Source organism: Somniosus microcephalus, chromosome 4 (genome assembly GCF_052327205.1).
Source record: "Somniosus microcephalus isolate GS21.2 chromosome 4, FLI_Smic_1.0, whole genome shotgun sequence".
Classification (NCBI taxonomy): Eukaryota; Metazoa; Chordata; class Chondrichthyes; order Squaliformes; family Somniosidae; genus Somniosus; species Somniosus microcephalus.
This window is the reverse complement of record NC_140990.1, coordinates 138,830,324-139,118,681: the sequence shown is the minus strand read 5'-3', so window position 1 is coordinate 139,118,681 and position 288,358 is coordinate 138,830,324. Positions and strand designations below refer to the sequence as shown.

The following is a 288,358-nucleotide window of genomic DNA, read 5'->3' as shown; positions in this document are numbered from 1 at the left end:
TGTTTTTCCTGACTCTAAACACAGTTGCAAAGGAGCCTTCTGTTCCGTGCCTAGGAGCTCTGACCCATGGAAGAGACTGGCAGGGACACATTCCTTATCGGCCTCGAGATTAAAGGGATATAGGTCCACAAAGGGATATAGATAGACTAAGTGAGTGGGCAGTAAGGTGGCAGATGGAGTATAATGTAGGGATATGTGAGGTTATTCACTTTGGTAGGAAGAATAGAAAAGCAGAATATATTTAAATGGTGAGAAACTTTCAAATGTTGGTGTTGAGAGAGATTTGGCTGTCCTCGTGCAAGAAACACAGAAAGCTAACATGCAGGTACAGCAAGCAATAAGGAAGGCAAATGGCATGTTGGCCTTTATTGCAAAGTGGTTGGAGTATCAGAGTAAGGAAGTCTTGCTACAATTGTACAGGGCCTTGGTGAGACCACACCTGGAGTACTGTGCACAGTTTTGGTCTCCTTATCTAAGGAAGGATATACATGCCTTGGAAGCGGTGCAACGAAGGTTCACTAGATTGATTCCTGTGATGAGAGGGCTGTCCTATGATGAGAGATTATGTAGAATGGGCCTATACTCTCTGGAGTTTAGAAGAATGAGAGGTGATCTCATTGAAACATACGAGATTCTGAAGGGGATTGACAGGGTAGATGCTGAGAGGTTGTTTCCCCTGGCTGGAGTGTCTAGAACTAGGAGGCATAGTCTCAGGATAAGGGGTCATAGAACGATAGAAACATAGAAGATAGGAGCAGCAGTAGGCCATTCGGCCCCTCGAGCCTGCTCCGCCATTCAATGGGATCATGGCTGATCATCCAAATTCAGTTCCCTGTTCCTGCCTTCTCTCCATATCCCTTGATCCCTTTAGCCTTAAGTAATATATCTAACTCCTTCTTGAATATATTTAATGAATTGGCCACTACTGTCTTCTTTGGCAGAGAATTCCACAGGTTCACCACTCTCTGGGTGAAGACATTCCTTCTCATTTCTGTCCTAAATGGCTTACCCCTTATCCTTAGATTGTGACCACTGGTTCTAGACTCCCCGACCATCAGGAACATCCTTCCTGCATCTAGTCTGTCTAGTCCTGTTAGAATTTTATAAGTTTCGATGAGATCCCCTCTCATTCTTCTAAACTCCATCGAGTACAAGCCCAGTCGACCTAATCTCTCCTCATACGTCATTCCTGCCATCCCAGTTATCAGCCTGGTGAATTTTCGCTGCACTCCTTCCATGGCAAGAACATCCTTCCTTAAATAAGGCGAACAAAACTGCACACAATACTCAAGATGTGGCCTCACCAAGGCGCTGTACAACTGCAGCAAGACGTCTTTGTTCCTGTCCTCAAACCCTCTCGCTACAAAGGCCAACAAACCATTTGCCTTCTTACCCGCCTGCTGCACCTGCATGCTTACTTTCAGTGACTGGTGTACAAGGACGCCCAGGTCTCGTTGCACTTCCCCTTCTCCCAATCTATTGCCATTTAGGTAATAATCTGCTTTCCTGTTTTTGACACCAAAGTGGAGAACCTCGCATTTATCCACGTTATATTGCATCTGCCATGATTCTGCCCAATCACCCAACCTGTCCAAATTATACTGGAGTTTCTTGGCATCTTGCTCACAGCACACACGCCCATCCAGCTTTGTGTTGTCTGCAAACTTGGAGATATTACATCTAGTTCCCTCGTCCAGATCATTAATATATATTGTGAATAGCTGGGGTCCATGGAACGATCCCTGCGGTACCCCACTAGTCATTGCCTGCCACTCGGAAAAAGAGCCATTTATTCCAACTCTTTGCTTTCTGTCTGCCAACCAGTTCTCTATCCAACTCAAAACCTTGCCCCCAATCACATGTGCCTTAATTTTACACGCTAATCTCTTATGTGGGACCTTATCGAAAGCCTTTTGAAAATCCAAATACACCACATCCACTGGTTCTCCCTTATCTATTTTACCAGTTACATCCTCAAAAAATTCCAGTAGATTAGTCAAGCATGATTTGCCTTTTGTAAAGCCATGTTGACTTTGTCTGATCCGATCAATTTTTTCCAAGTGCTCTGCTATTACATCCTTTAAAAATGGACTCCAGCATTTTCTCCACTACCAATGTCAGGCTTACCGGTCTGTAATTCCCCGTTTTCTCTTTACCACCCTTTCTGAACAGTGGGGTAACATTAGCTACCCGCCAATCCATGTGTACTGTTCCAGAGTCTATCGAATTTTGGAAGATGACCAGCAATGCATCTACTATTTCTCGGGCCACTTCCTTAAGTACCCTAGAATGTAGATTATTAGGCCCTGGGGATTTATCGGCCCTCAATCCCATCAATTTCCCTAACACCATTTCCCTACAAATACTGATTTCTATCAGTTCCTCCCTTTCTTTAGACCCTATGTTCCCCAACATCTTTGGGAGGTTATTTGTGTCCCCCTTTGTGAAGACAGAACCAAAGTATGTTTTTAATTGGTCTGCCATTTCTTTGTTCCCCATTATAAATTCCCCTGATTCTGACTGCAAGGGTCCTACGCTTGACTTCACCAATATTTTTCTCTTCGCATATGTATAAAAGATTTTACTGTCAGATTTTATGGTCCCTGCAAGCTTACTCTCATACTCTATATTCCCCCTCTTAATTTAATCCCTTTGTCTTCCTTTGTTGGATCCTAAACTGCTCCCAATCCTCAGGTTTACTGCTTTTTCTGGCCAATTTATGTCCTCTCCTTGGATCTTATGCTATCCCTAATTTCCCTTGTGAGCCACGGTTGAATCACCTTTTTTGTTTTATTTTTATGGAAACTGGGATGAACAAATTCTGTCGTTCATCCATGCGATCTTTGAATGTTTGCCATTGCCCATCCACCGTCAACTCTTTGAGTGACATTCCCCAATCAATCCTACCCAACTCGCACCTCATGCCATCGTAGTCTCCTTTATTTAAATTCAGGACCCTAGTCTCTCTGAGTCAACAATTTTACTCTCCATCTTAATGAAGAATTCTATCATATTATGATCGCTCTGACCCAAGGGGCCTCGCACAACAAAATTGCTAATTAATTCTTTCTCATTACTTAATACCCAGTCTAAGATGGCCTGATCTCTGGTTGGTTCCTCGACATATTGGCCCAGGAAACCATCCCGTATACATTCCAGGAATTCCTCCTCCACAGTATTGTTACTAATTTGGTTAACCCAATCTATATGTAGATTAAAGTCACCCATGATGACTGCTGTGCCCTTATTGCACGCTTCTCTAATTTCCCATTTAATGCCATCCCCGACCTCCGCATTACTGTTTGGAGGTCTATATACCACTCCCACTAACGTTTTCTGCCCCTTGGTATTTCTCAGTTCTACCCATACAGATTCCACATCATCAGAGCTTATATCCTTCCTTTCAGTTGTGTTAATCCTTTCTTTAACCAGCAATGCTACCCCACCTACTATTCCTTTCTGCCTTTCTTTCCTGAATATTGAATACCCCTAGATGTTGAGTTCCCAGCCTTGGCCAACCAGGAGCCATGTTTCCATCATCCCAATCATATCATATTCGTTTACCTCTATTTGCGCATCTAATTCATCCACCTTATTACAAATGCTCCTCGCATTAAGACACAAAGACTTCCGGCTTGTTTTTTCAACACTCTTTGTTCTTTTAGAATTATTATTTATTGTGGCCATGTTTGATTTAAACCCTTGGGCCTAGAAATTCATTAAGGCGCTGCCAGCTTTGCGCCCAGTTAACGCCTAAAGAGTGATTTTGCGCCAGAAATGAGTTTGCGCAGATATTCAGCGCAGCGGTATTGGCAGCGGTAGCCGTTAGCGCTGCGCCAGCACCGATGACGTCATCGGTGTGCGCAGTGCCCCGGTTCCGCCCCAAAACCGGCCCGATCCCCATATTTAGTTGCGGCCGCCTCCTCCAAAGCGGCCGCAAACAGCGACCAGAAAACGGGGCCGTCCTGCTGCCTTAGTGGGGCGCTTTAAAGCGGAAGGTGCGGCCGGCCGCTTTTTCGGCGGCCGCCTGCCCGCTCCTCCTTCCCCGGCCTTCTCCACCACCACCCCCCAGCGGCATTGCCGGCTGCTTTCCGCGAGCCCGGCACTTCTCCGTGGTGCCGGGCTCATTTGCTGGCACTATCCAGCAGCGATCTCCCCGTTGCAGGCAGCTTCCCCTTAAGAGAAGGAGGAGGCCTGCAGTACCACAGCCTGCCGCTCCGCAGCGGCTGGCGCAGCGGCACCAAGAGCGCTGATATTCAGTGTCAGCGCCCCAAGCGGAGGCGGGCACACCCTGGTATAGCGCCCGGTTCCAAATTGGGGCGCTAACAATGAATATCTGATGATCGCTATAGGCTTCCCGCCCAGCGCTAACTTTTGGGCGCTAGCCAGCTGGCGGGGCCATAGTGAATTTCTAGGCCTGGATTTCTCTGCCTGTCACTTTTGTTTTTCACCTTCCTTTCTTTTGCTTTTATCCTAGTTTCCCTTTCCCCTGTTTCGCTGCTCAGGTTCCCAATGTTGTGTATGTAACCTGTTCCACCTTAAGAGAGCTTAAGCCTGTTCCACCTTAAGAGATGTACTACTTTCTCAGGCTGCTGTAGACGTAATACCGGGGGTGAACACACCGGTATATAAGCACTGTGCAGTAATCTTGTATTCAGTGTAGTCCCTACCTCCAACCAGTAAAGACCTGTTTTTATTGTTACTCATTAGTCTGTTTTAATTAACTAAATAATTCACAGACTTAACACTGGCGACGAGTCAGGTTCTTACCCTGCGGCAGTTATTCCACGGCGGTTGAAGAGAGGTTTCAAACCTCACCACTCACCACCCCACTGGAAGTGACAGGCATTAGGACCCTGAAGCCTCCATCAGCTTGTGAACCGGAGTAGAAGACAGGACTGGGGAAGAGAGAGGTATAGGGCGATAGCGATCGGCAGATAAGGGCCGGGCCGCTTTCAAGTGCGAGGCGCAGCCGGGCCATCGATCGCATCCGCTGATAAGGGCCGCACTCGGGGGCTGAAGGGAGACGGCATCGGGGGACGGGTGAAGACTGCCAAGCGCGGGAAAACCGCCATTTTGTGGGCGGAGGACGACGGCAAGAGCGGGAAGCCGCCATCTTTGATAACAAGTAAAGAAAATAAAATCTGAGAAATTGCAAATCTACAATGCCTAAACACGGGAATATTAGCACCTTTGATAGTGACCTCGAAGATTGGGCCATATATGTTGAAAGAGTAAAAAATTATTGTAAGGCCAATAAAATTCGTGACCAAGATAAAGCTCTAACATTATTAAATTTAATGGGTGCGAAGACATACGGGCAATTGAAACACCTGTTATCACCAGATGAACCGGCGGATAAGACGTTCGATGAGATTGTTACTGTCCTGAAAGATCATCTAAACCCCACGCCGCTGATGCTAGCGGAACGATTTAAATTTTACGACAGAAGGCAGCTACAGCATGAAAGCAATGCTGAATATTTGCTGGAATTGCGTAAATTAGCGAAATATTGCCAGTTTGGAACGGGACTGACAGAGGCACTTCGAGACAAATTTGTGTGTGGTTTATTTAAACAAGATACACAAAAGCGACTGCTCGAGGAGAATGAGCTGACGCTTGAGAAGGCGGTCACTATGGCAGCAGCACACGAAGCCGCAGCGAGAGGCATGGCAGTAATGCAGCTACGGTCACCGGAGCTCAGTGCACACAAATTGGGTGTGAGTTCTGGCAAATGTTATCGTTGTGGAAAGACAACGCATGATCAGAACCAGTGTTGGTTTAAAAACCAAGAATGTAGAACTTGTGGTAGGCTTGGACATATAGCTAGAGTATGCAGGTCAGCGAAGAAGACCAGCAACAAGAAGTCACCGCAAGGAAAATACGCAAAGGTACACAAGGTGACCGAACAGGAGTCCGATTCAGACGCTAGCAGTAATGAACTGGCTAGCTTAAGAGTACTCAACGCTGGTAAGGGTGCAGACCTCCAGACAATTTGGGTCACTCTTCAGATAGAAGGAGTCCAAGTAAAACTGGAATTGGACACTGGATCGGCATTGACGGTCATAAATAAGAAAGATTACGGAAAGTTATTCCAACATATTCCCCTACAGGATACGGGGATTATATTGGAAACATACACGGGGCAAAGAGTGTACCCCATCGGGAAAATAGAGGTTGCAGTGGTCCACAAGGGCGAAGACAGTCAAATAATGGACTTATATGTGATATCTGAAGGAGGTCCTCCACTACTAGGACGGGAGTGGATTAGGAAAATGAATATGGACTGGCATTTCCTACAAACAATAACGAGTGAGAACTCGGTGAAGATAGTCGGCCCAGACTCTGGAACGGATGATGGTAAGCCCAACTCAGGTGCAAAAGACAAAGTTTCAGCACAGAATTCCACTGAGCAACAACAACATAGTTTAACTGTGGATTCTGAGTCTGGCAAGTCTACTGATGTGCCCATTTCTGAGGGACACCGGGCTCGAACTCAACTCCATTTCAAACTACAACAGCAATTAGAACAAATGCTTCGCCGTTTTGAGCAAGAGTTGAATGCAACGAAAGAGTTCTTTGATATAGAGTTGGAGAATCTGGAAAGACAACAGAAGCAGCTGATGGAGAAAATGGAGCAGGAGCACACAAAACGTCTGATGTCAGAGGAGTTAACGGTCAGCCAACTTCTGCATATGCTGAAGGACAGGACTCTGAAATGGGAAAAACTTGAACATGAACTTCAATATTCAAACGAAAGGGGTTCGGAGCTCTCAAAGGTTATTGGAAGAGCTGAGGTGGCAACACAGACTGAGATGACTGCAACAGAGCAGCCCTTGGATGCCAAAAGTACGCTGACTCATGTCAACGTAGAACAACAGACCGCTGAAACAGCTGCTCCGGTAGAGGGATTGCATAGTCCGATCAATCAATCTCCAAAGGAAGTTGAAGTATTAAAATCACAAATGAGGTCACTAGTAAACGACTTGCTGAAAGCCCAGAAAAAGCTGGATGCAGAGGTACACATGAAGAAGTCTCTTCAGGAAAGATGTCTGGATTTGGAACAAGAGCTGGCTAACGTCCAGCTGGGTATGGAGGAAATAGACGACCCTCTCACTGGTCTAGCTCAGGACGACACCGAATATTACTATGACCTGGTGGACGACACCGAATATTACGATGTCCTGTCCTGCCCAGCTTGTAACTTCGACTCCCAAAGTGCAGAAATCATGGAGGAGCACCAAAAGTCTACGGAACATCGGGAGAAGCTGGCTCTACGACGGAAACAGGAGGAAGAGAAGGAGGAACTGCGCATGCAGCTGGCAGCTGTGGCAGCTGACAATGGAGCCCAGAGAGTCTCCAAGAAGCAGAAAAGGAAAAGTAAAAACAGAAGATGACCCATCTGAACCATTATCACCTCTACGAGATCACACACGTGGTCCCTCCGAACGGAGCCAAATCAGTTCGGAAGTTCAAGCTGTTAAATCCATGAAAGGACTATTGAATGAGTAACGTGAACCGACTACACCACAGAGATTGAATCTGTGAACTGTTTTCCGCAGAGACTGAATCTGTGATATGTTACGTTAAACATGAAGTTATATATGTATATATGTTATTACGTTATGTTAAATGGGGGGATGACTATAAAGCTAAGAAGGGAGGAGTGTTGTGTATGTAACCTGTTCCACCTTAAGAGAGCTTAAGCCTGCTCCACCTTAAGAGATGTACTACTTTCTCAGGCTGCTGTAGACGTAATACCGGGGGTGAACACACTGGTATATAAGCACTGTGCAGTAATCTTGTATTCAGTGCAGTCCCTACCTCCAACCAGTAAAGACCTGTTTTTATTGTTACTCATTAGTCTGTTTTAATTAACTAAATAATTCACAGACTTAACACCCAACCCCCTGCCAGTTTAGTTTAACCCTCCCCCAGAGCACTAGCAAACACTCCCCCAGGACATCGGTCCCGGCCCTGCCCAGATGCAAACTGTCCAGTTTGAACTGATCCCATCTCCCCCGGAACCGGTTCCAATGTACCAGGAATTTGAATCCCTCCCCCTGGCACCATTCCTCTAGCCACGTATTCATCTGAAATATCCTTCTATTTCTACTCTGATAGCAATCCTGAGATTACTGCCTTTGAGGTCCTGTTTTTTTAATTTACCTCCTAACTCGCTATATTCAGCTTTTAGGACCTCATCCCGTACTTTACCTATATCGTTGGTACCTATATGCACCACGACAGCTGGCTGCTCCCCCTCTCCCTCCAGAATGCCCTGCAGCCGCTCAGAGATATCCTTGACCCTTGCACCAGGGAGGCAGCACACCATCCTGGAGTCTCGTTTGCGGCCGCAGAAACGCCTATCTATTCCTCTTACGATAGAATCCCCTATTACGATAGCTCTCCCCCTCTTTTTCCTCCTGTCCTGTGCAGCAGAGCCACCCCTGGTGCCAGGATGTTGGCTGCTGCTGCCTTCCCCTGGTAAGCCATCTCCCCCAACAGTTTCCAAAGCGGTATATCTGTTTGAGAGGGGAATGGCCACTGAGGACCCCTGCACTACCTGCCTGTGCCTAGCACTCTCTCTGTTGGTCACCCATTCCCTTTCTGCCTGTGCCACCTTTATCTGCGGTGTGACCAACTGATTAAACGTGCTATTCACAATGTCCTCAGCATCGCGAATGGTCCAGTATTTATCCAATCGCTGCTCCAGCACCGCAATGCGGTCTGCCAGTAGCTGCAGCTGGACACACTTCCTCCACACATAGTTGCCAGGGACACAGGAAGTGTCTGAGTTCCCACATAGCGCAGGAGGAGCATACCACGGCACCGGGCTGTCCTGCCATGACTTACACTTCAATAAATTGAAATTAAATTAAATCAAATCAATCCCACCAATTACACTACAGATAAATGATATATTTTAGGGCGCTGGTTTACCAATAGTCCCCACTACACCACAGAGACCCTAGAAACTATAAACCACAGAGTTTGAATTTAAAAAAAGAAAGAAATACTCACCAACCAATCACTTACCTGCTTTCTGGTGACGTCACACTTCGATTACTTTTTACTTCTCCCGTCTCTGAGATTGGAGATTAGTAAACCTACCTGGTCTCTGGGGGCCTTTTAAAGCCTCGCTGCTCACGTTTCCCGCCGCTAACGCTCTGAGGCCTACCTGGTCTCTGGGGGCCTTTTAAAGCCTTGCCGCTCGCGTGTCCCGCCATCGCCGCTGCCGCTGATGCTATGAGGCCTACCTGGTCTCTGGGGGCCTTTAAAAGCCTCGCCGCTCGCATTTCCCGCCATCGCCGCTGCCGCTGATGCTATGAGGCCTACCTGGTCTCTGGGGCCTTTTAAAGCTTCGCCACTCACGTTTCCCGCCATCGCCGCTGCCGCTGATGCTATGAGGCCTACCTGGTCTCTGGGGCCTTTTAAAGCTTCGCCACTCACGTTTCCCGCCATCGCCGCTGCCGCTGATGCTGTGAGGCCTACCTGGTCTCTGGGGCCTTTTAAAGCTTCGCCACTCACGTTTCCCACCGCCGCCGCTGCCGCTGATGCTATGAGGCCTACCTGGTCTCTGGGGGCCTTTTAAAGCCTCGCCGCTCGCGTTTCCCACCACCACCGCTGACGCTGTGAGGCCTACCTGGTCTCTGGGGGACTTTTAAAGCCTCGCCGCTCGCGTTTCCCACCACCACCGCTGACGCTGTGAGGCCTACCTGGTCTCTGGGGGACTTTAAAAGCCTTGCCGCTTGCGCTTCTCGCCACCGCCGCTGACTCTATGAGGCCAATGAGGGTTACATAAGAACATAAGAACATAAGAAATAGGAGCAAGAGTAGGCCAATCGGCCCCTCGAGCCTGCTCCACCATTCAATAAGATCATGGCTGATCTGATCCTAACCTCAAATCTTCTATCACTCTGCATCCACCCGAACCCATGTGATCTCCCGGGAGAGGCGAAAAACCAGATAAAGACCCAATGGCCAATTTGGGAGAAAAAAATCTGGGAAATTCCTCTCCGACCCATCTAGGCGATCGAAATTCTTCCAGGAGATCACTCTGTCCCTATATTTTCTACAGTACTTACCTTCTGTAAAGACGATCTCCACCCCAGCCAGGAACAGGAATAAAACCATCTCCTGAAATCTAACAGAATTAGAACACAGTCGGAGCAGAACAAGGCTACACGGCCCCTGGGCCCGCTCCACTACCCACAGGGCCATGCCATTCCGAACCCAGACTCATGTCCAATTTCCTGCCTGCTCCCCGTAACCCTTTATTCCCTTTACTTCAAGGAAACTATCTATTTCTGTTTTAAATTTATTTAATGATGTAGCTTCCACGGATTTCTGGGGCAGCAAATTCCACAAACCTACCACCCTCTGAGTGAAGAAGTTTCTCCTCATCTCAGTTTTGAATGAGCAGCCCCTTATTTTAAGATTATGCCCCCTAGTTCTAGTTTCACCCATCATTGGGAACATCCTCACCGCATCCACCCGATCAAGCCCCTTCACAATCTTATATGTTTCAATAAGATCGCCTCTCATTCTTCTGAACTCCAATGAGTAGAGTCCCAATCTACTCAACCTCTCCTCATATGACCACCCCCTCATCCCCGGGATTAACCGAGTGAACCTTCTTTGTACTGACTCGAGAGCAAGTATGTCTTTTCTTAAGTATGGACACCAAAACTGTATGCAGTATTCCAGGTGCGGCCTCACCAATACCTTGTACAACTGCAGCAATACCTCCCTGTTTTTATATTCCAACCCCCTAGCAATAAAAGCCAACATTCCATTGGCCTTCTTAATCACTTGCTGCACCTGCATACTAACTTTTTGAGTTTCGTGCACCAGGACCCCCAGATCCCTTTGTACTACAGTACTTTCCAGTTTCTTGCCATTAAGATAATAACTTGCTCTATGATTTTTCCTGCCAAAGTGCATAACCTCACACTTTCCAGTATTGTATTCCATCTGCCAAATCTCTGCCCACTTACTTAGCCTGTCTATGTCCCTTTGCAGGTTTTTTATGTCCTCCTCACTCACTACTTTCCCTCCCATCTTTGTATCATCTGCAAACTTTGATATGTTACACTCGGTCCCCTCCTCCAAATCGTTAATATAGATTGTAAAGAGTTGGGGACCCAGCACTGACCCCTGTGGAACACCACTAGTTACTGGTTGCCAATCTGAGAACGAACCATTTATCCCAACTCTCTGCTTTCTGTTAGAGAGCCAATCCTCCACCCACGCCAGAATATTACCCCCAATCCCGTGATTTTTTATCTTGAGCAATAATCTTTTGTGTGGCACCTTGTCAAATGCCTTTTGGAAGTCTAAATACACTACGTCCACTGGTTCCCCTTTATCCACCCTGTATGTTACTTCCTCAAAAAACTCAAGCAAATTTGTTAAACATGACTTCCCCTTCATGAAACCATGCTGAGTTTGCCCTATTAAATTATGTTTATCCAAATGTCCCGTTACTGTCTCCTTAATAATGGACTCTAACATTTAACGAACCACAGATGTTAGGCTAACAGGTCTATAGTTTCCAGCCTTCTGCCTACTACCCTTTTTAAATAAGGGTGTTACATTAGCAGTTTTCCAATCTGCCGGGACCTTTGCTGAGTCCAGTGAGTTTTGGAAAATTATTACCAATGCATCCACAATCCCTACCGCCACTTCCCTCAAGACCCTGGGATGAAAGCCATCAGGTCCAGGGGATTTATCCGCCTTGAGTCCCATTATTTTACCAAGTACCACTTCCTTAGTGATTTTAATCGTATTTAGTTCCTCCCCCCCTAGAGCCCCCTGTTTGTCCAGTGTTGGGATATTCTTAGTGTCCTCTACTGTAAAGACTGATACAAAATAATTGTTCAGTGTTTTTGCCATCTCCATGTTTCCCACCATTAATTTCCCGGTCTCATCCTCTAAGGGACCAACATTTACTTTAGCCACCCTTTTTCTTTTTATATAACTATAGAAACTTTTACTGTCTGTTTTTATATTTTTTGCTAATTTACTTTCATAATCTATCTTCCCTTTCTTAATCAATCTTTTTGTTATTTTTTGCTGTCTTTTAAAGACTTCCCAATCTTCCATCCTCCCACTAGATTTGGCTACCTTATATGCCCTTGTTTTTAGTCGGATACTATCCTTAATTACTTTACTTAGCCACGGATGGCTATCTTTTCTTTTACACCCTTTTTTCCTCAGTGGAATATATTTTTTTTGGAAGTTGTAAAATAACTCCTTAAATGTACACCACTGGTCATGTACCGTCTTACCCTTTAATCTATTTTCCCAGTCCACTCTAATTAATTCCGCTCTCATACCTTCATAGTCTCCTTTATTCAAGCTCAGCACGCTTGTTTGAGATCCAACCTTCTCACCCTCTAATTGAATATGGAACTCAACCATGTTATGGTCACTCATTCCAAGGGGATCCTTTACTAGGACATTTTTAATTAATCCTGTCTCATTACACAGGACCAAATCTAAGGTTGCTTGCCCCCTGGTCGGTTCAGTTACATACTGCTCAAGAAACCCATCCCTAATACACTCAATGAACTCTTCCTCAAGGCTGCTCTGCCCAATTTGATTTGTCCAGTTAATATGATAATTAAAATCCCCCATAATTATAGCTGTTCCCTTATTACAAGCCTCAACTATTTCCTGATTAATACTCCGTCCAACAGAGTTGCAACTGTTCGGAGGCCTATAGACTACACCCACTAGTGTTTTTTTTCCCTTATTATTCCTTACCTCCACCCAAACTGTTTCACTATCCTGCTCCTTTGACCCAATATCATTTCTCTGTATTATAGTGATTCCTTCCTTTATTAACATAGCCACCCCACCTCCTCTCCCTTCCTGCCTGTCCTTCCTGATTGTTAAATAACCTGGTATGTTTAATTCCCAGTCATGGTCACCCTGCAGCCATGTTTCTGCAATGGCCACAAGATCATACCCATATGTCATTATTTGTGCCGTTAACTCATTCATTTTATTACGAATGCTACGTGCATTCAGATAAAGAACTTTCAAATATGTTTTGTAACACTTAGTTCCTGTTTTTTCCCTTTTTAGTACTTTACTTTTTACTCCATACCTTCTGTCCCTTCCTGACACATTCTGTTTTTTAATTCCCCCACTGCTACCTAAGTCTATGACCTTCTCTGTTGTCATTTCTATTGTTTGCTCTCTAGAAACCTCCCCCCCACTAATTAGTTTAAAGCCCTCTCTACAGCCCTAGTTATATGATTCGCCAGGACTCTAGTCCCAGCACTGGCCAAGTGGAGTCCGTCCCAACAGAACAGCTCCCTCCTGTCCCAGTACTGGTGCCAGTGTCCCAAGAAGCAAAACCCATTTCTCCCACACCAGTCTTTGAGCCACGCATTTAACTCTTTAATTTTATTTATCCTAGCCAAATTCGCTCGTGGCTCAGGTAATAACCCAGAGATTATTACCCTTGAGGTTCTGTTTTTTAATTTGACCCCTAGCTGCTCATACTCCTTTAACAGAACCGTCTTCCTTGTCCTATCTACGTCGTTTGTACCAAAATGGACCACGACAACTGGATCCTCCCCCTCCCACTGCAAGTTTCTTTCCAGCCCAGAAGAGATGTCCTTAACCCTGGCACCAGGCAGGCAACACAGCCTTCGGGACTCCCGCTCTTGACTGCAGAGAACCCTATCTATCCCCCTAATGATACTATCCCCTACCACTACAACATTTCTTTTTATTCCCTCCACTTGAATGGCCCCCTGTACCACGGTGCTGTGGCCAGGTTGCTCATCCTCCCTGCAGTCCCCACTCCCGCCCTCACAGGGAGTAAGAACCTCGATCCTGCTGGACAAGAACAAGGGCTGCGTCTCCTTCAACACTACATCCTGGATCCCTGTACCTTCCTCACTCGTAGTCACACCGTCCTGTCCCTGACCACGGACTACATCTGCAGTAATTAACTTCATAGGTGTGACCATCTCCTGAAACATAGAGTCCAGGAACTTCTCCCCCTCCCTGATGTGTCGCAGTGTCCGAAGCTCGGTCTCAAGCTCCATAACATGGAACTTGAGTTCCTCTAGCAGCAAACACTTGTCGCAGATGTAATCACCGTTAGCCTCAATGGGGTTCACCGGCTCCCACATCTCGCAACAGTAACACATCACCTGCTCCATTCTATATAATTAATTAAATTTCTTATTATTAGTTATGAAGACCCTGCCCGGATATATATGATAATATCACACCACTATTCAATAGGACTTACCAACTTAAAGGTATGAAAGAGAAGAGAAGGAAGAAAACCAACCAACCAGCTGATCACCAACCTCCTCCTTGAATACTGTCTGTGGAGCCTGTTTGGTTGACTCGTCTCGCTGCTCCGCCTCCGCAGTGCTGTCTAAGCCTGGGAGTGGGGAATAAAACAGAGCAAGAAACACACCCTCACCTCCCACTTATCCGAACTCTCCCACTTAGCAAAACTCCAACAGCACTCAATGCACAAAGCACTCCGTGCACCGCACTAGCCCCTCCCCTTTTATACCTGGATTCTACTTCCTGTTTAAACTGCCCAAGAGTTTAAAAAACCCTTAAAAAATTAAACTTACTTCAAATAATTGACTTCTTAAGAAACTAAAATTCACAAAATACACTTAAATGATTTTTCTCCCACTTAGCAAAACTCCAACAGCACTCAATGCACAAAGCACTCCGTGCACCGCACTAGCCCCTCCCCTTTTATACCTGGATTCTACTTCCTGTTTAAACTGCCCAAGAGTTTAAAAAACCCTTAAAAAATTAAACTTACTTCAAATAATTGACTTCTTAAGAAACTAAAATTCACAAAATACACTTAAATGATTTTTCTCCCACTTAGCAAAACTCCAACAGCACTCAATGCACAAAGCACTCCGTGCACCGCACTAGCCCCTCCCCTTTTATACCTGGATTCTACTTCCTGTTTAAACTGCCCAAGAGTTTAAAAAACCCTTAAAAAATTAAACTTACTTCAAATAATTGACTTCTTAACACACTAAAATTCACAAAATACACTTAAATGATTTTTCTCCCACTTAGCAAAACTCCAACAGCACTCAATGCACAAAGCACTCCGTGCACCGCACTAGCCCCTCCCCTTTTATACCTGGATTCTACTTCCTGTTTAAACTGCCCAAGAGTTTAAAAAACCCTTAAAAAATTAAACTTACTTCAAATAATTGACTTCTTAACACACTAAAATTCACAAAATACACTTAAATGATTTTTCTCCCACTTAGCAAAACTCCAACAGCACTCAATGCACAAAGCACTGGGCATTGAGTTGGGCATTTAAGACTGAGATGAGGAGGAATTTCTTCACTCAGAGGGTTGTGAATCTTTGGAATATGTGCCCCAGAGGGCCGTGAATTCTGATTCTTTGAGTATGTTCAAGGCTGAGATTGATAGATATTTGGACTCTAGTGGAATCATGGGATATGGAGACCGGGCGGGAAAGTGGAGTTGATGTCGATGATCAGCCATGATCTTATTGAATGGCGGAGCAGGCGTGAGGGGCCGTGTGACCTACTCATGCTCCTAATTCTTATGATCTTTTCTTATGTTCTTAATCTGCCCGGCAACTTTCCTTTCAGTGAAGAGAGACGAGGAAGACCAAAGTGCCGTTTGCCCCTCTCAGTGTGGCCCTGAAGGACTGTGTCCAGGCTGTAGTTCTGTTCCCACTGTATGAGCCTCCCCCCAGATTGTCCTTTCTGAGCTCCAGTCAGGTGATGCTAAACATTCAGGGAGGAACGACAACAATCCACAACAATGTGTTTAAAGCAAAGCTGATTTATTTGACATATATCCAGAAATTTAAACTCCAGCCCAGTTAAAGGGGTTAGTAACATCAGCAGAAACAAACCCCAGCTGTCAGTGTGAACACAATTCAGACCGGGATGCAATTAACAGCAGCAATAACAGCAGAATCCAACCCCTGCAGTCACTTGTGAACTCGCTGGTGTGTCCACAGGTTGGATGAATTAATGAATCCCTTCCCACAGTCAGAGCAGGTGAACGGTCTCTCCCAGTGTGAATTCGCTGGTGTGTCAGCAGGCTGGATGACCGAGTGAATCCCTTCCCACACTCAGAGCAGGTAACGGTCTCTCCCCAGTGTGAACTCGTTGGTGTGTCAGCAGGTGGGATGACGGAGTGAATCCCTTCCCACACTCGGAGCAGGTGAACAGCCTCTCCCCGATGTGAACTCGCGGGTGTTTCAGCAGGCTGGAGGACTGAGTGAATCCCTTTCCACACTCAGAGCAGGTGAACAGTCTCTCCCCAGTGTGAACTCGCTGGTGAACAGTGAGGTGAGATGATCGTCTGAACCCAGTCCCGCAGTGAGAGCACCTGAACAGTCTCTCATCAGTGTGAACACGCTGATGACACTTCAGTTTTCTGGAACTTTTATAACACTTTCCACAGACCTGGCATTTACAAAGTCTCTCGTCAGTGTGAACTCGCTGGTGTATCAGCATGTCAGATGACTGAGTGAATCCCTTCCCACACTCAGAGCAGGTGAACGGCCTCTCCCCGGTGTGAAGTCGCTGGTGATTCAGCAGGTGGGATGACCGAGTGAATCCCTCTCCACACTTAGAGCAGGTGAACGGCCTCTTCCCAGTGTGATGTCGCTGGTGATTCAGCAGGTGGGTGACTGAGTGAATCCCTTCCCACACTCGAAGTAGGTGAATGGCCTCCCCTCAATGTGACTGCACTTGTGACTCAACAGGTCAGAGGATCGGCTGAAGCCTCGTCCACACACAGAACACATGTACGGTTTCTCCCCGCTCTGAATGGTGCTTTCTGCTTCCATGTTCAAAGGTGCTGATGAATCAAGTGACTCTGTCAGGTCTTGAAGTGATGTTTGGTTTGAGTTTCCCATTTGCAAATCCTCCCCTTCTAACACCCTGTAAAATTAACTTAAAACAGGAAAAAGGAAGGGTGAGAGAGAACCCACAAAAACACAAATGCAGGTTGTGAAATTGAGCTCAATGAATCTGGGAATTTGTGGGGCCGGCACTAGAAAAAAGTGACCATGAAAGCTACCGGATTGTCGTAAAACCCAACTGGTTCACTAATGTCCTTCAGGGAAGGGAACCTGCCACCCGGGCTGGGCCTACACAAGACTCTGGCCTCTATGGGAGGAGAGCGAGCGAGCTGGGAGCGGCAGGGGTGAAGGAGAGCGATGTTATACATCTGCAACTCATAGAAACATAGAAATATAGAAGATAGGAGCAGGAGTAGGCCATTCGGCCCTTCGAGCCTGCTCCGCCATTCAATGTGATCATGGCTGATCATCCAAATTCAGTACCCTGTCCCTGCCTTTTCCCCATATCCCTTGATCCCTTTAGCCTCAAGATATATATCCAACTCTTTCTTGAATATATTTAATGAACTGGCCTCCACCGCCCTTTGTGGCAGAGAATTCCACAGGTTCACCACTCTCTGGGTGAAGAAATTCCTCCTCATTTCAGTCCTAAATGGCTTACCCCTTATCCTTAGACTATGACCCCTGGTTCTGGACTCCCCGGCCATCAGAAACATCCTTCCTGCATCTAGTCTGTCCAGACCTGACTGAATTTTATAGGTTTCGATGAGATCCCCTCTCAATCTTCTAAACTCCAGTGAGTCTAAGCCCAATCGACACAATCTCTCCTCATACGTCATTCCTGCCATCCCAGGTATCAGCCTGGTGAATCTTCGCTGCACTCCCTCCATGGCGAGAATGTCCTTCCTCAGATAAGTTGACCAAAACTGCACACAATACTCAAGGTGCGGTCTCAACAAGGCCCTGTACAACTGTAGCAAGACATCCTTGTTCCTGCACTCGAACCCTCTTGCTACGAAGGCCAACATTCCATTTGCCTTCTTAACCACCTGCTGCACCTGCATGCTTACCTTCAGCGACTGGTGCACAAGGACACCCAGGTCTCTTTGCACTTCCCCTTCTCCCAATCTATTGCCATTCAAATAATAATCTGCCTTCCTGTTTTTGCCACCAAAGTGGATAACCTCACATTTATTCACATTATAGTGCATTTGCCATGTTTCTGCCCAATCACCCAACCTGTCCAAATCGTACTGGAGTTTCCCGACATCCTCCTCACAGCACACACTCCCGCCCAGCTTTGTGTCATCTGCAAACTTGGAGGTATTCCATCCAATTCCCTCGTCCAGATCATTAATATATATTGTGAACAGCTGGGGTCCTAGGACCGATCCTTGCGGTACCCCACTAGTCACTGCCTGCCACTCGGAAAATGACCCGTTTATTCCAACTCTTTGCTTTCTGTCCACCAACCAGTTCTCTATCCAAGTCAATACCTTTCCCCCAATCCCATGTGCCTTAATTTTGCACGCTAATCTCTTGTGTGGGACCTTATCAAAAGCCTTCTGAAAGTCCAAATACACCACATCCACTAGTTCTCCCTTATCTATTTTACCAGTTACATCCTCAAAAAATTCCAGTAGATTAGTCAAGCATGATTTACCTTTTGTAAATCCATGTTGACTTTGTCTGATCCTGTCACTGCTTTCCAAGTGCTCTGCTATTATATCTTTTATAATAGACTCTAGCATTTTCCCCACTACCGATGTCAGGCTTACCGGCCTATAATTCCCCACTTTTTCTCTACCACCTTTTTTGAATAGTGGGGTAACATTAGCTACCCTCCAATCCATGGGTACCATTCCAGAGTCTATCGAGTTCCAGAGTTCCAGAGTCTAACTCGACTAGAACTTTGACAGAACCTCCCAAACACACGACCTTCACAACCTAGACGGACAAGGGCAGCAGGTGCATGGGAACACCATCACCTCCCAGTTCCCCTCCAAGTCACACACTATCCAGACTTGGGCACATATCGCCGTTCCTACTCGGTGTTGCTGAGGCCTGGCTGCTCTGACTCTGGGCCAGAGAGTCGCACTTGGTGTTGCTGAGGGTTCCATCCCTGGGACTGTACATGGTGATTCTAACCCTGAGACTGTACATGGGGATTCCACCCTGGGACTGTGCATGGGGATTCCAACCCTGGGAATGTACATGGGGATTCCAACACTGGGACTGTAGACGGGGTTTCTAACCCTGAGAATGTACATGGTGATTCTAACCCTGAGACTGTACATGGGGATTCCACCCTGGGACTGTACATGGGGATTCCAACACTGGGACTGTAGACGGGGTTTCTAACCCTGAGAGTGTACATGGTGATTCTAACCCTGAGACTGTACATGGGGATTCCACCCTGGGACTGTAGACGGGGTTTCTAACCCTGTGACTGTACATGGGGATTCCAACCCTGGGACTGTATATGGGGATTCCAGCCCTGGGAATATACGTGGGGATTGCAACCCCAGGAATGTACATGGGGATTCCAACACTGGAACCCTAGACACGGTTTCTAACCCTGAGACTGTATAGCGGGATTCCAACCCTGGGACTGTATATGGGGATTGCAACCCGGGGATTGCAACCCTGGGATTGTACATGGGGATTCCAGCCTTGGGACTCTACATGGGGATTCTACCCTGGGACTGTACTTGGGGATTTCAACCCTGGGACAGTACATGGATATTCTAACAGTGGGACTGTACATGTGGATTCTAGCCCTGGGACTATATATGGGGATCCCAACACTGGGACTGTACATGGGTATTCCAACCCTGGGACTGTACACGCAGATTCCAGCTCTTGAACTGTTCATGGGCATTCCAACCCTGGCACTGTGCATGGGGAATCTAGCCCTGGGACTGTACATCGGGATTCTTTGGTTCTGTCTTCACAAAGGAGGACACAAATATCCTCCCAGAGATGTCGGGGAACATAGGGTCTAATGAGAGGGAAGAACTGAATGAAATCAGTATTTGTCAGGAAATGATGTTAGGGAAATTGACGGGATTGAAGGCTGATAAATCCCCAGGGCCTGATAATCTTCATCCCAGAGTACTTAAGGAAATGGCCCTAGAAATAATAGATGCATTGCTGGTCACCTTCCAAAATTCTATAGACTCTGCAACAGTTCCCATGGATTGGAGGGTAGCTAATGTTACCCCACTATTCGAAAAGGTGGCAGAGAGAAAATGGGGAATTATAGGTGGGTAAGCCTGACATCGGTAGTGGGGAAAATGCTAGAGTCCATTATAAAAGATGTAATAGCAGTACACTTGGAAAACGGTGATGGGATCAGACAAAGTCAACATGGATTTACAAAAGGTAAAACGTGCTTGACTAAGCTACTGGAATTTTTTGATGATGTAACTGGTAGAATAGATAAGGGAGAACCAGTGGATGTGATGTTTTTGGTCTTTCAGAAGGCTTTCGATAAGGCCCCGCATAAGAGATTAGTGTGTAAATTTAAGGCACATGGGATTGGGAGTAAGGTACTGACTTGAATAGAGAACTGGTTGGCAGACAGGAAGCAAAGAGTTGGAATAAATGGCTGTTTTTCTGAGTGGCAGGCAGTGACTAGTGGGGTACCACAGGGATCAGTCCAATGACCCCAGCTATTCACAATATAGACGAGGGATCTAGATGTAATATCTCCAAATTTGCAGATGACACAAAGCTGGGTGGGCGTGCGTGCTGTGAGGAGGATGCCGAGAAACTCCAGTATGATTTGGACAGGTTGGGTGATTGGGCAGATGCATGACAGATGCAGTATAATGTGGATGAATGCGAAGTTATCCACTTTGGTGGCAAAAACAGGAAGGCAGATTATTATCTGAACAGCAAGAGATTGGGAGAAGGGGAAGTGCAACGAGACCTGGGTGCCCTTGTGCACCATTCACTGAAGGTAAGTATGCAGGTGCAGCAGGCGGTTAAGGAGGCAAATGGTATGTTGGCATTCATAGCGAGAGGGTTCGAGTACAGGAACAAGGATGTCTTGCTGCAGTTGTACAGGGCCTTGGTGAGACCACACCTTGAGTATTGTGTGCAGTTATGCTCGCCCTATTTGAGGAAGGATGTTCTTGCCATGGAGGGAGTGCAGCGAAGATTCACCAGGCTGATACCTGGGATGGCAGGAATGTCATATGAGGAGAGATTGGCTCGATTGGGCTTATACTCGCTGGAGTTTAGAAGAATGAAAGGGGATCTCATTGAAACTTATAAAATTCTAAAAGGACTAGACAGGCTAGATGCAGGAAGGATGTTCCCGATGGTGGGGAGTCCAGAACCAGGGGTGAGCCATTTAGGGCTGAGATGAGGAGGAATTTCTTTACCCAGAGAGTGGTGAATCTGTGGAATTCTCTACCACATAAGGCAGTTGAGGCCAATTCTTTAAATATATTCAAGAAGGAGTTAGATATATTTCTTAAGGCTAAAGGGATCAAGGCATATGGGGAGAAGGCAGGGACAGGGTACTGAGTTTTGATGATCAGCCATGATCTCATTGAATGGCGGAGCAGGCTCGAGGGGCTGAATGGCCTACTCCTGCACTTTCTTCTATGTTTATATTCCAACACTGGGACTATACATGGGGATTCCACCCCTGGGACGATACATGGGGATTCCAAACCTGGGGCTGTTGATGGGGATTCCAACCCTGGGACTGTACATGAGGATTCCAACCCTGGGACTGCACATGGGGATTCTAATCCTGGGAGTGTACATGGGGATTCTAACCCTGGGACTGTATATGGGGATTCCAAACCTGGGATTGTACATGGGGATTCCTATCCTGGGATGGTACAAGGGGCCCCAGCTCTGGGGCTCTTTTATTACATTGTGTGGGATGTTAACCACATGCTCTGCTTTTACCAGCGCCTTCAGGAGAGGTCGTGAGAAATCTGAATTTTGGAGAGTCTGAATCAAATAACTGAGTCAATGTTTTACTCTCCCATGCACTCGGACCCGGTTGGGTACAGACACCAAAGTCCCGCTCACTCTTTCTTTCTGACCAAAATGTCTGCGCATGCACCTTGCTACTCACTGAATCAAGATGTCTGCCGTTATCCTGGGTCTGTGACCGGGAGAAGCCCCGAAGCTGCAAACACGGGAACTTCAAGTTATTATTCAGGGCTTGCGGCCTACACTAGTTGTTTATGAAGCCTCCCCGCCCACCCGCCGGTCCAATACTCTGCTCCATCCGGCCGCATCTGAATAACTTATCAGGACTTGGTCTGCACAAACCCACTTCTGCATCCACCATCATCCGCGATGACATGCACCGCGCATGCTCCAAACCCAGGTGGTCCCGCGCCTGCGCACTGGGTGCAGGACCTTCTCCTCCACAGGGAATGCTGGGTAAAAGCCCTGCCGTTGAAATGGCACATTCGTGAATAGAACAGGATTTGCTGGGATTGCATTGAGCACTCAACCATGTTCATTCTAGCAGTCAGAGTGTGTTTCTGCTGATCTTTATAACCCCTATAACTGGGCTGGAGATTAATATTCTGTATAAATATTGAATAAATCAGCTTTGTTTCAAACACAGTGTATTCAATAACAACAGAAAATGCTGGAAATACTCAGCGGGTCAGGCAGCATCCGTGGAGAGAGATACAGAGTTAAAGTTTCAGGTCTGTGACCCTTCGTCAGAACTGGAAAAAGATAGAGATGTAGCAGATTTTAAGGAGGTGCAGAGGCAGGGGAAGGCGGAGGGGAGGAAAGAATAAAAGGGAGAGTCTTTGATAGGGTGGAAGGCAAGAGTGATTAAATGTTACAAATGGGGATGGCAGAATCATCAACACCTGCTGCCTGAAAAAATAGGGGCAGAGGTTATAGTCTGAAACTGTGGAACTCAATGTTGAACCACTGCTCTCGCCGCATCCTGAGATCCACGCTCAACACCATGCATTGCCACATGATCACTCTCGGCCTCTCTCTTCAGCAGCACCGATTCACGCTATCTCAGATCTATCCTGGTCCACAGTTCCATTTCATCCTTTGCCTCATCTGGTGCTTCAATAAAAAACTTTGGCCTAGAAATTCAGTTGTTTGCGCCAGCCGTTAGCGCCAGAAAAGGGTATATTTCCGGCGCTAGCCACTTAGCGCCCGGGTGCCACCGGATCTGCGCCTATGCCGAAATTCAGTTGGGATTTAGCGCTGGCGCAAAGTGTTAGCGCCCGCTCAGCTGCGCGCGCATCTTATGACGTCATTTGGGTGTGCAATGCCGTTTGTGCGCCCCAAACCGGAAATTCAGTGGCGCCCGCCCAATGTGGGCGTGGCGCTGTTAAGAACTGTGAAGTGGATCTCAACAGAGGCCCTGTGGGATTCGGGGAGCGCTAATTAAAGGGCACATCCACTCACCCATAAAGGCCAGCCATTTCGCTGCAATGACTTTACTGCTTTGGATTTCTGGACAGAGAGCAAGGCACAGAGATTTCTGATTTCGGACAACATAGGAGAGGTATTTTTGGCTTCTAGCCAGTGCTTTGACATTTGCATCCTTGTGATTTGGCTGTTTGGAACTTTATAATGGGGGCTGTATGGGGTGCCAACCCTCAGTTGCAGCATTTTGTGCGAAGGGCTCGCAGACGCTGTGACAGAGGGCCAGCCATGCCTAGACGCAGAGGGGCCATCAGGCGTCGCCAACGTAGGCCTTACCCAGTCAGGCAATACCGGCAGCAGTTGTCCTATCTCACCATGACTGCGGCGCATTGTGTGAAGAGGCTGCGCTTCAGGAGGGAGGTGGTTGCAGAGATCTGCCAGCTGCTTCACGCAGATTTGCGGCCACAGCTCATGTGCAGGACATCTCTCTCGGTGGAAGTGAAGGTCACGGTGGCTCTCAGCTTTTATGCAAGCGGCTCGTTCCAAGCCGCTGCTGCGGACATAGCGAACATCTCCCAGTTCGCCGCGCATCGCTGCATCCAGCAGGTCACCGATGCACTTTACGCGAGGAGACACCAATTCATCTCCTTCCCCATGACCCAACACAAGCAGGAGCAGCGTGCAGCCGGATTTGGCAGGATCGCGGGCTTCCCCATGGTGCAGGGCGCCATTGACTGCACGCATGTGGCTATGCGGGCACCTATCCACAATGCCGAGCATTACCGCAACCGCAAGGGCTACCATTCCCTAAATGTGCAGCTGGTGTGTGACCACAGGCAGCGCATCCTAGCTGTCAATGCCCGCTTCCCAGGAAGCAGCCACAATGCATTTATCCTGCGCCAGACTACTGTGGCTGACATGTTCGAGGCACAGCCTCCACCAAGGGGATGGCTTATCGGGGACAAGGGCTACCCTTTGTGTACATGGCTCATGGCCCCGCTCCGCGCGCCCACGACCCCAGCGGAGGTGGCATACAATGAAAGCCATCAAGCCACAAGGAACCTAATAGAGCAAACAATAGGCGTCCTCAAGCAACGGTTCCGCTGCCTGGATCGTTCCGGAGGAGCTCTTCAGTATTCGCCGGATAGAGTCTCCCAGTTCGTCGTCGTGTGCTGCATGCTCCACAACCTGGCGATCCGCAGGACTCAGGCACTGCCACCTGACATTGCCCCACCACCTCAAGAGGATGAGCTGGAGGACCATGAGGAGGAGGAGGAGGAGGAGCAGCCTAGGAGGGAGCGACAAGGTCCAAGGGCCGTCCGCCGGTGGCTTATTGCTCGACACTTCTAGGCCCCCTGTCAGGGAATGGCCTGGGCCAATGAACGCAGCTGAAGGCAGCCGCTCCGCAAGCCCTCAGCCGCTTAACCCAACAACCAGTTGAAACATGACACCTGCACATGGTGAAAAAATAAAAATCTTTATTTCACAAACTCAGGGCCCTTCCCACATGGAACAGCAAAACAGAGAAGACCTCCAAAAAACAGTCGAAAACTTCTGTCACTCCCAAAACCTGGGGAGGACGAACAAAACTTCCACATGCAAATGGACTTCCTCACCGGCCTTACAAAAAAACGCCCCCCCCCAACACAAACACCCCCATAAAAACAAACAAGATAATGCCCCCCAGAACAGAAGCCCCCGCATGACCAAAACCCGCGCTCGCCACACTCTACTCGGCGTGCCGAGAGGGCGAGTCCTTAGAGAGCGTTCTCTTGCGCCGGCCCGACCTGCAGCTGCGCCTCAAGCTGGGCCCTGAGGCTGGGGCAAGGCTGGGGGAAGGCTCATCAGGGCGACAATGCGTCTCGCCAGATGCCCTTGGGGGTCGCCCTACACGAGGGCCGGCCCGGGAGGGGCCGGCTGGTGGCTGCTGCAGCTGTGGGTGGCCATCTTCAGTTCCTGCAGCAGCTCGTCGCACCCTGGCTGGGGGAGTGGCAGTGTCGCCTGCACCAATGGGGACAAGCTGGCTGATGGCAGGTGCGCGCTGCTCGCCAGAGACACTGGCACTCGGCCGGCCTGGCAGGGGAGCAAGCGCACCAATGTGTTGGCCGCCAGACCGCTGTGCTGCAGCAGGGTGGCGGCTCGCCTGGCGACGCCTCCGCGCCAGTGCGAGGGTGGCAGAAGTTAGTGCCCCAACTGCCCTGGCATGTGCCCGCAGCTGCTGTGCCAGTGTCTGCCCAGCACCTCTCATGTGGCGACTGGCGTGCTGCGCTGCGGCGAGTTGCTGCACCCCCCTGTCGTGCGCTGCCACAAGTAGGTCCACCCCCCTGGCGTGCGCTGCCGTGAATTGTTCCAGGCCCCTGGCCTGTGATTCGGCGAAAGCCACCACACTATGTGCCAGGCTCTCCATGGCGCGAGGCATCTACTCCACCACCTGCATAAACTCCACGTGGCGCCGCTCCGATGCCGCCGACATGTCGTGCAGGAGGCGCACCTCCTGGGCGACGTCCGACTCCAGACTGGAGGGCGGACTCGCCCTCTGGGCAGAAGGCTGACGTGGCGCCGGACCCTTGCCGCGTTCGGCCACCCTACTGGGACCAGGTTCTCCCCTCCCCTCCACCACCTGCCCCCTCTGGGCAGAAGGGCGGCGTGGTGCCGGACCCTTCCCGCGTGCGTCGACGCCACTGGTACCAGGTTCTGGCCTCCCCTCCACCGCCTCCCCCCTCTGGCCAGAAGGCTGCCCTGCTGCTGGGCCCTTGCCGCGTGCGTCCACGCCACTGGTACCAGGTTCTGGCCTCCCCTCCACCGCCTCCCCCCGGCTCTCCTGCACGCCAGACGTCTCCCCTCCATTGCCATCTGCTGGCGCGGAGGAGGGTTCCCCTGAGGTGCCGCCTTCCTCCTGGTCCTCCACGTCCTCCTCCTCCGAGGGCCTGGCTCTCTGTGCTTCAGGGAGCACCTCCTCCTCAGCAGCTGAAAGCAGGAAGGCACAAGTGTAGCTTTAGAGTGAGGACAGGCCGACAGCCAGGGAGGCCGCAGTGGTGCTTAATGCGCACTTTGCGGTCAGTGGGGAAGGATGTACATCTGATGCGCGAGGGCAAGGAGAGAGGTGCACCCGGTCATGTCCTTACCAGTGGGTTCCAGTACAGGGTCCGCATCGCCGATCCCGACAGGGCCTGTCACCCGGGCACGCAGGAGTCGTGCCACCCTCTCCTCCAGATCAGTCAGCTCCTGGTAGTCGGGACGCCCTCCACCAGTCGCTACCTGGCTCCTGGCGTTCCTCGCCAGCTTGGCCTGCAAGAGAAAGGAGGGCCTCTAAGTACAGTGTGGTGCCCTGCTGCTGTGTGTGAGGCCTCCCATGGTTGAATAGCTTGGACAGTGTGCTGCCCTGTTGCTGTGTGGGAGCCCTCCCATGGCTGAATAGCTTGGACAGTGTGATAAGTGCAGAAAGAGCTTTGATTAACATGCAAGTGCCATTGCAGCGGGAGGAGGGCTGGGCATTAGGCCTTTGATGTCCCTTTGGCCCTAATGGGAGGTGCACATGCAAGGATGAGGGGGACAGTGGAAAGGGTACTCACCTTCACCATCCGACTGAGGTCATTGAATTTCTTGCAGCACTGGTCCGCACTCCTGGGAACATCGCAGTTGGATGAGACCCTGCGGGCAATTCTGCTCCAGGCGTTCCTGAACTGGCTCCTGGGAGCCTTCCTGCCACTAGCCGGGCACACAATCCGTCTTTTCTTGTGTACCCCATGGATGAGCACACTCAGCGCATGCTCAGAGAAGCGCTGTGCTCTGTCACGGGCCCTCTCCATTCCTCCAGGCGCTGTTTTGGCACACCACCAGTGCTGAGGCCTAGTTGCAGCGCTACAGCATGCAGGGCGTGGTAGCAGTCAAAGTTGACCCTTCCCCCTTTAAGAGCTGGCCGGCGTCAGGGTGTCTGCTGACACTCAACACATGACCGCACCTGCGCTGCGCCCGGAATCGGCGAGATCAAGCCTCATCGCCGGATTAGCGCCTGAACACAGCATTGCAGCGCCAGTTTCAGCGCTCGGCCAGAATCTGGTCCAACTTCACTGAATTTCGGCGAGTTGGCCTGTAGTTTCCGGCGGGCGCTAAATTTACCGAGCGCCCGACTTTAGCGCCCCAAAACTGTGCAAACTGAATTTCTAGGCCTTTATTTCTTCCTTTCAGCTGTGAAGGATCGCAGGCTTCAACAACTCTTGGACACCAATGCCCCTATGGAACTTTCTTTCCCTTCACTTTCTTCTGACACCACCCTTCTTCCAATCTCACCCCCTGCCGTGTTTTCACTATCCGCTCTGACCTTCCCCTCTCTGACGCTGGACGATATGTCCTCAGCAAAGGCCTGAGCTTCATCCCCTTACGCCCCCACGTCAATGAACTTCGAGCTCGGCATGATGCTGAGCTCTTTTTCCATCGCCTTTGTCTCCCTGCCCACTTCTTTGGCCAGGAGTCTTCCCTCTGCACAGCGGACCCTTTCTCCTGCTTTCAGAATTCCTGTTCTACCTGGACCCCTCCCTCTGGCCTCTTACCCTCTCTAGATCTTTTCATTGCGAACAGCTGGCGTGACATCGGCCGTCTCAATTTCTCTGCTCCCCTCACTCACTCCAACCGACCTCCCTCTGAACTTGCAGCACTCCGTTCTCGCCGATCCAACCCTAACATTGTCATTAAACCTGCTGACAAGGGTGACGCTGTTGTTGTTTGGCGAATCGACCTCTACTGTGTGGAGGCTGAACGCAAACTCTGACATCTCCTCCTACCTCCCCTTGGACCATGACCCCACTACCAAAGATCAAGCCATTGTTTCCAAGACTGTCACTGACCTCATCTCCTCTGGAGATCTTCCCTCCATGGCAATCAACCTCATAGTCTCCCAACCCCGCACAACCCGCTTCTACCTCCTTCCCGAGATCCACAAACCGGGCTGCCCTGGTAGATCCATTGTTTCAGCCTATTCTTGACCCACAGAACTGATTTCTTCCTATCTCGATTCTATTTTTACTCCCCTTGTACAGTCTCTTCCCACCTATACTTGCGACTCTTCTGATGCCCTCCGCCATTTGAACAGTTTCTGGTTTCCTGGCCCCAACCATGTCCTTTTCACTATGGACATCCAATCCCTATACACCTCCATCCCCCACCAGGATGGCCTGAGGGTGCTCTGCTTCTTCCTGGAACAGAGGCCCAACCACCACCACCCTCCTCCGCCTGGCTGAAACTGTTCTCACATTGAATAACTTCTCCTTTGACTCCACTCACTTCCTCCAAATTAAAGATGTTGCTATGGGAGCCCGCATGGGCCCTAGCTATTCCTGCCTTTTCATGGAATAAGTGGAACATTCTTTGTTCCAGTCCTACTCAGGTCGCCCCCTCACCTCTTTTTCTGGTACATTGATAACTGTATTGGTGCGGTTCCTGCTCTCAACCTGAACTAGAAAATTTAATTCACTTTGCTTCCAATTTCCACTCTTCACTCACCTTCACATGGTCCATTTCTGACTCTTCCCTTCCCTTCCTCGACTTCATTGTCTCCATTTCTGAGGATAGGCTATCGACATATGTCTGCTATAAGCCCACAGCTAACTGGACTACACTTCCTCCCACCCCATTTTCTGTAAGGACTCTATTCCATTCTCACAGTTTCTCCGTCTCCACCACATCTGTTCTGACAATGCCACTTTCCATACTAGTGCTTCTGATATGCCTTCCTTTTTCTTCAACTGAGCATTCCCCTCTACCATGGTTGACATGGCCCTAAACCGTATCCATCCATTTCCAACACTTCAGCTCTCACCCCATCCCCTCCCTCCCAGAACCACAATAGTGTTCCCCTTGTCCTCAGTTTCACCCTACCAGCCTTCCCATTCAACGGATCATGCTAAGCCATTTCTGCTACCTCCAGTCTGATCCCAGCATCAAACGCATCTTACCCTCACCTCCACTTTCAGCATTCCGAAGGGACCATTCCCTCCGCAGCACCCTGGTCCACTCCTCAATCACCCCCAACAACCCCTCCTCTCCCCACGGTACCTTCCAGTGCAAGCGCAGGAGATGCAACACCTGCCCATTTACCTCCTCCCTTCTCACAGTCCAGGGCCCCAAACACTCCTTCCAGGTGAAACAGCGATTTACATGTGCTTCTTGCAATTTAGTATACTGTATTCGCTGCTCACAATGTGATCTCCTCTACACTGGGGAGTCCAAACGCAGATTGGGTGACCGCTTTGTGGAACACTTCTGTTCAGTCTGTAAGGGTGACCCTGAGCGTCCAGTCGCCTGTCACTTTAACTCTCCGCTCCACTCCCACTCTGACCTCTCCGTCCTCGGCCTCTTACACTGTTCCAAAGAAGCTCAATGTAAGCTCGAGGAGCAGCACCTCATCTTTTGTTTAAACATATTCCAGCCTTCTGGACTCAACATTGAGTTCAACAGTTTCAGACTATAACCTCTGCCCCTACTTTTTCAGGCAGCAGGTATTGATGATTCTGCCATCCCCATTTGCAACATTTCACCACTCCTGCCTTCCACCCAATCACACGGGGGTGGGGGGATAACTGAATTGAGCTTACGGTAGTTGATAGTTACCCACCGGCTATCATCAGGCTTTTTGTCTGGCCAGATGGGGGAGTTAGTTGTAAATGTGCCTTTGTGGACAACACCCTGCTTTAACAATGACTCGATGGTCGTTCAAATGTATGGTGTACTCCTGGCCGGATTTGAATACTGTTTTACGGGAGCGTGGACCGGGCCGTTAATCTCCTTGGGTTCGGTCATGCCCCCGCAATCATGTTTGTGGGTCGCGAATACTCCTGGGACTGACTCTAAGTTCACCCAGACTTTCGGGTCTGCAGAGGTAACTGGTTGGTAGTCCTCTGATTTTTAATCATGAATACCGAGGGTGGGAGGTCCGTTTTGAAGGTTCCACCAGATACAATTGTTGGCATCATCAATCACTGCCTGATGACTGCTGAGCACCTCACTGCCTAATATTCCCTGCCCGGTACGCATGGACATATAGACGGGGTTTTGAACCATGACCTGCGCCCCTCCTATGTCCAATACTATGGGAAGAGACCCTTGTATGGTCGTCTGGGTTGAATTGTTGAAGCCTGGTAGGAGCTGGGGCACACCCTTAGTGGGGTCGGGGTGGGGATCGTGGATGATGGTGACAGAGGAGCCAGAGTCGGCCAGCATTAGTTGTTGATGGCCTCCCAAATCAACAATATGGATGATCGGCCTCCCGTGCTCATCGTGTTGGAGTGGGGAAGCCCCTCCCCATTCTTTTAAATATGGGAGTCATAACGTGGGTGGTGGAGGAAATGATCCACCCTGCTGTTGTACCACGGAGACCGGTAGGGATTTCTGACTGATGCTTAGGGCGGCTAGGGCTGCCTCCACTCTCTCAAGCTGCTGGTCGGCTGTGTCAGGGCTGCCTTGGGGAATTGTAGCATTGACTGGCATAGTGGCCTAGACGCTGACAGCGATAGCAGCGTATTGAGCTGTTTATCCGTGGTGCGGATGTTCTGGGCTCCCCTGACCTCTGGTTAGGCAGCAGGCCTTCACTGGCCGCTACTGCACCTTGGGGAATACTGGCACGGGTGTGGTCCCACGCAGCCTGGGTGCGAATCTGCAGTTTTTCCCAGTGGGTGTCTTTAGAGGTGTAAATGCCTAGCGCATTGTGGACAAATGCTTAGAGGCCATTAAGGAAAAGGGTTTTGAAGCCTGGGTTGTCAGTGTTCCCTGTCCCCCCTCTGGTGCGCTGAAAGATATCGTGAGGTTTCTGCCCGAAAGCGTTCAGGCTCTCAGTAGGGCCCTGCTTGACATTAGCAAGGAGTTGGTGGAAGTCCAGGCTACCCTCCCCAACACTCGGCATAGCTCTGCCTTAATATCCTCAACCTCGCCCCCTTCTAAAGTGCCCTGACCCATTTCTTGTTTCAGTTCTGTGGAACATGCCTCCAGGAGGACCTGTTTAAGGTCGCTCCCCTCTAGTTCTGGATGAGTGATTTCAAAAATCCTCCAACGCTGCCTGAGCTCGAGGGGGTCTGTGCGGACTCCGAACGCTCCCAAGTTACATTTTAGTGTCCCAAACTCGACCGCAGTAAGGGGCCGTCGGGTAGTTGTCTCTGTCCTGTTACTAGTGCTTGAGGGGGTCTCTTCTTCTTCTGCTCCCTTGGGCTCCGATTCCGCCATTGATCGGGTGACCATGTACACATCTTGCCTGCCTCACTCCCCCCTGACAATGAAGGCGGAGCCGGGGGAGCAGAGGGAACAGGGCTTTGTCTGAAACTGTCCCAACAAGAGTCGGGCTCTGCCCTTTTAATTTTGGAAATGGCTGCCACTATTGTTCGCTGTTGGCCAATTTGTGCCTGAAGCTGTTGGATTTTTTCTAGGCTCAGGGCGTGGTCCACCCCAGCGGAAATGGTGCTTTGCTGTCGATTCATTTCCCTTACTGCCCCTCTCGCATCTTCCAACTCCTCCCTCAACCTACGGCTCTCTGCCTGTAACTCAATGTCATTGTCTAGGATCTGGTCCAGCTGCCTTTGGGCGCGCTGTGCTTTCTCATTTTCTCTTTGCTCCCGGGCTAGCTGGATGTGGAGCTCAGAGTTGTACTGCTGCAGCTGACGCATTGACTCCCTTAACCCTTTAACCTCCAGATTTAGCTGTTCAGCAAACAGGTGTGCCCCGTAAACCAACTGATATTGGCCCTTCTTCAACTTTAGTTTGTTCTGGTGGATGTCTGCTGAAAGTTTGTCGAGAATGCAATCATAGTTCCCGCTGCTATCTTCTAAAATTCCCAGAATGCCCGTGGCCGCAGCCTCACTGACTTTTTCTGCTAGGCTGTCTATTAATAATTCTCGTTGATATGCCAACATCATTGTATTTCTGGTTTTACCTTTCAACAAGCTCTTTACCGCTCCCTTCTTTCAGAGAGAATATAACGCTATATTTAGTCCAAGCAACGATCACGTGCATTTGACCGGTCCCTCCGGTCACCCCGACTGGAACCTTACAACTCCTAACTCTGTGATCCCACTTCTGACACCACTAAGATCCGGATCACAGGCCACACACAGATTACCCAACAGGGCTTTAGCAGTTGTAAGGCTTTTTATTAAAGAGCTACAGTTTTAAAGCATAATCAGGTATTATATATGGTTTAAGCTCAGTATAATAGACATACAACATGTGACAGTAGGAAGCGATGTACAACTCCCGAATCGGAATGCCATGACCGGCTGGATGGTTGGTTGGATGTCTGATGAGGCAGCGTGGAGGTCTTGGGTCAGCAAGTAGGGCAGGTTTACTCCAAGTACTGTGTTCATCGAAATTACAAATAACTAAGAAAGCTATTTCGCCCATTGCACTGGTACCACTGCTGGCTCTTCAACTGTAGTTATCTTCTCTAATCCCCGCTCCCTCCCTTTTTATAATTTTCTGTTGATTCGTCCCCCTGGCTGTTGGAAGTGTTAGGCCTGAGCCAGCATTGATCCACCTCAGTGGCTGAACCTAGTCAAGGTGTTAGGCCTGAGCCAGCATTGATCCACCTCAGAGGCTGAACCTAGTCAAGCTGTTAGGCCTGAGCCAGCATTGATCCATCTCAGAGGCTGAACTCAGTGAAGGTGTTAGGCCTGAGCCAGCATTGATTTCCACCTCGAAGAAGCCTTCGCCCTCGCTGTCTGACTTCTGCTCTCAGCCCACTATATTTATAGTTATTTCGGTGGGTCGTGATTTATCTGATGTCAATCACCTATACTCATCTGTATCCCAAGTGTGATGCAGGAAAACATCCCACACTGCTTCTTTCTGCATGGCTGCTGAGGCCTTTTCTGTTATCTTTCAGAGGAATGTTTTGTCAACTTTCCTCAAGGACATTTTATGGCTTGGTGGCTCCTTATTGTCTAGCTAGTGCTAACCTCCCATGTTTCCTTGCATTTTACGACATTCTTATCATTTTGGTGTTTGTTAATTGACCTGGCTGGCACTTCCCCCATTTGATCCTGACTGCAGTTTAATTTCTGTTCTAAGAGTCAAACTTCATCTATGAATCTAATTCCTGTTTCATACAGGCTTTCTGATTCACATTTTATAGACTCAGTGTAAGTGGTCCCGGGATTTGGTGTCACAGTGTAAGTGATAGTTGGATTTGGTGTCTCGATGTAAGTGGTCCCTTCACAGAGCGGGTTCCCCAGGCCCCGCCCCATACAGAGCGGGTTCCCCAGGCCCCGCCCCCATACAGAGCGTGTTCCCCAGGCCCCGCCCCCATACAGAGCGGGATCCCCAGGCCCCGCCCCCATACAGAGCGGGTTCCCCAGGCCCCGCCCCCATACAGAGCGGGTTCCCCAGGCCCCGCCCCCATACAGAGCGGGTTCCCCAAGCCCCGCCCCCACACAGAGCGGGTTCCCCAGGCCCCGCCCCCACACAGAGCGGGTTCTCCAGGCCCCGCCTCCACACAGAGCGGGTTCCCCAGGCCCCGCCCCCACACAGAGCGGGTTCCCCAGGCCCCGCCCCCACACAGAGCGGGTTCCCCAGGCCCCGCCTCCATACAGAGCGGGTTCCCCAGGCCCCGCCTCCACACAGAGCGGGTTGCCCAGGCCCCGCCTCCACACAGAGCGGGTTCCCCAGGCCCCGCCTCCACACAGAGCGGGATCCCCAGGCCCCGCCTCCACACAGAGCGGGTTCCCCAGGCCCCGCCCCCACACAGAGCGGGTTCCCCAGGCCCCGCTTCCACACAGAGCGGGTTGCCCAGGCCCCGCCCCCATACAGAGCGGGTTCCCCAGGCCCCGCCCCCACACAGAGCGGGTTTCCCAGGCCCTGCCTCCACACAGAGCGGGTTCCCCAGGTCCCGCCTCCACACAGAGCGGGTTCCCCAGGTCCTGCCTCCACACACAGTGGAATCCCCAGGTCCCGCCCCCACACAGCGGGTTCTCCAGGCCCCGCCACCACACAGAGCGGGTTCCCCAGGCCCCGCCCCCATACAGAGCGGTTCCCCAGGCCCCGCCCCCACACAGAGCGGGTTCCCCAGGCCCCGCCCCCATACAGAGCGGGTTCCCCAGGCCCCGCCCCCACACAGAGTGGGTTCCCCAGGCCCCGCCCCCATACAGAGCGGGTTCCCCAGGCCCCGCCCCCACACAGAGCGGGTTCCCCAGGCCCCGCCCCCACACAGAGCAGGTTCCCCAGGCCCCGCCCCCACACAGAGCGGGTTCCCCAGGCCCCGCCTCCACACAGAGCGGGTTTCCCAGGCCCCGCCCCCATACAGAGCGGGTTCCCCAGGCCCCGCCCCCACACAGAGCGGGTTCCCCAGGCCCTGCCTCCACACAGAGCGGGTTCCCCAGGCCCCGCCCCCACACAGAGCATGTTCCCCAGGTCCCGCCTCCACACAGAGCGGGTTCCCCAGGTCCCGCCTCCACACAGAGCAGGTTCCCCAGGTCCCGCCCCCACAGAGAGCGGGTTCCCAAGCCCCGCCTCCACACAGAGTGGAATCCCCAGGTCCCGCCCCCACACAGCGGGTTCTCCAGGCCCCGCCACCACACAGAGCGGGTTCCCCAGGCCCCGCCCCCATACAGAGCGGGTTCCCCAGGCCCCGCCCCCACACAGAGCGGGTTCCCCAGGCCCCGCCCCCATACAGAGCGGGTTCCCCAGGCCCCGCCCCCACACAGAGCGGGTTCCCCAGGCCCCGCCTCCACACAGAGCGGGTTCCCCAGGCCCCGTCCCCATACAGAGCGGGTTCCCCAGGCCCCGCCTCCACACAGAGCGGGTTCCCCAGGCCCCGCCCCCATACAGAGCGGGTTCCACAGGCCCCGCCCCCACACTGAGCGGGTTCCCCAGTCCCCGCCTCCACACAGAGCGGGTTCCCCAGGCCCCGCCCCCATACAGAGCGGGTTCCCCAGGCCCCGCCCCCACACAGAGCGGGTTCCCCCGGCCCCGCCTCCACACAGAGCGGGTTCCCCAGGCCCCGCCTCCACACAGAGCGGGTTCCCCAGGTCCCGCCTCCACACAGAGCAGGTTCCCCAGGTCCCGCCCCCACAGAGAGCGGGTTCCCAGGCCCCACCTCCACACTGAGTGGAATCCCCAGGTCCCGCCCCCACACAGCGGGTTCTCCAGGCCCCGCCACCACACAGAGCGGGTTCTCCAGGCCCCACCACCACACAGAGCGGGTTCCCCAGGTCCCGCCCCCACACAGTGAGTGTTCTCCAGGCCCCGCCCCCACACAGAGCGTTTTCCCCAGGCCCCGCCCCCACACAGAGCGGGTTCCCGCTGGGTCAGGATATAAAGAGACCGCGCGCTGTCCCTCCCTCTGCCTGGGGGAATGGGCCAGATATTTAAAGGGACAGAGACTCCCCTTTCTCTGCCTATTTATAGGTAAAGGGACAGTCTCGTTTATCTTGGAATGTCGGCGGACTTCACTAACAGAGCTCCCATTAACAGTCGCTCCCTTCTGTACTGTGCATTGATTGTAAACCTGTCTGTTTCAGTGATTGAGCCTTTCTAAAATGTCTCACTATTTTTGACGATCCATTTGACTTGCTTGTTTAATGTTGAATGTCTTCAGAATTTTGCAGTGTAATGAAGGTTTTGTTTAAAGGTGGAGTGATATTTCTTTCTAAATATTCTGTTCTCCCCCTCCCCCTTCAACTTTAAAACTCTCTGCACTACTGAATAGGAAGGTACCAAGTGCTGTTAGTTGATCTCTGACAAGGCAGCAGATCAGGAGCTGTAATTATCCTCAGTACCACTGGGCTAACTAAGAGTAAGAATCAGGCACTGACCCTGCTCTTGATGGAGATCCAGTGACATCAACTGGGAATTGTATGGATGTCCATTGAGGGCAGGATTGGACTGCTGTCACTGCTGACACTCACTGAGTCGGCTGATGGTGAGGTTCTAGAATCATAGAATCATAGACTCATTAGAGTACAGCAGGAGGCCCATCGAGCCCGTGCCAGCTCTCTGCAAGAGCACTTCAGCTAGTCCCACTCCCCCACCCTTTCCTCGTAGCCCTGCCAACATGTTTCCTTCAGGTACTTATCCAATTCCCTTTTGAAAGCCACAGTTGAATCTGCCTCCACCACCCCTTTCAAGCAGTGAATTCCAGATCCGAACCACTCGCTGCATAAAAAAGTTTTTCCTCATGACACCTTTGGTTTGTCTGCCAATCACCTTAAATCTGTGTCCTCTGGTTCTCGACCCTTCCGCCAATGGGAACAGTTCCCTCTGTCTACTCTGTCTAGACCCCTCATGATGTTGAACACCTCTATCAAATCTCCTCTCAACCTTCTCTGCTCCAAGGAGAACAACCACAGCTTCTCGAGTCTATCCATGTAACTGAAGTCCCTCGTCCCTGGAAATATTTTCTCTGGAACAAATTTTTTCTGCACCCTCTCGAAGGCCTTCATATCCTTCCTAAAGTGTGGTGCCCAGAATTGGACACAATACTCCAGTTGAGGTCATAAGAACATAAGAAATAAGAGCAGGAGTAGGCCATACAGCCCCTCAAGCCTGCTCCGCCATTCAATAAGATCATACATAGATACATAGATACATAGAAGATAGGAGCAGGAGTAGGCCATTCGGCCCTTCGTGCCTGCTCCGCCATTCGATGAGATCATGGCTGATCCTTTAATTCAGTATCCCGTCCCCGCCTTCTCTCCGTAACCCTTAACCCCTTTTGCCCGTAGAAATATATCTAATTCCCTCTTAAATATATTTAATGAGCTGGCGTACACTGCCCTCTGTGGCAATGAGTTCCACAGGTTCACCACTCTCTGAGTGAAGAAATTCCCCCTCATCTCTGTCCTAAATGGTTTAGCCCTTATCCTTAAATTATGTCCTCTAGTTCTGTTCTCACCCGCCAAGGGAAACATTCCTTCTGCATCCAGTCTGTCTAGACCTGTCAGAATTTTATACACTTCTATGAGGTCCCCTCTCAATCTTCTAAACTCCAGTGTGTACATCCCTAAACTACATAGTCTCTCCTCATAGGTCATTCCCGCCATTCCTGGTATCAGCCTGGTGAATCGCCGCTGCACCCCCTCCATGGCAAGAACATCCTTCCTCAGATGAGGCGACCAAAACTGTACACAGTACTCGAGGTGTGGTCTCACCAGTGCCCTGTACAGCTGCAGCAAGGTATCCCTGTTCCTGTATTCTAACCCTTTTGCTATGAAGGCCAGCATACCGTTTGCCTTCTTGACCGCCTGTTGCACCTGCATGCTCGCCTTCAGTGACTGGTGTACAAGAACACCCAGGTCTCTCTGTACTTCCCCCTCTCCCAATCTATTGCCATTTAAATAATAATTTGCCCTCCCGTTCCTGCACCCAAGGTGGATAACTTCGCACTTGTCCACATTATAGTGCATCTGCCATTTATCCGCCCAATCGCCCAGTCTGTCCAAATCGCTCTGGAGCTTCCTGGTCTCTTCCTCTGAGCCCACCCCCCCTCCTAGTTTAGTGTCGTCTGCAAATTTGGAAATGCTGCATCCGACTCCCTGATCCAGGTCATTAATGTAAATTGTGAACAGCTGGGGGCCCAGGACAGATCCCTCATGGCTGATCATCGACCTTAACTCCACTTTCCCGCTGGATTTCCAAATCCCTTGATTCCCCTAGAGTCCAAAAATCTATCTACCTCAGCCTTGAATATATTCAAAGATTCAGCATTCACAGCCCTCTGGGGCAGATAATTCCAAAGATTCACAACCCTCTGAGTGAAGAAATTCCTCCTCATCTCGGTATTAAATGGCCGACCCCTTATCCTGAGACTATGCCCCCTAGTTCAAGACACTCCAGCCAGGGGAAACAACCTCTCAGCATCTACCCTGTCAATCCCCTTCAGAATCTTGTATGTTTCAATGAGATGTATACTCCGGAGAGTTCGGACCAATGTTTTATAAAAGTTCATCATAACTTCCTTGCTTTTGAACTCTAAGCCTCTATTGATTAAGCTCAGGATCCCACATGCTTTTTTAACCACTTTCTCGACCTGCCCTGCCACCTTCAAAGATTTGTGCACATATACCCCCCAGGTCTCTCTGTTGAGGCACCCCCTATAGAATTGTACCCTTTAGTTTATATTGCCTCTCCTCATTCTTCCTAACAAAATGTAGAGGTTAACTAATTGCACCCAGCCAGATTCAGTTCCTTCTGGAGAGAAGGGGAGACACAAAATCCCAGATGATGTAATGAATGTTGTTTTTAGACAGTAAGGATGAAGGGAGAGTGTGTAGAATGGGGAATTTACAGCTTAGGAGGGACAGGAGGGAAAAGGATGTTGTATAGAAACGAAATTTGTCTGTTCTGAAGTTCTATCCTGTTGTAAACACCATATGAGGCTGTTAGAAGGGGAGGATCTGCAGATGGAAACTGAGTCCAAACATTGCATCAAGATCTGACAGATTCACCGGATTACCAGGACCTGAATATCATCGGACTTTGGATATAGAAGGAAAAAGCACCAATCACAGCGGGGAGAAACAGGACAAGTGTTCTTTGCCTGGACCCACTTTTAACAATTTGTCTAGCTCATGTGACTCGTGTGCCCACCTGAATCAACAGCGTAAATGTGGGACTGGATTCAATTGCCTGTCTGAGTTGCAAATTAATCGAAACAGCGAGGATGTTCACCAGCTGAGTGTGGAAAGAGTGTCGCACGCTTATCTCATCTATTCCCAGACTAACATGTTTGTAAGGGGGAGAATCTATTCACTGCTCTGTATGTGGAAAGGGATTCAATCGATCATCTCATTGTTTCAATATCCTGTGTGTGGGAAGAAATTTTAATATCCTGTGTGTGGGAAGAAATTATGAAGGGGAAGTCATGTTTGACAAATTTGCTTGAGTTCTTTGAGGATGTAACATACAGGGTGGATAAAGGGGAACCAGTGGATGTAGTGTTTTTGGACTTCCAAAAGGCATTTGACAAGGTTCCACACAAAAGATTACTGATCAAGATAAAAAATCACGGGATTGGTGGTAATATACTGGCATGGGTGGAAGATTGGCTATCTAACAGAAAACAAAGAGTTGGGATAAATGGTTCGTTCTCGGGCTGGCAATCAGTAACTAGTGGTGTTCCGCAGGGGTCAGTGCTGGGACCCCAACTCTTTACAATCTATATTAACGATTTGGAGGAAGGGACCGAGTGCAACATATCCAAGTTTGCCGACGATACAAAGATGGGAGGGAAAGCAGTGAGTGAGGAGGACATAAAAAACCTGCAAAAGGACATAGACAGGCTAAGTGAGTGGGCAGAGATTTGGCAGATGGAATATAATGATGGAAAGTGTGAGGTTATGCACTTTGGCAGAAAAAATCAAAGAGCAAGTTATTATCTAAATGGAGAGAAACTGCAAAGTGCTACAGTATAAGGGATCTGGGGGTCCTGGTGCATGAAACACAAAAAGTTAGTATGCTGGTGCAGTAGATGATCAGGAAGGCCAATGGAATCTTGGCTTTTATTGCAAGGGGGATGGAGTATATAAACAGGGAATTTTTGAGGCCACATCTTGAATACTGCCTGCAGCTTTGTTTTCCATATTTAAGAAAAGATATACTTGCTCTCGAGGTGGTTCAGAGAAGGTTCACTCGGTTGATTCCAGAGATGAGGGGGTTGACGTATGAGGAAAGGTTGAGTAGGTTGGGACTCTACTCATTGGAGTTCAGAAGAATGAGAGGCGATCTTATCGAAACATATAAGATTGTGAGGGGGCTTGATTGGGTGGATGCGGTGAGGATGTTTCCAGTGATGGGTGAGACTAGAACTAGGGGGCATAATCTTAGAATAAGGGGCTGCCCTTTCAAAACTGAGATGAGGAGAAATTTCTTCACTCAGAGGGTAGTAAACCTATAGAATTTGCTACCCCAGAGATCTGAGGAAGCTGCAACATTAAATAAATTTAAAATGGAAAAAAACAGTTTCCTAGCAGATAAGGGAATTAGGGGTTACGAGGAGAGGGCAAAAAAGTGGCCGTGAGTCTAGATTCGGATCAGCCATGATCCTATTGAATGCAGGCCCGAGATGCCATATGGCCTACTCCTGCTCCTACTTCTTATGTTCTTATGTTCACCCCACCTGCTGAGACTCCAGTGAGTTCACATGTGACTGCAGGGTTTCCGATTCTGTTATTATTCACATTCAGGACTGAACCATGGCAGAGTGCCCATGCACTTGGGTCTGTGTGTGAATTATTGTTGAATTTTCTCTCACTCGGATTACAGAAACTCATTCTCCATTCATTAATTGGGGCTTTAAATGGCGGGGCAGTTCCCCAGAATGCCCCGTGGGCGAGAATGTACCCTATACAAACTGGAGGCGACCAGTGCGCAGGCGTAGTGCCCACCAGTATTTGGAGCATGAGCAGTGTCACTGTGATCAGAGCCAGGCGAGGGCGACAAGCGTTTAAAGGTCGCAGTCACGATTTTTGCACCGATTACGAATCAGCAGGGCGCAGGAACATAACGCACCCGGCGGGTGGGCCTCATAAACACCTGTCTTTGTATATATTACACTAGACCCTGTCTCTGTTTATATTACACTAGACCCTCTCTCTGTTAATGTTACACTAGACTCTGTTTATATTACACTGATCCCTGTCTCTGTTTATATTACACTTGACCCTGTCTCTGTGTCTATTACACTAGACTCTGTCTCTGTTTATATTACACGAGACCTTGTCTATGTTTATATTACACTAGACGCTGTCTCTGTTTATATTACACTACACCATGTCTCAGTTTATATTAAACTAGGCTCTGTCTCTGTTTATATTACTCTAGACACTCTCAATGCTTATATTACACTAGAATCTGTCTCTGTTTATATTACACTAGACCCCATCTCTATTTATATTACACTAAACCCTGTCTGTGTTTATATTACACTAGAACCTGTCTCTGAACTAGACGCTGAACAAATATTTTGTATCAGTCTTTACAGTAGAGGATACTAAGAATATCCCAACACTGGACAAACAGGGGGCTCCAGGGGGAGAGGAGCTGAATATGATTAAAATCACTAAGGAAGTGGTACTTGGTAAAATAAGGGGACTTAAGCCGGATAAATCCCCTGGACCTGATGGCTTACATCCTAGGGTCTTGAGGGAAGTGGCGGTAGGGATTGTGGATGCATAGGTAGTAATTTTCCAAAACTCCCTGGACTCAGCAAAGGTCCCGGCAGATTGGAAAACTGCTAATGTAACACCCTTATTTAAAAAAGGTAGTAGGCAGAAGGCTGGAAACTATAGACCTGTTAGCCTAACATCTGTGGTTGGTAAAATGTTAGAGTCCATTATTAAGGAGACAGTAACGGGACATTTGGATAAACATAATTTAATAGGACAAACTCAGCATGGTTTCATGAAGGGGAAGTCATGTTTGACAAATTTGCTTGAGTTCTTTGAGGAAGTAACATACAGGGTGGATAAAGGAGAACCAGTGGACATAGTGTATTTAGACTTCCAAAAGGCATTTGACAAGGTGCCACACAAAAGATTATTGCTCAAGATAAAAAAATCACGGGATTGGGGTGTAATATTCTGGCGTGGGTGGAGAAATGGCTCCCTAACAGAAAGCAGAGAGTTGGAATAAAGGGTTCATTCTCAGACTGGCAATCAGTAACTAGTGGTGTTCCGCAGGGGTCAGTGTAGGTCCCCAACTCTTTACAATCTATATTAACGATTTGGAGGAGGGGACCGAGTGTAACATATCAAAGTTTGCAGATGATACAAAGATGGGAGGGAAAGTAGTGAGTGAGGAGGACATAAAAAACCTGCAAAGTGACATAGACAGGCTAAGTAAGTGGGCAGAGATTTGGAAGATGGAATACAATACTTGAAAGTGTAAGGTTATGCACTTTGGCAGGAAAAATCATAGAGCAAGTTATTATCTTAATGGCAAGAAACTGGAAAGTACTGTAGTACAAAGTGATCTGGGGTTCCTGGTGCACGAAACTCAAAAAGTTAGTATGCAGGTGCAGCAAGTGATTAAGAAGGCCAATGGAATGTTGGCTTTTATTGCTAGGGGGATAGAATATAAAAACAGGGAGGTATTGCTGCAGTTATACAAGGTATTGGTGAGACCGCACCTGGAATACTGCATACAGTTTTGGTGTCCATACTTAAGAAAAGACATACTTGCTCTCGAGTCAGTACAAAGAAGGTTCACTCGGTTAATCCCGGGGATGAGGGGGTGGTCATATGATGAGAGGTTGAGTAGATTGGGACTCTACTCATTGGAATTCAGAAGAATGAGAGGCGAACTTATTGAAACATATAAGATTGTGAAGGGGCTTGATCGGGAGGATGCGGTGAAGATGTTCCCAATGATAGGTGAAACTAGAACTAGGGGGCATAATCTTAAAATAAGGGGCTGCTCTTTCATAACTGAGATGAGGAGAAACTTCTTCACTCAGAGGGTGGTAGGTTTGTGGAATTTGCTGCCCCAGAAAGCTGTGGAAGCTACATCATTAAATAAATTTAAAACAGAAATAGATAGTTTCCTAGAAGTAAAGGGAATTAAGGGTTACGGGGAGCGGGCAGGAAATTGGGCATGAGTCTAGGTTCGGAATGGTCATGGCCCTGTGGGTAGTGGAGCGGGCCCAGGGGCCGTGTAGCCTGGTTCTGCTCCTACTTCTTGTGTTCTAATTCTGTGTTAGATTTCAGTAGATGGTTTTATTCCTGTTCCTGGCTGGGGTGGAGATCACCTTTTACAGAAGGTAAGTACTGTAGAAAATATAGGGATAGAGTGATCTCCTGGAAGAGTTTCTATCGCCTAGATGGGTCAGAGAGGAATTTCCCAGATCTTTTCTCCCAAATTGCCCATTGGATTTTTTAACTGGTTTTTCGCCTCTCCCGGGAGATCACATGGGTTCGGGTGGGATGGAGAGTGATAGAAGATTTGAGGTTAGGATCAGATCAGCCATGATCTTATTGAATGGTGGAGCAGGCTCGAGGGGCCGATTGGCGTACTCCTGCTCCTATTTCTTATGTTCTTATGTTCTTATTTTTAAGTTACACACGGCCCTGTCTCTGTTTATATTACTCTAGACCCAGTCACTGCTTGCATTACACTAGACCCTGCCTCTGTTTATATTACACTGGACCATGCCTCTCTTTATATTACACTAGACCCTGTCTCTGTTTATATTTCACCAAACCCTGTCTCTGTTTATATTACACTAGAAACTGTTTCTATTTATAATACACAAGACCCTGTCTCTGTTTATATTACACTAGACCCATTCTCTGTTTTTATTGCATTAGACCCTGTCTCTGTGTCTATTACTTTGACCTGTCGCTGTTTATATTACACTGGACCCTGTCATTGCTTATAATACAACAGAGCCTGCCACTGTTTATATTAAACTAGACCCTGTCTCTGTTTATATTAAACTAGGCCCCATCTCTGTTTATATTACTCTAGACCCTCTCAATGCTTATATTACACTAGACCCTGTCTCTGCTTATATTATACTAGACCCCGTCTCTGTTTATATTACACTAGACCCTGCCTCTGTTTATATTACACAACATCCTGTCTCTGTTTAAATTACACACGGCCCTGTCTTTGTTTATATTACACTAGGCCCTGTCTCTGTTTATATTACTCTAGACCTGGTCACTGCTTATGTTACACTAGACACTGTCTCTGTTTATATTAAACTCCGCCCTGCCTCTGTTTATATTACTCTAGACCCTCTGAATGTTTATATTACACTACACACTGTCTCTGTTTATATTACACTAGACCCCATCTCTTTTTATATTACACTAGACCCTGTGTCTGTTTATATTACACTAGACCCTGTCACTGTTTATATTACATTAGACCATGTCTCTGTTTATACTACACTAGACACTGTCTCTGTTTATATTACACTAGACCCTATCTCTGTTTATATTACACTAGACCCTGTCTCTCTTTATATTAAACTAGAACCTGTATCTGTTAATATTATACTAGACCCTGCCTCTGTTTATATTACATGAGACCCTGTCTCTGTTTCTATTACACTCCGCTCTGTCTGTATTTATTTTACTCTAGCCTTTGTCTCTGTTTCTATCTAGACTCTGTCTCTATTTATTTTACACTAGACACTGTCTCTGTTTATATAACACTAGACCCTGTCTCTGTTTAACTTAAACTAGGCCCTGTCTCTGTTTATATTACACATGGCCCTGTCTCTGTTTATATAACACTAGGCCCGGACATTCTTTATATTACAGTAGACCCTCTCCCTGATTATATTACACTAGACCCTCTCTCTGTTTATATTACACTAAACCCAGTCTAATTTTATATTACACCAGACCCTGTCTCTGTTTATACTACACTAGACCCTGCCACATTTTATATTACACTAGACCCTCTCACTGCTTATATTACATTAGACCCTGTCACTCTCTTTTTTACACTTGTCACTGTTTCTTTGTCTATTACATTGCGCTGTCTCTAGTTATATTACACTAGACCCTGTCTCCGTTTATATTACACTAGACCCTGTCTCTGTTTATATTACACTAAACCCTGTCTCTGTTTATATTACACTAGACCCTGTCGCTGTTAATATTTACACTAGACCATGTCTCAGTTTATATTACACCGGACCCTGTCTCTGTTAAAATTACACTAGACAATGTCTCTGTTTAGATTACACTAGACACTGTCTCTGTTTATATTACATTATACCATGTCTCTGTTTATTTTACTCTAGACCCTGTCTCTGTTTATATTACACTGGACCCTTTCACTTTTATATTACACTAAACCCTGTCTCTGTTTATCTTACACTAGACCCTGTCTCTGTTAATATTACACTAGACACTGTCTCTGGTTAAATTACACTAGACCCTGTCTCTCTTTATATTACTAGACCCTGTCTCTGTTTATATTACACTAGATGATGTTTCTGTTTATATTAATCTAGACCCTGTCTCTCTTTATATTACACTAGACCCTGTCTCTGTTTGTATTACAATAGACCCTGTCTCTGTTTATTTTACACTAGACCCTGTCTCTGTTTATATTACACTAGACCCCTGTTTATATTACACTAAACCCTGTCTCTGATTATATTGCACTAGTCCCTGTCTCTGTTTAAATTACACACGGCCCTGTCTCTGTTTATATTACACTAGACCCTGTCTCTTTTTTATTACACTAGACCCTGGCTCTGTTTATATTACACTCAGCTCCTGACCTCATTGCAGCCTTGGTCCAAACATGGACAAAAGAGCTGGACTCAAGAAGTGAGGTGAGAGTGACCGTCCTTGACATCAAGGCAGCATTTGATCGAGCGTGGCATCAAGGAGCCCTAGCAAAACTGAAGTCAATGGGAATCAAGGGGAAAACTCTCCATTGGTTGGAATCATACCTAGCACAAAGGAAGTTGGCTGTGGTTGTTGGAGGTCATTCATCTCAATCACATGACATCACTGCAGTAGTTCCTCAGGGCAGTGTCCTAGGCCCAACCGTCTTCAGCTGTTTCATCAATGACCTTCCCTCCATCATAAGGTCAGAAGTGGGGAAGTTCGCTGATGAGTGCACACTGTTCAGCACCATTCGAGACTCGTCAGATACTGACGCAGTCCGTGTCCATATGCAGCAAGAACTGGACAATATTCAGACTTGGGCTGACAAGTGGCAAGTAACATTCGCACGACACAAGTGCCAGGCAATGACCATCTCCAACAAGCGAGGCTCTAACCATCTCCCCTTGACATTCAATGGCATTATCATCGTTGAATCCCCCACTATCAACATCCTGGGGGTTACCATTGATCAGAAACTGAACTGGACCAGCCATATAAATACTGTGGCTACAAGAGCAGGCAAGAGGCTGGGAATTCTGCAGCGAGTGTCTCACCTCCTGACTCCCCAAAGCCTTTCCACCATCTACAAGGCACAAGTCAGGAGTGTGATGGAATACTCTCCACTTGCCTGGATGAGTGCAGCTCCAACAACACTCAAGAAGCTCGACACCATTCAGGATAAAGCAGCCCGCTTGATTGGCACTCCATCCACCACCTTCAACATTCACTCCCTCCACCTCCGGCGCACTGTGGCTGCAGTGTGTACCATCTACAAGATGCACTGCAGCAACTCGCCAAAGCTCCTTCAACAGCACCTTCCAAACCTGCGACCTCTACCACTTAGGAGGACAAGGGCAGCAGACACATGGGTACTTCACCACCTACAAGTTCCCCTCCAAGCCAAACACCATCCTGACCTGGACCTGTATCGCCATTCCTTCACTGTCGCTCGGCCAAAATCCTGGAACTCCCTTCCTAACAGCATTGTGGGTACACCATATCGATATAAAAATCCCGGAGGGCTACACTGAGATCCTGCTGTCTTAATACACAAATAACATTGTATTTTCACCATCACTCTACTGTTATGGAGGATTGCCATGGATTTGAACTCAAACCCCGGAGAATTAAACTGAGATACTGCTGCTTTAATACACAAATAACATTGTATTTCCACCATCATTCTGTTGTTCAGGCCGATCTCCCTAGATTGGGCTTCCAAATACCAGAGATGTACACTGAGATCCTGCTGTCTTAATACACAAATAACAATGTATTTTCACCATTACTCTACTGCTATGGAGGATCGCCCTTGATTTGGAACCCAAATACCAGAGACCTATACTGAGATCCTGCTGTCTTGATACAGAAGTTACCATGTATTTACACCATCATTGTACTGTTATGGAGGAACTCCCTAGATTGGGAACCCAAATCCCAGAGATTTAAACTGAGATCCTGCTGTCTTAATGCACAAATAACAATGTATTTTCACCATCGCTCTACTGTTATCGAGGATCGCCCTCGACTGGTAACTCAAATCCTGGAGGGCTACACTGAGATCTTGCTGTCTTAATGCACAAATAACAGTGTATTTTCACCATCGCTCTATGGTTATAGAGGATCGCCCTAGATTGGGAACTCAAATCCCAGAGACTTAAATTGAGATCCTTCTGTCTTAATACACAAATATCAATGTATTTCCGGCATCACTCTATTGTTATGGGGGATCGCCCTAGATTGGGAACCCAAATCCCGAGATGTACACTGATATCCTGCTGTCTTAATGCACAAATAACAATGCATTTCCACCATTATTCTGTTGTTATGGAGGATCGCCCTAGATTGGGAACCCAAATCCCAGAGATGTACACTGGGACCCTGCTGTCTTAATAAACAAGTATCAATACATTTCCACCAACACTCTAATGTAATGGAGCATCGCCCTAGTTTGGGAACCCAAATCCTGGAGATTTAAACTGAGACCCTGCAGTCTTAATACACAAATAACACTGAATTTCCACCATCACTCTGTTGTTATGGAGGATCGCCCCAGATTGGGCTTTTAAATCCCGGAGAAGTACACTGAGATCCTGCTGTCTTAATACACAAATTACAATGTATTTCCACCATCGCTCTACTTTTATCGAGGATCGCCCTAGACTGGAAACTCAAATCCCTGAGGTCTACACTGAGATCCTGCTGCCATAATCCACAAATAACAATGTGTTTTCACCATAATTCTGTTGTTCAGGGGGATCACCCAAGATTAGGCTTTCAAATCCCAGAGATGTACACTGAGAACCTGCTGTCTTAATACACCAATAACAATGTATTTCCACCATCACACTACTGTTATGGAGGATCGCCCAAGATTGGGAACCCAAACCTCAGAGATTTAAACTGAGATCCTGCTGTCTTGATACACAATTAACAATGTATTTCCACCATCACTCTATTGCTATGGAGGATCACCCTAGATTGGGAACTCAAATCCCAGAGGGCTGCACTGAGATCCTGCTGTCTTAATACACAAATAACAATGTATTTCCACCATCACTCTATTGCTATGGAGGATCACCCTAGATTGGGAACTCAAATCCCGGAGGGCTGCACTGATATCCTGCTATGTTAATCCACAAATAACAATGTATTTCCACCATCACTCTGTTGTTATGGAGGATCGCCCTAGATTGGGCTTTCAAATCACGAAGAAGTCTACTGAGAGCCTCCTTTCTTAATACACAAATAACATTGTATTTTCACCATCCCTCTATTGTTATGGAGGATCGCCGTAGATTGGGAACGCAAATCCCAGAGATATACACTGTGGACCTGCTGTCTTAATACACAAATAACAATGTATTTCCTACATCACTCTGCTGTTAAGGAGGATCGCCCTAGATTGGGAAACCAAATCCGTGAGATGTACACTGAGATCCTGCTGTCCTAATTCACAAATAACAATGTATTTCCAGCATTACGCTATTCTTATGGAGTATCGCCCTAGATTGGGGACCCAAATCACGGAGATTTAAACTGAGGTCCTGCTGTCTTAATGCAAAAATAACAATGTATTTCCACCATCACTCTGCTGTTAAGGAGGATCGCCCTAGATTGGAAACTCAAATCTCAGAGATGTACACTGAGATCCTGCTGTCTTAATACACAAATAACATTGTATTTTCACCATCACTCTACAGTTATGGAGGATTGCCCTAGATTTGAACTCAAATCCCAGAGATTTAAACTGAGATACTGCTACCTTCATACACAAATAACATTGTATGTCCACCATCATTCTGTTGTTCAGGCCGATCTCCCTCGATTCGGCTTTCAAATCCCGGAGATGTACACTGAGATCCTGCCGTCTAAATACACAAAAAACAATGTATTTCCACCATCACTCTATTGTTATGGAGGAACTCCCTAGATTGGGAACCCAAAGTCCTGGATATGTACACTGATATCCTGCTGTCTTAACGCACAAATAACAATGTATTTCCAACATCACTCTACTGTTATCGAGGATCGCCCTCGACTGGTAACTCAAATCCTGGAGGGCTACACTGAGATCTTGCTGTCTTAATGCACAAATAACAGTGTATTTTCACCATCGCTCTATGGTTATAGAGGATCGCCCTAGATTGGGAACTCAAATCCCAGAGACTTAAATTGAGATCCTTCTGTCTTAATACACAAATATCAATGTATTTCCGGCATCACTCTATTGTTATGGGGGATCGCCCTAGATTGGGAACCCAAATCCCGAGATGTACACTGATATCCTGCTGTCTTAATGCACAAATAACAATGCATTTCCACCATTATTCTGTTGTTATGGAGGATCGCCCTAGATTGGGAACCCAAATCCCAGAGATGTACACTGGGATCCTGCTGTCTTAATAAACAAGTATCAATACATTTCCACCAACACCCTAATGTAATGGAGCATCGCCCTAGTTTGGGAACCCAAATCCTGGAGATTTAAACTGAGACCCTGCAGTCTTAATACACAAATAACACTGAATTTCCACCATCACTCTGTTGTTATGGAGGATCGCCCCAGATTGGGCTTTTAAATCCCGGAGAAGTACACTGAGATCCTGCTGTCTTAATACACAAATTACAATGTATTTCCACCATCGCTCTACTTTTATCGAGGATCGCCCTAGACTGGAAACTCAAATCCCTGAGGTCTACACTGAGATCCTGCTGCCATAATCCACAAATAACAATGTGTTTTCACCATAATTCTGTTGTTCAGGGGGACCACCCAAGATTAGGCTTTCAAATCCCAGAGATGTACACTGAGAACCTGCTGTCTTAATACACCAATAACAATGTATTTCCACCATCACACTACTGTTATGGAGGATCGCCCAAGATTGGGAACCCAAACCTCAGAGATTTAAACTGAGATCCTGCTGTCTTGATACACAATTAACAATGTATTTCCACCATCACTCTATTGCTATGGAGGATCACCCTAGATTGGGAACTCAAATCCCAGAGGGCTGCACTGAGATCCTGCTGTCTTAATACACAAATAACAATGTATTTCCACCATCACTCTATTGCTATGGAGGATCACCCTAGATTGGGAACTCAAATCCCGGAGGGCTGCACTGATATCCTGCTATGTTAATCCACAAATAACAATGTATTTCCACCATCACTCTGTTGTTATGGAGGATCGCCCTAGATTGGGCTTTCAAATCACGAAGAAGTCTACTGAGAGCCTCCTTTCTTAATACACAAATAACATTGTATTTTCACCATCCCTCTATTGTTATGGAGGATCGCCGTAGATTGGGAACGCAAATCCCAGAGATATACACTGTGGACCTGCTGTCTTAATACACAAATAACAATGTATTTCCTACATCACTCTGCTGTTAAGGAGGATCGCCCTAGATTGGGAAACCAAATCCGTGAGATGTACACTGAGATCCTGCTGTCCTAATTCACAAATAACAATGTATTTCCAGCATTACGCTATTCTTATGGAGTATCGCCCTAGATTGGGGACCCAAATCACGGAGATTTAAACTGAGGTCCTGCTGTCTTAATGCAAAAATAACAATGTATTTCCACCATCACTCTGCTGTTAAGGAGGATCGCCCTAGATTGGAAACTCAAATCTCAGAGATGTACACTGAGATCCTGCTGTCTTAATACACAAATAACATTGTATTTTCACCATCACTCTACAGTTATGGAGGATTGCCCTAGATTTGAACTCAAATCCCAGAGATTTAAACTGAGATACTGCTACCTTCATACACAAATAACATTGTATGTCCACCATCATTCTGTTGTTCAGGCCGATCTCCCTCGATTCGGCTTTCAAATCCCGGAGATGTACACTGAGATCCTGCCGTCTAAATACACAAAAAACAATGTATTTCCACCATCACTCTATTGTTATGGGGGATCGCCCTAGATTGGGAACCCAAAGTCCTGGATATGTACACTGATATCCTGCTGTCTTAACGCACAAATAACAATGTATTTCCAACATCACTCTACTGTTATGGAGGATCGCCCTAGATTGGGAGCCCAAGTCCCAGAGATTTAAACTGAGATCCTGCTGTTTAAATACACAAATAACAATGTATTTCCACCATCACTCTGTTGTTATGGAGGATCGCCCTAGATTGGGCTTTCAAATCCCGAAGAAGTAGACTGAGAGACTCCTTTCTTAATACACAAATAACAATGTATTTTCACCATCCCTCTATTGTTATGGAGGATCACCCTAGATTGGGAACCCAAATTCCAGAGATTTAAACTGAGATCCTGCTGTCTTAATGCAAAATAACAATGTATTTCCACCATCACTCTGCTCTTATGGAGGATCGCCCTAGATTGGGAACCCAAATCCCGGAGAAGTACACTGAGATCCTGCTGTCTTAATACACAAATAACAATGTATTTCCACCATCACTCTGCTCTTATGGAGGATCGCCCTAGATTGGGAACCCAAATTCCAGAGATTTAAACTGAGATCCTGCTGTCTTAATACACAAATAACAATGTATTTCCACCATCACTGTACTGTTATGGAGGATTGCTCTAGATTTGAACTCAAATCCCAGAGATTTAAACTGAGATACTGCTGCCTTAATACACAAATAACAATGTCTTGCCACCATCGCTCTACTGTTATGGAGGATCGCCCTGGATCGGGCTTTCAAATCCAGGAGATGTACACTGAGATCTTGCTGTCCTAAAACACAAATAACAATGTATTTCCACCATCACTCTACTGTTATGGAGGATCGCCCTAGAATGGGAACCCAAATCCCAGAGATTTAAACTGAGATCCTGCTGTCCTAACACACAAATAACAATGTATTTCCACCATCACTCTACTGTTATGGAGGATCGCCCTAGAATGGGAACCCAAATTCCAGAGATTTAAACTGTGATCCTGTTGTCTTAATACACAAATAACAATGTATTTTCACCATTACTCTACTGTTATGGAGGATCGCACTTGATTGGGAACCCAAATCTGAGAGATTTACACTGAGATCCTGTTGTCTTAATACCGAAGTAACAATGTATTTCCAGCATCACTCTACTGTTATGGAGGAACTCCCAAGATTGGGAACCCAATTCCCAAGGAGTTAAACTGTGAATCTTCTGTCTTAATACACAAATGACAATGTACTTCCACCATCACTCTACTGTTATGGAGGCTCGCCCTAGATTGGGAACCCAAATTCCGGAGATTTAAACTGAGATCCTGCTGTCTTAATGCACAAATAACAATGTATTTTCACCATCGCTCTACTGTTATGGTGGATCACCCTAGATTGGGAACTCAAATCCCGGAGGGGTAGACTGAGATCCTGCTGTCTTAATGCATAAATAACAATGTATTTCCACCATCACTCTATTGTTATGGAGGATCGCCCCAGATTGGGAAACCAAATCCTGGAGAAGTACACTTAGATGCTGCTGTCTTAATGCAAAAATAACAATGTAGTTCCACCATCACCCAACTGTTATAAGAACATAAGAACATAAGAAATAGGAGCAGGAGTAGGCCAATCGGCCCCTCGAGCCTGCTCTGCCATTCAAAATGATCATGGCTGATCTGATCCTAACCACCAATCTACTATCACAGAACCATCTCCTGAATCTAACAGAATTAGACACATGAAATAGGAGCAGGATCAGGCTACACGGCCCCTGGGCCCACTCTGCTACCCACAGGGCCATGTCCGATCCGAACCTAGACTCATGTCCAAATTCCTGCCCGCTTCCCGTAACCCTTAATTCCCTTTACTTCTAGGAAACTGTCTATTTCTGTTTTAAATTTATGTAATGATGTAGCTTCTACAGCTTTTTGGGCCAGCATATTCCATGGACCTACCACCCTCTGAGAGAAGTAGTTCCTCCTCATCTCAGTTTTGAAAGAGCAGCCCCTTATTCTAAGGCTATGCCCCCTAGTTCTAGTTTCACCCATCATCGGGAACATCCTCCCCGCATCCACCCGATCCAACCCCTTCACAATCTTATATGTTTCAATAAGTTCGCCTCTCATTCTTCTGAACTGCAATGAGTAGAGTCCCAATCTACTCAGCCTCTCCTCCTATGTCCATCCCCTCATCCCCGGGATTAACTGAGTGAACCTTCTTTGTACTGACTCGAGAGCAAGTATGTCTTTTCTTATGTATGGACACCAAAACTGTATGCAGTATTCCAGGTGCGGTCTCACCAATACCTTGTACAACTGAAGCAATACCTCCCTATTTTTATATTCTATCCCCCTAGCAATGAAAGCCAACATTCCATTGGCCTTCTTAATCACTTGCTGCACCTGCATACTAACCTTTTGAGTTTCATGCACCAGGACCACCGGGTTTCTTTGTACTGCAGTACTTTACAGTTTCTTGCCATTAAGATAATAATTTGCTCCGCGATTTTTCCTGCCAAAGTGCATAACCTCACACTTTCCAGTATTGTATTCCATCTGCCAAATCTCTGCCCACTTACTTAGCCTGTCTATGTCCCCTTGCAGGTTTTTTATGTCCTCCTCACTCACTACTTCCCCTCCCATCTTAGTATCATCTGCAAACTTTGATATGTTACACTCGGTCCCCTCCTCCAAATCGTTAATATAGATTGTAAAGAGTTGGGGACCCAGCACTGACCCCTGCGGAACACCACTAGTTACTGATTGCCAGTCTGAGAATGAACCATTTATCCCAACTCTCTGCTTTCTGTTAGATAGCCAATCCTTTATCCATGCCAGAATATTATCCCCAATCCCGTGATTTTTTATCTTAAGCTATAATTTTTTGTGTGGCACCTTGTCAAATGCCTTTTGGAAGTCTAAATACACTACGTCCACTGGTTCCCCTTTATCCACCCTATATGTTACTTCCTCAAAGAACTCCAGCAAATTTGTCAAACATGACTTCCCCTTCATAAAACCATGCTGACTTTGTCCTATTAAATTATGATTATCCAAATGTCCTGTTACTGTCTCCTTAATAATGGACTCCAAAATTTTACCTACCACAGATGTTAGGCTAACCAGTCTATAGTTTCCAGCCTTCTGTCTACTGCCCTTTTTAATTAAGGGTGTTACATTAGCAGTTTTCCAGTCTGCCAGGACCTTTGCTGAGTCCAGGGAGTTTTGGAAAATTATTACTAATGCATCCACAATCCCTACCGCCACTTCTCTCAAGACCCTAGGATGTAAGCCATCAGGTCCAGGTGATTTATCCGCCTTGAGTCCCATTATTTTACCGAGTACCACTTCCTTAGTGATTTTGATCGTGTTTAGCTCCTCCCACCCTATAGCCCCCGGTTTGTCCAGTGTTGGGATAATCTTAGTGTCCTCTAATGTAAAGACTGATACAAAATATTCATTCAGTGTTTTTGCCACCTCCATATTTCCCACCATTAATTTCCCGGTTTCATCCTCTAAGGGAACAACATTTACTTTAGCCACCCTTTTTCTATTTATATAACTATAAAAACTCTTACTATCTGTTTTTATATTTTTTGCTAATTTACTTTCATAATCTATCTTCCCTTTCTTAATCAATCTTTTTGTCATGTTTTGCTGTTTTTTAAAGTTTTCCCAATCCTCTATCCTCCCACTAGATTTGGCTACCTTATATGCCCTTGTTTTTAGTCGAATACTATCCTTCATTTCTTTACTTAGCCACGGATGGCTGTCTTTTCTTTTACACCCTTTTCTTCTCAGTGGAATATATATTTTTTGGAAGTTGTAAAATAACTCCTTAAATGTACACCACTGATCATGTATCGTCTTACCTTTTAATCTATTTTCTCAATCCACTCTACTCAATTCCGCTCTCATACCTTCATAGTCTCCTTTATTCAAGCTTAGCATGCTTGTTTGAGATCCAACCTTCTCACCCTCTAATTGAATATGGAATTCAACCATGTTATGGTCACTCATTCCAAGGGGATCCTTTACTAGGACATTTTTAATTAATCCTGTCTCGTTACACAGGACCAGATCTAAGGTTGCTTGCCCCCTGGTCGGTTCAGTTACATACTGCTCAAGAAACCCATCCCTAATACACTCAATGAACTCATCCTCAAGGCAGCTCTGCCCAATTTGATTTGTCCAATTAACATGATTGTTAAAATCCCCCATAATTATAGATGTTCCCTTATTACAAGCCTCAACTATTTCCTGATTGATACTCCGTCCAACAGTGTTGCAACTGTTCGGAGGCCTATAGACTACGCCCACTAGTGTTTTTTCCCCCTTATTATTCCTTACCTCCACCCAAACTGTTTCATTGTCCTGATCTTTTGACCCAGTATCATTTCTCAGTATTACAGTGATTCCTTCCTTTATTAACATAGCCACCCCACCTCCCCTTCCTTCCTGCCTGTCCTTCCTGATCGTTAAATAACCTGGTATGTTTAATTCCCAGGCATTGTCTCCCTGCAGCCATGTTTCTGTAATGGCCACAAGATCATACCCATATGTACTTATTTGTGCCATTAACTCGTCTATTTTGTTACGAATGCTACGTGCATTCAGATAGAGAACTTTCAAGTAGGTTTTGTGACACTTAGTTCCTGCTTTTGCCCTTTTTATTACTTTACCTTTTACTCCATACCTTCTGCTCCTTCCTGACACGCTCTGGTTTTTAATTTCCCCACTGCTACCTAAGTCTATGACCTTCTCTGTTGTCATTTTTATTATTTGCTCTCTAGGAACATCCCCCCCACTAGTTAGTTTAAAGCCCTCTCTACAGCCCTAGTTATATGATCCGCCAGGACTCCAGTCCCAGCACTGGCCAAGTGAAGCCCGTCCCAACGGAACAGCTCTCTCCTGCCCCAGCACTGGTGCCAGTGTCCCAGGAAGCAAAACCCATTTCTCCCACACCAGTCTTTGTGCCACGCATTTAACTCTCTAATTTTATTTGTCCTAGGCAAATTCGCTCGTGGCTCAGGTATTACCCTTGAGGTTCTGTTTTTTAATTTGACCCCTAGCTGCTCATACTCCTTTAACAGAACCGGCTTCCTAGTCATATCTACTTCGTTTGTACCAACATGGACCACGACAACTGGACCCAACCCCTCTCACTGCAAGTTTCTTTCCAGCCCAGAGGAGATGTCCTTAACCCTGGCACCGGGTAGGCAACACAGCCTTCGGGACTCTCGCTCTCGGTTGCAGAGAACTCTATCTATCCCCCTAATAATACTATCCCCTACCACTACAACATTTCTATTTACTCCCCCCTCTTGAATGGCCCCTCAATCCACGGTGCTGTGACCAGGTTGCTCATCCTCCCTGCAGTCCCTGCTCCTGTCCCCACAGGGAGTAAGAACCCCGAACCTGTTGGACAAGAGCAAGGGCTGCGGCTCCTCCAGCTCTACCTCCTGGATCCCCGTACCTGCCTCACTCGTAGTCACACCGTCCTGTCCCTGACCATGGGCTACATCTGAATTAGTTAACTTCATAGGTGTGACCACCTCCTGATACACAGAGTCCAGGTACTTCTCCCCCTCCCTGATGTGTCACAGTGTCTGAAGCTCAGTCTCCAGCTCATCAACATGGAGCTGGAGTTCCAGTAGCAGCAGACACTTGTCACAGATGTAATCACCGTGAGCCTCAATGGGGTTCACTGGCTCCCACATCTCGCAACAATAACACATCACCTGCTCCATTCTATGTAATTAATTACATTTTTTATTGTTAGTTATGGACACCCTCTGACCGATTTTAGATGCTAGTATCCCCTTTAATTAATTGGAATTAAATTAAATCAATCCCTCTAATTACACCAGTTAAATGGTTTACCAACAGTCACTGTGCACCAGAAAGGTCTTATTAACTACAACCCACAGAGTTAAAGTTTGAAAAGAGCACCTACCACCCCACTTACCCTAACTCACACTTACCCAAACTCACAGCACTCTCTGATGACTCGCACTCAGTGCTTGCTCGCACTAGGACTGGTCTTTTTATACTGTTTGTTTGTTTACAGCCAAATGAGTCACCCCTGCCGATTGGTTAGAAAACTGGTTTCCACTGCCTGCTGTGCCAATTTACTCCTACTGCAGTGTAACCTTGTTTTACTCTTCTTAAACCAACAGAATCCCAAATATTTAACTTTTCCCCTTTACTTAAACTGCTTAAGTAGTCTTATCAAGAATGATTTAAAGAGAAATAACAATGAAAGAACTCTCACACTTACCCAAACTCACAGCACTCTTTGATGACTCGCACTCAGTGCTTGCTCGCACTAGGACTGGTCTTTTTATGCTGTTTGTTTGTTTACAGCCAAATGAGTCACCCCTGCTGATTGGTTAGAAAACTGGTTTTCACTGCCTGCTGTGCCAATTTACTCCTACTGCAGTGTAACCTTGTTTTACTCTTCTTAAACCAACAGAATCACAAATATTTAACTTTTCCCCTTTACTTAAACTGCTTAAGTAATCTTATCAAGAATGATTTAAAGAGAAATAAGAATTAAAGAACTCTCACACTTACCCAAACTCACAGCACTCTTTGATGACTCGCCCTAGATCGAGAATTCAAATCCTGGAGGTCTACACTGAGATTCTGCTTTCTTAATGTACAAATATCAATGAATTTCCACCATCACTCTGTTGTTATGGAGGATCGCCATAGATTGTGAACCCAAATTCTGGAAATGTACACTGAGCTCCTGCTGTCTTAATACACACATGCTAATATATTTCCACCATTACTCTGCTGTTATGGAGGATAGCCCTAGATTGGGCTTTCAAATCCCAGAGATGTACACTGAGATCCTGCAGTCTTATTAAAGAAATAACAATGTATTTCCAACATCACTCTGCTGTTATGGAGGGTCGCCCTAGAGTGGGCTTTCAAATCCCGGAGATGTACACTGAGATCCTGCTGTCTGAATGCACAAATAACAATGTTTTTCCACCTTCGTTCTGCTTTTATGGATATTCGCCATTGATTGGGAACCCAAATCACAGAGATTTAAACTGAGATCCTGCTGGCTTAATACACAAATAACAATGTGTTTTCACCATCATTCTGTTGTTAAGGAGGATTGCCCTAGATTGGGCTTTCAAATCTCGGTGAAGTACACTGAGATCCTGCTGTCCTAACACACAAATAACAATGTCTTTCCACCATTGCTCTACTGTTATGGAGGATCGCACTTGATTGGGAAACCAAATCTCAGAGATTTATTCTGAGATCCTGCTGTCTTAATGCACAAATAACAATTTATTTTCACCATCGCTCTACTGTTATGGAGGTTCGTCCTAGATTGGGACCTCAAATCCCGGAGGGCTACACTGAGATCCTGCTGTCTTAATGCACAATTAACAATGTATTTTCACCATCACTTTATTGTTATGGAGCATCGCCCTAGATCGGGAATTCAAATCCTGGAGGTCTACACTGAGATCCTGCTGTCTTAATGTACAAATAACAATGCATTTCCAGCATCACTCTACTGTTATGGAGGATCACCTTAGATAGGGCTTTCAAATCCCAGAGATGTACACTGAGATCCTGCAGTCTAAATACACAAATAACGATTTATTTCCAACAACACTCTGCTGTTATGGAGGATCGGCCTAGATTTGAACCCAAATCCCGGAGATGTACACTGAGATCCTGCAGTCTTAATACACAAATAACAACGTATTACTGTTGTGTCTCAAGGGGTTTTATACCCTTACCTATATAACAATTAAGAAGGACTCCGGGGTGGAGAGTTTAGTTAACGGACATTTTATTTACAATGTGCTTCTTCACTCAATGCACTACATTTCCCACAATGCATTGCAAATCACCACTACGGTATCCCATGTGGGACAATTCTAATACACATTCAAAATACACAACATATTTCCTCCCCCTTAAAATAGAATGTCCACAAAACAGAATAACTGAAAAGGACTATAACTTTGTAAGAGAGGTTAGACTGTCTCTGCATTCCGCTATCCCTGGGGATTATTCTGCCCCATGCACACAGGTTAGCACTAACTGTAACTAAGGTGCTCTGGAGGCTGCCTTTCTCTTGGGGGGTAATGCCTAGTCTCAGGAGCAGGCTCTGGCTGGCTCTCACATGACCCTGCAGGCGTGGCTTCCTCCCTCGATGGCACAAGAGTGGATGGTGCCACCGTCTCAGGGTCGGACGACCAGTCCCTGCAGGAGCCCCCAGCAGGTCCTTGATCCTCTGTTTCTTGGGTTACCTGTGGCGACTGCCTTGGCAGTAACTGGTCTACATGCCGTCTCCATGTTCGGTCGTCTCCGGTGTGGACTCGGTATGGAACGTGGCCCGTCTTTTGAATGACCATAGCCGGGGCCCACCACTCTGGGCTGGTGTAGTTACGCACGAGGACTTTGCCCCCCACCACAAAGTGTCATTCTTTGGACCTCTGAGCTCGTCTGCTGACTTGATCCTGCTGATTGGTGTGCACCACTGCTTCTGTGGACGTTGGCCTCAGCAGGTCAAAGTGTGTTCGTGGCTGCCTTCCCATGAGTAGGTAAGCAGGAGATGCTTTTGTCGTTGCATGAGGCGTGTTTTGGTATTTCAGCAAGAAAGCTTTCAGACGCTGCTTTAGAGGGGCATCACTTCTTGCAGCTTTCAACGTGCGTTTCAGCATTCTGGCAAACCTCTCCGCCAATCCATTCATGGATGGATGATAAGGCGCGGAGAACGTGTGCTGGATTCCATTGCTCTTGAGGAACTCCTCCATCTCCTGGGATGTGAACTGTGTTCCATTGTCGGTTATGATCTGGTCCGGCAGACCAAATCGCCCGAACATCTCTGTCAGAGTCTCAATGGTTTTCTCCGTAGTGGTAGTGGACATTACTGCAACCTCCGGCCATTTGGAATGGGAGTCCACCGCGACCAGGAACATTGCTCCTTCCACTGGCCCCGCGAAGTCCAGATGGATCCGTTGTCACAGGGTCGCTGGTCATTCCTATGGATGCAGTGGCGCTGCTCTTGGCGTATCCCTAGTTGTTTCGCATGATGGGCATAATTTCGCTTCAACTTCAATTTCATGATCCAGACTGGGCGACCAGAAGTCGCTTCGTGCCAGCTCCTTCATCTGGACAATACCACAATGTCCTGAGTGCAGCTCGTTGAGGACATGTTTCTGCTGTTTTGGTGGTATGATCACTCGCATGCCCCAATGGAGGCATCCTGACGTGACAGACAACTCCTTCCCTCTTGACAGGTAAGGTAGGAGCTCAGGTGGTGCATCTGAAACCCGTGATCCATCTCCTCGCATCACCTGATCCAGCAACTTGGATAGTGTAGGGTCCACGCTGGTCTTCGTCAGGTTCTGCAGATACTCATTGTCGTCCTTTCCTGTGACAAGGATATCGTCGAGATAACATTGTACCCCTGGAATGCCGCTTAAGATCTGGTCCATAGCTCACTGAAACAATGCTGGTGCTGACGTTATACCAAAGGGTAGGCGGCAGTACTTGCAGAGGCCCTTGTGGGTGGTGATGGTGAGTACTTCTGTGAGTCCTCTTCTACATGCATCTGCAAGTAGGCTTTGCATAGATCAATCTTGCTAAACTTCTGACCACCTGCTAGACCCGCGAAAAGATCTTCAATGATGTGGAGGGGGTACTGTTCAGCTGAGAGCACAGGATTCACTGTTACTTTGAAATCTCCACATAAGCGAACTGTGCCATCACTCTTCATCACTGGTACCACGGGCGTGGCCCACTCACTGTGCGAAACCGGCACCAGGACCCCTATCTTGACCAGATGATCCAGGTCAGCCTCCACCTTTGGTCTGAGGGCATAGGGAACCTTCCTGGCCTTCAGGAATTGTGGCTGGCTGTCAGGCTTCACCTTGAGTTTGACCGTAGTCCCCTTCATACTCCCCAATTCTCCGTCAAAGACAGCCGCATGCTTTGTCAACACTGCCGCTAGCCCTGCCTCTTCGACTGACACTGCATTCACTTTTTTCCAATCCAGATGAATTTTCTCCAACCATGGCCTGCCCATCAGGGATGGATAGTCACCTTTGACCACGTAAACTGTCAGCATCACGGTTTGTCCATTAAGCTCCACCTTGATCTCTGTCTAAACCAGCTTTGGGACTGTTTCCCCAGTGTAGATCTTTAAGATGAGCTTGGCCGGTGTCAGTGATAGGTGGTTCAGTTTTTCTTTGAATAGCTTCTCTGAAATCAAGGAGACAGCGGCCCCCGTATCCAGCTCCATTTTGACCGGTATTCCCTCCAGTAGTGGAGTGACTCCATAGCCTGATGAGCCTCCATTCACCATTAACACATGGAGATTCAGCTCCCCATCAGAGTCTGTGTCACTGTCTTCCTGTTCTTGTTTCACCATGTGTAGGTTTTCTTTTTAGAACACCAGTTGGATGCGTTTCCTTGTTTGTTTTTGTGTGTCTCTGTGTAGGATTGTTTGCTTTGCCCTTTACACACACGTTCAATGTGTCCTTTCTTTTCACTTTTCTGACAGGTCAGGTCTTTACACCAGCAGTCAGATGGCTGATGACCTGACCTTCCACATCTGTAACACTCTCTGGCGCCCCTTGCATGCTTATCCGGTGCAGCTGCTACCCTGTGCACTCTCGTAGCAGCCATCAACAGCTGTGCATCTTTAGCTGCTAACTCCATAGACACAGCGAGTTCCACTGCTGATTTAAGCATCAGTTTGCCAGTCATGAGCAAGCACTTCTGTGCTGCTTCACACCTTAATCCACACACAAACCTCTCATGGACAGTGTCATTTAGAGTTTCACCAAACTCACAATGCTCAGTTAGCTTCTTTAGCACTGCAACATATTCGGCGATGGACTCAACCTCCCCTTGGTTTCATTTGTGAAACCTGAACCTCTCGGCAGTCAGCAGTGGCTTGGGTGCGAAATGTGTTTCCAAAACTTCCACAATCTGATCATATGTCTTAGTGCCGGGCTTATCAGGGTGGATCAAACTCTGTAACAAGCCAAATGTTTTTGCTCCGATCACACTGAGGAACGTCGCCACTTTCACGTCATCTTTAATGCCATTTGCAGTCACGAAAAAACCAAAACGCTCTGTATAAGCCCTCCACTGCTCCGCCGTTTCATCAAATGGTCCAAACGCTCCAGTTAGCATAGCCATTTTGTTACCTTTTTTATTAATCTTTACAGTCCTTTTCCTCCACTTTTTTTTATTTTTACTGTCCTTTTCCTCCACTTCGTTTCACTGTATCATTACCCTCCCCCTTCTTATTTGTGTAACACACGAACCACCACCTTTATGAGGTGATTGCATCAGCACTAAACTGCGGGCGCGCCATTAAGAAAAGACAGGAACTTCTTACTTTAAACATCGCCAATTCCACTGCAAAATGATGCGCAAGTCCATCATCCTCATCGCCAGTTTTGTTGTGTCTCAAGGGGTTTTATACACTTACCTATATAACAATTAAGAAGGACTCCGGGGTGGAGTGTTTAGTTAAAGGCCATTTTATTTACAATGTGCTTCTTCACTCAATGCACTACATTTCCCATAGTGCATTGCCAATCACCACGACGGTATCCCATGTGGGACAATTCTAATACACATTCAAAATACACAACAATTTCCAACATCACTCTGCTGTTATGGAGGGTCGCCCTAGATTGGGCGTTTAAATCCCATAGATGTATACTGAGATCCTGCTGTCTTAATGCACAAATAAGAATGTATTTCCACCATCACGCTATTGTTATGGAGGATCGCCCTAGATTGGGAACCCAAATCGCGGAGATTTAAACTGAGATCCTGCTGTCTTAATACACAAATAACAATGTATTTCCACAATCACTCTACTGTTAAGGAGGATCCACTAAGATTGGGAACTCAAATCCCGGATATGTTCACTGAGATCCTGCTGTCCTAACACACAAATAACAATGTTATTCCACCTTCATTCTACTTTTATTGATATTCGCCATAGATTGGGAACCCAAATCCAAGAGATTTAAGCTGTGATCCTGCTCTCTTAATACACAAATAACAATGTATTTTCACCATCACTCTACTGTTATGGAGGATAGCCCTAGATTGGGAACACAAATCCCGGAGATTTAAAATGAGATCCTACTGTCTTAATACTAAATTAACAACGTGTTTCCACCATCACTCTGTTGTTATGGAGGATCGCCCGAGATTGTGATCCCAAATTCCAGAGTTTTAAACTGAGATCCTGCTGTTTTAATACACAAATAACAATGTGTTTCCACCATCATTCTGCTGTTAAGGAGGATCGCCCTAGATTGGGCTTTCAAATCTCGGTGATGTACACTGAGATCCTGCTGCCTTAATACACAAATAACAATCTATTTCCAACATCGCTCTACTGTTATGGAGGATCGCCCCTGAATTGACCTCAAATCCCAGTGATTTAAACTGAGATCCTGCTGTCTTAATACTCAAATAACAATGTCTTTCCACCATTGCTCTACTGTTATGGAGGATCGCCCTTGTTTGGGAACCCAAATCTCAGAGATTGATACCGAGATCCTGCTGTCTTGATACAGAAGTAATAATGTATTTCCACCATCACTCTACTGTTCTTGAGGAACTCCCTAGATTGGGAACCCAATTCCCAAGGGTTTCAACTGTGCACCTGCTGTCATAATACACAAATGACAATGTACTTCCACCATCACTCTACTGTTATGGAGGATTGCCCTAGATTGGGAAACCAAATCGCAGAGATTTAAACTGAGATCCTGCTTTCCTAATGCACAAATGACAATGTATTTCCACCATCATTCTACTGTTATGGAGGATCGCTCTAGATTGGAAACCGAAATCTCAGACATTTAAACTGAGACCCTGCTGTCTTAATACACAAATAATAATGCATTTCCACCAAAACTCTACTGTTATGGAGGATCGTCCTAGATTGGGAACTCCAATCCCAGAGATGTAAACTGAGAACATGCTGTCTTAATACAGAAATAACAATGTATTTCCACCATCACTCTACTGTTATGGAGAATCGTCCTAGATTGGGAACTCCAATCCAAGAGATTGAAAGTGAGAACCTGCTGTCTTAATGCACAAATAACAATGTATTTCCACCATCACTCTACTGTTATGGAGGATCGTCCAAGATTGGGAACTCCAATCCCAGAGATTTAAAGTGAGAACCTGCTGTCTTAATGCACAAATAACAATGTATTTCCACCATCACTCTGTTGTTATGGAGGATCGCCCTAGATTGGGAACACAAATCACGGAGATGTACACTGAGATCCTGCTGTCTTAATACACAAGTAACAATGTATTTCCACCATCACTCTGCTGTTATGGAGGATTGCCCTAGATTGGGAACTCAAATCCCGGAGATGTACACTGAGATTCTGTTGTCTTAATGGACAAATAACAATATATTTCCACCATCACTCTGTTGTTATGGAGCATCGCCCTAGATTGGGAACCCAAATCACAAAGATTTAAACTGTGATCCTGCTGTCTTAAGCTATATTTATATAACAAAGTGGTTGGTTTGTCTCTCCGTCTGTCTGTCCGTCTGTCTGTCCATCTGTCTGTCTGTATGTCCGCTATACACTCAAAAGTTACAGAGCATACCTCCACATATGTTATATCAAAAGAAAGGTTATGATCAGGGGAGTGTCATAGGTGTTTTAGTTTTTGGTCAGACAAATATTGTTCAGACAGTATACAAAATACGTTCACAAATCCGCTCATTAGCGGTTGACCAATACTAATGCTCATTAGCTTTGACGGACGTGATGGTTGACCAATCCTACAGTTCAGTGACAGGACGGTTGAGCAATCGGTGCATCATGGGTGGGACCTAATCCTGCAGCCTCCCGAAACTTCGCTGCCATTTTTTCCCCTCCTTTTCCTCAACTGCATCTGCCCATTGGAGCGGGAGGTGAGTTGGGGTCACTCGGGCCGGGCCTCACAACCGCTCGGCCCGACACAAAGTGCGGGGGAGCGGCAGCGGGTGGCCGTCAACCACACAGCCCAACAAGAAAAACGTGGGAGCGGCAGCGGCTGGCCATCAAACGCGCCACCCTCTAAACTGCCCTGGCAACGCTGGGCACCCCCTGCAAGTATAAAAATAAAAATGGATTTTCACCGTCACTCTGCTGTTATGGAGGATCGCCCCAGATTGTGAACCCAAATCGTGGAGATGTACACTGAGATCCTGCTGTCTTAATAGACAAAATACAATGTATTTCCACCACCACTCTACTGTTTTGGAAGATCGCCCTCGCTTTGAACTCAGATCCCGGAGAGTGAAACTGAAATCCTGCTGCCTTAATACACAAATAACAATTTATTTTCATCATCATTGTGTTGATAAAGATGATCGCCCTAGATTGGGCTTTCAAATCCCGGAGATGTACAGTGAGATCCTGTTGAATTAATACACAAATAACAATGTATTTTCACCATCACTCTACTGTTATGGAGGATTGCTCTAGATTGGGAACTCAAATCCCAGAGGTGAACCCTGTGACCCTGCTGTCTTAATACACAAATAACAATGTGCTTTCACCATAATTCTGTTGTTAAGGAGGATTGCCCTAGATTGGGCTTTCAAATCCCGGAGATGTACACTGAGACCCTGCTGTCCTAACACACAAATAACAATGTTTTTCCACCTTCGTTGTACTTTTATGGATATTCGCCCTAGATTGGGAATCCAAATCCCAGAGATTTAAACTGTGATCCTGCTGTCTTAAAACACAAATAACAATGCATTTTCACCATCACTCTGCTGTTATGGAGGATCGCCCTAGATTGGGAACCCAAATCCCAGAGATTTAAACTGAGAACCTGCCGTCTTAATACACAAATAACAATGTGTTTCCACCATCATTCTTTTGTTAAGGAGGATCGCCCTAGACTGGGCATTCAAATCTCGGAGATGTACACTGAGATCCTGCTGTCTTAGTGCACAAATAACAATGTATTTCCACCATCACTCTATGCGATGGAGGATCGCCCTAGATTGAGAACACAAATCCCCGAGAGTTAAACTGAGATCTTGCTGTATCAATACACAAATAACAATGTATTTCCACCATCACTGTACTGTTATGGTGGATCCACCAAGATTGGAAACTCAAATCTTGGAGATGTACACAGAAATCCTGCTGTCTTAATACACAAATAACAATCTATTTCCACCATCACTCTATTGTTATGGAGGCTCGCCCATGATTTGACCACAAATCCCAGTGATTTAAACGGAGATCCTTCTGCCTTAATACACAAATAACAATGTATTTCCACCATCACTCTACTGTTATGGAGGTTCGCCCTAGCTTGGGAACCCAAATAGCAGAGATTTAAACTGTGATCCTGCTGTCTTAATACACAAATAAAAATGTATTATCACCATCATTCTGCTGTTAAGGAGGATCGCCCTAGAATGTGCTTTCAAGTCCCGGAGATGTACACTGAGAACCTGCAGTCTTAATGCACAAACAACAATGTATTTCCAGCATCATTCTGTTGTTAAGGAGGAACCCCCATAGAATGTGCTTTCAAATCCCGGAGATGTACACTGAGATCCTGTTGTCTTACTACACATATAACAACGTGAATTCACCATAATTCTGTTGTTAAGGCAGATCGCTTTCGATTGGGCTTTCAAGTCCTGGAATTTTAAACTGAGATCCTGCTGTCCTAACTCACAAATAACAATGTATTTCCACCATCGTTCTACTGTTATGGAGGATTGCTCTAGATTGGAAACCCAAATCTCAGAGTTTTAAACTGAGATCCTGCTGTCTTAATGCACAAATAATAATGTATTTCCACCAACACTCTATTGATAAGGAGGATCGCCCTAGAATGTGATCCCCAATCTCAGAGATTTAAACTGAGAATCTGCTGTCTTAATACTCCCCAAAAAAATTGTATTTCCACCGTCATTCTGTTGTTATGGAGGAACGCCCTAGATTGGGAACCCAAATCCCGGAGATGTACACTGAGATCCTGCTGTCTTAATGCACAAATAACTATATAATTCCACCATCACCCTACTGTTATGGAGGATCGCCCTAGATTGGGAACCCAAATCACAGAGATTTAAACTGTGATCCTGCTGTCTTAATACACAAATAAAAATGTATTTCCACCATCACTCTGTTGTTATGGTGGATCGCCCTACATTGGGAACCCAAATCCCGGAGATGTGTACTGAGATCCTGTTCTCTTAATACACAAATAACAATGTATTTCCACCATTGTTCTACTGTTATGGAGGATCGCTCTAGATTGGAAACCCAATCCCAGAGATTTAAACTGGGAACCTGGTGTCTTAATGCACAAATAACAATGCCTTTCCACCATCATACTATTAGAGTCATAGAGTCATAGAGTGTTACAGCACAGAAAGAGGCCCTTCGGCCCATCGTGTCTGCGCCGCCCATCCATCCCTGTCCAGTCTAAATATTGTTAGGGAGGATCGCCCTAGATTGGGAACCCAAATCCCAGAGATTTAAACTGAGATCCTGCCATCTTAATACACAAATAACAATGTATTTCCACCATCACTCTATTGTTATGGAGGATCGCCCTAGATTGTGAACCCAAATCGCAGAGATTTAAACTGTGATCCTGCTGTCTTAATACACAAATAAAAATGTATTTTCACCATCATTCTGCTGTTGAGGAGGATCGCCCTAGAATGGGCTTTCAAGTCCCAGAGATGTACACTGAGAACCTGCAGTCTTAATGCACAAACAACAATTTATTTCCACCATCATTGTGTTGTTAAGGAGGAACCCCCATAGAATGTGCTTTCAAATCCCGGAGATGCACTCTGAGATCCTGTTGTCTTACTACACATATAACAACGTGAATTCACCATAATTCTGTTGTTAAGGCGGATCGCTTTAGATTGGGCTTTCAAGTCCCGGAGTTTTAAACTGAGATCCTGCTGTCCTAACACACAAATAACAATGTATTTCCACCTTCGTTCTACTGTTATGGAGGATTGCTCTAGATTGGAAACCCAAATCTCAGAGTTTTAAACTGAGATCCTGCTGTCTTAATGCACAAATAATAATGTATTTCCACCAACACTCTATTGCTAAGGAGGATCGCCCTAGAATGTGATCCCCAATCTCAAAGATTTAAACTGAGAACCTGCTGTCTTAATACCCCCAAAAAATTGTAATTCCACCGTCATTCTGTTGTTGTGGAGGAACGCCCTAGATTGGGAACCCAAATCCCAGAGATGTACACTGAGATCCTGCTGTCTTAATACACAAATAACAATGTAATTCCACCATCACCCTACTGTTATGGAGGATCGCCCTAGATTGGGAAACCAAATCGCAGAGATTTAAACTGTGATCCTGCTGTCTTAATACACAAATAAAAATGTATTCCCACCGTCACTCTGTTGTTATGGAGGATCGCCCTACATTGGGATCCCAAATCCCGGAGATGTGTACTGAGATCCTGCTCTCTTAATACACAAATAACAATGTATTTCCACCATTGTTCCACTGTTATGGAGGATCGCTCTAGATTGGAAACCCAATCCCAAAGATTTAAACTGGGAACCTGCTGTCTTAATATGCAAATAACAACGTATTTCCACCATCACTCTCCTGTTATGGAGGATTGTCCTAGATTGGGAACTCCAATCCAAGAGATTTAAACTGAGAACCTGGTGTCTTAATGCACAAATAACAATGACTTTCCACCATCACGCTATTGTTAGGGAGGATCGCCCTAGATTTAAGCCCAAGTCCCAGAGATTTAAACTGAGATCCTGCTGTCTTAATACACAAATAACAATGTATTTCCACCATCACTCTGTTGTGATGGAGGATCACCCTAGATTGGGAACTGAAATCCCGGAGATGTACACTGAGGTCCTGCTGTTTTAATGCAGAAATAACAAAGTATTTCCTTCACTCAGTTGTTATGGAGGATCGCCCTTGATTGGGAACCCAAATCGCAGAGATGTACACTGTGATCCTTCTGTCTTAATACACAAATAACAATGTATTTCCACCATCATTCTGTTGTTATGGATGATCGCCCTAGATTGGGAACCCAAATCCCAGAGATGTACACTGAGATACTGCTGTCTTAATACAGAAATAGCAATTTATATTCACCATCGTTCTGTTGTTAGCGAGGATCGCCCTAGATTGGGCTTTTAAATCCCGGAGAAGTACACTGAGATCCTGCTCTCTTAATACACGAATAACAATGTATTTCCACCATCACTCTACTGTTCTGGAGGATCGCCCTAGATTGGGAATCCAAATCCCAGATATTTAAACTGTGATCCTGCTGTCTTACTGCACAAATAACATTGTTATTCCACCATCACTCTGTTGTTATGGAGGATAGCCCCAGATTGGGCTTTCAAATCCCAGAGATGTACACTGAAATCCTGCTGTCTTAATGCACCAATAACAATGTCTTACCACCATCACTCTACTGTTATGGAGGATCGCCGTAGATTGGGAATCCAAATCCCAGAGATTTAAACTGAGTTCCAGCTGTCTTGCTGCAGTTGTACAGGGCCTTGGTGAGACCACTTCTGGAGTATTGTGTGCAGTTTTGGTCGCATTATCTGAGGAAGGATTTGCTTGCCATGGAAGGAGTGCAGCGAAGATTCACCAGGCTGATACCTGGGATGGCAAGAATGACGTATGTGGGGAGATTGGGTCGATTGGGCTTGTACTTGCTGGAGTTTAGAAGAATGAGAGGGGATCTCATCGAAACTTATAAAATTCGAACAGGCCAAGACAGCCTAGATGCTGGAAGGATGTTCCCGATGGCCACGGAGTCCAGAACCAGGGGTCACAGTCTAAGGATAAGGGGTAAGCCATTTAGGACAGAGATGAGGAGGAATTTCTTCACCCAGAGAGTGGTGAACCTGTGGAATTCTCTATCAAAGAAGGGTGTAGAATCCAATTCATTAAATATATTCAAGAAGGAGCTGGATATATTTCTTAAGGCTAGGGGGATCAAGGGATATGGAGAGAAGGCAGGAACAGGGTACTGAATTTGGATGATCAGCCATGATCTCATTGAATGGCAAAGAAGGCTGGAGGGGCCGAATGGCCGACTCCTGCTTCTATCTTCTATGTTTCTATGTTTCTATGTCTTAATGCACAAATAACAATGTCTTTCCACCATCACTCTACTGTTATGGAGGATCGCTCTTGATTGGGTACCCAATTCCCAAATATTTAAACTGAGATCCTGCTGTCATAATAATCAAATAACAATGTGTATTTACCATCACTCTACTGTTATGGAGGATCGCCCTAGATTGGGAACCCAAATCCCAGAGATTTAAACTGAGATCCTGCTGTCTTAATACACAAATAACAATGTATTTTCACCATCACTCTACTGTTATGGAGGATCGCCCTAGATTGGGAACCCAAATCCCACAGATTTAAACTGAGGTCGTGCTGTCTTAATATAGAAATAACGATGAATTTACACCATCATTCTGTTGTTAAGGATGATCGCCCTAGATTGGGAACTCAAATCCCAGAGATTTAAACTGAGATCCTGCTGAATTAATACACAAATAACATTGTAGCCCCACCATCACTCTATTGTTATGGAGGATTGCCCTAGATTAGGAACCCAAATCCCAGAGATTTAAGCGGAGATCCTGCTCTCTTAATACACAAGTAACAATGTCTTTCCACCATCACTCTACTGTTATGGAGGATCGCCCTAGATTGGGAAATCAAATTCCGGAGATGAACTCTGAGACACTGCTGTCTTAATACACAAATTACAATGTATTTTCACCATAATTCTTTTGTAAAGGAGGATCACCCTACATTGGGCTTTCAAATCCCAGAGATTTAACCTGAGATCCTGCTGTCTTAATGCACAAATAGCGATGTCTTTCCACCGTCACTCTACTGTTATGGAGGATCACCGTATATTGGTAACTCAAATCCCAGAGATGTACACTGAGATCCTGCTGTCTTAATACACAAATAACAATGTATTTACACCATAATTCTGTTTTTAACGAGTTTTGCCCTAGATTGGGCTTTCAAATCCCAGAGATTTAAACTGAGGTCCTGCTGTCTTAATACACAACTAACAAGGTATTTCCACCATCCTTCTGTTGTTAAGGAGGATCGCCCTAGATTGGGAACTCAAATCCCAGAGATTTAAACTGAGATCCTGCTGTCTTAATACACAAACAACAATGTATTTCCACCATCACTCTGCTGTTATGGCGGCTCGCCCTAGATTGGGAACCCAAATCCCACAGATTTAAACTGAGATCTTGCTGAATTAAAACACAATTAACAATGAATTTCCACCATCACTCTACTGCTATGGAGGATCGCTCTAGATTGAGCTTTCAAATCCTGGCGATCTACACTGAGATCCTGCTGTCTTAATGCACAAATAACAATGGGCCAGTAATTCCGGTCCCAATGCGTGAGTACGGACGGGGTACTCACACGTGGGCCCATTGGAAGTGCCGGATTTCAGCATGCACAGCGCATGCATGGGAGACCGGCATTTCCTCCAAGGGGTTCAGAGGTCCAACGCATGCGCGCAGGACTCTGTGCGCACGCGTTGAACTTCCTTCTTTTTGACAGGTTTGCCCGTGTATAAGGGCCTGAACTTTTTAGACATATAAAAAGGAGGCGTAAGGACTTGATTCTTTAAGGTAAGTGGTCTTTTATTTAAAATTATAACATTTTATTCCACAGCTTTATTGTTTTTAAGGACTTTACAGTAAGGTAAGTTTATTGTTAGACCCGATTTCATAAAAAATTATTTTTTTCAAAAATTTGATTAATTGTTTAAAATAGTTTTTAAAAGTTATTTATAGTTTATTTAATTATTAGGATGTTTTTTAAAATTTTATTTAAAGTTAAACTAGTATTTTGGGCGCCCGTACTTTTCATGAGTTTGACAGTTCTTACAATCAAACTCATGAATGAAGTTTCCCCTCCCCTGATTGGCTGCACAGTGCTCACCTGATCCCAGCCGGCACATCGCACTAGCTACGCCACTAAATCAGGCAAGCACAGTGCGCCGACATCTGAACCGGGCCAGTGACAGGAATTCCAAGCGGGCCCAGGCTTCAGATGTCGGCGCACCGGGTGAGTGCACATTGGGGGCTTGCACGCGTGGCAAGCCCCCGAACCTAATTTCTGGGCCAATATATTTCCAACATCACACTACTGTTATGGAGGATCGCACTAGATTGGGAACCCAAATCCAGGAAGTTTAAACTGAGATCCTGCTGTCTTAATACACAAATAACAATGTGTTTTCAGCATAATTCTGTTGTTAAGGAGGATCGCCCGAGATTGGACATTCAAATCCCGGGTAACTACACAGAGATCCTGCTGTATTAATACACAAATAATAATGTATTGCCACCATCGCTCCACTGTTATGGAGGATCGCCACATATTGGGAACCCAAATCCCAGAGATTTAAACTGAGATCCTGCTGTCTTAATGCACAAATAAGAATGTATTTCCACCATCACTCTGTTGTTATGGAGGATCGCCCTGTAGAAACAGGTTTTTTTTTGTTGGTGTAATGGAGTTATTGTCTCTGGCCAGTCAGAAGTATCTGAGCTGCTCCATAGCCCCGTGCAGTTTCAAATCGCCGACCTTTCTGGTTCTGACTGCCGGACTTATTTCATTAGCGATGTACACAAAACGAGACTCATGGTTGGGTGCAAAGAAGACCAGTATTTATTGAAAATAAAACATAAATTGCTGTACAGTGAAAATAATAGTGAATACAGCACACCTATACTTAATACAGCACACCTTTACTTAATACAGCATGCTTTTACTTAATACAGCATACTTTTGCTTAATGGGAGGAGAAACGGACACATCGAGGGAAAATTGACTAAAATTACAATTTAACAAAATTCCCCTTTAATTACCACCCCTTATACCTATCTAGGTTGCCTTGTAATGGGCGAGAAAGTTTTATGCTCACCAGTAAACGCCTGATCCGTGCCACTGCGGTCCCGCCTTGGATTCTCCACCGCCCCGAAGTAGAGATAGCCCAGTAATTCAAAAGTAACTGCTGGTATTCCACTTCTTTGAGCGGGCTGCTGATCTGTTCCTCTTGGAGGCATTGCACGTAGGCAAGGCAGCATGGAGAGAGAGAATGGCTTCCAGGGGCTATCTTCATTCCCCATTGGGAGCCGTTGTTTTCGCGCCCAAATCTGCATGTATCTGGGCTATACAAAAGGGACCGAACTGTCCCCATTGACTGTAATGGGTTTGAATGTGTTACCCATTCATTATAACTAGTTTGTGCTGAGTTTAATATGTCTCACTGAATCCTTAAGTGTTCAGTCAACAACACTCAAGTGATTTGTAAATAATCCATTGTCCTGTGGTCACTGTCCAACCGCAACTGATTGACAGCTTTAAGTACTTAAGCCCTTGAGTCAACATTGTAGAGGGCTTGTAAACAAACAACCCTTTGTCCTGTGAGTGAAACTTCCTAAACTGCAGTTGATTGACAGTTTCAAGTACTTCAACATATTACACAGGCTGGTGTTTTCAATTCCTTTTGTCAGCCAGCGATGGGAGATATTCAGACAGGCTGTCTTAGTCTTCTGCCACGAGGCCTGACAGCCATTTTGATGGCCTGGGTTTTTAAGGTATATTCCACCCAGGTTTTCTTTAATCAAAAATAATCTTCGGGGGCTGTATAAATTTTCTGAAATTTTGCAAACCTTACAGTCACCCATCGGATACTAAAACTTGCTTGTAGTATCCTGTTTAAAGGTGGGCAATAATTTCTGACGCCCCACAAACATCCTTGCCTTACACTTATCTATATCTATTTCTGATTCCCCGACACCTCCATCCCCTACCCAGAGAGAATCACACTACATGGTAGGCATTTATCGATAGAAAAACTTGATTCATTACAATAATTCAAACACGGAGGGGGTCCAATTCCCCTGCACCACTGAGTATTTACAATAATTCAAGCATGGAGGGGCTCCAATGCCCCTGCACCACTGAGTATTTACAATAATTCAAGCATGGAGGTGGTCCAATGCCCCTGCACCACTTGTTACCACTTAACACGATACAACATCTTTAATGAGATTATCACCAAGCCAAAACATATCTGTTAAAAATACATTCGGAAGAAAACGAGCTTCCTTTTTTTTTATACTGAGATCCTGCTGTCTTAATACACAACTAACAATGTATTTCCACCATCACTCTATTGTTATGGAGGATCAGCCTGGATTGGAAACTCACATCCCGGAGTTCCAGGCTGAGATTCCTCCATCTGAACACAGGGATTGTATTTCCACCTTCACTCTACCAATTATGCTACAAATAACCTTAGTAGGGAGAAAGGCTCGGGTACCCGAGAGCTGTCGGCGCCATTGGAACTGCTCAGTTTTGCATCAGAGCAGGGAAGAAAACTGGAAAAATGTAAAAATTCTGTGGTAACGGCGCGAATAATAGAAAACCAACACAACACTCAAAATCTAAATAGTTATCCCAGTTTTCCGAGATATATTGGGTTACTTTTAAATAGGTTACAACATTCTGTAATTACAACCAGTTGAAATAATTGACGTGAAGAGACAAGAGGAACCGATTTCAACTGAGCCCAGGTTAAATAGGCGACCGCTCCTTGGAACTTTTACTGAATAGAAATGAATGGGGATAAACGAAGTATAAAAGATGTTGAGATATTAGCCTCGATAGTTCTTCTGATTCCGCTGATCATCAGCCACAAGCAGTGACCCAGCTGCCGAGTGGGTGATGGTGGTAAATGCGTATTGCCCAGGAACCACCGAATGATCGAGTGGTAGGTTCCGCCGTATGACCTTCCCCACTACCAGTCTAATAAAAATGATCGGAGTGAAGTGAGACACAGTTCCAAGTGTTGGTGTTGGACATGGATGGTGAGCGGTATGTTCCGCCCTGTGACCTTCCCCACTACCAGTCTAATAGAAATGATCGGAGTGAAGTGAGAGGCAGTTCCAAGTGTTGGTGTTGGACATGGATGGTGAGCGGTGGGTTCTGCCATATGACCTTCCCCGCTACCAGCCTAATAAAAGTGATCAGAATGAAGTGAGACACAGTTCAAAATGTTTGTGTTGGACATAGATGGCGAGCGGTGTGATCTTTCCCACGTGCAGTCCAATTAAAATTATCGGAGTGAAGTGAGACACAGTTCAAAATGTTGGTGTTGGACATGGATGGTGGGCGGTGTGTTCCACCGGGTGACCTTCCCCACTCCCTGTCTAATAGAGTGTAAACCAGGAAGACATATTTAGAATCTCGCGGCAGCACTCAGCCTAAAACAGAGGGGGAAAATAATAATCCTAAAATAATATTATTCATATTTGACTGTAAAGTTTTTTTAAAAATCTCTAAAAAAGCGCCCTACACAAGCAAGGGGCAGCGAGCGAGCAGTGTCAATTGAATCGATAGCAGAGATGGGTGGACTCTGTACCAAGGCAACATGTTACATCACCAGTTACACGGTGACAGCAGCGAGACAGCTAAAATGATTGGTAAAATGAATCAGTGATCGCAGTGACTTAACCGGGACACCAAAAGCTGCGAGAACAGGATAGTAAATGGCATAGACTGGCCCCGTCACTTGTCTGTGCATTTCCCCGGATCCTCTATCAGGTTGCTTCAAGTGTAGACGAGGATCTGAATGTGCTGTGTGAAATATTCGACGGTCCCTCATTTATACTTGTTGCATTTCTCCAGTGACACAAATAGGCCGAATCACCATTTATGTTAATTACAATTATTTGAACAAACAAATCACGTCACTCAGTTTCACTTCATTGTTTTAATAACAATGGATGGGTGTTTCATAATTTAATAGAAAACACCCAAATTCCACAGTGATAGTTTCAACCAGTGCTTGAGAAAACAATCGGCCCCAAAGGCTCCGAGCCCGGAACAAGAAACTCACTCGTTGTTCTTGCTGCTGATTTCTGACCAAAGGCCCCGGGCTGTCGGCTTCCGGCTAAGCATAGAATCATAGAAATTTACAGCACAGAAGAAGGCCATTCGACCCATCTTGTCCGTGCCGGCCGAAATAGAGCTAAACCAGCCTAATCCCACTTTCCAGCTCTTGGTCCGTAGCCCTGTAGGTGACGGCTCTTCAATTGCATATCCAAATAACTTTTTAAATGTAATGAGGGTTTCTGTTTTTAATAAAGCTGCCTCTACCACCCTTTCAAACAGTGAGTTGCAGACCCCTACCACCCGCTGGGTGAAAAGAATTCTCCTCAGCTCCCCTCTAAACCTTCCGCCAATTACTTTAAATCTATGCCCCCTGGTTATTGACCTCCCTGCTAAGGGAAGCAGGTCCTTCCTATCCACTCTATCTAGGCCCCTCATAATTGTATACACCTTAATAGGTCTCCCCTCAGCCTCCTCTGTTCCAAAGAAAACAACCCAGCCTAACCCATCGTTCCTCACAGCTAAAATTCCCCAGCCCAGGCTACATCCTTTTAAATTTCCTTTGCACCCCCTTTAGGGCAATCACATCCTTCCTGTAATGTGGTGGCAGAACTGCACGCAGTATTCTAGCTGCGGCCTAACCAGTGTTTTATACAGTTCAAGCATAATCTCCCTGCTCTTATAATCTATGCTAATAAAGGCAAGTATCCTGTATGCCTTCTTAACCACCTTATCTACCCATCCTGCTACCTTCAGGGATCTGTGGACATGCACTCCAAGGTCTCTCTGATCCTCTGCACTTCTCAGTGTCCTAGCATGTATAGTGTATTCCCTTACCTTGTTAGCCCTCTCCAAATGCATTACCTCACACTTCTCCAGATTGAATTGCATTTGCTACTGTTCTGCCCACCTGACGAGTCCATTGATATCTTCTTGCAGACTGCAGCCTTCTTCGACATTATCACCCACAATGGTCATTTTTTGTATCATCTGCAAACTACATAATTATACTTCATTACCAGTTGCTGCTTTCCAATAAAATGAAAGCAGTGGTTTTGACCTGAAATTGTTGAACTTGATGTTGAATCCAGAATGTTGAAAAGAGATGTCTTTATTGATGCTTTTTAATAGATAAAACACCAGAAAACCAGGAGAACTGCCCCTCTATTTCTCGAATAGTGCCATAGGATCTTTTACATCCACTCGAGAGAGGAGATGGGGTCTTGATTTAAGTTTCTTCTGGAAGACGTCACCTCTGATAGTGCAGCACATCCTCAGTACTGCGCTGGAGTGTCCGCCTCAATCATTTGCGCAAATCTCTAGAGTGAGAATTCAACCCGCAACCTTCCGACTTAGTGGTGAGCTTGTTACCACTGAGGCAAGGCTGAAACTGAATGTACCCTTCATTGTCTCCTTTACACTGTATTCTGGGTCTCTTCTGAAAAAGTTACAGCGGACGAGCGGGTGAACCTCCAAGAAAATTCACTTCAGTTGTTCTTAACTCTTTTGAAAAATTACCCATGACTTTTAGCATAAATGATAAGAATATGTGATTTCGCATTTAGTGTAGTCATGGGCGCTGCCCAGCACACGTCACCATCCCACTCCTCACAAGGTGAGCAATTGCACAGGCCTAGAACTGCGTCACCTGGAGATGCTTGAGATTGCCTTTCTCGATCAGGTGACACATGATTTCAGCGAAAACGCTCAGACTGGCCAGCAACATTATTGTCAAATGATCTGCAGCTGTGACAAGGGAGGGCCGCTGGACTGGTGGGATTGAAAGAGCGTGGTAGATGGAGATCATGGTTGCGTGATGTTTGGTGTTTTAAGGAGAGGATGGGGACAACAGATTTGAAGGAGTCAGGTTGCAGCCTGTGGAAAGAGAATCATTGACAATATCACCCAGCACCGGGAAAAGGGAGCGGAACTGAGTGGTCGAGAATTCAATGCACTGGAATCTATGGAGCAGAACATGGATCTGATGAAGGAAATGAATGGGGAGGAGGCATGAGAGAGATATGCGGGAAACTGTGAAAAGACGGGGTCGGTGTGTACAATTGGTAATAGTGGGGGGAATAGACGGCAGATAGGTAGCTGGAGGTCGAAGGAAGGGTAGAAAGCAACGAAGCAAACATGCTCCCGATCTTGAAAATAACGAAATCCATGAGGTGATTGAGACATCTCGGGATGTAGTAGCTGAATTGAAAGAAGGCCGCCGACCATAGCTCCAATATGAGCACATTTTCAATGAGCCATTCCGTTTGACCATCCCGCACCTGTACTGTGTGAACGCGGGATTTTTCTCCCCTCGTCCCCTGCTGGTGATGCCTCGTGCTCGGTCCGGGTCTGTGATCACCAGAGGAATTCCCGCTCCTCCCACCACCCGTACCTCACCAATGTCGCTATTCTTCATGTATGGTGCTGGTCAGCGAGGCCTAGAATTTCATCTCGGGCGGTGGCATAAAATGGGTGGTATCGAACTGGCTGCCTGTTATAGGCTGCGCCTGAAAGTCTGAGTGAACAGGCTATTCTACCAGTAGAGCGGGGAGTCACAGCTGAGGGTTATCCTGCTCCCATCCGATGCTCAAATACGGGAATGTTCCAACAGGCGGGTCGCTGGAGAAAGATTGGCAACATTAAGTTTCAAGATTTTTCCTGCTAAATGACCAGGGCGATTCTGGCTATTTCTAACGCCCATTCTGTCGGCTCAACTGATATCCCTTAACTAAACAATTCCTAGAGATAGGGATGTTATTTTTAATTTACTCTTCTAATAAATAGGTTTCTTAAACATTAACCATTATGTGTATTATGTTCATTAAGTATACAGTGCATGGAATAATGTTTAAAGATGCAATTAAAAGACAGGACTTACAACCACATCTGATAATTGTTGCTTGTGAAGTCGAACCTGTTGCAGATGTGAGCTCAGTATCTTAGGTCATTGCGAATTCAAATCCTCATTACAAAGAGCAAATGATTGTGAGTCCAGCAACAATAACTTCCATGTGATCCTGGCCCAAGTGGTTTTATGAACATAAGAAATAAGAGCAGGAGTAGGCCATATGGCCCCTCGAGCCTGCTCTGCCATTCAATAAGATCATTGCTGTTCATCGACCTCAACTCCACTTTCCCGCCTGATCTCCATATCCCTTGATTCCCCTTGTAAGAAAAGCTGATATTTAAAGATATTTAGTAGATGAGAATCATATATGTATAGCATTAAATGTAGCCATTGGCCAAATAATATTACCCATAATTACTCCTTGGTAACTAGAAAGCTAAGACTTGTTCATAATGTAGCTGCAGACAGTTCAAAAGCAGTTTTGACTAAGTTTTGATAACAAACAGCCACAGACTGCAAGTGAAGGTCAAATCATTAAATTGCTAAGAAAAACATATTATAATGCTGTTAGAACTTAGAATTCATTAACAAAACTACTTGCAACAATATTTAAAGGATAATTAGTATAAATTCCAATAAATGAGAGAGATCATGGAAGTTAAGGTATGTATCTGGTAGATTAAAGTGAGATAGTTTGTATACGTCAAGACTAGTGAACCAGCGCTGAAATGGGCCGGGCTCTTGGTGTAGAGAAAGGCCTTGTACTGCTTGAAGCTGGAAATGAAAGAGATAAAGTACATTCCAATGGGGTGAAAAGCTATAAACAAGCTAACATGACAGCGGAACAGGGTTAATGGAAATATACTGGAAAAGGAGTGGCCAGGTTACTAGCCTTAACCTGAGTGACCATGGTATTTTGACCATTAGAACCAATTAAAAAAGGTGATTTTTTAAAAACCATATATGGACACTGGCCAACCGAACTGTTGATAAGGAATGGGTTAAAACTTCAATAATCAAAGAACAGTTTCACACCGGATTTTGCTGCGAAGATAAAGAACAGACCTGCGACGACATTGCCTGTGTCTGAAGGGCTCCAGAAACCAAGGGCTGCGAGCTGTTCATTACTATCGCCCAATGATAAGTATTGATTATGCTGTAAGCTTAATAGATCTGATCTATTGCTCAAATATACTGGCTGCTGTCTATTTGTGTCTTGTCCAAGAACTCTGATTGATCTTACTGACTGACTCACAGCTGGCACCCCAGATGGGACGAGAGAAAGCGGCTAGTATTGTGGAATAGGCCAGACCTCTGGAGTAGCCTCCTGATCAGCTGCTTCTCTTGGGGAGGGATAGCCCTTCGTGGGGAGTGCCCACGAATTGCGCGCCGATAATTATAAATGTTAGTGGTCTGTTAACAAAATAGCAAGATGACGAATAAAAGTTTTGTTAACACGTACAAGAATAAATTAGACAGAGGTGCCTGTGAGGAGGAAGTACAAATACTATTGATGGAATGTTTATGCAAAGGAGACCGAGTCCCCTTTGACAAAGTGATAAACTTTATTCCGGAACGTGTGGATCTAAAAAAAAATTAAAAGTGATAAGGCGACTAGGCTACTCACCTATGTAGTATTTTACTGTGCTCAAAGAGATGATGACTACTGTAAGAAACAAAGTAAATAGATAGAAGAGCTAAGAGCACAACACAATGAGTCAAAAGAAAAACGTAGGCAAGAGGTGGGAGATTTGAAAAAAGCGAATTACTGACTTGGAACACCAGACCTCTCAAGCTGCAATAGTTCTGCAACAACAAAGCATGTGTGCAGTCCAGGCAGGAAGCGCTATGCATGGATTAGAAGAAACCAAACAGGCGTCACAATCTTGTGAGAGAGAGAGGGAGGATCTTACGCATGATTTATAAGATGCCCTAGGCGCCTTGAGGGAAGCTGTCCAGCGCCCTTATAGAGAGACGGATCACACTCAATGCAGGTTGAAGATATACGAACTAGAGGGAAAGCTGTGAGAACGGGAGGCTGTTGTGGCTGCTGTTACTGTCAGGTCATATGATTCAGCAGTGGGAGCAGCTGAAGGAGGACAAATGATAGACTGGGATGCACTAGAAGGCAAGACATATCAGCACGGTTGGGGAGAGCCCGGGGTGCCCTCCATCCATGAGGAGAGGCAGTTGGCCCCTGTGAGTGTCATACTTAGAACCCAGGCCTATGACGACAAGGAGGAGAAAACCTCCTCTGAGAAGCGCTCCGTTCCCCTCAATGCTGCCGAAGTACAAGCTTGTGTTCATGAGTTAGGCCCCATAACACTATCTGAGTGCCCCATCGATGTTAAAGTTTGATGGAATGCTTGGAAGCTGGGACACAGCGAATTAGAGGACTTCGATTTGAAACGTGTCCTCCTCGCTGCCACCAACCCCAAGATATGGCAAAATCTTCTGTTCCTGGTTTATAATATTGCCACTACCTCGGCAGTAGTCATGGAGTCCATTCAGGAACAGTTAGGCATAAACAGCATGGATATGGCTAAGAAATGATTTCAAACAACACAGGGACCAGTAGAATCACCCACTGTATACAGTGAAAGGCTCTACATGGTTTATGTTGAAACCCAAGCGATTGCTCCTGACTCCGATGATGAAGGGAAGGACCAGGTACCATTCAAGATCCAATTCTTGAATGGCTTGCAAAGCTCATTGAGGCACGCTCTAGGACACACGGTCTCACCTGTGACTGAGTGGCCTGAGCTACTCCAGACCAGCAATCCGGCATGGACTTTAGCAAGGGAGGAGTGCAAACCAAAAAACCCTGTTAGTGTGGTAGAAGGGTCAGTTATGCCCACTGCACCCCCCTACACACGTCGATTAGAAGGAAATTGTTACAACTGTGGAAGACTTGGGCACGATTCTAAATTTTGTAAGAAGCATCGAAGATAGGGCCAACGGCACCCTCTCTTTCAAGGAAATCTACCCCCACCACCAATAATACTCGCTGATTCCCTGGAGACCAAAGTAGATCAATTGGCAGGAGAAATGAGTAACATAACAGCCATACTGAAACACACACATTGTTACAAGAGCTAATCGGATGGCGGCCATCTCGGATCCGGCTGGACGACATCCACAGGGATCCCAGGCAACAGCCCAATGAAGTGGATGGGCCCTGTCTTGGTCGGAAGTGGGGTTCTGACGTAATGTTAATGGGCGACCAGAAATTTTGGCTGTTCTACCGGGGGGCCGACAACAAATCATGCTTATTGACACCGGTTCATCCGTTACCATCATCCATACCCCACACCCTGAACACCATGCTGCGGCGGGCACGGGCTGCTTGACATTACAAGGCTTTGATGGGAGGTCAACCTCTGCTTTTAATGGAGAAATGGTAACTATGCGCACAAACGGGATTGATTTGAATGTGACGACCCTGTCTTGATGACAACTGATGGAAGGGGCATATTGGGAAGTGATGTTTCGGAAAGTTAAGGGATAATTATTGATTACAATTTGGATCGGGAGAGGAGGTAGTGAATTGGTCGAAATATCGGATGCCTCTTAGATCCGTGACTCTGAGGATATACTGTTATTCAATAATCACATGGATGCTGTAACTTGACAATACACAGGTCTTTACTGGAGGAGGGTAGTCTCAAGACTGGGGGTACAGAGGCATGCGCAAAGCTTATATACAGGTGTGGTCACTGCCGGTACTACAGTATACAGGAGCTGTAAAAGTAGTTCTGACTTAAAGGCACATACACTACAATTCCTCCCCTTTTAGATTAGTAGTACCCCTAATATTCAAATAACAATTAACACTTTACATGTACATTAAACAACAATAGTCCATTTATAGATTCAGTCTTTGGGGCAGCTTCCTGACCCTTTCGAGATAGCGCCTTTACAGAGGTTCTTGTTCTTGGTGCAGGGGCGATTCTGACCCCTTTTCATCGGGTAGTTCATCGGGTTCCACTGCTACTGGTTCTGAGGTAGATGCTACCGGTATGTCGGGTTCATCCCCAGGCACTCGAGACATGGGGTTGACGTGTTCCTGTGATGCTAAGATCTGATCGACGTGGCATCTCACAATGTTCTCCCCGACATCCACTGTGTACATTAATGGCCCCTGCCTTGTACATATCGTTCCGGGTTGCCATTTCTCTGTTTGATAGTCATGTGCCAAGACTGGTTGCCCTACATTGAAGCTCCTTGTCGGCTTCTCATTGATGTGCTGGAATTGTTTATCCTCAACATTTCTTCGCACATTTGGTCTGAGCAAATCCAGACGAGATCTCAACCTTCGGTTAAAGAACATCATGGCCGGGGTCTGGTTGGTAACTGCATGTGTCGCGTTTCCGTAGGCTAATAAGAAATTGTCCATCTTATGCTGTAGTGGAATTTCATCGTCGCACATGGCCTTTATCGCCTTCTTAAAGGTTTGTATGAACCTCTCAGCCAATCCATTTGTGGCTGGATGATACGCGGCGGATGTGTAATGCCTTACCGCATTCCTTCTCCTAAATTTTTGAAACTCGTCGGACACAAACTGTGGTCCATTATCAGAGCAAATAAGCTCTGGCAAACCGTTTCTGGCAAATGTGGTCCGTAGGACTGCAATCGTTTTCTCTGTAGTGGTTGAAGACATTTTTATCACCTCAGGCCACTTTTAATGAGCATCCATTGCTATTAAGAAGCTTGAGTCCATGAATGGACCAGCGAAATCAATATGCACCCGTTGCCATGGAGAGGAGGGCCACTCCCATGGGTGTAGAGGGGCATGTGGTGGTGCATTTTGGACCTTCTGGCATCCTAAGCAGCTCTTAGTTAGGTCTTCAATTTGTTGATCGATTCCCGGCCACCACACATAAGCCCTAGAAAGGCTTTTCATTTTCACTCCCCCCAGATGACCTTCATGTAGCTCATTTAGCACTCTCTCCCTTAACTTGGGTGGAATCACCACTCTGGATCCACACATCACTGTCCCTTGGCATACTGACAGCTGTTCTCTTCTGGATGAGAATGCTGGCAGCAGTGAGTCGCCATGTGTTGGCCATCCCCTCACCGTCAAATCATATACCCGAGACAGCGTCGGATCATTGCGGGTCTCCTTCTCTATATCCGCGTTCGTTACTGGCAATCGTTCAATTATTGATGAATAAAATATCTCGATAGGGTCCACTGCTGGTGCTTTCTCCACAGCAGGCAGTGGCAGGCGCGATAGCCCATCAGCGTTCCCATGCTGTTTCGTGCCTTTATATTCTATTTCATATTGATTCGCCCCTAGAAACAGGGACCATCTTTGTAACCGCTGTGCAGTCATCACTGGAACGCCCTTCTTAGGATTTAAGATGGAGACAAATGGTTGGTGATCAGTCAGCAAGGTGAACATCTGCCCATGCAGATAGTGGTTGAATTTTTTTACTCCCCATACTAGGCTGAGGGCCTTCCTGTCAATCTGGGCGTAGTTGCGCTCGGCTGAGGTTAGTGACTGAGACGCAAAGGCTACTGGCCTCTCCAACCCGTCTGGGAATGTGTGCGACAGCACCGCTCCAATACCATAGGGTGATGCATCACATGCCAAACAAATTGCTAGTGCTGGGTTGAAATGGGCCAACACCTCTTTTGATGTGATCAATTCTTTACACTTCTGGAAAGCTCGTCTACGTTCGTCATCCCACTTCCAGTAGGGTGTTCAGTGGGTGTAATACCGTGGACAAATTTGGTAAGAACTTGTGGTAGTAGTTTACCAGCCCGAGGAACGACCTCAGTTGTGACACATTTTCCGGTGCTGGAGCCTTGACTACTGCCTCAATCTTGTCAGGGGACTTATGTAACCCCTCTTCATCGATGACGTGGCCACAATACGAGATCTGTTTCTGGAAAAACTCGCACTTTTGGCGATTAGCTCGTAGCCCATACTCCTTTAATCTGGTGAGCACCTTCTCCAAGTTGGCGAGGTGATCACTGTCATTTTCGCCCGTGACCAAGATGTCGTCCAAATAACACTGGGTCCCTGGAATCCCTTGCAGGACCTGATCCATCGCCCTTTGCCAGAAAGCCGGAGCCGAGGCTACTCCGAACACCAGCCGGTTGTATTGATAGAGACCTTTATGAGTGTTAATCGTAAGGTATTGTTTCGAAGCTTCTTCTACCTCCATTTGCAAATACGCCTGGGCTAGATCAATTTTGGTGAAGCGTTTACCTCCAGATAGCGAGGCGAAAATATCATCAATTCGTGGAAGTGGATATTGTACCGTGTGAAGGACTGGGTTCAGTGTCACCTTAAAATCCCCACAGATGCGGACCTCCTTTGGTTCCCCAGGCGTATTACTCAATGACCTCTTCATTACAGGAACGATGGGTGTAGCCCACTCGCTCCAGTCCACTTTGGACAGTACTCCTGAACGTTCCAACGTTTCCAGTTCTGCTTCAACAGCTGGTCTGATCGCATAAGGCACTGATCTGGCCTTAAGAAACTTTGGGCTTGCATTTTCCTCTATTTTAATCGTTGCTGTTATGCCTTTTAGTGTTCCTTGTCCCTCCTGGAACACTTCCTTTGCGTCAGTTAGCATTTTTGACAGTCGTCCAGGTGTGACGTCGTCATCCTTTTTGGCCTCAACCTTCAGTGCCTGTATGGAATGCCAATCTTATTGTATCTTCCGGATCCATTCACGTCCTAGCAGTGGTGGTCCTCCATCTGGCAATACATATACATCCATTTTAGGTATTTCCTGGCCTTTATATATCACTTTCACCCTTATTTTTCCTTTGGGGTAGACTTTTTGCCCCGTATACATCTTCAAGACAATCTCTGTAGCTTTCAAGGGTACATGTGAAAATAGCCGCTTGTAGTCCCTTTGATTTATGACTGTTAGGGCTGATCCTGTGTCCAATTCCATTTTCACTTGGACTCCGTCTATCTTGAGTGTAACCCAGATAGTCTGGTGATCCTCCATTTCGGTTACCTTATGTAGTTTCAGACAACCCAGCTCCTTGCTTTCGGAGTCTGTGTCACTTTTCTGTTCGTCTGAACCACTGTCCATCATCTGGTGTACCTTTTTGTAATTCTCCTGTGGAGATCCCTTACTGTTGGCTTTCTTCCCAGACTTGCAGACTCTTGCTATGTGTCCTGCTTTCCCACACTGTCTGCACACTTGGTCCTTGAACCAACAATATTTCTGGTCATGTGTTGTTCTGCCGCAGCAATAGCACTTCCCTGTTCCATAGGACATTTCATTGGTGCCATATTCTTGCGGTCTCCGTTGTATCTCTGCAGCGCCCCTTGCGGCTGCTTCGTGTGATACTGCCATACTGAATGCTTTGTCCAGCGTAAGATCCTTTTCTGATAGAAGCCGTTTCTGGGTTCCTTTACTTTGTAGCCCACACACAAACTTGTCCCTTAATGTATCTGCTAGTCCCGTTCCAAACTGGCAGTGTTTCGATAGCTTGCGCAGTTCCGTTAGGTACTCAGCATTGCTTTTGTCTTTGTGCTGGTTCCTTTTATGGAACTTAAATCGTTCTGCTATCAGCAGTGGTGTGGGGTTTAAGTGGTCCTGTAGGATTTCTACTATGCTTTCGAAATTCTTGTTCACCGGCTTCTCTGGGGTTATTAGATTTTGCAGTAACCCATAAGTATTTGCACCCATGGAATTTAACAAAACCAGTGCTTTATTAGCATCTGGCACTTCATTCGCCCTGCAGTGCACCTCCATACGTTCCACATATGCCGCCCAATCTTCGACTTCATTGTCGAACGTAGAGATACTGCCACTTTTCTGCATCCCTGGGTGTGAGTTAACTGTCAAAAATGGCATCTCCCGCACTTCCCCTTCTTCTCCGCTGGCACAAAGTGGCGCCCCCCATGCTTTCCATCCTTCCCGCGCTCGCCCTTCTTCTCCGCTGCGGCTTCTAAAATTGGCGTCTACCGCGCTCTTCCTTCTTCTCCGCGGCTCAATGGCGTCTCCCGTGCTCTCCCTTCTTCTCCCCGTGGACCCTGTTCAAGCCCGTGAGCCCTGGCTGTGCACTGCGCGTTCTTCTTTTTTTTTTATATTCAACGCCGCTCGGTGTTGAACCCGGCTGTTTCTTTACCCTCTCTCTCTCCAGTTTGTTTTCTTTTTCTCGACACCGCTCGCCCTGCGCGCTTCACCCTCTGTCTTACCCCGTCGATGCTGCTCGGCTTTCTCTCCGCCGTCGGTCGGCTGCAGCCGCCGCTGTTCGGGAAGGGTCTGCGCTGGACCTGTCATCAGTCTCTTGCTGATCGTTGTGGCTGGGGAACCAAGCCCGACTCTCCACAGCCTCCCCTGCGATGTTCACTCTCTGCCTGACAACTGGGCAGTTGCTCGTGGTCGATGCCCATGTTCCTGGCCTCGACTTTTTTTTTTTGCAGGTAGATTCGGATCGACACTCGTCGCCACTGTTAGATCCGAGACTCTGAGGATATACTGTTATTCAATAATCACACGGATGCTGTAACTTGACAATAAACAGGTCTTTACTGGAGGAGGGTAGTCTCAAGACTGGGGGTACAGAGGCATGCGTGGTCACTGCCGGTACTACAGTATACAGGAGCTGTAAAAGTAGTTCTGACTTAAAGGCACATACACTACAATGCCCACTCCGTATTTGCGATTAAGAGGACTTGCTTGTATGAGGCACTCGATCACACAGATGAGCGAGTCAAAGTATTAATTCAAAAGCTCGCCCCGACCATCTTCCATACCAGAATGGTACAGGTCCTGGAAGTTATTTTTAAGCCCCAGTGTCTGCTTCAGTATGTCGATGAAATGTTACTGGCTACTAGTACAATCAGGGAACACCTTGAACTGCTAGATGAACTTTTAGCACTGTTAAGCAGTGCAGTCTTGAAAATTAACCCTCGAAAAGCTCAGCTTTTGCAGGAACAGGTCACCTATTTGGAAGTGACAATCTCTCCGCAGGGTCTAAGTCCTGACGAGCGCAAGATAGAGGTCATTCACTGACTCCCGCTTCCTGTATCCAGGACAGCGCTCTGATGATTTTTGGGACTAGTGGGATACAAGCGTAGTTTTATTCCTGGATTTGCAGAACTTGCAAAGCCCCTCTATGAACTGTTAAATGGAATAGAGGAACAGACTTCCTTCTTGTGGGGGTCAGATCACACCGCTGCAGTTAAGAAATTGAAACAGGCTGTTATGCAGGCTACCTGTTTGATATCACCCAACCAGACACAAACATTCCATCTGGAGGTCGCATCCACCTACCATAGTCTGACTGCGGTGCTATGTCAAGAACGACTGCACAGGTTAAAACCGATCACAGATGCCTCACGGGTTTTGCAGGGGCAGAACGGATTTATTCAGCATGTGACCGCCACCAACTGGTGACGTTCTGGGCTGGTCAACACTTTACCTACATTAAAGGCTTACAGAGGATCATCTTGCATTCCCCTCACAACCCACTGAACCTCCTTATCAAACCCGGCAATTCTTTGATCTCATCCCAACGCATCAGTAAATGGCCTTTAGAACTATTACAATGGGGACATTGATATAACCTCCAAACAGACTACTCTTTTACCACTGATGCTTGAGTACGAGGGACACCCTCACAAGTGTCCGCTACCTTTAATAGAGTTTGAGTCCCATCCTGTTTTGATAGAAGGAGCCTCTGAAGTATACGTGGATGGCTCCTCCTATCACATAGAGAGCTCACCTCATACCGGATGTGCTGTGGTCCTACCTGAGAAGACTCTCAAGTTAAAAAGTAACAAACACTCAAGCCAATATGCAGAGATTTAGGCCCTTCTCATCGCCGTTCGAGAAACTTCTGGCTACCCGACAAACATTTGGTCTGACAGTGCCTATGCCATCAAAGCCATGCTGTCCCTTGCCCGCTACCAAAAGAATTCCTACTTCTCGTCAGATGGTAAACCCCTAACCCATGGGCCATGGTTATGTCTTATATGGCAGGCCCTAATGTCACAACAAAAGCCTTGTCACATTGGTAAGGTTAATGCCCACAAGAGAGACCATTCCGCTAACACCCTGGGAAATAATGCAGCAGATGCAGCTGCTAAAGAAGCAGCCCTGACCGGTGATCCCCTCCCTCTACAACTTGTGGAGGTAACCCAGTTGCTGCAGTTAGCAAAGCTCTCGGTTTGGCTTCCCTTCAAACAGAGTATAGCCCATATCAGACAGTCATCAATTGGCATGACCAAGGTAAACTCTTACCGGCACCCACCGCATGGGCCCCCAAGACCCTGATTACTACAAACGGTTCATAACCATTACTTATGTAACAATATGCCCCAGATAAGAACCTGGTTGTCTGTATTCCCACACACCTGGCAGAAGAACTCTTGTTCCTATTCCACTCCCACCCTGTCGGAGGTCATTACTCGGCAAAAGTCACTTTCACAAAGATTGCCTCCACAGCCTGGTGGCCTGATATGAAGGAAACTGTAAATTTAAATGTTTCCCGATGCATACCGTGTTTGCAGCAGGACCCCACCCTTTGTTCCAACCATGCCCTCCTTCGAAGTCAGTCAGGCCCTGATGGTCCCTGGACTCATGTTCAAATTGATTTTATTTGTCCCCCTCCCACCTTCGCAGGGCAATTATAAATACGCCCTTGTTGTTATCCAGCAGTTCACTAAATGGATTGAGGCCTTCCACTCCTGATCCAACACTGCGCTTAATGTGGCCAGATTGTTATTGAGTGAAGTGTTCTGTAGGTGGGGACTGCCACTTCAAGTTGATAGTGATCAGGGCATCCACTTCACTTGGGAAGTTTTTTCCAAATTACAGGAAATCATGGGAATTAAACATAAGCTACATATAGCTCATCATCCCCAATCATCCGGGATAGTGGAAAGAGGCAATCACAGACTGAAATCCATGTTGGGAAAATGTGTACAGAGCACCCCACTCAATGGGGCAATATGTTACCCATGTGTTTAATGGCAGTTCGGTCCATGCCACATAGGTCCACGGGGATATCACCTTACCAGGCAACGCCTGGGAGGTTGATGAGGACTCCAGGTCATCTAACTTTGACTGGCACCACCCCACTCAGGCAACAAACATGTAAACATTCGTGGTTGGAGAACGCAGTAGGATATATTGATGAAGTTAACCGACACGTGGCAAAGAATTTAGGGAAATCTATAAACCAAATCAAGAAATACTTCGACCAGAAGTTTCGACCTTTTGAGTATCAGATAGGTGATAAAGTCATGGTACTAAATTATGGGAAAAAGAATAATGCGTTTGACCCCAAATGGAAGGGACCCCAGTCGATAGTGGATAAGTTGAATCCAGCCATGTATCTGGTTCAGTATCCTAAAGGGAGAGTGGAAAAGGCAAAAGTAACTAAATGGTACCATATCAATCAGTTATAGACCGTGAAAGAATAAATACTGCACTCTTCTTTCCTCCAGGTGGCCAAAATGGCAGGTCTCAGACGCATAGTTGGACATCAGATGCTTGTTTCTATCGACCAGACTTCAAACGTTATCACCATCCAGAATGGAATCAAGATGCCAACGAACGATATGCCATCGTTAGAATGGGGAGCGGCTTCAGGAGTCAGGTGTGATATGATTGTGTACTGTGACTATTGTGAACACGAAAATATGACTAATGGGACTTTGTTTATCTCAGCCAGAGAGGGCGAGGGGATTAAAATATGTAATAAAGACAATGATCAAGTAACCCCAAAGTTTCAATTAGGAAAAGGAACGTTTGAAGATCTAGGGTTCGGATTTGACAAAGCGGTTGCGATTACACCAAATAGTGTGGGGATCCCATATCTGGGACAGAATTTGATTGCACAGAATTAGCCTAAAATACATAAAAGACATAGGGGAATGATAGGATGTTTTAATGTGGAACACAAAGAGAGACACAGGCAAGGTCAAATACTACAGATGGAAATCAGGGGAAGAACAGAGGAGATATGGAAACAAATGAAAAGCGACAAGCATAAAAATAGGAGATGCCCATTAATAACAAAAGGACCATCAAACGGATTGGTTGTCACCCGTACCTATAAACAATTGTATAGTGATGTTCAGTACGAAATTATCCCGATAAACTTTAATTTTACAGGTATTCCCTTTCCCGGAATTGTATGTCGTACAGGATACCACGGATATTATGACCACTTGGTGAAGAAAATGGTAAAGGATTTTTTAGATAAGAACCTTGCCCAAGACCGATGGGGTTCGTGGGATGTAGAACAGACTTACGTAATGGTCAACGTTTCAAGTCACAACAGTAGCCACTTGAGAACAAAGAGAGGCCTGGGAGAATGGTTAGGGATAGGAGCCACCGCTTTAATCTTGGGGCGCTGGAGCTGCGGGTGGATGGGTTGTGGAGCATTCACGATGCTGAGAGGGTCACAAATTACTCGTACAGTGAGTTGGTCACACTGCAGGGTAGGGCTGCACAGGCAGAAGGGAAATGGGTGACCACCAGGCGGAACAATAGAAGCAGGCAGGTAGTGCAGGGGAACCCTGTGGCCATCCCCCTTTCAACCAGGTATACCGCTTTGGATACTGTTGGGGGGGATGACTTACCAGGGGAAGGCGGCAGCAGCCAACTTCCTGGCACTGGGGGAGCTCCTGCTGCCCAGGAAGGGTGGAAAAAGAGTGGGAGAGCAATAGTGGTAGGGGATTCTATAGTAAGGAGAACAGATAGGCGTTTCTGTGGCCGTAGACGTGAATCATGGATGGTTTGTTGCCTCCCTGGTGCCAGGGTCAAGGATGTCACTGAGCGGCTGCAGGGCATTCTGGAGAGGGAGGGCGAACAGCCAGAGGTCGTGGTCCACATTGGTACCAACGACATAGGTAAAAAGAGGGATGAGGTCCTGCAGCAAGAATTTAGGGAGCTAGGTAGAAGATTAAAGGGCAGGACCTCAAAGGTTGTAATCTCTGGATTACTCCCGGTGCCACGTGCTAGTGAGTATAGGAATAGGAAGATAGAACAGATGAATGCGTGGCTAAAGGGATGGTGCAGGAGGGAGGGCTTTAGTTTCCTGGATCACTGGGTCTGCTTCTGGGAAAGGTGGGACTTGTACAAGTCGGACGGTTTACACCTGAACCAGAGGGGGACCAATATCCTTGCGGGGAGGTTTGCTAGCACTTTTGGGGGGGGTTTAAACTAACTTGGCAGGGGGATGGGATACAGAGTGGAGCTATAATAGGGGGTGATTTACAGCCAAATACGGAGGAAAAAACAAGTCAGCTGGGAAGGCAGAGCAAATATGTGAAGGCAAAAGGGAATATGGCAAGGCTGGAAGGCATTTATTTTAATGCAAGGAGTCTTGAAAATAAGGTGGATGAACTGAAGTTGTTGTTGAACACATGGGAGTACAATATTGTTGCTATCACGGAGACATGGTTGAGGGAGGGTCAGGACTGGCAGCTCAATATTCTGGGGTATAGAATCTTCAGGCGAGACAGAGGGGGGTGTAAAAGGGGAGGGGGTGTTGCAATATTAATTAAGGAGTCAATTACTGCTGTAAGGAGGGATGATATATTCGCGGCTTCCTCAAATGAGGCCATATGGGTAGAACTTAAAAACAAAAAGGGGGCAAGCACTTTGCTGGGAGTGTACTATAGGCCCCCAAACAGTCAGGGGGAGATAGAGGAACAGATATGTAGGCAAATCTCAGAGAAGTGCGAAAATAATAGGGTAATAATAGTGGGGGATTTCAACTTCCCCAATATAAATTGGGATAGTCAGAGTGTGAAAGGCTTAGAGGGTGCAGAATTCTTAAAGTGCATCCAGGAGAGCTTTTTGAGCCAACATGTAGAAAGTTCTACAAGAGAGGGGGCAGTACTGGACCTAATTCTAGGGAATGTAGCCCGGCAAGTGGTGGAAGCGTCAGTAGGAGAGCATTTTGGCGACAGTGACCATAATTCGGTGAAATTTAAGGTGGTCATGGAAAAAGACAAAGACGGCCCGGAAATAAGGGTTCTAAATTGGGGGAAGGCCGATTTTAATATGATAAGGCAGGATCTGGCCAAATTGGACTGGGAGCAGCTACTTATAGGAAAATCCACATCAAAGCAGTGGGAGAATTTCAGAAGGGAAATAGAGAGAGTACAACGCCAACATGTTCCCGTAAAGGTCAAGGGTGGGAACAACAAGCAAAGGGAACCTTGGATGACAAGGGATATACAAAAATGCATTAGGAAAAAAAGGGGGGCTTTCGGCAATTACAAAAGACTGAAGACGGAGGAAGCCCTAGAGGAGTATAAAAAGTGCAGGGGCATACTTAAAAAAGAAATTGGAGAGCGAGGAGGGGCCATGAAATAACACTGGCAAGCAAAATAAAGGAAAATCCTAAGATGTTTTATAAGTATATTAAGGGCAAGAGGATAACCAGGGAAAGGGTTGGGCCCATTAGGGACCAAAGTGGCAATCTGTGTGTAGAGCCAGATGATGTAGGCGGGGTTTTAAATGAATTTTTTGCATCTGTGTTCACTATGGAGAAAGACGATGTAGATATAGAAATCGGGCAAGGGGACTGTGACATACTTGAACATATTAGCATCGAGAGGGAGGAGGTACTAGCGGTTTTAGCAGGCCAAAAAGTGGATAAATCCCCAGGCCCGGACGAGATGTATCCCAGGCTGTTGTGTGAGGCAAAGGAGGAGATTGCAGCGGCTCTGACACAAATTTTCAGAACCTCTCTGGCCACAGGGGATGTACCAGAGGACTGGAGAACAGCTAACGTAGTACCATTATTCAAGAAGGGTAGCAGGGATAAACCAGGGAATTACAGGCCAGTGAGCCTAACATCTGTGGTAGGGAAATTATTGGAAAAAATTCTGAGGGACAAAATTAGTCACCACTTGGAGAGGCAAGGATTAGTCGGGGATAGTAAGCATGGCTTTGTCAAGGGTAAATCATGTCTGACCAATCTGATTGAATTTTTCGAGGGGGTGACTAGGTGTGTGGATGAGGGAAATGCTGTGGATGTGGTTTACATGGACTTCAGTAAAGCTTTTGACAAAGTCCCGCATAGGAGACTGGTCAAGAAGGTAAGAGCCCGTGGGATCCAGGGTGCCTTGGCGCGTTGGATCCTAAACTGGCTGAGTGGCAGGAGGCAGAGGGTGATGGTCGAGGGTTGCTTTTGTGACTGGAAGCCTGTGTCCAGTGGGGTACCTCAGGGATCGGTGCTGGGTCCCTTGCTGTTTGTGATCTACATAAATGATTTGGATGAGAATGTAAAAGGTATGATCAGTAAGTTCGCAGATGACACGAAAATTGGTGGGGTGGTAAATTGCGAGGAGGAAAGCCTCAGGCTACAGGACGATATAAACGGGTTGGTCAGATGGGCGGAAAAGTGGCAAATGGAATTTAACCCTGAAAAGTGTGAGGTGATGCATTTTGGATGGACAAATAAGGCAAGGGAATACACAATGAGTGGTAGGACCCTAGGAAGTACAGAGGGTCACAGGGACCTTGGTGTACATGTACATAGATCCCTGAATGCAGCGGAACAGGTAGATAAGGTGGTTAAAAAGGCATATGGGATACTTGCCTTCATTAGCCGAGGCATAGAATATAAGAGCAGGGAGGTTATGATGGAGCTGTACAAAACGCTGGTGAGGCCACAGCTGGAGTACTGTGTGCAGTTCTGGTCGCCTCACTATAGAAAGGATGTGATTGCTTTGGAGAGGGTGCAGAGAAGATTCACCAGGATGTTACCTGGGATGGAGCGCCTCAGCTATGAAGAAAGGCTAAACAGGCTGGGGTTGTTTTCCTTGGAGCAAAGAAGGCTGAGGGGGGACCTGATTGAGGTGTACAAAATGATGAGGGGCATCGATAGGGTGGATAAAGAGGAACTTTTCCCCTTAGTAGGGGGGTCAATAACAAGGGGGCATAGATTCAGGGTAAGGGGCAGGAGATTTAGAGGGGATTTGAGGAGGAACTTTTTCATCCAGAGGGTGGTTGGAATCTGGATCTCACTGCCTGAAAGGGTGGTAGAGGCAGGAACCCTCACAACATTCAAGAAGCATTTGGATGAGCACTTGAAATGCCATTGCATACAAGGCTATGGACCAAATACTGGAAAATGGGATTAGACTGGACAGGGATTGATGGACGGCGCAGACACGATGGGCCGAAGGGTCTCTTTCTGTGCTGTAAAGCTCTATGACTATGACCATACAGGAATTGGAGAATATGCTGATAACCACACAAGAAACAAAAATATACAGACAAATTCAGGATCATTTTAACTTTGCAACAAGAGGGATTAGTAAAACAGAACAAGACATCTCAAGGGCTATGGTATATTCAATTTATGGGAGTTACATGATGGACTAAGTGATGGCAGAGTTAAGTGAAATACAACATAACCGAGTCCCCTCATTTGCCAATGATTCTGTGATTAGGAAGTGGCTCCATTATGATAAGGACTATAATGTAAAAGAGGCAGAAAACAGGGATTAGTATATTTAGTGAGAGGAAATGGGGATTATGGCAGTCAGCCAATCGTTCCTGTCGTACTGTGGCTGCCGCAGGTACACAAGATGACACCTGGGAAGTATTTAAGGTGGAATCGATAAGGATGCGAGAAGGAAGGTTTCATAAGTCTTTTGCATCACCCCCCCTCACCCTGATTAAACGAAATAATACCTGGGACAGTACAAATATGAGGTGTTGCACCAAATATAGTGGATTTTACATGTGCAGGTGCAATGTCAGGACGTCAAGATGGCCCGCCTGTGGGTTCACACTAGACCCAGACACACCCCTCTGTAGTATGAATGTGCAGAGGTGGGGATTAGACCGGATAAATTACGGTTATCTACAAATGGGCAGCTATTACGTCACCACTCTTGCTAAATCATACCAGAATGGGCAGGATGAATGTCGAATAGATTATCCTACCTTTAGCTTTAAACCCACACATACGGTCCGAATAGGCAGCCAAACCCGTAATAATTCACAATATTACCGAACTAAGAGTGAACTTTTCAATGCAAGCAGAAGCCCTGAGAGCAGTGGTTAACTTTGGACATCCAATTCCACCCCATCCCTAAATCTTAAAGCCATTTTAGAGAGAACTTCAACTTCACAAATACACTTAGTCAAGATGCAACAAGGCAATGATAGAACCCAGGGAGAGATTATGACCCTAGGGAGTAGCAGTTGGTGGGAAACCACCTATAACGTGGGACAACACGCACTGTACAGAATGATTTCTGTGGCAATCCTACCCATCCAAATAATATTAACGTCTACTGTATTGATTATGATATGTTATCTGTGTAGGGTAATCTGTAGAGCTTCTAGGCGTGCTATAACTATGCATAACTTAGTTATACAGCAATGCTTGGTAGAAAGTAGATTCAGGTAGGTGAGGAATCAATGTTGAAAACATTTCATCCTCGAGGTGGGGATTTGTAAGTTATTTAGCAGATGAGAATCATATATGTATAAATTCAGGTGTAGCCATTTACCAGATAAAATTACCCATAATTGCTCCTGGGTAACTGGAACTTGTTCAAAATGCAGCTGCAGACAGTTCAAAAGCAGTTTTGACTAAGTTTTGATAGCAAACAGCCACAGACTTCAAGTGAAGGTCAAATCATTAAATTGCTAAGAAAAACATATTATAATGCTGTTGGAACTTAGAATTCGCTTAACAAAACTAATTGCAACAATAATTAGAAACAATAATTAGTATAAGGAGATAAAATGAGAGAGATCATGGAAGTTAAAGTATTTATCTGGTCGATTAAAGTGAGATAGTCTGGATACATCAAGACTAGTGAAACAGCACTGAAGTGATCTGGGCCCTTGGTATAAAGGCCTTGTACTGCTTGAGGCATGAAATGAAAGAGATATGGTAAATTCCAATGGGGTGAAAAGCTATAAACAAGATAACACGACAGCAGAACAGGTTTAATGGAAATGTACTGGAAAAGGAGTGACCATGTTATTGGCATTAACCTGGGTGACAATGGTATTTTGACCATTAGAACCAATGGTGATTTTGTTAAAGACCATATATAGACACTGGCCATCCAAACTGTTGATAAGGAATGGGTTAAAACCTCGATATTCAAAGAACAGTTTCACACAGAGTTTTGCTGCGAAGCTAGAGAACAGACCTGCGACGACGTTGCCTGTGTCCGAAGGGCTCCAGAAACTAAGGGCTGTGAGCTATTCATTACTATCGCCTAATGTTACGTATTGATTACGCTGTAAGTTTAATAAATCTGATGTATTGCTCAACCATTCTGGCTGCTGCCTTTCTGTGCCTTGTCCAAGAACTCTGAGTGGTCAAACTGATTGACTCACAAAGTCGAACATATCCTTTCTGAGGTGCGTTACTCGGAGCTGATCAGGCTCAGGTGCACAATTGTCAACTCCTGTTGCTATGTTCTTATGTTCATATGCTTGTAGTCCAGTGTTGTAGCTTCACCAGTTTGGCATCTCATTGTCAGGTACGCAAGGTGATGCTTTTTGACATGCTTTTCTACAATCTTCATTGAACCAAGATTGGTGACCAGACTTGATGGTGATAGATCGTCAGGCATATGCAACGCCATGAGGTTACAGAGTGTAGTGGAGTTAGTAACAATACTGTAGAGGAGGAATTCCTAGAGTGTATACGGGATGGTGTCCTGGACCAATATGTCGATGAACCAACTAGAGACCAGGCCATCTCAGACTGGGTATTATGTAACGAGAAAGGGTTAATTAGCAATCTTGTTGTGCGAAGCCCATTGGGGAGGAGCGATCATAATATTATAAAATTCTTCATTAAAATGAAGAGTGAATTAGTTGACTCAGAGACTAGGGCCCGAATTAGTTGACTCAGAGACTAGGGCCCTGAATTTAAATAAAGGAAACTACAATGATATGAGGCATGAGTTGGCTAGGATGGATTGGGGAACGTTACTTAAATGGTTGATGGTGGATAGGCAATGGCAAACATTTAAAGATCGCATGGATGAGCTACAGAATTTGTTCATCCCTGTTTGGCATAAAAATAAAACAAAAAAGATGACTCAACCGTGGCAACAAGGGAAATTAGAGATAGCATAAGATCCAAGGAGAGGACATATAATGTGGCCAGAAAAAGCAGCAAACTTGAGGATTGGGAGCAGATTAGGATTCAGCAAAGGAGGACAAAGGGAATAATTAAGAGGGGGATAAAAGATTATAAGAGTAAGCTTTCAGGGAACATAAAAACTGACTGTAAAAGCTTCTATAGATATGTGAAGAGAAAAAGATTGGTGAAGTCAAACGTAGGTCTCTTGCAGTCAGAGTCAAGGGAATTTATAATGGGAAAAAAAGAAATGGCAGGCCAATTAAATATATACTTTGCTTCTGTCTTAACAAAGGAAGACACAAATAACCTCCCAGAGATGTCGGGGAACATAGAGTCTAATGAGAGGGAAACATAGAAACATAGAAGATAGGAGCAGGAGTAGACCATTCGGCCCCTCGAGCCTGCTCCACCATTCAATGCGATCATGGCTGATCATCCAAATTCAGTACCCGGTCTCTGCTTTCTCCCCATACCCCTTGATCCCTTTACCCTTAAGAAATATATCCAACTCCTTCTTGAATATATTCAATGAACTGGCCTCCACCGCCTTCTGTGGTAGAGAGCTCCACAGGTTCACCACTCTCTGGGTGAAGAAATTCCTCCTCAGTTCTGTCCTAAATGGCCCACCCTTTATCCTTAGACTGGGTCCCCTGGTTCTGGACTCCCCGACCATCGGGAACATTCTTCTTGCATCTAGTCTGTCCAGTCCCGTCAGAATTTTATAAGTTTCAATGAGATCACCTCTCATTCTTCTAAACTCCAGCGAGTACAAGCCCAATCGACCCAATCTCTCTTCATACGTCATTCCTGCCATCCCAGTTATCAGCCTGGTGAATCTTTGCTGAAATCCTTCCATGGCAAGAACATCCTTCCTCAGATAAGGCGACCAAAACTGCACACAATACTCAAGGTGTGGTCTCACCAAGTCCCTGTACAACTGCAGCAAGACATCCTTGTTCCTGTACTCAAACCCTCTCGCTATGAAGGCCAACATACCATTTGCCTTCTTAACCGCCTGCTGCACCTGCATGCTTACCTTCAGCGACTGGTGCACAAGGACACCCAGGTCTCGTTGCACTTCCCCTTCTCCCAATCTATTGCCATTTAGATAATAATCTGCCTTCCTGTTTTTGCCACCAAAGTGGACAACCTCACATTTATCCACGTTATATTGCATCTGCCATGCTTCTGCCCAATCACCCGACATGCCCAAATCATCCTGGAATTTCTCGACATCCTCCTCACAGCACACACGCCCACCCAGCTTTGTGTCGTCTGCAAATTTAGAGATATTACATCTAGTTCCCTTGTCTAGATCATTAATATATATTGTGAATAGCTGGGGTCCAAGAACCGATCCCTGTGGTACCCCACTAGTCACTGCCTGCCACTCGGAAAAAGACCCGTTTATTCCAACTCTTTGCTTCCTGTCTGCCAACCGGTTCTCTATCCAAGTCAATAGCTTGCCCCCAATCACATGTGCCTTAACTTTACACGCTAATCTCTTATGCGGGACATTATCGAAGGCCTTCTGAAAGTCCAGATACACCACATCCATTGAATGAAATGAATTGAATGAAATCTGTATTTGTAGGGAAATAGTGTTAGGGAAATTGATGGAATTGAAGGCCGATAAATCCCCAGGGCCTGATAATCTACATCCTAGGCTACTTAAGAAAGTGGCCCTAGAAATAGTAGATGCATTGCTGGTCATCTTCCAAAATTCTATAGACTCTGGGACAGTTCCCATGGATTGGAGGACAGCTAATGTAACCCCACTAATTAAAAAAGCTGGTAGAGAGAAAACGGGGAATTATATTAAGTCTGACATCGGTAATGGGGGAAATGCTAGAGTCCCTTATAAATAATGCAATAGCAGAGCACTTGGAAAACACTGACAGGATCAGACAAAGTCAACATCGATTTACAAAAGGTAAATCGTGCTTGACTAATCTATTGGAATTTTTTGAGGATGTAACTGGTAGAATAGATAAGGGAGAACCAGTGGATGTGGTGCATTTGGACTTTCAGAAGGCTTTCGATAAGGTTCCGCATAAGAGATTAGCATGCAAAGTTAAAGCACACGGGATTGGGGTAAGGTAATGTCTTGGATAGAGAACAGGTTGGTAGACAGGAAGCAAAGAGTTGGAATAAACGGGTCCTTTTCTGAGTGGCAGGCAGTTGCTAGTGGTGTACCACAGGGATCGATGCTTGGACCCCAGCTGTTCACAATATATATAAATGATCTAAACGAGGGAACTAGATGTAATATCTCCAACTTTGCAGACAACACAAAGCTGGGTGGGCGTGTGTGCTCCGAGGAGGATGCAAAGGAACTCCAGTATGATTTGGGCAGGTTGGGTGATTGGGCAGATGAATGGCAAATGCAGTATAATGTGGATATATGCGAGGTTATCCACTTCGGTGGCAAAAACATGAAGACAGATTATTATCTGAATGGCAATAGATTGGGAAAAGGGGAAGTGCAATGAGACCTTAGTGTCTTTGTGCACCAGTCGCTGAAGGTAAGCATGCCGGTGCAGCAGGCGGTTAAGAAGGCAAATGGTATGTTGGCCTTCATAGCAAGAGGATTCGAGTGCAGGAGCAATTATTTCTTGCTGCAGTTGTACAGGGCCTTGGTGAGACCACACCTTGAGTATTGTGTGCAGTTTTTGTCAACTTATCCGAGGAAGGATGTTCTTGCCATGGAGAGAGTGCAGCAAAGAATCACCAGACTGATACCTGGGTTGGCATGAATGACGTATGTGTAAAATTCTAACAGGTCTAGATAGACTAGATGCAGGAAGGATGTTCCCGATGGTAGGGGAGTCCAGAACCAGGGGTCACAGTCTAAGGATAAGGGGTAAGCCATTTAGGACTGAGATGAGGAGGGATTTCTTCACCCAGGGAGTGGTGAACCTATGGAATCCTCTACCACACAAGGCAGTTGAGGTCAATTCATTAAATATAATCAAGAAGGAGTTAGATATATTTCTTAAGGCTAAAGGGATCAAGGAATATGGGGAGTAAGCAGGGACAGGGTACTGAATTTGGATGACCAGCCATGATCTCATTAAATGATGGAAAAGGCTCGAGGGGCCGAATGGCCTACTCTTGCTCCTATCTTCTATGTTTCTCTAAAATTCTGCTGCTGGTGATGCACCACAGCCCCTCATGGATTCTCAGTTTTGAGATTCTAGAACTGTTCTTAATCTATGACGCTTAGTGCGGTCGTAGTGTCACAAAAAACGATGGAGGGTGTCCTCAGTGTGATGACAGGACTTGGTCTCCACAAGAAATGTGCGGTGGTCACTTCTAGCAATGCTGCCATGTATAGATGTAAACGTGGCAGGTAGATTGGTGACGACGAGGTTAAGTAAGTTTTTCCCTGGTGTTGGTTCTCTCACCACAAGGTGCAAGCCCAGTCTGACAGTTATGTTCTTCAGGACTCGGCCAGCTCGGTCAGGGGTGGTACTAATGAGCCACACTTGTTGATGGACATTGGAATCCCCCACCTATTTTATATTCTGTGCCTTTGCTATCCTCAGTGCTTCTTCCAGTGGTGTTCAACATGGAGCAGTATTGATTCGTCAGCTGAGGGTGGGTGGTAGGTGGTAATCAGCAGGAGATTTCCTGGCCCATATTTGAGCTGAAACCATGAGCTTCCATGGGGTACAACGTCAAGGTGAGGACTCTCAGGGCCACACACCCTTACTGTATACGACTGTACCTCCATCTCTGGTGGGTCTGCCCTACTGGTGGGACAGGACATACCCAAGGATGGTGATGGAGGAATTTGGGACCTTGGCTGATGGGTGTGAGGGTGCCGGGCAGTTCCTTCAGTAACCTCTAGATGGCACCTTCACTTGTTTGTTTCCTTGTTAATTGTTTCTAGTCTCCTGTGTTAATTCTTAATTGCTTGTTATTGGGCTTATGAGTTTCACCTGTGATTTGTAGTATTTAAATTCTGTGGTTTCTTCTCTCTGTGCTCAGTCCTGACATTAGGGAGTTCGTCTTGACAATGTTCTCTGTCTTGACTAGGTGCTCTGTCTTGACTAGCCTTTGCTTTGTGGCAGCTTGCCTTGACAAGCTGGTTGCCATGGTTGTTCCTTGTATTTAAGTCTGTGGTTCTTCCTTTTGATCTTGGTCCTGACAAGTTGCTCAGTCTTGATAAGGTGCTCAGTTTGGACAAGCATGTTGCCCTGTGGTAGCTTGTCCTGAGCTCTGTATTGATAAGCCGATTACCCCTGTGGTAGCTTGTCTTGAGTCTTATCTCAGCAAGCCTGTTGCCCTTGTGGTAGCTTGTCTCGAGCTCAGTCTGGACAAGTGGGTTGCCTCATGGAAGCTTGCCCTGAGTTCCTATCTTGACTAGCTGTTTGATAGCTTGTCTTGAGCTCTGTATTGATAAGCCGATTACCCCTGTGGTAGCTTGTCTTGAGTCTTATCTCAGCAAGCCGGTTGCCTAGGTGGTAGCTTGTCTCAAGCTCAGTCAGGACAAGTGGGTTTCCTCATGGAAGCTTGTCCTGAGTTCCTGTCTTGTCTAGCTGTTTGGTAGCTTGTCTTGCTCTCTTATGTTTATTTAGTGTTTTCCTTGTGTGAATCTAGTTATGTGTAAAGTTCAAAAAGTACTGTTACTTAAGACTGTATACCTGCTTCTCGTCTGTCTGCATTTGGGTCCAGAACCTACCTCGCTCGGACAGCACGGCCCTGTGTTTACATGGGCCCGTGACTCCCACCCCGTGACAGATGGGTATGATTTTTGGGAATATGACATAAAAGCTGCTGATGACCTAGTCTATGAGGCAGTTCCCTGATCTTTTGTCACCTGTCCCCAGATGTTAGTGAGGAGGAATTTGCAGGGTGGGCAGGGCTGGGTGTGCCTTTGTTGTATCCGAATTCTATGCCTACATCACAGCCCAAAGGTCCACCCGGTGTTATTCTTTTGTTCCTTTCTAGCTGTTTGATACAACTGCCTGGTTTGCTCGACCCCTTGAGCGGACAGTTATGACTCAACCACATTGCTGTGGGATTGGAGTCACATTTAGGCCAGACCAGGTAAGAACAATAGGTTTCCTTCCCTAAAGGACATAGCGCTTCCCTTTAACACAGTGTAACCTCCATTTTATCCATTCTATTGCATTAAAAATAAAGGTAAACTTGACACATTAACTTGTTTATTCAGTGATTGTAAGTAACATTAAGCTAAAGTACCTAATGTAAATAGTGATGTCACCTAACTTGTTTGTTCAATGACTGTAACATTAATGTTGAAGTTATCTAATTGTGGCTCTGGGATTTGACAACAGGTATAATAAAGGATCCTTTGAATGTTGAACAGAGCGCGTGTGGGCTTCTGGACAGACATCGCTGCTTCTCACAGAAAATGCACTCCCCGCCCAGAGGCCTAGTGTATGCCTTTTACTACACTGCCCTTGCAGCTATCGCTGTTCCAGGTAAAGTATTGCAGTAAGTTATTAATTATCTAATTAAATGTTAGCCTTTATCTCAAGGTGGCTGGAATATTAAAGCTCTGCTTAGACCGCATCTGAAGAACTGCAGTCAGTTCTGGGCACCGCACCTCAGGAAGGATTTATTGGCCTTGGAGGGGGCGCAGCCCAGATTTACCAGAATGATACCAGGCTGAGAGGGTTAACTTATGAGAACAGGTTGCATAAACGTGGTTTGTATTCCAGAGTATAGAAATGTATTGGGTGTTTAAGACAATAAAATGATTTGTTAGGGTAGGAACAGATAATATTTCCCTCTGGTGCAGACGTCCAGCAGAAGGGGGTATAATCTTAAAATTAAAGCCAGGCTGTTCAGGGTTGATGTCAGGAAGCACTTCACACAAAGGGTCGTGGAAATCTGGAACTGGCTCTCCCAAAAAGCTTTTCAGGCTAGGTCATTTGAAAATGTCAAAGCTCAGATTGATAGATTTTAGTTAGGGACAGAATATTAAGGTTATCACTGTTCCAGTAAAGCTCAACTTAAGCTCGAGGAACAGCAGCTCATCTTTCGATTCGGCGCTTTATAGCCTTCCAGAATCAGCACTGAGTTCAGTAATTTCACATCATAACTTTTGGCCGCATTTATCGGACAGCAGGTGCTGATTCTTAAATCCTCCTCTAGACCCATCTTTTGTTCCTTTATTTGTTCCATTGCCAACGTCTTTTGCATTGCACCATCATCCCTTTTTTCATTAGATCTCCCCAGCCTTCCACCCTATCATTGACCTTCCCTTTTGTTCTTTCCTCCTACCCCCACTTTCCCTGCCTCGGTACTTGCTTAAAACCTGTCACATCTGTAACATTTTCCAGTTCTGATGAAAGGTCATCGACCTAAAATATGAACTCTATTTCCCTCGCGGCAGATGCTGCTTAACGGGCTGAGTAATTCCAGCATTTTATGTTTCATTTCAGATTTCCAGCATCCGCAGTATTTTGCTTTGGTGAGGTTATTAAGGGATTTGGTACCAAGGCGGTAAATGGAGTTAAGTTACACAACAGCCGTGATCTCATTGGATGGCGGAACAGGCTGACAGGGCTGACTGGCCTCCTCCTGTAGCTATGTTCCTCATCTGTTCAGCGGCTGTGAAACAAGCAGAGAACGCCAACAGGTGTAACAATCTGTAGAATGCAGAAATCCCGCACATCTGTTCTAAGACAAACCCACCAATGAACTGAAGAGCCCCTGGATAATGTGAGTGGAAGATGGGGACGGTGAACGTGGTCCTCTGACCGTCTCAGAATTGAACACACGATGAAAACACAAAGGGGCATCAATTAATAGACATGGCTGCAGGAATTACAGGGAATTTCTGTTTTTCATTCAGTAACATTGTTAATAACGGATTTAATAATGAATTCAATGAGTTACTTGGATTCCAGAATGATGTCGCTCCTGGCTGAATGTCTCAAATGTTTTATTCACTAAATAACAACTGCTGATCTAATGCAATAAGTAATGAAATTGTGATTTGGTTTTAAGGAATGAACTGACTGAAGGTATGTTATAGATCTGCGTGTCAATGATAATTCAGAACAATGAAGTAAGTGACAGGATTCATTAATACTCCATTTCCCAGGAACATCAATCCTGGGCTCCTGCACCCATCCGTTCGGTTTCTCTCTCCCTGCTCTTCCCATCCATTCGGTTTATCTCTCCCTGCTCTCCCCATCCGTTCAGTTTATCTCTCCCTGCTCTCCCCATCCGTTCGGTTTATCTCTCCCTGCTCTCCCCATCCGTTCGGTTTATCTCTCCCTGCTCTCCCCACCCATTCTGTTTCTCTCTCCCTGCTCTCCCCATCTGCTCGGTTTATCTCTCCCTGCTCTCCCCATCCATTCTGTTTATCTCTCCCTGCTCTCCCCATCCGCTCGGTTTATCTCTCCCTGCTCTCCCCATCCATTCGGTTTATCTCTCCCTGCTCTCCCCATCCATTCGGTTTCTCTCTCCCTGCTCTCCCCATCCGCTCGGTTTATCTCTCCCTGCTCTCCCCATCCATTTGGTTTATCTCTCCCTGCTCTCCCCATCCATTCGGTTTATCTCTCCCTGCTCTCCCCATCCATTCGGTTTATCTCTCCCTGCTCTCCCCATCCGTTCGGTTTATCTCTCCCTGCTCTCCCCATCCGTTCGGTTTATCTCTCCCTGCTCTCCCCATCCATTCGGTTTATCTCTCCCTGCTCTCCCCATCCGTTCGGTTTATCTCTCCCTGCTCTCCCCATCCATTCGGTTTATCTGATCCTGCCTGCCCCATCAGTTAAGTTTATCTCTCCCTGCTCTCCCCATCCGTTCAGTTTATCTCTCATTGCTCCCATCCGTTCAGTTGCAGTAACTTGTCTTTACAGTAGAGGACACTAAGAATATCCCAACACTGGACAAACAGGGGGCTATAGGGGGGGAGGAGCTAAACACGATCAAAATCACTAAGGAAGTGGTACTCGGTAAAATAATGGGAGTCAAGGCGGATAAATCACCTGGACCTGATGGCTTACATCCTAGGGTCTTGAGGGAAGTGGCGGTAGGGATTGTGGATGCATTGGTAATAATTTTACAAAACTCCCTGGACTCAGCAAAGGTCCCGGCAGACTGGAAAACTGCAAATTTAACACCCTTATTTAAAAACGGCAGTAGACAGAAGGCTGTAAACTATAGACCGGTTAGCCTAACATCTGTGGTACGTAACATTTTGGAGTCCATTATTAAGGAGACAGTAACAGGACATTTGGATAAACATAATTTAATAGGACAAAGTCAGCATGGTTTTATGAAGGGGAAGTCATGTTTGACAAATTTTTTGAGGAAGTAACATATAGGGTGGATAAAGGGGAACCAGTGGACGTAGTGTATTTAGACTTCCAAAAGGCATTTGACAAGGTGCCACACAAGATTATTGCTTAAGATAAAAAATCACGGGATTGGGGGTAATATTCTGGCATGGATAGAGGATTGGCTATCTAACAGAAGGCAGAGAGTTGGGATAAATGGTTCATTTTCAGACTGGCAATCAGTAACTAGTGGTGTTCCACAGGGGTCAGTGCTGGGTCCCCAACTCTTTACAATCTATATTAACGATGTGGAGGAGGGGACCGAGTGTAACATATCAAAGTTTGCAGATGATACTAAGATGGGAGGGAAAGTAGTGAGTGAGGAGGACATAAAAAACCTGCAAGGGGACATAGACAGGCTAAGTAAGTGGGCAGAGATTTGACAGATGGAATACAATACTGGAAAGTGTGAGGTTATGCACTTTGGCAGGAAAAATCGTAGAGCAAATTATTATCTTAATGGCAAGAAACTGGAAAGTACTGAAGTACAAAGGCACGAGACTCAAAAGGTTAGTATGCAGGTGCAGGAAGTGATTAAGAAGGCCAATGGAATGTTGGCTTTCATTGCTAGGGGGATAGAATATAAAAATAGGGAGGTATTGCTTCAGTTGTACAAGGCATTGTTGAGACCGCACCTGGAATACTGCATACAGTTTTGATGTCCATACTTAAGAAAAGACATACTTGCTCTCGAGTCAGTACAAAGAAGGTTCACTCGGTTAATCCCGGGGATGAGGGGATGGACATATGAGGAGAGGTTGAGTAGATTGGGACTCTACTCATTGGCGTTCAGAAGAATGAGAGGCGATCTTATTGAAACATATGAGATTGTGAAGGGGTTGGATCGGATGGATGCGGGGAAGATGTTCCCGATGATGGGTGAAACTAGAACTAGGGGGCATAGTCTTAGAATAAGGGGCTGCTCTTTCAAAACTGAGATGAGGAGGAACTACTTCACTCAGTGGGTGGTAGGTCCATGGAATAGGCTGCCCCAAAATGCTGTAGAAGCTACATCATTACATAAATTTAAAACAGAAATAGACAGTTTCCTAGAAGTAAAGGGAATTAAGGGTTACGGGAAGCGGGCAGGAATTTGGACATGAGTCTAGGTTCGGATCGGTCATGTCCCTGTGGGTAGCGGAGCGGGCCCAGGGGCTGTGTAGCCTGATCCTGCTCCTATTTCATGTGTCTAATTCTGTTAGATTCAGGAGATGGTTCTGTGATAGTAGATTGGCGGTTAGGATCAGATCAGCCATGATCTTATTGAATGGCGGAGCAGGCTTGAGGGGCCGATTGGCCTACTCCTGCTCCAATTTCTTATGTTCTTATGTATGTTCTTAAACCAGCTGTTCCGGGTTTCTCTGCTGCAAACTCCACTCACCCCGAACGCTCTTTCTCATCTTCAATGGTTCCCATTCTAACTCTTTCCTCCAACCCAGTGCACATGCTCAAACCTCAGGTCTGGCCCTTGGATTCCTCTGTTAGATTGGAGACCCATTCCTGTCCACCAGATTCCCGGCTCACTTTTACTTCTTCGTCTATTTGGAAATCCGAATGTAATCCGAAAGTTTCTTGCCCCAGTTTCACTATGGCTCCATTTGCCGCCTCCCACTGACCCTGGATGTTCTTTGACGTGCCCTTCCATTGCAATCCATGTATTTATTTCCAGCTGTATGTTCATAGTTCAGTTAGTGCAACTCTGGCTTCTCAGTCCGAGATTTATCAATTTAACGTCCCACTCCAGGCCCTCAGTCCATAGTTCAGGTTGACACTACGGAGTATTGAGGGAGCACTGCATTGCGGGAACAGTGGCTCTCCCATGAGATGTTAAACTGATGTCCCAGTCAGATGGTTGGGATGGAACTTCCGGATTGCATTGGAATATTGAAGAAGGACCGGCAGATCTCCTGCTGATCTGGACAATAATATTTTTCAAACAATGCCATAATTCCCAGACTAACAGGTCATAGTCTTCCTGTTATTTATGGGGGCTGGCTCATATAGACTGGGTCTGTGAATATGAAGCGGCTCAAATATATTGAGAGACCTGTCAATGGGTCACATCAATACAAGGCTCCACAATCACTGTTTCATTGGTGCAATATTCATTTCAAACTTGTTTTGATATTTTTTATATTTGTTACTATGCTCATTGTATGGTTTTTAGTTCATTATCTTAAATCTGTCTGTATTACTTTATCATTCATTTTATTCATCATTACACAATTGACCCATTTAACTTATATGAATTACCATTTATTTTAATGGCTTTTGTTTCCCTATGAGATAAAATATTCTTCTTCATTGACTGGAGGTCTCTAGTCTGTCTCAGCACCAATTTGGATATCTATATCAGTTCCAATCGCTATAATAATCAAAGCTGGGACATAGGATACTAGGAGCAGGAGGTAGCCATGAAACCCTTCGAGCCTGTTCCGCAATTCAGTGAGATCATGTCTGATCTGTAGACACTTTATAGAGTTTTGGTCAATATATTACTTCTACTGGAGTCTATTATGTAACTTTTCGTCTCCCTCTGTCTCTCTTTACAGTTAATTTAGTGGAGGTGCGGTCTCTCCAGATGTATCACTCGGTACCTGGTGTCCATGACGGTGACGGATCTCCTGGTCATTCTCACCGCAGTGATATTAAACCAGATTCCTAGTATTTATTTTCCAGGTAGCTTCCTGTCCATTACGCCCGTATGTAGTCTCAGCATTACGTTAATTTATGCAGCCAGAGACAGTTCTGTCTGGTTAACGGTCGCTTTCACCTTCGATCGATTTGTGGCCATTTGTTGCCAGAAGCTGAAAACAAAATATTGCACTGAGGAAACCGCAGCTGTTGTTATCGGAACGGTTTGTGCACTGGCATGTTCTAAAAGCATTCCCTGGTATTTTATGCACGAGCCCATCTACATAATTAACAATGTCCCGTGGTATTGCAGGCAGAAGGATATCCGTTATACATCAATTGCATGGACAGCATTTGACTGGTCTGATCGTCTTTTAACCCCTTGTCTCCCATTCCTCCTGATCTTCCTGCTTAATGCTCTGACCGTCAGATACATTCTCGCGGCCAGTAGAGCCCGCAGGAGACTCCGGGCCCACAGCAATGGAGAGAATCAGAGTGACCCAGAGATGGAGAACCGGAGAAAGTCTATCCTCTTACTCTTCACCATTTCGGGCAGTTTCATCCTATTGCGGATTACGTATGTTGTAGATTTCTTTTATCAGCGTTTTACAATTGATTATAAAATCAAAGGCTTCAGTGACCCTAAATTTATTCGACAAGAAAGCAGAAATATGCTGATGTGTGACCTTCCTGTAGCAGGACCCAGACTTCCCAATTTACTGAATGTGACCTTCCTGTACCAGAGATATAAACATTACAAATTTCTGACAGTCGACCTTCCTGTACCAGAGACACAAACATCCCAATTTACTGACAGTTCACCTTCCTGTAGCAGAGATACAAACATCGCAATTTACTGAGAGGTGACCATCCTGTACCAGAGATACAAACATCCAAATTTACTGAAGTGTGATCTTCCTGTACCAGAGACACAAACATCCCAATTTACTGACAGGTCACCTTCCTGAAGCAGATACACAAACATCCCAATTTACTGACAGGTCACCTTCCTCTCCAGAGATTTAAACATACCAATTTACAAACGGATGACCTTCCTTCAGCAGAGACACAATCATCCCAATTTACTGATAGGTGACCTTCCTGTACCATATCCACAAACATCCCAAATTACTGACAGGTGATCTTGCTGTACTAGAGACACAGACATGGATATTTACTGACAGGTGACATTGCTGTACCAGAGACATAATCATCCCAATATACTGACAGGTGAACTTCCTGTACCAGAGACATAAATATACCAATTTACTGACGGGTGACCCTCTTGTACCAGAGTTACTATCATCCCAAATTACTGACAGGTGACGTTCCTGTAAGAGAGACAAAAACTTTCCAATTTACTGACAGATGACCTTCCTGTACCAGAGACACAAACAGCCCAATATACTGAGAAGAGATCTTCCTGTAGCAGAGACACACCAATCCAATTTATTGACAGGTGACCTTCCTGTACCAGAGACACAAATATCGATATTTACTGACAGGTGACATTCCTGTTCCAGAGACATAATCATCCCAATTTACTGACAGTTGACCTTACTGTACCAGAGAAACAAACATCACATTTTACTTACAGTTGTCATTCCTGTACCAGAGACAAAAATATCGATATTTACTGACAGGTGACCGTCCTGTACCGGAGACACAAACATCCCAATTTACTGACGAGATCTATCTGTTCCAGAGGCACAAACATCCTATATTACTCTGAGAGGTGACATTCCTGTACCAGAGTTGCAATCATCCCAATTTACTGACAGATGACCTTCCTTCAGCGGAGAGACAAAACTCACAATTTACTGACAGGTGAGTTTCCTATAACAGAGAAACTAACATCACAATATACATATAGTTGTCTTCCTTTACCAGAGAAATTAACATCCAAATTTATTGAAAGGTGAACTTCCTGTACCAGAGACACAAACACCACAATATACTGAAAGGTCAACTTCCTAGACCAGAGACACAAACATCACAAGTTACTTACAGTTGTCCTTCCTGTACCAGAGACATTTACATTGAAATTTACTGACAGGTTACCCTTCTGTACCAGAGACAAAAGCATTCCAATTTACTGACAGGTGACCTTCCTGTACCAGAGACACAAACATCCCAATTTATAGACAGGTGAACGTCCTGTACCAGCGACACAAATATCCCAATTTACTTACATGTAACCTTCATGTGCCAGAGACATAAACAGCCCAATTTCCTGAAAGGTCATCATCCTGTACCAGAGACACAAACATCCCAATATACAGACAAGAGATCTTTCTGTACCAGAGACACAAACATCACAATTTACTGACAGGTGACCGTCCAGTACCAGAGACATAAACATCCCAATTTACTGACAGTTGATGGCCCTGTAACAGAGACACAAACAATCCAATTTACTGACAGGTGACCTTCCTGTACCAAAGATACAAACATCACAATTTACTTACAGTTGTCCTTCCTCTACTAGAGACACAAACATCGATATTTACTGACAGGTGACCTTGCTGTACCAGAGACATCATCATCACAATTTACTGACAGGTGACATTCCTGTACCAGAGACACAAACATCCCAATTTACGGACAGGTGACCCTCCTGCACCAGAGTTACTATCATCCCAAATTGCTGACAGGTGAGTTTACGGAGGAGAGACACAAACATCCGAATGTACTGACAGATGTCCTTCCTGTACCAAAGACAAAAACATCACAATATAACGACAGTTGACCTTTCTGTACAAGCGACATTAACATCCCAATTTACTGACAGGTGACCTTCCTGTACCAGAGATAAAATTATCCCAATTTACTGACAGTTCACCTTCCTGTACCAGAGATACAAACATCGCAATTTACTGAAAGGTGACCTTCTTTTACCAGAGACACAAACATCCCAATTTACTGAAGTGTAAACTTCCAGTGCCAGAGACACAAACATCCAAATTTACTGACAGGTCACCTTTCTGCACCAGATAAACAAACATCCCAATTTACTGACAGGTGATCTTCCTGTACCAGAGATACAAACATCCCAATTTACTGACAGGTGATCTTCCTGTACCAGAGATACAAACATCCTAATTTACTGACAGGTGATCTTCCTGTACCAGAGATACAAACATCCCCATTTACTGAGAGGTGATCTTCCTGTACCAGAGACAAAATCATCCCAATTTAATGAGAGGTAACCTTCCTGTACCAGATACACAAACATCCCAATATATTGACTGTTGACCTTCCTGTACCAGAGACACAAACATCCCAATTTACAGACAAGAGTCCTTCCTGTACAAGAGACACAAACATCCCAACTTACTGACAGGTGACCTTCCAGTACCAGACACATAAACATCACAATTTACCAAAAGGTGACATTCCTGTACCAGAGACACATACATCCGAATTTACAGACAGTTGACTCTCCTGTACCATAGTTACAATCATCCCAAAATACTGACAGTTGACGGCCCTGTAACAGAGACACAAACAATCCAATTTACTGACAGGTGACCTTCCTGTACCAAAGATACAAACATCACAATTTACTTACAGTTGTCCTTCCTCTACTAGAGACACAAACATTGATATTTACTGACAGATGAACTTCCTGTACCAGAGACATAAACTTCACAATTTACAGACAGTTGACCTTCCTGTTCCAGAGACACAAACATCGCAGTTAACTGACAGATGACCTTCCTGTTCCAGAGACAAAAACATCACAATTTGCTTACAGTTGTCCTTCCTTTACCAGAGATATTAACATCCCGAATTACTTACAGGTGGCCTTCCTGTACCAGAGATACAAACATCGCAATTTACTGAAAGGTGACCTTCTTTTACCAGAGACACAAACATCCCAATTTACTGAAAGGTGACCTTCTTTTACCAGAGATACAAACATCGCAATTTACTGAAAGGTGACCTTCTTTTACCAGAGACACAAACATCCCAATTTACTGAAGTGTAAACTTCCAGTGCCAGAGACACAAACATCCAAATTTACTGAAAGGTGACTTTCCTGTACCAGAAACACAAACATCCCAATTTACAGACAGCTGATCCTCCTGTACCATAGTTACAATCATCACAATTTACTGACAGTTGACCTTCCTGTAATAGAGAAACAAACAATCCAATTTACTGACAGGTGATCTTCCTTCAGCAGAGACACACACACCCCAATTTACTGACAGGCGAACTTCCTGCACCAAAGACACAAACATCACAATTTACTTACAGTTGTCCTTCCTGTACCAGAGACACAAACATCGATATTTACTGACAGGTGACCTTGCTGTACCAGAGACATTATCATCCCAATTTACTGACAGGTGACATTCCTGTACCAGAGAAACAAACTTCCCAATTTACTGACAGGTGAACCTTCTGTACAAGTCTTACAATCATCCCATATTACTGACAGTTGTCCTTCCAGTAAGAGAGACACAAACATCCCAATGTACTGACAGATGTCGCTTTTGTATCAGAGACACAAACATCACAATTTTCTGACAGGTGATCTTCCTTTACCAGAGAAACAAACATCGCAATTTACTGACAGCTCAGCTTCCTGGACCAGAGACACAAACATAACAATTTACTGAAAGGTGAACTTCCTGTACCAGAGACACAAACATCACAATTTTCTGTATGGTGACCTTCCTGTACCAGAGACACAAACATTCCAATTCACTGACAGGTGATCTTCCTGTAGCAGGACACAAACATCCCAATTTACTGACAGTTGACCTTCCTGTACCAGAGACACAAACATTCCAATTTACTGACAGTGATCTTCCTGTACCAGAGATAAAAACATCCCAATTTACTGACAGTTGACCTTCCTGTACCAGAGACACAAACATCCCAACATACTGACAAGAGATCTTCCTGTAGCAGAGAGACAAACATCCAAATTTCCTGACAGTTGACCCTCCTCTACCAGAGTTATAATCATCCCAATTTACTGAAAAGTGACCTTCCTGTAACAGAGACACAAACATCCCAATTTACTGAGAGGTGACCTTCCTGTACCAGAGAAAGAAACATCACATTTTACTTACAGTTGTCCTTCCTGTACCAGAGACACAAATACCGATATTTACTGACAGGTGAACGTCCTGTACCAGAGAAATTATCATCCCAATTTACTGACAGGTGACCTTCCTGTACCAGAGACACAAACATCCCAATTTACTGAAGGGTGACCTTCCTGTACCAGAGACACAAACATTCCAATTTACTGACAGGAGACCTTACTGTACAAAATATATAAACCTCCCAAATTACTGACAGGTGACCCTCCTGTACAAGAGTTACAATCATCCCAAATTACTGACAGTTGTTCTTCGTGTAACAGAGACACAAACATCCCAATTTACTGACAGACGACCTTCCTTCAGCAGAGAGACAAACCTCACAATTTACTGACAGGTGAGTTTCCTGTTACAGAGACACACACATCACAATTTACTTACAGTTGTCCTTCCTGCACCATAGACATTAACATCCCAATTTACTTACAGGTGACCTTCCTGTAGCAGAGACACAAACAACCCAATTTACTAACAGGTGACCCTCCTGTACCAGAGTTACAATCATCCCAATTTACTGACAGTTGAGCTTCCAGTAACAGAGGCACAAACATCACTATTTACTTAGACACAATAGCAAAATACTGCAGATGTTGGAAATCCGAAATAACAACAGAAAATGCAGGAAAAACTCAGCAGGTCAGGCAACATCCGTGGAGAGAAATTTGAGTTGACGTTTCAGGCCGAACCCTTCTTCAAAACTGGAAAGAAAAGAAATTAGATCGAAGGCAGGGCTGCGATCAGACAAAAGAAGTGAAAGAAACAAAAGAGCTCGACGAGATGGTAATGGGCTGAGATTAGGTGTAAAGTGTACTGGCAGTGCAAGAGATAGCTGCCAGGTGTGAGAGAGAAACAAAAGGAAAGTGGGGGGAAAGCAGTGGAAAAATTACAAGAAAAAATGTATAATAGGGGCCCAGGTTATGAACTGAAATTGTTGAACATGATATTGAGTCCGGAAGGCTGCAGAGTGCCTAATCGGAAGATGAGGTGCTGTTCCTCAAGTTTACATTGAGCTTCCGTGGAACAATACAAGAGGCCAAGGACGGTGAGGTCCAAGTGGGAATGGAGTGGTGAATTAAAATGACAGGTGACCGGAAGCTCAGGGTCACCCTTACGGACTGAAGGGAGGTGTTCCGCAAAGCGGTCACCCAATCTGCGTTTGGTCTCCCCAATGTAGAAGAGACCACATCGTGAGCAGCGAATACAGTATACTAGATTGCGAGAAGTACAAGTAAATCACTGTTTCACCTGGAAGGGGTGTTTGGGGCCCTGGACAGTGGGAAGGGGGGAGGTATAGGGGCAGGTGTTACATCTCCTCCGCTCGCACGGGAAGGTGCCAGGCGAAGGGGAAGGGCTGTTTGGGGTGATAGAGGAGTGGACTAGGGTGTCTCAGAGGGAGCGGTCCCTACAGAATGCTGAAAGGGAGGGGAGGGGAAGATACATTTGGTGGTGGGATCACATTGGAGGTAGCGGAAATGCCGGAGGATGACCCGTTGAATGTGGAGGCTGGGGGGGTGACAGGTGAGGAGAAGGGGAACCCTATCATGGTTCCAGGAGGGAGGGGCAGGGGTGAGGGCAGAAGTGCGGGAGATGGAACTGACACGGTCGAGGGCAGTGTCAACCACGGTAGAGGGGAATCCTCGGTTGCGGAAAAAGGAAATCTTGTCTGAAGCACTGGTGTGGAAGGTGGCATCGTCGGAGCAGATACGGCGGAGATGGAGAAACTGGGAGAATGGAATAGAGTCCTTACAGGAAGCGGGGTGGGAGGAAATGTAGTCCAGGTAGCTGTGGGAGTCAGTGGGCTTGCAGTAAATATTGGTCGATAACCTGTCCCCGAGATGGAGACGGAGAAGTCGAGGAAGGGAAGGGAAGAGTCAGAGATGGACCATGCGAAGTTGAGGGAAGGGTGGAAATTGGAGGCAAAGTGAATGAAATTGTTAAGTTCGGGGCGAGAGCAGGAAACGGCACCGATACAGTCATCAATGTATCGGAAAAAGAGGTGAGGGAGGGGACCCGAGTAGGACTGGAACAAAGATTGTACCACATATCCCACAAAAAGGCAGGCATAGCTAGGACCCATGTGGGTACCCATGGCAACACCTTTGATTTGGAGGAAATGAGTGGAATTAAAGTAGAAGTTGTTCAATGTGAGAACAAGTTCAGCCAGGCAGAGGAGGGTGGTGGTGGATGGGGACTGGTCGTGTCTCTGTTCAAGGAAGAAGCGGAGCGCCCTCAGGCCATCCGGTTGGGGGATGGAGGTGTAGAGTGATTGTACGTCCATGGTGAAAAGGAAGCGGTTGGGGCCAGTAACCTGGAAACTGTTATAGTGGCGGAGGGCATCCGAAGTGTCGCGGATGTAGGTGGGAAGAGACTGGACAAGGGGAGAAAAGATAGAGTCAAGGCAGGAAGAGATAAGTTCTGTGGGGCAAGAACAAGCTGAAACAATGGGTCTACCAGGGCAGTCATGTTTGTGGATCTTGGGAAGGAGGTAGAAGCCGGCTGTGCGGGGTTGGGGAACTATGTGGTTGGTGGCAGCAGGGGGAAGATCTCCAGAGGAGATGAGGTCAGTGACAGTCTTGGAAACGGTAGTTTGATGTTCGGTAGTGGGGTCATGGTCCAGGTGGAGGTAGGAGGGGGTGTCGGAGAGTTGGCGTTCAGCTTCCGCTAGGTAGAGGTCAGTTCGCCAAACAACAACAGCAGCACCCTTGTCAGTGGGTTTAATGACAATGTCAGGGTTGGATCTAAGAGAATGGAGTGCTGCAAGTTCAGAGGGAGGTAGGTTGGAGTGAGTGAGGGGAGCAGAGTAATGGAGACGGCTGAAGTCACGGCAGCAGTTAGCGATGAAAATATCTAGAGAGGGTAAGAGGCCAGGGGGAGCGGTCCAGGTAGAACGGGAATTGTGCAAGCGGGAGAAAGGGTCAGTTGTGCAGGGGGACGACTCCTGGCCAGAGAAGTGGGCACGGAGATGAAGGCAGCGGAAAAAGAGCTCAACATCGTGGCGAGCTTGAAATTCATTGAGGTGGGGCCATAAGGGGATGAAGCTCAGGCCTTTGCTGAGGACTGATCGTTCGGGGTCAGAGAGTGGAAGGTCAGAGGGGAAAGTGAAAACGCGGCAGGGGGTGAGATTGGGAGAAGGGGGGTCAGAGGAAAGTCAAGGGGAAGAAGGTTCCGGAGGGGCGTTGGTGTCCAAGAGTTGATGAAGCTTGCGATCCTTGACATCGGAAAGGAAGAAAAAAAGTTTTTTGTTGAAGGGTCGGATGAGTCGAAGGATGAAATGGAACTGTGGACCCGGACAGCTTTGAGATAGAGTGCACCAGTGTTGCTGAAGAGAGAGGTCGAGAGTGTTCATGTGGCGCCGCATGGCATTGAGCGTGGATCTCAGGATGTGGCGAGAGCAGTAGTTCGAGGAACGATGAATATCTTGGATAGATTTGTAATCCTGGGTGGATCCGAAGCACAAAGGGTGGAAGCTTAATTGGAATCCACGTGGAATAAGCCAGAACCGGAGACAGTTGCTGAGGAAAATGATGTGGCTGTGAAACCGAGTCTTGGCAGATACCTGATCAAACACGAGAAGGGAAACTGAAAGTAATGAAGATGAACAAGGTTGATGTGCCAAACGGAGATCCCGTCGAAGAGAAGAGCAGAACTTCTTCAAGGTAGGCATTCCTAGAAGAGGTGTGGCAGTGAACCAAACACTAGCACAATAGCAAAATACTGCAGATGTTGGAAATCCGAAATAACAACAGAAAATGCAGGAAAAACTCAGCAGGTCAGGCAACATCCGTGGAGAGAAATCTGAGTTGACGTTTCGGGTCGAACCCTTCTTCAAAACTGGAAAGAAAAGAAATTAGATCGAAGGCAGGGCTGCGATCAGACAAAAGAAGTGAAAGAAACAAAAGAGCTAGACGAGATGGTAATAGGCTGAGATTAGGTGTAAAGTGTAGTGGGAGGGCAAGAGATAGCTGCCAGGTGTGAGAAAGAAACAAAAGGAAAGGTGGGGGGGAAAGGGGTGGAAAAATTACAAGAAAAAATGTGTAATATGTGCTGAGGTTATGATCTGAAATTGTTGAACTCGATATTGTCCGGAAGGCTGCAGAGTGCCTAATCAGAAGATGAGGTGCTGTTCCTCGAGTTTACGTTGAGCTTCCGTGGAACAATACAAGAGGCCAAGGACGGTGAGGTCCGAGTGGGAATGGAGTGGTGAATTAAAATGACAGGCGACCGGAAGCTCGGGGTCACCCTTACGGACTGAATGGAGGTGTTCCGCAAAGCGGTCACCCAATCTGCGTTTGGTCTGCCCAATGTAGAGGAGACCGCATCATGAGCAGCGAATACAGTATACTAGATTGCGAGAAGTACAAGTAAATCGCTGTTTCATCTGGAAGGGGTGTTTGGGGCCCTGGACAGTGGGAAGGGGGAAGGTATAGGGGCAGGTGTTACATCTCCTCCGCTCGCTCAGGAAGCTGCCAGGCGAAGGAGAAGGGCTGTTTGGGGTGATAGAGGAGTGGACAAGGGTGTCTCAGAGGGAGCGGTCCCTGCAGAATGCTGAAAGGGGAGGGGAGGGGAAGATACATTTGGTGGTGGGATCACTTTGGAGGTAGCGGTAATGCCGGAGGATGATCCGGTGAATGTGGAGGCTGGTGGGGTGAAAGGTGAGGACAAGGGGAACCCTATCGTGGTTCTGGGAGGGAGGGGCAGGGTTGAGGGCAGAAGTGCGGGAGATGGAACTGACATGGTCGAGGGCAGTGTCAACCACGGTAGAGGGGAATCCTCGGTTGCGGAAAAAGGAAGACATGTCTGAAGCACTGGTGTGGAAGGCGACATCGTCGGAGCAGATACGGCGGAGACGGAGAAACTGGGAGAATGGAATAGAGTCCTTACAGGAAGCGGGGTGGGAGGAAGTGTAGTCCAGGTAGCTGTGGGAGTCAGTGGGCTTGTAGTGAATATTGGTCGATAACCTATCCCCAGAGATGGAGGCGGAGAAGTCGAGGAAGGGAAGAGTCAGAGATGGACCATGTGAAGGTGAGGGAAGGGTGGAAATTGGAGGCAAAGTGAATGAAATTAGAGTTGTCCTTCCTGTACCAGAGGCATTAACACCCCAAATTTACTGACAGTTGACCTTCCTGTAACAGAGTCACAAACAAGCCAATTTACTGACAGGTGAACTTCCTTCAGCAGAGACACAAACATCCCAATTTACTGACAGGAAAATTGGATTGTTTGTGTCTCTGTTACAGGAAGGTCAACTGTCATTAAATATGGGGTGTTAATGTCTCTGGTACAGGAAGGACAACTGTAAGTAAATTGTGATGATTGTGTCTCTGGTACAGGAAGGTCAACTGTCAGTAAATTGTGATGTTTGTATCTCTGTTACAGAATGTTCAGCTGTCAGTAAATATCGATGTTTGTGTCTCTGGTACAGAAAGGACAATTGTAAGTAAATTCTGATGTTAGTTTCTCTGTTACAGGAAGGTCGCCTGTCAGTAAATTGGATTGTTTGTGTCTCTGTGTCAGGACGGTCAACTGTCAGTAAATTGGGATGATTGTAACTATGGTACAGGAGGGTCACCTGTCAGGAAATTTGGAAGTATGTGTCTCTGGTACAGGAATGTCCCCTGTCAGTGAAGTGGGATGTTTATGTCTCTAGGACATGAAGGTCACCTGTCAGTGAATTGGGATTATTATGTCACTGTTACAGGAAAGTCACCTGTCAGTAAATATCGATGTTTGTGTCTCTGGTACAGGAAGGACAACTGTAAGTAAATTGGGATGAATATGTCACTGGTACAGGAAGGTCACCTGTTCGTAAATAACAATGTTTGTGTCTGGTACAGGAAGGCCAACTGTAAGTAAATTGTGATGTTTGCGTCTCTGGTACAGGAAGATCTCTTGTCAGTAATTTGGGATGTTTGTGTGTCTGGTACAGGAAGGACACCTGTCAGTAAATTGGAATGTATTTGTCTCTGGTACAGGAATGTCACCTGTCATTAAAATGCGATGTTTGTATCTCTGGTACAGGAAGGTCACTTTTCAGTAAATGTGGGATATTTGTGTCTCCTGTACAGGAAGGTCAGCTTTCAGTAATTTCGGATGATTGTGTGTCTGGTACAGGAAGGTCACCTGTCAGTAAATTGGATTGTTTGTGTCTCTGTTACAGGAAGGTCAACTGTCAGTAAATTGGGATGATTGTAACTCTGGGACAGGAGTGTCACCTGCCAGTAAATTGGGATGTTTGTGTCTCTGGCACAGGAGGGTCACCTGTCAGTAAATTGGGATGTTTGTTGTGTCTGGTACAGGAAGATCTCTTGTCAGCAAATTGGGATGTATGTGTCTCTGGTACAGGAAGGTCACCTGCCAGTAAATTGGGATGTTTTTTGTCTCTGATACAGGAAGGTCAACATGTCAGTAAATTGGGATGTTTGTGTCTCTGGTGCAGGAAGATCAACTCTCAGTAAATTGGGATGATTGTATCACTGGTAAAGGAAAGTCACCTCTCAGTAAATTGGGATTTTTGTGTCAATGGTACAGGAAGATCACCTGTCTGTAAATTGGGTTGTTTGTGTATCTGTTTCAGGAAGTTCAACTGTCAGTAAATTGGGATCACTGTAACTGTGGTGCTGGAAGTTCACCTCTCAGTATATTGGGATGCTTGTATCTCTGGTACAGGAAGATCACATGTCAGTAAATTCGGATGTTTGTGACTCTTGTACAGGAAGGTCGTCAGTCAGTAAATTGGGTTTTTTATGTCTCGGGTACAGGAAGGTGACCTGTCTGCCAATTGGGATGTTTGAGTCTCTGTTACAGGAATATCACCTGTCAGTTAATTCGGATGTTAATGACTCTGGTACAGGAATGTTTACTGTAAGTAAATTTGGATGTCTGTGTCTCTGGTACAGGAAGCTCATCTATCAGTAAATTGGGATATTTGTGTCTCTGGTACAGGAAGGTCACCTTCAGTAAATTGGGATGTTTGGTTCACTTCTACAGGAAGAGCACATATCAGTAAATTGGTTTGATGTGTCTCTGGTACAGGAAGGTGACCTCTCAGTAAATTAGGCTGTTTAAGTCTCTGGTACAGGAACGTCACCTGTAAGAGTATAGGGATGTTTATGTCTCTTGTACACGAAGTTCACCTGTCAGTAAATTGGGATTTTTGTGTCCCTAGTACAGGAATGTCACACTTCAGAAAATTGAGATGTTTGTGTCTCTCATACAGGAAGGACTCCTTTCAGTAAATTGCGATGTTTGTGTCTCTGGTACAGGAAGGTGACCTGTCAGTAAATTGTGATGTTTGTGTTTCTTGTACAGAAAGGTCATCTGTCAGTAAATTGGGATGTTAATGTCTCTGCTACAGGAAGGTCAACTCTAAGCAAATTGTGATGTTTGTGTCTCTAGTACAGGAAGGTCACCTGTCTGTAAATTGGGATGATTGTGTCTCTGGTACAGGAAACACACCTGTCATTATATTGGGATGTTTGTGTCTCTGGTACAGGAAGGTCACCTGTCAGTAAATTGGGGTGTTTATGTCTCTGGTACAGGAAGGTCACCTGTCAGTAAATTGGGATGTTTGCTTCTCTGATGCAGGAAGGTCACCTGTCAGTAAATTGGGGTGTTTATGTCTCTGCTGAAGGAAGGTCATCTATCAGTAAATTGGAATGTTTATGTCTCTGGTTAAGGAAGATCACCGGTCATTAAATTGGGATGTTTGCTTCTCTGCTGCGGTAAGTTCACCTGTCAGTAAATTCGGATGTTTGTGTCTCTGCTACTGGAAGGGCACCTTTAAGTAAATTGTGCTGTTCATGTCTCTGGTACAGGAAGGTCTCCTGTCAGTAAATTGTAATATTTGTCTCTCTGGTACAAGAAGGTCCCCTGTCAGTAAATTGGATTATTTTTGTCTCTGGTACTGTAAGGTCACCTGTCAGAAAATGGTGTGTTTGTGTCTCTGTTGCAGGAAGTTCAACTGTCAGTAAATTGGTACGATTGAAACTGTGGTACAGGAGTTTCACCTGTCAGTAAATTGGGATGTTTATGTCTCTGTTGCAGGAAGGTCACCTGTCAGTAAATTGGGATGTTTGTGTCTCTGGTACAGGAAGGTCACCTGTCAATAAATTGAGATGTTTATGCCTCTGGTACAAGAAGGTGACCTGTCAGTAAATTGGGATGTTTGTGTTTATTTTACTGGAAGGTCACCTGTCAGTAAATTTGGAAGTTAATGTCTCTGCTACAGGGAGGTCAACTGTAAGTAAATTGGGATGTTTGTGTCTCTGGTACAGGAAGCTCACCTGTCATTAATTGGGATGTTGGTGTCTCTGTTACAGGAAGATAACCTGTCAGTAAATTGGGATGTTTGTAACTCTGGTACAGGAAGGTGACCTGTCAGTAAATTGGGATGTTTGTGTTTATATTACAGGAAGGTCACCTGTCAGTAAATTGGGATGTGTGTGTCTCCTTTGCAGGAAGGTCACCTGTCAGTAAATTGTGATATTTGTGTCTCTGCTAAAGGAAGGTCACCTGTCTTTAAATTGGGATGTATGTGTCTCCGGTACAGGAAGGTCATCTGTCAGTAAATTGGGATGTTTTTGACTCTGGTACAGGAAGGTCCCCTGTCATTAAATTGGGATGTATGTGTCTCTGGTACAGGAAGGTCCCCTGTCATTAAATTGGGATGTATGTGTCTCTGGTACAGGAAGGTCACCTGCCAGTCATTTGGGATATTTGCTTCTCTGGTACAGGAAGCTGACCTGTCAGTAAATTGAAATATTTGTATCTCTGGTACAGGAAGGTCAACTGTCAGTAAATTGGGATGTTTGTGTCTCTGGTACAGGAAAGTCACCTGGCATTAAATTGGGATGTTTGTGTCTCTGTTAACGGAAGGTCAACTGTCAGTAAATTGGGATGATTGTAACTCTGGTGCAGGAAGGGCAACTGTCAGGAAATGTGGATATTTGTGTCTCTGCTACAGGAAGATCTCTTGTCAGTATATTGGGATGTTTGTGTTCCTGGTAAAGGAAGGTGACCTGTCAGTAAATTGGGAAGTAGTTGTCTCTGGTACAGGAAGGTCACCTGTAAGTAAATTGGGGTGTTTTGCCTCTGGTACTGGAAGGTTACATGTCAGTAAATTGGGATGTTTGTGTCCTGCTACAGGAAGGTCACCTGTCTGCAAATTGGGAAGTTTATGTCACTGGTACAGGAAGATCTCTTGTCAGTAAATTGGGAAGTTTATGTCTCTAGTACAGGAAGATTACCTGTCAATAAATTGGGAAGTTTAAGTCCCTGGTACATGACAGGTGACCAAAACATGAGTTCCAAACCCCCACCACACACTGGGTGAAAAAAGTTCTCCTCAACTCCCGTCTAAACCTCCGACCAATTACTTTAAATCGATGTCCCAGGTTATTGACCTCTCTGCTCGGGGATATAGGTGCTTCCTATCCACTCTATCTAGGGCCCTCATGATTTATACACCTTAATCAAGTCTCCCCTAAGTCTCCTCTGTTACAAAGAAAACAATCCCAGCCTATCCAATCTTTCCTGACAGCTAACATTCTCCAGACCCGGCAATGTCCTCGTAAACCTCCTCTGCACCCTCTCTAGCGCAATCACATCCTTCCTGTAATGTGATGACCAGAACTGCACGCAATACTCTAGGTGTAACCTAACAAGCATACGCTCCCGGCTTTTATATTCTATGACAAAGTGTTCGACCTGAATTGTTGATTCTGTTTCCCTCTCCTCGAAGCTGCCTGACTAGCTGAGTGTTTCCAGCACTTTCTGTTGTTATTTCAGATATCCAGCATCCACAATATTTTGTTATTTTATATTCTATGCCTCAGTTAAGAAAGGAAAGTATTCTGTATGCCGTCTTAACCATCTTATCTTCCTACCTGTTCATGCACTCCAAGTTCCCTCTACACTTCTCAATGTCCCACCATTTCTTGTGTATTCCCTTTCCTTGTTAGCTCTCCCCAAATGCATTATCTCGCACTTCTCCAGATTGATTCCCATTTGACACATTTCTACCAATCTTACCAGTCCATTGATAGCTTCCTGCGGTCTGCAGATTTCCTCCTTCCTATAAATTTTTGTATAATCTGCAAATTTATTAATCATGCCCCTTACATTGAATTTCAAATTATTGCTATACACCCCAAAAAGCAAGCGACCTCGTTCTGAGCCTTGCGGAACCCCACTGTATACAGCCTTCCAGTCACAAAAACACCCGTCGACCATTACCCTTTGCTTCCTGTCACTGAGCCATTTTGGATCCAACGTGGCACTTTCCATTGAATTCCATGGGCCTTCACTTTTCTGACCAGTCTGCCATATGGGACCTGGACAAAAGCCTTGCTAATTCCATGCAGACAACAACAAATGCGCTACCCTCATCGAACCTGCTTGTTAACTCCTTAAAAAATTCAATCAAGTTCGTCAGACACGACCTTCCCTTAACAAATCTATGCTGACTGTCCTGGCTTAATCCTTGCCTTTCTACATGACAGTTAATATTGTCCTTCAGAATTTTTTCCAAAAGTTTGCCCACATTCATGTCAAATTATTTTCGGAATCTCACAATCTCTAGCAGCTGCAAACACTAAACAGCCTCTCCGCTATTGGAGACCTTACTGGTAAATTGAAATGGGGAGTTTACGTCACTGGCACAGAAGTTCTACAGATGTTTTAGTCAACACCTCGTCGCTTCTCAATTAATAATCATCTCAAGAAGCACTTCCTTGAAACTGGGAGAGTGATGGTGGTAACGTTGCACACTCCACATTAAAGAGGACATTAAAATAATTCAAGTGTTCTCTTCATTAACTGAAACCTCAGAGCAGACAGAATTCTAATTCCTCTAATCACAGAGAGGGCCGCGATGAGAAATCTCTGCTTACAAAGCGTCAATGAGGGGAGGCTGCACATTCACAACAGTTCAGGAGGCTAAGATCCAGATAACAATGCAAGGCTGTTAATATCCATAATAGCTCCCAATGATAGGTTCAGGAACAATAATGGCAGACACCGGGGAGTAAGTGCCCAGCTGGCCACTTTACCAGGAGATGTCTGACTGCAGCAGGTTTCATTGCAAAGTGTTAGGCGTGTCACCCAAACCCCGCCATTAATGATAAGATATTATTTAACACTGACCCAACCATTAATGAGAAAAAGTCCACTCCACCACAATTTCCCCACAAGCCGCATGCAGATTTAGTCTCTCACATTGATCTCTGTGACCTTATCCACGCTGCTTTGCTCCTTTTTCAAATGTATGGAAGGATTCTCCCCATGAGGAATGGCATAAAGTACAGTCCTCAAGGGCCGGGGAGGTGGGGTGGGTAACGAGGACGGGGATTCCAGGTCACTTGGAGGAAACTGTCTAGCTACCTTACAGTGCACAGTGATCGGCTCCAAGGCCAACATATGGCAGTAATTTTAACTTTGTATGGTAGTGTAAAATGGGTGATGTCTAATTAGCAGCCAAGTAAACATCTGCCTGATTTCCCCTTCATAGAATTCAACGGAATACAAAATCGAGCGTAGTGTATCTTGGGTGGCAAATTCCACGTTGCCCATTTTACACCATCGCCGTAAGTTAATATTAACCCCACGTGTTCCCACTGGGAGAGTAAAACACCCACAGAGGGAACGCGACAACAGGCCTGATGTCCTTCATGACGATGAGGACTTCAACTCAATATAACCCAACAACTCACAACACCTGCCACATTTTAGTCGACAAACGTTCTGGCCTCGCTGGAATTGGATGAAATCTGAATGAGATTCACTGGAGGATTTAAGATCTTCTAATACAATCAGATATTTAAAAAATGCTAACACGTTCAAAGAGATTTCTCCAGTTGCGCTGCCGTCAAGTGTTGGGGAAGTGGCTGTTGGTGTGTTCCAGAGTGGTGGCGTGCAGTGAGGGACAGTTTAGGATAGACTGTGAAACAGTGTCTGTTGGTGTGTTCCAGATTGGCGGGGTGCAGTGAGGGACAGTTCAGGATGGACCATGAAACAGTGTCTGTTGGTGTGTTCCAGGGTGGCGCGGTGCAGTGAGGGACAGTTCAGGATGGACTGTGAAACAACGTCTGTTGGTGTGTTCCAGGGTGGCGGGGTGCAGTGATTGACACTTCAGGATGGACCATGAAACAGTGTCTGTTGGTGTGTTCCAGTGTGGCGGGGTGCAGTGAGAGACAGTTCAGGATGGACTGTGAAACAGTGCCTGTTGGTGTGTTCCAGGGTGGTGGGGTTGCAGTGAGGGACAGTTCAGGATGGACCATGAAACAGCGTCTGTTGGTGTGTTCCAGGGTGGCACGGTGCAGTGAGGGACAGTTCAGGATGGACTGTGAAACAACATCTGTTGGTGTGTTCCAGGGTGGCGGGGTGCAGTGAGTGACACTTCAGGATGGACTGCGAAACAGTGTCTGTTGGTGTGTTCCAGGGTGGCTGGGTGCAGTGAGAGACAGTTCAGGATGGACTGTGAAACAGTGTCTGTTGTTGTGTTCCAGGGTGGCGGGGTGCAGTGAGGGACACTTCAGGATGGACTGCGAACCAGTGTCTGTTGGTGTGTTCCAGGGTGGTGGGGTGCAGTGAGTGACAGTTCAGGATGGACTGTCAAACAGTGTCTGTTGGTGTGTTCCAGGGTGGCGGGGTGCAGTGAGAGACAGTTCAGGATGGACTGTGAAACAGTGTCTGTTGGTGTGTTCCAGGGTGGTGGGGTTGCAGTGAGTGACACTTCAGGATGGACTGTGAAACAACGTCTGTTGGTGTGTTCCAGGGTGGTGGGGTTGCAGTGAGTGACACTTCAGGATGGACTGTGAAACAGTGTCTGTTGGTGTGTTCCAGGGTGGTGGGGTTGCAGTGAGGGACAGTTCAGGATGGACTATGAAACGGCGTCTGTTGGTGTGTTCCAGGGTAGCACGGTGCAGTGAGTGACACTTCAGGATGGACTGTGAAACAACGTCTGTTGGTGTGTTCCAGGGTGGCGGGGTGCAGTGAGTGACACTTCAGGATGGACTGTGAAACAACGTCTGTTGGTGTGTTCCAGGGTGGCGGGGTGCAGTGAGTGACACTTCAGGATGGACTGTGAAACAACGTTTGTTGGTGTGTTCCAGGGTGGCGGGGTGCAGTGAGTGACACTTCAGGATGGACTGCGAAACAGTGTCTGCTGTTGTGTTCCAGGGTGGCAGGGTGCAGTGAGGGACAGTTCAGGATGGACTTTGAAACAGTGTCTGTTGGTGTGTTCCAGGGTGGCGGGGTGCAGTGAGGGACAGTTCAGGATGGACTGTCAAACAGTGTCTGTTGGTGTGTTCCAGGGTGGCGGGGTGCAGTGAGGGACAGTTCAGGATGGACTGTCAAACAGTGTCTGTTGGTGAGTTCCAGGGTGGCGGGGTGCAGTGAGGGACAGTTCAGGATGGACTGTCAAACAGTGTCTGTTGGTGTGTTCCAGGGTGGCGGGGTGCAGTGAGTGACATTTCAGGAGGGACTGTGAATCAGTGTCTGTTGCTGTGTTCCACGGTGTCATGGTGCGGTGTGGGAAAGTGCGAAAATGTGTGTGGGATGGTCTGAATTTTTCGACCTGTCCCAATCTTTTCAGAGCAATGAAACAAAGCATCGGTCTTCGGTGCGGAGCTGGTCTATTGCATTTGTCTGTTGAATCTAGCAGAACAATCATTACGTTTTATCCTCTGACCTCGTTTCTTGAGGCCAACGATATACTGTCACACAAACACTAGCATTTTCACTGCTTCCGGGATTTTCTTTAGGCATAGTAGCCGTTCTTTGGTAGCATAACGCTAAAAATGCAGGTGGTGTAGATATTCATGGGACAGTGCCAACTCTCACGGTCTACCAATAATCAGAAAAATCTTGCAGTTGCAAAGTCCATTACAAAGACTTACTTAGCTTGTGAACTTTGCTCAATCCCGTCTTTCTTCACTGGCCATATTACCTTCGTGTTCAGTTAAAGTGTGAAAACACAACTGCCTTTTCGATCGGGAAAGTTTTTTTAAAATTTAAGTAAAGTGATGTAGCGATTCGTGTGCATCACCACTAAATAATCGAGTTCGACTTCGACGAACTATAAATAAGTTGTTTATTTACAGGAACAGGTTAAATACAACAGGTAAGGTAGCAGGTAAGATGGCTGACTGTAGGAGCACCTTGGTGTAGGTCTTTCCCCAGCAGGGACGCCACGAGGACTGACTAGAAGCTTCCCAGCTCAACTGCCAGCAGGTTCTGAGCTCAACTGCCAGCAGGTTCCGAGCTCAACTGCCAGCAGGTTCCGAGCTCAACTGCCAGCAGGTTCCGAGCTCTATTGTTGAAAGGTTCCGAGCTCTGACATCATGACGCAGAGTACAGGAGAGAAGCCTGAGTGCAGTAACAGACACATACAGTAAGGTAAGTTAAAGGGAATTATGTATCTCAATGTAAGGGAGAACCGGTGGTACCGCCACATAGGCCCCCCCAGAATTCGCTTTAATGAAAGTCCAAGGATGAGATGGTCTGATGAGCTGGTGGTCTCGGCGGTCGTGCTGTCTCGGCTTAGTAGACGAGGTATAAAAATACTGCTCGTAAGCGGATCCTTACGCACGTCATGGTGAATAAAACGTATCCGTCAGGCGAAGGACCATAGGGATGTGCGAAACAGCAGGCCTTATCAGAGTGACGGGCAGATTGGGCGGACGCGGGCGATGTCTCCGTTGACTGGTGAGCGAAACCTTCAGGAGGCTGGAACGCACGGAACAGTGCATGCCATAATGCTACGACATTAACAGAATGGAGGGTGAAAAGTTGCTGTGTTGATCTGTGATCAGAGCAACTTCCACGTGTTGATTGCGGCCGCAGGATGCATGTTGGACCCGTCCTCGATGTATACAGCTTCAATAGACATTTGCATTTGTTAAAAGGGAAAACTGGAGAAAGGGCGGCAACGGTCCATGATGTTGTTGCTTTCAGGAGGGGTTAACTCTGCCTGGAGGGCGGCAACACTTGTAACAGTTGTAGATTTAGGAGAAAACAGCCAGGAGGGTGGCACGCTTTTGTTCACGCCGAATCGTGTAGTAGGTAACACAACCAGCAGGATGACGGGCTGGTGCGTCGTCGGCGGAGAAGGAGTCGTCGGTGTTCATGAGGGATGGGTTCTCGTGGTTCGCGAGGGATGGGTCCTCGTGCGCGAGGAGTGCATCCTCGTGTTTTGCGGGGGTGAGTCCTCGTGGTATCCCCGCGGGGTGCGCTCCGATCTTGTAGGCCTGAACATGCTGTACCCCGCGCTTGGAGAGATGTATACTTGCTGTTGCTTTGGATGTAGAGGCGGACGATCCGTGTGGCGGTAGAAGAGTCGAATACGGAGACCGTGAGCACGTGCGTGGTCTGTGCCGCATCGATGTTCTCGGCGAACAGGGCTTCTACCTACATAAAGCACGAGGGAGTCTGTGGCTCCCTGGATTGCGGTAGTGACAGCGGAACGGCTGATGGTTCCATAGCGTGCTTCGTTTGTGAAAGACGTTCACAAACCCACCAATTGTAGCGCTGGTGGTCAACGGTTGCCGTTGGTCGTGCTCTACCTCTGTGAAATCGTTCGTGAAAAACGGGCTCACCTCCAAGCTGTGCTTCCTTTGCGAAGACGTTCGCAAAGACGGGGTCGCTTTTGGTGGAATCGGTGTTAGGCGGTTGCTGTTCCGTGGTTTTTCGTCGGTTGTGCGTTGGTCTACTTGTGGGAAGACGAGGGTCAGGCGCGCGTTATTACCGTGAAAATCGTTCACAAATACGGGTTCACCAATTGTAGTGTTGGAATTGATGAGCTCCCGTACTCACGTCGTTGGGTCACCAATGTAGCGGTTCGTGTGCATCACCACTAAATAATCGAGTTCGACTTCGACGAACTATAAATAAGTTGTTTATTTACAGGAACAGGTTAAATACAACAGGTAAGGTAGCAGGTAAGATGGCTGACTGTAGGAGCACCGTGGTGTAGGTCTTTCCCCAGCAGGGACGCCACGAGGACTTACTAGAAGCTTCCCAGCTCAACTGCCAGCAGGTTCCGAGCTCAACTGCCAGCAGGTTCCGAGCTCTATTGTTGAAAGGTTCCGAGCTCTGACGTCATGATGCAGAGTACAGGAGAGAAGCCTGAGTGCAGTAACAGACACATACAGTAAGGTAAGTTAAAGGGAATTATGTATCTCAATGTAAGGGACAACCGGTGGTACCGCCACAGTGACACAATTGCATGCATCTGATAATATTTTGCTCCACTTTCTGAAAAGCCTGCAAAGGAATTAACCCTTTCCACTAACAGCTGTTTAAGTTCACCGAGCAACAACTTTAGTATGAAGTTTAAAGATATTGGACATTATTAAATTTAAGCTTCTTAATTTTAAGTTAATATTTCCCCACATTGACAGGAGGATAATTATGATTTGATAAATTAACCCCTTGGGATCTAAGCAGAGTCACAATGGATTATCTTCTTTCTTTTGTTATATGGAAGTTATCTTGTAAACTATTTGCAGCACTTCCGTCTCTAATGTTAAAACACTGTGTAAGCCACCTTGCCTGGAAATCACTTTTTTCTGAAATTGGAAATGGAAGATAAATTGATAGGTTTTGTCAATGTTCAAATTCATTTCTGCCAGTTCAACTTTACTGCTGTTTGGATTTGGGGATAATTTTGAAATGACAAAATGGACTCAGGCACTATATATTGGGTTACTTTTGGGAAAATAAAAATCCTCTAAAAATAATAAATAAATAAAAAGTGTTAATAACTTGGATCAAGTGAGAACGTTTGATCTATGTTTTCAATCTTAAATATTGTACTGGACAGTAAAGTTCCTCCAGGACTTATGAATTAGATATGAATGGTAATTAAAGGGAAGTGATTGAGGGTGTGAGACAGAAACAGGAGAATTACACTACTAAATGGGAATTTTCAAAATTTCCTAGTGAAAGTCAGGAAAGTGTAGTTAAGAATAGTAAATTGATAGCTTTCTCTTGGAGACATTTGTCTCCTTGCCTATAATGAACTTTTAAGAACACTGAATTTGAAAGCCCGGCCACTACCCAAGACATTGGGACCAGACGGTGGAAGATGAGCAAAGACCTCCAGATGACTACAATCGTTTGATAAGAACACCTGAAATCCCGAGAAAGGCTTGTATCGGATAGCATGGGTGGCATGATACTGAGATACCGGTATGAGTGTGCAAATGTGATTTGTTACGTATGAAGTAATTACCATCCAGGAATGTATGGTGAATTTACACTGAAGAACGGGTCTCAGACATGCTCAGTTACTTGTCAACAGCAAGACATGAAAGGGGTAATGTGGCTCAGGAGAGCTTGACAACCTTTAAAACATTGACACTCCATCGAGAAACTATCTAATTAATGAAACAATCAGAATAGAGTTAAACACACTGGTACCTGTTAGAGGGATTGAAATTGAAGTTGAAGTGGAGAGTTACATGGAATCTGGATTGGGACAATTGAGGGCTAAGGAGAAATCATGTTTAGTAAGAATTATTCACAAGATGGATACAAGTAAAAGAGATCTGGAGAATATTTTAAGTCCATGATTTGATGATTAGATGTTAAACTGTAATGTCACTTGAAATGATTGTAAGACTGAATTTAATGGGACTAATAATTGTGTTTTGTAGGTAACAGAGCGTGGGAAAAACCAGTACGAATCCAGTATGAGGTGGTTTTTGGTGGTGCCTCCTGTGTCACTACTACTGCAATTACCATGCTTTACGGGTCTAACAGGACCTGTCCCATCAACCAACACGTTTTTAAGTATGAGCTACACAATTATGTGGCACAATTCGGATACTCGGATATGACATTCCCCTGTGGCATAGTGGTTAGCACTGTTGCCTCACAGCACTAGAGACCCGGGTTCGAATCTGGCCTCGGGTGACTGTCTGTGTGGAGTTTGCACATTCTCCCCGTGTTTGCGTGGGTTTCCTCCCACAGTCCAAAGATGTGTAGGTTAGGTTGATTGGCTATGATAAAATTGACCCTTAGTGTAAGGGGGATTAAATATGTGGGGTTACAGGGATAGGGTGGGATATGTGTTGGTGTAGGGGTTACGGGGATCGGGTGGGATATGTGTCAGTGCAGGCTCGATGGGACGAAATGGCCTCTATCTGCACTGTGGGGTTTCTGTGATTCTGTTGTTTGAGCATTTCAGTGAGCTCATGATGCGACTGAACTCCTCCCTAAAGCATTTTTATGTTTTGGAGCAAGACAACTTGAGAATGAAATTGACAGCATGGGGGACAACTTACACTGGTGGGATATTCGGCTTAATATATCAGCACACCCTTAGGTTTGTATTATTTCACACGCTCTGGTAGTTTTCCAACTTGTAACGATAGTGTATTTGATATATGTAACCCATATATTTAGACTTTGATACATAAGCCAATTGGGCACTCATACCCATGACTAACCAGCACTAACAATTTAATTGAGCACACCGAAAGAGAAGATCCAGAGCAATGTAAAGAAGACCCCAGGTGGGGTAACAGCAGGAAAGATAGAAGAAACAGATGATACCCCAGGTGGGGCAGAATTGGAACACTGGAACAGTGAATTGAATTTAAGTAAGGGATCAGATTAGTGCCGTTACTGCCAGATCACATGATGCAGCAATAGAAGCAGCGGGCAGAGGAGAAAGGATAGACTTGGGACTAAATATACAGATCCATCCATGGATCCGACTGATTTCATATATATTAGTCGTGGTGCAGTTAGAAATTGTCCTGACTTTGTAATGTATGACATGCAGGAAATGTAAATGGACTCGGGTGAAACGAATTGCAAAATACGTGGTTAAAACTGTTAATGCTTGTACTGTTCCTACGCCAAGCCTTTCAGATGATGACTTTAACAACCTGTTGGAAAAATCAAGTGTATGAATAATGAAGCAATCTTATAATGAATTGGGGAATACCTAAATATTAACTTTACTCATCTGATGCATATCTGGTGCCTCGACGGGTGGCCACTCCGACAGGATTCACACCAGACCATATGCAGCAAATGTGCGGCCTACCTGGAATAGCCAAAGGCCTGGGGGGGGGGTTACAGGAAAACCTTCATCACTTGTCCTATTTGATCGGGGAAAACCTATATATGTTTCTGACACACTATAAACCCACCAGATTATCACACTATCGTAGCGTAGAGAGCACACTCTCCAACCCCGCTTCAAGGGTCCTTTCCGGGGGTTGGAAGGGGGGGCTGAAGGGTCCAGCTTGTTCCCAATGAGTTCTGGGATACTTGACTATGTTAACCCTCTCAAAGGAGGGAATTGTAAGGAATAGCTGTTAAAGACAAAGATGGGTTTTTCTTCTTAGAGCAGAGACTGTCAACATGCAGCTGGGAACAGATAGCAGGAATGCAAACAAAATCGAATATCCAACATCAAAGACAAACAGAAGTGATAAGGGCATAGTAAAATGCAAGGAAACCAGCACATTTGTAGACTGCGAGATGCCACTTCACTAATTAAACTTCGGAATGTGTGTTCGCAGCACCTCAGTAGAGCCAATTTCTAAACACGGCCTGTCTCCCAGGAGATAAGGGTAGAAATTAAAAACCAACATTGTACTAGCTGCAGAAAACATGAATCACTGTGGCCTTGTAAGTCACCCTGCTCGTTCGACAGTTAAGGATAAGACATGTTTTCTCAACCAATAAACTAAGCCTACAATGGGGAAGAGATAACAGCTGGAATGAGAGGAGTGAGTTGAAACGACCAACATCTGTGACTGGCATGGTCAGGGGGCACCTGAGTTCAAGGGGATGGGCCCGACATTTGAGTGACTGACCACATAAACCAATAAAGAGTAACTGTTGTGACGCTGTTTATACGTATATGCCACATTCTGTAGTAGGTGAGTGTTGCTTATAGAATTGTATAATTTGAATGAACATCAGCTTGATCCTTATGAATGCACCTCATGCTCGAGGAAGCGGGGTGGGTCTACATTATGAGCAAGTTTCTCTTAGTTGTTTTAATACATTCTGAGCTTGTCCTCAATTCTGTCTCAGTCTGAGATTTCTCCAAAATTCGAATCTAAGTGTGTTACACGGTGGCTGGCTGCAGTGAGAGACAGTTCAGGATGGACTGTGAAACAATGTCTGCTGGTGTGTAATTGTGAGGAAGGGTGTTAGCTCTTACGATGTGGAATATGTATGGGTAGAACTGAGAAGTACCAAGAGGCAGAAAAGGTTAGTGTGAGTGGTATATAGGCCTCCAAACAGTAATGCGGAGGTTGGGGATGATATTAAAAGAGAAATTAGAGAAGCGTGCAACAAGGGTACAGCAGTCATCATGGGTGACTTTAAACTACAGATAGATTGGGCTAACCAAATTAGTAACAATACTGTGGAGGAGGAATTCCTGGAGTGTTTACAGGATGGTTTCCTGGACCAATATGTCGAGGAACCAACCAGAGATCAGGCCATCTTAGACTGGGTATTATGTAAAGAGAAAGGATTAATTAGCAATATTGTTGTACGAGGCCCCTTCGGTCGGAGCGATCATAATATGATAGAATTCTTCATTAAGATGGACAATGAAGTAGTTGACTCAGAGACTCGGGTCCTGAATTTAAATAAAGGAAACTACGATGGTCTGAGGCGCGAGTTGGGTAGGATTGATTGGGGAATGTCACTCAAAGTGTTGACGGTGGATAGGCAATGGCAAACATTCAAAGACCGCATGGATGAACTACAGAATTTGTTCATCCCAGTTTGGCATAACAAAAAAACAAAAAAGCTGACTCAACCATGGCTAACAAGGGATATTAGGGATAGCATAAGATCCATGGAGAGGACATATAAATTGGTCAGAAAAAGCAGTAAACCTGATGATTGGGAGCAGTTTCAGATTCAACAAAGGAGGACAAAGGGATTAATTAAGAAAGGGAAAATAGAATATGAGAGTAAGCTTGCAGGGAACATAAACATTGACTGTAAAAGTTTTTATAGGTTTGATGAAGAGAAAAAGATTGGTGAAGTCAAGCGTAGGTCCCTTGCAGTCAGAAGCAGGGGAATTTATAATGGGGAACAAAGAAATGGCTAACCAATTAAATACATATTTTGGTTCTGTCTTCAAAAGGAGGACACAAATAGCCTCCCAGAGATGTCGGGGAATACAGGGTCTGAAGAAAGGGAGGAACTGAAAAAATCAGTATTTGTAGGGAAATGGTGTTAAGGAAATTGATGGGATTGAAGGCCGATAAATAGCCAGGGCCTGATAATCTACATCGTAGGCTACTTAAGGAAGTGGCCCCAGAAATAGCAGATGCATTGCTGATCATCTTCCAACATTCGATGGAATCTGGAATGGTACCCATGGATTGGAGAGTCGCTAATGTTACCCCACTATTCAAAAAAAGGTGGTAGAGAGAAAATGGGGGAATTACAGACCGGTAAGCCTGACATCGGTAGTGGGGAAAATGCTAGAGTCCATTATAAAAGTCTTATAGCAGAGCACTTGGAAAACAGTGACAGGATTGGACAAAGTAAACATGGATTTACAAAAGTTAAATCGTGCATGACTAATCTACTGGAATTTTTTGAGGATGTAACTAGTAAAATAGATAAGGGAGAACCAGTGGATGTGGTGTATTTGGACTCTCAGAAGGCTTTCAATAAGGTCCCGCATAAGAGATTAGCATGTAAAGTTATGCACATAGGATTGGGGGCAAGGCATTGACTTGGATCGAGAACTGGTTGGCAGACAGAAAGCAAAGAGTTGGAATAAAGAGATCTTTTTCCGAGTGGCAGGCAGTGACTAGTGGGGTACTGATGCGCTATCAATTACTCATAAAAGACGGAGAGTTAGGAGAGTAACTAAAGGCTTTTATTAGCAAAGAACAGAGCATGCCTCTCGTGGTTGACTGGGTTCCAAGAAGGCAGGGGGCTGCAGGTCAATCACCTTTATACCTGGGCCTGTGGGTGGAGCCAGCCGAGACATGTTGAGGCATGCATAGGTACAACAGTGTGTAACAACAACAACAACAACAGTGGTTTACCACATTCACCCCTTGTTTAAAATTGAGTCCGGCGGGGTGAAGTGTACTACAGGTTCGTGTAAGTAAGTCTATCAGGTGGCCTTGTATGCCGTCCTGATCGTCGTGGTGGAGGCGGTGATGGTGCAGCATCCAACATTGAGTCTGGCATCTCATTGAGTGGTTGGGTGGTCAATGACGGGTCCTGGGGCTGCGGTATGCCGTCTAGCGGGGTTGGGTTGTGGGTAGTGGTGGATGGCAATGGTAGTGTTTCAGGGGCACCCAAAGGTGCAAGATCTCGTGTGGGGGCTGTGTCCTCCCGCCCGTCCGGGTACGCTACGTAAGCGTACTGGGGGTAGGCGTGGGTAGTGGTGGGTGGCGAGGGGGGTGTTTCGGGAGCACCCGAAGGTGCGAGGTCTCGTATGGAGACTGTGTCCTCCCGCCCGTCCGGGTACACCACGTAAGCATACTGAGGGTTGGCATGGAGGAGGCTCACCCTCTCGACCAGGGGGTCCGTCTTATGGGACCTCACGTGCTTCCGCAGTAGGACGGGTCCTGGAGAAGTCAGCCATGTCGGTAACGAGATCCCCGATGTGGACTTCCTGGGGAAGGAGAACATTCTCTCGTGAGGGGTAGCATTGGTGGCTGTACAGAGCAGTGACCGAATGGAATGGAGCGCCGCAGGGAGGACTTCCTGCCAGCGAGAGGTCGGAAGGCCCTTAGATTTCAAGTTTAAAAGGACTGCCTTCCAGACCGTCGCATTCTCCCTTTCCACCTGGCCATTCCCCCGGGGGTTGTAGCTGGTGGTCCTGCTTGTAGCGATACCTCTCGAGAGCAGGTACTGCCAGAGTTCGTCGCTCATAAAGGATGAGCCCCTGTCGCTATGAATATAGCTAGGGAAACCGAACAAGGCGAAGAGGTCATTCAGACATTTAATGACTGTGGTACTGGTCATGTCTGAGCAAGAGATGGCAAACGGGAAATGGGAGTACCCATCAATTATGTTGAGGAAGTACACATTGCGGTCGGAGGAAGGGAGGGGCCCTTTAAAATCGACGCTCAGCCGTTCAAAGGGGCGCGTGGCTTTGATCAGGCTTGCTCTGTCTGGCCGATAAAAATGCGGTTTGCACTCGGCACAGATTTGGCAGTTCCTGGTCATGGTCCTGACCTCCTCGATGGAGTAGGGCAGGTTACGGGATTTGATGAAGTGAAAAAACCTGATGACCCCCGGGTGGCAGAGGTCATTGTGGAGGGTCTTCAGTCTATCGACCTGCGCGTTGGTGCATGTACCACGTGATAGGGCATCTGGGGGCTCATTGAGTTTCCCGGGCCGGTACAAGATATCGTAATTGTAGGTGGAGAGTTCGATTCTCCACCTCAAGATCTTGTCGTTCTTGATTTTGCCCCTCTGCTTATTATTAAACATAAAAGCTACTGAACGCTGGTCAGTGAGCAGGGTAAATCGTTTTCCGGCCAGGTAATGCCTCCAATGTCGCACAGCTTCCACAATGGCCTGGGCCTCCTTTTCGACAGAGGAGTGTCGAATCTCGGGGCCCTGGAGGGTCCTTGAGAAAAAGGCCACGGGTCTCCCCGCCTGGTTAAGGGTTGCAGCTAGGGCAAAGTCGGATGCGTCGCTCTCCACTTGGAAAGGGATGGACTCATCCACTGCGTGCATTGTGGCCTTCGCAATATCTCCTTTTATGAGAGTGAAGGCTGCACAGGCCTCTGCTGTCAGGGGGAAGGAGGTGGACTTGATGAGGGGTCTGGCTTTGTCCGCATAGTTGGGCACCCACTGAGCATAGTACGAGAAAAACCCTAGGCATCTCTTCAGTGCTTTTTGGCAGTGGGGGAGGGGGAGCTCCATAAGGGGGCGCATCCTGTCGGGGTCGGGGCCGATGACTCCGTTCTCCACTACACAGCCAAGAATGGCAAGGCGCTTGGTACGAAACATACATTTGTCCTTGTTGTATGTTAGGTTCAGCCGCTGGGCCATACGGAGGAATTTCTCTAGATTAACATCATGGTCCTGCTGGTCGCGGCCGCAGATGGTGACGTTGTCTAGATAGGGGAAAGTGGCCTGGAGCGCGTTCTGGTCGACCATCCGGTCCATCTCCCGTTGGAAGACTAAAACCCCATTGGTGACGCCGAAGGGAACTCTGAGGAAGTGGTAGAGACGACCGTCAGCTTCAAAAGCTGTGTACTGGCGGTCCTCAGCCCTGATGGGGAGCTGGTGGTATGCCGACTTCAGATCAATCGTCGAGAACACCCGGTATTGTGCTATCTGATTGACCATGTCAGATATGCGGGGGAGTGGGTATGCATCTAGCTGGGTGTAGCGATTGATCGTCTGGCTGTTGTCAATAACTAGGCGCTGTTTTTCGCCAGTCTTCACTACCACCACTTGTGCTCGCCATGGGCTGGTGCTACTTTCAATAATCCCTTCCTTCAGGAGTCTTGCTACCTCGGATTTAATGAAGCTCCTATCCCCGGCACTGTAACGCCTGCTTTTGGTAGCGATGGGATTACAGTCGCGGGTGAGGTTAGCGAACAAGGGGGGGGGGACTTTAAGGGTGGAGAGGCTGCAAATGGTGTGCGGCGGGCGATTTAAAAGCTGCTGGCTGCAGACTGTGAGTGGGGGGAGGGGTCCGTCATACGCTAATGTGACACTCTTAAGGTGGCACTGAAAATCCAACCCCAGTAGAACGGCAGCGCAAAGATGGGGCAGGACCAGGAGTTTAAAATTTTTGTATTCTGTGCCCCTTACTGAAAGGGTCACTACACAGTAGCCACTGACGTCCGCTGACTGGGCTTTGGAAGCCAAAGAGATCCGATGTCGCGTCGGCAGGACCGGGAGAGAGTAACTGCACACCGTGTCAGGGTGGATAAAGCTTTCCGTGCTCCCGCTGTCAAAAAGGCAGGTAGTGGCACGGCCATTTACCGTAATGTCCATCATGGACCTGGACAGTTGATGAGGGAGAGATTGGTCCAGCGTCACGGAGGCCAGCGTATGGTCGAGCGAGTCGAGGTGGTCGTCAGGTGAGGCGGTGGTTGAGTCCGGGTCCCCCGTGGTTGAAGTTGGAGACGTCCAAGATGGCGGACAAAATGGCCACGCGGCTGGGGGAGCCCAAGATGGCGGACAAGATGGCTGCCCCCACGGTTTGCACACGGCGCTGCTGGCGTTAGCGGTTTTACCTTTGCAGGCGCTGACATAGTGTCCTTTCTTCCCGCAGCCGGAGCAGGTAGCGTTTCTCGCCGGGCAGCATGCTCTGGGGTGTTTTGCCTGGCCACAAAAATAACATTTCTGTGCCTTGGACATCGCAGCAGCAGTTGAAGGTGGCGGTCCCATGACCCAAGGTTGTGGCGTCCACGTTGCGGAGCGGTTAGGGGAGAAGGCGTCCATATTCCTGTGGGCCGTGTCGAGCGAGAGCGCGAGGGACACTGCCTTTCTCAGGTCCATTTCTCCCTTTTCCAACAGTCTCTGCCGGGAGTAGTCGGACCTTAGACCCGCAACGAAAGCATCTCGGATCAGTCCCTCTGTGTGTGCTGCGGCTGATACTTCTTTGCAATCGCAGTCTCGGCCGAGTATCCGTAGTGCCCGTAGGAAGGCCTCCACCGATTCCCCGGGCTGCTGTCTGTGGGATCTTAAGAGGTGCCTGGCATAGACCGTATTTACCGGGCGTGCGTATTGCCCTTTTAGCAGATCGATAGCCGCCGCGTAGGTCGTCGCGTCCAGGATTATTGTAAAAACTTGGTGGCTCACCTTTGAGGCCAGGATTTCCAACTTGTTTTCGTCCAGGGTCACAGTTGAGGCTTGCAGGTAGGCCTCAAAGCAACGCAGCCAATGCACAAATTTGGTAGCCGAACCCGCTTCTTGGGGGTCTAGGTCCAGGCATGTTGGTCTGAGGGCTCGCAGCAGCTCCTGCTGCTCAGCGTTTGGTGCAGCAGCCTGCTGTTCAGCGTTTGGTGCAGCAGCCTGCTGTTCAGCGTTTGTCGACATTTTGTTTTTGCTAATAAAATTGATGCGCTATCAGTTACTCATAAAAGATGGAGAGTTAGGAGAGTAACTAAAGGCTTTTATTAGCAAAGAACAGAGCATGCCTCTCGTGGTTGACTGGGTTCCAAGAAGGCAGGGGGCTGCAGGTCAATCACCTTTATACCTGGGCCTGTGGGTGGAGCCAGCCAAGACATGTTGAGGCATGCATAGGTACAACAGTGTGTAACAACAACAACAACAGTGGTTTACCACAGGTACTACATGGATCAGTCCTTGGACCCCAGCTATTCACAATATATATTAAAGATCTAGCCAGGGGAACTAGATGAAATATCTCCAAATTTGCAGATGACACAAAGCTGGGTGGGCGTGTGTGCTGTGAGGAGGATGCTGACAAACTCCAGGATGATTTGGACAGGTTGGGTGATTGGGCAGAAGCATGGCAGATGCAATATACCGTGGATAAATGTGAGGTTATCCACTTTGGTGGCAAAAACAGGAAGGCAGATTATTATCTAAATGGCAATAGATTGGGAGAAGGGGAAGTGCAACGAGACCTGGGTGTCCTTGTGTACCAGTCGCTGAAGGTAAGCATGCAGGTGCAGCAGGCGGTTAAGAAGGCAAATGGTATGTTGGCCTTTATAGCGAGAGTGTTTGAGTACAGGAACAAGGATGTCTTGCTGCAGTTGTACAGGGCCTTGGTGAGGCCACATCTTGAGTATTTTGTGCAGTTTTGGTCGACTTATCTGTTGAATGATGTTCTTTCCTTGGAAGGAGTTCAGCGAAGATTCACCAGGCTGATACCTGGGATGGCATGAATGACGAATGAGGAGAGATTGGGTCGATTGGGCTTGTACTCGCTGGAGTAGAGAAGAATAAGAGGGGATCTCATTGAAACTTATAAAATGCTGTCAGGACTGGACAGACTAGATGCAGAAAGGGTGTTCCCGATGGGCGGGGATTCCAGAACCAGTGGTCACAGCCTAAGGATAAGGGGCAGGCCATTTAGGACATAAATGAGGAGGAATTTCTTTACCCAGAGAGTGGTTAAACTGTGGAATTCTCGACCACAGAAACCAATAGAGGCCAATACATTAAGTATATTCAAGAAGGAGTTAGATATATTTCTTAAGGCTAAAGGGATCAAGGGGTATGGGGAGAAAGCAGGGGCCGGGTACTGAATTTGGATGATCAGCCATGATCACATTGAAAGGTGGAGCAGGCTCGAGGGGCCGAATGGCCTACTCCTGCTCCTATCTTCTATGTTTCTGGGTGGCGGGCTGCAGTGAGAGACATTTCAGGATGGACGGTGAAACAGTGTCTGTTGGTGTGTTCCAGGGTGGCGGGGTGCAGGGAGCGACAGTTCAGGATGGGCTGTGAAACTGTCTGTTGGTGTGTTCCAGGGTGGCGGGGTGCAGTGAGGCACATTTCAGGATGGACCATGAAATAATGTCTGTTGATGTGTTGCAGGGTGGCGGGGTACAGTGAGGGACAGTTCAGGATGGACTGTGAAACACTGTCTGTTGATGTGTTCCAGGGTGGCGGGGTGCAGTGAAGGACAGTTCAGGATGGACTGTGAAACAAGGTCTGTTGGTGTGTTCCAGAGTGGCGGGTTGCAGTGAGGAATACTTCAGGAGGTAATGTGAATCAGGGTCTGTTGGTGTGTTCCAGGTTGTCGGGGTGCAGTGAGGGACAGTTCAGGATGGGCCGTGAAACAGTGTCTGTTGGTGTGTTCCAGGGTGGCGGGGTGCAGTGAGGGGCAGTTCAGGATGGACTGTGAAACACTGTCTGTTGGTGTATTCCAGGGTGGCGGGGTGCAGTGAGAGGCAGTTTTGGATGAACTGTGAAACACTGTCTGTTGATGTGTTCCAGGTTGGCGGGGTGCAGTGAGAGACATGTCAGGTTGGCCTGTGAATCAGTGTCTGTTGGTGTGTTGCAGGGTGGTAGGGTGCAGTGCAGGACAGTTCCGGATGGACTGTGAATCAGTGTCTGTTGGTGTGTTCCAGGATGGCAGGGTGCAGTGCCGGACAGTTCCGGATGGACTGTGAATCAGTGTCTGTTGGTGTGTTCCAGGATGGCAGGGTGCAGTGCCGGACAGTTCAGGATGGAATGTGAAACAGTTTCTGTTGGTGTGTTCCAGGGTGGTGTGGTTCAGTGAGGGACAGTTCAGGATGGACTGTGAATCAGTGTCTGTTGGTGTGTTCCAGGGTGGTGTGGTTCAGTGAGGGACAGTTCAGGATTGACCGTGAAACAGTTTCTGTTGGTGTGTTCCAGGGTGGTGTGGTTCAGTGAGGGACAGTTCAGGATGGACTGTGAAACAGTTTCTGTTGGTGTGTTCCAGGGTGGTGTGCTTCAGTGAGGGACAGTTCAGGATGGACTGTGAAACAGTTTCTGTTGCTGTGTTCCAGTGTGGCGGGGTGCAGTGAGAGACAGTTCAGGATGGCCTGTGAATCTGTGTCTGTTGGTGTGTTCCAGGGTGGTGTGGTTCAGTGAGGGACAGTTCAGGATGGACTGTGAATATGTGTCTGTTGGTGTGTTCCAGTGTGGTGTGGTTCAGTGAGGGACAGTTCAGGATGGACTGTGAAACAGTTTCTGTTGGTGTGTTCCAGGGTGGTGGGGTTCAGTGAGGGACAGTTCAGGATGGACCTTGAAACAGTTTCTGTTGGTGTGTTCCAGGGTGGTGTGGTTCAGTGAGGGACAGTTCAGGATGGACTGTGAATATGTGTCTGTTGGTGTGTTCCAGTGTGGTGTGGTTCAGTGAGGGACAGTTCAGGATGGACTGTGAAACAGTTTCTGTTGGTGTGTTCCAGTGTGGCGGGGTGCAGTGAGAGACAGTTCAGGTTGGCCTGTGAATCTGTGTCTGTTGGTGTGTTCCAGGGTGGCGGGGTGTAGAGACAGTCCAGGATGGACTGTGAAAATTAACCTTGCGCTAATGCAGAAACTCATTCGACTTTTTCATGATTTAACTATTTTAATGATCAGGTTCACTGGAGATTTGAGCATTTTCATGAACTCCTCTCTGAATTTAGTCTGGGTCACTCCATAAATACAAGTGTTGGTGCAGCAGCTCAGGAGCTGGAGCATGTTTCCGCTTTCCTGGAGAATGAACTTTGGATCATTGAATCCCGAGATCTTATAAACGTTCGTTATTCGCACATACAGGAAATTTACAAAATAGGTCATCCATAACAGGATGAAACTTCCCGAGATGGCGAAGAGTAAAACGATGGACTTTCTCCGGCTCTCCATCTCTGGGTCGCTCTGATTCTCTCCATTGCTGTGGGCCCGGAGTCTCCTGCGGGCTCTATTGGCCGCTAGAATGTGTCTGACGGTCAGAGCATTGAACAGGAGCATCAGGAGGAACGGGGCACAGGGGTTTAAAATACGGTCGAACCAGTCAAACGCTGCCCATGCAAGTTCAGAAATAAAACTTTGCTTAATGTTGCAGTACCACGGGACACCGTTAATTATATACAAAGGCTCATATACAAAGTACCAGGGGATGTTTTTTACACAGCTCACGGCACAGATCGCTCCTATTACAATGGCAGCCGTTTTGTCGGTGCAATATTTTGTTTTCAGCTTCTGGCAACAAATGGCCACAAATCGATCGAAGGTGAAAGCGACCGTCAGCCAGACAGAGCTGTCCCTGGCTGCATAGAGTAGAGCGATTTTTAGGCTACAGACTGGAGTGATAGACAGGAAAAGAACTGGAAAATAAATGACACTGATCCGGTTTAATATCACAGCGGTGATAATGACCAGGAGATCCGTCACCGCCATGGACACCAGGTACCGAGTGACACATTTGGAGAGACCGCACCTTCCTCGGGACAGGGTCACAATCGTCACCAGGTTAGCTGTGGGTGGAAAAGAACAGGTGACTCAAACAGTGTTTTACTCGGAAGTTGTCACTCTTTACCTATGGACTTAATTTGAATTTAAATAAAATTAATCATCGGACATAAGAACTGGGTGAGTTTTTACTTTTACCGCCGTGCAGTCGCGGTTCTAACACCCGATTTTACACTTCTACTGACGCGTCGCCTGAGCACTCACTGAGGCTCACCATTGATTTCCGTCCGGAGCGGATCCCTAAACGGAGCTAGGCCCCAACTGATCTGTTTGCGAGGAAGGTGACCCCAACAGATAGGGCGCTGGCCATAGCCGGACATAGCCCTCATCAGGAACAGGTTTCCAGACAATGATCGTGCATTTGCCGGGCGGAGTGAGCTTCCGGAAACAAAGAGACCGGACGAGCCAGTGACAGTGAGCGGAGTGAGGGGTGGAAAGTGCACGGGGTGTTGAACAGCGCTGGCTGGCAGGAGGCTGAGAGAACCGTGTTGGAAGAGCAGTGTCAGAGTCAATCGCCGGATCAAGATCCAGAGAACTTCAACCGAAAGAAGGAATGACCACAAAAGAACAGCAAGGATTTCGGGAAATAGGCCGGATGGTAGGGTCGATGCAGCTTACTAACTAACTAACTAACTAACTATTTGATGTTCATTAACTATTACCAACAGCTGATTGGCATGTTACTTTTCTTCAATAAATAATATCCATTAAATGCAATAATATTTCCTTTATTATTACATCCAGTTCCCAATATTGTAAGTTTTTGAATTCAGCCCGCTCTGTAGGTATTCAGTGAATTGAGTACATCCGCTGGGCGGAAATGGAGCTAGCAATCATGGCAATCATTTTAGAAATCAATTATTTAATTGATGATTAAACCAGGTCAATGTTATAGCTGCACATTAGTGAGTAATGAACTACTTTCCAAAGCCCGTGCAGTATGACGCCTCACACCTTTTAATGGGAATACACGGAATCAGACGCCGTATATCCGGAGTGTTTTTCAGAGAAATCAAAGGGTTGGTCTCATGAATTGAGAAGGATATTTTTGCCAAAACCGCAGGAGCGTTGCCTGATCTTTGAATAGAGTCTGAGGGTACTTAAGGGGAACCTGGCTCAACGTAATAGGGGATCATGGCTAGAGATCTTTACATCTCATCTGATGAATAGCAGCTCTGACAATGCCGCTCACCGTCAATCGTGTACTGGACGGTCTGCCGAGATTGGAATTTCAAATCCCAGTGATCCAGGCTGAGAATCTTCTCTCTGTGTATACAGATTACAGTGTATTGTTGCAGAGGATCGTCACAGATTGGGAAATCAAATCCTGGAGATCTACACTGAGATCCTGCTCTCATAATAAACAAATAACAATATATTTTCACCAACATTCTGTTGTTATGGAGGATCGCCCTAGCTTGGGAACTCAAATCCCGGAGATATAAAATCCGGCTGTCTTAATACACAAATAACAAGGTATTTCCAGCATCACTTTATTGTTATGGGGGATCGCCCTAGGTTTGAACACAAATCCCAGAGATTTAATCTGAGATCCTGTTGTCTTAATACACAAATAACAATGTAGCCCTACCATCGCTCTACTGTTATGGAGAGACAGTTTGGATTTGGTTTTCAAATCCAGGAGATCTACACTGAGATTCTGCTGTCTTAATACACAAATAACAATGTATTTCCACCATCACTCTACTGTTATGGAGGATCGCCCTAGATTTGAACTCAAATCCTGGAGATGCACACTGAGATCCTGCTGTCCTAACACACAAATAACAATATATTTCCACCATCGCTCTACTGTTTGGAGGATCGCCCTAGATTGAGCTTTCAAATCCCGGAAAAGTACAATGAGATCCTGCTGTCTTAATACACAAATAACAATGTATTTCCACCATCTCTCTGTTGTAATGGAGGGTCACCCTAGATTGGGCTTTCAAATCCCGGAAAAGTACAATGAGATCCTGCTGTCTTAATACACAAATAACAATGTATTTCCACGATCGGTCTACTATTATGGAGGATCGCACTAGATTGGGAACGCAAATCCCAGAGATGTACACTGAGATCCTGCTGTCTTAATACGCAAATAACGATGGCCCAGAAATTCGGGTCCCAACGCATGAGTACGCACGGGGTACTCACGCGTGGACCCGATGGAAGTGCCGGTTTCTTGCATGCACTGCGCATGCGCGGGCAACCGTCACTTCCGTTCCTCTGATTGAAGGGGTTCAGAGGTCGAACGCGTGCGCGTAGGAGTCTGCGCGTGAGCTTTGAACTTACATTTTTTTTGCAGGTTTCTCCGTGATGGTAAGTCTTTAGATTTTAGAAATGTAAAAACCAGGCATAAGGCCAGCATTTTAAAAGTTAAGTGGTCAATTAATTAAAATTAAAACATTTTTTCCACAGTATATTATTTTTAAATAATTTAAAGCAAGGTAAGTATATTTTTAACATCTTTTTTTATAAAATTATTTTTTTCAAAAATTTAAATCACTGTTTTAAAATAGTTATTGAATGTAATTTATAGTTTATTTAAAAAGTGTGATTTAAAAAAAAAAATTATTTGAAGGTTTACTGTTATTTTGGGGCCTGTATATTCATTAGTTTAGACAGGTCTTTCAATCTTATGAATGGGCTATTCCCTCCTCTGATTGGCTGCCCATGGCTCACGTGATCCTAGGGGACACATCACACTAACTACGCCCCTGGGACACGCATGCACAGCACGCTGGGAGTTGGAGCAGGCCCCGGAGCGGAATTCCACGGGAGCCCCGAGCTCAACTGCCGGCGCGCAAGGTAAGTGTAGGTCGGGTGCTTGCACCCGCGGGAAGCCCCCGACCCGAATTACTGGGTCATTCTATTTCCAGCATTACGCTATTGTTATGGAGTATCGCTCTAGATTAGGAAACCAAATCCCGGAGATTTAATCTGAGATCCTGCTGTCTTAATACAGAAATAACAAGGTATTTCCACCATCACTCTGCTGTTAAGGAGGATCGCCCAAGATTGAGAACCCAAATCTCAAGAGATTTAAACTGATATCCTGCTGTCTTATTACACAAATAGCAATGAATTTCCACCATCACTCTTTTGTTATGCAGGATCGGCCTAGATTGGGAACCCAAATCCCAGAGATATAAACTGTGATCCTGCTGTTTTGAAACAGAAATAACAATGTATTTCCAGCATCACTCTACTGTTATCGAGGATCGACATAGATTGGGAACTCAAATCCCGGAGGGCTACACTGAGATCCTGCTGTCCTAACACACAAATAACAATGTATTTCCACCATCGCTCTACTGTTATGGAGGATCGCCCTAGATTGGGAACCCAAATCTCAGAGATTTAAACTGAGATCCTGCTGTCTTAATGCACAGATCACAATGTATTTTCACCATCACTCTATTGTTATGGAGGATCGCCCTAAATTGGGAACCCAAATCCCAGAGATTTAAACTGTGATCCTGCTGTCTTGATACAGAAATAACAATGTATTTTCACCATCGCTCTACTATTATGGAGGATCGCCCTACATTGGGAACTCAAATCCCAGAGGGCTACACTGAGAACCTGCTGATTTAATGCACAGATAACAATGTATTTTCACCATCGCTCTATGGATATGGAGGATTGCTCTAGATTGGGAACTCAAATCCCAGAGATTTAAACTGAGACCCTGCTGTCTTAATACACAAATAACAATGTATTTCCACCATCACTCTGTTGTTATCGAGTATCGCCCTAGATTTGGAATCCAAATCCCAGAGATTTAAACTGAGATCCTGTTGTCTTAATACACAAATAAAAATGTATTTCCACAATCGCTCTGCTGTTTTGGAGGATCGCCCAAGATTGGGAACGCAAATCACAGAGATTTATACTGTGGACCTGCTGTCTTAATACACAAATAACAATGTATTTCCACTATCACTCTGTTGTTATGAAGGATCGCACTAGATTGGGAACGCAAATCCCAGAGAGGTATACTGAGATCCTGCTGTCTTAATACGCAAATAACAATGGCCCAGAAATTCGGTCCCAACACGTGAGTACGCATGGGGTACTCACACGTGGACCCGATGGAAGTGCCGGTTTCTTGCATGCACTGCGCATGCGCGGGAAACCGGCACTTCCGTTCCTCTGAACGAAGGGGTTCAGAGGTCGAACGCGTGTGCACGGGAGTCTGCGCGTGCGCTTTGAACGTACGTTTTTTTTACAGGTTTTTCCGTGAGGGTAAGTCTTTAGATTTTAGAAATGTAAAAACCAGGCGTAAGGCCAGCATTTTAAAAGGTAAGTGGTCAATTAATTAAAATTAAAACATTTTTTCCACAGGTTTATTATTATTTTAAATACTTTAAAGGAAGGTAAGTTTATTTTTAGCCCAGTTTTTTTATTAAATTCTTTTTTTCAAAAATTTAAATTATTGTTTAAAATAGTTATTTAATGTAATTTATAGTTTATTTAAAAAGTATGATTTAAAAAAAAATTATTTGAATGTTTACTGTTATTTTGGGGCCAATTATGAATGGGCTTTTCCCTCCTCTGATTGGTTGCCCATGGCTCACGTGAGCCCAGGGGATGCATCACACTAACTACACCCCTGGGAAATGCAAGCACAGCGCACCGAGAGTTGGAGCAGGCCCCGGAGCGGAATCCACGGGAGCCCAGAGCTCAACTGCAAGTTAAGTGCGGGTCGGGGGCTTGCACCCAAATTACTTTATTTCCAGCATTACGCTATTGTTATGGAGTATCGCTCTAGATTGGGAACCCAAATCCCGGAGATTTAATCTGAGATCCTGCTGTCTTAATACACAAATAACAAGGTATTTCCACCATCACTCTGCTGTTGAGGAGGATCGCCCAAGATTGGGAACCCAAATCACAGACATTTAAACTGAGATCCTGCTGTCTTAATACACAAATAACAATGAATTTCCACCATCACTCTATTGTTATGCAGGATCGGCCTGGATTGGGAAACCAAATCCCAGAGATATAAACTGTGATCCTGCTGTTTTGAAACAGAAATAACAATGTATTTCCAGCATCACTCTACTGCTATTGAGGATCGACATAGATTGGGGAAACAAATCCAAGAGGACTACATTGAGACCCTGCTGTCCTAACACACAAATAACAATGTATTTCCACCATTGCTCTACTGTTATGGAGAATCGCCCTAGAGTGGGAACCCAATTCCCAGAGATTTAAACTGAGATCGTGCTGTCTTAATGCACAAATCACAATGTATTTCCGCCATCACTCTATTGATATGGAGGATCGCCCTAAATTGTGTACCCAAATCCCAGAGATTTAAACTGTGATCCTGCTGTCTTGATACAGAAATAACAATGTATTTCCAGCATCACTCTACTGCTATTGAGGATCGACATAGATTGGGAACACAAATCCCAGAGGGCTACACTGAGACCCTGCTGTCCTAACACACAAATAACAATGTATTTCCACCATTGCTCTACTGTTATGGAGAATCGCCCTACATTGGGAACTCAAATCCCAGAGATTTAAACTGAGTTTCTGCTGTCTTAATACACAAATAACAATGTATTTCCACCATCACGCTTTTGTTATGGAGGATCACCCTAGATTGGGCTTTCTAATCCCGGAGAAGTACAATGAGATCCTGCTGTCTTAATACACAAATAACAATGTGTTTCCACGATCGCTCTACTGTTATGGGGGATCGCCCAAGATTGGGAACGCAAATCCCAGAGATGTACACTGAGATCCTACTGTCTTAATACGCAAATAACAATGGCCCAGAAATTCGGCTCCCAATGCGTGAGTACACACGGTGTAATCACGCGTGGACCCAATGGAAGTGCCGGTCTCTTGCATGCACTGTACATGCGCGGGAAACCTGCACTTCCGTTCCTCTGAAGGAAGGGGTTCAGAGGTCGAACACGTGTGCGCGGGAGTCTGCGCGTGCGCTTTGAACTTACGTTTTTTTTACAGGTTTTTCCGTAAGGGCAAGTCTTTAGATTTTAGAAATGTAAAAACGAGGTGTAAGGCCAGCATGTTAAAAGGTAAGTGGCCAATTAATTAAAAATAAAACATTTTTTCCACAGGTTTATTATTTTTAAATACTTTAAAGCAAGGAAAGTTTATTTTTAGCCCCGCTTTTAATAAAATTATTTTTTTCAAAAATTTATATTATTGTTTAAAATAGTTATTTAATGTAATTTATAGTTAACTAGCTGAAGTGCCCGGCGGTGCCGAGGGTCTTTTGAGGGCATGTTGTTGTTGGAAGAGAGAGAGAGAGCGACTGAGGGGAAGAGAGAGAGCGACTGGGGGGAAGAGAGAGAGCGACTGGGGGGAAGAGAGAGAGCGACTGGGGGGAAGAGAGAGAGCGACTGGGGGGAAGAGAGAGAGCGATGGGGGGGAAGAGAGAGAGCGACTGGGGGGAAGAGAGAGAGTGACTGGGGGAAGAGAGAGAGCGACTGGGGGGAAGAGAGAGGGCGACTCGGGGGAAAAAAGAGAGCGACTGGGGGGAAGAGAGAGAGCGACTGGGGGAAGAGAGAGAGCGACTGGGGGGAAGAGAGAGAGCGACTGGGGGAAGAGAGAGAGCGATGGGGGGGAAGAGAGAGAGCGACTGGGGGGAAGAGAGAGAGTGACTGGGGGAAGAGAGAGAGCGACTGGGGGGAAGAGAGAGGGCGACTCGGGGGAAAAAAGAGAGCGACTGGGGGGAAGAGAGAGAGCGACTGGGGGGAAGAGAGAGAGTGACTGGGGGAAGAGAGAGAGCGACTGGGGGGAAGAGAGAGGGCGACTCGGGGGAAAAAAGAGAGCGACTGGGGGGAAGAGAGAGAGCGACTGGGGGAAGAGAGAGAGCGACTGGGGGGAAGAGAGAGAGCAAATGGGGGGAAGAGAGAGCGACTGGGGGAAGAGAGAGAGCGACTGGGGGGAAGAGAGAGAGCGACTGGGGGGAAGAGAGAGAGCGACTGGGGGGAAGAGAGAGGGTGACTGGGGGGAAGAGAGAGAGCGACTGGGGGGAAGACAGAGAGCGACTGGGGGCAAGAGAGAGAGCGACTGAGGGCAAGAGAGAGAGCGACTGAGGGGAAGAGAGAGTGCGACTGGGGGAAGAGAGAGCGACTGTGGGGAAGAGAGAGCGCGATTGGGGGGAATAGAGAGAGCGACTGGTGGGAAGAGAGAGCGACTGGGGGGATGAGAGAGAGCGAGAGACTGGGGGGAAGAGAGAGAGCGACTGGGGGGGAGAGAGAGAGCGACTGGGGGGAAGAGAGAGCGACTGGGGGGAAGAGAGAGAGCGACAGGGGAAGAGAGAGAGCGACTGGGGGGAAGAGAGTGAGTGACTGGGGGGAAGGGAGGGAGGAAAGGGGAGGGGGGAGGAAAGGGGAGGGGCGAGGAAAGGGGAGGGGGAGGATAGTGGGAGGGGAGGGGGGAGGAAAGGGGGAGGGGAGGGTGGAGGAAAGGGGAGGGGGGGAGGAAAGGGGGAGGTGAAGGGGAGGAAAGGGGGAGGCGGAGGGGAGGAGGGAGGAAAGGGGGAGGGGGGAGGAAAGGGGGGGAGGGGAGGGGGGATGGGAGGGGTGAGGAAAGGGGGAGGGGAGGGGGGAGGCAAGGGGGAGGGGTGAGGAAAGAGGGGGAGGGGGGAGGCAAGGGGGAGGGGTGAGGGAAGAGGGGGGATGGGGAGAGGGGAGGGGGTAGAGGGGAAGGGGGATGGGGTAGAGGGGAGGGAGGGGGGAGGGGGAAGAGGGTTGGGGGGAAGAAGGGGGAGGGGGAATAAGGGGGAAGGGGGAGGGGGGAAGAAGGGGGAGGGGGAAGAAGGGGGAGGGGGAAGAAGGGGGAGGGGGAAGAAGGGGGAGGGTGGAAGAAGGGTGAAGAGGGAGGGGGGAAGGGGGAGGGGGAAGAAGGGGAAGAGGGGGGAGGGGGAGGGAGGGGGAAGGGGGAGGGGGGAAGAAGGGGGAGAGGGGAAGAGGGGGTGGGGGGAAGAAGGGGGAGGGGGTAGAGGGGGGAGGGGGGAAGAAGGGGGATGGGGGAAGAAGGGGGAGGGGGGAAGGAGGGGGGAGGGGGGTAAGAAAGGGGAGGGGCGAAGGAGGGGGGGAGGGGAGCACCCCGTCAGCCCGAGCCCTGCCCCCCGCCTTCCTGAGCCCCGATCTCCCGAGCCCGGCCCATGATCTGCCGGGCCCCGCCCCCGATCTCCCGAGCCCCGCCCCCCCAATCTCCCGAGGCTCGCCCCCCCCCGCTCTCCCGAGGCCTGATCTCCCGAGCCCCGCCCCCCCCGATCTGCCGAACCCCGATCTCCCGAGCCCCGCCCCCCACCGGAGCCGGCTTCAAGAGCAGAGAGAGAGAGACGCCGCCGCGCAACCTACCGCATGAGGCCCAGCCGGACTCAAGTCCCGCGCGCTGACTCCTGCCCCACCTGCCTTTACTAAGATGGCGGCGATGGCGACGCTCGGCTCAGGTCCGCCCCCTCCAGCCTTCACAAAAATGGCGGCGATCGCGAGCCGCTTGTTGAGCGCAACGGGAGGTGCCTAGCTTGGGCATGGCTGGGCAACAGAGGCCCAGGTTTACAGGCCTGGAAAAACGGTGAAAAGTAGGAAAATTCTAGATGTTAGAGAAAAGATTTACAAATTGTTTAACTTTTTTAAAAAACAATTTGTGTTTTAAAAGCAACTTTTTATTTGCTGGAAACGTAGATTTGAAAAGAAACACGCAGAAAGTGGGAAAAAGAAATGAACAGTTTGGAATCAAGAAGGCGGCCACTCACCTCGGTTCAGAATGATAAGGCCCGCCCACACATGCACCGATTGGTCAACTGTCAGGTCACTGATCTGTAGGATTGGTCAATCATCTCATCACTCAACTGTAGGATGGCCTGCCCACACACACAATGAACCCGCCCCCACTCGATGCAAAAGAGCGGATAATGAGAGGAATTTTGAACGTTTTTTGGATACCGTCGGCACAATGTTTCACCGAGCACAAAGTAAATATGCCTACAAGAGTCCCCTAATGATGAGCTTTCTTTTGATATAACATATGTGTAGGTACGCTCTATAATTTTTGATTGTATAGCCGGACAGAGAGACAGACAGAGAGACAGACAGACAGACATATCCTTTTATATATATAGATTTAAAAAGTGTGATATTTTAAAAAATTTACTTGAAGGTTTACTGTTATTTTGGGGCCCCTATATTCATAAGTTTAGACAGGTCTTTCTGTCAATCATATGAATGGGCTTTTCCCTCCTCTGATTGTCTGCCCATGGCTCACGTGATCCCAGGGGACACATTGCACTAACTATGCCCCTGGGACACACGAGCACAGTGTGCCGGGACTTGGAGCAGGCCCCGGAGCGGAAATCCACGGGAGCCCAGGTCTCAACTGCTGGCGTGCAAGGTAAATGCAGGTCAGGGGCTTGCAGCCGCGGGAAGACCCCCACCCGAATTACTGGGCCATTGTATTTCCAGCATTATGCTATTGTTATGGAGTATCGCTCTAGATTGGGAACCTAAATCCTGGAGATTTAATCTGAGATCCTGCTGTCTTAATACACAAATAACAAGGTATTTCCACCATCACTCTGCTGTTAAGGAGGATCACCCAAGATTGGGAACCCAAATCTCAGAGATTTAAACTGAGATCATGCTGTCTTAATACACAAATAACAATGAATTTCCACCATCACTCTATTGTTATGCCGGATCGCCCTAGATTGGGAACCCAAATCCCAGAGATATAAACTGTGATCCTGCTGTTTTGATACAGAAATAGCAATGTAGTTCCAGCATCACTCTACTGTTATCGAGGATCAACATAGATTGGGAACTCAAATCCCGGGGGGCTACACTGAGATCCTACTGTCCTAACACACAAATAACAATGTATTTCCACCATTGCTCTAATGTTATGGAGGATCGCCCGAGAGTGGGAACCCAAATCTCATAGATTTAAACTGAGATCATGCTGTCTTAATGCACAAATCACAATGTATTTCCAGCAAAACTCTATTGTTATGGCGGATCGCCCTAGATTGTGAACCCCAATCACAGAGATTTAAACTGAGATCCTGCTGTCTGAATGCACAAATAACAATGTATTTTCACCATCACTCTACTGTTATGGAGAATCGCCCTAGACTGGGAACTCAAATCCCGGACGGCTACACTGAGATCCTGCTGCTTAATGCAGGAATAACAATTTATTTTCATCATCGCTCTATGGTTATCGAGGATCACCCTAGATTGGGAACTCAAATCCCAGAGATTTAAATTGAGATCCTGCAGTCTTAATACACAAATAACAGCGTATTTCCTCCATCACTCTATTATTATGGGGGATCGCCCTTGATTGGGATCCCAAATCCCGAGATGTACACTGATATCCTGCTGTCTTAATGCATGAATAACAATACATTTCCACCGTCACCCTGTTGCTATGGAGGATCGCCAAAGATTGGGAACCCAAATCCCAGAGATGTACACTGGGATCCTGCTGACTTAATACACAAATATCAATGCATTTCCACCATCACTCTACTGTAATGGAGCATCGCCCTAGATTGGGGACCCAAATCCCGGAGATATAAACTGAGAACCTGCTGTCTTAATACACAAATAACAATGAATTTCCACCATCACTATACTGTTATGGAGGATCGCCTGAGATTGGGAACTCCAATCCCAGAGATTGAAACTGAGGTCCTGCTGTCTTAATACAGAAATAACAATGTAGTTTCAACATCACTCTGTTGTTATGGAGGATAGCCCTAGATTGGGAATCCAAATCCCAGATATGTACACTGATATACTGGAGTCTTAATACACAAATAACAATGCATTTCCAACATCTCTCTGCTGTTATGGAGGATCGCCCTAGATTGGGAACCCAAATCCTGGAGATGTACACTGAGATCCTGCTGTCTTAATGTACAAATAACTATGTATTTCCACCATCACTATGTTGTTATCGAGGATCGCCATGTATTGTGAACCCAAATACTGGAGATCTACACTGAGATCCTTCTGTCTTAATACGCAAATAACAATGTATTTCCGCCATCACTCTGCTTTTATGGAGGATCGCCCTAGATTGGGAACTCAAATCCTGGAGGGCTACACTGAGAACCTGCTGACTTAATGCACAAATAACAATGTATTTTCACCATCGCTCTACGGATATGGAGGATTGCCCTAGATTGGTAAATCAAATTCCAAAGATTTAAACGGAGATCCTGCTGTCTTTATACACAATTAAGTATGTATTTCCACCATCACTCTATTATTATGGCGGATCGCCCTAGATTGTGAACCCCAATCACAGAGATTTAAACTGTGAACCTGCTGTCTTAATACACAAATAGCAATGTATTTCCACCATCACTCTGCTGTTATGGAGGATCTCCCTAGATTGGGAAACCAAATCCCGGAGATGTACACTGATATCCTGCAGTCTTAATACACAAATAACAATGTATTTCCACCATAGATACATAGATACATAGAAGATAGGAGCAGGAGTAGGCCATTCGGCCCTTCGAGCCTGCTCCGCCATTCAATGAGATCATGGCTGATCATCCAAATTCAGTACCCGGTCCCTGCCTTCTCCCCATAGCCCTTGATCCCTTTAGCCTTAAGAAATATATCCAACTCTTTCTTGAATATACTTAATGAACTGGCCTCCACCGCCCTCTGTGGCAGAGAATTCCACAGGTTCACCACTCTCTGGGTGAAGAAATTCCTCCTCATTTCAGTCCTAAATGGCTTACCCCTTATCCTCAGACTATGACCCCTGGTTCTGGACTCCCCGGACATCAGAAACATCCTTCCTGCATCTAGTCTGTCCAGGCCTGACAGAATTTTATAGGTTTCGATGAGATCCCCTCTCAATCTTCTAAACGCCAGTGAGTATAAGCCCAATCGACCCAATCTCTCCTCATACGTCATTCCTGCCATCCCAGGTATCAGCCTGGTGAATCATCGCTGCACTCCTTCCATGGCAAGAACGTCCTTCCTCAGGTAAGGCGACCACAACTGCACACAATACTCAAGGTGTGGTCTCATCAAGGCCCTGTACAACTGTAGCAAGACATCCTTGTTCTTGTACTCGAACCCTCTTGCTACGAAGGCCAACATACCATTTGCCTTCTTAACCGCCTGCTGCACCTGCATGCTTACCTTCAGCGACTGGTGTACAAGAACACCCAGGTCACTTTGCACTTCCCCTTCTCCCAAACTATTACCATTCAAATAATAATCTGCCTTCCTGTTTTTGCCACCAAAGTGGATAACCTCACATTTATCCACATTATAGTGCATTTGCCATGTTTCTGCCCAATTACCCAACCTGTCCAAATAGTGCTGGAGTTTCAAGACATCCCCCTCACAGCATACCCTCCCCCCCTGCTTTGTGTCGTCTGCAAATTTGGAGATATTACATCCAATTTCCTCGTCCAGATCATTAATATATATTGTGAACAGCTGGGGCCCTAGGACCAATCCTTGCGGTACCCCACTAGTCACTGTCTGCCACTCGGAAAATGACCCGTTTATTCCAACTCTTTGCTTTCTGTCCGCCAACCAGTTCTCTATCCAAGTCAATACCTTGCCACCAATCCCATGTGCCTTAATTTTGCACGCTAATCTCTTACGCGGGACCTTATCGAAAGCCTTCTGAAAGTCCAAATATATCACATCCACTGGTTCTCCCTTATCTATTTTACCAGTTACATCCTCAAAAAATTCCAGTAGATTAGTCAAGCATGATTTACCTTTTGTAAATCCATGTTGACTTTGTCCGATCCAGTCACTGCTTTCCAAGTGCTCTGCTATTACATCTTTTATAATGGACTCTAGCATTTTCCCCACTACCGATGTCAAGCTTACTAGTCTATAATTCCCCGCCTTTTCTCTACCACCTTTTTTGAATAGTGGGGTAACATTAGCTACCGAGTTCTGGAAGATGACCAGCAATGCATCTACTATTTCTAGGGCCACTTCCTTAAGTACCCTGGGATGTAGATAATCAGACCCTGGGGATTTATCGGCCTTCAGTCCCATCAATTTTCCTAACACCATTTCCCTACAAATACTGATTTCTTTCAGTTCCACCCTTTCATCAGGCCCTATGTTCCCCGGCATCTCTGGGAGGTTATTTGTGTCCTCCTTTGTGAAGGCAGAACCAAAATATGTATTTAGTTGTTCCGCCATGTCTTTGTTCCCCATTATAAATTCCCCCGATTCTGACTGCAAGGGACCTACGCTTGACTTCACCAATCTTTTTCTCTTCACATATCTATAAAAGCTTTTACAGTCAGTTTTTATGTTCTCTGCAAGCTTACTCTCATATTCTATTTTCCCTTTCTTAGTTAATCCCTTTGTCCTCCTTTGTTGAATCCTAAACTGCTCCCACTCCTCAGGGTTATTGCTTTTTCTGGCCAATTTATATGCCCTCTCCTTGGACCTTATGCTATCCCTAATTTCCCTTGTTAGCCACGGTTGGGTCACCTTTTTTGATTTATTTTTATGCCAAACTGGGATGAACAAATTCTGTAGTTCATCCATCCGGTCTTTGAATGTTTGCCATTGCCTATCCACCATCAACCCTTTGAGTGCCATTCCCCAATCAATCCTACCCAACTCGCTCCTCAGACCATCATAGTTTCCTTTATTTAAATTGAGGACCCTAGTCTCCGAGTCAACTACTTCATTCTCCATCTTAATGAAGAATTTGATCATATTATGATCGCTCCGACCCAAGGGGCCTCTTACAACAAGATTGCTAATTAATCCTTTCTCATTTAATAATACCCAGTCTAAGATGGCCTGATCTCTGGTTGGTTCCTCGACATATTGGTCCAGGAAACCGTCCCGTAAACTCTCCAGGAATTCCTCCTCCACAGTATTGTTACACATTTGGTTGGCCCAATCTATATGTAGATTAAAGTCACCCAATGATGACTGCTGTGCCCTTATTGCACGCTTTTTAAATTTCTCTTTGAATGCCATCCCCAACCTCCGCCTTACTGTTTGGAGGTCTATAAACCACTCCCACTAACGTTTTTTTCCCCTTAGTATTTCTCAATTCTACCCATACAAATTCCACCTCATCAGAGCTAATATCCTTCATTACAATTGTGTTAATCCCTTCTATAACCAGTATTGCTACCCCACCTCCCTTTCCTTTTTGCCTATCTTTCCTGAATATCGAATACACCTGGATGTTGAGTTCCCAGTCCTGGCCTTCCTTGAGCCACGTTTCCGTAATCCCAAACAAATCGTATTTGTTTACTTCTATTTGCACAGCCAATTCATCCACCTTATTACAAATGCTCCTTGCATTAAGACACAAAGCCTTCAGGCTTGTTTTTTTAACGCTGTTAGACCTATTAGAATTATTATTTACTGTGGCCATGTTTGATTTAAACCGTTGATTTCTCTGACCGCCACTTTTGTTTTTCTCCTTCCTATCTTTTGATTTTATCCTTGTTTCCCTTTCCTCTCTCTCCCTGCTCAGGTTCCCAACCCCCTGCCATTTTAGTTTAAACCCTCCCCCACAGCACTAGCAAACACTCCCTCTTGGACATTGATTCCAGCCCTGCCCAGGTGCAGACCATCCGGTTTGAACTGGTCCCACCTCCCCCAGAACCAGTTCCAATGTCCCAGGAACTTGAATCCCTCCCCCTGGCACCATCACTCTACTGTTATAGAGGATCGCGCTTGATTGGGAACCCAAATCGCAGAGATTTTAACGGAGATCCTGCTGTCTTAATACACAAATAACAATGTATTTCCACCATCAATCTACTGTTATGGAGGATCGCCCAAGATTGGGAACCCAAATCTCAGAGGTTTTAACTGAGATCCTGCTGTCCTAACACGTAAATAACAACGTCTTTCCACCATCACTCTACTGCTGTGGAGGATCGTCCTTGATTGGGAACCCAAATCTCAGAGATTTATACTGAGATCCTGCTGTCTTGATACAGAAGTAACCATGTATTTCCACCAACATTCTACTGTTATGTAGGAACTCCCTAGTTTGTGAACCCAAATCCCAGAGATTTAAACTGAGACCCTGCTGTCTGAATGCACAAATAACAATGTATTTTCACCATCACTCTACTGTTATGGAGAATCGCCCTAGACTGCGAACTCAAATCCCGGAGGGCTACACTGAGATCCTGCTGTTTAATGCAGGAATAACAATGTATTTTCATCATCGCTCTATGGTTATGGAGGATCACCCTAGATTGGGAACTCAAATCCCAGAGATTGAAATTGAGATCCTGCAGTCTTAATACACAAATAACAACGTATTTCCTCCATCACTCTATTGTTATGGGGGATCGCCCTAGATTGGGATCCCAAATCCCGAGATGTACACTGATATCCTGCTGTCTTAATGCACAAATAACAATACATTTCCACCGTCACTCTGTTGCTATGGAGGATCGCCCAAGATTGGGAACCCAAATCCCAGAGATGTACACTGGGATCCTGCTGACTTAATACACAAATATCAATGCATTTCCACCATCACTATACTGTTATGGAGGATCGCCTGAGATTGGGAACTCCAATCCCAGAGATTGAAACTGAGGTCCTGCTGTCTTAATACACAAATAACAATGTAGTTTCACCATCACTCTATTGTTATGGAGGATAGCCATAGATTGGGAATCCAAATCGCAGATATGTACACTGATAGGCTGGAGTCTTAATACACAAATAACAATGTATTTCCAACATCTCTCTGCTGTTATGGAGGATCGCCCTAGATTGGGAACCCAAATCCCGGAGATGTACACTGAGATCCTGCTGTCTTAATTTACAAATAACAATGTATTTCCACCATCACTATGTTGTTATCGAGGATCGCCATGTATTGTGAACCCAAATACTGGAGATCTACACTGAGATCCTTCTGGCTTAATACGCAAATAACAATGTATTTCCACCATCACTCTGCTGTTATGGAGGATCACCCTAGATTGGGAACACAAATCCCGGAGATGTACACTGAGATCCTGCTGTCTTAATACACAAATCACAATGTATTTGCAGCATCACTCTACTGTTAAGGAGGATCCACCTAGATAGGGAACTCAAATCCCGGAGATGTACACTGAGATGCTGCTGTCTTAATAGACAAATAAGAATGTATTTCCACCATCACTCTACTGTTATGGAGGAGCGCCCTTGATTTGATCTCAAATCTCGGGGACTTAAACTGAAATCCTGCTGCCTTAATACACAAATAACAATGTATTTTCGCCATCATTCTGTTGTTAAGCAGGATCGCCCTAGATTGGGCTTTCAAATCCCGGAGCTGTACACTGAGATCCTGTTGTCCTAACTCACAAATAACAATGTTTTTCCACCTTCTCTCTACTTTAATGGATGTTCGCCCAAGATTGGCAACCCAAATCCCTGAGATTTAAACTGATATCATACTGCCTTAATACACAAATAACAAAGTGTTTCCACCATCACACTGTTTTAAGGATTATTGCCGTAGATTGGGATCCCAAATCCCAGAGATTTAAACTGTGAACCTGTTGTCTTAATACACAAATAACAATGTCTTTCCAACATCACTCTTTCGTTATGGAGGGTCACCCTATATTGGGCTTTCAAATCCCAGAGTTGTACACGGAGATCTTGCTGTCTTAATGCACAAATAAGAATGAATTTCCACCAGCACGCTATTTTTATGGAGGATCGCCCTAGATTGTGAACCGAAATTGCAGAGATTTAAGCTGTGATCCTGCTGTCTTAATACACAAATAACGATGAATTTCCACCATCACTCCACTGTTAAGGAGGATCCACCTAGATTGGGAACACAAATCCCGGAGATGTACACTGAGATCCTGCTGTCTTAATACACAAATAACAATGTATTTCCACCATAGATACATAGATACATAGAAGATAGGAGCAGGAGTAGGCCATTCGGCCCTTCGAGCCTGCTCCGCCATTCAATGAGATCATGGCTGATCATCCAAATTCAGTACCCGGTCCCTGCCTTCTCCCCATAGCCCTTGATCCCTTTAGCCTTAAGAAATATATCCAACTCTTTCTTGAATATACTTAATGAACTGGCCTCCACCGCCCTCTGTGGCAGAGAATTCCACAGGTTCACCACTCTCTGGGTGAAGAAATTCCTCCTCATTTCAGTCCTAAATGGCTTACCCCTTATCCTCAGACTATGACCCCTGGTTCTGGACTCCCCGGACATCAGAAACATCCTTCCTGCATCTAGTCTGTCCAGGCCTGACAGAATTTTATAGGTTTCGATGAGATCCCCTCTCAATCTTCTAAACGCCAGTGAGTATAAGCCCAATCGACCCAATCTCTCCTCATACGTCATTCCTGCCATCCCAGGTATCAGCCTGGTGAATCATCGCTGCACTCCTTCCATGGCAAGAACGTCCTTCCTCAGGTAAGGCAACCAAAACTGCACACAATACTCAAGGTGTGGTCTCATCAAGGCCCTGTACAACGGTAGCAAGACATCCTTGTTCTTGTACTCGAACCCTCTTGCTACGAAGGTCAACATACCATTTGCCTTCTTAACCGCCTGCAGCACCTGCATGCTTACCTTCAGCGACTGGTGTACAAGAACACCCAGGTCTCTTTCCACTTCCCCTTCTCCCAAACTATTACCATTCAAATAATAATCTGCCTTCCTGTTTTTGCCACCAAAGTGGATAACCTCACATTTATCCACATTATAGTGCATTTGCCATGTTTCTGCCCAATCACCCAACCTGTCCAAATCGTGCTGGAGTTTCAAGACATCCTCCTCACAGCATACCCTCCCCCCCTGCTTTGTGTCGTCTGCAAATTTGGAGATATTACATCCAATTCCCTCGTCCAGATCATTAATATATATTGTGAACAGCTGAGGCCCTGGGACCAATCCTTGCGGTAACCCACTAGTCACTGCCTGCCACTCGGAAAAGGTCCCTTTTATTCCAACTCTTTGCTTTCTGTCCACCAACCAGTTCTCTATCCAAGTCAATACCTTGCCACCATTCCCATATGCCTTAATTTTGCACGCTAATCTCTTACACGGGACCTTATCGAAAGCCTTCTGAAAGTCCAAATATACCACATCCACTGGTTCTCCCTTATCTATTTTACCAGTTACATCCTCAAAAAATTCCAGTAGATTAGTCAAGCATGATTTACCTTTTGTAAATCCATGTTGACTTTGTCCGATCCAGTCACTGCTTTCCAAGTGCTCTGCTATTACATCTTTTATAATGGACTCTAGCATTTTCCCCACTACCGATGTCAAGCTTACTAGTCTATAATTCCCCGCCTTTTCTCTACCACCTTTTTTGAATAGTGGGGTAACATTAGCTACCCACCAATCCATGGGTACCGTTCCAGAGTCTATCGAGTTCTGGAAGATGACCAGCAATGCATCTACTATTTCTAGGGCCACTTCCTTAAGTACCCTGGGATGTAGATTATCAGACCCTGGGGATTTATCGGCCTTCAGTCCCATCAATTTTCTTAACACCATTTCCCTACAAATACTGATTTCTTTCAGTTCCACCCTTTCATCAGACCCTATGTTCCCCGGCATCTCTGGGAGGTTATTTGTGTCCTCCTTTGTGAAGACAGAACCAAAATATGTATTTAGTTGTTCCGCCATGTCTTTGTTCCCCATTATAAATTCCCCCGATTCTGACTGCAAGGGACCTACGCTTGACTTCACCAATCTTTTTCTCTTCACATATCTATAAAAGCTTTTACAGTCAGTTTTTATGTTCTCTGCAAGCTTACTCTCATAATCTATTTTCCCTTTCTTAATTAATCGCTTTGTCCTCCTTTGTTGAATCCTAAACTGCTCCCACTCCTCAGGGTTATTGCTTTTTCTGGCCAATTTATATGCCCTCTCCTTGGACCTTATGCTATCCCTAATTTCCCTTGTTAGCCACGGTTGGGTCACCTTTTTTGTTTTATTTTTATGCCAAACTGGGATGAACAAATTCTGTAGTTCATCCCGTCGGTCTTTGAATGTTTGCCATTGCCTATCCACCATCAACCCTTTGAGTGCCATTCCCCAATCAATCCTACCCAACTCGCTCCTCAGACCATCATAGTTTCCTTTATTTAAATTGAGGACCCTAGTCTCCGAGTCAACTATTTCATTCTCCATCTTAATGAAGAATTCGATCATATTATGATCGCTCCGACCCAAGGGGCCTCTTACAACAAGATTGCTAATTAATCCTTTCTCGTTAAATAATACCCAGTCTAAGATGGCCTGATCTCTGGTTGGTTCCTCGACATATTGGTCCAAGAAACCGTCCCGTAAACTCTCCAGGAATTCCTCCTCCACAGTATTGTTACTCATTTGGTTGGCCCAATCTATATGTAGATTAAAGTCACCCAATGATGACTGCTGTGCCCTTATTGCACGCTTTTTAAATTTATCTTTGAATGCCATCCCCAACCTCCGCCTTACTGTTTGGAGGTCTATAAACCACTCCCACTAACGTTTTTTTCCCCTTAGTATTTCTCAATTCTACCCATACAAATTCCAACTCATCAAAGCTAATATCCTTCATTACAATTGTGTTAATCCCTTCTATAACCAGTAATGCTACCCCACCTCCCTTTCCTTTTTGCCTATCTTTCCTGAATATCGAATACACCTGGATGTTGAGTTCCCAGTCCTGGCCTTCCTTGAGCCATGTTTCCGTAATCCCAACCAAATCGTATTTGTTTACTTCTATTTGCACAGCCAATTCATCCACCTTATTACAAATGCTCCTTGCATTAAGACACAAAGCCTTCAGGCTTGTTTTTTTAACGCTGTTAGACCTATTAGAATTATTATTTACTGTGGCCATGTTTGATTTAAACCGTTGATTTCTCTGACTGCCACTTTTGTTTTTCTCCTTCCTATCTTTTGATTTTATCCTTGTTTCCCTTTCCTCTCTCTCCCTGCTCAGGTTCCCAAACCCCTGCCATTTTAGTTTAAACCCTCCCCCACAGCACTAGCAAACACTCCCCCTTGGACATTGGTTCCAGCCCTGCCCAGGTGCAGACCGTCCAGTTTAAACTGGTCCCACCTCCCCCAGAACCAGTTCCAATGTCCCAGAAACTTGAATCCCTCCCCCTGGCACCATCACTCTACTGTTATAGAGGATCGCGCTTGATTGGGAACCCAAATCGCAGAGATTATAACGGAGATCCTGCTGTCTTAATACACAAATAACAATGTATTTCCACCATCAATCTACTGTTATGGAGGATCGCCCAAGGTTGGGAACCCAAATCTCAGAGGTTTTAACTGAGATCCTGCTGTCCTAACACGTAAACAACAATGTCTTTCCACCATCACTCTACTGCTGTGGAGGATCGTCCTTGATTGGGAACCCAAATCTCAGAGATTTATACTGAGATCCTGCTGTCTTGATACAGAAGTAACCATATATTTCCACCATCACTCTACTGTTATGTAGGAACTCCCTAGATTGTGAACCCAAATCCCAGAGATTTAAACTGAGATCCTGCTGTCTGAATGCACAAATAACAATGTATTTTCACCATCACGCTACTGTTATGGAGAATCGCCCTATACTGGGAACTCAAATCCCGGAGGGCTACACTGAGATCCTGCTGTTTAATGCAGGAATAACAATGTATTTTCATCATCGCTCTATGGTTATGGAGGATCACCCTAGATTGGGAACTCAAACCCCAGAGATTTAAATTGAGATCCTGCAGCCTTAATACACAAATAACAACGTATTTCCTCCATCACTCTATTGTTATGGGGGATCGCCCTAGATTGGGATCCCAAATCCCGAGATGTACACTGATATCCTGCTGTCTTAATGCACAAATAACAATACATTTCCACCGTCACTCTGTTGCTATGGAGGATCGCCCAAGATTGGGAACCCAAATCCCAGAGATGTACACTGGGATCCTGCTGACTTAATACACAAATATCAATGCATTTCCACCATCACTATACTGTTATGGAGGATCGCCTGAGATTGGGAACTCCAATCCCAGAGATTGAAACTGAGGTCCTGCTGTCTTAATACACAAATAACAATGTAGTTTCACCATCACTCTATTGTTATGGAGGATAGCCATAGATTGGGAATCCAAATCGCAGATATGTACACTGATATGCTGGAGTCTTAATACACAAATAACAATGTATTTCCAACATCTCTCTGCTGTTATGGAGGATCGCCCTAGATTGGGAACCCAAATCCCGGAGATGTACACTGAGATCCTGCTGTCTTAATTTACAAATAACAATGTATTTCCACCATCACTATGTTGTTATCGAGGATCGCCATGTATTGTGAACCCAAATACTGGAGATCTACACTGAGATCCTTCTGGCTTAATACGCAAATAACAATGTATTTCCACCATCACTCTGCTGTTATGGAGGATCGCCCTAGATTGGGAACCCAAATCCCGGAGATGTACACTGAGATCCTGCTGTCTTAATACACAAATCACAATGTATTTGCAGCATCACTCTACTGTTAAGGAGGATCCACCTAGATAGGGAACTCAAATCCCGGAGATGTACACTGAGATGCTGCTGTCTTAATAGACAAATAAGAATGTATTTCCACCATCACTCTACTGTTATGGAGGAGCGCCCTTGATTTGATCTCAAATCTCGGGGACTTAAACTGAAATCCTGCTGCCTTAATACACAAATAACAATGTATTTTCGCCATCATTCTGTTGTTAAGCAGGATCGCCCTAGATTGGGCTTTCAAATCCCGGAGCTGTACACTGAGATCCTGTTGTCCTAACTCACAAATAACAATGTTTTTCCACCTTCTCTCTACTTTAATGGATGTTCGCCCAAGATTGGCAACCCAAATCCCTGAGATTTAAACTGATATCATACTGCCTTAATACACAAATAACAAAGTGTTTCCACCATCACACTGTTTTAAGGATTATTGCCGTAGATTGGGATCCCAAATCCCAGAGATTTAAACTGTGACCCTGCTGTCTTAATACACAAATAACAATGTCTTTCCAACATCACTCTTTCGTTATGGAGGGTCACCCTATATTGGGCTTTCAAATCCCAGAGTTGTACACGGAGATCTTGCTGTCTTAATGCACAAATAAGAATGAATTTCCACCAGCACGCTATTTTTATGGAGGATCGCCCTAGATTGTGAACCGAAATCGCAGAGATTTAAGCTGTGATGCTGCTGTCTTAATACACAAATAACAATGAATTTCCACCATCACTCCACTGTTAAGGAGGATCCACCTAGATTGGGAACACAAATCCCGGAGATGTACACTGAGATCCTGCTGTCTTAATACACAAATAACAATGTATTTCCAGCATCACTCTACTGTTATGGAGGATCGCCCTTGATTTGACCTCAAATCTCGGGGATTTAAACTGAAATCCTGCTGCCTTAATACACAAATTACAATGTATTTTCACCATCATTCAGTTGTTAAGCAGGATCGCCCTAGATTGGGCTTTCAAATCCCGGAGATGTACACTGAGATCCTGCTGTCCTAAATCACAAATAACAATGATTTCCACCTTCTTTCTACTTTTATGGATATTTGCCCTTGATTGGGAACCCAAATCCCAGAGACTTAAACTGTGATCCTGCTGTCTTAATACAGAAATAACAACGTATTTTCACCATCCCTCTACTGTTATGGAGGATCGACCTAGATTGGGAACACAAATCCCAGAGATTTAAACTGAGATATTACTGTCTTAATACACAAATAACAAAGTGTTTCCACCATCACACTGTTGTTATGGAGGATCGCCGTAGATTGGGATCGCAAATCCCAGAGATTTAAACTGAGATCCTGCTGTCTTAATACAGAAATAACAAGGTATTTCCACCATCATTCTGTTGTTAAGGAGGATCGCCCTAGATTGGGCGTTCAAATCTCAGAGATGTACAATGAGATCCTGGTGTCTTAATACACAAATAACAATGTACTTCCACCATCACTCTACTGTTATGGAGGATCGCCCTAGATTGGGAACCCAAATCCCGGCGATGTACACTGAGATCCTTCTATCTTAATACACAAATAACAATGTATTTCCACCATCACTCTGTTGTTATGGAGGATAGCCCTAGATTGGGAATCCAAATCCTGGAGGTCTACACTGAGATCCTGCTGTTTTAATGTACATATAACAATGTATTTTCACCATCCCTCTACTGTTATAGAGGATCGCCCTAGATTGGGAACACAAATCCCAGATATGTACACTGATATACTGGAGTCTTAATACACAAATAACAATGTATTTCCAACATCTCTCTGCTGTTATGGAGGATCGCCCTAGATTGGGAACCCAAATCCCGGAGATGTACAGTGAGATCCTGCTGTCTTAATGTACAAATAACTGTATTTCCACCATCACTATGTTGTTATCGAGGATCGCCATGTATTGTGAACCCAAATACTGGAGATCTACACTGAGATCCTTCTGTCTTAATACGCAAATAACAATGTATTTCCGCCATCACTCTGCTGTTATGGAGGATCGCCCTAGATTGGGAACTCAAATCCCGGAGGGCTACACTGAGAACCTGCTGACTTAATGCACAAATAACAATGTATTTTCACCATCGCTCTACGGTTATGGAGGATTGCCCTAGATTGGTAAATCAAATTCCATAGATTTAAACGGAGATCCTGCTGTCTTTATACACAATTAAGTATGTATTTCCACCATCACTCTATTATTATGGCGGATCGCCCTAGATTGTGAACCCCAATCACAGAGATTTAAACTGTGAACCTGCTGTCTTAATACACAAATAGCAATGTATTTCCACCATCACTCTGCTGTTATGGAGGATCTCCCTAGATTGGGAAACCAATTCCCGGAGATGTACACTGATATCCTGCAGTCTTAATACACAAATAACAATGTATTTCCACCATAGATACATAGATACATAGAAGATAGGAGCAGGAGTAGGCCATTCGGCCCTTCGAGCCTGCTCCGCCATTCAATGAGATCATGGCTGATCATCCAAATTCAGTACCCGGTCCCTGCCTTCTCCCCATAGCCCTTGATCCCTTTAGCCTTAAGAAATATATCCAACTCTTTCTTGAATATACTTAATGAACTGGCCTCCACCGCCCTCTGTGGCAGAGAATTCCACAGGTTCACCACTCTCTGGGTGAAGAAATTCCTCCTCATTTCAGTCCTAAATGGCTTACCCCTTATCCTCAGACTATGACCCCTGGTTCTGGACTCCCCGGACATCAGAAACATCCTTCCTGCATCTAGTCTGTCCAGGCCTGACAGAATTTTATAGGTTTCGATGAGATCCCCTCTCAATCTTCTAAACGCCAGTGAGTATAAGCCCAATCGACCCAATCTCTCCTCATACGTCATTCCTGCCATCCCAGGTATCAGCCTGGTGAATCATCGCTGCACTCCTTCCATGGCAAGAACGTCCTTCCTCAGGTAAGGCAACCAAAACTGCACACAATACTCAAGGTGTGGTCTCATCAAGGCCCTGGACAACGGTAGCAAGACATCCTTGTTCTTGTACTCGAACCCTCTTGCTACGAAGGCCAACATACCATTTGCCTTCTTAACCACCTGCTGCACCTGCATGCTTACTTCAGCGACTGGTGTACAAGAACACCCAGGTCTCTTTCCACTTCCCCTTCTCCCAAACTATTACCATTCAAATAATAATCTGCCTTCCTGTTTTTGCCACCAAAGTGGATAACCTCACATTTATCCACATTATAGTGCATTTGCCATGTTTCTGCCCAATCACCCAACCTGTCCAAATCGTGCTGGAGTTTCAAGACATCCTCCTCACAGCATACCCTCCCCCCCTGCTTTGTGTCGTCTGCAAATTTGGAGATATTACATCCAATTCACTCGTCCAGATCATTAATATATATTGTGAACAGCTGGGGCCCTAGGACCAATCCTTGCGGTACCCCACTAGTCACTGCCTGCCACTCGGAAAAGGTCCCTTTTATTCCAACTCTTTGCTTTCTGTCCACCAACCAGTTCTCTATCCAAGTCAATACCTTGCCACCAATCCCATATGCCTTAATTTTGCATGCTAATCTCTTATGCGGGACCTTATCGAAAGCCTTCTGAAAGTCCAAATATACCACATCCACTGTTTCTCCCTTATCTATTTTACCAGTTACATCCTCAAAAAATTCCAGTAGATTAGTCAAGCATGATTTACCTTTTGTAAATCCATGTTGACTTTGTCCGATCCAGTCACTGCTTTCCAAGTGCTCTGCTATTACATCTTTTATAATGGACTCTAGCATTTTCCCCACTACCGATGTCAAGCTTACTAGTCTTAATTCCCCGCCTTTTCTCTACCACCTTTTTTGAATAGTGGGGTAACATTAGCTACCCACCAATCCATGGGTACCGTTCCAGAGTCTATCGAGTTCTGGAAGATGACCAGCAATGCATCTACTATTTCTAGGGCCACTTCCTTAAGTACCCTGGGATGTAGATTATCAGACCCCGGGGATTTATCGGCCTTCAGTCCCATCAATTTTCCTAACACCATTTCCCTACAAATACTGATTTCTTTCAGTTCCACCCTTTCATCAGGCCCTATGTTCCCCGGCATCTCTGGGAGGTTATTTGTGTCCTCCTTTGTGAAGGCAGAACCAAAATATGTATTTAGTTGTTCCGTCATGTCTTTGTTCCCCATTATAAATTCCCCCGATTCTGACTGCAAGGGACCTACGCTTGACTTCACCAATCTTTTTCTCTTCACATATCTATAAAAGCTTTTACAGTCAGTTTTTATGTTCTCTGCAAGCTTACTCTCATATTCTATTTTCCCTTTCTTAGTTAATCCCTTTGTCCTCCTTTGTTGAATCCTAAACAGCTCCCACTCCTCAGGGTTATTGCTTTTTCTGGCCAATTTATATGCCCTCTCCTTGGACCTTATGCTATCCCTAATTTCCCTTGTTAGCCACGGTTGGGTCACCTTTTTTGATTTATTTTTATGCCAAACTGGGATGAACAAATTCTGTAGTTCATCCATCCGGTCTTTGAATGTTTGCCATTGCCTATCCACCATCAACCCTTTGCGTGCCATTCCCCAATCAATCCTACCCAACTCGCTCCTCAGACCATCATAGTTTCCTTTATTTAAATTGAGGACCCTAGTCTCCGAGTCAACTACTTCATTCTCCATCTTAATGAAGAATTTGATCATATTATGATCGCTCCGACCCAAGGGGCCTCTTACAACAAGATTGCTAATTAATCCTTTCTCATTTAATAATACCCAGTCTAAGATGGCCTGATCTCTGGTTGGTTCCTCGACATATTGGTCCAGGAAACCGTCCCGTAAACTCTCCAGGAATTCCTCCTCCACAGTATTGTTCCTCATTTGGTTGGCCCAATCTATATGTAGATTAAAGTCACCCAATGATGACTGCTGTGCCCTTATTGCACGCTTTTTAAATTTCTCTTTGAATGCCATCCCCAACCTCCGCCTTACTGTTTGGAGGTCTATAAACCACTCCCACTAACGTTTTTTTCCCCTTAGTATTTCTCAATTCTACCCATACAAATTCCACCTCATCAGAGCTAATATCCTTCATTACAATTGTGTTAATCCCTTCTATAACCAGTATTGCTACCCCACCTCCCTTTCCTTTTTGCCTATCTTTCCTGAATATCGAATACACCTGGATGTTGAGTTCCCAGTCCTGGCCTTCCTTGAGCCACGTTTCCGTAATCCCAAACAAATCGTATTTGTTTACTTCTATTTGCACAGCCAATTCATCCACCTTATTACAAATGCTCCTTGCATTAAGACACAAAGCCTTCAGGCTTGTTTTTTTAACGCTGTTAGACCTATTAGAATTATTATTTACTGTGGCCATGATTGATTTAAACCGTTGATTTCTCTGACCGCCACTTTTGTTTTTCTCCTTCCTATCATTTGATTTTATCCTTGTTTCCCTTTCCTCTCTCTCCCTGCTCAGGTTCCCAACCCCCTGCCATTTTAGTTTAAACCCTCCCCCACAGCACTAGCAAACACTCCCTCTTGGACATTGATTCCAGCCCTGCCCAGGTGCAGACCATCCGGTTTGAACTGGTCCCACCTCCCCCAGAACCGGTTTCAATGTCCCAGGAACTTGAATCCCTCCCCCTGGCACCATCACTCTACTGTTATAGAGGATCGCGCTTGATTGGGAACCCAAATCGCAGAGATTTTAACGGAGATCCTGCTGTCTTAATACACAAATAACAATGTATTTCCACCATCAATCTACTGTTATGGAGGATCGCCCAAGATTGGGAACCCAAATCTCAGAGGTTTTAACTGAGATCCTGCTGTCCTAACACGTAAATAACAACGTCTTTCCACCATCACTCTACTGCTGTGGAGGATCGTCCTTGATTGGGAACCCAAATCTCAGAGATTTATACTGAGATCCTGCTGTCTTGATACAGAAGTAACCATGTATTTCCACCATCACTCTACTGTTATGTAGGAACTCCCTAGTTTGTGAACCCAAATCCCAGAGATTTAAACTGAGGCCCTGCTGTCTGAATGCACAAATAACAATGTATTTTCACCATCACTCTACTGTTATGGAGAATCGCCCTAGACTGGGAACTCAAATCCCGGAGGGCTACACTGAGATCCTGCTGTTTAATGCAGGAATAACAATGTCATAGAGTCATAGAGTAATACAGCACGGATAGAGGCCCTTCGGCCCATCGTGTCCGCGCCGGCCATCAAGCCCTGTCTAATCTAATCCCATATTCCAGCATTTGGCCCGTAGCCTTGTATGCTATGGCATTTCAAGTGCACATCCAAATGCTTCTTAAATGTTGTGAGGGTTTCTGCCTCCACAACCCTTTCAGGCAGTGAGTTCCAGACTCCAACCACCCTCTGGGTGAAAAAGTTCTTTCTCAAATCCCCTCTAAACCTCCCGCCCTTTACCTTGAATCTATGCCCCCTAGTTATCGACCCCTCTGCTAAGGGAAAAAGCTCCTCAGCATCCATCCTATCTATGCCCCTCATAATTTTGTACACCTCAATCATGCCCCCCTCAGCCTCCTCAGCTCCAAGGAAAACAAACCCAACCTGCCCAGTCTCTCTTCATAGCTGAAGCGCTCCAGCCCTGGTAACATCCTGGTGAACCTCCTCTGCACCCTCTCTAACGCGATCACATCCTTCCTGTAGTGTGGCGACCAGAACTGCACACAATATTCCAGCTGTGGCCTAACCAGTGTTTTATACAGCTCCATCATAACCTCCTTGCTCTTATATTCAATGCCTCGGCTAATGAAGGCAAGTATCCCATATGCCTTTTTTACCACCTTATCCACCTGTTCCGCCGCCTTCAGGGATCTGTGTACTTGCACACCCAGATCCCTCTGACCCTCCGTCTTGCCTAGGGTCTTTCCATTCATTGTGTATTCCTTTGCCTTGTTAGTCCCCCCAAAGTGCATCACCTCGCACTTTTCCGGGTTAAATTCCATTTGCCACTGTTCCGCCCATCTGACCAACTCATCTATATCGTCCTGCAGACTGAGGCTACCCTCCTCGCTATTTACCACCCTACCAATTTTTGTATCATCCGCGAACTTACTGATCATACCCTTAACATTCATATCCAAGTCATTAATGTAGACCACAAACAGCAAGGGACCCAGCACCGATCCCTGTGGCACCCCACTGGCCACAGGCTTCCAGTCACAAAAACAACCTTCGACCATCACCCTCTGCCTTCTGCCACTAAGCCAGTTTTGTATCCAATGTGCCAAGGCACCCTGGATTCCATGGGCTCTTACCTTCTTGACCAGTCTCCTGTGCGGGACTTTATCGAAGGCCTTACTGAAATCCATGTATACCACATCCACTGCGTTACCCTCATCCACACACCGAGTCACCCCCTCAAAAAATTCAATCAAATTAGTCAGACATGATCTTCCCTTGACAAAGCCATGTTGACTATCCCTGATTAATCCTTGCCTCTCCAAGTGGAGACACATTTTGTCCCTCAGGATTTTTTCCAATAATTTTCCTACCACTGATGTTAGGCTCACTGGCCTGTAGTTCCCCGGTTTTTCCCTACTACCCTTCTTGAATAATGGTACTACATTAGCGGTTCTCCAGTCCTCTGGCACATCCCCTGTGGCCAGAGAGGTCCTGAATATATGTGTTAGAGCCCCCGCAATCTCCTCCTTTGCCTCACACAGCAGCCTGGGATACATTTCATCCGGGCCTGGGGATTTATCCATTTTTAGGCCAGCTAAAACCGCCAATACCTCCCCCCGCTCGATGTTAATATGTTCGAGCATATCACAGTCCCCCCGCCCTATTTCTATGTCTACATCGTCCTTCTCCATAGTGAAAACAGACGCAAAAAATTCATTCAGAACCCCTCCTACATCTTCCGGCTCCACACACAGATTGCCACTTTTGTCCCTAATGGGCCCTATTTTTTCCCTAGTTATCCTCTTACCCTTAATATACTTATAAAACATCTATGTATTTTCATCATCGCTCTATGGTTATGGAGGATCACCCTAGATTGGGAACTCAAATCCCAGAGATTGAAATTGAGATCCTGCAGTCTTAATACACAAATAACAACGTATTTCCTCCATCACTCTATTGTTATGGGGGATCGCCCTAGATTGGGATCCCAAATCCCGAGATGTACACTGATATCCTGCAGTCTTAATGCACAAATAACAATACATTTCCACCATCACTCTGTTGCTATGGAGGATCGCCCAAGATTGGGAACCCAAATCCCAGAGATGTACACTGGGATCCTGCTGACTTAATACACAAATATCAATGCATTTCCACCATCACTATACTGTTATGGAGGATCGCCTGAGATTGGGAACTCCAATCCCAGAGATTGAAACTGAGGTCCTGCTGTCTTAATACACAAATAACAATGTAGTTTCACCATCACTCTATTGTTATGGAGGATAGCCATAGATTGGGAATCCAAATCGCAGATATGTACACTGATATGCTGGAGTCTTAATACACAAATAACAATGTATTTCCAACATCTCTCTGCTGTTATGGAGGATCGCCCTAGATTGTGAATCCAAATCCCGGAGATGTACACTGAGATCCTGCTGTCTTAATTTACAAATAACAATGTATTTCCACCATCACTATGTTGTTATCGAGGATCGCCATGTATTGTGAACCCAAATACTGGAGATCTACACTGAGATCCTTCTGGCTTAATACGCAAATAACAATGTATTTCCACCATCACTCTGCTGTTATGGAGGATCGCCCTAGATTGGGAACCCAAATCCCGGAGATGTACACTGAGATCCTGCTGTCTTAATACACAAATCACAATGTATTTGCAGCATCACTCTACTGTTAGGTAAGTTGGGTAAGTTGAGGGGACTGAAGGCCGACAAATCCCCAGGGCCTGATAAACTACATCCTAGGGTACTTAAGGAGGTGGCCCTGGAGATAGCAGATGCTCTAAGGATCATCTTCCGGAACTCCATTGACTCGGGAACAGTACCCATGGATTGGAGGGTAGCTAATGTTACCCCAATATTTAAAAAGGGGGGTAGAGAGAAAGCAGGGAATTATAGACCAGTAAGCCTTACATCGGTTGTGGGCAAAATGCTAGAGTCCATTATTAAGGATAAAATAGCGGAGCACTTGACAAATGGGGAAAGGATCGGACAGAGTCAACATGGATTTACAAAGGGTAAATCGTGTTTGACTAATCTGCTGGAATTTTTTGAGGAGGTAACTGGTAGAATAGATGGGGGAGAGCCAGTGGATGTGGTGTACCTTGACTTCCAGAAAGCCTTCGATAAGGTTCCACACAAAAGATTATCATGCAAAATTAAGGCTCATGGGATTGGGGGCAAAGTATTAACGTGGATAGAGAACTGGCTGGCGGATAGAAAACAGAGAGTTGGAATAAACGGCTCGTTTTCGGAGTGGCAGGCAGTGACCAGCGGGGTGCCGCAAGGATCTGTCCTGGGACCCCAGCTGTTCACAATATATATAAATGATCTGGATCAGGGAATTGGATGCAATATTTCCAAATTCGCTGACGACACTAAACTAGGAGGAGGGGTGGGCTCTGATGAGGATGTCAGGAGGCTACAGTGTGATTTGGACAGGTTGGGGGAATGGGCGGATACGTGGCAGATGCACTATAATGTGGATAAATGCGAGGTTATCCACTTTGGGGGTAAAAACAGGAGGGTAGATTATTATCTAAATGGCAATAGATTGGGAGATGGGGAAGTGCAGAGGGACCTGGGTGTTCTTGTGCACCAGTCACTGAAGGAGAGCATGCAGGTGCAACAGGCGATTAAGAAGGCAAATGGTATGTTGGCCTTCATATCAAGGGGGTTCGAGTATAGGAATAGGGATACCTTACTACAGCTGTACAAGGTGCTGGTGAGACCGCATCTGGAGTATTGTGTACAGTTTTGGTCGCCCCATCTGCGGAAGGATGTTCTTGTCATGGAAAGAGTGCAACGGCGATTCACCAGGCTGATACCTGGAATGGCGGGAATGACCTACGAAGAGAGATTAAATAGTTTGGGCTTGTACTCACTGGAGTTTAGAAGATTGAGAGGGGATCTCATCGAAACATATAAAATTATGGCAGGCCTGGACAGGCTGAATTCAGAGAGAATGTTTCCAATGGCCGGGGAGCACAGAACCAGGGGCCACACTCTAAAAATAGCGGGCAAATCATTTAAAACAGAGATGAGGAAGAATTTCTTCACTCAAAGAGTGGTGAGCCTGTGGAATTCCCTGCCACAGAGGGCTGTGAAGGCTAATTCAATAAATATTTTCAAGAGAGAATTGGATATATTTCTGAAGGCTAAGGGGATTAAGGGTTACGGAGAAAAGGCGGGGACGGGGTACTGAACTGGTAAGATCAGCTATGATCTCAGACGAAGATCAGCCATGATCTCATTGAATGGCGGAGCAGGCTCGAAGGGCCGAATGGCCTACTCCTGTTCCTATCTCTATGTATCTATGTTAAGGAGGATCCACCTAGATAGGGAACTCAAATCCCGGAGATGTACACTGAGATGCTGCTGTCTTAATAGACAAATAAGAATGTATTTCCACCATCACTCTACTGTTATGGAGGAGCGCCCTTGATTTGATCTCAAATCTCGGGGACTTAAACTGAAATCCTGCTGCCTTAATACACAAATAATAATGTATTTTCGCCATCATTCTGTTGTTAAGCAGGATCGCCCTAGATTGGGCTTTCAAATCCCGGAGCTGTACACTGAGATCCTGTTGTCCTAACTCACAAATAACAATGTTTTTCCACCTTCTCTCTACTTTAATGGATGTTCGCCCAAGATTGGCAACCCAAATCCCTGAGATTTAAACTGATATCATACTGCCTTAATACACAAATAACAAAGTGTTTCCACCATCACACTGTTTTAAGGATTATTGCCGTAGATTGGGATCCCAAATCCCAGAGATTTAAACTGTGACCCTGCTGTCTTAATACACAAATAACAATGTCTTTCCAACATCACTCTTTCGTTATGGAGGGTCACCCTATATTGGGCTTTCAAATCCCAGAGTTGTACACGGAGATCTTGCTGTCTTAATGCACAAATAAGAATGAATTTCCACCAGCACGCTATTTTTATGGAGGATCGCCCTAGATTGTGAACCGAAATCGCAGAGATTTAAGCTGTGATCCTGCTGTCTTAATACACAAATAACAATGAATTTCCACCATCACTCCACTGTTAAGGAGGATCCACCTAGATTGGGAACACAAATCCCGGAGATGTACACTGAGATCCTGCTGTCTTAATACACAAATAACAATGAATTTCCACCATCACTCCACTGTTAAGGAGGATCCACCTAGATTGGGAACACAAATCCCGGAGATGTACACTGAGATCCTGCTGTCTTAATACACAAATAACAATGTATTTCCAGCATCACTCTACTGTTATGGAGGATCGCCCTTGATTTGACCTCAAATCTCGGGGATTTAAACTGAAATCCTGCTGCCTTAATACACAAATTACAATGTATTTTCACCATCATTCAGTTGTTAAGCAGGATCGCCCTAGATTGGGCTTTCAAATCCCGGAGATGTACACTGAGATCCTGCTGTCCTAAATCACAAATAACAATGATTTCCACCTTCTTTCTACTTTTATGGATATTTGCCCTTGATTGGGAACCCAAATCCCAGAGACTTAAACTGTGATCCTGCTGTCTTAATACAGAAATAACAACGTATTTTCACCATCCCTCTACTGTTATGGAGGATCGACCTAGATTGGGAACACAAATTCCAGAGATTTAAACTGAGATATTACTGTCTTAATACACAAATAACAAAGTGTTTCCACCATCACACTGTTGTTATGGAGGATCGCCGTAGATTGGGATCGCAAATCCCAGAGATTTAAACTGAGATCCTGCTGTCTTAATACAGAAATAACAAGGTATTTCCACCATCATTCTGTTGTTAAGGAGGATCGCCCTAGATTGGGCGTTCAAATCTCAGAGATGTACAATGAGATCCTGGTGTCTTAATACACAAATAACAATGTACTTCCACCATCACTCTACTGTTATGGAGGATCGCCCTAGATTGGGAACCCAAATCCCGGCGATGTACACTGAGATCCTTCTATCTTAATACACAAATAACAATGTATTTCCACCATCACTCTGTTGTTATGGAGGATAGCCCTAGATTGGGAATCCAAATCCTGGAGGTCTACACTGAGATCCTGCTGTTTTAATGTACATATAACAATGTATTTTCACCATCCCTCTACTGTTATAGAGGATCGCCCTAGATTGGGAACACAAATCCCAGATATGTACACTGATATACTGGAGTCTTAATACACAAATAACAATGTATTTCCAACATCTCTCTGCTGTTATGGAGGATCGCCCTAGATTGGGAACCCAAATCCCGGAGATGTACAGTGAGATCCTGCTGTCTTAATGTACAAATAACTGTATTTCCACCATCACTATGTTGTTATCGAGGATCGCCATGTATTGTGAACCCAAATACTGGAGATCTACACTGAGATCCTTCTGTCTTAATACGCAAATAACAATGTATTTCCGCCATCACTCTGCTGTTATGGAGGATCGCCCTAGATTGGGAACTCAAATCCCGGAGGGCTACACTGAGAACCTGCTGACTTAATGCACAAATAACAATGTATTTTCACCATCGCTCTACGGTTATGGAGGATTGCCCTAGATTGGTAAATCAAATTCCATAGATTTAAACGGAGATCCTGCTGTCTTTATACACAATTAAGTATGTATTTCCACCATCACTCTATTATTATGGCGGATCGCCCTAGATTGTGAACCCCAATCACAGAGATTTAAACTGTGAACCTGCTGTCTTAATACACAAATAGCAATGTATTTCCACCATCACTCTGCTGTTATGGAGGATCTCCCTAGATTGGGAAACCAATTCCCGGAGATGTACACTGATATCCTGCAGTCTTAATACACAAATAACAATGTATTTCCACCATAGATACATAGATACATAGAAGATAGGAGCAGGAGTAGGCCATTCGGCCCTTCGAGCCTGCTCCGCCATTCAATGAGATCATGGCTGATCATCCAAATTCAGTACCCGGTCCCTGCCTTCTCCCCATAGCCCTTGATCCCTTTAGCCTTAAGAAATATATCCAACTCTTTCTTGAATATACTTAATGAACTGGCCTCCACCGCCCTCTGTGGCAGAGAATTCCACAGGTTCACCACTCTCTGGGTGAAGAAATTCCTCCTCATTTCAGTCCTAAATGGCTTACCCCTTATCCTCAGACTATGACCCCTGGTTCTGGACTCCCCGGACATCAGAAACATCCTTCCTGCATCTAGTCTGTCCAGGCCTGACAGGATTTTATAGGTTTCGATGAGATCCCCTCTCAATCTTCTAAACGCCAGTGAGTATAAGCCCAATCGACCCAATCTCTCCTCATACGTCATTCCTGCCATCCCAGGTATCAGCCTGGTGAATCATCGCTGCACTCCTTCCATGGCAGAACGTCCTTCCTCAGGTAAGGCAACCAAAACTGCACACAATACTCAAGGTGTGGTCTCATCAAGGCCCTGGACAACGGTAGCAAGACATCCTTGTTCTTGTACTCGAACCCTCTTGCTACGAAGGCCAACATACCATTTGCCTTCTTAACCGCCTGCTGCACCTGCATGCTTACCTTCAGCGACTGGTGTACAAGAACACCCAAGTCTCTTTCCACTTCCCCTTCTCCCAAACTATTAGCATTCAAATAATAATCTGCCTTCCTGTTTTTGCCACCAAAGTGGATAACCTCACATTTATCCACATTATAGTGCATTTGCCATGTTTCTGCCCAATCACCCAACCTGTCCAAATCGTGCTGGAGTTTCAAGACATCCTCCTCACAGCATACCCTCCCCCCCTGCTTTGTGTCGTCTGCAAATTTGGAAATATTACATCCAATTCCCTCGTCCAGATCATTAATATATATTGTGAACAGCTGGGGCCCTAGGACCAATCCTTGCAGTACCCCACTAGTCACTGCCTGCCACTCGGAAAAGGTCCCTTTTATTCCAACTCTTTGCTTTCTGTCCACCAACCAGTTCTCTATCCAAGTCAATACCTTGCCACCAATCCCATATGCCTTAATTTTGCACGCTAATCTCTTACGCGGGACCTTATCGAAAGCCTTCTGAAAGTCCAAATATACCACATCCACTGGTTCTCCCTTATCTATTTTACCAGTTACATCCTCAAAAAATTCCAGTAGATTAGTCAAGCATGATTTACCTTTTGTAAATCCATGTTGACTTTGTCCGATCCAGTCACTGCTTTCCAAGTGCTCTGCTATTACATCTTTTATAATGGACTCTAGCATTTTCCCCACTACCGATGTCAAGCTTACTAGTCTATAATTCCCCGCCTTTTCTCTACCACCTTTTTTGAATAGTGGGGTAACATTAGCTACCCACCAATCCATGGGTACCGTTCCAGAGTCTATCGAGTTCTGGAAGATGACCAGCAATGCATCTACTATTTCTAGGGCCACTTCCTTAAGTACCCTGGGATGTAGATTATCAGACCCTGGGGATTTATCGGCCTTCAGTCCCATCAATTTTCTTAACACCATTTCCCTACAAATACTGATTTCTTTCAGTTCCACCCTTTCATCAGACCCTATGTTCCCCGGCATCTCTGGGAGGTTATTTGTGTCCTCCTTTGTGAAGACAGAACCAAAATATGTGTTTAGTTGTTCCGCCATGTCTTTGTTCCCCATTATAAATTCCCCCGATTCTGACTGCAAGGGACCTACGCTTGACTTCACCAATCTTTTTCTCTTCACATATCTATAAAAGCTTTTACAGTCAGTTTTTATGTTCTCTGCAAGCTTACTCTCATAATCTATTTTCCCTTTCTTAATTAATCGCTTTGTCCTCTTTGTTGAATCCTAAACTGCTCCCACTCCTCAGGGTTATTGCTTTTTCTGGCCAATTTATATGCCCTCTCCTTGGACCTTATGCTATCCCTAATTTCCCTTGTTAGCCACGGTTGGGTCACCTTTTTTGTTTTATTTTTATGCCAAACTGGGATGAACAAATTCTGTAGTTCATCCATTCGGTCTTTGAATGTTTGCCATTGCCTATCCACCATCAACCCTTTGAGTGCCATTCCCCAATCAATCCTACCCAACTCGCTCCTCAGACCATCATAGTTTCCTTTATTTAAATTGAGGACCCTAGTCTCCGAGTCAACTATTTCATTCTCCATCTTAATGAAGAATTCGATCATATTATGATCGCTCCGACCCAAGGGGCCTCTTACAACAAGATTGCTAATTAATCCTTTCTCGTTAAATAATACCCAGTCTAAGATGGCCTGATCTCTGGTTGGTTCCTCGACATATTGGTCCAAGAAACCGTCCTGTAAACTCTCCAGGAATTCCTCCTCCACAGTATTGTTACTCATTTGGTTGGCCCAATCTATATGTAGATTAAAGTCACCCAATGATGACTGCTGTGCCCTTATTGCACGCTTTTTAAATTTCTCTTTGAATGCCATCCCCAACCTCCGCCTTACTGTTTGGAGGTCTATAAACCATTCCCACTAACGTTTTTTTCCCCTTAGTATTTCTCAATTCTACCCATACAAATTCCAACTCATCAAAGCTAATATCCTTCATTACAATTGTGTTAATCCCTTCTATAACCAGTAATGCTACCCCACCTCCCTTTCCTTTTTGCCTATCTTTCCTGAATATCGAATACACCTGGATGTTGAGTTCCCAGTCCTGGCCTTCCTTGAGCCATGTTTCCGTAATCCCAACCAAATCGTATTTGTTTACTTCTATTTGCACAGCCAATTCATCCACCTTATTACAAATGCTCCTTGCATTAAGACACAAAGCCTTCAGGCTTGTTTTTTTAACGCTGTTAGACCTATTAGAATTATTATTTACTGTGGCCATGTTTGATTTAAACCGTTGATTTCTCTGACTGCCACTTTTGTTTTTCTCCTTCCTATCTTTTGATTTTATCCTTGTTTCCCTTTCCTCTCTCTCCCTGCTCAGGTTCCCAAACCCCTGCCATTTTAGTTTAAACCCTCCCCCACAGCACTAGCAAACACTCCCCCTTGGACATTGGTTCCAGCCCTGCCCAGGTGCAGACCGTCCAGTTTAAACTGGTCCCACCTCCCCCAGAACCAGTTCCAATGTCCCAGGAACTTGAATCCCTCCCCCTGGCACCATCACTCTACTGTTATAGAGGATCGCGCTTGATTGGGAACCCAAATCGCAGAGATTATAACGGAGATCCTGCTGTCTTAATACACAAATAACAATGTATTTCCACCATCAATCTACTGTTATGGAGGATCGCCCAAGGTTGGGAACCCAAATCTCAGAGGTTTTAACTGTGATCCTGCTGTCCTAACACGTAAACAACAATGTCTTTCCACCATCACTCTACTGCTGTGGAGGATCGTCCTTGATTGGGAACCCAAATCTCAGAGATTTATACTGAGATCCTGCTGTCTTGATACAGAAGTAATCATGTATTTCCACCATCACTCTACTGTTGTGTAGGAACTCCCTAGATTGTGAACCCAAATCCCAGAGATTTAAACTGAGATCCTGCTGTCTGAATGCACAAATAACAATGTATTTTCACCATCACGCTACTGTTATGGAGAATCGCCCTATACTGGGAACTCAAATCCCGGAGGGCTACACTGAGATCCTGCTGTTTAATGCAGGAATAACAATGTATTTTCATCATCGCTCTATGGTTATGGAGGATCACCCTAGATTGGGAACTCAAACCCCAGAGATTTAAATTGAGATCCTGCAGTCTTAATACACAAATAACAACGTATTTCCTCCATCACTCTATTGTTATGGGGGATCGCCCTAGATTGGGATCCCAAATCCCGAGATGTACACTGATATCCTGCTGTCTTAATGCACAAATAACAATACATTTCCACCGTCACTCTGTTGCTATGGAGGATCGCCCAAGATTGGGAACCCAAATCCCAGAGATGTACACTGGGATCCTGCTGACTTAATACACAAATATCAATGCATTTCCACCATCACTATACTGTTATGGAGGATCGCCTGAGATTGGGAACTCCAATCCCAGAGATTGAAACTGAGGTCCTGCTGTCTTAATACACAAATAACAATGTAGTTTCACCATCACTCTATTGTTATGGAGGATAGCCATAGATTGGGAATCCAAATCGCAGATATGTACACTGATATGCTGGAGTCTTAATACACAAATAACAATGTATTTCCAACATCTCTCTGCTGTTATGGAGGATCGCCCTAGATTGTGAACCCAAATCCCGGAGATGTACACTGAGATCCTGCTGTCTTAATTTACAAATAACAATGTATTTCCACCATCACTATGTTGTTATCGAGGATCGCCATGTATTGTGAACCCAAATACTGGAGATCTACACTGAGATCCTTCTGGCTTAATACGCAAATAACAATGTATTTCCACCATCACTCTGCTGTTATGGAGGATCGCCCTAGATTGGGAACCCAAATCCCGGAGATGTACACTGAGATCCTGCTGTCTTAATACACAAATCACAATGTATTTGCAGCATCACTCTACTGTTAAGGAGGATCCACCTAGATAGGGAACTCAAATCCCGGAGATGTACACTGAGATGCTGCTGTCTTAATAGACAAATAAGAATGTATTTCCACCATCACTCTACTGTTATGGAGGAGCGCCCTTGATTTGATCTCAAATCTCGGGGACTTAAACTGAAATCCTGTTGCCTTAATACACAAATAACAATGTATTTTCGCCATCATTCTGTTGTTAAGCAGGATCGCCCTAGATTGGGCTTTCAAATCCCGGAGCTGTACACTGAGATCCTGTTGTCCTAACTCACAAATAACAATGTTTTTCCACCTTCTCTCTACTTTAATGGATGTTCGCCCAAGATTGGCAACCCAAATCCCTGAGATTTAAACTGATATCATACTGCCTTAATACACAAATAACAAAGTGTTTCCACCATCACACTGTTTTAAGGATTATTGCCGTAGATTGGGATCCCAAATCCCAGAGATTTAAACTGTGACCCTGCTGTCTTAATACACAAATAACAATGTCTTTCCAACATCACTCTTTCGTTATGGAGGGTCACCCTATATTGGGCTTTCAAATCCCAGAGTTGTACACGGAGATCTTGCTGTCTTAATGCACAAATAAGAATGAATTTCCACCAGCACGCTATTTTTATGGAGGATCGCCCTAGATTGTGAACCGAAATCGCAGAGATTTAAGCTGTGATCCTGCTGTCTTAATACACAAATAACAATGAATTTCCACCATCACTCCACTGTTAAGGAGGATCCACCTAGATTGGGAACACAAATCCCGGAGATGTACACTGAGATCCTGCTGTCTTAATACACAAATAACAATGTATTTCCAGCATCACTCTACTGTTATGGAGGATCGCCCTTGATTTGACCTCAAATCTCGGGGATTTAAACTGAAATCCTGCTGCCTTAATACACAAATTACAATGTATTTTCACCATCATTCAGTTGTTAAGCAGGATCGCCCTAGATTGGGCTTTCAAATCCCGGAGATGTACACTGAGATCCTGCTGTCCTAAATCACAAATAACAATGATTTCCACCTTCTTTCTACTTTTATGGATATTTGCCCTTGATTGGGAACCCAAATCCCAGAGACTTAAACTGTGATCCTGCTGTCTTAATACAGAAATAACAACGTATTTTCACCATCCCTCTACTGTTATGGAGGATCGACCTAGATTGGGAACACAAATCCCAGAGATTTAAACTGAGATATTACTGTCTTAATACACAAATAACAAAGTGTTTCCACCATCACACTGTTGTTATGGAGGATCGCCGTAGATTGGGAACACAAATCCCAGAGATTTAAACTGAGATCCTGCTGTCTTAATACAGAAATAACAAGGTATTTCCACCATCATTCTGTTGTTAAGGAGGATCGCCCTAGATTGGGCGTTCAAATCTCAGAGATGTACAATGAGATCCTGGTGTCTTAATACACAAATAACAATGTACTTCCACCATCACTCTACTGTTATGGAGGATCGCCCTAGATTGGGAATCCAAATCCCGGCGATGTACACTGAGATCCTTCTATCTTAATACACAAATAACAATGTATTTCCACCATCACTCTGTTGTTATGGAGGATAGCCCTAGATTGGGAATCCAAATCCTGGAGGTCTACACTGAGATCCTGCTGTTTTAATGTACATATAACAATGTATTTTCACCATCCCTCTACTGTTATAGAGGATCGCCCTAGATTGGGAACACAAATCCCAGATATGTACACTGATATACTGGAGTCTTAATACACAAATAACAATGTATTTCCAACATCTTTCTGCTGTTATGGAGGATCGCCCTAGATTGGGAACCCAAATCCCGGAGATGTACAGTGAGATCCTGCTGTCTTAATGTACAAATAACTGTATTTCCACCATCACTATGTTGTTATCGAGGATCGCCATGTATTGTGAACCCAAATACTGGAGATCTACACTGAGATCCTTCTGTCTTAATACGCAAATAACAATGTATTTCCGCCATCACTCTGCTGTTATGGAGGATCGCCCTAGATTGGGAACTCAAATCCCGGAGGGCTACACTGAGAACCTGCTGACTTAATGCACAAATAACAATGTATTTTCACCATCGCTCTACGGTTATGGAGGATTGCCCTAGATTGGTAAATCAAATTCCATAGATTTAAACGGAGATCCTGCTGTCTTTATACACAATTAAGTATGTATTTCCACCATCACTCTATTATTATGGCGGATCGCCCTAGATTGTGAACCCCAATCACAGAGATTTAAACTGTGAACCTGCTGTCTTAATACACAAATAGCAATGTATTTCCACCATCACTCTGCTGTTATGGAGGATCTCCCTAGATTGGGAAACCAATTCCCGGAGATGTACACTGATATCCTGCAGTCTTAATACACAAATAACAATGTATTTCCACCATAGATACATAGATACATAGAAGATAGGAGCAGGAGTAGGCCATTCGGCCCTTCGATCCTGCTCCGCCATTCAATGAGATCATGGCTGATCATCCAAATTCAGTACCCGGTCCCTGCCTTCTCCCCATAGCCCTTGATCCCTTTAGCCTTAAGAAATATATCCAACTCTTTCTTGAATATACTTAATGAACTGGCCTCCACCGCCCTCTGTGGCAGAGAATTCCACAGGTTCACCACTCTCTGGGTGAAGAAATTCCTCCTCATTTCAGTCCTAAATGGCTTACCCCTTATCCTCAGACTATGACCCCTGGTTCTGGACTCCCCGGACATCAGAAACATCCTTCCTGCATCTAGTCTGTCCAGGCCTGACAGAATTTTATAGGTTTCGATGAGATCCCCTCTCAATCTTCTAAACGCCAGTGAGTATAAGCCCAATCGACCCAATCTCTCCTCATACGTCATTCCTGCCATCCCAGGTATCAGCCTGGTGAATCATCGCTGCACTCCTTCCATGGCAAGAACGTCCTTCCTCAGGTAAGGCAACCAAAACTGCACACAATACTCAAGGTGTGGTCTCATCAAGGCCCTGGACAACGGTAGCAAGACATCCTTGTTCTTGTACTCAAACCCTCTTGCTACGAAGGCCAACATACCATTTGCCTTCTTAACCGCCTGCTGCACCTGCATGCTTACCTTCAGCGACTGGTGTACAAGAACACCCAGGTCTCTTTCCACTTCCCCTTCTCCCAAACTATTACCATTCAAATAATAATCTGCCTTCCTGTTTTTGCCACCAAAGTGGATAACCTCACATTTATCCACATTATAGTGCATTTGCCATGTTTCTGCCCAATCACCCAACCTGTCCAAATCGTGCTGGAGTTTCAAGACATCCTCCTCACAGCATACCCTCCCCCCCTGCTTTGTGTCGTCTGCAAATTTGGAGATATTACATCCAATTCACTCGTCCAGATCATTAATATATATTGTGAACAGCTGGGGCCCTAGGACCAATCCTTGCAGTACCCCACTAGTCACTGCCTGCCACTCGGAAAAGGTCCCTTTTATTCCAACTCTTTGCTTTCTGTCCACCAACCAGTTCTCTATCCAAGTCAATACCTTGCCACCAATCCCATATGCCTTAATTTTGCACGCTAATCTCTTACGCGGGACCTTATCGAAAGCCTTCTGAAAGTCCAAATATACCACATCCACTGGTTCTCCCTTATCTATTTTACCAGTTACATCCTCAAAAAATTCCAGTAGATTAGTCAAGCATGATTTACCTTTTGTAAATCCATGTTGACTTTGTCCGATCCAGTCACTGCTTTCCAAGTGCTCTGCTATTACATCTTTTATAATGGACTCTAGCATTTTCCCCACTACCGATGTCAAGCTTACTAGTCTATAATTCCCCGCCTTTTCTCTACCACCTTTTTTGAATAGTGGGGTAACATTAGCTACCCACCAATCCATGGGTACCGTTCCAGAGTCTATCGAGTTCTGGAAGATGACCAGCAATGCATCTACTATTTCTAGGGCCACTTCCTTAAGTACCCTGGGATGTAGATTATCAGACCCTGGGGATTTATCGGCCTTCAGTCCCATCAATTTTCTTAACACCATTTCCCTACAAATACTGATTTCTTTCAGTTCCACCCTTTCATCAGACCCTATGTTCCCCGGCATCTCTGGGAGGTTATTTGTGTCCTCCTTTGTGAAGACAGAACCAAAATATGTATTTAGTTGTTCCGCCATGTCTTTGTTCCCCATTATAAATTCCCCCGATTCTGACTGCAAGGGACCTACGCTTGACTTCACCAATCTTTTTCTCTTCACATATCTATAAAAGCTTTTACAGTCAGTTTTTATGTTCTCTGCAAGCTTACTCTCATAATCTATTTTCCCTTTCTTAATTAATCGCTTTGTCCTCTTTGTTGAATCCTAAACTGCTCCCACTCCTCAGGGTTATTGCTTTTTCTGGCCAATTTATATGCCCTCTCCTTGGACCTTATGCTATCCCTAATTTCCCTTGTTAGCCACGGTTGGGTCACCTTTTTTGTTTTATTTTTATGCCAAACTGGGATGAACAAATTCTGTAGTTCATCCATTCGGTCTTTGAATGTTTGCCATTGCCTATCCACCATCAACCCTTTGAGTGCCATTCCCCAATCAATCCTACCCAACTCGCTCCTCAGACCATCATAGTTTCCTTTATTTAAATTGAGGACCCTAGTCTCCGAGTCAACTATTTCATTCTCCATCTTAATGAAGAATTCGATCATATTATGATCGCTCCGACCCAAGGGGCCTCTTACAACAAGATTGCTAATTAATCCTTTCTCGTTAAATAATACCCAGTCTAAGATGGCCTGATCTCTGGTTGGTTCCTCGACATATTGGTCCAAGAAACCGTCCCGTAAACTCTCCAGGAATTCCTCCTCCACAGTATTGTTACTCATTTGGTTGGCCCAATCTATATGTAGATTAAAGTCACCCAATGATGACTGCTGTGCCCTTATTGCACGCTTTTTAAATTTCTCTTTGAATGCCATCCCCAACCTCCGCCTTACTGTTTGGAGGTCTATAAACCACTCCCACTAACGTTTTTTTCCCCTTAGTATTTCTCAATTCTACCCATACAAATTCCAACTCATCAAAGCTAATATCCTTCATTACAATTGTGTTAATCCCTTCTATAACCAGTAATGCTACCCCACCTCCCTTTCCTTTTTGCCTATCTTTCCTGAATATCGAATACACCTGGATGTTGAGTTCCCAGTCCTGGCCTTCCTTGAGCCATGTTTCCGTAATCCCAACCAAATCGTATTTGTTTACTTCTATTTGCACAGCCAATTCATCCACCTTATTACAAATGCTCCTTGCATTAAGACACAAAGCCTTCAGGCTTGTTTTTTTAACGCTGTTAGACCTATTAGAATTATTATTTACTGTGGCCATGTTTGATTTAAACCGTTGATTTCTCTGACTGCCACTTTTGTTTTTCTCCTTCCTATCTTTTGATTTTATCCTTGTTTCCCTTTCCTCTCTCTCCCTGCTCAGGTTCCCAAACCCCTGCCATTTTAGTTTAAACCCTCCCCCACAGCACTAGCAAACACTCCCCCTTGGACATTGGTTCCAGCCCTGCCCAGGTGCAGACCGTCCAGTTTAAACTGGTCCCACCTCCCCCAGAACCAGTTCCAATGTCCCAGGAACTTGAATCCCTCCCCCTGGCACCATCACTCTACTGTTATAGAGGATCGCGCTTGATTGGGAACCCAAATCGCAGAGATTATAACGGAGATCCTGCTGTCTTAATACACAAATAACAATGTATTTCCACCATCAATCTACTGTTATGGAGGATCGCCCAAGGTTGGGAACCCAAATCTCAGAGGTTTTAACTGAGATCCTGCTGTCCTAACACGTAAACAACAATGTCTTTCCACCATCACTCTACTGCTGTGGAGGATCGTCCTTGATTGGGAACCCAAATCTCAGAGATTTATACTGAGATCCTGCTGTCTTGATACAGAAGTAACCATGTATTTCCACCATCACTCTACTGTTATGTAGGAACTCCCTAGATTGTGAACCCAAATCCCAGAGATTTAAACTGAGATCCTGCTGTCTGAATGCACAAATAACAATGTATTTTCACCATCACGCTACTGTTATGGAGAATCGCCCTAGACTGGGAACTCAAATCCCGGAGGGCTACACTGAGATCCTGCTGTTTAATGCAGGAATAACAATGTATTTTCATCATCGCTCTATGGTTATGGAGGATCACCCTAGATTGGGAACTCAAACCCCAGAGATTTAAAATGAGATCCTGCAGTCTTAATACACAAATAACAACGTATTTCCTCCATCACTCTATTGTTATGGGGGATCGCCCTAGATTGGGATCCCAAATCCCGAGATGTACAGTGATATCCTGCTGTCTTAATGCACAAATAACAATACATTTCCACCGTCACTCTGTTGCTATGGTGGATCGCCCAAGATTGGGAACCCAAATCCCAGAGATGTACCCTGGGATCCTGCTGACTTAATACACAAATATCAATGAATTTCCACCATCACTATACTGTTATGGAGGATCGTCTGAGATTGGGAACTCCAATCCCAGAGATTGAAACTGAGGTCCTGCTGTCTTAATACACAAATAACAATGTAGTTTCACCATCACTCTATTGTTATGGAGGATAGCCATAGATTGCGAATCCAAATCGCAGATATGTACACTGATATGCTGGAGTCTTAATACACAAATAACAATGTATTTCCAACATCTCTCTGCTGTTATGGAGGATCGCCCTAGATTGGGAACCCAAATCCCGGAGATGTACACTGAGATCCTGCTGTCTTAATGTACAAATAACAATGTATTTCCACCATCACTATGTTGTTATCGAGGATCGCCATGTATTGTGAACCCAAATACTGGAGATCTACACTGAGATCCTTCTGTCTTAATACGCAAATAACAATGTATTTCCACCATCACTCTGCTGTTATGGAGGATCGCCCTAGGTTGGGAACTGTGGTAAACCACTGTTTGTATACTGTTTGCATTCCATTGTGTACATGCCTGGACATGCCTCGGCTGACTCCTCCCACAAGTCCTTGTATAAAGGTGGCTGCTCCCCAGCCCTTTGTATTTCTGGACCGGTCGACCACTCGAGGCAGACCTCCATTCTTTTGTTAATAAAAGCCTTTAGTTACTCTTCTAACTCTCAGTCTTTTATGAGTAATTGATAGCGCATCAATTTTATGAACAAAATTTTTATAATGGAAAAGATCCTCACACCAGCATGCCTGGACTTAAATCATCGGGAGGCGGACTCATCCACCAAGTTTACTCACTGGCTTAAGTGTTTCGAAAAATTCCTGACCGCCTCCGAAGCAATCAAATCGGAAGAGGACAAACTGGATGTCCTGACCTCCAAAGTGAACCACCGAGTGTACTCGGTCATCCAAGACGCGACCTCATACGCGGACGCTATCAAGCTCCTCAAGGACCAGTACACGCGCCCAGTGAACAAAGTGTACACCAGGCACCTTCTGGGGAGTCGTAAACAACAACCTGGGGAATCGACCGTGGAATATCTTCAGGCACTGTCCGTGCTTGGCCGGGCCTGTGGGTGTAAGGATGTAAAGGCCGCCGTGTACACAGAGGAACTTATCCGGGATGCTTTTGTAGCGGGCCACAGATCCAATTACACCCGACAGCGACTGTTGGAGCAGAGTGACCTCAACGTCAACAAGGCCTCTGAACTCGCACTATCATTGGATGCAGCCTACCAGGGCATGGATGCCTACTCCTCTGCACCATGGACGCCGCGGGGAACGACAGCCTGGGACACGGTAGGACCGCCTCATAGCGCCGTGCCACCCCAGCCACACCCCAGCAACGGCCCAACTACCGCAGCAGTGTCCCAAGGCCAGACAGCAGTGCCCCAAGGCCAGAAATGCTACTTCTGTGGCCAGGCAAAACACCCCAGAGCGCGCTGCCCGGCGTAAAACGCGATCTGCTCGGGCTGCGGAAGAAGGGACACTATGCTAGCATCTGCAGGGCCAAAGCCACCCCGAACCCCAGCAGCGCCGCATGTGGACCATGCGGGCCGCCATCTTGGGCCTCCTCGGCCATGTGCGAATCACCGGTACAGCAGCCATTTTGGACGCCTCCAGCCACATGGGGATCATGGACGCCGCCATCTTGGACGACAGCCGGGACGCAGCAGGCCCCCGACACCACCTCATCTGATACCCGCAGCGACACACCGACCCCTACGCTGGCATCCGTTACACTGGACCAAGCGAGACCGCACCAACTGGCCAGTTCCACAATGGACATTAAGGTAAATGGTCATGATACAATCTGCCTTTTTGACTCTGGGAGCACGGAGAGCTTCATCCACCCTGACACGGTGCGGCGTTGCTCTCTCCCAGTCCTGCCTGCGCACCAGCGGATTTCTATGGCCTCCGAGTCCCAGTCAGCAGACATTGGCGGCAACTGCGTGGTGACACTCATAGTAGACGGGACTGTGTACGATAATTTTAAACTTCTGGCCCTGCCCGACCTCTGCGCTGCCGTTCTACTGGGGTTAGATTTTCAGTGCCACCTTAAAAGTGTTACGATGGCGTACGGTGGACCCCTCCCCCCACTCACAGTCCGCAGCCAGCAGCTTCCAAATTGGCCGCCGCGCACCAGGTGCAACCTCTCCACACTCCGAGTCACCCCCCCCCCACTGTTTGCTAACCTCACCCCCGACTGTAAGCCCATCGCCACAAAGAGCAGACGATACAGCGCCGGGGACGGGGTTTTCATTAAAACCGAAGTGGAGCGGCTCCTGAAGGAAGGGATTATTGAGGGCAGCACCAGCCCCTGGCGAGCTCAGGTTGTGGTCGTTAAGACCGGCGAGAAGCAGCGCCTGGTCATCGACTACAGTCAGACAATAAATCGCTACACCCTACTGGACGCTTACCCACTCCCCCGCATAGCTGATATGGTCAATCAGATCGCGCAGTACCGCGTCTTCTCGACCATTGACCTGAAATCAGCATACCACCAGCTCCCGATCTGCCCTGAGGACCGCCAGTATACTGCCTTTGAGGCAAACGGCCGCCTCTATCACTTCTTTAGGGTTCCCTTTGGCGTCACCAACGGGGTCTCCGTCTTCCAAAGGGAGATGGACCGGATGGTAGATCAAAATGCGTTGCAGGCCACTTTCCCATACCTGGACAATGTGACCATCTGTGGCCGTGACTTGCAGGGCCAAATCCCGGAGATGTACACTGAGATCCTGCTGTCTTAATACACAAATCACAATGTATTTGCAGCATCACTCTACTGTTAAGGAGGATCCACCTAGATAGGGAACTCAAATCCCGGAGATGTACACTGAGATGCTGCTGTCTTAATAGACAAATAAGAATGTATTTCCACCATCACTCTACTGTTATGGAAGATCGCCCTTGATTTGTCCTCAAATCTCGGGGACTTAAACTGAAATCCTGCTGCCTTAATACACAAATAACAATGTATTTTCACCATCATTCTGGTGTTAAGCAGGATCGCCCTAGATTGGGCTATCAAATCCCGGAGCTGTACACTGAGATCCTGCTGTCCTAACTCACAAATAACAATGTTTTTCCACCTTCTCTCTACTTTAATGGATGTTCACCCTAGATTGGCAACCCAAATCCCTGAAATTTAAACTGATATCATACTGCCTTAATACACAAATAACTAAGTGTTTCCACCATCACACTGTTTTTATGGATTATTGCCGTAGATTGGGATCCCAAATCCCAGAGATTTAAACTGTGACCCTGCTGTCTTAATACACAAATAACAATGTCTTTCCAACATCACTCTTTCGTTATGGAGGGTCGCCCTATATTGGGCTTTCAAATCCCATAGTTGTACACTGAGATCTTGCTGTCTTAATGCACAAATAAGAATGAATTTCCACCAGCACGCTATTTTAATGGAGGATCGCCCTAGATTGGGAACCGAAATCGCAGAGATTTAAGCTGTCATCCTGCTGTCTTAATACACAAATAACAATGAATTTCCACCATCACTCCACTGTTAAGGAGGATCGCCCTTGATTTGACCTCAAATCTCGGGGATTTAAACTGAAATCCTGCTGCCTTAATGCACAAATAACAGTGTATTTTCACCATCATTCAGTTGTTAAGCAGGATCGCCCTAGATTGGGCTTTCAAATCCCGGAGATGTACACTGAGATCCTGCTGTCCTAAATCACAAATAAAAATGATTTCCACCTTCTTTCTACTTTTATGGATATTTGCCCTAGATTGGGAACCCAAATCCCAGAGACTTAAACTGTGATCCTGCTGTCTTAATACAGAAATAACAACGTATTTTCACCATCCCTCTACTGTTATGGAGGATCGACCTAGATTGGGAACACAAATCCCAGAGATTTAAACTGAGATATTACTGCCTTAATACACAAATAACAAAGTGTTTCCACCATCACACTGTTGTTGTGGAGGATCGCCGTAGATTGGGATTGCAAATCCCAGAGATTTAAACTGAGATCCTGCTGTCTTAATACAGAAATAACAAGGTATTTCCACCATCATTCTGTTGTTAAGGAGGATCGCCCTAGATTGGGCGTTCAAATCTCGGAGATGTACAATGAGATCATAGAGTCATAGAGTCATAGAGTTTTACAGCACAGAAAGAGGCCCTTCGGCCCTTCGTGTCTGCGCCGCCCATCCCTCCCTGTCCAGTCTAATCCCATTTTCCAGCATTTGGTCCATAGCCTTGTATGCAATGGCATTTTAAGTGCTCATCCAAATGCTTCTTGAATGTTGTGAGGGTTCCTGCCTCTACCACCCTTTCAGGCAGTGAGTTCCAGCTTCCAACCACCCTCTGGGTGAAAAAGTTCCTCCTCAAATCCCCCCTAAATCTCCTGCCCCTTACCCTGAATCTGTGCCCCCTTGTTAATGACCCCCCTACTAAGGGGAAAAGTTCCTCTTCATCTACACTATCTATGCCCCTCATCATTTTGTACACCTCAATCAGGTCCCCCCTCAGCCTTCTTTGCTCCAAGGAAAACAACCCCAGCCTGTCCAGTCTCTCTTCATAGCTGAGGCGCTCCATCCCAGGTAACATCCTGGTGAATCTTCTCTGCACCCTCTCCAAAGCAATCACATCCTTCCTATAGTGAGGCGACCAGAACTGCACACAGTACTCCAGCTGTGGCCTCACCAGCGTTTTGTACAGCTCCATCATAACCTCCCTGCTCTTATATTCTATGCCTCTGCTAATGAAGGCAAGTATCCCATAAGCCTTTTTAATCACCTTATCTACCTGTTCCGCTGCCTTCAGGGATCTATGTACATGTACACCAAGGTCCCTCTGACCCTCTGTACTTCCTAGGGTCCTACCACTCATTGTGTATTCCCTTGCCTTATTTGTCCGTCCAAAATGCATCACCTCGCACTTTTCCGGGTTAAATTCCATTTGCCACTTTTCCGCCCATCTGACCAACCCATTAATATTGTCCTGTAGCCTGAGGCTTTCCTCCTCGCAATTTACCCCCCACCAATTTTCGTGTCATCCGCGAACTTACTGATCATACCCTTTACATTCTTATCCAAATCATTAATGTAGATCACAAACAGCAAGGGACCCAGCACCGATCCCTGAGGTACCCCACTGGACACAGGCTTCCAGTCACAAAAGCAACCTTCGACCATCACCCTCTGCCTCCTGCCACTCAGCCAGTTTAGGATCCAACGCGCCAAGGCCCCCTGGATCCCATGGGCTCTTACCTTCTTGACCAGTCTCCTATGCGGGACCTTGTCAAAAGCTTTACTGAAGTCCATGTAAACCACATCCACAGCATTTCCCTCATCCACACACCTAGTCACCCCCTCGAAAAATTCAATCAGATTGGTCAGACATGATTTACCCTTGACAAAGCCATGCTGACTATCCCCGATTAATCCTTGCCTCTCCAAGTGGAGACTAATTTTGTCCCTCAGAATTTTTTCCAATAATTTCCCTACCACAGATGTTAGGCTCACTGGCCTGTAATTCCCTGGTTTATCCCTGCTACCCTTCTTGAATAATGGTACTACATTAGCTGTTCTCCAGTCCTCTGGTACATCCCCTGTGGCCAGAGAGGTTCTGAAAATTTGTGTCAGAGCCCCTGCAATCTCCTCCTTTGCCTCACACAACAGCCTGGGATACATCTCGTCCGGGCCTGGGGATTTATCCACTTTTTGGCCTGCTAAAACCGCTAGTACCTCCTCCCTCTCGATGCTAATATGTTCAAGTATGTCACAGTCCCCTTGCCCGACTTCTATATCTACATCGTCTTTCTCCATAGTGAACACTGAGGCAAAAAATTCATTTAAAACCCCACCTACTTCATCTGGCTCTACACACAGCTTGCCACTTTGGTCCCTAATGGGCCCTACCCTTTCCCTGGTTATCCTCTTGCCCTTAATATACTTATAAAACATCTTAGGATTTTCCTTTATTTTGCTCGCCAGTGTTATTTCATGGCCCCTCCTCGCCCTCCTAATTTCCTTTTTAAGTATGCCCCTGCATACTGGTGTCTTAATACACAAATAACAATGTACTTCCACCATCTCTCTATTGTTATGGAGGATCGCCCTAGATTGGGAACCCAAATCCCGGCGATGTACACTGAGATCCTGCTGTCTTAATACACAAAGAACAACGTAGTTCCACCATCACTCTATTGTTATGGAGGATAGCCCTAGATTGGGAATCCAAATCCTGGAGGTCTACACTGAGATCCTGCTGTTTTAATGTAAATATAACAATGTATTTTCACCATCCCTCTACTGTTATAGAGGATCGCCCTAGATTGGGAACCCAAATACCGAAGACGTATACTGAGATCCTTCTGTCTTAATACACAAATAACAATGTATTTCCACCATCACTCTACTGTTAAGGATGATCCACCTATGGAGGATCGCCCTTGATTTGACATCAAATCTCGGGGATTTAAACTTAAATCCTGCTTCCTTAATACACAAATAACAATGTATTTTCACCATTATTCTGTTGTTAAGCAGGTTCGCCCTAGATTGGGCTTTCAAATCCCGGAGCTGTACACTGAGATCCTAACTCACAAATAACAATGTTTTTCCACCTTCGTTCTACTTTAATGGATGTTCGCCCTAGATTGGGAACCCAAATCCCAGAGATTTAAACTGAGATCATGCTGTCTTAATACACAAATAAAAAAGTGTTTCCACCATCACACTGTTTTTATGGAGTATTGCCGTAGATTTGGATCCCAAATCCCAGAGATTAAACTGTGATCCTGCTGTCTTAATACACAAATAACATTGTGTTTCTGATGGGCCTTCAATAACCACAAAACTAGAAGTTATAAACTTAAACAAGTTGGCTTTTAATCACTAAGATCAGAGCTAACATCTCAACACGCCGACTGGTTCACAGGAATGAGCCATACAGATCCTGGGATCTTTATGTAAGAGAAGTCAGGGGCGGAGCCAAGAGCCAAACCTGGAAACTCCCAGGTTAGTCGGGAAAGAGGAAGTGAAACTATACACAGTGGGGGAGGGTAATATACATGAGTGCAAAACGAATACAGGATCAAGACAAACAGATTTCATTACATTCACCCCTTCTATAGATTTAGTCCATCGGGGTGATGTTTCTTAAAGTTGGTATAAGTGAGTCTGTCAGGAGGTTTTGCAGTTCTCAGTGATCGCAGCAAAGCCGGTTGGGGTGCCTCTAGGGGAGTGGATTCTGGTTCCTCCGCTGTCCAGGCCTCGCAGTGTCTTCCAGGTTATCTGCAGTGTCCACCAGGTTAAATTTGGGTATTCATACCTCTGGGCGTCCTGTCTCTTTGTAGTGTAGGTCTTCATCGGGTAGTCTCCCATCGTTCTCTCCGCTCCCCGAGGGAGCGAGGTCTTTTATGGAAACAGTGTCCTCTCACCCATCAGAGTATTCGATATAGGCGTACTGAGGGTTTGCATGGAGGAGCTGTACCTTTTCCACAAGGGGGTCCGTTTTCTGGCCTCTCACGTGCTTCCGCAATAGTACTGTCCCTGGAGACATCAGCCACGCGGGTAGAGATATGCCCGAGGTGGATTTCCGGGGAAAACGAACATCTTTTCGTGAGGGCTACCGTTAGTGGCAGTACATAACAGAGACCTTATGGAGTGGAGCATGTCTGGGAGGACTTCCTGCCAGCGGGAGGTCGGAAGGCCTTTTGACTTCAAGGCTAACGTGACAGCCTTCCAAACAGTTGCATTCTCCCTTTCCACTTGCCCATTACCCCGGGGGTTGTAGCTAATGGTTCTGCTAGTGGCTATCCCCTTCGAGAGCAAGAACTGGCACAGCTCTTCACTCATGAATGACGTCCCCCTATCGCTGTGTATGTCGTTCGGCATGCCAAACACGCAGAATAGATTACAGAGACACTTGATGACCGTGGCACTGGTCATGTCTGGGCAGGGAATGGAGAAGGGGAAGCGGGAACATTCATCAATGATATTGAGGAAGTATATGTTACGGTCGGCAGAGGGAAGGGGTCCCTTGAAGTCCAGACTTAGGCGCTCGAATGGCCGTGTGGCTTTTATAAGGTGTGCATGGTCAGGCCTGTAGAAACGAGGCTTGCATTCCGCACAGATGCGGCAGGCTCTGGTCATTGCCCTGACCTCCTCGATGGAGTGGGGCAGATTGCGGGACTTTATAAAATGGTATAGTCGGGTGACCCCTGGGTGACAGAGGTCGTTGTGGAGACCCTGTAATTTGTCCGTATGAATGCTGGCTCACATTCCCCGCGATAGGGCTTCTGGGGTTCATTAAGGGCTCCTGGCCTGTACATAATATCATAGTCAAACGTGGATTGATCGATCCTCCACCTGAGTATTTTGTCATTCTTGATTTTCCCCCTTTGTTTGTTATTAAACATGAAAGCCACTGACCGCTGGTTGGTGAGCAGGGTGAAACGTTTGCCGGCTAGGTAGTGTCTCCAGTGCCGCACTGCCTCCACTATAGCCTGTGCTTCCTTCTCGACAGAAGAGTGCCTGATTTCAGGTCCCTGAAGGGTTCGGGAGAAGAAGGCCACAGGTCTCCCAGCCTGATTGAGGGTCGCAGCTAAGGCAAAGTCTGACGCATCGCTTTCGACTTGAAAGGGAATGCATTCGTCCACTGCACACACTGCAGCCCTTTCAATGTCCTGTTTAATACTGGTGAAAGCCTCCCGAGCTTCAGCTGATAGTGTGAAGGACGTCGATTTAATGAGGGGTCGGGCCTTATCAGAGTAATTGGGCACCCATTGGGCATAATACGAAAAAAATCCCAGGCACCTTTTCAAAGCTTTGGGATTGTGTGGCAGGGGCAGTTCCTTTAGGGGGCGTAATCGGTTAGGGTCCAGTCCAATTACCCCATCTTCCACCACACAGCCGAGGATACAGAGACGGGTTGTGTTGAAGACACATTTGTCTTCGTTGTAAGTTATATTCAGCTTTAGGGCAGTTTTAAAAAATCTCGCAAGATTTAGATCGTGGTCTTGCTGGTTGTGCCCGCAGATAGTGACATTGTCCAGATAGGGGTAGGTAGCTTGTAGTTTATTCTCGTCAACCATGCGGTCCATCTCACGTTGGAAGACCGAGACCCCATTTGTTACCCCGAAGGGCACTCTGAGAAAATAGTAGAGGCGCCCGTTCGCCTCGAATGCATTGTATGGGCGGTCCTCCATTCTAATGGGGAGCTGGTGATACACGGATTTGAGGTCGATAGTCGAGAAGACTCGGTATTGCGCAATCTGGTTGACCATTTCTGATATGCGGGGTAAAGGGTAGGCGTCCAGCTGGGTATAAATATTAACAGTCTGGCTGTAGTCAATTACCAACTGTTTCTTTTCGCTATTTTTAACTATGACTACTTGGGCACGCCACGGGCTGGTATTGCATTCAATAATGCCTTCCCACAGGAGTCTGTCCACTTCCGCCTTGATAAAGTGTCTGTCTTCCAGACTGTACCATCTACTTTTGGTCGCTATGGGCCTACAGTTCAGAGCGAGATTAGCGAATAAAGAGGGTGGGCTGATTTTTAAGGTTGATAGGCCACAGACTGTGAGTGGCGGCTGGGACCCGCCATATCCTAGCGTGACACTTTTGTGGTGACACTGGAAGTCCAGGCCCAAGATTACATTAACACAGAATTCTGGCATCACGAGGAGTTTAAAATCCTTGTAGTCCGTGCCTTTTACAGTCAGTGTTACCACACAGTAGCCCAAAATGTCCGAAGTGTGTGGCTTAGCAGCCATAGCAATTCTGCTCCGTGTAGGGGTTACCGTTAATTAGTGCCGCTGTACCAGGCTAGGGTGGATAAAACTCTCGGTACTCCCACAGTGAATTTCGTTAAATTCCCGTTTACCTGTATGTCCATCATGGATTTTGTCAACGGGTGTGGCCTGGATTGATCCACCATGATCGAAGCCACTGTTGGGCCCTGGGCGGCCGTTGAGTCGGGAAAAGAGGGCGGATCCCAAGATGGCGGCCCGCACAGCACGCACGAGGCGGTGACGGAGTTGGAAATCGGATTCCCCCTGCAGACTTTGCTAAAATGCTCCTTTTTCTTACATTTGAAGCATGTAGCGTCCTTCGCTGGGCATCGTTGTCTGGGGTGCTTGGCCTGGCCGCAGAAGTAGCATTTCGGGCCTTGAGACATTGCCGCTGTAGTAGGACTCCTGGGTGAACTTCTGTGTGGGGACTCCAGCGGCGTATATCTGGTCTGAGACCTGGATGGGGAAGATGGCTGATTCCAAGATGGCGGCCCCCTCGGTGCGCACGAGGCGGTGAGGGCCACATGGCCGGAAGAATAAGAGTCAGAGTTTCTCTGGGCCACGTCCAGCGATCGCGCAGTGGCCACTGCCTTTTTTAAGTCCAGGACCTCCTTCTCCAGCAGTCTCTGCCGGATATAATTCGATTTGAGGCCCGTGATGAAGGAATCGCAGACCAATTCATCAGAGTACGCGTTGGCCGTCACAGCCTTGCAGTTACAGTCCCGGACCAGGTCCTTTAGGCCCTGTAAGAAATCGTCCATTGATTCCTCTGGTCGCTGCCTGCGTGTAGCAAGCAGATGTCTGGCGTACACTTTGTTTACCAGCCTCTGGTATTGGGCCTTCAGGATAGTGATGGCCTCCGTGTAAGAGGTGGCATCCCGGATGAACGAATAAATCCAATGACTTACGTGAGTAGTCAGTAGACTCAGTTTATCTACCTCGCTAGCGGATGAGGCCCCCGCAAAGAGTTCGAAGCATTTGAGCCAGTGTCCAAATTGATTTGATGCTTCAGCAGAATGTGGATCCAAGTCCAGACGCTCTGGTTTTAGGAGTCGATCCATCCTAGTATTCTTTAGTGATTAAAATTGATGGGCCTTCAATAACCACAAAACTAGAAGTTATAGACTTAAACAAGTTGGCCTAGAAATTCACTCGGGCGCGGGCAGCTCGCTCGCGCCCAAAAGTTAGCGCTGGGCGGGGAGGCATTAGCGCACGCCGTATATTCGTCTTCTGCGCCCCAATTCGGAAGCGGGCGCTATACCAGGGTGTGCCCGCCTCCGTTTGGGGCGCTGCAACTGAATATCGGCGCGCTAGTTGCCACAGCGCCACCCGATGCGGTGCGGCAGGCTGCGGTACTGCAGGCCTCCTCCTTCTCTTAAGGGGGAGGTGCCTGCAATGGCCAGAGCCCCGATCGCGAGTGCCGGCAAAAGAGCCCGGCACAACGGAGAAGTGCCGGGCTCCACGGAAACCAGCCGGCAATGCCGCGGGGGTGGGTGGAGGAGGCCGGGGAAGGAGGTGCGGGCAGGCGGCCGCCGAAAAAGCGGCCGGCCACACCTTCAGCTTTAAAGCGCCCCACTATGGCAGCAGGACAGCCCCGTTTTCTGTTCGCTGTTTGCGCCCGCTTCGGAGGAGGCGGGCGCAAATAAATATGGGGATCGGCGCGGTTTCAGGGCGTTACGGGCCACCGCGCACACCGATGACGTCATCGGTCCCGGCGCAGCGCTAACGGCTACCGCCGCCAATACCGCTGCACTCAATTTCCACGCTACCACCCCGCCGGCGCAAAAGACCACTTTAGGCGCTAAGTGGGCGCAAGGCCCACTGAATTTCTAGGCCGTTGGCTTTTAATCACTAAGATCAGAGCTAACATCTCAACATGCCGACTGGTTCACAGGAATGAGTCATAAATCTTCTGGGATCTTTATGTAAGAGAAGTCAGGGGTGGAGCCAAGAGCCAAGACCTAGAACCTCCCAGGTTAGTCGGGAAAGAGGACGTGAAACTATACACAGTGGGGGAGGGTAATATACATGAGTGCAAAACGAATACAGGATCAAGACAAACAGATTTCATTACAGTTTCCAACATTACTCTTTCGTTATGGAGGGTCGCCCTATATTGGGCTTTCAAATCCCAGATTTGTACACTGAGATCCTGCTGTCTTAATGCACAAATAAGAATGAATTTCCACCAGCACGCTATTTTTATGGAGGATCACCCTAGATTGGGAACCGAAATCGCAGAGATTTAAACTGAGATCCTGCTGTCTTAATACACAAATAACAATGTATTTCCAACATCACTCTACTGTTAAGGAGGATCCACCTAGATTGGGAACTCAAATCCTGGAGATGTACACTGAGATCCTGCTGTCATAGTACTCAAATAACAATGTATTTCCAGCATCACTCTGCTGTTATGGAGGATCGTCCTTGATTTGACCACCAATCTTGGGGATTTAAACTGAAATCGTGCTGCCTTAATACACAAATTACAATGTATTTTCACCATCATTCTGTTGTTAAGCAGGATCGCCCTAGATCGGCCTTTCAATTCCCGGAGATGTACACTGAGATCCTGCTGTCCTAAATCACAAATAACAATGATTTCCACCTTCTTTCTACTTTTATGGATATGCGCCCTAGATTGGGAACCCAAATCCCAGAGGCTTAAACTGTGATCCTGCTGTCTTAATACAGAAATAACAATGTATTTTCACCATCACTCTGCTGTTATGGAGGATCGACCTAGATTGGGAACACAAATCCCAGAGATTTAAACTGAGATCCTACTGCCTTGATACACAAATAACAAAGTGTTTCCACCATCACACTGTTGTTATGGAGGATCGCCGTGGATTGGGATCGCAAATTCCAGACATTTAAACTGAGATCCTGCTGTCTTAATACAGAAATAACAAGGTATTTCCACCATCATTCTGTTGTTAATGAGGATTGCCCTAGATTGGGCGTTCAAATCTCGGAGATGTACACTGAGATCCTGGGGTCTTAAACACAAATAACAATGTAGTTCCACCATCACTCTATTGTTATGGAGGATCGCCATATATTGTGAACCCAAATACTGGAGATGTACACTGAGATCCTTCTGTCTTATTACACAAATAACAATGTATTTCCACCATCACTCTTTCGTTATGGAGGATCGCCCTAGATTGGGCGTTCAAATCTCGGAGATGTACACTGAGGTCTTGCTGTCTTAATACACAAATAAGAATGTACTTCCACCATCTCTCTACTGTTATGGAGGATCGTCCTAGAATGGGAACTGAAATCCCAGAGCTGTATACTGAGATCCTGCTGTCCTAACACACAAATAACAATGTATTTCCACCATCGTTCTACTGATATGGAGGATCACTCTTGATGGGAAACCCAAATTTCAGAGATTTAAACTGAGATCCTGCTGTCTTAATGCACAAATAATAATCCATTTCCACCAACACTCTACTGTTATGGAGGATCGTCCAAGATTGGGAAGTCCAATCCCAGAGATTTAAACTGAGATCCTGCTGTCTTAATACACAAATAACAATGTATTTCCACCATCAATCTACTGTTATGGATGATCACCCTAGACTTGAGCTCAAATCCCAGAGATGTACACTGAGGTTCTGCTGTCTTAATGCAGAAATAACAATGTATTTCCACCATCACTGTACTGTTACGGAGGATCGCCCTACATTGGGAAACCATATCCCAGAGAATTAAACTGAGATCCTGCTGTCTCAATGCACAAATAACAATGTATTTCCACCATCACTCTACTTTTATGGAGTATCGCCCTAGATTGGGAACCCAAATGCCAGAGATTTAAACTGAGATCCTGCTGTCTTAATAGACAAATAACAATATCTTTCCACCATCACTACTGTAAAGGAGGATCGCCCTAGAATGGGAACCCAAATCCAGAGATCTACACTGAGATCCTGCTGTCTTAATGCACAAATAACAATGTATTTTCACCATAATTCTGTTTTTAAGGAGGACCGACCTAGATTGGGCTTTCAAATCCCTGAGATTTAAACTGAGATCCTGCTGTCTTAATGCTCAAATAACAATGTCTTTCCACAATTACTCTACTATTATAGAGTATCGCCCTAGATTGGCAAACTAAATCCCAGTGATTTATACTGAGATCCTGCTGTCTGAATGCACAAATAACAATGTGTTTTCACCATCACTCTATTGTTATGGAGGACCGTCCTAGATTGGGAACCCAAATCCCAGAGATTTAAACTGAGATCCTGCTGTCTTAATGCACAAAAACAACGTATTTCCACCATCACTCTGCTGTTACGGAGGATCGCCCTAGATTGGGAAGCCAAATCCCAGAGATTTATACTGCGATCCTGCTCTCTTAATGCACAAATAACAATGTATTTCCACCATCACTTTATTGTAATGGAGGATAGCACTAGATTGGGAACGCTAATCCCGGAGATGTGCACTGAGACCCTGCTGTCTTAATACACAAATAACAATGTATTTTCACCATCATTCTGTTGTTAAGGAGGATCGCCCTATATTGGAAACTCAAATCCCAGAGATTTAAACTGAGATCCTGCTGTTTTAATGCACAAATAACAATGTATTTCCTCAATCACGCTATTGTAATGGAGGGTCGCCCTAGATTGGGAACACAAATCCCAGAGATTTAAACTGAAATCCTGCTGTCTTAATACACAAAGGACAATATATTTCCACCATCACTCTACTGATTTGGAGGATCGCCCAAGATTGGGAACTCAAATCACGGAGATGTACACTGAGATCCTGCTGTCTTAATACACACATTTGCCCAGACATTCGGGTCTCAACGGGTGAGTACGCATGGGATACTCTCCCGTAGGGCAAATGGAAGTGCCGGATTCGTACATTCACTGCACATGCGCAGGAAACCGGCACTTCTGTTCCCTTGAAAGAAGGGTTTCAGAGGTGGAACCCGTGCGCCGGAGAGGCTGCGCGTGCGCATTGAACATACATTTTCTTTGCTGGTTTCTCCAGGAGGTTAAGTCTCCAGCAATTACACTTTTAAAAAGCAGGTAAGTGGTGAATTAATTAAAATTTAAACAGTTTTTCCACAGGTTTATTATTTTTATATACTTTAAAGAAAGGTAAGTTTATTTTTAGCCATGTTAGGAAATGTAATTAATTTTTTCAAAAATTTTAATTATTGTTTAAAATATTTTTTCATGTAATTTATAGGTATTTTCAAAAGGTAATTTTTAACAAAAAATATTTGAAGTTTTAGGGATGTTTTGGGGCTTACAGTATTTATAGGTTTCACAGCTCTTCCTGTCAAAATATGAATGAAGCATTCCCTGCTACCATTGGCTCTCCATGGCCCACTTGATCCCAGGGGATGCCCTGAACTAACTGAGCCCCTGGGATATGCAAGCACTGCGCGCCGGCAGTTGGAGGAGGCCCATGATTGGAATCCCACGCGGGCCCACAGCATAACGGCCAGCGCACTAGGTAAGGGCGGGTTGGGGGCTTGCACCCGTGGGAAGCCCCCATCCCGAATTTGTGTGCCAATGTATTTCCACCATTACTCTAATGTTATGGAGGATCACCCTAGATTGGTAGTCCAAATCCCGGAGATATACACTGAGATTCAGCTGTCTTAATACACAAATAGAAATGTATTTTCACCATCACTCTGTTGTTAAGGAGGATCACCCTAGATTGAGCTTTCAAATCCCGATGATGTACACTGAGATCCTGCTGTCTTAACACACAATTAACAATTAGTTTCCACCATCACTCTACTGTTATGGAGGATCGCCCTAGATTGGGAACCCAAATCCCAGAGATTTAAACTGTGATCCTGCTGAACTAATACACAAATAACAATGTACCCCCACCATCACTCTATTGTTATGGAGGATCACCCTAGATTTGAGCTCAAGTCCCGGAGATGTACACTGAGATCCTGCCGAATTAATAAACAAATAAGAATGTATTCCCACCATCACTCTACTGTTATGGAGGATCGCCCTAGATTCAGATCCCAAATCCCAGAAATTTAAACTGAGATCCTGCTGTCTTAATGCATAAATAACTATGTATTTCCACCATTGCTCTACTGTTATGGAGTATCGCTCTAGATTGGGAACCCAAATCCCAGATATTTAAACTGAGGTCGTGCTGTCTTAATGCACAAATAACAAGGTATTTTCACCATCACTCTACGGTTATGGAGGATCGCTCAAGCTTGGGAACTCAAATCCTGGAGATGTACACTGAGATCCAGCTGTCTTAATACACACATTATTGGCCCAGAAATTCGGGTCTCCACGGGTGTGTACGCACGGAGTACTCAACCGTAGGACCAATGGAAGTGCCAGATTCCTGCATGCACTACGCATGCGCAGGAAAGCGGCACTTCCGTTCCCCTGAAAGAAGGGGTTCAGAGGTGGAACACCTGCTTCAGAGAGGCAGCGCATGCGCATTGAACGTACGTTTTTTTGCAGGTTTCTCTGGGAAGGTAAGTCCCCAGCAGTTCCACTTTTCAAAAGCAGGTGCAAGGCCTGCATTTAACAAGGTAAGTGGTGAATTAATTAAAATTAAACCATTTTTTCCACAGGTTTATTATTTTTAAATAATTTAACGAAAGGTAAGTTTATTTTTAGCCCCGTTAGAAAATGTAATTTATTTTTTCAAAAATTAAATTATTGTTTATAATAGTTATTTCATGTAATGTGTAGTTAGTTTAAAAATGTGATTAAAAAAAAATTATTTGAAGTTTTAGTGATGTTTTGGGGATTACAGTATTTATAGGTTTGACAGCTCTTTCTGTCAAATTATGAATGCAGCATTCCTGCTACCATTGGCTCTCCATGGCCCACTTGATTGCAGGAGACGCAGTGAACTAACTGCACTCCTGGGATACGCAAGCGCTGCACGCTGGCAGATGGAGGAGGCCCAGGATTGGAATCCCACTGGGACCACAGCACAACGGCCGGCAGGCTAGGTAAGAGCAGGTCGGGGGCTTGCACCCGCAGGAAGCTCCCGACCCGAATTTCTGGGCCATAATGTATTTCCACCATCACTCTAATGTTATGGAGAATCGCCCTAGATTGGGATCTCAAATCCCGGAGATGGACACTGAGATTCTGCTGTCTTAATACAGAAATAACAATGTATTTTCACCATCACTCTGTTGATAAGGAGGATCACCCTAGATTAGGCTTTCAAAGCCCGGAGATGTACACTGAGATCCTGCAATCTTAATACACAAATAACAATGTATTTGCACCATCACTCTACTGTTACGGAGGATCGCCCTAGATTGGGAATCCAAATCCCAGAGATTTAAGCTGAGATCCTGCTGAATTAATACACAATTAACAATGTAGCCCGACCATCACTCCATTGTTTTGGAGGATCGCCCTAGATTTGAATTAAATACCGGAGAAGTACACTGAGATTCTGCTAAATTAATACACAAATAACAATGCATTTCCACAATCACTCTACTGTTATGGAGGATCACCCTAGATTGGGAACCCAAATCCCAGAGATTTAAAATAAGATCTTGTTGACTTAATACTCAAATAAAAATGTATTTCCACCATCACTCTACTGTTATGGAGGATCGCCCTAGATTTGTAACTCAAATCCCGGAGATGTACCCTGAGACCCTGCTGCCTTAATATACAAATAACAATGTATTTTCACCATAATTCTGTTGTTAAGGTGGATCGCCCTAGATTGGGCTTTCAAATCCCAGAGATTTAAACTGAGATCCTGCTGTCTTCATACAAAAATAACAATGTCTATCCATGATCACTCTACTGTTATGGAGGATCGCCCTAGATGGGGAACCCAAATCCCAAAGATTTAAACTGAGATCCTGCTGTCTTAATGCACAAATAACAATGTTTTTCCACTATCATTCTGTTGTTAAGGAGGATCGCCTTAGATTGGGAACTCAAATCCCAGAGATTTAATCTGAGATCCTGCTGTCTTAATAGACACATTGGCCCAGATATTAGGGTCTGCAGGGGTGAGTACGCAAGGGGTACTCACCCGTAGGACCAATGGAAGTGCCGGATTCGTGCATGCACTGCGAATGCGCGGAAAACCGGCACTTCCATTCCCCTGAAAGAAGTGGTTCAGAAGTGGAATATGTGCGCCGGACAGGCAGCGCATGCACATTGAATGTACTTTTTTTTGCAGGTTTCTCCGGGAGGGTAATTCTCCAGCACTTAAGGCTTGCTTTAAACAAGGTAAGTGATGAATTAATTAAAATTAAAACTGTTTTTCCACAGGTTGATTATATATAAATACTTTAAAGAATGTTACGTTTATTGTCAGCCCAATTAGAAACTGTAATTAATTTTTTGAAAAATTTAAACAATTGTTTAATATATTTATTTCATGTAATTTATAATTATTTTAAAAAGGTGGTTTTTGTTTATATTTATTTGTAGTTTTAGAGTTGTTTTGGGGCTTACAGTGTTTATAGGATTGACAGCTCTTCCTGTCAAAATATAAATGAAGCATTCCCTGATACCTTTGGATCTCCATGGCCCACTTGATACCAGCGAACGCACTTAACTAACTGTGCCCCTGGGATATGCAAGCACTGTGCACCGGCAGTTGGAGGATCGCTTTGGATTGGGCTTCCAAATCCCAGAGATGTACACTGAGATCCTGCTGTCTTAATACACAAATAACAATGTATTTCCACCATAACGCTATTGTTATGTAGGAACGCCCTAGATTTGGAACCTCAATTGTGGTGATTTGAACTGAGATCCTGCTGTCCTAGCACACAAATAACATTGCTTTTCCACCTTCGTTCTACTTTTATGGATATTCGCCCTAGATTGGGAACCCAAATCCCAGAGATTTAAACTGAGATCCTACTGTCTTAATACACAAATAACAACGTGTTTGCACCATCACTCTTTTGTTATGGAGGCTCGCCCTAGATTGGGAACTCAAATTCTGGAGAAGAACACTGAGATCCTGCTGTCCTAACACACAAATAACAATGTATTTTCACCATAATTCTGTAGTTAAGGAGGATCGCCCTATATTAGGCTTTCAAATCCAAGAGATATAAACTGAGACCCTGCTGTCTTAATGCACAAATAACCATGTCTTTCCACAATCACTCTACGGTTATGGAGGATTGCTCTAGATTGGGAACCCAAATCCCAGAGATTTAACTGACAGCCTGCTGTCTTAATGCACAAATAACAATGCATTTTCACCATAATTCTGTTGTTATGGAGGATCGCCCTAGATTGGGAACCCAAATCCCGGAGGTTTAAACTGAGATCCTGCTGTCTTAATGTTCAAATTATAATGTATTTTCTCCATCGCTCTAGGGTTATGGAGGATCACCCTAGATTTGGAACTCAAACCCCAGAGATTTAAACTGGGATCCTGCTGTCTTAGCACACATAGAACAATGTATTTCCACCATCTCTCTGTTGTTATGGAGGATCGCCCTAGATTGGGAACACAAACCACAGAGATGTGCACTGAGATCCTGCTGTCTTAATACACAATTAACAATGTATTTCCTACATTACGCTATTGTTATGGAGTATCACCCTATATTGGGAACCCAAATAACGGAGATTTAAACTGAGGCCCTGCTGTCTTAATACTAAAATAACAATATATTTCCACCATCACTCTGCTGTTAAGGAGGATTGCCCTAGATTGGGAACCCAAATCACAGAGATTTAAACTATGAACCTGCTTTCTTAATACAAAATAAAAATGTATTTCCACCATCACTCTTTTGATATGGAGGATCGCCCTAGATTGTGACGCCAAATCCCGGAGATGTATACTGAGATTCTGTTGTCTTAATACACAAATAACAATGTATTTTCAACATCATTCTGCTGTTAAGGAGGATCGCCCTAGAATGGGCTTTCAAATGCCGGAGATGTACACTGAGATCCTGTTGTCTTAATGCATAAATAACAACGTATTTTCACCATTATTCTATTGTGAAGGAGGATCTGCTTTGATTGGGCTTTCAAATCCCAGAGATGTACACTGAACTCCTGCTGCCTTAATTCACACATAACAATGTATTTCCACCACCACACTATTGTTATGGAGGATCGCCCTATATTGGGACCCCAAGTCCCGGAGATTTAAACTGAGATCCTGCTGCCTTAATACACAAATAACAATTTATATATATTCACCATCATTCTGTTGTTAGAGAGGATCGCCCTAGATTGGGCTTTCAAATCCCGGAGATGTACACTGAGATCCTGCTGTCCTAACACACAAATAACAATGTATTTCCACTATCACTCTACTGTTATGGAGGATTGCCCTAGGTAGGGAACCCAAATCTGAAAGATTTAAACTGAGATCATGCTGTCTTAATACACAAAAAACAGCGTGTTTCCGCCATCACTCTGTTGTTACGGAGGATCGCCCTAGATTGTGAACCCATATCCCAGAGATTTAAACTGAGATCCTGCTGTCGTAACACACAAATAACAATGTATTTCCACCATCACTCTACTGTTATGGAGTATCGCCCTAGATTGGGAACCCAAATCGCAGATATTTAAACTGTGATCCTGCTGTCTTAATACACGAATAAAAATGTATTCCCCCATCATTCTGCTGTTAAGGAGGATCACCCTAGATGGGGCTTTCAAGTCCCGAAGTTGTATACTGAAATCCTGCAGTCTTAATGCACAAAAGTTATTTCCAAAAATGTATTTCCAAAATCATTCTTTTGTTCAGGAGGATTGGCCTAGAATGGGCTTTCAAATCCCGGAGATTTACACTGAGATCCTGTTATCCTAATACACAAATAACAACGTGTTTTCACCATAATGCTGCTGTTAAGGCGATTGCCTTAGATTGGGCTTTAAGTCCCAGAGATGTACACTGAGATCCTGTTGTCTTAATATACAAATAACAACGTGTTTTCACCATAATGCAGTTGTTAAGGCGGATCGCCCTGGATTGGGAACCCAAATCCCGGAGATGTACACTGAGATCCTGCTGTCTTAATGCACAAATGACAATGTATTTCCACCATCACCCCACTGTTATGGAGGATCGCCCTAGATTGGGAAGCCAAATCGCAGAGATTTAGGCCTAGAAATTCACTATGGCCCCGCCAGCTGGCTAACGGCCAAAAGTTAGCGCTGGGCGCGGAGCCATGTGCGACCGTCCGATATTCGCTTTTTGCGCCCCAAGTCGGAACCGGCCGCTATTCCAGGGTGTGCCCGCCCCCGCTTGGGGCGCAGAAACTGAATTTCAGTGCTCTAAGTGCCGCTGCGCCACCCGATGCGGTGCGGCAGGCAGCGGTACTGCAGGCCTCCTCCTTCTCTTAAGGTGGAGGTGCCTGCAACGGGGAGATCGCCACTGGATTGTGCCGGCAAATGAGCCCGGCACCACGGAGAAGTGCCGGGCTCGCGGAAAGCAGCCGGCAATGCCGCGGGGGGGGTGGTGGAGGAGGCCGGGGAAGGAGGTGCGGGCAGGCGGCCGCCAAAAAAGCGGCCAGTCGCACCTCCACCTTTATGCGCCCCACTAAGGCTGCAGTAAGACCCTGGCCTCCGGATGTTAGTAGCGGCCGCCACGGAGGAGGCAGCGGCAACTGAATATGGGCGTCGGGCCGGCATCGGGGCGGAAACGGGGCACTGCGCACACCGATGACGTCATCGGTGCCGGCGCAGCGCTACCGGCTACCGCCGCCATTACCGCCGAGCTCAATACCAGCGCAACCTCCTATACTGGTGCAGAAACCCTCTTTAGGTGGTAACTGGGCGCAAAGCTTGCAGCGCCTTACTGAATTTCTAGGCCTTAATCTTTGATCCTGCTGTCTTAATACACAAATAAAAATGTATTTCCACCATCACTCTGTTGTTATGGAGGATCGCCCTAGATGGGGAACCCAAATCCCAAAGATTTAAACTGAGATCCTGCTGTCTTAATGCACAAATAACAATGTTTTTCCACTATCATTCTGTTGTTAAGGAGGATCGCCTTAGATTGGGAACTCAAATCCCAGAGATTTAATCTGAGATCCTGCTGTCTTAATAGACACATTGGCCCAGAAATTAGGGTCTCCAGGGGTGAGTACGCAAGGGGTACTCACCTGTAGGACCAATGGAAGTGCCGGATTCGTGCATGCACTGCGAATGCGCGGAAAACCGGCACTTCCATTCCCCTGAAAGAAGTGGTTCAGAAATGGAATGTGTGCGCCGGACAGGTAGCGCATGCACATTGAATGTACTTTTTTTTGCAGGTTTCTCCGGGAGGGTAATTCTCCAGCACTTAAGGCCTGCTTTTAACAAGGTAAGTGATGAATTAATTAAAATTAAAACTGTTTTTCCACAGGTTGATTATATATAAATACTTTAAAGAATGTTACGTTTATTGTCAGCCCCTTTAGAAACTGTAATTAATTTTTTCAAAAATTTAAATAATTGTTTAATATATTTATTTCATGTAATTTATAATTATTTTAAAAAGGTGGTTTTGTTGATATTTATTTGTAGTTTTAGAGTTGTCTTGGGGCTTACAGTGTTTATAGGATTGACAGCTCTTCCTGTCAAAATATAAATGAAGCATTCCCTGATACCTTTGGATCTCCATGGCCCACTTGATACCAGCGGACGCACTTAACTAACTGTGCCCCTGGGATATGCAAGCACTGTGCACCGGCAGTTGGAGGATCGCCAAAGATTGGGAACCAAAATCTCAGAGGCTTAAACTGAGATCCTGCTGTCTTAATACACAAATAACAATGTATTTCCACCAACACTCTGCTGTTATGGAGGATCGCCTTGGATTGGGCTTCCAAATCCCAGAGATGTACACTGAGATCCTGCTGTCTTAGTACACAAATAACAATGTATTTCCACCAGAACGCTAATGTTATGTAGGAACGCCCTAGATTTGGAATCCCAATTGTGGAGGTTTGAACTGAGATCCTGCTGTCCTAACACACAAATAACAATGGTTTTCCACCTTCGTTCTACTTTTATGGATATTCGCCCTAGATTGGGAACCCAAATCCCAGAGATTTAAACTGAGATCCTACTGTCTTAATACGCAAATAACAACGTGTTTGCACCATCACTCTTTTGTTATGGAGGATCGCCCTAGATTGGGAACTCAAATTCTGGAGAAGTACACTGAGATCCTGCTGTCCTTACACACAAATAACAATGTATTTTCACCATAATTCTGTTGTTAAGGAGGATCGCCCTATATTGGGCTTTCAAATCCAAGAGATATAAGCTGAGATCCTGCTGTCATAATGCACAAATAACCATGTCTTTCCACCATCACTCTACGGTTATGGAGGATTGCTCTAGATTGGGAACCCAAATCCCAGAGATTAAGCTGACAGCCTGCTGTCTTAATGCACAAATAACAATGCATTTTCATCATAATTCTGTTGTTATGGACGAACGCCCTAGATTGGGAACCCAAATCCCGGAGGTTTAAACTGAGATCCTGCTGTCTTAATGATCAAATTATAATGTATTTTCTCCATCGCTCTAGGGTTACGGAGGATCAGCCTAGATTTGGAACTCAAATCCCAGAGATTTAAACTGAGATCCTGCTGTCTTAACACACATATAACAATATATTTCCACCATCTCTCTGTTGTTATGGAGGATCGCCCTAGATTGGGAACACAAACCACAGAGATGTGCACTGAGATCCTGCTGTCTTAATACACAATTAACAATGTATTTCCTACATTACGCTATTGTTATGGAGTATCACCCTATATTGTGACGCCAAATCACGGAGATGTATACTGAGATTCTGTTGTCTTAATACATAAATAACAATGTATTTTCAACATCATTCTGTTGTTAAGGAGGATCGCCCTAGAATGGGCTTTCAAATGCTGGAGATGTACACTGAGATCCTGTTGTCTTAATGCACAAATAACAACGTATTTTCACCATAATTCTATTGTGAAGGAGGATCTGCTTTGATTGGGCTTTCAAATCCCAGAGATGTACACTGAACTCCTGCTGTCTTAATTCACACATAACAATGTATTTCCACCACCACACTATTGTTATGGAGGATCGCCCTAGATTGGGACCCCAAGTCCCGGAGATTTAAACTGAGATCCTGCTGCCTTAATACACAAATAACAATTTATATATATTCACCATCATTCTGTTGTTAGAGAGGATCGCCCTAGAATGGGCTTTCAAATCCCGGAGATGTACACTGAGATCCTGCTGTCCTAACACACAAATAACAATGTATTTCCACTATCACTCTACTGTTATGGAGGATTGCCCTCGGTAGGGAACCCAAATCTGAAAGATTTAAACTGAGATCATGTTGTCTTAATACACAAAAAATAGCGTGTTTCCGCCATCACTCTGTTGTTACGGAGGATCGCCCTAGATTGTGAACCCATATCCCAGAGATTTAAACTGAGATCCTGCTGTCCTAACACACAAATAACAATGTATTTCCACCATCACTCTACTGTTATGGAGCATCGCCCTAGATTGGGAACCCAAATCGCAGATATTTAAACTGTGATCCTGCTGTCTTAATACACGAATAAAAATGTATTCCCCCATCATTCTGCTGTTAAGGAGGATCGCCCTAGATGGGGCTTTCAAGTCCCGAAGTTGTATACTGAGATCCTGCAGTCTTAATGCACAAAAGTTATTTCCAAAAATGTATTTCCAAAATCATTCTGTTGTTCAGGAGGATTGGCCTAGAATGGGCTTTCAAATCCCGGAGATTTACACTGAGATCCTGTTATTATCTTAATACACAAATAACAACGTGTTTTGACCATAATGCTGCTGTTAAGGCGATCGCCTTAGATTGGGCTTTCAAGTCCCGGAGATGTACACTGAGATCCCGTTGTCTTAATATACAAATAACAACGTGTTTTCACCATAATGCAGTTGCTAAGGCAGATCGCCCTAAGTGGGAACCCAAATCCCGGAGATGTACACTGAGATCCTGCTGTCTTAATGCACAAATGACAATGTATTTCCACCATCACCCCACTGTTATGGAGGATCGCCCTAGATTGGGAAGCCAAATCGCAGAGATTTAGGCCTAGAAATTCACTATGGCCCCGCCAGCTGGCTAACGGCCAAAAGTTAGCACTGGGCGCGGAGCCATGTGCGACCGTCCGATATTCGCTTTTTGCGCCCCAAGTCAGAACCGGCCACTATTCCAGGGTGTGCCCACCCCCGCTTGGGGCGCAGAAACTGAATTTCAGCGCTCTAAGTGCCGCTGCGCCACCCGATGCGGTGCGGCAGGCTGCGGTACTGCAGGCCTCCTCCTTCTCTTAAGGTCAAGGTGCCTGCAACGGGGAGATCGCCACTGGATTGTGCTGGCAAATGAGCCCGGCACCACGGAGAAGTGCCGGGCTCGCAGAAAGCAGCTGGCAATGCCGCGGGGGTGGTGGTGGAGGAGGCCGGGAAAGGAGGTGCAGGCAGGCGGCCGCCGAAAAAGCGGCCGGTCGCACCTCCACCTTTATGCGCCCCACTAAGGCTGCATTAAGGCCCTGGTCTCCAGAGGTTAGTAGCGGCCGCCACGGAGGAGGCGGCGGCAACTGAATATGGGCATCGGGCCGGCATCGGGGTAGAAACGGGGCACTGCGCACACCGATGACGTCATCGGTGCCGGCGCAGCGCTACCGGCTACCGCCGCCATTACCGCCAAGCTCAATATCAGCGCAACCTCCTATACTGGCGCAGAAACCCTCTTTAGGCGGTAACTGGGCGCAAAGCTTGCAGCGCCTTACTGAATTTCTAGGCCTTAATCTATGATCCTGCTGTCTTAATACACAAATAAAAATGTATTTCCACCATCACTCTGTTGTTATGGAGGATCGCCCTAGATGGGGAACCCAAATCCCAAAGATTTAAACTGAGATCCTGCTGTCTTAATGCACAAATAACAATGTTTTTCCACTATCATTCTGTTGTTAAGGAGGATCGCCTTAGATTGGGAACTCAAATCCCAGAGATTTAATCTGAGATCCTGCTGTTTTAATAGACACATTGGCCCGGAAATTAGGGTCTCCAGGATTGAGTACGCAAGGGGTACTCACCCGTAGGATCAATGGAAGTGCCGGATTCGTGCATGCACTGCGAATGCGCGGAAAACCGGCACTTCCATTCCCCTGAAAGAAGTGGTTCAGAAGTGGAATGTGTGCGCCGGACAGGCAGCGCATGCACATTGAATGTACTTTTTTTTGCAGGTTTCTCCGGGAGGGTAATTCTCCAGCACTTAAGGCCTGCTTTTAACAAGGTAAGTGATGAATTAATTAAAATTAAAACTGTTTTTCCACAGGTTGATTATATATAAATACTTTAAAGAATGTTACGTTTATTGTCAGCCCCTTTAGGAACTGTAATTAATTTTTTCAAAAATTTAAATAATTGTTTAATATATTTATTTCATGTAATTTATAATTATTTTAAAAAAGGTGGTTTTTGTTGATATTTATTTGTAGTTTTAGAGTTGTCTTGGGGCTTACAGTGTTTATAGGATTGACAGCTCTTCCTGTCAAAATATAAATGAAGCATTCCCTGATACCTTTGGATCTCCATGGCCCACTTGATACCAGCGGACGCACTTAACTAACTGTGCCCCTGGGATATGCAAGCACTGTGTACCGGCAGTTGGAGGATCGCCCAAGATTGGGAACCAAAATCTCAGAGGCTTAAACTGAGATCCTGCTGTCTTAATACACAAATAACAATGTATTTCCACCATCACTCTGCTGTTATGGAGGATCGCCTTGGATTGGGCTTCCAAATCCCAGAGATGTACACTGAGATCCTGCTGTCTTAATACACAAATAACAATGTATTTCCACCATAACGCTATTGTTATGTAGGAACGCCCTAGATTTGGAACCCCAATTGTGGAGATTTGAACTGAGATCCTGCTGTCCTAACACACAAATAACAATGTTTTTCCACCTTCGTTCTACTTTTATGGATATGCGCCCTAGATTGGGAACCCAAATCCCAGAGATTTAAACTGAGATCCTACTGTCTTAATACGCAAATAACAACGTGTTTGCACCATCACTCTTTTGTTATGGAGGATCGCCCTAGATTGGGAACTCAAATTCTGGAGAAGTACACTGAGATCCTGCTGTCCTAACACACAAATAAAAATGTATTTTCACCATAATTCTGTTGTTATGGAGGATCGCCCTAGATTGGGATCCCAAATCCCAGAGATTTAAACAGAGATCCAGCAGTCCTAACACACAAATAACAAGCTATTTCCACCATCACTCTACAGCTATGGGGGATTGCCCTAGTTTGGAACACAAATCCCGGAGATTTAAACTGAGATCCTGCTGTATTAAAACGTAAATAACAATGTATTTTCTCCATCACTCTACTGTTATGGAGGATCCACCAAGATTGGAAATTCAAATCCCGGAGATGTACACTGAGATCCTGCTGTCTTAATAAACAAATAACAATCTATTTCCACCATCACTCTACTGTTATGAAGGATCGCCCTTCATTTGACATCAAATCCCAGTGATGTAAACTGAGATCCTTCTGCCTTAATACACAAATAACAATGTATTTTCACCATCACTCAACTGTTATGGAGGATCGCCCTAGATTGGGAACCCAAATCGCAGATATTTAAACTGTGATCCTGCTGTCTTAATACACGAATAAAAATGTATTCCCCCATCATTCTGCTGTTAAGGAGGATCGCCCTAGATGGGGCTTTCAAGTCCCGAAGTTGTATACTGAGATCCTGCAGTCTTAATGCACAAAAGCTATTCCAAAAATGTATTTCCAAAATCATTCTGTTGTTCAGGAGGATTGGCCTAGAATGGGCGTTCAAATCCCGGAGATATACACTGAGATCCTGTTATCTTAATACACAAAGAACAACGTGTTTTCACCATAATGCTGCTGTTAAGGCGATCGCCTTAGATTGGGTTTTCAAGTCCCGGAGATGTACACTGAGATCCTGTTGTCTTAATATACAAATAGCAACGTGTTTTCGCCATAATGCAGTTGTTAAGGCAGATCGCCCTGGATTGGGAACCCAAATCCCGGAGATGTACACTGAGATCCTGCTGTCTTAATGCACAAATGACAATGTATTTCCACCATCACCCCACTGTTATGGAGGATCGCCCTAGATTGGGAAGCCAAATCGCAGAGATTTAATCTTTGATCCTGCTGTCTTAATACACAAATACAAATGTATTTCCACCGTCACTCTGTTGTTATGGAGGATCGCCCTAGATTGGGAACCCAAATCCTGGAGATGTATACTGAGGTCCTGTTGTCCAAATACACAAATAACAATGTGTTTCCACCATCGCTCTACTGTTATGGAGGATCGCTCTAGATTGGAAACCCAATCCCAGAGATTTAAACTGAGAACCTGCTGTCTTAATACACAAATAACAACGTATTTCCAACATCACTCTACTGTTATGGAGGATCGTCCTAGATTGGGAACTCCAATCCAAGAGATTTAAACTGAGAACCTGTTGTCTTAATACACAAATAACAATGTATTTCCACCATCGCTCAACTGTTATGGAGGATCGCACTACATTGTGAACCCAAATCCCAGAGATTTAAACTGAGATCCTGCTGTCTTAATATACAAATAACAACGTGTTTCCACCATCACTCTGTTGTTATGGAGGATCGCCCTAGATTGGGAACCCAAATCCCAGAGATTTAAACTGAGATTCTGCTGTCTTAATGCGCAAATAACAATGGGTTTTCAGCATCACTCTGTTATTATGGAGGATCGCCCTAGATTGGGAATCCAAATCCCGGAGATGTACACTGAGATCCTGCTTTGTTAATGCATATAATAAATGTATTTCCACCATCTCTCTGTTGTTACAGAGGATCGCCCTAGATTGGGAACCCAAGTCCCAGAGAGTTAAACTGAGATCCTGCTGTCTTAATACACAATTAACAAAGTATTTCCACCACCACTCTACTGTTATGGAAGATCGCCCTAGATTGGGAACTCAAATCCCGGAGATGTATACTGAGAACCTGCTGCCTTAATACACAAATAACTATTTATGTTCACCATCATTCTGTTGTTAGAGAGGATCGCCCTAGATTGGGAACTCAAATCCCGGAGGTGTAAACTGAGATCCTGCTGTCCAAACACAGAAATAACAATGTATTTACACCATCACTCTACTGTTATGGAGGATCGCCCTAGATTGGGAACCCAAATCTCAAATATTTAAACTGAGGTCCTGCTGTTTTAATGCACAAATAACAATGTGTTTCCACCATCACTCTACTGTTATGGAGGATCGCCCTAGTTTGGGAACGCAAATCCCAGAGATATAAATTGAGATGCTGCTGAATTAATGCACAAATAACAATATAGTTCCACCATCACTCTATTGCTATGTAGAATCGCCCTAGATCGGGAATTCAAATCCTGGAGGTCTACACTGAGATTCTGCTTTCTTATGTACAAATAACAAATCATTTCCACCATCACTCTGTTCTAATGGAGGATCGCCATAGATTGTGAACCCAAGTCCCGGAGATGTACACTGATATCAAACTGTCTTAATACACAAATAACAGTGTATTTCCACCATCACGCTACTGTTATGGAGGATCGCCATAGATTGGGTACCCAAATCCCAGAGATTTAAACTGAGATCCTGCTGAATTAATACACAAAGAACAATGTATTTCCAGCATCACTCTATTGTTATGGAAGATCGCCCTAGATTGGGCTTTCAAATCCCAGAGAAGTAGACAGAGAACCTGCTGTCGTAATACACAATTAACAATGAATTTCCAGCATTACGCTATTGTTACGGAGTTTCGCCCTAGATTGGGAACTCAAATAATGGAGATTTAAACTGAGATCCTGCTGTCTTAATACAAAAATAACAATGTACTTCCACCATCACTCTGCTGTTAAGGAGGATTGCCCTAGATTGGAAACTCAAAATCCAGAGATGTACACTGAGATCCTGCTGTCTTAATACATAAATAACAATGCATTTCCACCATCACTCTACTTTTATGGAGGATCGCCCTAGATTTGAACACAAATCCCAGAGATTTAAACTGTGAACCTGCTGTCTTGATACACAAATACAAATGAATTTCCAGCATCGCTCTACTGTTATGGAGGATCGCCTTAGATTGGTAACACAAATCCCAGAGATTTAAACTGTGGAGCTGCTGTCTTAATACACAAATAACAATGTATTTCCAGCATCACTCTTTTGTTATGGAGGCTCGCCCTAGATTGGTAACCGAAACCCCAGAGATGTACACTGAGATCCTGCTGTCTTAATACACAAATAACAATGTACTTCCTACATCACTCTACTGTTATGGAGAATCGCCCAAGATTGGGAAACCAAATCTCAGAGATTTAAACTGAGAACCTGCTGTCTTAATACACAAATACCAATGTATTTCCACCATCACTCTATTGTTATGGAGGCTCGCCCTAGATTGGTAACCCAAACCCCAGAGATGTACACTGAGATCCTGCTGTCTTAATACACAAATAACAATGTATTTCCAACATCACTCTACTGTTATGGAGGATCGCCCTAGATTGGGAAGCCAAATCCCGGAGATGTACACTGATATTCTGCTGTCGTAATACACAAATAACAATGTATTTCCACCATCACTCTTCTGTTATGGAGGATCGCCCTAGATTCGGAACCCAAACTACAGAAATTTAAACTGAGATCCTGCTTTCTTAACACACAAATAACAATGTATTTCCACCATCACTCTGTTGTTACCGAGGATCACCGTAGAATGGGAATCCAAATCCCAGAGATGTAAACTGAGATACTGCTAACTTAATACACAAATAACAATGAATTTCGACCATCACTCTACTGTTATGGAGGATCGCCCTAGATTGGGCTTTCAAATCTCGGAGAAGTACACTGAGATCCTGCAGCCTTAATACATAAATAACAATGTATTTCCAACATCGCTCTACTGTTATGGAGGATCGCCCAAGATTGGGAACGCAAATCCCAGAGATTTAAACTGTGGACCTGCTGTCTTAATACACAAATAACAATGTATTTCCACCATAACTCTGTTGTTAAGGAGGATCGCCCTAGATTGTGAACCCAAATCCCAGAGATGTACACTGAGATCCTGCTGTCTTAATACACAAGTAACAATGTATATCGAGAATTACGCTATTGCTATGGAGTAGCGCCCTAGATTGAGATCCCAAATCATGGAGATTTAAACTGAGAACTGCTGTCTTAACACAAAAATTACAATGTATTTCCACCATCACTCTCCAGTTATGTAGAATCGCCCTAGATTGGAAACTCAAATCCCGGAGTTGTACACTGAGATCCTGCTGCCTTAATACAAAAATAACAATGCATTTCCACCATCACTCTACTGTTATGGAGTATCGCTCTAGATTGGGACTCCAAATAACGGAGATTTAAACTGAGGTCCTGCTGTCTTAGTACACAAATAACAATGGGTTTTCACCATCACTCTGTTGTTATGGAGGATCGCCCTAGCTTGGCAACCCAAATCCCAGAGATTTAAACTTAGATCCTGCTGTCTTAATACACCAATAACAATGTATTTCCACCATCACTCTACTGTTATGGAGGATCACCCTAGATTGGGAATCAAATCCCGGAGATGTACACTGAGATCCTGCTGTCTTAATGCACAAATAACAATGCATTTCCACCATCACTCTGCTGTTATGGAGGATCGCCCTAGATTGAACTCAAATTCTGCAGATGTACACTGAGATCCTGCTGTCCTAACACACAAATAATAATGTATTTTCACCATAATTCTGCTGTTAAGGAGCATCGCCCTTGATTGGGCTTTCATATCCCAGAAATAGAAACTGATACCCTGCTGTCTTACTGCACAAATAACCATGTCTTTCCAACATCACTCTTTGGTTATGGAGGATCGCTCTAGATTGGGAACCCAAATCCCAGAGATTTAACTGACAGCCTGCTGTCTTAATTCACAAATAACAATGCAGTTCCACCATCATTCTGTTGTTATGGAGGAACGCCCTAGATTGGGAACCCAAATCCTGGAGATTTAAACTGAGATCCTGCTATCTTAATGCTCAAATCACAATGTATTTTCACAATCGCTCTGCGGTTACGGAGGATCACCCTAGATTGCGATCTCAAATCCCAGAGATTTAAACTGAGATCCTGCTGTCTTAATACAAAAATAACAATGTACTTCCACCATCACTCTGCTGTTAAGGAGGATTGCCCTAGATTGGAAACTCAAAATCCAGAGATGTACACTGAGATCCTGCTGTCTTAATACATAAATAACAATGCATTTCCACCATCACTCTACTTTTATGGAGGATCGCCCTAGATTTGAACACAAATCCCAGAGATTTAAACTGTGAACCTGCTGTCTTGATACACAAATACAAATGAATTTCCAGCATCGCTCTACTGTTATGGAGGATCGCCTTAGATTGGTAACACAAATCCCAGAGATTTAAACTGTGGAGCTGCTGTCTTAATACACAAATAACAATGTATTTCCAGCATCACTCTTTTGTTATGGAGGCTCGCCCTAGATTGGTAACCGAAACCCCAGAGATGTACACTGAGATCCTGCTGTCTTAATACACAAATAACAATGTACTTCCTACATCACTCTACTGTTATGGAGAATCGCCCAAGATTGGGAAACCAAATCTCAGAGATTTAAACTGAGAACCTGCTGTCTTAATACACAAATACCAATGTATTTCCACCATCACTCTATTGTTATGGAGGCTCGCCCTAGATTGGTAACCCAAACCCCAGAGATGTACACTGAGATCCTGCTGTCTTAATACACAAATAACAATGTATTTCCAACATCACTCTACTGTTATGGAGGATCGCCCTAGATTGGGAAGCCAAATCCCGGAGATGTACACTGATATTCTGCTGTCGTAATACACAAATAACAATGTATTTCCACCATCACTCTTCTGTTATGGAGGATCGCCCTAGATTCGGAACCCAAACTACAGAAATTTAAACTGAGATCCTGCTTTCTTAACACACAAATAACAATGTATTTCCACCATCACTCTGTTGTTACCGAGGATCACCGTAGAATGGGAATCCAAATCCCAGAGATGTAAACTGAGATACTGCTAACTTAATACACAAATAACAATGAATTTCGACCATCACTCTACTGTTATGGAGGATCGCCCTAGATTGGGCTTTCAAATCTCGGAGAAGTACACTGAGATCCTGCAGCCTTAATACATAAATAACAATGTATTTCCAACATCGCTCTACTGTTATGGAGGATCGCCCAAGATTGGGAACGCAAATCCCAGAGATTTAAACTGTGGACCTGCTGTCTTAATACACAAATAACAATGTATTTCCACCATAACTCTGTTGTTAAGGAGGATCGCCCTAGATTGTGAACCCAAATCCCAGAGATGTACACTGAGATCCTGCTGTCTTAATACACAAGTAACAATGTATATCGAGAATTACGCTATTGCTATGGAGTAGCGCCCTAGATTGAGATCCCAAATCATGGAGATTTAAACTGAGAACTGCTGTCTTAACACAAAAATTACAATGTATTTCCACCATCACTCTCCAGTTATGTAGAATCGCCCTAGATTGGAAACTCAAATCCCGGAGTTGTACACTGAGATCCTGCTGCCTTAATACAAAAATAACAATGCATTTCCACCATCACTCTACTGTTATGGAGTATCGCTCTAGATTGGGACTCCAAATAACGGAGATTTAAACTGAGGTCCTGCTGTCTTAGTACACAAATAACAATGGGTTTTCACCATCACTCTGTTGTTATGGAGGATCGCCCTAGCTTGGCAACCCAAATCCCAGAGATTTAAACTTAGATCCTGCTGTCTTAATACACCAATAACAATGTATTTCCACCATCACTCTACTGTTATGGAGGATCACCCTAGATTGGGAATCAAATCCCGGAGATGTACACTGAGATCCTGCTGTCTTAATGCACAAATAACAATGCATTTCCACCATCACTCTGCTGTTATGGAGGATCGCCCTAGATTGAACTCAAATTCTGCAGATGTACACTGAGATCCTGCTGTCCTAACACACAAATAATAATGTATTTTCACCATAATTCTGCTGTTAAGGAGCATCGCCCTTGATTGGGCTTTCATATCCCAGAAATAGAAACTGATACCCTGCTGTCTTACTGCACAAATAACCATGTCTTTCCAACATCACTCTTTGGTTATGGAGGATCGCTCTAGATTGGGAACCCAAATCCCAGAGATTTAACTGACAGCCTGCTGTCTTAATTCACAAATAACAATGCAGTTCCACCATCATTCTGTTGTTATGGAGGAACGCCCTAGATTGGGAACCCAAATCCTGGAGATTTAAACTGAGATCCTGCTATCTTAATGCTCAAATCACAATGTATTTTCACAATCGCTCTGCGGTTACGGAGGATCACCCTAGATTGCGATCTCAAATCCCAGAGATTTAAACTGAGATCCTGCAGTCTTAATGCACAAACAACAATGTATTTCAACCGTCAATCTGTTGTTATGGAGGATCGCCCTCGATTGGGAACCCAAATCCCGGAGATGTACAGTGATATCCTGCTGTGTTAATACACAAATAACAATGTATTTCAACCATCACTCTACTGTTATGGAGGATCGCCCTAGATTGGGAACCCAAATCCCAGAGATTTAAACTGAGATCCTGCTGAATTAATACACAAATAACAATGCATTTCCACCATCACTCTGTTGTCATGGAGGATCACCCTAGATTGGGCATTCAAATCCCGGAGAAGAAGACTGAGAGCCTACTGTCTTAAAAAAACAAATAATAATGTATTTCCACCTTCGCTCTACTGTTAAGAAGGATCGCCTTAGATTGGGAACGCAAATCCCAGAGATTTTAACTGTGGACCTGCTGTCTTAATACACAAATAACAATGTATTTCCACCATCACTCTTCTGTTAAGGAGGATTTCCCTAGATTGGAAACTCAAAACCCGGAGATGTACACTGAGATCCTGCTGTCTTAATACAAAAATAACAATGCATTTCCACCATTACTCTACTCTTATGGAGGATCACCCTAGATTTGAACACAAATCCCAGAGACTTAAACTGAGATACTGCTGCCTTAATACACAAATAACAATGTGTTTTCACCACCATTCTGTTGTTCAGGAATACCGCCCTAGATTAGGCTTTCAAATCCTGGAGATTTACACTGAGAACCTACTGTCTTAATACACAAATAACAGCATATTACCACCATCACTCTTTTTTTATGGAGGATCGCCCTAGATTGGGAACCCAAATCTCAGAGTTTTAAACTGTGATCCGGCTGTCTTGATACAGAAATTACAATGTATTTCCACCATCACTCTACTGTTATGGAGGATCGCCCTTGTAAAGTCTGTGGGTTGTTTAGATAATTAATACACAGACTACCAGAGTAACTTAAAACAGGACTTTACTATTCGAAGGTCAGGGCGAATCTGCCCAATAAATCCTGACACAACACTTATATACTGGTGTGGTCACCGTCGGTATTACAGTATACAGAAGCCGAACAAAGCAGTGCCACACCTAAAATAGTTCTCTTAAAGGTGAACGGTTACATACAATAGTACTCTTTAAGGTAGACGGGTACATACACTACAATCCTCCCTTTTTAGCTTACAACATACTTATTCCCCATTAAACATCTATATATATAAAGCGGCTCTTCTGTCTGTCTGTCCGCCTGGTCTCTATACGTTTGGAAGTTACAGAGCGTACCGACGCACGCGTTGCCTCAAAAGAAAGCTTGCGATTCCGGACCGGTCATAGGCGTATTTACGTTTCGGCCGGACAAAAATCCCACCGGTATCCCAAAAACGTTCAGCGTTCCGCTCATTATCATCTCATTAGCGACCGTGTGCCATCGAGATTTTCCTACAGTTGAGTGTCGAGTGACTCGACGATTGACCAATCCTACGCTTCGGTGACCTGACCGGTCGACCAATTGGTGCGTGTGTGGGCGGGCCTTATCCTTCTGAACCGAGGTGAGTGGCCGCCATCTTGATTTTCCACAATTTTTTCCCCCACACTTTCTGTGTGTTAGGGAACTAAGGTAAATATTTCAATGATGTGTTAGGCAATTAATTAACAATTTATTTGAGTTTTATATTGTGTTTAGCAACCCCCCCCCGCCTCCTCACCCTCGCGCAGGGGGGACTCGGGGCCTGAAGCTGAAAATATTTCTCTCTCTCTCTCTCTCTCTCTTTCTTCCCTCTCTGTCTCTCCTTCTCCTCTTCCCTCTCTCTCCTTCTCCTCTTCCCTCTCTGTCTCTCTCTACTTCCCCCTCTCAGGTGTCGCGGGCGGAGCGCGGGCGCGCCGCCCGAAGTTTCCCGCTCGCTAACGGCCTTGCCGGCTCCCGCGGACTGCTCGCACTGACTGCGCATGCGCCGCCCGCACTCACCGCGCATGCGCCGCCCGCACTCACCGCGCATGCGCCGCCCGCCTGCATGCAGCGGCCGTCCATCAGCCGCGCGATACGCGAGGGACCTCAGCAACGGCACCAGACCTCAGGCGCTAGGCAGGGGGAGGGGCCGGAGAGAGGGACAGAGGGGAGTGGGGGAGAGGGAGACAGGGGGAGGGAGGGGAGGGAGAGAGGGGAGGGAGGGATAGGACAGGGAGAGGACATGACAGGGAGAGGGGGGACACACAGGGGCAGGGAGACCAAACGCCCCAAAATTGCCCTCGCGCCCCAAAATTGCCCTCGCAACGCGGGGCTCGCTAGGCAGGGGGAGGGGCCGGAGAGAGGGACAGAGGGGAGTGGGGGAGCGGGGGAGGGGTGGGGGGGAGAGGGAGACAGGGGAGGGGAGGGAGGGGAGGGGAGGGAGAGAGGGGAGGGGAGGGAGGGAGAGAGGGGAGGGGAGGGAGAGAGGGGAGGGAGGGATAGGACAGGGAGAGGACATGACAGGGAGAGGGGGGACACACAGGGGCAGGGAGACCAAACGCCCCAAAATTGCACTCGCGCCCCAAAATTGCCCTCGCAACGCGGGGCTCCCCAGCTAGTAACATATAATCAACTTCATGTAAAACAATTCACAGATATAGTCTCTGCGGGAAACAGTTCACAGATTCAGTCTCTGGTCTTGACTCGGTCCGAACAACATCTCTGTGGTGTAGCCGGTTCACATTTCTAGCTTGACTCATCCAATAGTCTTTCCCTTGGCTTAACAGCTTGAACTTCCGTCCTGCTGAACCAGCAGTGCTGACTTTTACAAACAGCTGGACTGCCTTGGTAATTTTTCCTACTTTCCAACTGATTTGGCCCCCTTCATAGGGCCCACGTGCATGATCTGATAGAAGTGATAATGATTTAGATGGTTATCGTCTTCTGCTTCGTCTTTTTCTTTTCTGCTTCTTGGAGACTCTCGGGGCTCCCTTATCCGCTGCCAGCTGTAGCGCCACCATCTCCCTATGTTCCTTAGACTTTAAGTGCTTCATCCTGATTTCTGTACTTTGGGAGTTTTCATCACAAGCTGGGCAGACCAAGTCATCGTAATATTCCGTGTCACTCAACAGGTCATGGTAATATTCGGTGTCGTCCTGAGCTAGTCTAGCGAGAGGGCCTGCTACTTCTTCCTTACCCAACTGGACGTTAGCCAACTGTTGTTCCCTCCCTAGACATCTTTCCTGAAGAGACTTCTTCATGCGTTCATATTCATCCCGCTCTTCCTGGGTTTCCTGCCAATCCTTCACTAATGACCTCATTTGTGATTCCAATACTTCCCCTTCCATCGGGGAGTGATTGATCGGGCTATTCAATCCTTCTACTGGAGCAGCTGTTTCAACATTCTGTAGTTCACATTGACGTGATTCAGCGTACTTTCGGCAGCCCCGTAAAATCTGTGTTGCAACCTCAACTATTCCCCAAACTTTTGAGAGCTCCGAACCCCTTCCCTTTGAAGATTGAAGCTCGTGTTCAAATGGTTCCCATTGCAGAGTCTTGTCTCTCAGCATATGAAGGAGTTGGCTGACCGTTAACTCTTCCACGGGGACCCTGTGGATCAGAGTCTTCTCCATTTCATCCACCTTTTCCTCCAATGCTTTCACCTTTTTTTTTCCTCTTGTACTTTGGCTTTAAGCGCTCGGAGAAGTTGCGCCTTGATGCTCTCTAGCTCATGTTCAGGGGCCATTCTTATAGTCTCTGTGTTTCTTACAGTTGCCTTTTCTTTCACTGAAAGAATTCCCAGTTGAATCTGTTCTTCAAGTTGTTGAACCTCGGTCATTGCCGCCTCATATTTGTCTTGGGTTTCCTTCAATATTTTTATGAGTTCTTGGACATCTTGACTTTCATGTTCTGCCATGTCTTTCACCTCTAATTTCTCATCTATGGATGGAACTTCTACCGATGAGTCTGTCTTGGCCTTGAGCTCATCAAGAATTTCCTGCAGCCTTTGGACTTCTTGCTCATGTTCAACCTTTAGTTGCTCATTAGCTTCCACTGAAACTAGCTTTTCGGAGGTTGCCGAGTTAACCCCCTCCAGGATTGTAGCCTGGGCCTGTTCATACTGTTCCTTCAACTTCTCAAACTCTGCTTGTAAGGAGTCGTAGAGAAGAACTGGAATAAAATCCTGGCTTCCTGAAGATTCCTCTTCATTTGCTTCTTTCTGCAAATATTCTAACTCCTGAACATCATAAGGGAGATGTGATCGGTGATTGGTCACGATGGCTCTATGGTCGCTCTCTGCTTGAGCTAGCTGCTTCTGTTGTCTTTACAGATTCTCCCATTCGGTGTCATAGAACTTTTTCATTGTTTTCATCTCTTGTACGAGACGGTAACTCAATTGTCCTAATTGTTGTCGTAATTTGAAATAAAGTTGAGTCCGAGCTCGGTGTTCTTCCGTCATGGATATGTCCTTAAACTGAACAGACTCAGAATTCTCTGTCAAACTATGTTGTCGTTGTTCGGTGGAGATCTGTTCTGAAACTTTGTTCTTCTCTGGAGCATAAGCCTTTCTGCATGCCTTCGTTTTTCCAACCTTAGTCGGCAAGTCCATTTTAGCCTTGTCTTTCACATTTGGGTTGGTCTTATCGTCATCCGATTTAGAATCTGAGCTGATTGTCTGCACCGAGTCCTCACTCGTTATGGCTTTTAGATAGTGCCATTCCATGTCTATTTTCTTGATCCACTTCCGTCCTAGAAGTGGTGGTCCTCCCTCAAGTAGTACGTATAAGTTCATTCTTGGGTGTTCTTTACCCCTATCTCTCACCTTGACTCTTATCTTCCCCATGGGGTATACTTTATGCCCCGTGTATGTCTGCAATACGAACTTGGTATCTCTTAAGGGTATATGTGAGAATAGCTGGTGGTAATCCCTTCGATTTATGACTGATAGAGCTGATCCAGTGTCCAACTCCATTTTCACTTGGACTCCAGCTATTTTTAGCATGACCCAGATAGTTTGTAGGTCAGCTTCCTTACTCACATTGTGAATTCTCAGACTACCAAGCTCCTGGCCGTTTGGGTCTGAGTCCGAATTCTGTTCGTCTGAACTCTTCTCAGCCACCTTGTGTACCTTGTTGTACTTTTCCTGTGATGGCTTCCTTTGGTTGTTGGTCCTTTGGTTGTTGGTCTTCTTCCCTGACCGGCATACCTTAGCTATGTGACCCAGTTTGCCACATTTCCTACATTCCTGGTTCTTAAACCAGCATTGGTTCTGGTCGTGTGTTGTCTTCCCAAAACGATAACATTTTGTTGTTGTCGAGGTAATTTGATCCACACTGAGTGCTGCTGTCTTTAGCTGCATTTCCGCAGTTCCCTTCACTGCGGCTTCGTGCGATGCTGCAATAAGGACAGCCCTGTCAAGTGTAAGGTCGTTCTCTTCGAGTAGTCGCTTTTGCGTTCCTTCCTTTGCCAATCCGCACACGAACTTGTCTCGCAATGCTTCTGTCAGATTCCCTCCAAACTGGCAGTATTTCGCTAGTCTACGCAGTTCGACCAAGTATTCTGCGTTGCTTTCGTCTTTCCATTGCATTCTCGTGTAAAATTTGGATCGTTCCACTAACATCAGTGGTGCGGGGTTAAAATGATCCTTCAGGACAGCAACAATATCATCGAAAGTCTGATCCGCCAGTTTAGCTGGTGCTAGTAGATGCTTCAAGAGCCCGTATGTCTTCGCGCCCATCGAGTTTAGCAAGGTTATAGCTTTGTCATCTTCTTCTATTTTATTGGCCTCACAATAGATCTCAATGCGTTCCACATACGTGGCCCAGTCTTCTACCTCGGAATTAAAATCGTTGATGTTACCACGCTTAGGCATCTTCCTCTCTTCCTGATAACACCACGGATTATTTCTTTAAATTTCCTTTTTTTTCAAGATGGCGGTTCCCGCGAAAATGGTGGTTTCCCGCGCTTATCTTCTCTCCCCGCCCACTTCAATGGTGGTTCCCTGCTTCTGTCTTCTTCTCCGCCTAATGGCGGCTTCCCACGTTTCTTCCCCTGGCAGGAGGGGTACACTTTCCCCACGGGCGACGGCCGCTGGCTTTCAGGTTCACAGCCTGCGCGTCGGCTTCAGTGCTTTCCCTTTTCTCGGCAGGGCAACCGGCGCTGGGTACACCCCGTTGATGGCGAACAGTTTCAGCTGCTGGGCTGGCTCTCCCTCAGTTCCCCTTGCTCGGGCTCTGTCTCTCTCCCGCTCGCTCGGCTCTACCGGCGCTGGTTACACCTCGTTGACGGAGAACAGTTTCAGCCGCTGCACTGGCTCTCGCTCAGTCTCCCTTGCTCGGGCTCTGTCTCTCTCCCGCTCGCTCGGCTCTACCGGCGCTGGGTACACCCCGTTGACGGAGAACAGTTTCAGCCGCTGGACTGGCTCTCGCTCAGTCTCCCTTGGTCGGCTCTGCCTCTCCCGCTCGCTCGGCTCCCAATCGCGCCTCCCAGCCCTCTCGCAGTCTGGTGCTTCCCTCCCCGGCTGCGGCTGAGTTTATCTCTTCCCGCGCCTACGTTCCCGGTCGCAGCGCTTCGTGGCTTCGGTCGCTGCCCGGCCTTTTTCGCCGGTCGCGGTCTAGCTGTCTCACGATGCCGTTGCATCCCCCAGCCTGTCTGTACCGCGGCTTCCTTGCTCCACGCTGCCCCAGCCTCAGCGCCTCTGGACCCGACTTCTGTCCGGCTCATTTCCGCCTCGACCATGGTCGAGTGCACTGCCCTTATCCTCCGGTTATTCTTTTTACTTTCCCTTACTCACAGTCACTGTGGCCGCCTTGCTTCTCGTGCTGATCGGCTCACTCCTCACCGTGGCAGAAGGGACAGTCAGTGCCTGTTGCTGATGGAAGTCTTTGCCTCTAAATTCTTCCTCCTTTCTAGTTCTGCAGCCTCGAGTTTTCTCCCAGCAGAATGACGAGGGCGGTTGCCTCTTCTCGACGCTCGTTAACTGCTTCGGAAGTATTGTTGCCGCAGGGTACGATCGGACTCGTCGCCACTGTAAAGTCTGTGGGTTGTTTAGTTAATTAATACACAGACTACCAGAGTAACTTAAAACAGGACTTTACTATTCGAAGGTCAGGGCGAATCTGCCCAATAAATCCTGACACAACACTTATATGCTGGTGTGGTCACCATCGGTATTACAGTATACAGAAGCCAAACAAAGTAGTGCCACACCTAAAATAGTTCTCTTAAAGGTGAACGGTTACATACAATAGTTCTCTTAAAAGTAGACGGGTACATACACTACAGCCCTAGATTGGGAACCCAAATCCCAGAGATGTACACTGAGACCCTGCTGCCTTAATACAGAAATAACAATGTATATCCACCATCACGCATTTGTTATGGAGGATCACCCTAGATTGGGAACCCGAATTGCGGAGATTTAAACTGAGATCCTGCTGTCTTAATGCACAAATATCAATGAATTTCCACAATTACTCTACTCTTAATGAGGATCCACCAAGATTGGGAACTCAAATCCCGGAGATGTACACTGAGATCCTGCTCTCCTACAACACAAATAACAATGTTTTTCCACTTTTGTTCCACTTTTATGGATATTCGCCATAGATTGGGAACCCAAATCCCAGAAATTTAAATTGTGATCCTGCTGTCTTAATACACAAATAATGTATTTTCACCATCACTCTACTGTTATGGAGAATCACCCTAGATTGGGATCCCAAATCCCAGCGTTTTAAACTGAGATCCTGCTGTCTTAATACACAATTAACAATGTGTTTCCACCATCATTCTGCTGCTAAGGAAGATCGCCCTAGATTGGACTTTCAAACCTCGGTGATGTACACTGAGATCCTGCTGTCTTAATACACAAATAACAATCTTTTTCCACCATCACTCTACTGTTATGGAGGATCGCCCTTGATTTGACCACAAATCCCGGTGATTTAAACTGAGATTCTGCTGGCTTAATACACACATATCAATGTATTTTGACCATCACTCTGTTGTTAAGGAGGATCACCCTAGATTGGGCTTTCAAATCCCAGAGCTGTCCACTGAGCTCTTGCTGTCCTAACACACAAATAGCAATGTACTTCCACCATCTCCCTACTGTTATGGAGGATCGTACTATTTTGGAACTCAAATCCCAGATATTTAAACTGAGATCCTGCTGTCCTAACAGACAAATAACAATGTATTTCCACCATCGTTCTACTGTTATGGAGGATCGCTCTAGATTGGAAACCCAAATCTCAGAGATTTAAACTGAGATCCTGCTCTGTTAATGCACAAATAATCATGTATTTCCAACAACACTCTACTGTTATGAAGGATCGTCCTAGATTGGGAACTCCAATGCAAGAGATTTGAACTGGGATCCTGCTGTCTTAATACACAAATAACAACGTGTTTCCACCATCATTCTATTGTTAGGCAGGATCGCCCTAGATTGTGAACCGAAATCCCAGACCTTTAAACTGAGTTCCTGCTGTCTTAATGCACAAATAACAAGGTATTTCCACCATCACTCTGTTGTTATGGAGGATGGCACTAGATTGGGAACCCAAATCCCGGAGATGTACACTGAGAACCTCCTGCCTTCATTCAAAAATAACAATATATTTCCACCATCAGGCTTTTGATATGGAGGGTCACCCTAGATTGGGAACCCAAAACTCAGAGATTTAAATTATGATCCTGCTTTCTTAATATAAAAATTAAAATGTATTTCCACCGTCACACTTTTGTTATGGAGTATCGCCCTAGATTGGGAAGCCAAATCCCAGAGATGTATACTGAGATTCTCTTGTCTTAATACACAAATAACAATCTATTTTCAACATCATTCTGTTGTTAAGGAGGATCGCCCTAGAATAGGCTTTCAAAGCCCGGAGATGTACACTGAGATCCTGTTGTTTAAAACACAAATAACAACGTGTTTTCACCATAATTCTATTGTTAAGGAGGATCGGCTTAGATTGGGCTTTCAAATCCTGGAGATGTACACTGAGATCCTGCCGTGTTAATACACAAATAACAATGTATTTCCATCATCACTCTACTGTTATGCAGGATCGCCCTAGATTGGGAACACAAATCCCAGAGATTTAAACTGAGATCCTGCTAATTAATACACAAATAACAATGCATTTCCACTATCACTCTGTTGTTATGGAGGATCACCCTAGATTGGGCATTCAAATCCCGGAGAAGTAGACTGAGAGCCTGCTGTCTTAAAACACAAATAATAATGTATTTCCACCATCGCTCTACTGTTAAGAAGGATCGCCTTAGATTGGGAACGCAAATCCCAGAGATTTTAACTGTGGACCTGCTGTCTTAATACGCAAATAACAATGTATTTCCAGCATCACTCTTTTGTTATGGAGGATCGCCCTAGATTGGGAACCCAAACCCCAGAGATGAACACTGAGATCCTTTTGACTTAATACACAATTAACAATGTATTTCCAGAATTACGCTATTGTTTTGGAGTATCGCCCTAGATTGGGAACCCAAATAACTGAGATTTAAACTGAGAAGCTGCTGTCTTAATACAAAAATAACAATGCATTTCCACCATCACTCTACACTTATGGAGGATCGCCCTAGATTTGAACACAAATCCCAGAGCTTTAACCTGAGATACTGCTGCCTTAATACACAAATAACAATGTGTTTTCACCATCATTCTGTTGTTCAGGAATACCGCCCTAGATTAGGCTTTCAAATCCTGGAGATTTACACTGAGATCTTGCTGTCTTAATACACAAATAACAAAGTATTTCCACCATTACTCTATTGTTATAGGGGATCGCCCTAGATTGGGAACACAAATCTCAGAGATTTAAACTGTGATCCGGCTGTCTTGATACAGAAATTACAATGTATTTCCACCATCACTCTACTGTTATGGATGATCCCCCTAAATTGGGAACCCAAATCCCGGAGATGCACACTGAGATCCTGCTGCTTTAATACAGAAATAACAATGTATTTCCATCATCACGCATTTGTTATGGAGTATCACCCTAGATTGGGAACCCAAATTGCAGAGATTTAAACTGAGATCCTGCTGTCTTTATGCACAAATAACAATGAATTTCCACAATTACTCTATTCTTAAGGAGGATCCACCAAGATTGGGAACTCAAATCCCGGAGATGTACACTGAGATTCTGCTCTCCTAACACACAAATAACAATGTTTTTCCACTTTCGTTCTACTTTTATGGATATTCGCCATAGATTGGGAACCGAAATCCCAGAAATTTAAACTGTGATCCTGCTGTATTGCTACACAAATAATGTATTTTCACCATCATTCTACTGTTATGGTGGATCTCCCTAGATTGGGATCACAAATCCCAGCGTTTTAAACTGAGATCCTGCTGTCTTAATGCACAATTAACAATGTATTTCCACCATCATTCTGCTGTTAAGGAAGATCGCCCTAGATTGGACTTTCAAATCTCGGTGATGTACACTGAGATCCTGCAGTCTTAATACACAAATAACATTCTATTTCCATCATTACTCTACTGTTATGGAGGGTCGCCCTTGATTTGACCTCAAATCCCAGTGATTTAAACTGAGATCCTGCTGCCTTAATACACAAATATCAATGTATTTTCACCATCACTCTGTTGTTAAGGAGTATCTCCCTAGATTAGGCTTTCGAATCCCGGAGCTCTCCACTGAGCTCTTGCTGTCCTAACACACAAATAGCAATGTACTTCCACCATCTCCCTACTGTTATGGAGGATCGTCCTATTTTGGGACCTCAAATTCCAGATATTTAAACTGAGATCCTGCTGTCCTAACACACAAATAACAATGTATTTTCACCATCATTCTGTTGTTATGGAGGAACACCCTAGATTGGGAACCCAAATCCCGGAGATTTAAACTGAGATCCTGCTATCTTAATGCTCAAATTACAATGTATTTTCACAATCGCTCTAGGGTTACGGAGGATCACCCTAGATTGCGATCTCAAATCCCAGAGATTTAAACTGAGATCCTGCAGTCTTAATACACAAATAACAATGTATTTCAACCTTCAATCTGTTGTTATGGAGGATCGCCCTAGATTGGGAACACAAATCCCGGAGATGTACACTGGTATCCTGCTGTGTTAATACAAAAATAACAATGTATTTCAACCATCACTCTACAGTTATGGAGGATCGCCCTAGATTGGGAACCCAAATCCCAGCGATTTAAACTGAGATCCTGCTGAATTAATACACAAACAACAACGCATTTCCACCATCACTCTGTTGTCATGGAGGATCACCCTAGATTGGGCATTCAAATCCCGGAGAAGAAGACTGAGAGCCTGCTGTCTTAAAAAACAAATAATAATGTATTTCCACCTTCGCTCTACTGTTAAGAAGGATCGCCTTAGATTGGGAACGCAAACCCCAGAGATTTTAACTGTGGACCTGCTGTCTTAATACACAAATAACAATGTATTTCCAGCATTACTCTTTTGTTATGGAGGATCGCCCTAGATTGGACCCCAAACCCCAGAGATGTACACTCAGATCCTGCTGTCTTAATACACAATTAACAATGTATTTCCAGAATTACGCTATTGTTTTGGAGTATCGCCTTAGATTGGGAACCCAAATAACGGAGATTTAAACTGAGAACCTGCTGTTTTAATACAAAAATAACAATGTATTTCCACCATCACTCTTCTGTTAAGGAGGATTTCCCTAGATTGGAAACTCAAAACCCGGAGATGTACACTGAGATCCTGCTGTCTTAATACAAAAATAACAATGCATTTCCACCATTACTCTACTCTTATGGAGGATCACCCTAGATTTGAACACAAATCCCAGAGACTTAAACTGAGATACTGCTGTCTTAATATACAAATATCAACGTGTTTCCACCATCAATCTGTTGTTATGGAGGATCGCCCTAGATTGGGAGCACAAATCCCAGAGATTTAAACTGAGATTCTGCTGTCTTAATGCACAAATAACAATGTATTTCCACCATCACTCTGTTGTTATGGAGCATCGCCCTAGATTGGGAACCCAAATCCCGGAGATGTACACTGAGATCCTGCTTTGTTAATGCATAAAATAAATGTATTTCCACCAATTCTCTGTTGTTACAGAGGATCGCCCTAGATTGGGAACCCAAATCCCAGAGAGTTAAACTGAGATCCTGCTGTCGTAATACACAATTAACAATGTATTTCCACCACCACTCTACTGTTATGGAAGATCGCCCTAGATTGGGAACTCAAATCCCAGAGATATAAACTGAGAATCTGCTGCCTTAATACACAAATAACTATTTATGTTCACCATCATTCTGTTGTTAGAGAGGATCGCCCTAGATTGGGAACTCAAATCCCGGAGATGTAAACTGAGATCCTGCTGTCTTAATGCACAAATAACAATGTGTTTCCACCATCACTCTACTGTTATGGAGGATCGCCCTAGTTTGGGAACCCAAATCCCATAGACATAAATTGAGATACAGCTGAATTAAAGCACAAATAACAATATAGTTCCACCATCACTCTATTGCTATGGAGAATCGCCCTAGATCGGGAATTCAAATCCTGGAGGTCTACACTGAGATCCTGCTGTCTTATGTACAAATAACAAATCATTTCCACCATCACTCTGTTCTAATGGAGGATCGCCATAGATTGTGAACCCAAGTCCCGGAGATGTACACTGATATCAAGCTGTCTTAATACACAAATAACAGTGTATTTCCACCATCACGCTACTGTTATGGAGGATCGCCATAGATTGGGAACGCAAATCCCAGAGATTTAAACTGTGAAGCTGCTGTCTTAATACACAAATACCAATGTATTTCCAGCATCACTGTTTTGTTATGGAGGCTCGCCCTAGATTGGTAACCCAAACCCCAGAGATGTACACTGAGATCCTGCTGTCTTAATACACAAATAACAATGTATTTCCACCATCACTCTTCTGTTATGGAGGATCGCCCTAGATTGGGAAGCCAAATCCCGGAGATGTACACTAATATTCTGCTGTCATAATACACAAATAACAATGTATTTCCACCATCACTCTTCTGTTATGGAGGATCGCCCTAGATTCGGAACCCAAACTTCAGAAATTTAAACTGAGATCCTGCTGTATTAATACACAAATATCAATGTATTTCCACCATCACTCTGTTGTTACCGATGATCGCCGTAGATTGGGAATCAAAATCCCAGAGATGTAAACTGAGATACTGCTGTCTTAATACACAAATAACAATGAATTTCGACCATCACTCTACTGTTATGGAGGATCGCCCTTGATTGGGCTTTCAAATCTCGGAGAAGTACACTGAGATCCTGCTGTCGTAATACACAAATAACAATGTATTTCCAACATCGCTCTACTGTTATGGAGGATCGGCCAAGATTGGGAACGCAAATCCCAGAGATTTAAACTGTGGACCTGCTGCCTTAATACACAAATAACAATGTATTTCCATCATAACTGTGTTGTTAAGGAGGATCGCCCTAGATTGTGAACGAAAATTCCAGAGATGTACACTGAGATCCTGCTGTCTTAATACACAAGTAACAATGTATATCCAGAATTACGCTATTGTTATCGAGTATCGCCCTAGATTGAGATCTCAAATCACGGAGATTTAAACTGAGAACTGCTGTCTTAACACAAAAATTACAATGTATTTCCACCATCATTCTCCTGTTAAGGAGAATCGCCCTAGATTGGAAACTCAAATCCCGGAGTTGTACACTGAGATCCTGCTGTCTTAATACAAAAATAACAATGCATTTCCACCATCACTCTACTGTTATGGAGTATCGCCCTAGATTGGGACTCCAAATAACGGAGATTTAAACTGAGGTCCTGCTGTCTTAATACACGAATAACAATGGGTTTTCACCATCACTCTGTTGTTATGGAGGATCGCCCTAGCTTGGCAACCCAAATCCCAGAGATTTAAACTTAGATCCTGCTGTCTTAATACGCCAATAACAATGTATTTCCACCATCACTCTACTGTTATGGAGGACCACCCTAGATTGGGAATCAAATCCCGGAGATGTACACTGAGATCCTGCTGTCTTAATGCACAAATAACAATGCATTTCCACCATCACGCTGCTGTTATGGAGGATCGCACTAGATTTGAACTCAAATTCTGGAGATGTACACTGAGATCCTGCAGTCCTAACACACAAATAACAATGTATTTTCACCATAATTCTGCTGTTAAGGAGCATCGCCCTTGATTGGGCTTTCATATCCCAGAAATAGAAACTGAGACCCTGCTGTCTTACTGCACAAATAACCATGTCTTTCCACCATCACTCTATGGTTATGGAGGATCGCTCTAGATTGGGAACCCAAATCCCATAGATTTAACTGACAGCCTGCTGTCTTAATGCACAAATAACAATGCAGTTCCAACATCATTCTGTTGTTATGGAGGAACGCCCTAGATTGGGAACCCAAATCCCGGAGATTTAAACTGAGATCCTGCTATCTTAATGCTCAAATTACAATGTATTTTCACAATTGCTCTACGGTTACGGAGGATCACCCTAGATTGCGATCTCAAATCCCAGAGATTTAAACTGAGATCCTGCAGTCTTAATACACAAATAACAATGTATTTCAACCGTCAATCTGTTGTTATGGAGGATCGCCCTAGATTGGGACCCCAAATCCCGGAGATGTACACTGGTATCCTGCTGTGTTAATACACAAATAACAATGTATTTCAACCATCACTCTACTGTTATGGAGGATCGCCCTAGATTGGGAACCCTAATCCCCGAGATTTAAACTGAGATCCTGCTGAATTGATACACAAGTAACAATGCATTGCCACCATCACTCTGTTGTCATGGAGGATCACCCTAGATTGGGCATTCAAATCCCGGAGAAGAAGACTGAGAGCCTGCTGTCTTAAAAAACAAATAATAATGAATTTCCACCTTCGCTCTACTGTTAAGAAGGATCGCCTTAGATTGGAAACGCAAATCCCAGAGATTTTAACTGTGGACCTGCTGTCTTAATACACAAATAACAATGTATTTCCAGCATCACTCTTTTATTATGGAGGATCGCCCTAGATTGGACCCCAAACCCCAGAGATGTACACTCAGATCCTGCTGTCTTAATACACAATTAACAATGTATTTCCAGAATTACGCTATTGTTTTGGAGTATCGCCTTACATTGGGAACCCAAATAACGGAGATTTAAACTGAGAACCTGCTGTCTTAATGCGAAAATAACAATGTATTTCCACCATCACTCTTCTGTTAAGGAGGATTTCCCTAGATTGGAAACTCAAAACCCGGAGATGTACACTGAGATCCTGCTGTCTTAATACAAAAATAACAGTGCATTTCCACCATCACTCTACACTTATGGAGGATCGCCCTAGATTTGAACACAAATCCCAGAGACTTAATCTGAGATACTGCTGCCTTAATACACAAATGACAATGTGTTTTCACCATCATTCTGTTGTTCAGGAATACCGCCCTAGATTAGGCTTTCAAATCCCGGAGATTTACACTGAGAACCTGCTGTCTTAATACACAAATAACAGCGTATTTCCACCATCACTCTTTTTTTATGGAGGATCGCCCTAGATTGGGAACCCAAATCTCAGAGTTTTAAAGTGTGATCCGGCTGTCTTGATACAGAAATTACAATGTATTTCCACCATCACTCTACTGTTATGGAGGATCGCCCTAGATTGGGAACCCAAATCCCGGAGATGTACACTGAGATCCTGCTGCCTTAATACAGAAATAACAATGTATATCCACCATCACGCATTTGTTATGGAGGATCACCCCAGATTGGGAACCCAAATTGCGGAGATTTAAACTGAGATCCTGCTGTCTTTATGCACAAATATCAATGAATTTCCACAATTACTCTACTCTTAAGGAGGATCCACCAAGATTGGGAACTCAAATCCCGGAGATGTACACTGAGATTCTGCTCTCCTAACACACAAATAACAATGTTTTTCCACTTTCGTTCTACTTTTATGGATATTCGCCATGGATTGGGAACCCAAATCCCAGAAATTTAAATTGTGATCCTACTGTCTTAATACACAAATAATGTATTTTCACCATCACTCTACTGTTATGGAGGATCGCCCTAGATTGGGATCCCAAATCCCAGCGTTTTAAACTGAGATCCTGCTGTCTTAATACACAATTAACAATGTGTTTCCACCATCATTCTGCTGCTAAGGAAGATCGCCCTAGATTGGACTTTCAAATCTCGGTGATGTACACTGAGATCCTGCTGTCTTAATGCACAAATAACAATGCATTTCCACCATCACGCTGCTGTTATGGAGGATCGCCCTAGATTTGAACTCAAATTCTGGAGATATACACTGAGATCCTGCTGTCCTAACACACAAATAACAATGTATTTCCACCATCACTCTACTGCTATGGGGGATTGCCCTAGATTGGGAACACAAATCACGGAGATTTAAACTGAGATCCTGATGTATTATTACGCAAATAACAATGTATTTCCACCATCTCTCTACTGTTATGGAGGATCCACCAAGATTGGAATCTCAAATCCCAGAGATGTACACTGAGATCCTGCTGTCTTAATAAACAAATTACAATCTATTTCCACCATCACTCTACTGTTATGGAGGTTCGCCCTTCATTTGACCTCAAATCCCGGTGATGTAAACTGATATCCTTCTGCCTTAATACGCAAATAAAAATGTATTTTCACCATCACTCTGTTGTTAAGAAGGACCGCCCTTGAATGGGAACCGAAATCTCAGAGATTTAAACTGTGATCCTGCTGTCTTAATACACAAATAAAAATGTATTTCCCCCATCATTCTGCTGTTAAGGAGGATCGCCCTAGTATGGGTTTTCAAGTCCCGAAGATGTACACTGAGATCCTGCAGTCTTAATGCACAAACAACAATGTATTTCCAAAATCATTCTGTTGTTAAGGAGGATCGCCCTAGAATGGGCTTTCAAATCCCGGAGATTTACACTGAGATCCTGTTGTCTTAATACACTAATAACAACGTGTTTTCACCACAATTCTGTTGTTAAGGCGGATCGCCTTAGATTGGGCTTTCAAGTCCCGGAGATGTACACTGAGATCCTGCAGTATTAATGCACAAATACCAATATATCTCCACCATCACTCTATTGTTATGGAGGATCGCACTAGATTGGGAACTCAAGTCCTGGAGATTTAAACTGAGATCCTGCTGCTTTAATACACAAATAACAATTTATATTCACCATCATTCTGTTGTTAGAGAGGATCGCCCTAGATTGGGCTTTCAAATCCCAGAGCTGAACACTGAGATCCTGCTGTCTTAATACACAAATAACAATGTCTTTCCTCCATCACTCTACTGTAATGGAGTATCGCCCTACATTGGGAACCCAAATCCCAGAGATTTAAACTGAGATCCTGATGAATTAATATACAAATAACAATGTAACGCCACCATCACTCTATTGTTATGGAGGATCGCCCTAGATTTGAACTCAAATTCCGTAGATGCACACTGTGATCCTGCTGAATTAATTCACAAATAACAATGTATTTCCACCATCAATCTACTGTTATGGAGGATCGCCCTAGATTGAGAACCCAAATCCCAGAGATATAAACTGCGATCCTGCTGTCTTAATGCACAAATATAATGTATTTTCACCATCACTCTACTGGTATGGACGATCGACCCAGGTTTGGCTTTCAAATCCTGGAGATCTACACTGAGATCCTGCTGTCTTAATACACAAATAACAATATATTTCCACCATCACGCTATGGTTATGGAGGATCGCTCTAGATTGGGAACCCAAATCGCGGAGGTTTAAATTGAGATCCTGTTGTCTTAATACACAAATAAGAATGTATTTTCACCATCATTCTGTTGTTAAGGAGGATCGCCCTAGATTGGGATCCCAAATCCCAGAGATTTAAACTGAGATCCTGTTGTCTTAATACACATCAAACAATGTATTTCCACCATCACTCTAGGCTGTGTTCCAGGCTGAGATTCCTCCCTCTGAATACAGGGATTGTATTTCCACCTTCACTCTACCAATTATGCTACAAATAACCTTAATGGGGAGAAAGGCTCGGGTACCCGAGAGCTGTCGGCGCCATTGGAACTGCTCCGCTTTGCATCAGAGCATGGAAGAAAACTGGAAAAATGTTAAAATTCTGTGGTAACGGCGCGAATAATAAAAAACCAACACAACACTCAAAATCTAAACAGTTATCCCAGTTTTCCGAGATATATTGGGTTACTTTTAAAAAGGTTACAACGTTCATTAGTTACAACCAGTTGAAATAATTGACGTGAAGAGCCAAGAGGAAACGATTTAAACTGAGCCCAGGTTAAATAGGCGACCGCTCCTTGGAACTTTTACTGAATAGAAATGAATGGGGATAAACGAAGTATAAAAGATGTTGAGATATTAGCCTCTATAGTTCTTCTGATTCCGCTGATCATCAGCCACAAGCAGTGACCCAGCTGCCGAGTGGGTGATGGCGGTAAATGCGTACTGCCCAGGAACCACCGAATGATCGTGCGGTGTGTTCCACCGTATGACCTTCCCCACTACCAGTCTAATAAAAATGATCGGAGTGAAGTGAGACACAGTTCAAAATGTTGGTGTTGGACATGGATGGCGAGCGGTGTGTTTCGCCCTGTGACCTTTCCCACTCGAAGTCCAATTAAAATTATCGGAGTGAAGTGAGACACAGACTCAGCTAAACATGATTAAAATCACTAAGGAGATGGTACTCGGTAAAATAATGGGACTTAAGGTGGATAAATCCCCGGACCTGATGGCCCACATCCAAGGGTCTTGAGAGAAGTGGCGGTAGGGATTGTGGATGCATTGGTGATTATTTTCCAATATTCCCCGGACTCAGGAAAGGTCCCGGCAGATTGGAAAACTGCTAATGTAACACTCTTATTTAAGAAGGGAAGTAGACAAAAAGCCAGAAACTATAGACCAGTTAGCCTAACATCTGTGGTTGGCAAAATATTGGAGTCCATTATAAAGGAAACAGTAACAGAGCATTTGGATAGACATAATTTAATAGGACAGAGTCAGCATGGTTTTATGAAGGGGAAGTCATGTTTGACAAATTTGCTGGAATTCTTTGAGGACGTAACATACAGGGTGGATAAAGGGGAATTAGAGGTCGTAGTGTATTTGGACTTCCAAAAGGCATTTGACAAGGTTCCACACAAAAGATTACTGATCAAGATAAAAAATCACGGGATTGGGGGTAATATACTGGCATGGGTGGAAGATTGGCTATCTAACAGAAAACAAAGAGTTGGGATAAATGGTTCGTTCTCGGGCTGGCAACAAATAACCAGTGGTGTTCCGCAGCAGTCAGTGCTGGGACCCCAACTCTTTACAATCTATATTAACGATTTGGAGGAAGGGACCGAGTGCAACATATCCAAGTTTGCCGACGATACAAAGATGGGAGGGAAAGCAGTGAGTGAGGAGGACATAAAAAACCTGCAAAAGGACATAGACAGGCTAAGTGAGTGGGCAGAGATTTGGCAGGTGCAATATAATTTTGGAAAGTGTGAGGTTATGCACTTTGGCAGAAGAATCAAAGAGCAAGTTATTATCTAAATGGAGAGAAACTGCAAAGTGCTACAGTACAGAGGGATCTGGGGGTCCTGGTGCATGAAACACAAAAAGTTAGTATGCAGGTGCAGCAGGTGATCAGGAAGGCCAATGGAATCTTGGCTTTTATTGCAAGGGGGATGGAGTATAAAAACAGGGAAGTCTTGCTGCAGTTATACAGGGTATTTGTGAGGCCACACCTGGAATACTGCGTGCAGTTTTGGTTTCCATATTTAACAAAATATATACTTGCTCTCAAGGCGGTTCAGAGAAGGTTCACTCGGTTGATTCCGGAGATGAGTGGGTTGATGTTGTGACTCTACTCATTGGAGTTCAGAAGAATGAGAGGCGATCTTATCGAAACATATAAGATTGTGAGGGGGCTTGATCGGGTGGATGCGGTGAGGATGTTTCCACTGATGGGTGAGACTAGAACTATGGGGCATAATCTTAGAATAAGGGGCAGCCCTTTCAAAACTGAGATGAGGAGAAACTTCTTCACTCAGAGCGTAGTAAATCTATGGAATTTGCTACCCCAGAGAGCTGCGGAAGCAGCAACATTAATTAAGTTTAAAATGGAGATAGACAGTTTCCTAGCAGATATGGGAATTAGGGGTTACGGGGAGAGGGCAGGGAAGTGGACGTGAGTCTAGATTCAGATTAGCCATGATCCTATTGAATGGCGGAGCAGGCCCGAGGGGCCATATGCCCTACTCCTGCTCCTACTTCTTATGTTCTTATGTTGGTGTTGGACATGGATGTTGGGCAGTTTGTTCCGCCGGGTGACCTTCCCCATTCCCTGTCTAATAGACTGTAAACCAGGAAGACATATTTAGAATCTCGCGGCAGCACTTGGCCATAAAACACAGGGGAAAAATAATAATCCTAAAATAATATTAATCATATTTGAATGTAAAGTTAAAAAAAAATCTCTATTGCAGCGCCTTAGACAAGCAATGGGCAGCGAGCGAGCAGTATCAATTGAATCGATAGCAGAGATGGGTGGACTCTGTACCAAGGCAACACGATACATCACCAGTTACATGGTGACAGCAGCGAGACAGCTCAAAATGATTGGTAAAATGAATCAGTGATTGCAGTGACTTACCCGGGACACCAAAAGCTGCGAGAACAGGATAGTAAATGGCGTAGACTGGCCCCGTCACTTGTCCGTGCATTTCCCCAGATCCTCTATCAGGTCGCTTCGAGTGTAGACGAGGATCTGAATGTGCTGTGTGAAATATTCGACGGTCCCTCATTTATACTTGTTGGAATTCTCCAGTGACACAAATAGGCGAATCACCATTTATGTTAATTACAATTGTTTGAACAAACAGATCACATCACTCAGTTTCACTTCATTGTTATAATAACAATGGATGGGTGTTTCATAATTTATTAGAAAACACCCAAATTCCACAGTGATAGTTTCAACCAGTGCTTGAGAGAACAATCGGCCCCAAAGGCTCCGAGCCCGGAACAAGAAACTCACTCATTGTTCTTGCTGCTGATTACTGACCATTGGCGCCGGGCTGTCGGCTTCCTGCCAAGCATAGAATCATAGAAATTTACAGCACAGAAGAAGGCCATTCGACCCATCTTGTCCGTGCCGGCCGACATAGCGCTAAACAAGCCTAATCCCACTTTCCAGCTCTTGGTGCGTAACCCTGTAGGTGACGGCTCTTCAAGTGCACATCCAAATAACTTTTTTAATGCAATGAGGGTTTCTGTTTTTAATAAAGCTGCCTCTACCACCCTTTCAAACAGTGAGTTCCAGACCCCTACCACCCTCTGTGTTCTACCTTATAATTGCAGGTGTTACGTTTTGTTGCCACCAGTAGGTGGCAGTAGATGGTAATGGCCAGTAGGGTCACTCAACAGGAACAGGAAGTAGTATAGTGATAAGCAAGCAAAGAGGTCACATCAGCATGAAGTGTGCTGCAAGTTAATCTGCTGTAATCTTACGTTGTTACGCCTTCGAAAGCATTGCCTGTGAGTTGAATGGTTTCATTACATATTCTTGTTTAGCTGTTAGTTATATCTCAGGTATGTAACAAGGTACATTTCTGTCTTTTTTCTTTCTCAGTTTTACTCCAACCCAATACAACTGATTTGTATTGTTTCATTGACCTCATGCAAGTGTGGCATCATTAAACACTGGAGCTTGGACGCTACATCCTTACTCCCATGTCGTTATTGAAAGGAGATTGGCTGGCTGTCTAACTGCATAAGACACATACATGTAGGGAGGACGGTACACTCTGGGTGAAAAGAATTCTCCTCAGCTCCCCTCTAAACCTTCCGCCAATTACTTTAAATCTATGCCCCCTGGTTATTGACCTCTCTGCTAAGGGAAGCAGGTCCTTCCTATCCACTCTATCTAGGCCCCTCATAATTGTATGCACCTTAATTAGGTCTCCCCTCAGCCTCCTCTGTTCCAAAGAAAACAACCCCAGCCTATCTAATCCTTCCTCATAGCTAAAATTCCCCAGCCCAGACAACATCCTTGTAAATTTCCTTTGCACCCCCTTTAGGGCAATCACATCCTTCCTGTAATGTGGTGAGCAGACCTGCACGCAGTATTCTAGCTGCGGCCTACCTAGTGTTTTATACAGTTCAAGCATAATCTCCCTGCTCTTATAATCTATGCTGATAAAGGCAAGTATCCTGTATGCCTTCTTAACCACCTTATCTACCTGTCCTGCTACCTTCAGGGATCTGTGGGCATGCACTCCAAGGTCCCTCTGATCTTCTGCACTTCTCAGTGTCCTACCATGTATAGTGTATAACCTTACCTCTCCAATTGCATTAACTCACACTTTTCCAGCTTGAATTGCATTTGCTAATGTTCTGCCCACCTGACCAGTCCATTGATATCTTCTTGCAGACTGCATCCTTCTTCTACATTAGCACCCACAATGGCCATTTTTTGTATCATTTGCAAACTACATAATTATACTTCATTACCAGTTCCTGCTTTCCAATAAAATGAAAGCAGTGGTTTTGACCTGAAATTGTTGAACTTGATGTTGAATCCAGAATGTTGAAAAGAGATATCTTTATTGATGCTTTTTAATAGATAAGTTACCAGAGAACCAGGAGAACTGCCCCTCTATTTCTCGAATAGTGCCATAGGATCTTTTACATCCACCCGAGAGAGGAGATAGGGTCTTGATTTAAGTTTCTTCTGGAAGACATCACCACTGACAGTGCAGCACATCCTCAGTACTGCACTGGAGTGTCTGCCTCAATCATGTGCGTAAATCTCTAGAGTGGGAATTCAACCCGCAACCTTCCGACTAAGAGGTGAGCTTGTTACCACTGAGGCAAGGCTAAAACTGAATGTACCCTTCATTGTCTCCTTTACACTCTATTCTGGGTCTCTTCTGAAAAAGTTACAGTGGACGAGCAATTAGCGTAGAGTCATGGGCGCTGCCCAGCACACGTCACCATCCCACTCCTCACAAGGTGAGCAATTGCACAGGGCTAGAACTGCGTCACCTGGAGACGCTTGAGATTGCCTTTCTCGATTAGGTGGCACCTGATTTCAGTGGAAACGCTCAGACCGGCCGACAACATTATTGTCAAATGATCTGCAGCTGTGACAAGGGAGGGCCGCTGGACTTTGGGATTGAAAGGGGGTGGTAGTTAGAGATCATGGTTGCGTGAGGTTTGGTGTTTTAAGGAGAGGATGGGGACAGCAGATTTGAAGGAGTCAGGTTGCAGCCCGTGGAAAGAGAATCATTGTCAATATCACCCAGTACCGGGAAAAGGGAGTGGAACTGAGTGGTCGGGAATTCAATGCACTGGCATCTATGGAGCAGAACGTGGATCTGATGGAGGAAATGAATGGGGAGGAGGCATGAGAGAGATATGTGGGAAACTGTGAAAAGACAGGGTCGGTGTGTACAGTTGGTAATAGTGGGGGGAATAGACGGCAGACAGGTAGCTGGAGGTCGAAGGAAGGGTAGAAAGCAACGAAGCAAACATGCTCCCGATCTTGAAAATAACGAAATCCATGAGGTGATTGAGACATCTCGGAATGTACTTGCTGAATTGAAAGAAGGCCGCCGACCATAGATCCAATATGAACACATTTTCAATGAGCCATTCCGTTTGACCATCCCGCACCTGTACTGTGTGAATGCGGGTTTTTTCTCCCCTTGTTTCCTGCTGGCGATGCCTCATGCTTGGTCCGGTTCTGTGATCACTGGAGGAATTCCCGCTCCTCCCACCACCCGTACCTCACCAACATCGCTATTCTTCATGTATGGCGCTGGTCAGCGAGGCCCAGAAGTTCATCTCTGGCGGTGGTGCAAAACGGGCGGTATCGAACTGGCCGCCTGTTATTCGTTGTGCCTGAAATTCTGAGTGGATAGACTATTCTACCAGTAGAGCGGGGAGTCAAAGCTGAGGGTTATCCTACTCCCATCCGATGCTCACATACAGGAAATTTCCAACAGGCGGGTCGCTGGAGAAAGATTGACAACATTAAGTTTCAAGATTTTTCCTGCTAAATGACCAGGGTGATTCTGGCTATTTCTAACGTCCATTCTGTCGGCTCAACTGATATCACTTAACTGAACATATTCTAGAGATAGGGATGCTATTTTTAATTTACTCTTCTAATAAATACGTTTCTTATACATTGAACATTATGTGTATTATGTTCATTAAGCATACAGTGCATGGAATAATGTTTAAAGATGCAATTAAAAGACAGGACTTACAATCACATCTGATAATTGTTGCTTGTGAAGTCGAACCTGTTGCAGATGTGAGCTCAGTATCTTAGGTCATTGCGAATTCAAATCCTCATTACAAACAGCAAAGGATTGTGAGTCCAGCAACAATAACTTCCATGTGATCCTGGCCCAAGTGGTTTTATGAACATAAGAAATAAGAGCAGGAGTAGGCCATATGGCCCCTCGAGCCTGCTCTGCCATTCAATAAGATCATTGCTGTTCATCGACCTCAACTCCACTTTACCGCCTGATCTCCATATCCCTTGATTCCCCTTGTAAGAAAAGCTGATATTTAAAGATATTTAGTAGATGTGAATCATATATGTATAGCATTAAATGTAGCCATTGGCCAAATAATATTACCCATAATTACTCCTTGGTAACTAGAAAGCTAAGACTTGTTCATAATGTAGCTGCAGACAGTTCAAAAGCAGTTTTGACTAAGTTTTGATAACAAACAGCCACAGACTGCAAGTGAAGGTCAAATCATTAAATTGCTAAGAAAAACATATTATAATGCTGTTAGAACTTAGAATTCGTTAACAAAACTGATTGCAACAATATTTAAAGGATAATTAGTATAAATTCCAATAAATGAGAGAGATCATGGAAGTTAAGGTATGTATCTGGTAGATTAAAGTGAGAGAGTTTGTATACGTCAAGACTAGTGAACCAGCGCTGAAATGGGCCTGGCTCTTGGTGTAGAGAAAGGCCTTCTATTGCTTCAAGCTGGAAATGAAAGAGATAAAGTACATTCCAATGGGGTGAAAAGCTATAAAGAAGATAACATGACAGCGGAACAGGGTTAATGGAAATATACTGGAAAAGTAGTGACCAGGTTACTAGCCTTAACCTGAGTGACCATGGTATTTTGACCATTAGAACCAATTAAAAAAGGTGATTTTGTTAAAGACCATATATGGACACTGGCCAACTGAGCTGTTGATAAGGAATGGGTTAAAACTTCAATAATCAAAGAACAGTTTCACACCGAATTTTGCTGCGACGATAAGGAACAGACCTGAGATGACGTTGCCTGTGTCCGAAGGGCTCCAGAAACCAAGGGCTGCGATCTATTCATTACTATCGCCCAATGATAAGTATTGATTATGCTGTAAGCTTAATACATCTGATCTATTGCTCAAACTTACTGGCTGCTGCCTTTGTGTCTTGTCCAAGAACTCTGATTGATCTTACTGACTGACTCACAGCTGGCACCCCAGATGGGACGAGACAAAGCGGCTAGTATTGTGGAATAGACCAGACCTTGAGAGTATCCTCCTGATCAGCTGCTTCTCTTGGGGAGGGATAGCCCTTCGTGGGGAGTGCCCGTGAATTGCGCACCGATAATTATAAATGTTAGTGGTCTGTTAAGAAAACAGCAAGATGACGAATAAAAGTTTTGTTAACACGTACAAGAATAAATTAGACAGAGGTGCCTGTGAGGAGGAAGTACAGGTACTATTGATGGAATGTTTATGCAAAGGAGACCGAGTCCCCTTTGACAAAGTGATAAACTTTATTCCGGAACGTGTAGATCTAAAAAAAATTAAAAGTGATAAGGCGACTAGGCTACTCGCCTATGTAGTATTTTACTGTGCTCAAAGAGATGATGACTACTGTAAGAAACAAAGTAAATAAATAGAAGAGCTAAGAGCACAACACAATGAGTCAAAAGAAAAACGTAGGCAAGAGGTGGGAGATTTGAAAAAAGCGAATTACTGACTTGGAGAACCAGACCTCTCAAGCTGCAATAGTTCTGCAACAACAAAGCGTGTGTGCAGTCCAGGCAGGAAGCGCTATGCGTGAATTAGAAGAAACCAAACAGGCGTCACAATCTTGTGAGAGAGAGAGGGAGGGTCTTACGCATGATTTCCAAGATGCCCTAGGCGCCTTGAGGGAAGCTCTCCAGGGCCCTTATAGAGAGACGGATCACACTCAGTGCAGGTTGAAGATATACGAACTAGAGGGAAAGCTGTGAGAACGGGAGTCTGTTGTGGCTGCTGTTACTGTCAGATCATATGATTCAGCAGTGGGAGCAGCTGAAGGAGGACAAATGATAGACTGGGATGCACTAGAAGGCAAGACATATCAGCACGGCCGACATGATGGTTGGGGAGACACCGGGGTGTCCTCCATCCATGAGGAGAGGCAGTTGGCCCCTGTGAGTGTCATACTTAGAACCCAGGCCTATGATGACAAGGGGGAGAAAACCTCCTCTGAGAAGCGCTCCGTTCCCCTCAATGCTGCCGAAGTACAAGCTTGTGTTCATGAGTTAGGCCCCATAACACTATCTGAGTGCCCCATCAATGTTAAAGTTTGATGGAATGCTTGGAAGCGGGGACACAGTGAATTAGAGGTCTTCGATTTGAAACGCATCCTCCTCGCTGCCACCAACCCCAAGATATGGCAAAATCTTCCGTTCCTGGTTTATAATATTGGGGTTACCTCGGCAGTAGTCATGGAGTCCATTCAGGAACAGTTAGGCATAAACAGCATGGATATGGCTAAGAAATGTTATCAAACAACACAGGGACCAGTAGAATCACCCATTGTATACAGTGATAGGCTCGACATGGTTTATGTTGAAACCCAAGAGATTGCTCCTGACTCCGATGATGAAGGGAAGGACCAGGTACCATTCAAGAACCAATTCTTGAATGGCTTGCAAAGCTCATTGAGGCACGCTCTAGGACACACGGTCTCACCTGTGACTGAGTGGCCTGACCTAATCCAGACCAGCAATCGGGCATTGAGTTTAGTAAGTGAGGAGTGTAAACCAAAAAATCCTGTTAGTGTGGTAGAAGGGTCAGTTATGCCCACTGCACCCCCCTACACACGTCGATTAGAAGGAAATTGTTACAACTGTGGAAGACTTGGGCACTATTCTAAATTTTGTAAGAAACATCAAAGATAGGGCCAACGGCACTCTCTATTTCAAAGAAATCTACCCCCACCACCAATAATACCCGCTGATCCCCTGGAGACCAAAGTAGATCAATTGGCAGGCGAAATGAGTAACATAACAGCCATACTGAAACACACACAATGTTACAAGAGCTAATTGGATGGCGGCCATAGAGTCATAGAGTCATAGAGTAATACAGCACGGATAGAGGCCCTTCGGCCCATCGTGTCCGCGCCGGCCATCAAGCCCTGTCTAATCTAATCCCATATTCCAGCATTTGGCCCGTAGCCTTGTATGCTATGGCATTTCAAGTGCACATCCAAATGCTTCTTAAATGTTGTGAGGGTTTCTGCCTCCACAACCCTTTCAGGCAGTGAGTTCCAGACTCCAACCACCCTCTGGGTGAAAAAGTTCTTTCTCAAATCCCCTCTAAACCTCCCGCCCTTTACCTTGAATCTATGCCCCCTAGTTATCGACCCCTCTACTAAGGGAAAAAGCTCCTCAGCATCCATCCTATCTATGCCCCTCATAAATTTGTACACCTCAATCATGTCCCCCCTCAGCCTCCTCAGCTCCAAGGAAAACAAACCCAACCTGCCCAGTCTCTCTTCATAGCTGAAGCGCTCCAGCCCTGGTAACATCCTGGTGAACCTCCTCTGCACCCTCTCTAACGCGATCACATCCTTCCTGTAGTGTGGCAACCAGAACTGCACACAATATTCCAGCTGTGGCCTAACCAGTGTTTTATACAGCTCCATCATAACCTCCTTGCTCTTATATTCAATGCCTCGGCTAATGAAGGCAAGTATCCCATATGCCTTTTTTACCACCTTATCCACCTGTTCCGCCGCCTTCAGGGATCTGTGTACTTGCACACCCAGATCCCTCTGACCCTCCGTCTTGCCTAGGGTCTTTCCATTCATTGTGTATTCCTTTGCCTTGTTAGTCCCCCCAAAGTGCATCACCTCGCACTTTTCCGGGTTAAATTCCATTTGCCACTGTTCCGCCCATCTGACCAACCCATCTATATCGTCCTGCAGACTGAGGCTACCCTCCTCGCTATTTACCACCCTACCAATTTTTGTATCATCCGCGAACTTACTGATCATACCCTTTACATTCATATCCAAGTCATTAATGTAGACCACAAACAGCAAGGGACACAGCACCGATCCCTGTGGTACCCCACTGGCCACAGGCTTCCAGTCACAAAAACAACCTTCGACCATCACCCTCTGCCTTCTGCCACTAAGCCAGTTTTGTATCCAATGTGCCAAGGCACCCTGGATTCCATGGGCTCTTACCTTCTTGACCAGTCTCCTGTGCGGGACTTTATCGAAGGCCTTACTGAAATCCATGTATACCACATCCACTGCGTTACCCTCATCCACACACCTAGTCACCCCCTCAAAAAATTCAATCAAATTAGTCAGACATGATCTTCCCTTGACAAAGCCATGTTGACTATCCCTGATTAATCCTTGCCTCTCCAAGTGGAGACAAATTTTGTCCCTCAGGATTTTTTCCAATAATTTTCCTACCACTGATGTTAGGCTCACTGGCCTGTAGTTCCCCGGTTTTTCCCTACTACCCTTCTTGAATAATGGTACTACATTAGCGGTTCTCCAGTCCTCTGGCACATCCCCTGTGGCCAGAGAGGTCCTGAATATATGTGTTAGAGCCCCCGCAATCTCCTCCTTTGCCTCACACAGCAGCCTGGGATACATTTCATCCGGGCCTGGGGATTTATCCATTTTTAGGCCAGCTAAAACCGCCAATACCTCCCCCCGCTCGATGTTAATATGTTCGAGCATATCACAGTCCCCCCGCCCTATTTCTATGTCTACATCGTCCTTCTCCATAGTGAAAACAGACGCAAAAAATTCATTCAGAACCCCTCCTACATCTTCCGGCTCCACACACAGATTGCCACTTTTGTCCCTAATGGGCCCTATTTTTTCCCTAGTTATCCTCTTACCCTTAATATACTTATAAAACATCTTCGGATTTTCCTTTATTTTGCTTGCCAGTGTTATTTCATGGCCCCTCCTTGATCTCCTAATTTCTTTTTTAAGTATCCCCCTGCACTTTTTGTACTCCTCTAGGGCTTCCTCCGTCTTTAGCCTTTTGTATCTACCAAAAGCCCTCCTTTTTTTCCTAATCCATTCCCGTATATCCCCTGACATCCAAGGTTCCCTGTGGTTTTTGGAACCACCCTTGACCTTTACGGGAACATGTTGCCATTGTATGATCTCAATCTCCCTTCTGAAAGCCTCCCATTGCTCCGATGCGGATTTTCCTACAAGTAGCTGATCCCAGTCCATTTTGGCCAGATCCTGCCTTATCCTATTAAAATCGGCCTTCCCCCAATTTAGAACCTTTATTTCCGGCCCATCCCTGTCCTTTTCCATGGCCACCTTAAATCTTACCATATTATGGTCACTATCACCAAAGTGCTCACCTACTAGCACTTTTTCCACTTGGCCGGCCACATTCCCTAGAATTAGGTCCAGTACCGCCCCCTCTCTTGTAGGACTTTCTACATGCTGGCTCAAAAAGCTCTCCTGGATGCACTTTAAGAATTCTACACCCTCTGAGCCTTTCACACTCTGACTATCCCAGTTAATATTGGGATCTTGGATCTGGCTGGACGACAGCCACAGGGATCCCAGGCAACAGCCCAATGAAGTTTTGGGCCCACTCTTGGTCGGAAGTGGGGTTCTGGCGTGATGTTAATGGGCGACCAGAAATTTTGGCTGTTCTACCGGGGGCCCGACAACAAATCATGCTTATTGACACCGGTTCATCCGTTACCATCATCCATACCCCACACCCTGAACACCATGCTGCGGCGGGCATGGGCTGCTTGACATTACAAGGCTTTGATGGGAGGTCAACCTCTGCTTTTAATGGAGAAATGGTAACTATGCGCACAAACAGGATTGATTTGAATGTGACGACCCTGTCTTGATGACAACTGATGGAAGGGGCATATTGGGAAGTGATGTTTCGGAAAGCTACGGGACAATAATTGATTACAATTTGGATCGAGACAGGAGGTAGTGAATTGGTCGAAATATCGGATGCCCACTCCGTATTTGTGATTAAGAGGACTTGCTTGTACGAGGCACTAGATCACACAGATGAGTGAGTCAAAGTATTAATTCAAATGCACGCCCCGACCATCTTCCATACCAGAATGGTACGGATCCTGGAAGTTATTTTTAAGCCCCAGTGTCTGCTTCAGTATGTCGACGACATGTTACTGGCTACTAGTACAATCGAGGGACACCTTGAACTGCTAGATGAACTTTTAACACTGTTAAGCAGTGCAGTCTTGAAAATTAACCCTCGAAAACCTCAGCTTTTGCAGGAACAGGTCACCTATTTGGAAGTGACAATCTCTCCGCAGGGTCTAAGTCCTGTACAGCACAAGATAGAGGTCATTCAATGACTCCCGCTTCCTGTATCCAGGACAGCGCTCCGATCAATTTTGGGACTTGTGGGATACAAGTGTAGTTTTATTCCTGGATTTGCAGAACTTGCAAAGCCCCTCTATGAACTGTTAAAAGGAAAAGAGGAACAGATTTCCTCGTTGTGGGGGTCAGATCACACCGCTGCAGTTAAGAAATTGAAACAGGCTGTTATGCAGGCTACCTGTTTGATATTCCCCGACCAGACACAACCATTCCATCTCGAGTCCGCATCCACCGACCATAGTCTGACTGCGGTGCTATGTCAAGAACAACTGCACAGGTTAAAACCGATTGTATATGCCTCACGGGTTTTGCAGGGGGAAGAACAGATTTATTCAGCATGTGACCGCCACCAACTGGCGACGTTCTGGGCTGGTCAACACTTTACCTACATTAAAGGCTTACAGAGGATCATCTTGCATTCCCCTCACACGCCACTGTACCTCCTTATCAAACCCGGCAATTCATTGATCTCATCCCAACGCATTAGTAAATGGACTTTAGAACTATTACAATGGGGACATTGATATAACCTCCAAACAGACTACTCTTTTACCACTGATGCTTGAGTACGAGGGACACCCTCACAAGTGTCCGCTACCTTTAATAGACTTTGAGTCCCATCCTGTTTTGATAGAAGGAGCCTCTGAAGTATACGTGGATGGCTCCTCCTACCCCATAGAGAGCTCACCTCATACCTGATATGCTGTGGTCCTACCTGAGATGACTCTCAAGTCCAAAAGTAACAAACACTCAAGCCAATATGCAGAGATTTAGGTCCTTCTCATCGCCGTTCGAGAAACTTCTGGCTACCCGGCAAACATTTGGTCTGACAGTGCCTATGCCATCAAAGCCATGCTGTCCCTTGCCCGCTACCAAAAGAATTCCTACTTCTCATCAGGTGGTAAACCCCTAACCCATGGGCCATGGTTATGTCTTATATGGCAGGCGCTAAAGTCAAACAAAAGCCGTGTCACATTGGTAAGGTTAATGCCCACAAGAGAGACCATTCTGCTAACACCCTGGGAAATAATGCAGCAGATGCAGCTGCTAAAGAAGCAGCCCTGACCGGTGATCCCCTCCCTCTACAACTTGTGGAGGTAACCCAGTTGCTGCAGTTAGCAAAGCTCTCAGTTTGGCTTCCCTTCAAACAGAGTATAGCCCATATCAGACAGTCATCAATTGGCATGACCAAGGTAAACTCTTACCAGCACCCACCGCATGGGCCCCCAAGACCCTGATTACTACAAACGGTTCATAACCATTACTTATGTATCAATATGCCCCAGATAAGTACCCGGCTGTCTGTATTCCCACACACCTGGCAGAAGAACTGTTGTTCCTATTCCACTCCCACCCTGTCGGAGGTCATTACTTGGCAGAAGTCACTTTCACAAAGATTGCCTCCACAGCCTGGTGGCCTGATATGAAGGAAGCTCTAAATTTAAATGTTTCCCGATGCATACCGTGTTTGCAGCAAAACCCCACCCTTTGTTCCAGCCGTGCCCTCCTTCGAAGTCAGTCAGGCCGTGATGGTCCCTGGACTCATGTTCAAATTGATTTTATTGGTCCCCCTCCCACCTTCACAGGCCAATTATAAATACGCCCTTGTTGTTATCGACCAGTTCACTAAATGGATTGAGGCCTTCCACTCCTGATCCAACACAGCACTTACTGCGGCCAGATTGTTATTGAGTGAGGTGTTCTGTAGGTGGGGACTGCCACTTCAAGTTGATAGTGATCAGGGCATCCACTTCACTGGTGAAGTTTTTTCCAAATTACAGGAAATTATGGGAATTAAACATAAGCTACATATAGCTCATCATCCCCAATCATCTGGGATAGTGGAAAGAGGCAATCACAGACTGAAATACATGTTGGGAAAATGTGTACAGAGCACCCCACTCAATGGGTCAATATGTTACCCATGTGTTTAATGGCAATTCGGTCCACGCCACATAGGTCCACGGGGATATCACCTTACCAGGCAACGCCTGGGAGGTTGATGAGGACTCCAGGTCATCTAACTTTGACTGGCACCACCCCACTCACGAAACAACCATTTAAACATTCGTGGTTGGAGCACACAGTAGAATATATTGATGAAGTTACCCGACACGTGGCAAAGAATTTAGGGAAATCTATAAACCAAATCAAGAAATACTTCGACCAGAAGTTTCGACCTTTTGAGTATCAGATAGGTGATAAAGTCATGGTACTAAATTATGGGAAAAAGAATAATGCGTTTGACCCCAAATGGAAGGGACCCTACTCAATAGTGGATAAGTTGAATCCAGCCGTGTATCTGGTTCAGTACCCTAAAGGGAGAGTGAAAAAGGCAAATGTAACTAAATGGTACCATATCAATCAGTTATAGACCGTGAAAGAATAAATACTGCACTCTTCTTTCCTCCAGGTGGCCAAAATGGCAGGTCTCAGACGCATAGTTGGACTTCTGATGCTTGTTTCTATCGACCAGACTTCAAACATTATCACCATCCAGAATGGAATCAAGATGCCAACGAACGATATGCCATCGTTAGAATGGGGAGCGGCTTCAGGAGACAGGTGTGATATGATTGTGTACTGTGACTATTGTGAACACGAAAATATGACTAATGGGACTTTGTTTATCCGGGCCAGAGAGGGTGAGGGGATTAAAATAGACTGTCTATGTACTAAAGACAATGATCAAGTAACCCCAAAGATTCAATTAGGAAAAGGAAAGTTTGTAGATCTAGGGTTCGGATTTGACAAAGCGGTTGCGATTACACCAAATAGTGTGGGGATCCCATATCTGGGACAGAATTTGATTGCGCAGAATTAGCCTAAAATACATAAAAGACATAGGGGAATGATAGGATGTTTTAATGTGGAACACAAAGAGAGACCCAGGCAAGGTCAAATACTACAGATGGAAATCAGGGGAAGAACAGAGGAGATATGGTTACAAAGGAAAAGCGACAAGCATAAAAATAGGAGATGCCCATTAATAACAAAAGGACCATCAAATGGATTGGTTGTCACCCGTACCTATAAACAATTGTATAGTGATGTTCGGTACGAAATTAGCCCGGTAATCTTTCATTTTACGGGTGTTCCCTTTCCCGGAAATTAATGTCCTACAGGATAGCACGGATATTATGACCACTTGGTGAGGGAAATGGTAAAGGATTTTTTAGACAAGAACCATGCCCAAGACCGATGGGGTTCATGGGATGTAGAACAGACTTACGTAATAATCAACATTTCAAGTCACAACAGTAGCCACTTGAGAACAAAGAGAGGCCTGGGAGAACGGTTAGGGATAGGAGCCACCGCTTGAACAGCGTAGATATAGAAACTATGTGGGAACATGATGAGGTAATGAGAAGAGTTGAAAGGCCTTCTATCAACATGAAGAAGGGAGATTCAGACACCATACAGGAATTGGAGAATATGCTGATAACCACACAAGAAACAGAAATATACAGACAAATTCAGGATCATTTTAACATTACGACAAGAGCGATTAGTAAAACAGAACAAGACATCTCAAGGGCTATGGTATATTCAATTTATGGGAGTTACATGATGGACTAAGTGATGGCAGGGTTAATGAAATACAACATAACCGAGTCGCCTCATTTGCCAATAATTCCGTGATTAGCATGTGGCTCCATTATGATAAGGACTATAATGTAAAAGAGGCAAGAAAACAGGGATTAGTATATTTAGTGAGAGGAAATGGGGATTATGACAGTCAGCCAATCGTTCCTGTCGTACTGTGGCTGCTGCAGGTACACAAGATGAGAACTGGGAAGTATTTAAGGTGGAATTGATAAGGATGCGAGAAGGAAGTTTCCATAAGTCTTTTGCATCACCCCCCCTCACCCTAATTAAACGAAATAATACCTGGGACAGAACAAATATCAAATCAAAATCAAATCAAATCAACTTTTATTGTCATTGTTAGTGCACAAGTGCAGTACAACGAAATGTAGGCTTGCGGCTCCCGAGAGTGTACATTTGGATTAAGACATTTAAACATTCAACATACATTTGGCTTGTAGTATATTAACATAAACATAACCATAATAAAGTGCATTGGCAGGTGTGCAGGCGTTAGAGTTTATTTGTGGAGTTCAGTAGGATGACAGCCCTGGGAAAGAAGCTGTTCCTAAATCTGGTCGTACGGGTGCGAATGCATCTGTAGCGTCTCCCAGATGGCAGGAGGGCGAACAGACTGTGGCTGGGGTGGGTAGGGTCTTTGATGATGGACCATGACCTCCGTAGACAGTGTTTCTGGTATATGTGCTCTATGCTCGGTAGCCGGGTGCCGGTAATGCGTTGGGCAGTTTTGACTACCCGCTGCAGGGCTTTCCGGTCATAGTAGCTACAGCTGCTATATGGGGTGTTGCACCGAATATAGTGGAGTTTACATGTGCAGGTGCGATGTCAGGACGTCAAGACGGCCCGCCTGTGGGTTCACACTAGACCCAGACACACCCCTCTGTAGTATGAATGTGCAGAGGTGGGGATTAGACCGGATAAATTATGTTTATCTACAAATGGGCAGCTATTGCGTCACCACTCGTGCTAAATCATATCAGAATGGGCAGGATGAATATCCAATAGATTATCCTACCTTTAGCTTTAAACCCATACATACGGTCCGAATAGGCAGCCACACCCTCCTACCTGTAATGATTCACAACATTATCGAACTAAGAGTGAACTTTTCAATGCAAGCAGAAGCCCTGAGAGCAGTGGTTAACTTTGGACATCCAATTCCACCCCATCCCTAAATCTTAAAGCCATTTTAAAGAGAACTTCAACTTCACAAATACACTTAGTCAAGATGCAACACGGCAATGATAGAACCCAGAGAGAGAATATGATCCTAGGGAGTAGCAGTTGGTGGGAAACCACATATAACGTGGGACAACACCCACTGTACAGAATGATTTCTATGGCAATCCTACCCATCCAAATAATATTAACGTTTACTGTATTGATTATGATATGTTATCTGTGTAGGGTAATCCGTAGAGTTTCTAGGCGTGCTATAACTATGCATAACTTAGACTTACAGCAATGCTTGGTAGAAAGCAGATTGAGGTATTCGAGGAATCAATGTTGAAAACATTTCATCCTCGAGCTGGGAATTTGTAAGATATTTAGCAGATGAGAATCATATATGTATAAATTCAAGTGTAGCCATTGACCAGATAATATTACCCATAAATACTCCTGGGTAACTAGAACTTGTTCAAAATGCAGCTGCAGACAGTTCAAAAGCAGTTTTGACTAAGTTTTGATAGCAAACAGCCACAGACTTCAAGTGAATGTCAAATCATTAAATTGCTAAGTAAAACATATTATAATGCTGTTGGAACTTAGAATTCGCTTAACAAAACTAATTGCAACAATAATTAGAACCAATAATTAGTATAAGGAGATAAAATGAGAGAGATAATGGAAGTTAAAGTATTTATCTGGTCGATTAAAGTGAGATAGTCTGGATACATCAAGACCAGTGAAACAGCACTGAAATGATCTGGGCCCTTGGTATAAAGGCCTTGTACTGCTTGAGGCATGAAATGAAAGAGATATGGTAAATTCCAATGGGGTGAAAAGCTATAAACAAGATAACACAACAGCAGAACAGGTTTAATGGAAATGTACTGGAAAAGGAGTGGCCATGTTATTGGCATTAACCTGAGTGACAATGGTATTTTGACCATTAGAAACAATGGTGATTTTGTTAAAGACCATATATAGGCACTGGCCATCCAAACTGTTGATAAGGAATGGGTTAAAACCTCGATATTCAAAGAACAGTTTTACACAGAGTTTTGCTGCGAAGATAGAGAACAGACCTGCGACGACGTTGCCTCTGTCCGAAGGGCTCCAGAAACTAAGGGCTGTGAGCTATTTGTTACTATCGCCTAATATTAAGTATTGATTATGCTGTAAGTTTAATAAATCTGATGTATTGCACAACCATTCTGGCTGCTGCCTATTTGTGCCTTGTCCAAGAACTCTGAGTGGTCAAACTGATTGACTCACAAAGTCGAACATATCCTTCCTGAGGTGCATTACTCGGAGCTGATAAGGCTCAGGTGCACAATGATCAACTCCTGTTGCTATGTTCTTATGTTCATATGCTTGTAGTCCAGTGTTGTAGCTTCACCAGTTTGGCATCTCATTGTCAGGTACGCAAGGTGATGCTTTTCGTCATGCTTTTCTACACTCTTCATTGAACCAGGATTGTTGACCAGAATTGATGGTGATAGATCGTCAGGCATATGCCACGCCATGAGGTTGCAGATTGTAGTGGAATTAGTAACAATACTGTGGAGGAGGAATTCCTAGAGTGGAACACCTAGATGGTTTCCTGGACCAATATGTCGATGAACCAACTAGAGATCAGGCCATCTTAGACTGGGTACTATGTAACGAGAAAGGGTTAATTAGCAATCATGTTGTGCGAAGCCCATTGGGGAGGAGCGATCATAATATTATAAAATTCTTCATTAAAATGAAGATTGAAGTAGTTGACTCAGGGACTAAGGTCCTGAATTTAAATAAAGGAAACTACGATGATATGAGGCACGAGTTGGCTAGGATGGATTGGGGAACGTTACTTAAATGGTTGATGGTGGATAGGCAATGGCAAACATTTAAAGATCGCATGGATGAGCTACAGAATTTGTTCATCCCTGTTTGGCATGAAAGTAAAACAAAAGAGATGACTCAACCGTGGCTAACAAGGGAAATTAGGGATCGCATAAGATCCATGGAGAGGACATATAATGTGGCCAGAAAAAGCAGCAAACCTGAGGATTGGGAGCAGTTTAGGATTCAGCAAAGGAGGACAAAGGGATTAATTAAGAGGGGGAAAAAGATTATAAGAGTAAGCTTTCAGGGAACATAAAAACTGACTGTAAAAGCTTCTATAGATATGTGAAGAGAAAAAGATTGGTGAAGTCAAACGTAGGTCCCTTGCAGTCAGAATCAGGGGAATTTATATTGGGAAAAAAAGAAATGGCAGAACAATTAAATACATACTTTGCTTCTGTCTTCACAAAGGAAGACACAAATAACCTCCCAGAGATGTCGGGGAACATAGGGTCTAATGAGAGGGAAACATAGAAGATTGGAGCAGAAGAAGGCCATTCGGCCCCTCGAGCCTGCTCCGCCATTCAATGCGATCATGGCTGATCATCCAAATTCAGTACCCGGTCCCTGCTTTCTCCCCATACCCCTTGATCCCTTTAGCCTTAAGAAATATATCCAACTCCTTCTTGAAAATATTCAATGAAATGGCCTCCACCGCCTTCTGTGGTAGAGAGTTCCACAGGTTCACGACTCTCTGGGTGAAGAAATTCCTCCTAATTTCTGTTGTAAATGGCCTACCCTTTATCCTTAGACTGTGTCCCCTGGTTCTGAACTCCCCGACCATCGGGAACATCCTTCCTGCAGCTAGTCTGTCCAGTCCTGTCAGAACTTTATAAGTTTCAATGAGATCACCTCTCATTCTTCTAAACTCCAGTGAGTACAAGCCCAATCGATCCAATTTCTCCTCATACGTCATACCTGCCATCCCAGGTATCAGCCTGGTGAATCTTCTCTGAAATCCTTCCATGGCAAGAACATCCTTCCTCAGATAAGGCGATCAAAACAGCACACAATACCAAGATGTGGTCTCACCAAGGCCCTGTAGAACTGCAGCAAGACATCCTTGTTCCTGTAATCGAACCTCCTCGCTATGAAAGCCAACATACCATTTGCCTTCTTAACCGCCTGCTGCACCTGCATGCTTACCTTCAGCAACTGGTGCACAAGGAGACCCAGGTCTCGTTGCACTTCCTCTTCTCCCAATCTATTACCATTTAGATAATAATCTGCCTTCCTGTATTTACCACCAAAATGGACAACCTCACATTTATCCACGTTATATTGCATCTGCCATGGTTCTGCCCAATCACCCAACATGTCCAAATCGTCCTAGAGTTACTCGACATCCTCCTCACCACACACACGCCCACCCAGCTTTGTGTCGTCTGCAAATTTGGAGATATTACATCTAGTTCCTTTGTCTAGATCATTAATATATATTGTGAATAGCTGGGGTCCAAGGACTGACCCCTGTGGTACCCCACTAGTCACTGCCTGCCACTCGGAAAAAGGCCCGTTTATTCCAACTCTTTGATTTCTGTCTGCCAACCAGTTCTCTATCCAGTCAATAGCTTGCCCTCAATCACATGTACCTTAACTTTACACGCTAATCTCTTATGCGGGACCTATCGAAGGCCTTCTGAAAGTCCAGATACACCACATCCATTGAATAAAATGAATTGAATGAAATCAATAGTTGTAGGGAAATGGTGTTAGGGAAATTGACGGGATTGCAGGCCGATAAATCCCCAGGGCCTGATAATCTGCATCCTAGGCTACTTAAGGAAGTGGCCCTAGAAATAGTAGATGCGTTGCTGGTCATCTTCCAAAATTCTATAGAATCTGGGACAGTTCCCATGGATTGGAGGAGAGCTAATGTAGCCCCACGAATTAAAAAAGCTGGTAGAGAGAAAACGGGGAATTATATTAAGGCTGACATCGGTAATGGGGGAAATGCTAGAGTCCATTATAAATGATGCAATAGCAGAGCACTTGGAAAACAGTGACAGGATCAGACAAAGTCAACATGGATTTACAAAAGGTAAATCATGCTTGACTAATCTACTGGAATTTTTTGAGGATGTAACTGGTAGAATGGATAAGGGAGAACCAGTGGATGTGGTGCAGACTTTCAGAAGGCTTTCGATAAGGTCCCGCATCAGAGATTAGCGTGCAAAGTTAAAGCACATGGGATTGGGGTAAGGTAATGTCTTGGATAGAGAGCAGGTTGGTAGACAGGAAGCAAAGAGTTGGAATAAACGAGTCCTTTTCGCGAGTGGCAGGCAGTCGCTAGTGGTGTACTGCAGGGATCGATGCTTGTACCCCAGCTATTCACAATACATATAAATGATCTAAACGAGGGAACTAGATGTAACATCTCCAAGTTTGCAGAGTGTGTGCTGTGAGCAGGATGCTGAGAAACTACAGGATGATTTGGACAGGTTGGGTGATTGGGCAGAAGCATGGCAAATGCAGTATAATGTGGATAAATGCGAGGTTATCCACTTTGGTGGCAAAAACAGGAAGACAGATTATTATCTGAACGGCAATAGATTGGGAAAAGGGGAAGTGCAATGAGACCTGGGTGTCTTTGTGCACCAGTCGCTGAAGGTAAGCATGCCAGTGCAGCAGGAGGTTAAGAAGGCACATGGTATGTTGGCCTTCATAGCGAGGATTCGAGTACAGGAGCAAGTATGTCTTGCTGCATTTGTACAGGGCCTTGGTGAGACCACACCTTGAGTATTGTGTGCAGTTTTGGTCAACTTATCTGAAGAAGGATGTTCTTGCCATGGAGAGAGTGCAGCAAAGATTCACCAGACTGATACCTGGGATGGCAGGAATGAAGTATGTGTAAAATTCTAACAGGTCTTGATAGACTGGATGCAGGAAGGATGTTCCCGATGGTGGGGGAGTCCAGAACCAGGGGTCACAGTCTAAGGATAAGGGGTAAACCATTTAGGACTGAGATGAGGAGGAATTTCTTCACCCAGGGATTGGTGAACCTGTGGAATTCTCTACCACACAAGGCAGTTGAGGTCAATTCATTAAATATATTCAAGAAGGAGTTAGATATATTTCTTAAGGCTAAAGGGATCAAGGGATATGGGGAGAAAGCAGGGACAGGGTACTGAATTTGGATGATCAGCCATGATCTCATTAAATGGCAGAACAGGCTCGAGGGGCCGAATGGCATACTCCTGCTCCTATCTTCTATGTTTCTCTAAAATTCTGCTGCTGGTAATGGACCAGAGCCCCTCATGGATTCTCAGTTTTGAGATTCTAGAACTGTTCTTAATCTCTCACTCTTAGTGCGGTCGGAGCGTCACACAAAACGATGGAGGGTGTCCTCAGTGTGATGACAGGACTTGGTCTCCACAAGGAATGTGCGGTGGTCACTTCTATCAATGCTGCCATGGATAGATGTAAACGTGACAGGTAGATTGGTGACGACGAGGTTAAGTAAGTTTTTCCCTGGTGTTGGTTCTCTCACCACCGGGTGCAAGCCCAGTCTGACAGTTATGTCCTTCAGGACTCGGCCAGCTCGGTCAGGGGTGGTACTAACGAGCCACACTTGTTGATGGACATTGGAATCCCCCACCTATTTTATATTCTGTCACTTTGCTATCCTCAGTGCTTCTTCCAGTGGTGTTCAACATGGAGCAGTATTGATTCGTCAGCTGAGGGTGGGCGGTAGGTGGTAATCAGCAGGAGGTTTCCTGGCCCATATCTGAGCTGAAACCATGAGTTTCCATGGGGTAGAACATCAAGGTGAGGACTCTCAGGGCCACACACCCTTACTGTATACCACTGTACCTCCATCTCTGGTGGTCTGTCCTACTGGTGGGACAGGACATACCCAAGGATGGTGATGGAGGAATTTGGGACCTTAGCTGATGGGTATGATTTTGGGAATATGACTATCAAGCTGTTGATGACCTAGTCTATGAGGCAGTTCCCTGAACTTTTGTCACCTGTCCCCAGACGTTAGTGAGGAGGAATTTGCATGGTGGGCCGGGCTGGGTGTGCCTTTGTTGTATCCGAATTCCACCCCTACATCACAGCCCAAAGTTCCACCCGGTGTTATTCTTTTGTTCCTTTCTAGCTGTTTGATACAACTGCCTGGTTCGCTCGACCGCTTGAGCGGACAGTTATGAGTCAACCACATTTCTGTGGGATTGGAGTCACATTTACGCCAGACCAGGTAAGAACAATAGGTTTCCTTTCCTAAAGGACATAGCGTTTCCCTTTAACACCATTTAACCTCCATTGTATCCTTCTATTGCATTAAAAATAAAGGTAAACTTGACACATTAACTTGCTTATTCGGTGATTGTATGCAACATTAAGCTAAAGTACCTAATGTAAATAATGATGTCACCTAACTTGTTTGTTCAATGACTGTAACTAACATTAATGTTGATGTTATCTAATTGTGGCTCTGGGGTTTGACAACAGGTATAATAAAGGATCATTTGAATGTCGAACAGAGCGCATGTGGGCTCCCGAACAGATGTCGCTGATTCTCAGAGAAAATGCACTCCCCGCCCAGAGGCCTAGTGTATGCCGTTTACTACACTGCCCTTGCAGCTATCGCTGTTCCAGGTAAAGTATTGCAGTAAGTTATTCATTATCTCATTAAATGTTAGCCTTTATCTCAAGGGGGCTGGAATACTAAAGCTCTGCTTCGACCGCATCTGAAGAACTGCAGTCAGTTCTGGGCACCGCACCTCAGGAAGGATTTATTGGCCTTGGAGGGGGCGCAGCCCAGATTCACCAGAATGGTACCGGGCTGAGAGGGTTAACTTATGAGAACAGGTTGCATAAACGTGTTTTGTATTCTGGAGTATAGAAATGTATTGGGTGTTTAAGACGATAAAATGATTTGTTAGGGTAGAAACAGATAATTTTTCCCTCTGGTGCAGACGTCCAGCAGAAGGAGGTATGATCTTAAAATTAAAGCCAGGCTGTTCAGGGTTGATGTCAGGAAGCACTTCACACAAAGAGTCGTGGAAATCTGGAACTGGCACTCCCAAAAACCTTTTCAGACTAGGTAAATTCAAAATGTCAAAGCTCAGATTGATAGCTTTTAGTTAGGGACAGAATATTAATGTTATCACTGTTCCAATGAAGCTCAACTTAAGCTCGAGGAACAGCAGCTCATCTTTCGATTCGGCACTTTACAGCCTTCCAGGCTCAGCACTGAGTTCAGTAATTTCAGATCATAACCTTTGGCCCAATTTATCGGACAGCAGGTTCTGATTCTGGCACACCCCTTAACTCCTCCTCTAGACCCATCTTTTGTTCTTTTATTTGTTCCATTGCCAACGTCTTTTGCATTGCACCATCATCCCTTTTGTCATGAGATCTCACCAGCCTTCCACCCTATCATTGACCTTCCCTTTTGTTCTTTCCTCCTATCCCCACTTTCCCTGCCTCGGTACTTGCTTAAAACCTGTCACATCTGTAACATTTTTCAGTTCTGATGAAAGGTCATCGACCTAAAATATGAACTTTATTTCCCTCGCGGCAGATGCTGCTTAACGGGCTGAGTAATTCCAGCATTTTATGTTTCATTCCAGTTTTCCTGCATCTGCAGTATTTTGCTTTGGTGAGGTTAAGGGATTTGGTGCCAAGGCGGTAAATGGAGTTAAGTTACACAACAGCCGTGATCTCATTGGATGGTGGAACAGGCTGACAGGGCTGACTGGCCTCCTCCTGTAGCTATGTTCCTCATCTGTTCATCGGCTGTGAAACAAGCAGAGAACGCCAACAGGTGTAACAATCTGTAGAATGCAGAAATCCCGCACATCTGTTCTAAGACAAGCCCATCAATGAACTGAAGAGCCCCTGGATAATGTGAGTGGAAGATGGGGACAGTGAACGTGGTCCTCTGACCGTCTCAGAATTGAACACACGATGAAAACACAAAGGGATATCAATTAATAGACATGGCTGCAGGAATTACAGAAAATTTCTGTTTTTCATTCAGTAACATTTTTAATAACGGATTTAATAATGAATTCAATGAGTTACTTGGATTCCAGAATGATGTCGCTCCTGGCTGAATGTCTCAAACTTTTTTAGTCACCAAATAACAACTGCTGAACTAATGCAACAAGTAATGAAATTGTGATTTGGTTTTAAAGAATGAACTGACTGAAGGTATGTTATAGATCTGCGTGTCAATGATAATTCAGAACAATGAAGTAAGTGACAGGATTCATTAATACTCCATTTCCTAGGAATATGCATCCTGGGCTCCTGCTCCCATCTGTTCGTTTTATCTCTCCCTGCTCTCCCAATCCGTTAGGATTCTCTCTCCCTGCTCTCCCAATCCATTAGGATTCTCTATCTCTGCTCTCCCCATCCATTCGGTTTATCTCTCCCTGCTCTCCCCATCCATTCGGTTTATGTCTCCCTGCTCTCCCCATCCGTTCGGTTTATCTCTCCCTGCTCTCCCCATCCATTCGGTTTATCTCTCCCTGCTCTCCCCATCCATTCGGTTTATCTCTCCCTGCTCTCCGCATCCATTCGGTTTCTCTCTCCCTGCTCTCCCCATCCATTCGGTTTATCTCTCCCTGCTCTCCCCATCCATTCGGTTTATCTCTCCCTGCTCTCCCCATCCATTCGGTTTATCTCTCCCTGCTCTCCCCATCCATTCGGTTTATCTCTCCCTGCTCTCCCCATCCATTCAGTTTATCTCTCCCTGCTCTCCCCATCCGTTTGGTTTATCTCTCCCTGCTCTCCCCATCCATTCGGTTTATCTCTCCCTGCTCTCCCCATCCATTCGGTTTATCTCTCCCTGCTCTCCACATCCATTCGGTTTATCTCTCCCTGCTCTCCCCATCCATTCGGTTTATCTCTCCCTGCTCTCCCCATCCATTCAGTTTATCTCTCCCTGCTCTCCCCATCCATTTGGTTTATCTCTCCCTGCTCTCCCCATCCGTTTGGTTTATCTCTCCCTGCTCTCCCCGTCCATTCGGTTTATCTCTCCCTGCTCTCCCCATCCATTCAGTTTATCTCTCACTGCTCTCCCCATCCATTCAGTTTATCTCTCCCTGCTCTCCCCATCCGTTTGGTTTATCTCTCCCTGCTCTCCCCATCCGTTTGGTTTATCTCTCCCTGCTCTCCCCATCCATTCGGATTATCTCTCCCTGCTCTCCCCATCCATTCGGATTTTCTCTCCCTGCTCTCCCCATCCTGTCGGTTTATCTCTCACTGCTCTCCCCATCCATTCAGTTTATCTCTCCCTGCTCTCCCCATCCATTCGGATTATCTCTCCCTGCTCTCCCCATCCTGTCGGTTTATCTCTCCCTGCTCTCCCCATCCATTCGGATTATCTCTCCCTGCTCTCCCCATCCATTCGGATTATCTCTCCCTGCTCTCCCCATCCTGTCGGTTTATCTTTCCCTGCTCTCCCCATCCATTCTGTTTATCTCTCGCTGCTCTCCCCATCCGTTCAGTTTATCTCTCCCTGCTCTCCCCATCCGTTCAGTTTATCTCTCATTGCTCCAGTCCGTTCTGTTGGTGTAACTTCTCTCCCAAACCAGCTGTTCCGGGTTTCTCTGCTGCAAACTCCACTCACCCCGAAAGCTCTTTCTCATCTTCAATGATTCAAATTCTAACTCTTTCCTCCAACCCAGTGCACATGCTCAAACCTCAGGACTGACTCTTGGATTCCTCTGTTAGATTGGAGACCCATTCCTGTCCACCAGATTCCCGACTCACTTTTACTTCTTCGTCCATTTGGAAATCCAAATGTAATCCGAAAGTTTCTTGCCCCAGTTTCACTATGGCTCAATTTGCCTCCTCCACTGACCCTGGATGTTCTTTGATGTGCCCTTCCATTGTAATCCATGTATTTTTTTCCAGCTGTAGTTCATAATCCAGTTAGTACAGCTCTGGCCACTCAGTCCAAGAGTTATCAATTTAACGTCCCTCTCCAGGCCCTCAGTCCATAGGTTGACACTAGGGAGTATTGAGGGAGCGCTGTTCTCACGCGAGACGTTAAACCAATGTCCCAGTCAGATGTTTGGGATGGAAGTTCAGGATTGCATTGGAATATTGAAGAAGGACCGGCAGATCTCCTGCTGATCTGGACAATAGTATTTTTCAAACAATGCCATAATTCCCAGGCTAACAGGTCATAGTCTTCCTGTTATTTATGGGGGCTGGCTCATATAGACTGGCTTTGTGAATATGAAGCGGCTCAAATATATTGAGAGACCTGTCAATGGGTCACATCAATACAAGGCTCCACAATCACTGTTTCATTGTTGCAATATTCATTTCAAATTTGTTTTGATATTTTTTATATTTGTTACTATGCTTATTGTGTGGTTTTCAATCAATTATCTTAAATCTGTCTATATTGCTTTATCATTCATTTTATTCATCATTATACAATCGAACCATTTAACTTATTTGAATTACCATTTATTTTAATGGCTTTTGTTTCCCTATCAGATAAAATATTCTTCTTCATTGACTGGAGGTCTCTAGTCTGTCTCAGCGCCAATTTGGATATCTATATCAGTTCCAATCGCTATAAGAATCAAAGCTGGGACATAGGATACTAGGAGCAGGAGGTAGCCATGAAACCCTTCGAGCCTGTTCCGCAATTCAGTGAGATCATGTCTGATCTGTAGACACTTTATAGAGTTTCGGTCAATATATTACTTCTACTGGAGTCTATTATGTAACTTTTCGTCTCCCTCTGTCTCTCTTTACAGTTAATTTAGTGGCGATTGTGATCCTTTCCCGAGGAAGGTGCGGTCTCTCCAGATGTATCACTCGGTACCTGGTGTCCATGGCAGTGACGGATCTCTTGGTCATTATCACCGCAGTGATATTAAACCGGATTCCTAGCATTTATTTTCCAGGTAGCTTCCTGTCCATTACGCCCGTATGTAGTCTCAGCATTACGTTAATTTATGCAGCCAGAGACAGTTCTGTCTGGTTAACGGTCGCTTTCACCTTCGATCGATTTGTGGCCATTTGTTGCCAGAAGCTGAAAACAAAATATTGCACTGAGGAAACCGCAGCTGTTGTTATCGGAACGGTTTGTGCACTGGCATGTTCTAAAAGCATTCCCTGGTATTTTATGCACGAGCCCATCTACATAATTAACAATGTCCCGTGGTATTGCAGGCAGAAGGATATCCGTTATACATCAATTGCATGGACAGCATTTGACTGGTCTGATCGTCTTTTAACCCCTTGTCTCCCATTCCTCCTGATCTTCCTGCTTAATGCTCTGACCGTCAGATACATTCTCGCAGCCAGTAGAGCCCGCAGGAGACTCCGGGCCCACAGCAATGGAGAGAATCAGAGTGACCCAGAGATGGAGAGCCGGAGAAAGTCCATCGTTTTACTCTTCGCCATCTCGGGCACTTTCATCCTGTTGTGGATGACGTATGTTGTAGATTTCTTTTATCAGCGTTTTACAATTGATTATAAAGTCAAAGGCTTCAGTGACCCTAAATTTATTCTACAAGAAAGCGGAAATATGCTTCAGCTGTTGAGTTCTTGCACCAACACCTTTATTTATGCAGTGACTCAGAGTAAATTCAGATTGGAGTTAAAGAACGCGGTCATATATCCACTGAATGTACTTGGTAAATTAATAAAATAATGAAAGTATAAACCCCAGGATTAATTCTGCCTTTTGAGAATTGTCCATGGACTGCTTTAAAGTTTGTGAAACAATGCTATTGGTATAAGGTGAATTCAATAAATCTGTTCATTTGTGTGTTGGCACCTGATCAAATAGACATGAAATCTGCTGGATTGCTGTATTGTGAAACAGTAACGGGAACCTCCCACCCCTACCTTGTCTGGCCTACATGTTCTCCAGTCCCACACTAAACAAACGTTTCTTCGTACTGGCATGACAAATTATTCACACTAATTATTCATGATAATTTAGACTTTGGAATCAAAAACACAATTTCTAAATTTGCAGGTGACACCACATTGGTGGGATCGTCACTACTGAGGAGGACTGCAACAAATTACAGGAATACATTAACAAACTTGAAGAATGGTCATGTAGTTGGCAAATGCATTTCAAAACAGCTAAATGTGAGGTATTACATTTTGGTAGGACGAATAGGGAGGTCACTTATCACCCTCCCAGTGGAGGGTGCAACTCTGGGTGGGGTAGAGGAGCACGGTGGCATAGTGGTTAGCACTGTTGCCTCACAGCACCAGGGACCCGGGTTCGAATCCGGCCTCAGGCGACTGTCTGTGTGGAGTTTGCACATTCTCCCCGTGTTTGCGTGGGTTTCCTCCGGGTGCTCCGGTTTCTTCCCACAGTCCAAAGATGTGCGGGTTAGGTTGATTGGCTATGATAAATTGACCCTTAGTGTTAGTGGGATTAAATACAGTGTGTTATTGGGATATGTGTTGGTGTAGGGGTTACGGGTATCGGGTGGGATATGTGTCGGTGCAGGCTCGATGGGCCGAAATGGCCTCTATCTGCACTGTGGGGTTTCTGTGATTCTGTGAAATACATAAATCACTGAAAGTAGCAAACAAGGTTAACAAAGCCATATAAAAAGCAAACAAATCACTAGGGTTTATTTCTAGTGCGATATAATTGCAAAGTAGTGATGTTATGCTCAACTTGTATCAAACATTGGTCAGATCATACTTGGATTTTGGTCAATTCTGGTCGCCATATTACAAAAATGATTAGAGGCACTGGAGAGGGTGATAGAAACATATCTATATTTAAGAATTGATAGCTGGATTTCTAGGCACAAAAGGCATCAAGGGGTATGGGGAGAGAGCGGGAATATGGTATTGAGATAGAGGACCAGCCATGATCGTATTGAATGGTGGAGCAGGCTGAAAGTGCCGAATGTCCTACTCTTGCACCTATTTTTCTATGTTTCTAAAGTAGTGAAGTTATGCTCGCCTTGACTCGAACCTTGGTCAGATCACACTGGATTCTGGTCAATTCTGGTCGCCATATTACAAAAATGATATAATGGCACTGGAGAGGGTGCAAAGAAGATTTACTTGGTGATAGCATAAATGCGAGTGTATACCAGGGAAGGAGGGATAGGCTGGGTCACTTTTCTCTTGAAAAAAGAAGGCAGAGTGGTGACCTAATAGAGGTCTTTAAAATGATGAAAGGTTTTGAATGAGTAGTTACAGAGAATGTGTTTCAATTTGTGGGTAAGAACGTCATTAGAGGGAATCAATATAAGAAAGTAAGCAAGAAATGAAATAGGGAATTCAGAAGAAACTTCGAACCCAGAGAGTGGTCGAATGTGGAAATCCCTACCACAGGGAGTGGTTCAAGTGAATAGTTTAGATGCATTTAAGGAGAGGCGAGATAAGCACATCAGGGAGAAGGGAATAGAGGGTTATGCTGAGAGTTAGATAAGGAAAGATGGGAGGAGGCTTGAGTGGAGCATTAATGCTGGCATGGGAAGGTTGAGCGGAAAGGCCCATTTTTTGTGCTGTATATCAGATGTAATCCAACGTAATATAGGGATGAGCAGTAATTGCTGCTTTGGCAGTGTTCCCCATATCCCAAGATCATGTATGTCTAAAACTTATACGTATCAAACAATCACCATCAATAATTTAGTGTAAAGAAGAGACTCAAAAGCTGATATAGAGGAGTAATCATGGGGAACAAAGACAACGATGAACGGGACTGGCGACCTGAAGGTACCAGAGAAACAAACCATCCCAATTTACTGAAAGGTGACCTTCCTGTACCAGAGACACAAACATCCCAATATACTGACAGGTGACCTTCCTGTATGAGTGACACAAACATCCCAATTTACTGACAGGTGATCTTCCTGTACAAGCGAAACAAACATCCCAATTCACTGACAGGTGGCCTTCCTGTACCAGAGACGCATCCATCCGAATTTACGGTCAGGTGACCTTCCTGTACCAGACACACAGACATCCCAATTTACTGACAGGTGAACTTCCTGTACCAGAGACATAACCAGCCAATTTACTGACAGATGTTCTTCCTGTACCAGTGACACAAACGTCTCAATTTACTGAGAGGTGAACTTCCTGTAACAGAGACAACAACATCCAATTTACTGAGAGGTGAACTTTCTGTACCCGAGGCACAAGCGATCCAATTTACTGACAGCTGATCTTCCTGTACCAGAGATCCAAACATCCTAATTTACGGACAGGTGAACTTCCTGTGCCAGAGACAGAAACATCCCAATTTACTGACAGGTGACCTTCCTGTACCAGAGACAGAAACATCCTAATTTACGGACAGGTGAACTTCCTGTGCCAGAGACAGAAACATCCCAATATACTGACAAGTGATCCTCCTGTACCGGAGGCACAAACATCCCAATTTACTGACAGGTGGCCTTCCTGTACCAGAGACACGAACATCACAATTTACTGACAGGTGACCTTCCTGCACCAGAGAAACAAACATCTCAAGTTACTGTCAGTTGACCTTCCTGTACCAGAGACACAAACATCACAATTTACTGACAGGTGACATTCCTGTACCTGACACACAAACATCCTTATTTACTGACACGTGACCTTGATCCTGCTGTCTTAATACACAAATAAAAATGTATATCCTCCATCACTTTGCTGTTATGGAGGATCGCCCTAGATCTGAACTCAAATCCCAGAGACATAAACTGAGATCCTGCTGCCTTAATACACAAATAAAAATGTATTTTCACTATCATTCTGTTGTAAAGGAGGATCGCCCTAGATTGGGATTTCAAATCCCGGAGATGTACACTGAGAACCTGCTGTCTTAATCCACAAATAACAATGTATTTCCACCATCATTCTGTAGTTATGGAGGATCGCCCTAGATTGGGAACCGAAATCCCGAGATGTACACTGAGATCCTGCTGCCTTAATACACAAATAAAAATGTATTTTCATTATCATTCTGTTGTAAAGGAGGATCGCCCTAGATTGGGAACTCCAATCACGGAAATTTAAACTGAGATCCTGCTGTCTTAATACACAAATAACAATGTATTTCCAGCATCGCTCTATGTTTCGGAGCATCGCTCTAGATTGGGAGCTTATATACCAGAGATGTACATGAGATCCTGCTGTCTTAATAAACAATTAACGAAATATTTCCACCATCACTCTACTGTTATGGAGGATCGCCCTAGATTGGGAATCCAAATCCCAGAGATTTAAACCGTGATACTGCTGTCTTAATACTCCCTCCTGCGGTCCGGACGTCGGTACTGCAGCATCCGAACCAGGACCAGCAGGTTTAAGAACAGTTTCTATCCACAGGCAGTGCGCTACTGAACTGCTAACCGCACTGCCCCACATATTATAGTTATAAGTTTATATAAATATATATATTATACTTATATTACCATATATTTATCATCTTACATTACTATTATTTCCAGTGGTAATTGAGGCTTTTTTGCACTATTCATCATATCCTGCAACTTGGACTGTTATTGCTATACTTTCTGCTTATTTTTTTTTATACTTGTTTTTATTTTTTGCTTTTATATTTATATGCTTGTATTGTGGGAGTGAGTGGGGAGTAAGCATTCCATTGTACTAGTTACATATGGCAATAAAATGATCTTGAATCTTGTATCTTGAATACGCAAATAACAATGCATTTCCACCATCACTCTACTGTTATGGAGGATCGCCCTAGATTGGGAACTTAAATCCCAGAGATGTACACTGAGATCCTACTGTCTTAATACACAAATAACAATGTATTTCCACCATCACTCTACTGTTATGGAGGATCGCCCTAGATTGGGAACTCAAATCCTGGAGGTCTACACTGAAATCCGGCTGTCTTAATACACAAATAACAAAGTATTTTCAACATCACTCTACTGTCACCGAGGATCGCCCTAGATTAGGATTTCAAACCCCGCAGATGTACACTGAGATCCTGCTGTCTTAATACACAAATAACAATGTATTTTCACCATCAAGCTACTGTTATGGAGGATTGCCCTAGATTGGAACCCAAATCCCGGAGATGTACACTGAGATTCTGCTGTCTTTATACAAAAATAACAATGAATTTTCAACATCACTCTACTGTTTTGGAGGATCGCCCTAGATTGGGAACCGAAATGCTGGAGATGTACAATGAGATCCTGCTGTCTTAATACACAAATAACAACATGTTTCCACCATCACTCTACTATTGTGGAGGATCGCCCTGGATCTGAACTCAAATCCAAGAGATTTAAAATAAGATCCTGCTGAGTTAATACACAAATAAAAAAGCATTTTCACTATCATTCTGTTGTTATGGAGGATCGCCCTAGATTGGGAACCCAAATCCCAGAGATTAAAACTGAGACCCTGCTGTCTTAATGCACAATTAACAATGTATTTTCATCATCACTCTATTGTTATATGGGATCGCCCTAGATTGGGAACTCAAATCCCAGAGATGTACACTGGGATCATGCTGTATTAATACGTAAATAGCAATGATTTCCACCAACACTCTACTGTTATGGAGCATCGCACTAGATTGGAAACCCAAATCCCGGAGATTTAAATGGAGATGCTGCTGTCTTAACACACAAATAACAATGTATTTCCACCATCGCTCTACTGTTATGGGGGATTGCCCTAGATTGGGTGCCTAAATCTCAGAGACTAGAACTGAGATCCTGCTGTCTTAATACACAAATAGCATCACTCTACTGTTATGGAAGATCGCCCTAGATTGGGAACTCAAAGCCTAGAGGTCTACACTGAGATTCTGCTGTCTTTATACAAAAATAACAATGAATTTTCACCATCAAGCTACTGTTATGGAGGATTGCCCTAGATTGGAACCCAAATCCCAGAGATGTACACTGAGATTCTGCTGTCTTTATACAAAAATAACAATGAATTTTCAACATCACTCTACTGTTTTGGAGGATCGCCCTACATTGGGAACCGAAATGCTGGAGATGTACAATGAGATCCTGCTGTCTTAATACACAAATAACAACGTGTTTCCACCATCACTTTACTATTGTGGAGGATCGCCCTGGATCTGAACTCAAATCCAAGAGATTTAAAATAAGATCCTGCTGAGTTAATACACAAATAAAAAAGCATTTTCACTATCATTCTGTTGTTATGGAGGATCACCCTAGATTGGGAACCCAAATCCCAGAGATTAAAACTGAGATCCTGCTGTCTTAATACACCAATAATAACGTGTTTCCACCATCTCTCTGTTGTTAGGGAGGATCGCTCTAGATTGGGAACTCAAATCCAGTGATCTACACTGAGACCCTGCTGTCTTAATGCACAATTAACAATGTATTTTCATCATCACTCTATTGTTATATGGGATCGCCCTAGATTGGGAACTCAAATCCCAGAGATGTACACTGGGATCATGCTGTATTAATACGTAAATAGCTATGATTTCCACCAACACTCTACTGTTATGGAGCATCGCACTAGATTGGAAACCCAAATCCTGGAGATTTAAACGGAGATGCTGCTGTCTTAACACACAAATAACAATGTATTTCCACCATCGCTCTACTGTTATGGGGGATTGCCCTAGATTGGGAACCTAAATCTCAGAGACTAGAACTGAGATCCTGCTGTCTTAATACACAAATAGCATCACTCTACTGTTATGGAAGATCGCCCTAGATTGGGAACTCAAACCTGGAAGTCTACACTGAATTCCTGCTGTCTTAATACACAAATAACAATATATATCCACCATCACTCTGCTCTTCTGGAGGATCGCCCTAGATTGGGAACTCAAATCCTGGAGGTCTACACTGAGATCCTGCTGTCTTAATGCACAAATAACAATATATTTCCACCATCACTCTACTGTTATGGAGGATCGCCCTAGATTGGGAACCCAAAAACCAGAGATTTAAACTGAGATCCTGCTGTCTTAATACACAAATAAAAATGTATTTCCACAATCACTATACTGTTACGGAGGATCGCCCTAGATTGGGAACCCAAATCCCGGAGATGTACTCTGAGATCCTGCTGTCTTAATATACAAATAAAAATGTATTTGCACCATCACTCTGCTGTTATGGAGGGTCGTCCTAGATTGGGATTTCAAATCACAGAGATGTACACTCAGTCTGCTGTCTTAATACACAAATAACAATGGCCCAGAAATTCGTGTCGGGGGCTTCCCGCGGGTGCAAGCCCCCGACCTACACTTACCTATCGCGCAGACATTTGAGGCCTGGGCCTGCGTGGATTTCCGTTTTGCTGAGGCTCACTCCCGGGCAGCGTCTGACGTCACGCCGCCCAGGAGTGCAGCCTGCGCAAAGCGACCAGCGCGGAGTGTGAGACACGCCCTGTGAGGTTGCATTAGCTTAGGACACGCCCCCAATCTTTCTCCCAAGCTGCAAAGCCTTGTTACATGCAGTGCAGGATTTTTAGCAGGTTCTTTGTATTTTTATGAATCTTTTCGGAACTTTTATAAACTTTTAAATACTTTTACATGATTTTGAAGAATCTGAAGTAGAGTTAAACAGAATTTAGCAATTTAAAGAGTTTTAAAAGCCCTGAAAGCATTTTTTTCATTCAATTTATTTAATTAGGAACGTGAAATGGCTGGAATGAGCACAATTCACGTCATTAAAAGAACTCAAAATTTCACGGACGATGACCTCAGCAATCTCCTCAATGAGGTGCAAGTGCAACGCCTGCGCATCATTGGGAATGAGAAGTGCAGGGCACCGCGAAAATGACAGATGATAGCTCGGTCTTACAAGTGGCAGCATAGGGCTCCAGTCACGGGGAGGGAAAAGGCACAGGAAACGGTAGGGTGTCACCTTTTGCGTGGAGTGGGCCTTTGGCATAGCGGTAAGCATCCCCGCCGCTGGGCCAGAAGGAGTAGGGTTTCGATCACCGCTCCACACAGTCCCGGCAAGTGGAGTCGGAGCTCCGACTCTAAATTCTGGGTTGATATCCAGCAGAATACTTGCGTCCCTGGGTGTGGGTGCCCCGCCTTGTATGGGTTGTGGGAGCCCGTAAAACCCTCCCGCCATAGGACTAACCACCCTAATGGCTGGTATGAAGATGGTTACGGTCACGGAAGAAGCGTTAACACGGCCAAAAATCCTTCCACCACTTCATACAGTTCCCCAAATGGAACAGTGCAAAGAAACGTACGACGACGACCTTTTGCACAAAGCACCTACTTGGACCCTCAGTCACAGATGCGAGGGGGAAAATTGTTCAATTGTTACATTTTTCATGTTATTGACATGTTAAATGTTGTCTTTGCTTTTTTCATTGAAATGTACATTTGTGACTGAAAGGATATGTAACCTTTTCGTTTAAACAGTACAGCATGTAGTCACTTTGAAAAAAAAATCAACTTTTATTGGAGCAAAAGTATTTTTACAACAACTGTTTGAAAATTAGAAAATAGCTAGTTTCCACCTTGAATGTGTTTATTGCACTAAGAAAACAGAAAAAGTCACGTTAAACTGTTTACAAATATTTTTCTGAACTATTCATGTTTACAAATGTTTGAAAAGTAGAAAATAGCTGGTTAACATTTAAAAGTTATAAACTATCTACCTCAAAACTGAACCTGAAAACTGTTTGATGATGCAATAAATGTTCACTGCTTCACTTTAAATTCTGTCTGCTCCATTCTTTGCCTTGCAGGTGGAGGAGTAGGTACAAGGAGACACTACCTCGTGAAGGTGTTGGCTACTAACAGTTCCCCAGCAGCCTTACTTTCGGAAGCACTTGGCTCCTCCCCATTAGGCCTGGCCACATGCACATTGCCATCGCCTTCATCCTCCATTTCAGCAGGGAGCTCTTCTGCAGTGTTAAGGGTCAGTCCTTCCTGCAGGGCAAGGTTATGCAAAGCACAACAGGCCATCACAATCCTTGCCACTTTCTGGTGAGAGTACTGCAAGATCCCCCTTGACCTACCAAGGCACCGGAAGCGTGATTTCAGTACTCCTATTGTCCTCTCCACCACTTGACATGTGGACACATGTGACTGGTTGTATCTCTCCTGAGCCTCATTATTGGTCTTGCGGTAGGAGTCATCAGCCATGGTCTTAGCGGGTAGCCCTTGTCGCCCAATATCCATGCGGATCCTGGAGGCAATTTGCTGAGAGCATGATACAAGTTAGAGTTACGGAGGACGAAAGAGTCATGATTACTTCCCCAGTGCCCTTCATTCATGTTTAGGATCCTGAGGTGCGCATCACATAATATCATTACATTCAATGAATGATACCCCTTCCTGTTTATGTATGTCACAGGTGCATCCAGTGGTGCCTTCAATACAATATGGGTTCCATCGACGGCCCCAATCACTTTGGGGAATCCAGCAATGCGATGAAATGCTAAGGCCATCTCCTTCTGATGTGACAAGTCATACTTAAGGAACTCTGAATGCCTACGGCAAATGGCTTCTGTGACCTGGTGAATGCAGACCCTCGCAGCATTCTTGGAGATGTTGCTTATGTCACCAGTGCCTGCTTGAAATGACCCACTTGCAAAGAAGTTCAATGCTGTGGTTACCTTCATGTTCACTGGCAAGGCAGTGCGGGTCTTCAAGCATGGTTCCAGGTCCGCCTTCAACATGTCACATAGTCTGCCGATTGCCTCTTTACTGAAGCGCAGCCTCCTCACACACAACTCCTCCGACAACATCTCAAATGATCGCCTCTCCCTGTACACTCTGTGGGGTGGGTAGTTGTTCCTTCTGATCAGGAGACGGTTATGGTTCCTCACTCTTCTACGTTGTTCCCTGGCGTTACGAATTCTTTGAAGCAAAACCACAAAGAGGATCAGGGCAACATTTCTATAAGAGGGCATGTTTCTTGCTCACAGGACTCCTCTTTACAGAGATGTACTTGTAAGGAAAAAATGGAAATAGCTGTTAAAATTATTTTAATAAATTGAGTGGCTAGAAAATCACCTCGGCCTATGGCAGGAAACATGCTTTAACGGCTTGGGAACACATCATACCCGCCTGATGAATATCACAGGCCGAGATGATTTTCCAATAACTAACATTTTCTGAAAGTCATAATTACATACATACATTCATCCACATACTGAAAGGAATATATACATAAATACACATACTTCAAGGAATATATGCAGACACTAGCTGGGGTGAGCCCGGCGTTGTCGAGGCTTTTTCGAGGGCATGTCCCTCACACACTCTCCCCCCCTCCTCCCTCACACACTCTCCCCCCCTCCTCCCTCACACACTCTCCCCCCTCCCTCACACACTCTCCCCCCCTCCCTCACACACTCTCCCCCCCTCTCCCTCACACACTCTCCCCCCCTCTCCCTCACACACTCTCCCCCCCTCCCTCACACACTCTCACTCCCCTCTCCCTCACACACTCTCCCCCCCTCTCCCTCACACACTCTCCCCCCTCTCCCTCACACACTCTCCCCCCCTCTCCCTCACACACTCTCCCCCCCTCTCCCTCACACACTCTCCCCCCTCACACACTCTCCCCCCCCTCCCTCACACACTCTCCCCCCCTCCCTCACACACTCTCCCCCCTCTCCCTCACACACTCTCCCCCCCTCCCTCACACACTCTCCCCCCCTCTCCCTCACACTCTCTCCACCCCTCTCCCTCACACACTCTCCCCCCTCTCCCTCACACACTCTCCCCCCCTCTCCCTCACACACTCTCCCCCCCTCTCCCTCACACTCTCCCCCCCTCCCTCACACACTCTCCCCCCTCCCTCACACACTCTCCCCCTCTCCCTCACCCACTCTCTCCCCCCTCACACACTCTCACCCCCCTCTCCCTCACACACTCTCCCCCCCTCTCCCTCACACACTCTCCCCCCCCTCTCCCTCACACACTCTCCCCCCTCTCCCTCACACTCTCCCCTCCCCTCCCTCACACACTCTCCCCTCCCCTCCACTCACACACTCTCACTCCCCTCTCCCTCACACACTCTCCCCCCCTCCCTCACACACTCTCCCCCCCTCTCCCTCACACACTCCCCCCCCTCTCCCTCACACACTCTCCCCCCTCTCCCCTCTCCCTCACACATTCTCCCCCCCTCTCCCTCACACTCTCCCCCCCTCTCCCTCACAAACTCTCTCCCCCCTCTCCCTCACACACTCTCCCCTCTCACACACTCACCCCCCCTCTCCCTCACACACTCTCCCCCCCCTCCCTCACACACTCTCCCCCCTCTCCCTCACACACTCTCCCCCCTCCCTCACACACTCTCCCCCCTCTCCCTCACACACTCTCCCCCCCTCTCCCTCACACACTCTCCCCCCCTCCCTCACACACTCTCCCCCCCTCTCCCTCACACACTCTCCCCCCCCTCGCCCTCACACACTCTCCCCCCCTCTCCCTCACACACTGTCCCCCCCTCTCCCTCACACACTCTCCCCCCCTCCTCCCTCACACACTCTCCCCCCCCTCCTCCCTCACACACTCCCCCCCCTCCCTCACACACTCTCCCCCCCTCCCTCACACACTCTCCCCCCCTCTCCCTCACACACTCTCCCCCCTCACACACTCTCACCCCCCTCTCCCTCACACACTCTCCCCCCTCTCCCTCACACACTCTCCCCCCTCTCCCTCACACACTCTCCCCTCCCCTCCACTCACACACTCTCCCCCCCTCCCTTACACACTCTCCCCCCCTCTCCCTCACACACTCTCCCCCCCTCTCCCTCACACACTCTCCCCCCCTCTCCCCTCTCCCTCACACACTCTCCCCCCTCACACACTCTCCCCCCCTCTCCCTCACACACTCTCCCCCCCTCCCTCACACACTCTCCCCCCTCTCCCTCACACACTCTCCCCCCCGCCCTCACACACTCTCCCACCCTCTCCCTCACACACTCTCCCCCCCTCTCCCTCACACACTCTCCCCCCTCTCCCTCACACACTCTCCCCCCCTCTCCCTCACACACTCTCCCCCCCTCTCCCTCACACACTCTCCCCCCCCTCTCCCTCACACACTGTCCCCCCCTCTCCCTCACACACTCTCCCCCCCTCCCCCCCCCAGACTCACCTCGGTAGCACCTGCTGGTGAACAAGGCGGGCCTTTGGACCCGGTTGGCAGACTCCCGTGTTCGATTGAGATCGGGGACAGCCGTTTAAAAAAAAGCCAGAGCGGGCTCTCGCGGGCGGGCGGCGCATGCGCGGTCAGTGCCAGCGGCGCGAGGCGGCCCGCGGGGAGTAGGCAGGGAAACCCCGCGGGCTGGCGGCCGTTAGCAAGCGGATCACTTCGGGCGGCCATCCCGCGCTCTGGCCCCGACACCGTCAAACCTGAGAGGGGGAAGTAGAGAGAGACAGAGAGGGAAGAGGAGAAGGAGAGAGAGGGAAGAGGAGAAGGAGAGAGAGGGAAGAGGAGAAGGAGAGAGAGAGAGGGAAGAGAGAGAGAGAGAGAGAAATTATTTGAGCTTCAGGCCTGCCTGCAGCGGGCCTGGACAGCAGCTCCGAGTCCCCCCTGCGCGAGGGTGAGCGGGGGGGGGGGTTGCTAAACACAATATAAAACACAAATAAATTGTTATTTAATTCCCTAACACATCATTAAAATATTTACCTTAGTTCCCTAACACACAGAAAGTGTGGGGGAAAAAATCGTGAAAAATCAAGATGGCGGCCACTCACCTCGGTTCAGAAGGATAAGGCCCGCCCACACATGCACCGATTGGTCGACCGGTCATGTCACCGAAGCGTAGGATTGGTCAATCGTCGAGTCACTCGATACTCAACTGTAGGATGAGGAACCCGCCGTCCGATTGGTCGACCTCGACGTCACGCGGTCGCTAGTGAGATGCTAATGAGCGGAACGCTGAATGTTTTTCGGATACCGCGGGTGTGGTTTTTGTCCGGCCGAAAGCTAAATACGCCTATGACCGGTCCGGAATGGCAAGCTTTCTTTTGAGGCGACGCGCGCGTCGGTACGCTCTATAATTTTCAAACGTATAGAGAACGGACAGACAGACAGACATCGGGACAGACAGACAGAAGAGCCGCTTTATATATATAGATAGATACATACATTCATACATACATACTTACTTAAAAGAAGATGTATTACTGATGAAAAGTTTATTTTTTAAACATTTTATTCATTTTTAAACAGTCATTTTCACATTTAATAAACAAATCAAATTGAATTAGGCCTTGCACACAGCTAGAGTTGATCCTTATAGCTACACTACTCAAAACCAGTTTATTAAAAAAAATTAAGTTTGAAACTTACCTCAGACTTTCTTACAATAAATTCCGCCCCATTCACAACTAAAAATGTGCCGTTTAGAAGCACCACTGCTGAAAGAATTCTTCCTCGTTAGCGTTACAGAGCTTCTGGGCGGCTTTACTCCTCCTTTTTAAATGTGTAAATGGTGGGGACTCACCCTCACTCCACCAATTCATAAAACCGCCGAATTTCAATGCGCACGCGCTGCCAGAAACGTCGCACGCGTTCCACCTATTAACCCCTGCTTTCAGGGGAAAGGACATGCCGGTTTTCCGCGCATGCACTGTGCATGCTGAAAACCAGAAATTCCATCAGGCCCACGTGGGGATGTACACTTAGATCCTGCTGCATTAATACATAAATACAAATGTATTTCCACCATCATTCTGCTGTTATGGTGGATCGCCCTTGATTGGGAACTCAAATCCCGGAGATGTACACTGAGATCCTGCTGAATTAATACAAAAATAACAATGTATTTCCACCATCAATCTACTACTATGGAGGATCGCCCTAGTTTTGGAACACAAATCCCGGAGTTGTACATTGAGAGCCTGCTGACTTAATGCACAAATAATCATGTATTTCCACCATCACTCTGCTGTTATGGAGAATCGCCCTAGAATGGGAACCCAAATCTCAGAGATTTAAACTGAGATCCTGCTGTCTTATTGCACAAAAAACAATGTATTTCCACCATCACTCTACTGTTATGGATGATCACCCTAGATTGGGAACCCAAATCCCGGAGATGTATACTGAGATCCTGCTGTCTTAATAAACAAATAACAATGTATTTCCACCATCATTCTGCTGTTATGTATCGTCGCCCTAGGTTGGGCTTTCAAATCCCCAAGATGTACACTGCTGTCTTAATACACAAATCACAATGGCCCAGAAATTAGGATCAGGGGCTTGCCGCGCGTGCAAGCCCCCGATGTGCACTTACCCGGCGCGCCGACAGCTGAAGCCTGGGACTGCTTGGAATTCCTGTCACTGGCCCGGTTCAGCTGTTGCCACACTGTGCTTGCCTGATCCAACGGCATAGTTAGTGCGATGTGCTGGCTGGGATCAGGTGAACACTGGGCAGCCAATCAGGGGAGGGGAAACTTCATTCATGAGTTTGATAGTAAGAACTGTCAAACTCATGAAAACTACGGGCGCCCAAAACACTACTTAAACTTTAAATACAATTTTAAAAAACATCCCACTAATTAAATGAACTATAAATAACTTTAAAAACTATTTTAAACAATTAATCAAATTTTTGAAAAAAATAATTTTTTAAGAAATCGGGTCTAAAAATAAACTTACTTTACTGTAAAGTCTTTAAAAAAAAAAGCTGTGGAAAAAATATTATAATTTAAATAATAGACCACTTACCTTAAAGAATCAAGTCCTTACGTCTCCTTTTTACATTTCTAAAAAGTTCATGTCCTTACACATGGGCAAACCTGTCAAAAAGAAAGAAGTTCAACGCGTGCGCGTTGGACTTCTGAACCCCTTGGAGGAAATGCCGCTTTCCCGCAAATGCGCTGTGCATGCTGAAATCCGGCACTTCCAATGGGCCCACGCGTGAGTACCCCGTCCGTACTCACACGTTGGGACCGGAATTACTGGCCCAATGTGTTTTCACCATATTTCTGTTGTTAAGGAGGATCGCCCTAGATTGGGCTTTCAATTCCAGGAGATGTACAGTGAGATCGTGCTGTCTTAATACACAAATAAAAATGTATTCCCACCATCAATCTGTTGTTTAGGAGGATCGGCCTAGAGTGGGATTTCAAATCCCAGAGATGTAGACTGAGCTCCTGCTGTCTTAATACACAAATAACAATGTATTTCCACCATCACTCTGTTGTTACAGAGGATCGCCCTAGATTGGGAACCCATATCGAAGAGATTTAAACTGAGATTCTGCTGTCTTAATACACAAATACCAATGTATTTTCACCAGCACTCTACTGTTATGGAGGATCGCCCTAGATTGTGAACCCATATCCCAGATATTTAAACTGAGATTCTGCTATCATAATACACAAATAAAAATGTATTTCCACCATCACTTTACTGTTATGGAGGATCACTCTAGATTGGGAACCCAAATCCCAGAGATGTATACTGAGATCCTGCTGTCTTATTACACATACAACAATGTATTTGCATTATCATTCTGCTGTTATGGAGGGTCACCCTAGATTGGGCTTTCAAATCCCAGAGATGTACACTGAGATCCTGCTGTCATAAAACACAAAAAAATATGTATTTCCACCATCACTGTACTGTTATTGAGGATCGCCCTAGATTGGGAACTCAAATCCCAGAGATGTACACTGAGATCCTGCTGTCGTAATAGAAAAATAACAATATATTTCCACCATCATCCTATCCTTATGGAGGATCGCCCTAGATTGGGCTTACAAGTCCCGGAGATGAAAACTGAGAACCTGCTGCACAGATAACAATGTATTTCCACCACAACTCTACTGATATGAAGGATCACCATAGATTTGAACTCAAATCCCGGAGATTTAAACTGAGATCCTGCTGCCTTAATACACAAATAACAATTTATATTCAGCATCATTCTGTTGCTAACGGGGATCGCCCTAGATTGGGCTTTCAAATCCCAGAGATGTACAGTGAGATCCTGCTCTCTTAGTACACAAATAACATGTGTTTTCACCATAATTCTGTTTGTAAGGAGGATTGCCCTAGATTGGGAACACAAATCCCGAAGATGCATACTGAGATCCTGCTGTCTTAATACACAAATAACAATGTATTTCCACCATCATTCTGCTGTTATGGAGGGTCGCCCTAGAATGGGCTTTCAAATCCCAGAGATGGACACTGAGATGCTGCTGTTTAATACACAAATAACATTGCATTTCCACCATCACTCTCTTGTTATGGAGAATCGGCCTAGATTTGTACTCAAATCCCGCAGATTTAAACTGAGACCCTGCTGCCTTAATACACAAATAACAATGTGTTTTCGCCATAATTCTGTTTGTAAGGAGGATCGCCCGAGATTGGGAACACAAGTCCCGGATATATGTACACTGAGATCCTGCTGTCTTAATACACAAATAACAATGTATTTCCACCATCACTCTACTGTTATGGAGGATCGCCCAAGATTGGGATTTCAAATCCCAGAGATTTAAACTGAGATCCTGCTGTCTTGATACACAAATAAAAATGTATTTCCACCATCACACTACTGTTATGAAGGATCGCCCTAGATTGGGAACTGAAGTCCCAGAGATTTAAACTGAGATTCTGCTGTCTTAATGCACAAATAAAAATGTATTTCCACCATCACTCTACTGTTGTGGTGGATCGCCCTAGATTGGGAAATCATATCCCGGAGATGTGTACTGAGACCCTGCTGTCTTAATACACAAATAACAATATATTTCCACCATCACCCTGCTGTTATGAAGGATCGGCCTAGATTTGTACTCAATACCCGCAGATTTAAACTGAGACCCTGCTGCCTTAATACACAAATAATAATGCATTTCCACCATCATTCTGTTGTTAAGGAAGATCGTCCTAGACAGGGCTTTCAAATCCCGGAGCTGTACACTGAGAATCTGCTGTCCTAACACACAAATAACATTGCACATCCAACATCGCTCTAATGTTCTGGAGGATCGCCCTAGATCGGGAACTCAAATCTCGGAGATGTACATTGAGATCCTGCTGTCCTAATACACAAATAATAATGCATTTCCACCGTCGATCTACTGTTATGGAGTATCGCCCGAGAGTGGGAACCCGAATCCCAGAGCTTAAAACTGAGATCCTGCTGTCTTAATACATAAATAAAAATGTGTTTCCACCATCACTCCTGTTATGGAGGATCGCTCTAGATTGGGAACTCAAATCCAGAGATCTACACTGAGATCCTTCTGCCTTAATGCACAATTAACAATGTATTTTCACCATCACTCTATTGTTATGGGGGATCGAGATATATTGGGAACTCAAATCCCAGAGATTTAAACTGAGATCTTGCTGTCTTAATACACAAATAACAATGTATTTCCACCATCACTCTACTGTTACGGAGAATCGCCCTAGATTGGGATCTCAAATCCCAGAGATGTACTCTGGGATCCTGCTGTCTTCATACACAAATAACAATGATTTCCACCATCACTCTACTGTTATGGAGCATCGCACTAGATTGCAAACCCAAATCCCGGAGATTTAAACTGAGATGCTGCTGTCTTAACACACAAATAACAATGTATTTCCACCATCGCTCTACTGTTATGGAGGATCGCACTAGATTGGGAACCTAAATCTCAGAGATTTCAACTGAGATCCTGCTGTCTTAATACACAAATAACAATGTATTGCCACGATCATTCTGCTGTTATGGAGGGTCGACCTAGACTGGGCTTTCAAATCCCGGAGATGTACACTGAGATACTGCTGTCTTAAAACACAAATAACAATGTATTTCCACCATCACTCTACGGTTATGGAGGATCGCCCTGGATTGGGAACTGAAATCTCAGAGCTGTACACTGAGATCGTGCTGTCGTAATACAAAAATAACAATATATTTCCACCATCACCCTATTCTTATGGAGGATCGCCCTAGATTGGGAACTGAAATGTAGGAGCTCTACACTGAGATCCTGCTGTCTTAATACACAAATAAAAATGTATTTCCATCATCACTGTACTGTTATGGAGGATCACCCTAGATTGGGAACCCAAATCCCGGAGATGTATACTGAGATCCTGCCGTCTTAATACACAAATAACAATGTATTTCCACCATCACTCTGCTGTTA

General features: G+C 45.3%; 3 protein-coding genes across 3 annotated transcripts; 1 reads left to right on the top strand and 2 right to left on the bottom strand.

Annotated features, from left to right (window-relative positions):
• Nucleotides 1-15,821: 15,821 nt before the first annotated feature.
• Nucleotides 15,822-22,199, bottom strand: LOC147119840 (uncharacterized). The gene is made up of 2 exons (XM_085983784.1): nucleotides 21,972-22,199; nucleotides 15,822-16,961 (listed from the first exon to the last, which is right to left on the bottom strand). Exon 2 carries the CDS (start codon nucleotides 16,518-16,520, stop codon nucleotides 16,095-16,097), a length of 426 nt encoding a protein of 141 aa, XP_085839910.1. The 5' UTR covers nucleotides 16,521-16,961; nucleotides 21,972-22,199; the 3' UTR covers nucleotides 15,822-16,094.
• A 120,789-nt stretch (nucleotides 22,200-142,988) lies between these two features.
• Nucleotides 142,989-244,716, bottom strand: LOC147119839 (putative G protein-coupled receptor 139). Its single transcript, XM_085984160.1, has 2 exons — nucleotides 244,647-244,716; nucleotides 142,989-143,893 (listed from the first exon to the last, which is right to left on the bottom strand). Exons 1-2 carry the CDS (start codon nucleotides 244,714-244,716, stop codon nucleotides 142,989-142,991), a joined length of 975 nt encoding a protein of 324 aa, XP_085840286.1.
• A 9,674-nt stretch (nucleotides 244,717-254,390) lies between these two features.
• Nucleotides 254,391-271,041, top strand: LOC147119838 (putative G protein-coupled receptor 139). Its single transcript, XM_085984158.1, has 3 exons — nucleotides 254,391-254,615; nucleotides 257,084-257,362; nucleotides 269,990-271,041. The coding sequence occupies exons 1-3, from the start codon at nucleotides 254,391-254,393 to the stop codon at nucleotides 270,962-270,964; spliced, it is 1,479 nt and encodes a 492-aa protein (XP_085840284.1). The 3' UTR covers nucleotides 270,965-271,041.
• Nucleotides 271,042-288,358: the final 17,317 nt, after the last annotated feature.

Coding starts and splice junctions, on each gene's coding strand:
- LOC147119838 (XM_085984158.1), top strand. CDS start 254,391: ATGGTACGGATCCTGGAAGTTATTTTTAAGCCCCAGTGTCTGCTTCAG. Junction 254,616..257,083: donor CTCCGCAGGGTCTAAGTCCT/GTACAGCACAAG, acceptor TCTTTCCTCCAG/GTGGCCAAAATGGCAGGTCT. Junction 257,363..269,989: donor GTACTAAAGACAATGATCAA/GTAACCCCAAAG, acceptor GACACTTTATAG/AGTTTCGGTCAATATATTAC.
- LOC147119839 (XM_085984160.1), bottom strand. CDS start 244,716: ATGCACGGACAAGTGACGGGGCCAGTCTACGCCATTTACTATCCTGTT. Junction 143,894..244,646: donor CGCAGCTTTTGGTGTCCCGG/GTAAGTCACTGC, acceptor TTCCACCCACAG/CTAACCTGGTGACGATTGTG.
- LOC147119840 (XM_085983784.1), bottom strand. CDS start 16,520: ATGCTGATACACCAGCGAGTTCACACTGACGAGAGACTTTGTAAATGC.